The 272,382-nt window shown below is 40.4% G+C and overlaps 3 protein-coding genes and 1 non-coding gene across 8 annotated transcripts; 3 read left to right on the top strand and 1 right to left on the bottom strand.

Annotated features, from left to right (window-relative positions):
• The first annotated feature begins 41,516 nt into the window (after positions 1 to 41,516).
• LOC101282565 (neuropeptide S receptor) lies at positions 41,517 to 70,904 on the top strand. The gene is given in 5 exon segments (XM_033428344.2): positions 41,517 to 41,745; positions 48,215 to 48,318; positions 53,684 to 53,777; positions 59,841 to 60,042; positions 70,247 to 70,904. Coding segments are annotated over 5 exon segments (771 nt in total). The 3' UTR covers positions 70,389 to 70,904.
• Positions 67,602 to 67,708, top strand: LOC117201374 (U6 spliceosomal RNA). Its single transcript, XR_004483394.1, has one exon. It is a non-coding gene; the product is annotated as a U6 spliceosomal RNA (small nuclear RNA).
• Positions 70,905 to 88,510: 17,606 nt separating the features above from the next.
• Positions 88,511 to 89,897, top strand: LOC117201362 (neuropeptide S receptor-like). Its single transcript, XM_033428343.2, has 2 exons — positions 88,511 to 88,723; positions 89,807 to 89,897. The coding sequence occupies exons 1-2, from the start codon at positions 88,515 to 88,517 to the stop codon at positions 89,895 to 89,897; spliced, it is 300 nt and encodes a 99-aa protein (XP_033284234.1). The 5' UTR covers positions 88,511 to 88,514.
• Positions 89,898 to 142,585: 52,688 nt separating this feature from the next.
• On the bottom strand, positions 142,586 to 238,528 carry DPY19L1 (dpy-19 like C-mannosyltransferase 1). Of its 5 annotated transcripts, none has more exons than XM_033428294.2 (23): positions 238,063 to 238,488; positions 223,353 to 223,377; positions 222,627 to 222,714; positions 219,566 to 219,703; positions 216,442 to 216,562; positions 215,670 to 215,763; positions 200,582 to 200,639; positions 191,436 to 191,527; positions 187,901 to 188,000; positions 185,614 to 185,691; positions 175,938 to 176,024; positions 173,748 to 173,807; positions 173,122 to 173,202; positions 167,249 to 167,350; positions 162,641 to 162,712; positions 160,631 to 160,680; positions 156,225 to 156,249; positions 155,201 to 155,320; positions 154,233 to 154,407; positions 153,303 to 153,402; positions 152,037 to 152,162; positions 145,225 to 145,412; positions 142,586 to 143,847 (listed from the first exon to the last, which is right to left on the bottom strand). In XM_033428294.2, exons 1-22 carry the CDS (start codon positions 238,358 to 238,360, stop codon positions 145,256 to 145,258), a joined length of 2,247 nt encoding a protein of 748 aa, XP_033284185.1. In that variant the 5' UTR covers positions 238,361 to 238,488; the 3' UTR covers positions 142,586 to 143,847; positions 145,225 to 145,255. The 5 variants fall into 5 exon arrangements, with proteins under 5 accessions (XP_033284185.1, XP_033284186.1, XP_033284189.1 ...); XM_033428295.2 differs by having other exon boundaries at positions 145,231 to 145,412; XM_033428298.2 differs by lacking the exon at positions 145,225 to 145,412 and having other exon boundaries at positions 238,063 to 238,528.
• Between the last annotated feature and the right edge of the window lie 33,854 nt (positions 238,529 to 272,382).

The raw sequence follows: 272,382 nt of genomic DNA, 5'->3' as shown, positions 1-272,382 counted from the left end.
AACATGGTCCTTGCCGTGGGAGGCGGGCTGGGAGTGGATTTTTAGAGACAAGTGACCACGCTACTGGAATCAGGCAATGTGTCAGTCCTTGGCTGCGGTTGTGGAAATTCCCATGCAAAAGCCAAATAGAAACATGGATCCAGAATAAGACAGTCCAATGGTGCCCTTCAGAAATGATCGTAAAACTCCTCCCATAGAAGGACCTCTTCTCATTAGAGCACCTGCAGGACTGCCTCGGAATTCCCAAAGGTGATAGGCCCCCTGGAAGATGAAGTCAGGTAGGACGTAGGCGCCATTTAGCTGGGATGTGAGCTCCAAGGCTGACTAAGTGGGGATCTGCAGGGCTGTTCACCACCGAAGACCCAGACCCAGTTCCTGATTAGCCTTAGGAGTAAAGCAGAGCTGGGGTCGGGGCTAGATGGGTAGATGGGCTACCAAGTGAATTTAACTATGCATCAAGGAGTGCCACAGAGACCAGGAGTCAAATGAATGAAGATGTGCCATTGTTTTGAAGGACATAAGACCACATGCACGTTTATAAGAAATTTTACTAGGATCACAGACCTCCCATGTCAGCCCAGCATTGATCTCTGAACAGAAGCCCCAGGGTAGCACAATTCACAGTGGAGATGTGTGCTCAGATTAGCACAAATGACAAGCCCTACTGTGTTTCCTCTGTCTGGAAGAAGAGTAACGGAGGACAGCCTATGTGAGGGAGAGCATGAGAGGAGCATAGCTGTCAAGGTTGTGGCAGGTTCCTTTCTGCCCTGCTGATGCTTCAGAATAGAGTGGAGATCTATGACTGCCTCACAATTCGGACTGCTTGAAAGGCAGCAAAGAAAGAATACCTAATGTAATAAATCAAGAAGCTCAAGCATGGAAAGGCAATGCTATCCCAAGCCAGCATTCCTGTTGGAATAAGCACATGGGAATGTAAATTCAGAAAGTCCTTCTCCCAAGGAAATTCCCTTTTCGACAGCTAATCCAGCACAAGTGGATTATAAAGTAGCTCATGCAATGAAACGTTTAGAAGTGCTTCAGAAAATCATATCATCGGAGCCTCTACCAAGGAATTGTCAGTCAGCCATACAGAATATTCTGTGTGACCTTACCTTAAATGCTTGGCAGAAATATTTCTTCCCTTCTGGTTGGGGTCATATAATTCGTTCAAGCCAATGAAATGTGAGCAGAAGTGATTGTGTCACCTCCAGGCTGAAGCCACGAAAAAGTCCCTTTAAGATTACCTTGTCTGGAATGGCCATCATCAAAATATCTACAAACAATAAATGCTGGAGAGGGTGTGGAGAAAAGGGAACACTCTTGCACTGTTGGTGGGAATGTAAACTGATACAGCCACTATGGAGAACAGTATGGAGGTTCCTTAAAAAAACTGAAAATAGAACTACCATACGGCCCAGCAATCCCACTACTGCGCATACACCCTGAGAAAACCATAATTCAAAAAGAGTCAGGTACCAAAATGTTCACTGCAGCTCTATTTACAATAGCCAGGACATGGAAGCAACCTAAGTGTCCATCAACAGGTGAATGGATAAAGAAGATGTGGCACATATATACAATGGAATATTACTCAGCCATAAAAAGAAATGAAATTGAGTTATTTGTAGTGAGGTGGATGGACCTAGAGTCTGTCATACAGAGTGAAGTAAGTCAGAAAGAGAAAAACAAATATCGTATGCTAACACATATATATGGAATCTAAAAGAAAAAGAAAAAAATGGCTCTGAAGAACCTAGGGGCAGGACGGGAATAAAGACGCAGACATACAGAATGGACTTGAGGACATGGGGAGGGGGAAGGGTAAGCTGGGACGAAGTGAGAGAGTGGCATGGACATATATACATTACCAAATGTAAAATAGATAGCTAGTGGGAAGCAGCTGCATAGCACACGGAGATCAGCTCGGTGATTTGTGACCACCTAGGGGGTAGGATAAGGAGGGTGGGAGGGAGACACACAGGGAGGAGATATGGGAATATATGTATAAGTATAGCTGATTCACTTTGTTATAAAGCAGAAACTAACACACCATTGTAAAGCAATTATACTCCAATAAAGATGTTTAAAAAAAAAAAAGATTACCCTGTCTGTCTCTCCACTTGCAATAATGAGTATGGAGGCTGTGTTGACACATCAGGGTCTTTAGAGCAAAGCAGCCTGACTCTGCATTTGGAGGTCGTCTGCTACTGCAGGCAGCATAAGCCTCATCTATGCTGTTACTCTGGAGACCTGGTGGGCTCATTTTGTAAGCCTAGAGGTGCCCTGATGCTGGAGCCCTCTCATGGGAGAGCTATTGGTGGGGGCAGCACAGGGGTGGGAAAGCTTGTTGTTCAGCTTGGAGAGGTGTTAGCAGAAGCAATCCTAGGATGTGCCTCCAAGAGAAGAAAGCTGAGTGAAGCCACAGTCAGAATGAGGGAAATAGTATTGGTTAAACTCAAAGAAGGAAGCATAGAAAACCTGGAGAAGGAGTGATGATGTGGTGGCCCCCAGAGTTGAGGTGCCAGGACATGGTATAAATTGTGCTCGGGATTCAGCTGTTCAGGTCTCAGCTTACAAACAGGTAAGACATGCTTCAGTGCCCATTCAGCAGAGAACGTACTTCAGATGAAGGTCGTGCTCTAAATTCTATTAATGGAGAGTCTTGTTACTTGAAGGGTGAGATGATTATAACAAAGGCATCGTCATCCATCCACCACAGAGTAAATGAGCCCATGTATGGTATTTACCAATGTATAAAATGATGACAAACATCACACTCCTCTGGGCACTTTAGCTGGTACCTTGGAAAAGTTGAGCATTGTCACAAAAACGCTGTCTTCCTACATCAATCCTGGCCTGAGAAGAGCAGGAGAGCATACATACTGGCAGCAGGTTGCAGAGACAGTGTTTCTGCTTCAAATCCTTGCTCTCCCACTTTCTATTGGGAGATCTTGCAAGGTGGTTATTTGACTTCTTTCTGCTTCTATTTCCTCATCTGTCAAATGGAGATGAAAGTGTTTCTTTTTTCATGAGGTCAGTACGAGAATTATACTGGATCAGGAAGAAAAGTGCTAAGTACCGTGTCTGATACATGAGTCCTAAATAATGCTAGATATCATGATTTAAACAGGACCCTTTAAAGTACTGGACAGGTATCCCTACCCACCCCCTTTCCCCTCTTTTCCCATCTAAATGCCTAAGACAGGTCATTTCTCCCCTCTCCACACCTGCCACACAGTTCCTGGGAGTACAGAACTGCACTGTGGGGTCTCGCTCTGGAATGAGGGCATCACAACTTGAGGGTCTTAATTCCCTTCTGTCTCTAACTTGCCACTATTCTTGTCTGCTTCACGCCTAACCGGGGTGTTCAGGAGCAGATTACACGCGGCCCTGCAGCTGCTGCTTTGTGAACGAGGGCTTCTCTTAGAGGGAGAGAAGTCAGACAATTCCCTTCTTGTGCGCTTTACTGGATACCAGAAAATTCCCACTACCAATAACATTTTACCACCATTCACATTCTCATGTCTAAAATTCTGTAAGGCAGGGCACATTCGTTTAGCTAAAATATAAGAATTCCAGGGAGAAGATATATAGCAAGAGTTATCGGTCACATTTACCTCGGTACAAATGAATTTCTCAGATTTCTTTTCTGAAAGCAGGTTAGACAAGGGGGAGATATAAGAGAGGATGAAAAGCCTGAGGATTTGAGAAGCAGCTGAGAAGGAAAAGGATCCAAATGAGAGCCCTGGGAACTCCAGAGATGCTCACTGTGGAAGTACCATTTGGAGCAGGGCTGCTCTGAATGGGCCATGTCCCCAAATGAGTCGTAACCCCAGAGGCCTCGTAGGGTTCTCAGGGTCTCACCCGAGGAGGAGACTACTTTCAGATCCTGGGATTGCAGAGTGTATAACAGTAATCTGAGGAGCTATTCATCAGTGAACAGGAAGTAATCAGAGTGCACAGCCAGCAAGTGTGGGCTTTGGAACCAAAGGCATTTGTTTTAGGACACGTCCCGCATGGGGGATTTTGAGGGCCAATAAATATGTCAAATGCCCACCCTGCCCCTCAGTTAAAGGATTTGAGATCGCCTGGACCTCTAAATGTGCCACTGTGGCCCTTTGGGGGAGTATAAACATAGGAATAAACACAATGGATGAGCAAATCTAGCTGGGATTTATTTGGGCATCGTATTTTAGAGGAGAAGTTTAAATTTTTTTAGTTTACACACTTTAAAATAATATCGAGGCTCCCAAAGAACTTTTGTTTATGTGGATTAACTTATCTCTAGAATTATTTACCATTTTGGAAAGTAAAATTGAGAAATTAAAAATATTTTTATTAATTTATTTTAAATAACAGTAATAAAATATTAACAGAAATAACATACATTATGAAAAATAACTTTTTTTCCAAAAAAAAATGATTGCTTTGTTTCTTCATCAGTCAGCTATGATATTATATGTTATATGTGTGATATAGTAGGAAATACATATATTTAATCTTTGTCCCATCCTTGGCTCAGAGCTCCTAAAATCCCTGGAATTTCCTGAGCGATGGGGGTGAGAGAAGCACTTTTTGTTATTCCTAAGAAGCCCTTTTCAACTGTACCTGCGTTTATACTAATGAGGTGACTCTTGGAGGGCCCCCAGGTAGCTTCAGGGTGAGAGCTGGTACACAGAGGAACCAACCTTGTGATTAGAGGGTTGGAAATTTCAGCTCCACCCCTTCTGGAGGGACTGGAGATTGAGTTCAATCAACAATGACCAATGATTTAATGTAATGTAATGAATGTAATGAAACCTCCATAAAATCCCCTAAACAGGGTTTGAGAAGCTTCCTGGTTGGTGAACACATGAAAGTGGTGAAGGGCGGTGCTCCTGTAGAGGGTATGGGAGCCATGTGTGCACACCTACATGTTGCCCTGTGCTTCTCTTCTGTTTCCTGAGTTGTATCGGCTATAATAAACTGGTGAACATAAGTAAAGGGTTTTCTTGAGATTTGTGAGTTGTTCTAATGAATTATCAAACAGGGGCAGGGAAGATTGTGGGAGCTCCCAAATCTGCAGGCAGCCAGGCAGAAGTGTGGGTCACCTGAGCTCCCCATTTGTGGCAGGTGTCTGAGGTGGGCATTCTTGTGGGACTGAACTGTTAACCTGTGAAGTCCATACCAACTCTGACAGTCAGCGTCAGGATTGAGTTGGACCGTTGAATACCCAGTTGGTGTCAGAGAAACAGAGGCATATCATGTAGCCTCTGGAAAACACCATATGAAAGAATGAGAGGAAAAGCAGTAACATCTTAGCATTGTTGTAAAAATAGTTTTGACTTTGCAGACCACACCCCCTCCCCAGAAAGGGACTCAAGGGACCCCAGGAGTCCCTAGACCCCACCTGAAGACCTCTGTGTTAGAGGATTGTTTTCTGTGATTGGACTGTTCTGAAACTATCCATTCCTTAGCTCCAGAATACATCATACAAGTCTCAAAGGTCCAAAAAAGGTTAAAAATCGCTTTTTCATAATTAAGATTTACGATGAAGACTCCAAGGAGTCCTTGGAGTTTGTGTCCAGAGACAGCACGGAGCAGAGAATGGTGGAAGATGGGATTTGTTCTGTAAGTTTATCCAGAGCTCATGGCGTATGGTGACTATGCCAGGAGTGAATGAGTACTCAGTACCTAATAACGGCACTGGGGAGGTATATACAATGAGTGGGAAATGAAACGGTAACCTCACTGGTTGTCAGAGGGCTAGAGCGAGGAGAAAGGCCCTCAGAGCACGTGTGCTGGGTATGCAAAACCCTCCCATCCCTGCACCTCTCAAGGGAAGGGTGGGAAGGAAGCCTGTCCCTCCTTTCATTTAAATGCTGATGCCTGCCATAATTTGCTGTAAAGCTGTTTTCTCTCTCACGACTTAGGAGAATGGAGTCAGATGGTTAGCATGCTAGACTGTTCAGAGCTATGTCGAAGCAGCAGGTGACCTAGAAAAGATCTGCCCCCCAAAAAAAGCGATAACACGCTGTCCCTGCATAATGATGATATTTTGCCTCTATGCACTGTTAAGAAGTTTCAGAAATATTATGGGAAACAAGAAAGGGATTTTTCATACAGCTGGCACCTGACTAAATAAATGTATATTTCATACCTGATTCTTTAACTAGGATCCCAAATGCATTCTCATACTTCTGCCAGACAGACTGTTATCCTTTTCTTATGCAAAAAATCTAGATGGACTTCCAGCTCAAGACTGTGCCTGGTTAACAGCCCTCAATACCACCTGTCTCATTTTCTCTCCTTAAAAATATGGGAAAAAATGAAAACTCTCACTACTGTTGAAAACCATCATTGACAGACAACCTAATGTCTGAATCAGAGAGGAACAGACACTACTTATAAAGCAGATGGAGCCGCACTGAGAAACACTAAGCCAACGAGCCTCTGCACCATGCAAAACACAGGCTGTCAACAAACGTGAGACAGAGGCATTGTCTGCAGCCTGATCTGACCCACCCATAGAGGAGAAGCTCATCCTTAGATGCTGCCAGGCTCTGAGGCAAGCAGAGGATGGACTCTGCCTCATTAGCTACTTTCTAGAAAGAATACAAGTCCCAGGGGAAAAATGGTCCGGATGTAGGAGCGGACTCAGGATATAACGTGATGTGTAGTCCCACAAGTGAGGAGCTGGGTGTATGAGCAGAGAGAAGTCCCCTGGTAACGGGCCACACTGGGAGTGGGTGGGAGTTGTGTGGTTTTGTGTGGTATGGTATGTGTGTGGGTGTGGCACGTAGGGCATGTAGTATATGTGTGTATGCCTGTGTACGCATGTAGCATGTGTGGTATGTGTTGCATTGTATTGTGTGGTGAGTGTGTGTATGATGTACTGAGTGAATATGTATGTGTGAGTATGCAGTGTGTGTATGTGATACGTGTATGTGGTATGTGTTTGGTGTATATATGTATGTGGATGTGGTATGTGTAGGGTGTGTGTGTATATACCTAACTACTACAATAAAGACTCCTAAAGAATAAGGCAATTGAAAGAGAGGGATGAGTTCCCTTGGAGAAAGACCCATCAGAAACTTGGCCTGGAGCTGTTTGCGCACGTTGACCTGGCCTCTGGATGCAATAAAGGGTGGTTATTATTGGTTCACCATATGCTGAACAGAGAGTGGGAATAAGAGTCTTTCATTTACACTATCTGCTTCTAAGCATCAGATCTGAAAAGAAATCTGGTTATTTTTTGAGAAAAAGAAGAAATCCATCAAATAATGTGTAACTATAGAAGCATAATTTATACCAAGAAAAAAGAAATAACATCTGGAAGGCTCCGAAGAAAAAGACATCTCTAAAAAAGTATACCTCAATGACTAGAGAAAAAGATATTTCAAGGAAATGTTTTAGTGTCATGAAGAGATGGAAGAAGGCATAAGCAGGAACAGTGCTGTAAGCAAAAAGGCAGGGAGAGGAAAGGAAGACGCTGTCATGAAAGGCGCCATTGTGGGGAAAGGAGCCACTAAAACAAAGCTTGAGGCAGCAACAACCAAAACAGGTCAATTCGTGGTGCAGAAAATCCCATCACCTACTGGAAGTGCAGGTTTGAGAAGCCTTTCCAGAATGCCAGGTGAAAGGATAAGGGAGTCAAAACAAAGTAAGAGGAGATAGGAATAAAGTCAGCAAAGAGTGTTCCTGGAAGAGAAACAAAAATAGAGAAAAGCTGAATCAAACCTATAACATAAGAAATCTTTCCTGAGCTTGCAAAAAAGGGGAGAAAGAGGCTTGTGGAAGCAGATTCCAAGAGCTTACCATACTTAGGCACAGTAACTGAAAATATACCTGGGGTATCCCCACCTCCACCATCATCTAGTCATGTCTTATCAAAGCATTTTTATTCATTCACTCAACAAATACTTATTTTATGTGCCAGGCACTGCAATTATAAAGATCAAAGGAAAAGTCCTCAAAGATTTAGGCAGAACAAAATTGTTTACCTACAATACCCACCGTAAACCAAATATTAGATCATTAGAAGAAGACATCTATCATCTTAAGGGATAGTTTGAGGGCTCAGGGATTTCTTAGGCTTCCAAGCTACCTTTCCTGTATGAACGTAACAAAACGACAAATGCAGGTATACATTTGTTACCAAACCAAACTTGGATCCACTTGCTTGCCTCACAGCCTAGTCAATCTACTTACACCAGGTTGTGGTGGAGGAAACTGCAGCATTTATTGCAGGTGCCAAGCAAGGAGAATGAGCAGCTCATGCTTAAAAGACCCAAACACCCCATGGCTTTCAGGCAAGGGTTTTTAAAGACAGTGTTAGGGGAGGGGATCATAGGAGCATGGCCATCTCATGGACCTTCTTCTGACTGGTTCATGATGAGGTAACAGGGTGGTGTTTCAGGAATCTTAATCATCAACTTTCTGTTTCCAATCAGTCTGGGGTATACCACCATCCTCCACCTGGGCAGTGGTGGGGGTCTTCGATCTTGCAGAACAACTTAAAGATACATGTCAGATTGTTATATATATATCACTTGAGGAGGAACTATTGCTGAACTGTTGATCTTGACTACTTTTCCTTTGTTTCTGCATTCCCTCACTTCCCTAATTAGTAACTGGTTGAGTCTGGTCTTTGGAACTCAGGGAAGGGCTGGGAGACTAAAGCTTCTTTTCTACAAACAAAAAATGGGGGACATGAGGGGCTTTTGTACCCGGGACAGCCCCACAGGTTCCTGCTTGGTTTCACAGAGGTGTAAAAACCATGGCATCAGTATTGAATATTTAAAAATATATGTAAATGTTTTCCACAACTAGTGGAGAACTGGAGCAGAGTTAAAGGCCTAAAACTGAAGAAGTCATTCATGTACAGAAGTCCTAAAATTATTAAAACACAGATAATCATAAATAATTGGTACATGTGGTTGTAAACTGAAAACATGTACCAAATATTATACTAGAAAAAGGATGTATATAAATGTACATACCCTTAGCGCAACAATTCTATGAGTAGAAAAATTTCCCCCAAGTCACTACTTAAGGATGGTTTAATGGTTTCTAAACAAGGATATAATTTAGTGTTAGTTACAAAATGAAAAAAAACAAAAGAATAAGAATAAAACAGTGGTGGCATTGGTTATATAAACAATAATTTATATCTACGATGAAATAAAATACAACAATGTAGATGATGTAGATAATGTCCATTTATAGGGTAATAAGCTGCGATATTGTTATCTAAAATATGGGTTCACTTCTTGGTAGGTGTCAAGCCAAAAGACATAACCAAGCCAAAGATCGGGACAGGGAAGGATTTCTTATTACTTGCAGCAAATAAGGAGAACACAGAGACTCTTTCCCAAAGCAGTGTCTCCCCAGCAGCAAAACTGGGGAAGTTTTAAGCTAAGGGTACATGCATATTCATGAAGGGACTTGGGTGGTCCACTGAGTCCAAGCTTTAGTTGATAGAAGTCACGAGGGTCAGAAAACGTCAACATCATCATCCGTTGGGTTCCGGTTGATCTGGTGGTTGAACACTTTAGGATAATCTTTACCATTGAAACAAAACTGGGAGTCTTTAACAACAGATATATAATCTTTGCTATTGCTTCTCTTTTGCCTGATAATAGTTGTTTGTTCTTTTGTTCCTTTAAGATCATTAATTACTGAGACATGTTCAAGGGCAAGCATTGTGGCCAGGCCTAGATCATAAAATGGTTTAGGCCAAAAATGGCTTCTCTTATGTCAAAAAAGCCACGCCTGGTTCTCTTTCTCCAGGGATCCCCTGTCCTGTTTGTTTACAATATGTTGTCATGTTAAAAAGAAAAAAGCAACTTAAAACCCAATATTTACAGTATAATTCTACTTTAGAAAAAAATATATGGGGCTTCCCTGGTGGCGCAGTGGTTGAGAGTCCGCCTTCCGATGCAGAGGACGCAGGTTCGTGCCTGGGTCTGGGAAGATCCCACATGCCGTGGAGCGGCTGGGCCCGTGAGCCATGGCCGCTGAGCCTGTGCGTCCGTGAGCCTGTGCTCCGCAACGGGAGAAGCCACAACAGTGAGAGGCCCGCGTACCGCAAAAAAAATAAAAAAATTTTTTAAAAAAAGCATGTAAATAGAAAATAAATTCTAAAAATTTCTGCAGTTGAATGTTAATAGTTGTTATATCTAGATGGCAAGATTTTGCATGCTTGTTATTTTCTATTTTATCCTAGTTTGTTTGGCTCATCTGGATTTTCCAGTTTTTCTGCAAGTTGCATGTAAGCGATTTAAATAAGGCTGTGACATAATTAGATTTTCAAGGGTAGAAACAGGATTGCAGGGCCAATATAAAAGACAAAGTAATTGAAGCAAATCAGATGAGAGATGATGGCAGCCAGAAGCCAGGAAGTGGCAGTGGGAATGGGCAAAAGTGGGCAGACTTGAATGATTCCAAAGACAAGAACTGATGAGCTTGAAGATTGGTTACTTATGGGAGTGAGGCTGCAGATACCTACAGTTCAGTAAGAGATCATGCTTCCTTGGAGTTTAAAATAAGGGTGAGTCAGCCAGATGGAGAGGGAGGGAAGGCCATTTCACCCAGAAGTGTGTGTCCCATTATTTGACCCGTCTTACAGTGGCCTTTCCCAGCCAAATTGCAAACACACCCACCAAAGTTGAATTAACATTTTCAAAGGGAGAGGAAAGCATAATTCCCTCTGGAATCTCTGAGCACATTATGTGAAAGTGAATCCATCCATCCTGGCTACAGCAGTTTCCAGACAGGCTGCCCAAGGCTGCTTTGCAGAAAAGGCTTATTCTGTGCTGAGCACCTCATTTACACCTGAATGGAGAACTCCTGAGAATCCTGGACCTGCCAAGCACAGCACAGTTACTATTTCCAGAAAATTTTCATTTGACCCCAATGACTTACAATAACAGAACAATGTCCCATTACCCAGTAATAATCACTGTGACCTTCACTGGGAATGAAGGGTCCTTTCCCACAAGGACCTGATCCAAAATACCATCCAGCAGATGGGAGCTCCTGTCAGAACATGAAGATCCATCACACTGACAGGTTCTCCCTGAAGACCCCAAGTGCCAGAGGATTTGAACAAAGCATCCTTTTATATGCAGGGTGAAGGAGGCACAAATTTCTAAATGGCACACAATACAGTAGCCTGTAATTATCTATTTTTAGCAGAATTTTTAAGTCAATAGGACAGGTCAATATGATTTCCATTCCAAATCTTCATTGAAGTTCTTTATCAAAAAAAGACTGTTTTTCACTTGACCTATTCAACATTTCTTACCAGATATAATTTCTAACAATGATAATGATAATCATAATGAAATAGTATGAATATTTCTTAGTTTGCCAGACCCTATTACAAACCTATCTCATTTTACCTTTATAACAATCAACATGAAGAAGGTAACAATTTCTACAGATGTCAGGGAGAAAATGTGTCCACTTGATTGAACCAAAACCCATCTACCTCCCACACTGAGGAGTTAGGCTTTTATTTTAAAGAATATGCTGTTATCAAGAAAGACCTATTAAACATTTGCTTTGACCTTTGCCCTCAAAGTCATCCAAACCTGAGTTACCGGCTGGTTTCTCGAAAAATGTAATTGTTGACTTTTCTTTTCACCACCTTCGGCATAACTAGTATAAAGGAAAACCTCTAAAATAGTATAGCCATATTGCCACAGAAACAGATTCAGAAAAACAAACCTGAGAATGCTAGAGAAAGGAAACATATTATGTAAGTTTTCCCTTAGAGTTTGGCAGCCTTTGTTCATAGTTGGCTATAAACTCATTTAGTTCTACCAATAAGCCCACACAACTTTACTTCCTGACATCTGTTCTCTCCTCCAATGATCTGGAAGTTTTCTTTCTTCTGATAAGTGTAAAATATTTGTGGGGATAAGATGTATTCAGAAAGGGACAGAAAGTAGCCTGATTCAATAGGTCTTGGCGGGGGGGAATCCCAGGAAGCTGGATTTCTTTAAACAACCCCTTCAAAGTTTTCCTTACCCAAGTGGTTTTGGAACAATGTTTTGAGAATCTCGAGTCAGGTATTTGGTGGTGGTATGCACATAGTGATTAGGAACATGGCATCATAGTGTCCAGAGTCAAATCCCAGCTCTTTGTGTCACCAACTGGGTGAAGGTGGCAAGCCAATTAACTAAGTCTCAGTTTTCCCATTTATCAAGTGGGTGTGATAATAATATATGTAAATTAATGAGCTAATATATATATGTGCAAAGTGGTTAGCCCAGCGTCAGGATTACAGCAGGTAATCAATAAATGGAAGTAATTATTATCATCATTATATTATATGAAAAGTTAGATAGTAATATAGTATGCAGTGAAGCCCTCATTTTCTTGGACAGAACTAACTAAGCACAAATCCCCATATGTCTGTTGCCCATGGAGTTAGGTGAGAGAAATGTCTAATGGTAACACACAACACGTGTTAACAAGCTACCCAAATTAAAAATCCAATTAAATTCCACTTTAAACAGGAACAAAAAAGGGAGGGGACCTCTAAACCCCTTCTCAGCACAAGCTCTCAGAACAGTAGACTGCTGTCACCAAGGTGACTGTAGATACAGCTTTCATAACCATTCCTGAAATCACTCATATTCCAAAAAGAGAACATACTTCTAAGAGTAAAACTTAGTAATTAAGACACTCAGCCAAAAAAAGACATCACAATACATATCATAACACCCATAATAACACTTTTAGAGAATTGACTATGTCCCATCAACTGTGCCATGCCAAATCCCCTCCTGGAATTAGCTCATTCTGTCCTGACAGCCACCCTAGGGTGAGTGTTGGTTTGATCTCCATTTGCGACTGAGGGTACTGAGGACAGAGAGATTAAGTAAGTATTTACGAACACCTCATGGGCAGTAGAACCAGGTTAAACCCAGGATAACACATCCCAAAGCCTGTGCTCCTAATCAGAAACCACACACAGAACTGCTCATGTAGTCAAGAGAACAGTAGTTTCCCCAGAATGTGGGCAAAACCCAGTGGAGAGGCTGTTTAGTGCACTATGCAAGCTAATTGTTGTCACCAGCTTGTTAATGAACAGGAAGTGGGTCAAGATAATGAGAAGACAAACCACAGACTGGGAAAAAATATTTGCAAAAGACACATCTGATAAAAGACTGTTAACCAAAATATACAAAGAACTCTTAAAACTCAATAGTTAGAAAAAAAAAACAACCCAATTTAAAAATTGGGCAAAAGACCTGAATAGCCACCCCACCAAGGAAGATATACAGATGGCAAATAAGCATATGAAAAAACACTCCACATATGTCATTATGGAATTGCAAATTAAAACAACAAGATACTGCTATACACCTATTAGGATGGCCAAAATCCAAAACACAGAAAATATCAAATGCTAGTGAGGATGTGGAATAACAGGAACTCTCATTCATTGCTGGTGGGAATGCAAAATGGTACAGCCACTTTTGATGACAGTGTGGTAATTTCTTACAAAACTAAACATACTCTTACCACACAATCCAGCAATCACACTCCTTAGTATTTACCCAAAGAGCTGAAAATTTATATCCCCACAAAAACCTGCACATGGATTTTTATAACAGCTTTATTCATAATTGCCAAAACTTGAAAGCAACCAAGATGTCCCTCAGTAGATGAATGGATAAATAAACTGTGGAACATCTATACAATGGCATATTATTCAGCGCTAAAAAGAAATGAGCTATCAAGCCATAAAAAGACGTGGAAGAAAACTTAAATGCATATGACTAAGTGAAAGAAGCCAATCTGAAAAGGCTACATATTGTATGAATTCAACTATATGACATTTTGGAAAAGGCAAAACTATTCTAAAACCATTCTATTCTAAAATTAAACTGGAAAGAATAAAACGATCAGTGGTTGCCAGGGGTTAGAAGAGAGGGAGGGATTAATAGGCAGAGTGCAGAGCATTTTTAGGGCAGTGAGACTATTCTGTATGATACTACAATGGTAGATTCATGTCATTATATACATTTATCAAAACCCATAGAATGTACAACATCAAGCGTGAATCCTAATGTAAACCATGGACTTCGGAGGTTCATTGATTGTAACACATGCACCGCTCTCGCGGGGGATGTTGATAAGGGGAGAGGTTGTGCATGTCGGGGGTAGGGGGTATATGGGAACTCTGTACCTTCCTCTCCATTTTGTTGTGAACCTAAAACTGCTCTAAAAAATTAAATCTATTTTTTTTTTTTAAAAAGAAGTGGGGCTTCCCTGGTAGCGCAGTGGTTGAGAGTTCGCCTGCCGATGCAGGGGACACGGATTCGTGCCCCGGTCTGGGAAGATCCCACAAGCCGCGGAGCGGCTGGGCCCGTGAGCCATGGCCGCTGAGCCTGCGCGACCGGAGCCTGTGCTCCGCAACGGTAGAGGCCACAACAGTGAGAGGCCCGCGTACCGCATAAAAAAAAAAAGAGAAGTGGATGCTAATCTTCAACACGTGCAGCTTTTTATAATTCATTTATAAACAATGATCTCCAAGTGGGGAAAGACTCATGTTCATCTTGCTAGCTTTTTGAAAATTTATTTTGAAATAATAATAAATTCAAAGGAAGTTCAAAAACAGTAGGGTGAGGTCCTCATACCTTTTATCTAGTTTCCCCAATGATGTTTGTACGACATTTTGCATAACTCTGATACAATATCAAATCAGGAAACTGACATAGGTAAAATGTGTGTGTATAGCTCTATGCCATTTTGCCACATATGTAAATTCGTATAACCACCACCACAATATCTTGATCAAGTGCCGACTAAGATACTCAATAAAGATACTATTAAAGACTCATTGAATGAACAAATAAGCAAGTGGCTGAGTGGCTGATTGAATGCATGAGATAAATAAACGGCACATAGATCTTATTTGAATATAGGGTCAGTCAATCTCACAAATCATTTTTATAAAGTCTTGATCTGAGGGTTGTTTATAAATGCATGGATTGGAAGCACACCACCACACTATTAAGAGCCATTTCAACTTGGCTAATTGAGCCTACGTGTGTTTAGTTGCCCTCCCCAAAAACATTGTTATTGAAATAATATAACATAAATATAGGGGGAAATGTGTACATATATATATACATATCCTTGATGATAGGAAAGAGTGCTATCCATGTGGCAAAAAAAGAAAACATTGAGACTTTCTTACCATATTCAGAGCAACCTGTGGGAAGAAAAACAAAAACCTTTGTAGTAAGTGGAAGGGATACCCATCAAGAATCCATTCTTCATCCCAGAACTCAGAAAACCAAGAGATGGGGCAGTGTCTCAGCCCTTGACAAAGTTCAAAAGCTCTAGGTGGAGCTAGTGCTCTGGTCTTAGTCTCCAAAAATAACTGGACTTTGAAATGGCCCAAATTCTCCCTCAACTCTTGTCTGCTCATCCAAGGTTTTTTCAGAAACCATCCAAGTATCTGAACAAAACCAACAGCATCTCTGTAGAAATACTCTCAGCTCCAAATCTGATGTTATGAAAGACCCTCAGGAAAAACCCCTCTGCTGGGCTTGAGATCCCTGACAACTATATCCACTGTTTTTCTTCTCACAGGAAGCCCATCGGCCTGAAGACTGTGGCGCTTAACCACGGTTTCTGTGGGTCATTTCGCAGGTCAGCTGCAAACAGGAGCAGAGAGAGAACGTAAACTTTCTCATTGCAGCTCTTTGTTTAGAATGCATTTTTGCTTGCTTTTTTAAGGAGAGTAGAGAAACTTGCTCCTCTGCCTCCCGAGAGAAAACTGAAAGTTAGATTCGATTTCAGAGGGTGCCCACAGTTTCTGACCTAAGGATGTTAATCAGGGTGTCTTAACCCCTCCCATCTACCCTTTGCAAGAACCATCACCTATTTCCCCCGTCGGAGGTTCAGTTCTGAGTAAAACACTCCTGAGCACATCATCCTCTCCCAAGGAGCCTTGTCAGCCCCAGGATCCAGTCTATGCAAGCATCCCACCTGCCCTGGAGTTGTGGCAGTGCGGTGATCTCTGGAGACTTCCACTTGAAAGGGAATAGAGGAGGAGCAATGCCCATTGGCTGATCTCTATTTGCCTCTCTGTGTCCTAAAATTTCCATCTCCTTGTGAATAAAAGAATCAAAGTATGTTCAATCCCAGTGCAGAGCTATATCCCTGAACTTTACAGGATTTAAACATCTTGAAAAAATAGAACAACCTCTGATAGAAAAATCAATGAACACGTACAAAGTTTCTGTAGTTCAAAAGGAAACTCTCTAATGAATTTAGCTAATACAATCCAATAAGAAGACAACAGAATAAATGGTGTAAGTGAAAAAAAATGAGTGAAATTATCAGTTTGCAAATGATGTGACTATTTTAGAAGGAAACACAAGATTGTTTGGAAATCCCATTGGTCCTAATAAGAGATTTAATTAAAGTAGCTGATTATAAAACCAACAAATATAAAAAGCAATTAGCTTTTCTATATACTAGCAATAACCTATTAGAAAACATAATAAAAAACTAAAGATTGCATTTTCAATAACACAAAATGCATGTGAATCCACTTTAAAATAAATGTAGTGACTTATGTGAAGAAAATTATATCAATAGAAGTTAACTTAGTGACATTTTTTAAATTTAATAATTGAAAATTCATTCAATGTTTCTGGTCAGAAAAGTCCACATTGTAGACTGCAATTAAAATTGTGGTTCCATGCAATTCAGATGAAGACTCCAATTGGATTTTTAATTTTAAAACTAGCAGATACTATTTTAAAGCACATCTGGAAACACATATTCTTGATATTTTTCCAAGAAATTTATAACAAGGGAAACAATAAGTAAAATGTAACTGCTCATCTTGAAACAAGGCTATGTTGGCTTAAGATTCAAAAATGAAGGAACAGAATGAAAAGCTGGAAAAAATCAAATATACATAGGAATTTAGGAAATAAGAAAAATGCTTTTGAAATGAACAAGGGGAAAGAAAGGTGGTTGAATAATCAGAGCAGGATGTGTGCTCCAGCAGATTAGCCCTCCTGCTTTCCTGCACATACTTAACTCTGTGCTGCCTGCAGCCCTCTGTGCTGGCTTGGCCCTCTGACTTGAAGTCTTCTCCCAAAGCTATTCCTTGTCTCTGCTCAGTGTTCCCTCCACAGAGAGGTCTTCCTTGGTCTTCCTAACTAAAATAGCACCCTGTAGAGTGTTTAAGGGATTTGGGGGTTGATCAATGAAAAAGATGTGACCACAAGGTACCAGTAACACACACAAGCTTTATTTAGGTGCCGCTTTGACAAGTTTGCGTGTGAGGAAGTCCCTCACAGCCAGACTGTCAAGTGGCTACGGTGCAGGGGTCACCGTTCAGAAGGGAAGGAAGGTAAGGTGGGAGTGAGATCAGAGAGGGGTTTATGTGACTAGGTGATGTCGTTCAGCAGCACAGCAGGGAGTCTAGGTCAGGGAGTTCCAAAGTTGACAGCATCTGCTTGAGGTCTTTTTAGTCTATGGCTATAGTTATGGCTATAAAGCTAACAGATGTTGGGCACAGTTTTTTAGGGTATACAAAACAGGAAGGCTGTCAGTGGCTAAAAATCTGCTTATATGGGCTATATATAAAATAATTAGATGTAAAAACTTGAGTTGGTGCCTGTGTGCCTTTGAGCTAACGGATCTCAGTCTGCAATGAAGAAACAAGCAACCTAGGAGCTAATATACAGAGACCATCTTTGGCTTATTTATATAACACACTTCCACCCGATTCAATGTCAATACCCCGCTTGATATTTTGTTATAGCACTTATCCCTCTGTGCCATTATAATCTATATTATTTGGTTTTTGTGTTTTTATCTGTTTTTCTCATTACAATGTTAACTCTATGAAGATAAAACTGTGTCATCCTTATACATCGATGTTTCCTCAGTGCCAAAAAATTGAGTGTCTGAACAGAATGGGTACTTAAAAAACATTTGCTGGAGGAATGAAGAAAGGAAAGGAAGAAAGGAGGAAGCCATACTAAGATAAGCATCAAAATAGAGTTAAAATTCCAACGTAAACATGAAATTGTTTTTAGGAAAAATATTTCAATAATTAGGGTGGGGAAGAATTTTTCTAAGTGGGACATCAAGGTAGAAATTATTAAGGAAGACTAACAGATTTGAATTCAAAAATATAAAACATAAAATTTAAATTATGAGGTTCAAATTTTTAAAAATAAAATTATAAACTAATTTAAATATTTACAGTATAAGTAGTATTTGCATAGCTGATAGAGAGTTGATATCCTCACCAAATAAGGACTTCCTACAAATCAATAATAAAAAGAAAAATACCTAATAGAAAAACAAACACAAATATGTGAATAGGAAAACACAAAAAGGAAATGCCATTCCCCACTGTCTCTTTTAAATGTTTAATGTCATGAACTAAATAAATGCAAAAAACAATAACAATGAGATGCCATGTCTGCCTACTAAGAAAAGAAAATAGGTTTCAGGAAACTGGTACTGCATCAGGCCATTTCTATTAAATACAATCTGAAAAGGTATCAACAAAGCGTTGGAAAGTGTTTATCTATGGGTCATGTTTTGCTTTTCGATACTTTAAAAATTTTCATCATTACATATTACTTATGCAATAAAAAAGTAATTGTACATTAAAAATGAATAGTTAGGGTAAATCCCTGGCTCTTAGGGTGGGCCAATCACGGAAAACAATGTCCCAATACTGAGAACGGCCTAGGTCTGTTGCAACTTTGGTAGCACAGAGGAGAGGGTGATGATTTTCTCTGCTTTAGATGAAGGCCAGGGGACGAGAGTTAATTCTGAACAGATGGATCTTGAAGTCTCAGCAGAGGTTTTCCAGGTGCCCAAAGGAGGAATGGATTGTAGGCAAAATAGAATGTGCAAGAAGGAGATGGGCACAGGACGGCATGGGGCGCAGTAACAACTTGAACTCTCAGTTTCCAGAATTCACACTTGACACTGAATGTCTATCAGGTAATAGGGCTCAGGTTGGAGTTCACCTCACTGGTTATGGGTAAAAGACAGATTTTTTTGATGAAATTTGCAAAGCGAGGGTTAGTAAAAAGAGCACATTTCCCTAATGTCTTACCCCGGGGAGTGCTGGGACTGACCAGAGTGTACCTTCCAGGGGAGGGACCCAGCTTCCCCAGTTGCTCACCTTTGTTATTTATCAAGGGATAGAACAAGTTTATCAATGGTGGGAAGGGTGTGGTGGTGGCAGAAAAAGGGCCTCGACCACTAGGCAGTCTGGTGTAGAGGTCAGTTGTTTACCGCAGTTGTTTAGGAAAGCCAACTGCCAGCTTGAGACCCATGGGAGTTGAGTTCAGGTGCAGTCCCACCTCTTGACCTGGAGAAAACCCACCGTCCCCACTGGCTCCTCACCTAGGCCACTCGGTGAGAATTCCCAAGTTGCTTTTGGACTATTCTATTTATCCGTAAAAGAATCTTAGGGTCACTTTTGGACTATTCTGGTGTCCATACATTTCATTGATTTTAATTTCACTGAGGCTGGATTTGACTCACCCATGCTTTAAGGGTACTGTGCAGAATACATCACAAAACTAGTGCCTGAAGTTAACTACATGCCCAGCAGTCACGTATCTATTAGACGTCTTTTTGTGTATTTGTCAGCACATACACATACACGCTTATGATACAAGGCTGTTCTTTTGTGAAAAGTAGCCACAAAACTACTTTTTTGTACTAACTGCCAATGCTAGGTGACAGAGAGTGAAGGGTTAACAGTTCTTGGACAGAAAAGAGAAGTTCTAGATAAATGACAAAGAAGAGAAATATTAACCCATGTTATCGGTTAAAGTTTGAGTGATAACAAGGGCTACGTTTAGAAAGAGGTAAAGGGGATCCATGAAACTGTTTTAATGATTGCCTCACTAATTCAAAAACTGCTCATCCAGTTAGAAATAAAATAAATGAATGATAAAATGGTGATTAACTTAGAGTGTTAGTAGGTGTTTGACTGTACAGGAACCCCTGCCCAGCAAAAGTGCCATAACGGCTTTACATAGTATATGTTGAAAAATAAAAGTTGGTTGGAAATTTTAAAAATATATTTTTTCCTTGCAGAATGTGGATAATAGGCCTTTGTGAGGTGAGGTCACCTTAATCACACACCTCTGTACAAATGTGGATTCTATAAGAATAGTTAACATCATTCATCATTCTTGGTTAGTGTTACTGCAGAGATGTAATGCAATATTGTGTGGAGATTATTTTCATGACAAATATACTGTGATTGCTATTTAAATTACCTTAGTCCTGCATTTATAGAGTCATGGAAGTCACAAATTTTTCAGTTATAGAAAGAAATTATGTGACATTCAAGAAAACAGAGTTTCACAACTGTCTTGAGATATTTCTGTCTTAGAATATCAAAGACTACATTGGAACCGCTACAGAACAAACTGGGAGGGGGAAGTCACGGGAGATGATACTGAGGAGATGGGAGGTGGGAAGCCGACCATGAGTTGAGTTTCAAGTCATGCATAGGGATTAAGTCGGAAGGCTCACAACCATAAGAGTGATGAAATCAGATTGGTTCTCCTGGAAACCAATTTCACTGAAAGATTCCCCTGGAAATGGACAGACAGATTGGTGGAAGACAGACTGGTAAGAAACCAGACTGGAGGAGTCAAAGTAACAGCTTAAGAGACTATTTTCATTGTCCTAAAAAGATGATAAGGATCTCAAATCCAATGGTCCTCAACCCTGGTTGGATCATAGAGTCAGCTGGGGAGCTTTGGAAACTATGGATTTCTGAATACCATTCCAGATCAAACACATCAGAATCTCTGGGGCATCACTATTTTTTTAAGTTCCCCATATGATTCTGGTGCAAGATGAGAAGTGAGAATGCTGCTCTGAACTACGCAATCGCAATAGATGTGGATATATTCAAAAAACATTCAGGAGGTAAACCTTCATGATGGCTGACTGATGGAAATGGAGGAACAGGAAGTGTCTAACTTCATGGTGTAGGTCTTGGACAGCTTGGAGGATGCGGTGGCACTTATTAAGATGGAAAATATGGAGAACTTCTTGAATATATTTCAAACTTTGAATACATGTGTAGTCTCTTCAAAACCTAACCTGCCCTACATATCTACAAACTTGGAGTGGCAATCAGCAAAGAAAGCTTATATAATTTGAAAAATAATTCTTTGCTAATGTCGGGAAAATTATATTCTTTCAAAAGTTACAAGAAAAATATGGCTTGACTATAGATGCCTGTTCTCAACAGAGATCTGGATATTGAAATAGCAACTGGATATTGCTATTTAGCAAATAGCAAAAAGATCTGGATATTGAAATAGCAAATAGCAAATCTTCTCATTGTGAAGATTTTGCTCCTATCTGAGATTAGATTCATCATTTCTTTTCTTTAAGACTGAGTTGGAGTATCTCATCAGAGGACACTATTTCTCAGCAAACTGGTCTATATGGCTATGAAGTTTCATAGCAATTCTTAGATTTCAGTCTTCTTGAAAACCCACGTCCACCTGCAAATGTGTTCTCTGTCAATTCCTACTGGTCTTATCTGTTTTTCTCTTGCTTGTTCCCTCATTTAATGGTTGTATTTTTCCCTGCGAAGGTATTTCTCTCAGGCAGGATCTCTCCACAAGGAACCCCAGCAGCATTAGGTTTAAATTATCCTTAATGCTAATAAACAATCACTATGACAATGGAGTAGACAACTCTGATTGGGTCATGAGTCCACACTAGGTGGGGGGCATGGAGTCAACACCACCTAAGTCATGTGGATTAAGGCCTTCTCTGGGAAAGGTAATTGAGATACTGTCATCGGGAGAAGAAATATATGTAGGGTAAGCAAAAGCAACAGATGACCAGTAAAACCTCAGAGAGCCTCTGACTTTCCATTTCCCTGAGCCTCACCATGACTGAGTGATTCACAGGAATAATCCATGGTTTACTGTGTTCCCTCCCCAGTCTCCACGCATACCCATGTGTGGAGGCAGAGATGGTCATGCTTCATGGGGAGGCCCTGGAAGTTTCAGAGAAAAGACTACCCTGGAGGTTAAAGCTAAAGTGAAGGCCAACTTGTTGGGCCATTCATGGCAGGCCATCCCTCTTGTTTCTTATCCCGGAGTCCTGTTCCTCTCCTCCTTTTTGCTGACTTTGATAACTCAATGAGTGAATAAATGAAAGTATATTTGGGTGCTACACATATGGTCCCTACAAAGCCCATGCCAGCCTTCCTTCTTTCTTCCAAAAGATGAACTGAGTGATTATTGGAATAAAAGAGCTGGAAAAGTGAGAGCTCTCAACTCCAGACCCAGAGAAAAAAGCATGGGGCTTGTGAAAAGTAATGCTTAATGAGTTAATTTCCAAAAGCCTAAAACAGAGCTTTAAAAATGTTCATTTCTTTTAAATAGTGGTTAAGGTTTTGATAATCTACCCTGAGGAGGTCATATAAAACTGCTGATAAAGCTTTTTGCAAAGAAATTTTGCAAAGCTATTTATAAAGTAGAAAACTGTAAACAAATTAAATGTCCAACTTTGAAAGAACAGTTAAATAACATATGCTACATCCATTCAAAGAATATAGTTTACCATTAAAAATAATTTTAGTAATAAATTTATAATAATTTTGAAAAAATCTCCTAAATAAGTGAAAAGCAAGATAGAAAATTATATATGCACAGTGAACTCCAGCTATATAAAAAAGTAAAGACCGGGCTTCCCTGGTGGCGCAGTGGTTGAGAGTCCGCCTGCCAATGCAGGGGACGCGGGTTTGTGCCCCGGTCCGGGAAGATCCCGCATGCCGCGGAGTGGCTGGGCCCGTGAGCCATGGCTGCTGAGCCTGCGCATCCGTGAGCCTGTGCTCCGCAACGGGAGAGGCCACAGCAGTGAGAGGCCCGCGTACCGCCAAAAAAAAAAAAAAAAAAAAAAGTAAAGACTTACATGGAAAAATGAACTCAAATAACTGTTGTTTTTGGTGATGATACAATGTATGATCCTCCTCTTCCAACTTTCTACTTTTCTTTAGTTTCCATATTTTTGGTAAGCATAACCGATGTTCAGTTCTCAATCATCTTGATTGACATGTCAGCAGAATTTGACACAGTTGATCACTCCCTCCTCCCCAAAAAGCTTTCCAAACTTGCCTTCTAGAACACCATACCCTGCTGGTTTGTTTTTGTTTTTTTTTGGCGGTACGCGGGCTTCTCACTGTTGTGGCCTCTCCCGTTGTGGAGCACAGGCTCCGGACGCGCAGGCTCAGCGGCCATGGCTCACGGGCCTAGCGGCTCCGCGGCATGTGGAATCCTCCCGGACCGGGGCACGAACCCGCGTCCCCTGCATCGGCAGGCGGACTCTCAACCACTGCGCCACCAGGGAAGCCCCTACCTTGCTGGTTTTTCACTCACCCACTGGTCCCTCCTTCCATCTCCTTTCCTTGCTCCTCATCTTCCCCCTTATCTCTTAGTGTTGGGTGTCCCAGAACTTGGTCCACAGATCTTTACTCTTAACTAGCCACACTTCCTTAATGGCCTCACACAGCAGCATGACTTTACGTACCATCTATATGCCAACAAGTCTCCCACTTATATCTCCAGACTAGTCCTTGCTCCTGAACTCTAGACTTGAATACGCAACCCTACTATACATGGCTGCAAAAAGATATCTCAAACAATTCATGTCCCAAACTAATTCCTGATCTTCCCTCCCCAAACCTATTCCATTTGGGTTCTTTCTCATCTGTACCAGTCAAGATTTGGTCTGGAAATCAGTTACTCTAATTATTATAGGAATCAAGGGATTGAGTAGATAAATTGGTGCTTTCCTAAGTGTGAGCAGAGTTACAAGAGTGAAGATCAAGAAGACTGAAGCCTGAAGATCAAAGAAATACCTCCAAAGCTTGTGGTTCTTAAATGTTCTTTGGGGAACTGCAGCATTTCTCAGGGTCTATGCCAAAGCTCCCATCAACTGTCTCAACTGCAGAAGCAAAGCAGGCTCTTCCAGAAGCCTGAGAAGCTATACACCTTGCAGTTGCTCATACATCTGCCTTCTATGGCTACTGACAATAATGGCCTCTCCTCACTTTTCCTTTTCAAATTTCTCATTGAAAAACTCTAACCTGGAACCACATGGGGAAAGAGAATCTAGAAAATATGGTTCCTAGATTCTTCTCCATCATGCAGAGGAGTCCCCTAGAAGTAGACAGACAGGTCAAAACAAACAACCACAGCTCTTTGAGAGTAAGGTTTGTATTGCTCCCTGTGGCACTAGCAACCTGCACTAGGTGTGCAGTGTCTTCGTGGCCACTGTTGATCTGGGGAGTGGAGGATGGCAAGTGGGAAATTTAAAATTTTGTAGCAATGGGAGAAAATATTTGCAAATGAAGCAACTGACAAAGGATTAATTTCCAAAATTTATAAGCAGCTCATGCAGCTCAATAACAAAAAAACAAACCACCCAATCCAAAAATGGGCAGAAGACCTAAATAGACATTTCTCCAAAGAAGATATACAGACTTCCAACAAACACATGAGAGAATGCTCAACATCATTAATCATTAGAGAAATGCAAATCAAAACTACAATGAGATATCATCTCACACCAGTCAGAATGGCCATCATCAAAATGCTGGAGAGGGTGTGGAGAAAAGGGAACACTCTTGCACTGCTCGTGGGAATGTAAATTGATACAGCCACTGTGGAGAACAGTATGGAGGTTCCTTAAAAACCTACAAATAGAACTACCATATGACCCAGCAATCCCACTACTGGGCATATACCCTGAGAAAACCATAATTCAAAAAGAGTCATGTACCAAAATGTTCATTGCAGCTCTATCTACAATAGCCACGAGATGGAAACAACCTAAGTGTTCATCATCGGATGAATGGATAAAGAAGATGTGGCACATACATACAATGGAATATTACTCAGCCATAAAAAGAAACGAAATTGAGTTATTTGTAATGAGGTGGATAGCCCTAGAGTCTGTCATACAGAGTGAAGTAAGTCAGAAAGAGAGAGACAAATACTGTATGCTAACACATATATATCGAATTTAAGAAAAAAAAATGTCATGAAGAGCCTAGGGGTAAGACAGGAATAAAGACACAGACCTACTAGAGAATGGACTTGAGGATATGGGGAGGAGGAAGGGTAAGCTGTGACAAAGCGAGAGAGAGGCATGGACATATACACACTAACAAACGTAAGGTAGATAGCTAGTGGGAAGCAGCCACATAGCACAGGGAGATCACTTCGGTGCTTTGTGACTGCCTGGAGGGGTGGGATAGGGAGGGTGGGAGGGAGGGAGACGCAAGAGGGAAGAGAGATGGGAACATATGCATATGTATAACTGATTCACTTTGTTATAAAGCAGAAACTAACACACCATTGTAAAGCAATTATACTCCAATAAAAATGTAAAAAAAAAAAAATTTTGCAGCACTCTCTTACTACAGTGCACCAACTTCTTTCTTCACTAAGCTTTCTCCTGCTTGTTGTAAGTTATTTACTATTGGGTTGGCCAAAAAGTTTGTTTGAGTTTTCCGTAAGATGTTATGGAAAAAGCCGAACGAACTTTTTGGCCAACCCAACGTATTCCAGAGTTCTGTGGAAGTTGATCCTGACAGTTTACACCAGCGCGTTAGCTGCTGGAATGATGGAGCACTGGAGTTCCCTACCCTGTCATGTTCAGCAACATCACCCCCATCTTTTTTATGTTCTTAAGTTAGATACTTGGATAATTTGGCTTCACGCTTTACTCTTTTCTATTACAGGCATTTAGGCACCATAAGTATTTGTCAAAAATGCTTTAATTTCATCTCACAAGTCCTGATAGATATTATTTTCATTCTATCTCATTATGATTAATTAATCTAAAATTTCTATTATGATTTCTTTCTTGACAATTTTGACAAATTTTTTTTAGAACTTTAATTTTCAAAAGCACCAGTCTTGTCTTTGTTATTATTCTCTAGCTTAACTTCTTCTATGTTTTAGGTTTTATGAAATTGGAGGAAACTTGACATACCGTGTAATGCACAACATTTTTAGAATGTGCCATGTGCCTTTGAAAATATGTGTGCTCCAGATTTGAGAAGTATCATTAATTATTTACATCAGATCAAGGTTTTTTTCTGCATGATTCAAATTTCCTCTATCCTTAGTGATTTTTTATCTACTTGATCTATAGATAACTAAAAGAGGTTGCTAAAATCTGCAGTTATGGTGGTGGATTTGTCAATTTCTCCCTGTAGTTTTTTTTTTTAATTTATTTATTTTATTGATTTTTTTTTTTTTTTTGGCTGCATTGGGTCTTTGTTGCTGCACATGGGCTTTCTCTAGTTGCGGTGAGCAGGGGCTACTCTTCATTGCAGCGTGTGGGCTTCTCATTGCTGTGGCTTCTCTTGTTGCAGAGCACAGGCTCTAGGTGCGTGGGCCTCAGTAGTTGCAGCACACAGACTCAGTAGTTGTGGTTCGCAGGCTCTAGAGCACAGACAGTAGTTGTGGCGTACGGGCTTAGTTGCTCCGTGGCGTGTGGGATCTTCCTAGACCAGGGCTTGAACCCGTGTCCCCTGCATTGGCAGGCAGATTCTTAACCACTGCGTCCCCAGGGAAGCCCATCCCTACAGTTTTATTAAGTTTTTACTTTATTTACCCTAACAGGTTTAGAATCGATACATCTTCCTGGCATATTCAGTAACTCTCTTTGTCTCTAGCAATGCTTTTAACCTTAAGGCTTTTATCTTACATTGGTGTAGCTATAGTGTCTTTCTTTTACTTAATATTTGCCTGATATGTCATTTTTATTTTAATATTTTTAGCTTTTATGTTTTAGGTGCTTCCTTTTTCTGCTTTCCTGAGAACAAGTACTCATGTATCTAGCCCTGTGTCCGGTTTGACCACCTGCTCCCAAGGGGTGGGGGTAGGCCTCAGGATAAGAGGAACAGGGAGAGCAGAGGAGATGCGAAGAAGCCCTGATCCTTCATCTGGCATCAAAGTGAATTAAATGACCAGGCCTTCTCTCCAGTGTTGGCCCTGGACTCAGATAAAGTTTCCTCATGACCTCTTTGTGTTTGAAACTCTAGGTGTCCAATGAAGAAGCCCTGATCCCCAAGTGTTCTGTTCACGATAAACACTCCATTTGGTTTGTGATTCAAAACAACATCCATTATCTCTGTGAAACCATTTCCTCTTCCAAAAGTTGTGACGTTGTCTGAAAATGGTATGAGATATTTTAAATGGGGACTTTTTCAGGTTTCCTGTACCCGAGACTGACATCCTACATTGATTGTATAAAATTCCTAGGCACTATCTTTTTGCATAATGCCTCTTTTCCATTCTCTTTATCATCTCCTCCTGGAACTCCAGTGAGATTTTTATTAGACTTTCTCATTCTGTTCACTATGTCTCTTAACTTCTCTTTGATCTACCTCTTTGTCTCTCTCTATTGCCTTCAATTTGATTTTTTCAGATCTCTCTTCAAGCTTACTGATTCTCTTTTCATCTGTTTCCAGTCTTCTCTTTATCATGTTTATTGAGATACTAATTTTAATTATTATGTAATTTTTTGTAATTTCTAAAAGTTTTACTTTGTTCTTGTTTTAATATCCCTGGTCAATTAGAGAGTCACTTTTTAATATCATCAAATTTATAATTCCCTGCTTTATTTCTTTTAATGTATTTTTAAGTGCTATATAATATCGTTTTTCTGATATTTCCAATACATGAAATCTCTGAACACTTAATTTCTGTGTGTACACAGATGTTCATGTTTGCACAGTGGAGTTTTTCAAAGGTCATAGTACACTCATGACAGATGAAAGTAAAAAAGGCAAACAAAGTTTTAGTATTATTATGAAAATAATTTTGACCCGATAGATTGAGGGTCTCAGGGACCCTTGGGGATACTCAGATCACACTGAGAATCACCTCCCTAAAGCATCCATTGATTTAAATGAATTCTTTCTCTCCTATGCATTGAGAATTACCCTTGGGACTTGCCCTTGGCACTTTTAGGAAGATGCCAACGCTGGGAACATTGAGAAAATGAAAGCTGCAATCATTTTCTCTGGAACTCTGGTTGAGATAGACTGCAAGCAATTAAAAAATACATCATATAGCTATATAATATTTTTGATTCTTAACCAATGTGTTTTCCCCTTCTCCTCTTTAGAATTTCTATCACTACACAATCCTCCATTTGGACAGCTATATCATGAGGTTTTTGCTGCTACAATGAAGGTTTATTAAAGGAACATGAAAGCAAAATAGTGTACTTCTTGACTTTGGAGTTTCAAATGATTTGGAAGAAAAAATGAAAAGCCAGGCTATGCGGATCTAAGAATGGGAAGGGATGCAGAGAGCACGTGCAGGAGACAGGAGCTTGAACATCAGGGCATTGCTGGGAAGGAGACCTTGAGCCCTGAGCCACCACAGGACAAACACTGCAGAGGATATGGGAGGGGAGATACAAGCTGGAGAAATTCAAGAGGAAGAAGGTCTGTGACTCACTCTACCCACTTTCTCAAGAGGCAGTCCAGGGAATGAGTGAGGCACTGGGTTCCCCCTCCACGTAGCGCTGAAAGTGAGAAGAAATGTGTATGTGGGTATCTAGGCAGAGAGCCTGAAACAGCCACATATGATCTCTGGACACCTGCATTCTGTTGTGGGGACAGAGAATGTATTCTGAGCAACCAAGAGCAGAGAGAGCTGGTGCCTTAAAGGGGTCCTGCAGTTAGAGAAAAGGGAGGCACCACTTCGATCTACTGACAACCAAATGCAAGATGGAGTTGGGGACATCATCTCAGTAGATGTCAATGAGGGAAAGGAATGATGCCAATGACCAGACCCCCCCCCCCGCCCCGCACACACACACAGGACTTGACACCGAGTAAGCTTTCCAGAACTTTAAGAGGACTACAGAGACAAGAGAAGGGTAAACACTTAATTGACTGCAATTAAGTTTTGACATCCAGCAGAGTAAGAGTTCATAGTCGCATTTAATTTCAGTTTTAGAAGATGAAGAATGTTATTTTTCTTGTACAACTACAAACAGAAGTGTAACGATTGCTCGGATTCCAGGATTCCTTAGCTGGGTGACAGGTGGGAAGAGATGAAGAGGGGATGCAGGGAAGGGATCTGGGTACCGCTGCCTCGCTGCTTTCTTTCTATGGAGACCGCATCACAATGAGGCTCATCGTGGCTCCAGGAGTGTTTACCGTCTGGTTCTGCTCAGCAAGGCTCTCAGTCAGAGAATATAACTGATGTGCACAAAGCCGGGCCTCTTGCCAGCTCATGCAGCAAGGGCCTCTAATTCAGAGAAAAAGGAACTGGGCCTCTGCCAGTCATGTACCTTTTATGCTTCATACGGGCATCAGTCAGACCCTGATTTCAGGCTGACAAACCAGGAAAAATAAAACCGTCAGAATGCAGGCAGGCTCTTGACGGGGACTGTTAGCTTGGTAATGGAAGGGAATGTTATTGCTCTTGGCATTTGCATAATATTTATTGATCAAGCCTCCTCAATGCTACTATTCTTCCTGAGAGGTTCTGGCAGTGCAGGTGGATGGTTTAGGCTCCCATCACAGCCTCTGCACACTCAAGCTGGGCCACAGTCACTGACGCAGCTCAAGAATGGGGCAGGGAGTCCCAGTGTGACCAAACAAGAGGCAGAGCCTCCATCAGTGTGAGACTGGAAGTCGAGGTAGCTGGGTTTTACTCACAGCTCTGCCACCACCTCGCTGTGTGACCTTGGGCAAGCGCCAGCACATTCTGTTCCTCTCTGCATTCCACACCACCTGGAATCCCTCCGTTAGGGAGTCCCTCCTGGGCCAAGGTTTGAAGCCCCCATTAAAACGAAAATGCTGTTGTGAGAATTAAGTGCCTTTAGCCATTAGCTCCCGAGAATTAGTTTGTCAGTTTGATTTGTTTACAGCTGAGAGCTCTTTGGCTTTGGTGGGCTGACATGGGGGTGGGAGCAGGTGGGAGAAGGCTAAGTGGAGCGTTGGGAATCTCCTGCCTGGGAGTGGGATGGATGACACAGGGAAGGATCCTAGTGAGTCATTATAGAACCATAGATGCAGGTGCATCCCTCTCCCTGCAGTGCCTGAATTCTTGACAAGTGAACTGAGGATCTGCGGTTAATCATCTCCTAAGGCAAGCTACTTGGAAGCTCCAAGATAATAGAGAGAGAAGACCCTGAGCCCAGCCCTGTATTAGCCTGAAGTCTAATGTGCCTCCCAGGTGACAGCCTCAAAGGGAAGGCGTGACAGGCACAGGCTGAAGTCAAGAGTGTGACCTTGAGTCTCCTCTTCTTCTGGATAAATCATGCCCTATCCCTTCCCTGCAGCCCTAACAACTCCGAGCCCCCTTTGTGGCTGATCCCGGCCTGATGTTTCTTCCAAAGAAACCTCCACCTTCGGTCTCAAGGAAACCTCTCAGAGGCAACGGCATTTACCTGCGGCAGTAAACTGCATGAAACATGGCAAAATGTCTTAAACTGCCTCTGGGTCCATCCATTTACCTCTCCCAAGGTCTCCATAAGCTGCTCAGAATCTCTTCATTCACCACCTTCTAGCCTCTCTCTTCCCCCAAATTTCCTCCTGAACATTCCAAGGAAAAAGGGAAGAGGGTAGAAAAGAAAGTGAGAAGAAGAAAGGAAGGAAAGCTTACATTATTGAGAGTCTATTATGTTTCAAACACTTATACCATTTAATCTTTATGAAGTAAGTATACTTACTTCAGTTTTATAAGGTAGCCACTGAGACCCAAGATGTCTAAGTAAGTTGCCCGAGGTCACAGAGCAACTCAGTGGCCAACAATGGATTCAGATAGTGACTCTGTCACAGGTCAGGCCCAATTACAATCAAAATAATTCCTGTCCTCCTGAGAACCTGAGAGCCAAGCCCCAGGGACTCAAGGGTGGGGCATTGAATAGGGCAGAAAGTGAGGAGGACACCAGCTGCTCATCAAAGTTTGGCCCTGATTATAATGACTGCTCCAATTAAAGTTCAATTTTATCTCTTTAGAAGGTTTCCTTTATATTCCAAATCTGATGAGAAGTTCACATTCTAAAAATGCAAATCTGTTAGATATTTAAAATTCAGGTCTTTGGTTACATCTTTTAAGAAGACTCTTCCTGTGTTTGCCCTTACTCTTGTGTCTATCTAATTTAATAACTAGAATTTTACTAGGTTTTTGGGGAAATGGGGGATAAAGAAGCCTAAGTTATGAGTCTTATCCATGAGTCTCTCACAATCTGGTTGGAAAGACTAGTAAATTTAATGACATAGACATATTAAATGGTGAGCCCTTCTCTCACTCTGGTCTAACAAAGCCCGGCTCATTCTTCAAGGTGCAGAGCTCAAGGGGTACCTCTGTGAAGCTTGCCTTGTACTCTTGGTTCCTACTGTAGCAGATTTAATCAATTACTGCATCTTTTATACCGATATCATGTAATACTCTTTGATATTTTACACGCCTCCCTTTGACACTGGAATGTGAGCTACTTGAGGACAGAAATAGAGTATTCTTTCTTGAATTCCCAGCATGGTATTTGAAGCTTAGTAGACAGAAATCAATAATTATAGACTGATGATTATGTAAATAAGTGCTAAATAAAGTGATGCAAATCAGAGACCTCCAGGGAAACCTGATGGAAACTTCATGGAGGGGGTAGAGCTTGCATTGAGTCTTAGAGGATGAATAACATTTGGGGTTGTTGATGCTGCCAGAAGTATCGGAGAAAGTTACCAGCTACAAGGGTAAGACAGAATAAAAGACCAGAAATACAAGAATATCTTCCCAGATGTTTCATGGTTGTCCTGGTTTCAAATATCTCACCCTATTGTCAGACATTGCCAGCTTCAGAATAAGGAACATTGTTTCACAGAGAAGAGGGTGTTATTCTGAATCACAACCTGAGCTGAATGTTCACCATGAACAGAAGGCCTGGGGAACAGGACTGCCCAATGGGATACCTAGAGTTTTAAACACGAAGAAAGCATAGGATGACTTTATCTGGGGCCCAGCCATCTTGAAGCACTTAAATTCCCTTTGACAGTTCAACGAACATTTGTGGAAACCTTGCCAGGTCCAAGAGGGTCACCCAGCATCAGGACCCCTTCTCATCTCCTCTGCTCTACCTGACCTTCTCCTAAGATCTACTATCCCCTTTGCAGCAGGTGGTTGACTGAACATAAGACTAGGTACATCAGAACTTGCTCTCAGACAGAGGATTTTCAGGGCAGTGAAGGATACTATAATGACGTATACTTGTTATTATACTTTGGCGCAAACCTCTAGGATGTACAACACCAGGAGTGAACCCTCATATATGAGGACACTCTGTACTTCCATTCGATTTTGCTGTAACCCTAAAACCGCTCTAAAAAAATAAAGTCCTTATAAAATAAAACAAAAACTTGTTTTCAAGAAAGAAGAATAACAATAATAATGCACATATTACAAACAGGCGGACACGTTCTTATACACTCAGTGACTGTCTCCGCATATTCAGTTTGATGGTAACAGTGGCTGCTTCTGAAGAGGGAACTGAGTGACTAGGAGTCAAGAGCAGGAGGTGGGTGCCTTTTTATTTTTAGGTTTTATTATTTTGTCAAAATACGCAGTCTAATCCTGTGCAAGCATTTACAAGAATCAGCTGATGAATTTTCACAAACTGAACACACCTGTGTAACCAGCACCCAAATCAAGAAACAAAGCATTACTAGCTGCCCCCCAAGCCTCCTCCCATCAGCTTCCCATCATCACCCCTCACCTGTACCCAGGGTAATCCCTGAGGCAAAGGTGAGATTTCTCCTGATTCTGTACCTTATCTAGATGGAATCTAGGTGTGTGCTTTGCTGTCTGGCTTCTTTTGCTCAGCATTTGTCCAAGAGATTCGTCATCATTGTTGCCTGTAGTTATAGACCATTCACTCTGTTGAACGGCATTCCATTGTATAATTATACCACAGTCGATTTCTCTGTTCTACTAGTGATGGGCATTTGGGTAATTTCCAGTTTAGAGCTATTATGACTATTACTGCCTTGAACATCTCAGACTCATTCTTTGCTGAGACATTTATTTTTATTATTTGTACTATTTGAATTTTGTATTGTGTGTTTGCATTACTTTTTTTAAAAAAACACAGAAAACATGTTTTAAAAACACCTTCTAGGGCTTCCCTGGTGGCGCAGTGGTTGAGAGTCCGCCTGCCGATGCAGGGGATACGGGTTCGTGCCCTGGTCCGGGAGGATCCCACATGCCGCGGAGCGGCTGGGCCAGTAAGCCACGGCCGCTGAGCCTGTGCGTCCAGAGCCTGTGCTCCACAACGGGAGAGGCCACAACAGTGAGAGGCCCGCGTACCGCAAAAAAAAAAACCAACCAACCAAACAAACAAACAAAAAAAACACCTTCTAGGGCATTTTAACTTGAATCACAGACTTCACTCCTTCCCTGCTGACAAGTAAGCAGAAAAATTAATAACAATAGCTAATATTTATTGAATGCTTACTGAACCAACTCTTTGCAAAACAACAAAAAACCTTTTTATCTTCTCATTTAATCCTCCAAATTATCTGAGCTATAGATACTCTTTTTTTTTTTTTTCAGTACGTGGGCCTCTCACTGTTGTGGCCTCTCCCGTTGCGGAGCACAGGCTCCAGACGCGCAGGCTCAGCAGCCATGGCTCACGGGCCCAGCCACTCCGCGGCATGTGGGATCTTCCCGGACCGGGGCACGAACCCGTGTCCCCTGCATTGGCAGGAGGACTCTCCACCACTGCACCACCAGGGACGCCCTATAGATACTCTTATCACTCTCATTTTTGACCTATGGAAACTGAGACTGAGGGAGTTTAAATAACTTGCCCAGAGTCGTAGTTAGCAAGCAGAGTTCAAACACAGGCCCTGACTCTTGTACTTTAACCTCTGGTGCGCAGTCTCCATTAGATAGGGCTGGGCATCCAGGGAGCCGGTCAGAAGTGACGAGGAGGAGCTGAAATACAGCAGCTCCAAACGCCCGCTCAGCCCAGCCCAGCAGCATGGATTGTTCTTTTCCCCATTCACGTCCTAGTTAATCAGATCCTTTTGAACATGAAAGAGAGTGAGATTGGATTTTGGCTAAGGTGAAGGAAGGGAATCTGTCCCATCTGATACCTTCAAACCTCTCCAATGTAAGCCAGCAGGAAGCACTTCAGTGCAACCTGCATGGCAATTTAATAATTCCCCAAGAATGTCAGAAGATTTGTAAAGTCACAAGCAATCTGGATCCACCAGCACTTGGGCATAATGAAAAGAGCAGGAGTCAGCCAGCTTTTTCTGTTAAGGGCCAGATATTAAACATTTTAGGCTTTGGGGGGTCATATGGTCTCTGTCTCAACCAACCACCTCTGCCTTTGTAGCATGAAAGCAGTCATGGACAACATGTGACTGAATGGGCATGGCTGTGTTCCAATAGAACTTTAGCTGTGGATACTGAAATTTGAATTTCATATAATTTTCATGTGCCACAAAAATTTTTTCTTCTCTTGATTTTTTCAAAAATTAGAACATTTTTAAAGATTCTTCATCTGAGATAGATATAAGTCTTTATATTTTATCTTTTTTATTAGAGAATCCTTGATATGAAATTACTGAGCAGAAAAAAATGTTTTCAAAATTCTTGAAAACAAAAAAGATTCTTAGTCTGACAGCTGTACAAAAACAGGCGGCAGAGTCTAGAAATCTGGGTTTGAAGCCTGGCTCTACCATTTATTATTTCTGTGGCTTTCAAAACATTACTTAAATTCTCCTAGCTTCCTCCTCTCTGGGGAAATGAGAAGAGCAGGAACCATGCATTCAGGTCCTCCTTTGTGGTTAGCACTGAGACGTGCTTTACTTAATTTAATCCTCATAATGACCACAAGAAGCAGAAATTATATTACTGCCTTTCTTTGGACAGTTACGGTGTTTGTTAGAAAGAGATTATGTACATAATTTTGTCTGCTCTGGCCTTCATTGTTTATTGAGGTTCATCCTCATCATATGCAGAAGCCTCTATGTTGGTTCAATGATAGTGTTCCTGCTTCTTCTAAGATTCTGTGATTTTTTTTTTTTTTGAGTATCTGTAGTTGTACTGCACTTTAGAGTGAATCGTTTCATCTGATTAGAATTATTCTATTCAATTAGAAGTAGGTAAAAGTCCAATTTATACTCCAAATTTCACTGAACCAAAGTTGAATGCACACTCTGAGGGGTCACTAATTCTATTTATGTGCAAAGTAGAGTTTGGCTCAGATACATTCATACAAAACACTGCATTAAATAAGAGAATGTCTGTGAGTTGCCTAGCACAATGCCTGGCACAAGGGTAGGCTGCCAATATTTGTCCCCATCCTGCTTAAAGACAAGGATCAGAATCAGAGAGCTATTTCTTGGGAAAGGCATCACCTGGAAAGTTGAGGCCAACGCACTTCTTTACTTCCAGGCTCATCTTGTACTCTTCCCAGCCCCAGGCCTGAAATCAACCAACTCCAAGGAGCCACGTAGACCAGGATACATTTGAGTGAAAGGGCTACAGGAACTGTGAATGTTCTAGGGACATCAGCTTATATTCTCAATCTAAGCCCAAATACCCTTTCATACTTCAGTGATTCTCAACTAGAAGCAGTCCTTGGGCATTTAGAAATGGTGGGGCATTTGGAGTTATCACAGAGTCCAGGGATGCGAAATTTCCTGTAATGCACAGAGCCGTCTAGCCTAACAAAGCATGGCTCCACAAACAGCATCCCTGCTAACAAATAGCTCTCCAATCCCTGAGCCACTCCTCACAGCTCGTCTATCTTGACTTCTGTTCCCTCAAGTATTGGCTTGGTTCTACTCCCCTTGTCAGGCACTCAGTTAACTTAATCACCACCCTCTTCTTAGTGGATGCCAAATGTATTCAATTAACTACCGTGCCTTACAGCAGATAAAACAGCCAGTCTTTACTGTTGATCTAGTTTAATCAGAGCCTCAACCACTTATTTATCAATTATTTTCAGAAAACTATCTTCCAGAAATTGGTTACCTTACAATGAAGCCCCTTTCATTTCCAGTCCATGCAGCACTCCGTCTAGTCATTCAGCCCTATTCATTGCATCACCCCCAATCAGAGGTACTCAGGGTTTACACCAAGCGTTTTACCAAGCAGTTTACATGCATTATCTCATTTAACCTTCACAATAGCCCTATAAATCACGTACTCTTATTATCATATTTTTACAAAGAACCGGATGTTCAGCATGGTTAGTGACATGCCTAAGATGGCACAGCTATTACGGGGCAGAACCTGCATTCAAATCCCTACAGTCAGGCTCCAGGACCCATGCTGCATCCACTGCCTATAACACGTAAGACATACCCAATAAAATGAGAAATACAAAATAAAATATGAGAGTCATGGAAAATATTAAACTATACAGAGACAACAAAATCAAAAACAAATTTAAGCTTTGAGGTACTACAAAGTTACTGCGACTGAGCATATTTCATTCTGTGCTTCCTAGTAGCCAAAACTAAGGGTAAAAACTTCTCAGACATGATTCCTTCCAGCCTTGAGGGAAATGCACCATAAGATGTTTCCTGAGCATGAACACTGATTCTGTGGAGCTTATGTACAGGACTTGGATAAGACTTCAGTAGAATGTTCTCAACAACATCTTTACAGTAAGTGAATCAGTGATTCTCACAGACCTTCAATAGGATCTGAAAGCATGAAGCCTGTTGGAGGACAGAGGGAATGAAAAGTGCCCAATGAACTGAGAAGGCATCTTTTTTTTTTTTACGCTTTTTTTTTTTTTCGGTACGCGGGCCTCTCACTGTTGTGGCCTCTCCCATTGCAGAGCACATGCTCTGGACACGCAGGCTCAGCGGCCATGGCTCACGGGCCCAGCCGCTCCGCGGCACGTCGGACCTTCCCGGACCGGGGCACGAACCCGTGTCCCCTGCATCGGCAGGCGGACTCTCCACCACTGCGCCACCAGGGAAGCCCCCGAGAAGGCGTCTTGTAGACCAAAAAAACGAGGCAGGAAGCTCCATATACACAATGGATCCGTTAATTATAGGGTAACTTACTCACAGGATGGGATCAGGTTCAGGCAGACAACGATCCAGAAGCATTCGCAGCTGTAGTCCACACTGACGAGGGGCCACTGAGACAATTTTATAGTTAATCTAGGGTATGGGGGTAGGTGCTTGGAAACAGGACATGCATTCCTAACTTAAGATTTATGGATGGGTAACTAGTCTCATGGATGGGTAACTAGTCTCATGGGTGTCAGGAATATACCAGCGAAGGTTTTCATTGTTTGGGGATTAACAGAGCATAGAGGCTACCTGGTACTCTATGATTATTAAACAACATATATTAACTACAAAGCCTTTGATGACAGAGAAGTGCACAGTACAGTCCTGGGTAGGGTCAGTGAAATAGGATATTTGCTAAGATCTTAGATTATGCAAAAGGGCAGCCATAAAGACCATCCCAAGACAATGAATGATCTTGTGTCCCTTCCTGACTTACTTCCTGTTACAAGTTGGATTCTTTGGGAAACAGATGTTAGAATAGAATTAGGCATGCAAAGGTTTTGGGGGAAGTAACACCTATGAAAAGAAAAGGAAAGAAAAAGGAATGGTCAGGAGGACCCATCAAAGCATGATGGCAACCTACCAGATTCTGCCAGCTCATTAAAGGATTCCCATGTTGCATAGAAATGACTAGACCCTTCTACCTGCACCTCAGGCACTGGCAGAGCTTGGATTAAGAATAACATGATCTCAAGCTGAGGCAAACCCTGAGAATCTAACAGCTGGAGGATGCCAGTGAACCACACTCCTTGCAGCTCAACAGCAATTTCTTTCCTGAAGAGGGATCTGAGTAGTGTATCTCCGTGTCTGCCTCATGTCCCTATGTACAAATTTATACCTGGTTTCAGCAGGATGAGATGAGAACCAAATATTTCTTGTTACTATTGACCACTTCCGTTCCAACCTGTTACAACTCAGCTGTCCTTGGACAAGAGTGCAAAGGGAAAAAAAAAGACATTCAAAGAACTGTCTCTTGGATAACTGCAAATGGAACTCCCCACCCCTACACTTAGATTTCTAAACATCCCAGGTCATTGATGTCAATTCTTCTTACTAGGAAAACACAATCTCATTAAAAGAGGAAACAAGTTGTCCATTTCTTATATTTATACTGAGTCAATTTGAGTCCCGTGTTGTGCAATGATGACTGAGTACAACCCTGCCTCAAGAAATTTCCCCTTAAAGTGGAGTGAAGAGGAGAAATAGCAGTGACTCAGTGCCTTATCTTCCCTCATTTCAAGCAAACATTTTCTCTTGCTGAATCTGATGTTTGCACGTACCAGTGCAAGACTTCTTCACCACTCAGCAATGACCAGTGACCCAGGCTGGCTAGTTGGCCTCATTCAATGAGATTCTTGGCTTTTGAACACAACAGAAGCAAAGGGAATAGGTTTTAGGAGGACTTGGGTTTCTTTAATTAGACACATGATTTTTATTTGTTTGGTGGACCAATGGAGAAAGGAAGACATTAGTGGCATTTTATGACTTGTTAAGACTAATTGAAAAATCTCAGGAACAAAGCTTTCTGTGAAGAGAGTGCTCTAATGAGAATGGATGTGATGATTATTTACCTAACTGAGCAGTAATGACCGAGGTACAGGCCACTTTCCCGGGATTAATAAAGAGCTGGGGAGTGACAGTTTAGGCCATTAAACTCAGCTAGTACTTAATCTTGGCGGAAGGGCACAGTGCCAGAATCATATTAGTACTGTAAAATGAGCCCAAAGCTTAGAGACACAAGAACTTACTTTTTTGAGAAATAATTTTAATTGGCAGTTAAGCACCTGACATCAGTTTGGGCAATGCAAGTTCTATCATTAAAAATCTTTCACATAATGTCTTGAAATCTTGTTTCATTTAGAGTGTTCTCAAGCATATGGTTGTTAAAAAAGAAAAGTGGGAGAGAGTGGGATCCTTAGTAATATCAAAAATAGTTTCTTGTACAACTGCAAGCAAACTATTATCACCTCCTCTGCTTTAAAAACAAAACAAACAACACTAAAGACATTGAATTGAGCTAGAAGCATCAAACCCTGGAGATTCACAGTTGAAACTATTACCCAGAGTGGCCCTACAGTAAAACCAGAGCACCTCTCATCCGTAACCCATAGTTGGAGCTAAAAGGATCTTACATTATCAGACATGTTGATGTTATAAATATTGTGTTTGTATTCAATAGCCCCTTATCCAGTGCAACAAATGTTCATGTACTACTCACTTGCCAAGAAAAAGAGTTACTCAGCTTGCTAGGTGTTCATTGTTCCTATAGTTCTGCTCTGCATGGGAAAGTTCAAACATCAACTCAGAGCAAGTAGAAATCTAAGAAGTGGAGCCTCAACTTGCTCTGTATGCAGAGTGAATCCTACCCTGGTGGCCTTGCATTTTCAAGACGTTTGCAAATCTGTTTTATAAGCCAACGGTTCCTTCTTTATCTAGCAAGCACTGAGTATCTTGCAAGACACCATAAAAAGGGATGAGACTATAAACATGAGTAAGGCACAGCCACTGTGCTCTTGCAACCTAGCAGAGATCTTAGAATCGAGAGAGCTCTTTTAGAAATCTGCTGAGGGATCAAAATTTCCAATCATGTTCTTCCTTCCAGCATCTGGATTCTGTAATCATTATCTTAATCTACATTGAAGGAGATCGTTAATGTGGCTCAGTCTGCTCTGTGGCACCACCTCTGCTGCAGCCAGCCAGTCAAGCAACAGCAGTAATAATGTAGTCATTCACTGAGTGGAAAGTTACCAAGCTCTTACCACTAAATAAGACAACGTTAGGGTCCGGAGACGTGAAGGTGAATAAAAGAATCTCTATCCTCCCACGGTATAGCGGAATTAGAAAGAAAATTTTAACATGTTAATGTGTTACAGGTACTTCGATAGTAGGGTAGGGAGAAGCCCAGAAGAGGGAATCAGCCAATCTCAGTAGTCTTCAGGAAGAAGAGAAGAAAAGGCATCATAAAGGAGGTAACATTGAACTAAACCTAAAAAAAGTTAGGAGATGTCCTTCAGGTAGAGGTGCACGAAGAACCTCCTAAGTCAAGGGACCAACATAAAGAAAGGGGCTGGCAGAGGGAACAGCTGGGGATAGTCAAGGGAGCAAGGGCTTCTCAGTAGAAGCTCTCTCAGCTACACTTAAGTGCCTCACTGGATTAACTAACACTTCCACTCTTTCTGCAAACTAGCAGAAAACATCCTGACTAACTAGCATCCATGACAAGATGGATGGACCCTAATGAGCCCGTCCATTTCTGCTTCCACCTCCTGGGTTATCTGAGTCACAGATGTTTGTTTCTAGTCAGTTTATGCCAGTTGTACTCATTACTGAAATTATATAATGAACGTAAACAACATCGAAGAGTTGTTGTTTCTGTGAAAATTAAGTCGGATACTTTGAAAAGACTTGCCTTTTTTATTTTTACTGAGTCACTGAAAGAAGTTGCAATAGAATTAAGCCCAGAGAATGGAACTATAAAAGAATGAAGGAGGATTATTAAAAATCCCTACAATGAAATTCTGTCTCAAATTGCTTTGCTGATATCTCAAGTTCTCATTCTAATCTAAAGAAACCAGAACTGGCAATCATAAAAAATGCATTAGGCACACAAAAAAAGATGAGGCATAAAATCAAATAAAAGTCTTGGCCCTAGGTTAAAGAAAAGACAAATAAATGTCCGTGAATGTTTTATGTTAAGATATTTTAAGACGAGTTTGTGGGTGCGCTTCCTTTCTTTAACCAATGTTTTGACCAACTAACTGGATGTCACTATTAATGTGCTGGTTGAAAGGGTTTCTCTTGAAGTATGAATTTAGGATAGGATGAGAAAAGATCACACTGAAGAGAAAGGCAGGAAGGATCCCAAAGTCACAACAAGGCATTTGGAGTTTATTCTGTAGACCAGGGGTTGGCAAACTACAGCCCACAGGCCATTTCAGCCCAAAGCCCATGTTTATAAATAAAGTTTTATTGGGACACAGCCATGCCCATTCAGTTAGAGGAGTGCCCATGGCTGCTTCCACACCGCAATGGCAGAATTGAGGCGTTGTTATAGAGACGGTGTGCAGGTATACAGGAAGGTTTAGGCTATGCCTGCAGGAAAGGCATGAAATGCTGCCCTCCTGCCAGTCACTTCTCTCAATAAAAACCGTAGGCCACCGTGGGACCAAATTCTATTGCCCCCAAAGCACAGAGAAGGGCACAGAAACATTAAAAACCCTCAGTCTTTGGGATGGAGGTATAAAGCAGCTGGTCCAGGATACTATACCAATGCCATTAGAAGTCTCCTACCACTAGAGGAAGAGATTGAAACTCTCTCCCACACACGACCCACCACAGATACAAGGCAGGAGTTTGATTGCCATGGGAGGGAGGAATTGGAACACTGAAAATGTCCCAGCCCCAAGGCCCAGGTGCACAGGTCTATGTGAGACTGAGGCTGAGCCAGGACAAAACAGAGCATTACAACCACCAGCTTAGCAAGCATTGCGTGGTAAATCGTAACAGTGCTACAGGAATAGAGATGCATCTGAAAGCCGAGAGTGCAGCATTAAAACTCTCCAGTACCCCAGCTCCCACCATAATAGAGCATCCAAAGAGGAATTTGAAGCCTGTACAGGGTGAGGATGACCAGACCAACAATGTCATTAACCATTAGGGAAATGCACATTGAAGCCATAATGAGAGGCCACTGCATACATTGTCAAATGACTGAAAGAAAACATACAGACAATACCAAGTGCTGATAAGGATGCAGAAGCACTGAATCATACTTTTTCGGTGAGCATCACGGTGGTGCCGCAACTCCGTAAAACTGTTGAGCAGTTTCTCATGAAAAGCCATACTTACCCTATGGCCCAACAGTCTACTCCTGAGCTTTTACCCTGAGGACATGAAAACTTATGTTCACACAAAATCTTAGGAAGCCTGGAAGCAACTCAAACAGAGTGAGCTTATCCTCCTGTATTTGCAGGAGGCGCCATCATCTACCAGGGCCGCGTAAGCCAGGACCTTAACATTGGGTTGGCCCGAAAGTTCGTTTGGCTTCTTCCGTAAGATGTCACAAAAAACCTGAACGAAATTTTTGGCCAACTCAATACGTTGTCAACTTCTCCCTCTACCTCACCTTTAAAACATCTAATAGTCACCAAATCCTTCTTATTTTACCTTATAAAATACATGTCAATTTTGCATCTTTCTCTATATTTTTACTCCAATTTGATATATACTAGGTACCAGTGATCTCTTTCTTTTTCTTTTTTTTTAACATCTTTATTGGAGTATAATTGCTTTACAATGGTGTGTTAGTTTCTGCTTTATAACAAAGTGAATCAGTTATACATATAAATATATCCCCATATCTCTTCCCTCTTGGGTCACCCTCACTCCCACCCTCTCTATCCCACCTCTCTAGGTGGTCACAAAACACAGAGCTGATCTCCCTGTGCTCTGTGGTTGCTTCCCACTAGCTATCTATTTTATATTTGGTAATGTATATATGACCATGCCACTCTCTCACTTTGTCCCAGCTTACCCCTGCCCCTCCCCATTACCTCAAGTCCATTCTCTAGTAGGTCTGCGTCTTTATTTCCATCTTGCCCCTAGGTTCTTCATGACCTTTTTTTTTTTCTTAGATTCCATATATATATATTAGCATACGGTATTTGTTTTTCTCTTTCTGACTTTCTTCACTCTGTATGACAGACTCTAGGTCCATCCACCTCACTACAAATAACTCAATTTCATTCTTTTTATGGCTGAGTAATATTCCATTGTATATATGTGCCACATCTTCTTTATCCATTCATCTGTTGATGGACACTTAGGTTGCTTCCATGCCCTGGCTATTGTAAATAGTGCTGCAATGAACATTGAGGTACATGACTCTTTGTGAATTATGGTTTTCTCAGGGTATATGCCCAGTAGTGGGATTGCTGGGTCGTATGGTAGTTCTATTTTTAGTTTTTTAAGGAACCTCCATACTGTTCTCCAAAGTGGCTGTATCAATTTACATTCGCACCAACAGTGCAAGAGGGTTCCTTTTTCTCCACACCCTCTCCAACGTTTATTGTTTGTAGATTTCTTGATGACGGCCATTCTGACCAGTGTGAGGTGATACCTCATTATAGTTTTGATTTGCATTTCTCTAATGATTAATGATATTGAGCATTCTTTCATGTGTCTGTTGGCAATCTGTACACCTTCTTTGGAGAAATGTCTATTTAGGTCTTCTGCCCATTTTTGGATTGGGTTGTTTGTTTTTTTGATATTGAGCTGCATGTGCTGCTTATAAATTTTGGAGATTAATCCTTTGTCAGTTGCTTCATTTGCAAATATTTTCTCCCATTCTGAGGGTTGTCTTTTGGTCCTGTTTATGGTTTCCTTTGCTGTGCAAAAGCTTTTAAGTTTCATTAGGTCCCATTTGTTTATTTTTATTTCCATTTCTCTAGGAGGTGGGTCAAAAAGGATCTTGCTGTGATTTATGTCATGGAGTGTTCTGCTATGTTTTCCTCTAAGAGTTTAATAGTGTCTGGCCTTACATTTAGGTTTTTAATCCATTATGAGTTTATTTTTGTGTATGGTGTTAGGGAGTGTTCTAATTTCATTCTTTTACATGTAGCTGTCCAGTTTTCCCAGCACCACTTATTGAAGAATCTGTCTTTTCTCCACTGTATATTCTTGCCTCCTTTATCAAGAAAAGGTGACCATATGTGCGTGGGTCTATCTCTGGGCTTTCTATCCTGTTCCATTGATCTATATTTCTGTTTGGTTTTTTTTTGGCGGTACACAGGCCTCTCACTGTCGCGGCCTCTCCCGTTGCGGAGCACAGGCTCCGGACATGCAGGCTCAGTGGCCATGGCCCAGCTGCTCCGCGGCATGTGGGATCTTCCCAAACCGGGGCACGAACCCATGTCCCCTGCATCAGCAGGTGGACTCTCAACCACTGCGCCACCAGGGAAGCCCTCTATTTCTGTTTTTGTGCCAGTACCATACTGTCTTGATTACTGTAGCTTTGTAGTATAGTCTGAAGTCAGCAAGCCTGATTCCTCCAGCTCTGTTTTTCGTTCTCAAGATTGCTTTGGCTATTCGGGGTCTTTTGTGTTTCCATACAAATTGTGAGATTTATTTTCTAGTTCTGTGAAAAATGCCAGTGATAGTTTGATAGGGAGTACATTGAATCTGTAGACTGCTTTGGGTAGTATAGTCATTTTCACAATGTTGACTCTTCCAATCCATGAACATGGTATATCTCTCCATCTATTTGTATCATCTTTAATTTCTTTCACCAGTGTCTTATAATTTTCTGCATACAGGTCTTTTGTCTCCTTAGGTAGGTTTGTTCCTAGATATTTTATTCTTTTTGTTGCAATGGTAAATGGGAGCGTTTTCTTAATTCCACTTTCAGATTTTTAACCATTAGTGTATAGGAATGCCAGAGATTTCTGTGTATTCATTTTGTATCCTGCTACTTTACCAAATCCATTGATTAGCTCCACTGGTTTTCTGGTAGCATCTTTAGGATTCTCTATGTATAGTATCACGTCATCTGCAAACACTGACAGCTTTACTTCTTCTTTTCCGATTTGGATTCCTTTTATTTCTTTTTCTTCTCTGATTGCTGTGGCTAAAACTTCCAAAACTATGTTGACTAATAGTGGTGAGAGTGGGCAACCTTGTCTTGTTCATGATCTTAGTGGAAATGGTTTCAGTTTTTCACCATTGAGGACGATGTTGGCTGTGGGTTTGTCATATGTGGCCTTTAATATGTTGAGGTAAGTTCCCTGTATGCCTACTTTCTGGAGGGTTTTTATCATAAATGGGTGTTGAATTTTATTGAAAGCTTTCTCTGCATCTATTGAGATGATCATATGGTTTTTCTCCTTCAATCTGTTAATATGGTGTATCACATTGATTGATTTTCGTATATTGAAGAATCCTTGCATTCCTGGGATAAACCCCACTTGATCATGGTGTATGATCCTTTTAATGTGCTGTTGGATTCTGTTTGCCCTTATTTTGTTGAGGAGTTTTGCATCTATGTTCATCAGTGATATTGGCCTGTAGTTTTCTTTCTTTGTGACATCTTTGCCTGGTTTTGGTATCAGGGTGATGGTGGCCTCATAGAATGAGTTTGGGAGTGTCCTTCCTCTGCTATATTTTGGAAGAGTTTGAGAAGGATAGGTGTTAGCTCTTCTCTAAATGTTTCATAGAATTCGCCTGTGAAGCCATCTGGTCCTGGGCTTTTGTTTGTTGGAAGATTTTTAATCACAGTCTCAATTTCAGTGCTTGTGATTGGTCTGTTCATATTTTCTATTTCTTCCTGGTTCAGTCTCAGAAGGCTGTGTATTTCTAAGAATTTGTCCATTTCTTCCAGGTTGTCCATTTCATTGGCATATAGTTGCTTGTAGCAATCTCTCATGATCCTTTGTATTTCTGCAGTGTCAGTTGTTACTTCTCCTTTTCCATTTCTAAATCTATTGATCTGCGTCTTCTCCCTTTTTTTTTGTTTTGATGAGTCTGGCTAATGGTTTATCAATTTTGTTTATCTTCTCAAAGAACCAGCTTTTAGTTTTATTGATCTTTGCTATAGCTTCCTTCATTTCTTTTTCATTTATTTCTGATCTGATCCATATGATTTCTTTCCTTCTGCTAACTTTGGGTTTTTTTTTTGTTCTTCTTTCTCTGATTGCTTTAGGTGTAAGGTTAGGTTGTTTATTTGAGATGTTTCTTGTTTCTTAAGATAGGATTGTATTGCTATAAACTGCCCTCTTAGAACTGCTTTTGCTGCATCCTATAGGTTTTGGGTCATCGTGTTTTCATTGTCATGATCTCTTTCTTGAACTTCTGCACAGTTCCCTAACAAATCTAAATGGTAATTCCAGTATTGGAACTACCAAACTGATCTCCCCCTCCCTCCCTGCCACAACCACTACAGTAACTAAAGAAATCTATTTAAAACATGTCTGAGTACATAAACATTTAATTGTTCCCTCAGTATATGAAAAAACAAAAGCTCCTTTAATTGGCACATAAGACCCTTCCCTGGATTCTTGTCTCTCCATGCCCATTTCTTGCCACTTTCAAGCACCTATTTTATGCTTCAACAAATTGTTGTTGTTTCATATGCACAAGCCATTTAATTTCTCATCTCACTTTGTCTCACCTCCATAACTTTGTTCATGCTGTCATCTGTGCCAGAATCAATGTCCTTCCCTCCCTTTCCCCTGACCTATCCTTACTGACCCTTCAGGGTTCAGCTCAGGTGTCATCTCATTTTGACTTCTCCCCACTCCAACCATATTCAGGCTCGGACTGGGAACCCTCAAGAACCTGTCAAAGGAACACTAAAGCGTGCCGGGAGATGGTTTTGGCTTTTCTGAGTGTAACAGTTTCCTAGAATCGTTCACAGAAGAAATTTTAAAAAGCAAGAGTAATACATGGAAGTAATTAAGCCTTTAAAGTGTACACTTTGTTCCTAAGGTCCTGTTAATTACCATTTAGGAAAGGCTTATTTGCATTGTCCTCAATTACTTAGGCAACTAAATAGCTTTTACTGATCAGATTGAGCAGCATTTGCTTAATAACAAATAACAAATGCAGTGGCACAGTCTATTGATAGTCTCCTCCCAGAGATGGGCTTATTTAAGCTTGAGCTCCAAGGGGAAAGTTTTTTTACTGGAGTGCATTATAATTGTTCATAGAACACTTAGATCTAGAGAAACATAAGCTTGTTTTTTTTTTTTTCTCATTATTTTTAAATTAAGGAATAAGTAAACCAAAAGAGCATATCCAAGTAATTCCAATGTCCATTCCACTCATACAATGAGTCCACATCTGCCATGAAAAGCTGTGTAAAATTCCTATTTGATCAAATCACAAGCCCACATCTCTGAAGACCCTGCTCTCATCTGACCTTCTCAGTTAGAACTTCTCTGACTATCCAGAACTGCCGTGAGATTTCTCTCCTCCAATATTTCTGACAATTTTCTGGTAGTTCCCATGTGCTTGCCAATGCTTCTAATTGTTGTTACTTATAGAGAAACAAAAAGGAAGAGACAGGCAGGACACTGGTGTTCAATATAAAAATGCCAGCTGGGGACTTGGCAAGAGGCAGGCAACACCAGATCGTGGAAGGCTTTGATGCTAAACTAGGGGCTCAGACTTCACCCTATTAATGGTGAAGATCCAGAAAGAGAAGATTTACCCTCCTGCCTCTCAGGTCCTGGACAAAGTGTTATAACTCATCTCCCAAGAAAGTGACCCTAAGTCAGTGAATCAGTCTTAAGTTCCAGTCCTATTCATCAATCAGCAGAGAATCCCTGAAGCACTGTTTTGAGAAAGATTCTGGATCACATAATCAATTAAAGATATTTGTCATGGGGATGGGGGGAGAAGGAACTTCTAGACATACAGCATATTTTACCATAGCTTCTGGAGACATCCGTACAACTTATATAGTCTGTAACTTTAGAAATGAGCACAAAATCTCTAACCTTGGTCTCATATTTTGGCCTCAATTCCTCTGTAGTTTAACCAACTAAGTCAATGAAATTGATAAATCATGCACTTGACTTTTTCCAAAGGTGGATTTGAAAGGAGAAAGAAGAAGAAAGCAGAGGAAACTGGGGAAAGGGGCCATACCTGGATGTAGGGAGGTAACGAGAGGTCCAAGTTGTAAAATGATGGGTGCAGAAAGGGAAATTTTGAGGGGCTTCATGAGAATAGATATTTTCCTTTTCTCAGTTTTGCACTTTATTGATCCTCACACAGTCCTTGTTTTAGTACAGGTCTAAAACTCCTTTAAAACTCGTCTTTAAAACTCCTCTCCTCTGACTTAAAAGGTCAACTCTGTGATTAATATAATTCCTCTTTAGTCATTTCAAAACTCCTTCCTAAGTAGGTACATCTGAGTGGCGAGAGGCTCTAGTAATAAAGTCAAGTAACTCCTGCCTTGTCTTACATTCCCTTAACGGCCACCTAACAAATCAGAAAAAAAAAAAAAAAAATCTCCCCAGGAATTCATTTCTACTGTAGCATAGCTGCAAATTTGAAAGAGGCTGAAATCAACCACTTGTGTGTTTTTGTTAGACTCTTTCACAGGACTGGTTAACATCTTGACAGATATCATTGGGAGATTCACTGGAGACTTCATGGCACCTGATCTGGTTTGCCGAGTAGTCCGCTATTTGCAGGTATGTAGCACCTTCCAAATGTGATGAGACAAACTGACACCAAAATTAGCTCTTGGATTCTTCATAAGGAAGATAATATAAAACCCTGCACTCTGATGCAACAAACTGCTCACTTCTTCCTAGTTGAAAGGAGAAGCAAAATTTCTAAGATTTCTTTCATGGTTTTTTTTTTTTTTTGGTTGTTAAAAATAATACCTATATAAAGAAAATACAAATAAGAAACAATAAGAACATAAACATTCATATTTCAAGCATTAGGTAAAATTTCTGGGTTACTATTCCTTTTGACGTATTCTGGCTGTCTTAGTCCATTCAGGCTGCTATAACAAAAATACCACAGAGTAGGTGGCTTATAAAAAATAAACATTTATCTCTCACAGTTCTGGCAGCTGGAAATCCAAGATCAGTGTGCCAGCATGGTCAGGTGAGGGCCGCCTTCCAGACTGCAGACTTCTCATTATTTCCTCATACACTATGACCAAGTGGGGTTTATTCCAGGTATGCAAGGCCAGTTCAACATTCAAAATTCAATTGATGTAATTCATAACAACAAAAGGTAAGAAAAGATTATATGATCATATCAATAGATACAGAAAAAGCATTTGACAAAATCCAATACCCCCTCATGATAAAAACTCTCAGAAAACTATGCATAGAGAAAAGCTTCCTCAACTTGATAATAAACATTTACAAAAAACCTACAACTAACCTCATACTTAATGGTGAGAAACTAGAAGCTTTCCTCTTAAGATTGGAAACAAGGCAAGGATGTCTCCTCTCAACACTCTTATCCAGCATCATACTGGAAGTTCCAACTAATTCCAAAGAACTAGAAAAAGAAATAAAAGGTACATAGATTGGGAAAGATGAAATAAAAACATCTTTGTTCACAGATGAGAAGTTTGTCTATGTAGACAATTAAGTGAAAAATAGCAAGGTTGCAGAATACAAGGTTAATATACAGAAGCCAGTTGTTTTTTCATATACCAGCAATAAACAATTTGAAGTTAAAGTTAAAAACACAGTACCATTTATGTTAGCACCAGATATATGAAATATTTAGGTATAAATCTAACAAAATATATGCAAGATCAATATGAAGAAAACTGGGAAAACTCTGTTTAAAAAAAATCAAACAATATCTTAAAATGTATAGATATTCCATGTTCATAGATAGGAAGGCTCACTATTGTTAAGATATTAATTCTTCCCAATGTGATTTATAAATTCAATGCAATCCCAATCAAAATCCCACCAAGTTATTTTATAGATATGGACAAATGCTGAAGTTTAAGGCAAAAGACACAGAATAGCAGATACAATATTGAAAAAGAAGAACATGGTTGGAAGATTGACACTATCTGATTTCAAGAATTACTATAAAGCTACAGAAATCAAGACAGCATGATATTGGAAAAGAATCAACAAACAGATCAACAGAACAGAATAGATGGCCCAGAAACAGATACACACAAAAAGTCTAACTGATCTTTGACAAAGGAGCAAAGACAATTCAATGGAGAAAGGATAGCCTGTTTAAGAAATGCTGCTGGAGTCATTGGACATCCACTTGCAAAAATAAATAAATAAGAATCCAACCAACTTTACACATTTCACAAAAACTCACTAAATATGGATCACAGACTGGAATGAAATATGCAGTACTATAAAACTACTAGAAAATAACATAGGAGAAAATCTAGGGGACTTTGGGTCTTTCAATGATTTTTTTAGATACAACATCAAAAGCACAATCCATAAAAGAAAAAATTGAAAGTTGGGGTTTTATGAAAATTTAAAATTTATTCTCTGCAAAAGACACTGTCAAGAGACTGGAGAAACAAGGCACAGATGGGAAAAAATATGCAAAACATACATTTGATAAAGAATTTATATCCAAAATATACAACAAAATCCTAAAACTCAACAATAAGAAAACAAACAACCCTCTTCAAAATGGGCAAAAGAACTGAACAGACACTTCACCAAAGAAGATACACAGATAACAAACAAGCATATGAAAAGAAGTTCAACATTACATGGCATTAGGGAATTACAAAGAAAAACAACAATGAGATTACCACTACACACCTATTAGAATGGCTAAAAAATTTTTTTTAATTGAAAATATGAAATGGTACTGAGAATGTGTAGCTACAGGAGGTCTCATTCATTTCTTGTGGGAATGCAGAATGGTACACTTTAGAAGACAGTTTCATAGTTTCTTATAAAATTTAACATACTCTTACCATACGATCTAGCAATTGTGCTCCTAGGTATTTACCTAATTGAGTTGACAACTTATATCCACACGAAAGCCTGCACAAGAATGTTTATAGCAGTTTTATTCATAATTGCCAGAATCTAAAAGTAAGATACCCCTCAAAAGCTGAATGGATAAATAAGCCAAAATGAGCTATCAAGCCATGAAAAGTCATGGAGGAATCTTAAACGCACATTGCTAGGTGAAAGAAGCGAGTCTAAAAGGCTACTTTTGTATGATTATAACTACATGACATTGGAAAAGGAAAAACCATGGAGACAGTAAAAAGATCAGTGGTTGCCAGGGATTTGGAGGGATTGAATAGATAAAGCACAAGGGATTTTTAGGACAGTGAAACTCTTCTGCATGATACTGTAATAATGGATAAATGACATTATGCATTTGTCAAAACCCATGGAACTGTACAACACAAAGAGCGAATCTCAATATAAACCTTGGACTTTAGGTTAATAATAATGTATCAATATTGGATCATCAATTTTAAAAAATTGACCATACTAACGTAAGATGTTAATAAGAGGAGAAAGTGTGGGGAAGGGGGGCTAATATGGAAACTCTCTGTCTTATCTGCTCAATTTTTTCTGTAAAAGTAAAATTGTTCTAAAAAATAAAGTATATTGACTTTTTTTAAAAGTCGGTTCAGAGATTCTACTTTAAATGAATCCAATCTGGCATTTTTCTAAATAAAAATTTTTAAGTTTTCTGCATTTAAGTCTCACTTTTCTGCAAGAATTTTTTTGTTTTTTTGGTTTCATATTTCCTAGGTCATTTTTGTCAGAATTGAGGGTGGGGTAGTGAGAATTTAGACATATGTCCTCAAGCTGCCATCTGTTCTACAAATGGTATCCCATATGTTGTTGACATGTAGAATTTTCATTGTTGACATTTATGAATTGACTATAATTATACTTTAATTTCCTTCTTGACTCAAGTTAATTATAAGGGTGTTTACATTTCCAAGTGGTATTTTAAAAAAAAGAAGATACTAATTTCAGCTTTTACTGCTTGTTGTTTTAGATATGTGAATTGTATAAATTCCACTTTTTGGAATCTATTGAGGGTTTTTCTTCTTGGTAGTTTAGTTTATGACTAATTTTTGAAATATTGCCTAGATATTTTACAATAATGTGTATTATTCTTACAGTTTGTTTAATTATTTCTACCTATGTACTATTGTGTTTTTGTCCTCTGTAGAACTTTGAACATCTTAGTTATATATTTAGTGTTATGTTACTTGTTACATTTAGGTTTATTAATATTCTATTGCCATTGTGTCTTGTATCTATTATCACTATAAATAATCCCTTTATTCCATGTAGTGCTTTTTGCTTTGAATTTAATTTGTCTAACAGTAGTACTGTAATGAATGCCTTCTTTTAGTTTTCAGTTGCTCAGTATACGTTTGGTCATCACTCTATTTTTTTTTAACATCTTTATTGAGGTATAATTGCTTTACATTGTTGTGTTAGTTGCTGCTGTATAACAAAGTGAATCAGCTATACATATACATATATCCCCATATTCCCTCCCTCTTGCATCTCCCTCCCACCCTGCCTAGATGTTTGAAGACTCCTGAAGTTAAATACTCTTTTTGACTGTGTCTCAAAGTAGATCTCTTTTTATTGACTTTGCCTGCTCCTCTGGGCACTCTACTGTGACCTTTCCTCCTGCTTCAGATTCTGAACTTGTGTGAGCCATCTCACTCAACACAGCCGCGGATGCCGCCATTCTTATGACCGTCTCATCACAACATTCTACCCGATGGGGTTCTGCCCTTGGGAGCTCTCCTTCCCATCCTTCTCTGATGCCATCTCTTCAACTGAGTGTGGCCAGCCTTAACAATTCTGAATTCATGGATCCCACGTAAAAATCCCAGTTTTCTCTAAGGAGACAGTCATCTTAATTTTGTTGTTGTAAAATTTGGCCATCATTTCTCTCTCTGACCGTTCATCACCTTTTTAGCAAGACTAGCATTTCTTCTTATATCCCTCAGGGGAGCCTTCAATCTCTGATCAGTCTTCAGAACGCCCTCCCTATGGCACCTTCTACAACACTGATGCTGGGATGCATTTGTGGTAGTGTTACAGAGATAAAAATAATAAAGAACAACGATGTAGTTGATCGTTGTTTGTCTGAGCCAGGGAATGAGCAAAAAGATACAAATTCAGACAAAGGTTACTACCAAAGTCATGTTATTTCTATTTCATCTTATAAGAAATTCAGACACTCACCCTTAGATTTCGCTCTTCGAGTTACTTTTCTACCACTCTGAATTTGACCCAAAGGTTACAAAGCAGTGATATGGCTAGACTCCTGGTAGAAATGAGGCTCAAAGTTATTTGAAAAATTTCCACCCTGATCATCTTTTCAGGGGTATTTCATTTAATTACCTTTTGACTATGCTCTTCACAGAAGAGATATTAACCTCTTATATCCCAATTTCCTTCTCTGCAAAGTATGCAAATATCACTAAAGGGCATGGGTAAGCTTAATAAAAGAGAGGGTGGGAAGGAAGAAGAGGGGACCCAAGGGCTGACCCTAGTGAACAGCTCTGCTGCAGAAGTGGATGAGGAAGGGGAGCTCTGAGAGTGTCAGCACAGATGGTGATAAATGATTCAAAACAGCACATGGGCTCCCTGAAGCCAGATCCCTTCTATCATCTCTCAACAACTCACATTGATTAAAGGCAAATGAATGTTTGTTTCTAATTATTCTGGAATGTCAATTGTGGCAGAGAAAATTAGTTTAGCTTTAAAAGTCAATTACAAACACATGTACCACGCAAATGTCAAGAGGGACTGATCCTTGGAGAAATGCAGCGTCTCCGAAAAGCCAAGTGAATGAGTGAGCCAGTGAGAGCTGGAAGCACTCTCACTTGTCACAGCTAGCAGTGCAAATCCCAGCACCACGAACAGCAATCTTCTTCCTGACATGGGAGTCAGTCATTCCTGTCCATACTCCAAACGTCATCCATCCCTTGGTTCAGTGCCAAGGTTTCTAAATAGCACAAAATGCTCTTCTTTCCATGATGTGCATTTCCTCACCTCTGTGAGGCCACTCACCTCTCATTTCTGTCTTCAGGTTGTGCTGCTCTATGCCTCTACCTATGTCCTGGTGTCCCTCCGCATAGACAGGTACCATGCCATCATCTACCCCATGAAGTCCCTGCAAGGAGGTGAGCTGGCTCAAACAAGTACGATCCTTGGGTGAGGGTTTTCACTGATATTATCCTCTTAGTAATGGTCTTTTCCTCCCCCTTTCTTCTCCTCTTCCACTTCCTCCCCAACTTCATGAGTCTGATTGTCCAAAAAGATGTAGAAAAGAAAGTTTGGGTGCCTGGGAAAATGCTGATGGCTTCTATGGATGGCCAAGAGCCACTAGGAAAGGTGCTTTGCTGGGCCTACTTTGTGACCATTTACCTTGACGCTGACGCTGCCAGGTTTTTGTTTTTTGTTTTTAAGAGCAGTGTCAACACGCATACCTATCCAAACTAATGAACACTCCCACTTCTACTTGCTTACTTTGCAGAAAAAAGCACCTTGCTCTCCTTACCCTAAAACCATGGAAATAATTGGAAAGATGTTTTAATTTATAATTATAATAGAAACAAGGAAAACCCTCTTTGATCCAGAGGTAGCAAAGAATCCCTGAAAGAAGGAAGCAGATGGGTCAGAGGGAAGGCTGAAACCACACAACCCACAATACACACAGATGATGATGCAGCGATATGGCAGAGGTCTTCCTAAATAGATCGTGTAAATGTCCAGAGCAAGAAGGACTCCAGGAAACTGGCAGGATGATTCCTGGAGTACAATGAGGACATTTCATCACAGCACATCTCTCTTCCCACTGCTCTTCCCCTTCCCAGGCGTGCAGGAGGGATGGAGGTCTCTGCTTCCAAGTAGTGGAGATATTGGATTTGGAGAAACAGAGTGGGGCCCTGGGAAGCAATGACAGCTTGGAGGGATGGTGGGTACCTAGTCACAGGACTAATTGTCCATTCCTCCGCCCACAGGCAGAGCCCACTTACCTCTTTGACCCCCAAAAGCAAATAAGAAGCCAACATACTACACTTTCCCAAGCAGGCTGTGAAAATAATAAAATGAAGAACCTAATAGGAAACCTTGCCTACAAAAATGAGGTGCAATCAAATATCACAAAAAATGTGACAAAAGCCAAACTGTGGAAAATAGATAGTACGTTTAAAATACCATTCTGCAGAATTTACAACTAAGGAAGCAAAATTAATAGAGCAAGCAGAACTTTAGAATAAGTAGAATTAATGTCATCAGATACTACTCAATACATCAGGCAGTACTGACACAGATACTTTGAATGGCAACTTAATAATATCTAATAAAATATAAAATGTGCAGCCTTTTGACATAAAAATTCTACTTCTTGGTATCTTCTCTGGACAAATACTCACATGTGTGCATGCACACGCATGTGTTGTGTGTTGCAGCATTGCTTAGAATAGCAGGAATTCAATGCTAACCTTGGTGTCCCTCAATGGAGGAAAGGCTAGCATCCTATGTAGAAGTTTCAGTAGATTAGGTTCATTGATTGCATACTGTGTGCTATTCGTGATTCTAAGTTCTTTACATATGTTAAATACTTTAATCCTCACAACAGCTCTGTGATGTCAATTCTATTATTATTTGCATCTTAATCTGGGCAATTACAATTCAAAGAGTTAAAGTAGTTTGCCCAAGGTCATACAGTTAGTAGGTGCAGAGGCAGGATTTGAACCCAGATGGTCTGGGTTCAGTTTAGGTGTCCTTGATTACTGTCTCTCAGTGAGGAGGTGGCAGAGCCATGGAGAGTAATATGCATTGACATGAAAATATCTACATCATATATTGAGTAATAAAAACAACATACATGCAGTATCATACTGTATGATAACATTATTGTAAAGAAAAACTCAAAACAATGCTAGATATTGTGTACAGAAAGAGAGAGAAGAGTGTGAGAGAATGCAAGAAAATGTGAGGTCTCAGAATAACAAACAACTGCCTGCAAAAATGTACACCAACTAGTCCTCACGTCTGGGGATGGGAGCTGGACTCTCCATAGAGAACACAGGGACTTACATGCCTTTAGGGAAGTTTTATACCAGAAACATATCAGTGTGTTGTGTGCAATTGAAAGTAATTTTAAGATCGAATTTATACCTGTTTCTCAGGCTTTTTTAGGTTGTGTGAGTGTAGGAAGGTGTGCAATTCGCACCAAGCTTTCCAGACAGTGTCATGCTCTAGCATCTTCTCCGGCAGAGAAGGATGCAGGGGAGGGCACGAGGGTAAATGGGAGAGACATTTTATGATATATGTATGCAAAAGTGTGATACTCTTACTCAGCCAAACACTTATTTACGTCCTGCAGGCTCTGGGAAGGATTGCATTTGGTGTACAAAAAGACACCCACACCAGAGTATTTCAAGGCGAAAGAAATAGGAGTAAAGTGAACTTAAGTATAAGAAAACATGTGAGGGGTGTCCCAGGACACTTGCTGGAGGTCGAGGCTTTGGGCTCCACAGTCAAGAGGAAACATGGTCAGTTACATGTCTCACCACCATATTCATTAGATAAAAATTAATCAACTGTTTAGCTTATGGGAAATAGGACTGGTTCTGGGAGATACTGCGCAATATTATAAATCATGTCCTAAATTACAGGAAAGGCAGGAATGAATATTATAGTGTTCTTTAAAAGATGTAAAGCAATTTACTTCCTCACTATAAAATTAATAGACGCTTCATTTAGGGCACTTGGAAAATAATCATCTCTAATAGCTTCAGGGAAAGATGCAAGCTTGGAAACAGAAATTCGCCGTTTTCCCTTCCTCTGCCCAATCCCAACTGAAGTCATAGAAGAAGCCTACAAATAGGAGGAGACCTGCAGCTGGGATGGGAGCCAAGGAAAGACGCCATCCAAAGACCAGAAACTTCAAGGAATTCCCAGCACACAGGGAGCAGATTAAATATTAACAAGGATGCCAAGCCCCCTAGGAAAGCTGCATGGCCTTTCAGGAAGCTGAAAAGATCCGCACGGTGATAGGATGTGGTAGTTGGTGGAACAGGGTGTAAGAAGGTCCAGAGAACCTTGGGCTAGAGTCATCTTGCTGCTCCAGCACGTTAGAATGTAAGGGCAGCTGTGAGGGGCAGGGTTGGGGGTTTATGTGACGGAGCTGAGAGAAGGCGGGAGAAAGAGATTCCCCACAGAGCAGCACAGAAAATGGAGCCAGTGGAAGCCAGGAGGAACTCTCCTGTGGCTCAGCAAGCACATGGCAATGGTAACAAAACCAAGGGAAGGAGAGCAGAAATGGGGGGGCACATTTTTACTGATGTTTTATTGCTTTTTACTAAAGTGGTTATTTCCTTAGCCAGCAACTCCAGAGGAGTTGTCAGTTTTAAAGCTCTTTAATAAAAATAACTGTGAGAGTAATTAGAAAACCATCAACCCATAATGAAGAGAGATATATAGTGCCAGGTATGAAAATATAATATACAACTTTGATAATTATAACAATATGATACTGGAACCTATCTAAAGCATATAGAATACCAAATCAGTTAGAAAAGAATGAATTTGCCAGTGTATCGTGTTAGAATAGCTGTCTAGCCATTTAAAAAAAATAGATCACTACATGTCACAGTTAATTACAAAGTAAATTCCAATTAGATTGAAAAAGCAAAAATTTTAAACATAAGAGGGTATGGGTATGGGTAAAACGTTCATCATTTTGGTGAGGAAAATATCTTTCTAGGAAAGAAATCTTGCAGTTCTTTAGTAGTCAAAAAGATCATTTCTATATATCTTTCATTTACTTGTCGCTTTGTTTCTTAAAAATTTCTCAAAATTTTTTCATGTCCTTTGCCCACTTTTTCAATTGGTGTGATCTTATTTCTTTGCCAGAGTTCTTTATAAGAAGGATATTAGCCCTTTGCTTGTCATATACAAATATTTCCTATTTGTCATTTTGCTTTTTTTTTTTTTTTTGAGGTACGCGGGCCTCTCACTGTTGTGGCCTCTCCCGTTGCGGAGCACAGGCTCCGGACGTGCAGGCCCAGCGGCCATGGCCCACGGGCCCAGCCGCTCCGCGGCATGTGGGATCTTCCCGGGCCGGGGCACAAACCCGTGTCCCCTGCATCGGCAGGCGGACTCTCAATCACTGCGCCACCAGGGAAGCCCTCATTTTGCTTTTTAAGTATGTTTACAATTTATAAATAATTTTAAAATTTTTATTTAGTAAAAACTATTTTTATTTCCCTTATTGTTTCTGCTAATTGAAGAACTGCAAGATTAAATATTTGGATAGGAAATCTTACCAACAAGATAACTAGACTAAGAGGAAAAATCCTCAGTGCTGGGCAACTATAAGGAAAAGGACACTTCTGTACACTTCTAGTGGAAGCCATAAATTGTAGACACTTTGGGGGAAACTTAGCTATATTTGCCCCAATCTTCAGTTTCTAAGAGTTCATCCTAAGGAAATAACCAGAGCAGTGCAAAGAGATGCATATGAATTATTTATAATACAAAATAATTGGAAACAATTTAAATACTCAATACTTTGAAAAATTGGAGTTTAGTCTAACCATGGAAAAATTTTATTTTGTCCGTGTTTTTTATTTTATTTATTTATTTATTGTGGTACGCAGGCCTCTTACCGTTGTGGCCTCTCCCGTTGCGGAGCACAGGCTCCGGACGCGCAGGCTCAGCGGCCATGGCTCACGGGCCCAGCCACTCCACGGCATGTGGGATCTTCCCAGACCGGGGCACGAACACACGTCCCCTGCATCAGCAGGTGGACTCTCAACCACCGCGCCACCAGGGAAACCCATCTACTTATTAATTTTTAAGTTCATTACTACATTGAAGCACTGTTTACCACGTAAGGTGACTGCAGGGGCTTTTAAACTACCTAATTATCACTGACATCAAGGGGCTGAGTTTTCAAACAGGAGCAGAAGAGCTCCCACTCCACTGGATCACTTGATCCATGTACGGTGACGACAGAAAGACCTAAAAAGACTGTATTATAATTCCACCCCAAGGTTCCTGCTTGTTCAGTGTGCCAGTAATATCTGTTTTCTAAATCTTTCTAATAACTCTTTTCAGAGTGACAATTCAGCAAGAACAGAACCCCAGATATTATTCTCCCAAGTATTTGGGATTGAAGATTCTACTAGAGTCCCTAGTTTCTTCTAGAATTGTTCTCACTTCTTATAGCTCCTTGACCACACCCTACACACCTCTCTACAATACCACCAGACTCTACATTTCCCTCCCCACCCAGAAACATGCAACTGCTTTCCAATTTGAAAGTTGGAAGGTAGAGGGAGGTCTCCTGTCCCTGGATGAAGAAGGGCCGCCAAGACCAGTCAGCACAGACAGCACAGCTACAATGGGGATGAAGATGAAGACCTTCAACAACAGCTTAACAGAAAGCATCACATCAAAACAACTCTTTTCAAAAAGCTCTCTCATGTATATTAATTGTCTCTCTCTAGCCCCATCATGACTTCATTAGGTGAGCAAAGTGTGTATTTTTTTTTTAAATCCCACTTTAGAGAAGAACTCAGGCTGAGACTGAGTGATTTGCCCAAGGTCAAAATATCACATCTGAAAGAGCCCAAATCTAGTGTGTAGGGGCTTGGTTTGAATGAACCCTGCTCTCCAGAACCAAGCCCAGTGTTCTTTCTCTGCCTTACAATTCCTCCCTTGTTCCTTCAAATGAAAGAAGGCTACTTAACATTTGGCAAACAGCTTTCAAACACTGTCACAGTGCTTCACAGTGCTAGGTACAAGAGAAGGATGACAGACAGACCAAAGTCCCATCCCTGCCTTTGAGGATGGGCAAGGTACAAGAGACAAGCATTCGCACAGCAACCTATCAAATGTATGTGGTACAAACTGAGCTCCGTAGTACTTTAGGAATGGGTGCATCAACATCTCAATCAAGCAGGTAAATCGGGGAAGCAAAAGAGGAGAAACTGGGGAACACTGACCTTATACCAGGCAGTGTTCCAGCTTCTGTGTAAGCATACTCTTTTTAATCCCTGCATCAGCCTTAGATGCTGGTCCTATTATCCCCTTTTTATGCATGAGGAAACTGAGGCTCTGAGAGTTCCAGAATCCCTCTTCCACCATGATATTTTTTCACACTAGATGCCAAGCGTGCTCCCAAAGGATGTTTCCAGATGCCCAAGCATCCCTCTCTTTTCTCTGAGCAGAAAAGCAGGCCAAGGTCCTCAGCGTGATTGCCTGGAGCTTCTCTTTCCTATTCTCCATTCCCACCCTTATCATATTTGGGAAAAGGAAACTCTCTAATGGTGAAGTGCAGTGCTGGGCCCTGTGACCCGACGACTCCTACCAGACCCCATACATGACCATCGTGGCCTTCCTGGTGTACTTCATCCCCCTGACAATCATCAGGTAAGAGGCCAGCAGGCCAGACCCATACAGGGGCTTTCCCGGTTCACCAACTGCTGCTCTCCTCCCCTATAGGTCACTCATTGCTCCTAGTGTCCTTTGGGGAACGGGCTAGGTGACAAGATTTTATCTAAAGATGCTATGTGCTAAGCTCAACTCCTCCAAAGTGGGACAAAGAGGAGGGAACTAACATTTTCTAGTATGTGCTGTGGGGCAGGCATTTTACCAGGTGGTTAACATTGATCTCATCAACCACACTACAACTCTGTGAAATAACTATTATCCCCATCTTATAAATGATAAAACTCAAACTCAGAGAGATTAAGTAACTTACCCAACATTACGCAGGATTTAACCCCAGGTTTGTCTGATTCCATATCTTGTTCTTTCTCCTATGTCATGCAACCTTTCAAATATAAGACATAGTACCAGTTTCAGAGATCTTATAATCGAAAAGACAGACAAACTTGAAACAAAACTGAGCAAAAAAATGCAATACACACAAAAATATGTTAGACAATGTACGCGATGAGGTCAAATAATGGCAGGGAACACTTCTTGGAAGCATCCTTTGAAGGAAGAAAGGCTTCAGATAGGAGAAGGGGACGGTGGAGAGAAAGCAGTTTCCCTGGTAACCGGGGGTCAGAGTGCGTATGGTGACAGGAAAGGACAGGCAGGCAGTGCCGATGGAAAGGAAGTTGGCAATAAGCTCTTTCTGGATGGGGTGAGACTCAATTGTGAAGGGCCTTAGGAACCAAGCCATAGTATGTTCCCTTTGTCCTGCAGCCAATGGTGGGCCAAAGATGGTCTTTCAACAAAGAAGACCACAACCACCTGGACAAGGCAGGGTCTCCCTTGGTCACATGGCAGGATCATCTCTGAAAGAGTGGCTCTGCACGGGTGGACGGGATCAGGAATTGCAGGGAGATACCTGGCATGTTGAGTATGTATATGGGTCTTGCTCATCCTGCACCTTCTGAGTGTCCCCAAGCCTGCCATCGAGTGTCACGTAATTCGTCCTGGGCAAAGGAAGATCAGCCTTTGGGTTTCAATAGTATAAATAATGCTGTGATAAAAATCTTTGTACTTAAAATTATTCATGAGTCTCTGATTATTTCCTCAGAACTCATGCTAATAGAATTGCCAGATCACAGATGATGCTCATTTTGAGACTTTTGATGCATCTGCATAAACCGCCCTATTAAAAAATGTGTATTCCTGCCGACAGCAAACAAGAGCTCTCATTTTTCCTCCCCTGACCCAGAGGAAGGTGGTGTCATTTCTTTATTAAGTCTTTGCTGACCACAGAGGTTTAAAAAAGTATCTCATTGTTTCAATATGCATTTCTTAGATTAAGTGGTTGCGTATTCTTCAAGTGTTTTCTGACATTATAGGAATCTCTTGTTCTTGCTCTTTGTTTGTCTTTAGTCTCTTAAGATGCTAAAGCTGGAAAAATGTTATCCACCACATAGTCCAGCCCCTAAACTTTTCACGAGTAGACTTAGGGCTAAAAGAAGCAAAATGACTTGCTCTCCATCAGCAGCAGAGGTTGAGCTGGACAGGAGCAGAGTGATTCCCACTGTTAGCCCCTCAGCCTTACTGAGATTGGATATTGTCCAGTCATCTCTGCTGAATCTACAAGTTAACATCTATATTGTATTTCAACTTACTGCTCTCCTCTCCACCAAGCTGAATCTGGGGGGAAGCCTGAAGGGAAGATGAAGGTTATTTAGACAATCAATCAAAGGTAAGTAACAGTCACATTAAAAGAAGCCCATGGAAGAGGAAAGAGGCCAGTTGCAGCGGTAAGAAAGTATTTGGAAAGAAGTGACTCATGACGTCACAGGCAACTGACACATCGATTTCGGTGGCAGCAAATGTCCCAGCTTCTCTCCTGATTAATTTCCCATCAGCTCCTGAAATCAGTCAAAACCCCTGCTCAGCAGGGCGGATGCAGCCATGAACCACAGGCTCCCAACGTGCTGTCTGGCCAAATCCCTCATGTGGGGCTTTCACTGTCTGAAATTTCCCCCATTAATTCGAGCTGCCTCTTCTTCTCCTCCAACTTGCCTACCGCCCAACTTGTGCATTTTTGTAGTGTCTTTGGAAAATGCAAAGTCTAATTTAATGATTAAAGGGGATGATTTCAAAATCACTCAGCCCTTGTCAGACAAAACAAAGGCCTCAGTAAACCCTGCTCCTTGCTCCTTGCTTCCAGCTGGGGTAGAACCATGAAAATTCAGAGTGACCTTGCTCTGTCTGTCCTTGAGCTTCCCTGAAGCATTTCCTACCTACTCAGTCATCATCTTCCCTCTTCCTCTTCCATGGTCAGGCTTCTGCAGGAGAGAAAGCTTCTCTCTGGGGGATGCAGCATAGCAACTCCCCGCTTCTTGAACCAAGACCAGGCCCAGATGGAGTTTTGTGAAGAATTTGTTTGCCAGCTAGTTGAGGGATAAGTTGCTATAATTTCATCTCTCTCAGAGCTAAAGCTCAACTCTTTTTTTTTGTTGTTGTTTTTCTTAATCACACTTTGTTACCCTGAGCTTGATTCTGTTGCTAGTGACTCTTTCAGATAAGGTTAAATTCTTAATTCCAAGACTGAGTAGACAAAAGAAACAACACAGATAAGGTGTTCATGCTCTTTATTAACCATGCCTCATGCTTTATTGTCCCTCATGCGTGATACATATATACATATATATGTACATACATATATATACATATATGTATATATACATATATATGTATATTCTTTCCAAATTGATAGGCAAAAATACATATATACTATTGTTTTAATTCGCATTTCGTTCATCACAGATGAGGTTGAACACATTTTATATGTTCGTTATTATTTTTGTTTTTTAAGTAAATTACCTATTCGTATTCTTTTACCCGTTTTTCTCCATTTTATTTTATTTTCTCTATTCTCTGTCTTTAGAGATATTTTTTATATAAAAACTTTTCCTGTTTTTATATGATTAGGATATTTCCCTAGTTTGTCCCTAGTTTGCCTTTTTATTTTGAATGTGATTTTATTTTGCTTTCAGTTAATAAGAGTGACATAATTAAGGAGAGAAATCATGAATACCTAAATTAGAAAGTCAAATGACTCGATTTAAAAAAAGAATCATAGGAAAGCACTTTGCAAAACTTTATATAAATGCATGTGAAAATATGAATGAAATGTATATGGCTTTTCTGTAATATATAAGCATTTTATATTTTAGTATATTCACATCGACACACAATTTTCTTTACATTTTTTTCATTTCTTTTCTTTCTTAGGAAATTGTCCCTTTCACAAACTTATCTATACTTTAACTTTTTAATGATTTATAATTTTAATTATTTGAAAATAATTTCAGTGTTGAGAGCATGTTAAAAATATCACCTTAAAATATTTGATTTTGATGTTTAATTTGATTTTTATGTAATATGAATTAGAGATCTAAGTTAAATTTTTTTTTTTTTTTTTTTTAGTGCTGGGTCATTTGTTCCAATATCACTTACTGAATGATTTATCTTTTCTCTACGGTATGAAATGGTAATTTTATCATATGCATATTTATATTATAAACGCTCTTATTGTTTCTGAGCTTTCTATTCCCTTCACTTTATTCTGTTTTTATTTTCTCTATTCTCTATCTTTAGAGAATTCTTTATGCAATAACCTTTTTCTTTTTTAATATATTGCAAAAATTTCCCTAGTTTGTCGTTTGTTTCTTCACTTTGAATATGGTTTCATTTTGTTTCCAGTTTGTAGTGATTGACATAATTAAGAAAAGGAGAAAACACACAAATAACTAAATTAGTGGTTTTTCTGCCCCTAACACCACATTGTTTTCATTACTGTAGCTTTATATACATTTAATATCTGCTAAGACAGATTGCTGGTCCTTTTCAGATTCCGTGGCTATTCCTGGAGAAGCTGCTCACACACTCTCCTTGCACCCACTACTGCAGCCAGAACAAGCCATCTCTTGTTTCCGGGACACCCCACACTCCTCTCACCCCTGGGCTTTTGTGCACATCATTCCTTATGCCTGAGCACTCCTCCAGTCTCACCCTGCCTTGCTTCTGGCAAAATGATTCACATTCTTTCTGTCTCATCTCAAATACCAAACCCCACACGGAGCTGCCCCTGCCAATCCTAGGCCGCATCCCGCCTCAGCTTGTCCATGTTGCCATTAAGGCTTCACGGGAGAGTCATTGCCTGCTAGTGTGGCTACATTTCTTGAGTACATGGACTCTCGTCTCTTAATCTCTAGACTCCAAACCCAGCACATAACGTACACTTCATAAATGCTTGATTAAATAAACAATGCAGACCTGACTGATGAACTTCATCAATCAGACAGAAGTGTCATGTCACTCCATCTCTCTCTCTCACTCTCTCACACACACAGACACACACACCCCTAGTATGTAAATTTCTGGTTATTTAGTGCCTAGATCAGTTTCTGGCATATGGTAGATACTCCATAAATATATGTGAAAGGAAAGAAGGAAGGAAGAAAGGCAGAGAGGGAGGGAAAGAGAGGAAGGAAGGAGTTGTATTGTCAGTGGCAAACTGTCCTGAGAGCTGTGTATGGATAAAGATTTAGCTGTTCTGTCATTAATTAAATCAGGCTGCCAAGACTTGAAACCACAGTGACTGACAATAAAGGCAATACACTGTTTTTCTGGGTCAACACAACTCCTGTTGTTTCAAAATTTACTTGACACAACTGTCTAACTGTTGCTGGGAAAGGTTTTTAGCCCTGGTGTAATTGCTTTACTTTAGCTATGGTTATTTTCTTGCTACCTAATTGATTTCTCATTCTCCTATCGTTTTTACTCTGTGAGACAAAGGCAGAGGCTTAAAAGATCCAGAGCCGACAATTGCAAAGGAATAAGAGGAAGAAAGCACGCTTGTCATGGAGCACTGATTTATGTTACACGAAAAAAAACCCATCTTATTTTGCTTGGGGAAAGGGGAACAGACCGTGGGAAAGCCCCAAGCTGAGGTCAGTACAGTTCTATGGACTACAAGGCCATGGTGGGTAAAAGGGCCCAAGATCCTAGCCAGCACTGTCCATGACATGAAGTCCAAGGCCAAGGTCGGATGACCCATCGCATCGGTCAAGGAAGTGACATCCTATATATTCTTACCTGAGGGGTGGCAAGAGTTAGGTCTTTTGAAAAAGCCAATATCACTAGCCTGCCAGGTTATGGTAGATGCTTGTGTTTGAATTTCCCATATCCATTCCACTCTAAGCCACTCATGGCAACCCCTCCCCTCAGCATGTGAATGGTTTAGGAACGGCCACGTCATCCAATTCTAGCCAATGAAATGTGAGCTCTCTGAAGAGCTTTTGGAAAGATTTCCCCATTCGAAGCAACAAAAGAGTATGAAATGAAAAATAAAAATCTTCCTTCCACTTCTGCCCTGTCCCCCTCCTCAGAAGTAGCACTGTTAAGAATTTCTTATATACCAGCGGTTCCCAACCTTTTTGGCACCAGGCACCAGTTTTGTGGAAGGCAATTTTTCCACGGGTGGGGGTGGGGGGGATGGGGGAATGGGAAGGGAGGGGCTGGTTTGGGCGGAATTGTGAGCGATGGGGAGCGGCAGATGAAGCTTCACTCCCTCACCTGCCGCTCACCTCCTACCGTGTGGCCTGGCTCCTAACAGGCCATGCACCACTACCGGTCCACGGCCCGGTGGTTGGGGACCCCTGCTATATACCCTTCCAGGACTGTTCAATTCATATACCAGCATATACACATGTACAGAAACAAATTATACACACTGAACAATGTCTGATCTTTAAAAAAACATGTTAATCAATCATTTTACTTTCCTGTTTAGAGCCATTCAGTGGATTTCCATTGTTTCAGGATAAAGTGCAAGACCTCTAACCCTGCACTAAAGGCCATGTGTGATTTGGTTCTTGCCTCACTCTCCATCCTTATCTTAAGGCACACAAGCTGCCTTACTCACCATGCTTCAGCCACGCTGGCCTTCTCTAAGTTTTTCAAATGCGCATGATCCCTCCTGTTTCAGCAACTTTGCACATGCTGTTCCCTCTGCCTGAGTGATCATCCTCTTTTGCATTTAAAAAATCAATTTTATCCTTCAGATCTTAGCTGAAATTTCACCTCCTCTGGGAAGGCTTCCATGACCCCCAGAACAAGCCTTCTATTATATACTCTTGTATCTCCCTATATTTTATCTTCATAGCATTAGTATTAGTGAAGTTAACTAATAAAGGGGAGAGACGCTTTTGGTCAGGGAGCATCCTTAAGCCCCTGCTAGGAGAAGAGTAAAAAGGACCGTGCTAAGTGAAGCATCAGCTCCCCCCACACCCCCTCCCTATGCTTGGCCTCTAATGAGAACTTCAGAGCACAACTGGACATCATCCTCAGGCCCCCAAATGAGGCAAAGATGCAGGCAGAGATGGAGCCTGTGGCTCCAAGACTGTGATGGGCCTCCTTCAAGTCCCCAGGCCTGTGCTGAGTCCTGCAGCGTTTGTGGAAGGGGCACTTTTGGTCTGAGTGGAATGCTCTCCATGTGTCTTGAGGACAGAGAGAATTTTTGTTCTGTTTCCTGACACTCCTCATACACAATCCAGAAGCAAGACTCAGGAACTGGCCTCAGGCATCCTCTTAAGTACTTAATGCCACTTGAAAGGTCTTCCTCTGGCTTAGACTCCCCCACTCTCCCACCACCAGGAGCTGCCTTCATGAAGGTAATGAAGGAAAACGGGTCTGTGTCTGGACTGTCTTCCATAAAATCAAGAAATAAACCAGCCAGTTGCAGGGAAGAGGTATTTTACTCAATCTTAGTGACCCTTAGGTTTTCAGATTTCTAAGAAACTTGAAGAAAAGCTACAACTGCTGAGGGAGTGGAGATAAAGAAAAGACATGGAAGAAGTTGACCCAAAAGAATGGAGGTGCTATTCCTCAGCTCTGTTTCTGAGAATGGGCTATTTCTAGGTCTGCTTGATCTTTAAGATACAACTGCCATAGACAAAATTCAGCGTGCCTAGTGTTACACCAGCATGGAAGCCCCAAGGAAGGGGGAGCTAACTGTCACTGAGGAACAGAGGCAGCTCAGAAAGGTTTCACAGCAAAGTGATATATAGAGAATGGGCTAAAAAAAAAATACATGTATTTTCAGGAAGAAAGGAAAGCAGACACAGAGAAATGGAAGACCTTGGATCTCACATTCACCCAAAGTCAACCACATACTAAGCATGGAATCGGGGTTAGTTTAGTTGGTTTCTCCTGTTGCCCACACGGAAAAAATGTGTTGAGAGACAGTGGGGAGGGAGGGAGGCAGGATGATAATCATAGAGATGAAGAAAGCAGAGACAGATTGTGGGAGACTTTGGGTGCCCTGCTTGAGAGACTGGATACCATCTTATAGGAAAGTGGAGGCACTGGAGGGTTTTTAAGCCAGGGAATGATGCTCTGTCCCAGAGCTCCAGTTCTGATGGCGGGAGGTGTGGGCATTCAAGATGCTAGCAGAGTGGAGGTGTTTAGAAGACTATGGCAAATAATCAGGCAAGAGATTATAAGGGGTGCTTGCTTTGTCAGCATGTATACTAAAATTAGAATGATACAGAGAAGATTGGTATGGCCCCTGCATGAGGATGACACATTAATTTGTGAAGTAATGCACACTTCTGTGTTTAATGGGTACAGAGTTTCAGTTGCGGAAGGTGAGAAAGTTCTGGGGATGGATGATGGTGATAGCTGCAGAGCAATGTCAGTGTGCTTAATGCCACCGAACTATACACTTAAAAATGGATTAAATGGTAAATTTTATGTTATGTTTATTTTACCACAATAAAAATATCATCAAAATATCAATATTAAACAAAAAGAGATCATAAGGGTCCGAAGTGATAGTGAAGAGCAGGAACGGAGAGGAAGGTACAGGTGATGGAGACATTTTGAAGGACAGTCCATATAACTTGTTGATTAATTAGGTGAAAGAAATCAGCAAGAAGAAGGAAATGAATGTATGCAGAGTGCTCTCTGACGCATGACTGTTACACCCTGAGAAGTGGCTGGATTTGGGGAATAAGCTAAAGAGGCATCTTACTTATTAGTTTTCCTGGCTAACAGTAAAGCTGGTACTGGCTTTCCACCTGCCTGACTGATCCTAAGGAGACGAGGTGGGGGTGACTAAAGCCCAAACCCCTAACACATAAAATCTTTCTTAATTTTCCATTGTACATATGGCTGATGGTCAATAAGTATTTGAATTATTGATCAGTTAAGCCCTGGGGTTGCAATTGTAGTACACAATTAATGCTTGATGGTGGTTGTAACCTTTCCTTGTATTTCATTTACCTGGGAAAAAGTTTCCCTGCTCTAACAAATATTCAACTTAGGGTAAAGAGTAGACTCATTAGCAGTTTTCTTTCTCATTTTTTCTTTAATGTAGACAAACAATTTCCAGGAAAGTCCCTGGGCAGGTATATGAGAAGGAGTGAGGATGCTCCAAAAAGGCCCCGAGCTTTCCTGGAACACTCAGAGGGGTTCTCTGAGCAGGGGAAAATCAATAAGGAGGGTTTTACCACAGCCATTAATTGAAGTATATTCTAAAGATCATTAAAAGCAATTAGTGCCTTGTCAGCTACTGCAAACTAGAACTCTGATTTTTTTTCAACCAAGTGATTCTCAAGAGGGAAGTTGGTGCAGTTTTAAAATGAAGAAGTGCTTTGTCTCAAAGTTTTTAGTCAAGGTTCTTAATAAATTAGAAATGTCAAATAACTAATTAAAGGCATGCATGTTTATATTTATCAAAGGGAACAAAGGATACAAAATTTGCTAATGCTTTTGAGTCATTAACACTTTTTTCCCTTTTAGGTACAGATTATATCATGTAAAAGTAGGTGTGATATTATGTGAAAATTGGGGAAGAAAGAGACGAAAGAAAATGGCATTTATTGAGCCTCTGCTACTTTTCAAGCCCGTGCATAGCACTTTAAATGTTGTCACATTTGATCCCTATAAACCTCTTAAGAGGTTTGTATTACTACCTCGATTTGACAGTCTCAACTGAGGCCCAGTGTCTTAGTGGGTTCGGGCTGCTATAACAAAATATCACAGAGTAGGTGACTTCTAAACAGCACAACTGTATTTCTCACAGTTCTGGAGGCTGGAAGTCTGAGATCAGGTTGCCAGTACATTTGGGTGAGGGCTGTCCTCCAGGTTGCAGACTTCTCCTTGTAGCCTCACATGGCAGAAGGGTCAAGAAAGTTCTGTGGGGTCTCCTCTTATAAAGGCACTAATCCCATTCATGAGGACTTCACCCTCCTTATGATCTCAGCACCTCCCAAAGGCCTCACCTCCTTATACCATCACATTGGGCATTAGGATTTCAACATGTAAATTGGGAGAGGAGAGGGACACAAACATTCCTCCTATTTCGCTCAGTGTATTAGCTATGTATTGTTGGGTAACATATTATCATGAACCTGATGACTTAAAATATATACTTATTATCTCACAGTTTCTGTGGGTCAGGAGTCTGGACAGTTAACTGGGTCCTCTGCTTAGGCAAGGCAGCCATCAAGGTGTCTGCCAAGGCTGGGGTGTCATCAGAGGCTCAACTGAGGAAGGATCTTCCTCCAAGCTCCCCTGGGCTCCTGGCGGAATTGATTTCCTGGGGCTGTAGGACTCACAGCAACTTGCTTTTTCAAAGCTAGGAATACAGAGAGACACTAGCAAGACAGGTGCTACACAATTATGTAATCACAGACATCCCATCACTTTCACCCCAATGCATTGATTAGAAGCAAGTCACAGGTCCAGCCACCCTCAAGGGGAGAGGATGACACAGTGATGTGAACACTAGAGGCGGGAATCATGGAGGCACATGAAAGCCTATCTAAAATCAAGGTCATATAACCAGCAAGTAGTAGAGCTGGTTACAAATCTAAATCTTTCTGACCCCAAACCCTGTGTTTTGATTCCAGTCTAAGCTATACCTCTGACCACATGAGTTATCTTGGAGAAATCAGTTAAATTCACCAGGTCCAAGCCTCCTGGCTTAAAAAAAAAGAAGGAGCTGCCATCTACTGTGATTCTACAGAGGTGGGCAGACCGTGGTTGAGAGACCCCTGACTCCACACCTCACACTCAGGAAACTCGGAGTGGTCTTCACAGTATGGACCCACCAGACATTTTATAGTATCTTTGGTCCTTTCCGCAGTGTCATCTATGCCATTGTGATCAGAATGATTTGGGTCAAAAGCAAAGCCCATGAGACAGCGATTTCCAGCTGCTCAGGTAAGTCTCTCATCTGCATTACCCAACTCTTAGCTAATTTTGCTTCTGTACAGGTTTTCCTCTAGCAAATGTGAGCTTGGGTTTTATAACAAGCCTGCTCTGTTATATCAAGGCCCAGCTGGCAGGTCAGACCCCCAAAGGCTGTCCCCGGCAGGCTCTGCTTTCTCCACGTGGCTTCCCTAAAAACTGAGGAAGGAGGACTTTGGGCCTGGCCAAGTTGTGCCAGCAGAGTCCTTCGGAGCAGCCTTTGAGCCAGGATCTGAGGGTCACCCTAGTCTGGCAGGTCTGGCAGAGAGGCCTCCTGGAGGACTCTGGGATGAAAAGAGAGGACAGTGCAGGGAGGAAGCCGCATATTCAGCAAAACATGAGGACAAACATTTCTACTTGGCTTACATTCTACAAGAAAACTGCTGTCTATCCACAGAACAGTCCTGGACCCTAGGACAGTCAAGGCATGGTTCATACCTTCCCCACTGTCCACCGCACAGCAGAATGAGCCCGAGGCTGCCAGCTACAACCCTTCCCCAAATCCCGCTTCAGCAAACCTTAATGCTGAGCACCGCCTACACAATAGGTGCTGAGACTTGGAACGCCATCCTGCTTCCCAGGCAGACATTGCTGGGCCTCTGAGGACAACCTGGAGAGAACACAGCAAACCAACGTGCCCGAAAGAAAAGAGAAAGTGTTCCTGGGTGTCTAGTTACTTTAATGCGACTAGTTCTGAAGGAGGGGACCAGCTCTGCTCCCATGGAGCTTCCACACCTCCTCCCATTCCATGTACACACACAAACGCACACATTGAAACACCCAGTCTCACATACACACACACACACTTACACGCCCATATGTACACACATATACATACTCACCCACATAGGCTCACACAAGGGCAGCAAGGTATAACACCGATCCCTGGAGTAAGAAGTGCTCGTTTCTGTTCCAGATGTGCCACTAAGAGCTGTGCTACCTTGCAAAGTCATTTAACCTCTCTGGACTCCAAGGGGTTAAAATGAGGGGACAGATTAGATTCTCTCTAAGTCTTCCTCTTTTCAGACTTTCAGCTGTTACCTTTACTGGACCAAGACAGAGCTCGTTTTCCTCCACATCGAAGCTACTTCTTTTAGTGTTACTGAGAGAAAGTTAAGAGGTTCATTATTGAGCACTAATAATCTGTATCCCTTTCCCTAGGAGAATTAGTAGAGATGTATAAGTCTTGGTGTCTTCAGCTGAATTCAGTTCAATTCTGCTGCGTTCCAACACGTGTCAGGAGTGGTCCAAAGGACCATGAATGCCAAGGAGTAAATAGCATGGATCTTGACTATAGGAAGCCTACAGTCTTGTGCACTGGGTCTCAGCCCTAGCTGCACAAGAGTGTTTCCCAGGGAGCTTTTCAAATGCACCAGTACCCAGAAACTGCTGCCTGAGAGATTCTGATTTACTTCATCTGGGGTGGGGTCTGGGCATCATTACTTTGGAAAAGCTCTTTGGATGATCTTAATGTGGATCCATGTTTGACAGCCTCTGGTCTAATAGGAGACACTGTCACAGGCAGCTGACTTCCACTCTGAGTGACGAGTATAACCCAGAGGTGTTCACAGGCTGCTGGGAAATTTTCCACCCATGAAGAATCTATCATTTGCTTGTGGCTCAGCACAGATCTTTGTGCCTCCCTCATGCTGGTCTAGTCTTTGCACTCTGGTTCTTCTAGAAGAACAAGAGTAATCAGAGGGGATAAACACAAATGCATTCATTTTATTCTCTGTGGGTGGCTGGCAATGGTCAAAGATCAGAATATTTGTCTGAAAAAAAAAGATGGATGAAGGCATCCTTCCTATATCAGATATCAAAGAAATACACCAAATAGTTGTTGAACAATCATAGAATTACATGAAAGGGGGAATAGAACAGGACAGAAACTCTAAAGGAAACCTAAGGTATTTAGGGTATGATGAAGTAGTTCAGACTGATAGGAAAATAGAGATTGTTTGAAAATTAGTGTTGTTGAGAAAACTAACCAACTATTTGGAAATAGATGGATAGGTAAATAAATAAAAAAAATACACATGATTGCTACCTTATATGCTATAAGGAAATAAACTTCTGATTAAGGGAAAGAAAAGAAAATATACAAATTATTGTTTATAATCAGGAAAAATTGAAAAAGGTATGAACATCCTACAATGAGGGATTAAGTACATTAATTATACAGCCATACAATGAAATACTACAGCTCTAAAAATTATTGTATAGTATGCTTATTGCCTTAGAAAGATGTTTACGATGTATTAGATTAAGAAGGAGAAAGCTGTATGGTGTTGCCTTTATAAATGTGTGAATATATAATATACAATAGAATATATAAGTGCATGTACAGATAGATGATAGCTGGATGGATAGATAGATAGAAAATGTCAGGGAGGACAAGTACTAAATGTTATAGTGATTATCTCTGAGTGGTAGAATCTTAGTTGACTTTTATTTTCTTCTTTTATTTATTTTGTGTGTGTGTGCTTGGACACTGAGAGGTCTAACGCTGAGACTGTATACATATATTCATTTTGTAAAAATTATCATCTATCTTTTACAAATGGAAATCATATTAATTTTTAAATTATACATATCTGTATAGATATATCATTGCCTGGGGAGCTTTTCAAGTGAGTTGTCACTTAACAGAGTGCATGACCCTAGTGTGATGGTGAACAGATCAAGTGTAGTGCGACCAGAAGGCTTTGGAAGGTCCAGAGCTTTGGGCTGGAAGGATGCATGGGGAAAAGGAGGATGTTTTACTATGCTCAGGCACCACAACAATATACCACAGTGAGTGGCTTAAAGAACAAATTTATTTTATCACAGTTTTAGAGACTCGAAACCCAAGATCAAGGTACCAGTCAGTTCTGTTCCTGGTAAGAGCTCTCTTCTTGGATTGCAGACGTCCGCTGCTGCCTTCTTGCTATCTCCTCACATGGCAGAGAGGAGAGAGACAGAGAAATCTTTCTAATGTCTCTTCTTATAAGGGCACTAATCCCATCATAGGGTTCCTGCTCTCGTGATCTCATCTAACTCTATTTCCCAAAGGCCCCATCTCCAAATACCATCACATTGGGGGTTAGGGCTTCAACCTATGAATTTTGTGGGGACACAAAAATTCAGTCCATAACAGGGGAAGAGTCAGGAAGAAAAAAGAGATGGTGGAAAAAAACAAAGATCGACCAAATGAGAATAGACAAAAGCTATTTTTCAAAGCTTGCTATAGCAAGGCAGTCAGCCACCATCACTTGTCTCTTGGCAGAAATACAAAAGCAGGCAGTGGAGTGAGAAAGTCTCCAGGACATCCTGATTGGTGGCTGTTGGCATGTGGAAGCTGTAAGTGTGCTGACTAGAAGCATGGCATCCTGTATGATGTGTTAGGGGTGTGTATTTGTCTTTCTCAGGATGGCTTTAAGTAAAAAACAGGGGCAAATATTAAAGAAGCTGTCAGTCATTTATCAAGTCTTGGCTATTTGGGGTAGACTGTTACAGGTATTCTTATTTGGCTTATGGACTGTGAGATAGAGACAGTGGTCTGACTTCCTCCAAGTCTGAGTTGCACATAGCAGATTGGCTTCCTGGTCTGGTTACTGTAGATAATGGGTTGGTTTCCTGGGCTGGTTGCTGCAGAGTGTGGGTCAGAGTTCTATCTTAAATATGATCTGGCCACCAACCATTTGTTTGTTCAGTCTGTCAACACAGACTGACAAGACAGAGGGACAGACAGAGCACTTACTGTCAGCCACTTCTGGGTCCTTTCCATACTTTACCTCCGTGAATCCTTACAGAACCCTGAAAGGTGATATTATCATCTATCTTTTGCACATGGAAGACAGGCTCGAGGGTAAAGCAATTTGCTTGTTTTCATAGGTAGCGCATGACACAGCAGGATTCAAATGCACATATGATTGGCTAGAAAGCCTATGTTTTCTCCTCTACATCAAGCTCCCTCTCAGGAAGAAGGACATGACAGAAAGGAAGGTGGTGAATGACTGAAAAAAGAGTTCAAACTAAAAGAAACCAAACCAACCATTTTTTAAATTAAAAAACCCAAACAGGATTGTTGGCATGGCTGTCTTTCACCAGCCTCCCTGCTGTGCTTGGCCTTCAGAGCACTATTCCAGAGTCACCTCCCGAAGTGTTTTGTTTTGATATATTTAAAACTCTAAAAGGTGACCTAATTTTGTTTAAGTAGGCTGAGCTCTTCCTGTACTTTCAGATTTAAATCAGATTGCTTTAAACCCTTGTCCTGTGATTTCTGCCAGTTCCAGGAGACTGCTGTGTCCTCTCTCCCTGTCCCTCTGAGTTCTTACCCCACTGTCTCACCTCCAACAGCTCTTCTGTTCCCTCTGATCCTGGTCCAACGAACCATGGAATTCACCTTATTTTCCTCAGGTTTGAGGTGATGAAAAGTTTCCACATTCTGTCAGCTACCCCACCACCCGGGGTATCTCCCACCCCTTTTTTCTCAGCAGGACTTTCACCATTGTGGTTGGGCCCCTGTCTCTCTCCAGAGTGCCCCATTTCTCACTGCTACTCGATTTTCCAGTCCCTGCACTCTTGGGTTTCCCCCATCCTCTAGTCCCTGAGATATTACAAAGCCACATAGAGATCCATTTTCCCACTGATACACAGTATGCCATTACTCCTCCCCAAAGGTGGAAATGGCTACAGTCAGTTTTTATTCTTTAATAAAAGTTTATATGTCCATCACACCTATTTTTCAGTTGTCTGTATCTTTATATCAGCATCACTGACCCCTTTCTGGAATGAGGAGCAGGCAGATGGTGGTTTCAAAAGCCTGTATACTCTCTACATCTTATTCATAAGCAGAACTCACTTGGTTTTCTATCTGTCATTACAGCCAAGTAGCTCTGGAGTTGGCTGGTAAGTAGGATCTCCAGTGGTGTTAGTACCCCAGGATTACTGCTCATCAATGAGGGGACATAAGCAATGATTAGCGTGAACAGAAGCTCACTTTGTAAACACAGGCTGCAAAATTCAAGTTTAAGAATCACTCTTCTTTCTGGCAAGTATGTCTATTTCTCCCCCTCAAAGGCTGACAGAAAGGAAAAGAAAGAACTATTTAATAAATGATCTACAGACTTTCCCAAAAACAAGTGCGTGGAAGGCGAGAGGTAGAGAATATGAGGTTTCCAATCCCGTAGGTTATCTTTCATAAATGAGCTTGCTCTTGATGCCCAGGGGTGTTTACTCCTATAAAACAGAACATTTATCGCATGGGGGCAGGAGATGGGGGAGGTGCACCCATGAAATATATGAAGCATAAGATATCTGATATAACTGAGTCTGTCCATTATGACTTGGAAGATGTGATGTGATCCATGCTATATCCAAAGTACATGTTTCCAATTAAATGGGGCAGAAAGAGGTGAAGAAAAATTTTTGGATTAGGAAGTGGGTTAGAGTCCTGTTCACCTCTAACTAAATGAACTTGAAATAAGCTCATTAAGTACCTTTCTTCATCAGTACATGAGAGTAAAATGGCTTCTTTGCAATCAACACCATCAGCAAAAGACATAAAGAACTTTATGAAAAATATATACATATATAAATAAATGACACTTATAGCATGTTCGTGGATAGTAAGATTCAGTACCATAAAGATGTCAATTCTCCTCAAATGATCTACAGATTAATGCAGTTCCAATCAAAACTGAAATGGGACATTTTACTGAGCTTGACAAGCCAATTTAAAAACATACATGGAAATTTCAAGTACCAAGAAAAAGCCATGAAGACAGTTCTGGAGAAGTAGAACAAGGTAGTAGAGGTTTACTGAACCAAATATTGATTTATCATAAAGTTAGAATGATTAATAGAGTATGGTATTGACACAATTCAATAGAAAAATGGAAAATAAAACAGCCCCCAAATAGACCTACACATATATGAGAACTTGATACATGTCAGAAGATCATAGGGAAAGAAATGAAATTGGAACTTCACCTTAATTCTTAGGCAAAATTACATTCCAGGAAGTTATAGACTTAAATGTGAAATGTAAGACTTTAAAAAATTTTTAAAGAAAATGTAGGGTGTTATTTTTATGACATTAGAATAAAGGAATTCTTAAACGAGATACAAGATACAAGGTACATTAAACCAAAAAATTGATGGATAAATTTGACTCTATTTATATTTAAAAGTCAAGCCAAAAGGTGGGAGAAGCTATTTGCAACACGTAATCTGGGAAAATGTATGAAGAATGTATGAAGAACTCCTAAAAATCAATCAAATATATTTTTTAAAAAGATAAATAGAAGAAAAATGAGCAAGGCACAAACAGACATTTCACAGGAGGGAAAAGAGAAACAGCCAAAAATAAGATTCTCAACCTCATTGATAAATCAGGAAAGTGTGCATTTAAACTTCAATTAGATACAATTTGCCACTCACAGGACTGGTAAAAAATTTGAAGTCTGTTATTTCTAAGTATTGACAAAGATATAAACCTCATGGTTCATCTGGCAATATCACTCCTAAAAAACTTAGTAGACTTCTGATTTATTTGCTTCCAGTCAGTTTCACATGTCAGCAATCACCATATTCAAAAAGTCTTTCTGAAAATAATTCTCAGGTCTGACTTGTTTCTTTGCTTCCTCATCCAATCCCTTTCCCCTATCTGAATAGAAGCTAGCTTGAAGCCATCTGAAACAATAGGTGGGAGGCCACATCCTTAGTCTGGTCTTCCCCTCATTGCTGGTTTAAACTCCTCACTGTAATAACTGAATTTGGGTTCAGGCTTCATTGGCACAAGACCTGCACACTCAGAAGGTATACACATCCGCATTTTCATTTTGTACCCGGCCACGCAAAGTATATAGCTGGTGCTACGAGGGGCTAGGAGCAATTGACCCTTGCAACTCTACAAGATCCCAAATTTTAGGACATTCTTTTAACTTCCTTTCATTTTTGTTCATAAACCAACCAACTCTTGTCTGAGTTCATCTCTTTTTTCTAATACTTTGCTAAACACAGCTGGTGGCAATCAACACACACTATTAACATTCTGTTTATCAACTGTGGTAGTTAATTTTGTGTCAACTTGATTGCCCTAGACAGACAGCTGGCAAAACATTATTTCTAGGTGTGTCTGGAGTGCATTCCTGGAAGCATTTGAATCTGTAGACTAAGTAAAGAAGATTGTCCTTACCAATGCCAGTGAGAATCATCCAATCCACTGAAGGCTTGAAGAGAATAAAAAGGCAAAGGAAGTGTAAATTTGCTCGAGCTGGGCCATCCATCTTGTCCTGCTCTCGTGCATCAGCATTTCTGGTTCTTGGGACTTCAGACTAGGATTTAGAGATTTACACCATTGGTTGCCTGTTTCTCCAGCATTTGGACTTAGACTTATACCATCATCTCCCCTGGTATTTCTCCCATGAAAATGCCTTTGGATTTGGGCAGAATTATACCACCAGCTTTCCTGGTTCTCCAGCTTGCAGACAGCAGATTATGGGATTTCTCAGCCTCCATAACTGCATGAGTCAATTTCTATTACAAATTTCCACATATATATATCCTATTGGTTCTGTTTCTCTGGAGAGTCCTAACTCCACACCACCCTTGTACCCTCCCTGGGGGTCCAGTCTCAGTAGGCACACAATCTGCCTTCCAAAGCATCACATATAACAGTTCTATCCAATGCATCTCTAGTGTCCCAGCTTTCCCTATCAGTTTCCTTATTACCTGCTGCCTGCTCACTAGGCCAATGCCACATGTTTTAGGTTTGTGTTATGACAGCGCTGCACATGAAGCACCAATCTCTGCTTTAGTTAAGGAAACTCTAGCAGCTATACCAGAGAAACCCCCAAATACAGTAGCCTTAAAATAGAAGTTTGTTTCTTGTTCAATTAAAGTCCAATTAACAGTAAAGGTCAAAGGGATGGATACACAGTCATTCAGAAACTCAAGCAGATGGAGATTCTGCCACTCTTAACAGATGGCTGCTAAGGTATTGCTTAGCATCAGCATCCAGCAGTCTGGGGAGGGGGGAAGAGAGAGTCAAGGATTACTCAGGGGGTTTATCTGAGCCAGGCCTGGGAATGGTACATATGGATTCTTCCCATGTTCCTAGAGGCAGAACTTAGTCACATGACTACCCCCTGCTGAAAGGGAGACTGGGAAATGTTGTCTCTCTGTGTGCCCCGGGGGCAAAGAAAGGATTTGGTGTATAGCTAACCTGTCTCTGCCACAATTATTTTAGGTCTGTCAGGGTTCCTGGTTCTGCCTGAGCTGAGGCGCTGAGGAACAGAAAAGGCTGTGAGTTAGGTAAGTTAGGTCATACCTCCTCCTATCTAGCTATGACCTCCTATAAAAAACAAAAGGAAGTGGCCAAAGTCCTGCAGCTAAGCAGATGAGACATAACATGCTAAAAATAGTTAACATTCAGGTTATATTCGTAAATAAAGAAGTCATCAATGATCAGAAATTGAAAATGAATTTTAAGTTTAAAAATTTTAGAAATCAGGCAATCAGGCATAACAGCTAAAATGTTTAATTTTTAAAATAAACCTGAAGTACATAAAGTTCCCAACATATGAAAACATATTTATTTTAAAATATTAACCAGGTAGTCTTCCTTGTTAACAAACAAATCACCTGGACTCATTGTAGGTCCATTGTAGGTCCCCTCCACCCACCAGGAATAAATTCTGCTTCACTTAAAATCCCTAGATACCACCGGTTCCCCTTCATGGGCTCAGCGCACAAGAAAAATAGGTTCCCAGTGACTCTGCAAGGGGCATGAAGCATGGGAAGGTAAGGAGCAGGAACTGGCCACTTGGACACTAACCCTCCAGCGTGGGCCCCCACTAGGGATGCATCCTTGAATTAAGACAGCCTAAGGCAGCATGCTGCTTTCAGTCCTGAATCTAATCGACCCACCGCCTCTCGGCTACCCCCTATTAATGCACAGTGACTGCTGAATTTAACTGCTTTTCTGGCTCCAGCTCAGCCCCATGGCCTGAGTAGAAATAATCCTTTCATCTCCCAATAAAGGAGAATACTGGGATTTTATAGCTCAGCTCACTTTGAAGAGCCATCTTTAGGAGCTGGAGGCTTTGCATTTCCTAGAGTGGTCAGATTAAATATGCTTTTCACTGATCTCATTGGGAGATCGAAGGGCAGGAGTTGATTATATTGTCACCCATTTGCTCTATGGAAAGTACTGCAAGTTTCCATTTTAAGCAGATTTCAGAGCACAAATGTCATTCTCGAGAAGTTTTCTGAAAAATCAACTAAGTCTTCAGAGCCATAGTGTTTAGGAACCAGCTGTTAGTCCAGCAAATGGAGATACTTCGAAAAGACACAATTTAAAAAAAAATAAATTTATTAATTTTATTTATTTTTCTATTTTTGGCTGCATTGGGTCTTTGTTGCTGCACATGGGCTTTCTCTAGTTGCAGCGAGTGGGGGCTACTCTTCGGTGGGGTGCGTGGGCTTCTCATCAGGTGGTTCTCTTGGTGCGAAGCACAGGCTCTAGGCATGCGGGCTTCAGTAGTTGTGGCACTCGGGCTCAGTAGTTGTGGCTCACAGGCTCTAGAGCACAGGCTCAGTAGCTGTAGTGCATGGGCTTAGTTGCTCCGCGACATGTGGGATCTTCCCAGACCAGGGCTCGAACCTGTGTCCCCTGCATTGGCAGGCGGATTCTTAACCAATGCGCCACCAGGGAAACCCAAAAAGATACAATTTGATCTGCTGTCTTTTTTTTTTTTTTTTTTTTTTTTAAAGAAGATGTTGGGGGTAGGAGTTTATTAATTCATTTATTTATTTTTGCTGTGTTGGGTCTTCGTTTCTGTGCGAGGGCTTTCTCTAGTTGTGGCAAGCAGGGGCCACTCTTCATCACGGTGCACGTGCCTCTCACTATCGTGGCCTCTCTTGTTGTGGAGCACAGGCTCCAGACGCCCAGGCTCAGTAGTTGTGGCTCACGGGCCTAGTTGTTCCGCGGCGTGTGGGATCCTCCCAGACCAGGGCTTGAACCCGTGTCCCCTGCATTAGCAGGCAGATTCTCAACCACTGCGCCACCAGGGAAGCCCTGATCTGCTGTCTTTTACTTGCCTCCCATGGCTATAATCCCACCCTGATAATTATTTGATGTATACAATTCCTATATACAGATAACATTGTATAATAGCCTATCTAAATGTATATGGTAATATCTTCTGTTCACTTCCATAAAGGCAGCTCATATCTCCTGAAATACCGTTAAAACCTATTCATCCCAACTAATAAGGGAATTGACATTCTCAGTGTGGGGCTTGGCATCTTGAATACATTATTTTATTTTAATTATCAAAATAACTCTGTGAGTTTGATGTTTTATGCTTCATGTTTGAAAGTGGGAAACGGAGGCTAGAAACAGTAGGCAATTTGCATAAGGTGACACCGCTAGTAAGTTGTGGAGCTGGAGGGTGTATTCAGGTTTGACCCTAAAGTCTGTATCCTTCCCAAGATATCACCTTGAAAATCAAGGCTTTTCAGCCTTGACACTATCAGTGTTTTGAACTAGATAATTCTTTTTTGTGAGGGGCTGTTCTGTGTACTGAAGGATGTTTAGCAGCATCCTGGCCTCTGCCCACTAGATGCCAGTAGCACCCACCCCCAATCATTTGTGACAATCAAAAATGTGTCCAGGGCTTCCCTGGTGGCGCAGTGGTTCAGAGTCCGCCTGCCGATGCAGGGGACACGGGTTCGTGCCCTGGTCTGGGAAGATCCCACATGCCGCAGAGCGGCTGGGCCCATGAAGCCATGGCCGCTGAGCCTGCGCGTCCGGAGCCTGTGCTCCGCAAGGGGGGAGGCCACAACAGTGAGAGGCCTGCGTACTGCAAAAAGACATTTCCAAATATAACCCAGGGGGCAATATCGCCCTCACTTGAGAACCACGGCTGTAAATGCTTCTGAAGCACTTGCTTCCTTACACCGCTGAAGTTTTGTGGTGCTGTGAAATGCACGGAATGACTTGAAGGCCCTAATAGTGCCTAGGAGTGGCCTTCCAGGGGAGACATTAAGAAATAAAAATCAATTCTAATTAGCATTTCAGTTCATTGCACATAAAAAGCCCCTTATTCCTATGATTCCTGCTAACAGTTTGTCCTCTCCAGTGAGTAAGTGTTCCCGCTGTGAAAACACTCAGAAGCTTCGATGGCTGGTAGCTGTCTCAGAAATTCAGCCCAAACTCCTCAGGGAGACATTCAAGGTCTTCCCACTTTGGCCTCAGTTCTTCTCCCCACTCTCAAATCCAGCGTCCTCTCAGGCTCCAGCCAAGCGAGATGACTCACCGAGGTCCAAACGCTTCCTACATTTTCTTGTTTCCGTGTCTTGGCTGAGGACGTTCCCTCTGCTTCACACGTCTTTCCCAATCCCACGCCCCTACCCCCGGCTCTGCCTTGGGAATCTCTGCCTCTGCCACGCGGCCTCCTCTGCCTAACGGTAAGGGGGTGGCTTACTTCTTCGTTCATAGTCGGGTTTTGGTTTTCGTCGCTCACCCAGCTCTCATCTCACCCAGCCATGTGCGGAGTGTGTGATCTTTCCTGCTGGATTGAAAGTTCCTAGAGAAGAGGAACTGTATTTTAGCCTATTTTGTTCGGTCCTTATCTCTTAGCAGATGTGCTATGCTTGGTGGGTTGGACTGGATTGGATTGGAGAGGGGGTAGAATAAATAGTGCAAAGGTAAATTTCACACCAGTTTCCATGAGGATTTAAATACACTTCAAACGTGAAATCTGAACGATGTAGTGAGGACCAGCGAGCACAGTAGTTGGCCTCTAGGGTATAACCGCCCTGCCCCATATGACTCAGGTGCCCTGGGTGGGCCTCTGACCTGGGCCACCACTAGAGTTGTGCCCCTTGAGCCTTAATCAATGGCACGCAGCTGAGGGTGTGTGGGGCTAGCATTCTATCCATGACTCCCTCATTGAGGGTATGCCCTGGGGCAGGTCTGCATATATCCAGAGAGAGGGCACCTTTTCACAATTTTCACAAAGGCACCATATGGTCTGGTAGAAGCCCTGACAGTAAAAACTCTCCCACAACATCAAGGCACCTTATGTACAACATCTCCATCCCCAAATTTGTCATCTAACTACTCCTTCTACTAAGAATTATTGCACTGAATTCTGCCCATCATAATCAGTATTTGTTTCACCACTACTTCTTGACTAGAGAGAGGTTTATATTAACTCGTTCAACAAATATTTATTCATCATTCACTAAGTTTAGAGGATGCAGAAACAACAAAGTCTCTGTCTCCATTAAGCTTACATTCTAGTGGATCCTTACATTTAACCCTCACACGTTTTACTATCAAACAACCCACATAGGCTTAAAGTTATAACCAGGCTCCTACTTGGGACAGGTTTTTATTATAGCCCCGCTTGAGCTTTTCTCGAGAGTAGGGTTTCTGAGTTAAATGAGTACGTTAGTCTGGGGTAACAATTCTAGGCAAACCGCTTTGCCCTAGGTTGCTGAAGGGACAAGACGGGTGTCTCAGCATCGCCCCCTGTGGTCACATGGCTAATTCCAGCTTCAGTTGATTCAGGGCATCCAGCCAAGCCTGTTGAGAGAGTATGGATGTCCCAATGCATTTGCATTTTATATTAAGCTGCAAACTGAGCAGTTTCCAGCATCCAGCCCAGAGTCATCTTTAGGAAAATGTCCAAGGAGGGTCTTCCTGGGCATAGGTGAGGAAGATGGAAGTGGTCCCATGACAACTGTGGGTGTAACCTATGATGCTTCTATTGGCAGAAGCAGCATTTATTTTACCATTCTCCTTTTGTGCCTGCAGATGGAAAGCGGTGCACCATTTCCAACTGAGGGCTCATCTCAAAGGCAAAAATCAATGCCATCAAGTATAGCATTGTCATCATTCTTGGTAAGCAACGTCCCTCCTTTTGTTGCAGAACTGTGTGGACGTTCCAAAAGCAAATTTGTACCTAGAACCTGGTAGGTAGAGAGCCCATACAATTAAAAAATCTGTCTACGGGCACTTCTACCTTTGTCTGTTTAGATAAGAATATGTGAAGCTAATCAGTCCATCTATGCCTCCTTCAAGGGTGGACATTTGGTTTCTAATCACTCTCTTTATGAATATTGTTGTCCACCACAGCCCTGGGGTGCATAATGTGGAGAAAATCAATTAGGACATAACTAGCTGAAGCTGATGCTCACCATCATCCCGTTGACCCAGTTGCTTTCCTGAAGGCACACTCTCCCCAGGGCTGAAGTCCATCAACCAGAGGAAGACAAAAGTGGCATTCCATTTCTTCTGGATAGTTAATGTCAAGGTCACTATAAATCCTTCCCTAATGGATGCCTTATCTTCTCTCCATCCTACTGTCGTCTTCCCTTTCCTTTTCCTTTCTCTCTACTCTTAACACCCATAAAGTCACCTCATCTCAGGAAAAAAAAAAAAAAAGGTATTTCTAGAGTACCTAATATATGTCAGATTGGTGTACGTTCTTTGTTATTCTCAAACCTTCAAAATTTTCTCTCCCTTCCACCCTCTCAGTTAATGACCCTGATTCTTATTTCACTGAGAAAATACTCTATCAGAATAGAACTTCCTCATTCTCCTGCCTTCACATCCATGGACCTACCTGCATCTCTATCTCTATTACCATCTCTATTACCATGGATAAACTGTCTCTGCTTCTTTCTAAATCCAAAATGCTCACTTGAGCCCTGTATCCCATTCCTTCCTGCCAACTCAAGATTTGCTTCTCCAGTCATCTCCTCACCCCCACAGATGTCTCCCTTGCCTGGATCGTATGCACACAAGCATACTGTAATAGGTCCCTCGATAAACTCTCCCATAACAGACCCTCTTTAACACTCTCTTTTCTAGCAGAACTCCTCCACTTTTCACCTCTCATTCTCTGGAGTCTATTTCTGTTAGCTTTCTTTCCTATTACTCTAGTAAAGGCATCCTTATCAAGGTCACCACAACCAACAAAATGCCAAGTATCAATTCTCAATCTTTACCTTACTTGACTTCTAAGCAACATTTGATTCGTCCTTCTTTGGAACACTTCCTTTGCTTGGAAATTATATCTATGATTTCTACTTGAAATCTCTGTGTATAATTTCTAATAAGCTTATCATACTCGACATGAAAACCTAGAAGTCTCATGCTCTCCTACCTCCTGCAAGATAACTCTTCCTCCTATTGACCCCAGTTCAGTAAATGACAGCATCTTTCACCCAGTGTCCACACCAAAAACCTAAGAATCATCTGTCTGTCATGATTCTATTTCTCTCCCATCTCACATACCTAGTCCATCAGTAAGGCCTAGAGGCTTTACCTACAAAAGAGATCTCAAATCCAACCATTTCTCAGCATCTATGCAATTATTTTTTTGGTCTAAGCTCCCACCAACTTCTCCCTGGAACACTGCAGCTGATCTTCTCTTATTCCTTCCCTGCAAAGCAGCCAATGTGATCTTTTTAAAAATGTAAATCAGACACTATCACTACCCTGCAAACCCACATATAGCTTCCCATTACATTGGAATAAAGTCCTACTTTTTCCCATGTCTTAGATGGCCTCTGTGATCTATCCCCCAGCCAAGTCTCCAACCCCATTCCCCTGCTCTCCCCCTTTCCTATTCTATAACAGTCACAACGGTTTTCTTGCTATTTCTTCAAAATGTCAACTTGTTCATACCTTGCACCGTTTCCCCCACCTGTAATGTTCTGCCTTCAGATGGTGGCATGGCTTATCCCTCACATCATCTTGTTTTCCAACAATACCACCTCTTCAGAAAAACCTCCTTGATAAGTCTTAAATAGCTCTCCTGTAATCTTTACCCTACCTTATTTTTCTTCATATTTCTACTTCTACCTGACAGTATAGGATAGATATTGATCTGCTTATTGTCTGTCTCCCCTGCTGGCATAAGAAATCCATGAGAGCAATGACTTTTGCTTTTGTTTTCCTTACATTATTATCCAAGGCCTTAGGGGGTCCACGCACACTAGGTGCTTAATTAATATTAGTTGAATGAATGAATGAGGTTATGCAAGAAGGAAAGGGATTTGTACCATTTCCTTTTTATTTAGCTCAAATACTACCCCTCCCTACCCTTCTTGCAGCTCTTGGGAGCTCTGGGAGCATAGCTCTCATGTTAGCTCTTCTAGTATATCAAATCACCAGAACCGTCCAGCTCACCTTTCTAAAATGCAGCTGCAAAATGCCAAACAGACCACAAACAGTGTGACTCAGCAAGCAGAACATAGTCACAAAACAACACTGCAGGCAGACCTGGGAATAGAGCATATACCACCCACCAGGGCTCAAAATCCTTTCCCAGAAGCTTCTGAAGTAGATCAAAGATTATCTTGCCTTCCCAGATAATCAGAAGCACAGATGCACATTCCCCGGATGTTGAGTTAGGAAACATATCTTATACATGTGTTTCAGAGCCAATATAGCCTTTCGTAATCAGGCACTATATTCCCAGGCACTGGGCTCCCTTTAGTCAGAGAGCAGTGCTGTCCACAAGGAGGTCAGCCAGTGTCAACAGCCCAATCAGACCCAAACGCTCCTTCCTATAACATTTTGTAATGCCCCTTTACCACGCTGAAATGAAATGTATACATAAAACTATCTAGTTAACATAATTCTTAAAGGATCAATATACAATAATATAAAGGAGGAATAGAAAGAAAATAATTTATAATAAAATAACACAGATTTCAATATAGAAATACTTGGGCACAGCCCAATGAAGTAGTAATAGCTCCAAATGAAAACCAATGCACGTGTGTTTTCATGGAGACATGAAAACTAAGCAGTATTGCTGCCAGTGACTTTATTTTCCCAGCAGGTGAGCAAATCCTGCTAAAGTTCCAAATTAAACAAAGTAATCTTTCCTCTATTTGCAAGGGAATTACACTTCTGGAAGACTCAGCATTTATTTAAAATATTGTATTCATATATAAAACAGAGTTAGGTTTAGATTGGGATCATTATAAACAGGGTTCTCTGCCACATAACATTTGAAGGATGTATGGGACATGGGTGGGACTGCCCGTATCGTGCAGGAGGACCGGTATCCCTAGGAAAACCAGAATCCTCCCCTAACACACACAAATACATAAACATGCATTTTAAAAATTCCCCCAAATGGAAGCTTTGCCCCTCCATGCCCCAGAACCACTATTCTGGGCCAATGCCAGGCTTCACCACCTGAGCCCAGAATGTTTAGTGGTCTTTGTGTTTGAATTGCTCCATTTTAACAGATTGCCAAGGTCTGGGGTAAAAAATGTGTCAGTCCGGGCTTCCCTGGTGGCGCAGTGGTTGGGAGTCCGCCTGCCGATGCAGGGGACGCAGGTTTGTGCCCCAGTCTGGGAGGATCCCACGTGCTGCGGAGCGGCTGGGCCTGTGGGCCATGGCCGCTGGGCCTGCGCGTCCAGAGCCTGTGCTCCACGGCGGGAGGGGTCATAGCAGTGAGAGGCCCGCGTACCGCAAAAAAAAAAAAAAAAAGTCAGTCAAACCGTTACGGAGGAAAGTTGGTTCCTGCAGCCAGATGGCAAAGGAAGCCTGACTTCTCTGAGGAAAAATCTATGCGTGAGAAAGGGGGAGAAAAAGGGTGGAGAGGATGCAGCAAGAAAGTAGGGGAGCACATGTGTGTGTCCAGTCAACCCCAATAAGGATTATCTCTGTGGTAATAATCTGGGTTCTCCAGAGAAATAAAAGATAGATATATATGTAAAGAGATTATTATAAGCAATTGGCTCACATGATTGTGGAGCTGAGAAGTCCCCAAATCTATAGACCCAGGAGAGCTAAAGGTATAGTTTCAGTCTGAGTCAAAGTGAGAAGCTAGAAGATAGTCAAGCAGACAGAGTGACTCACCTCTCACTCAGCCTTTTTTATTTATTTAAATTTTTTCCCCTAACCAGTGTTAGGAAGATATTTTCTTTTTTTAAAAAAATAATTAATTAATTAATTAATTAATTTTTGTCTACGTTGGGTCTCCATTGCTGAGCACGGACTTTCTCTAGTTGCAGCAAGCGGGGGCTACTCTTCGTTGCAGTGTGCGGGCTTCTCATTGCAGTGGCTTCTCTTGTTGTGGAGCATGGGCTCTAGGTGTGCAGGCTTCAGTAGTTGTGGCACGTGGGCTCAGTAGTTGTGTCTCGTGGGCTCTAGAGTGCAGGTTCAGTAGTTGTGTCTCCTGGGCTCTAGAGCACAGGCTCAGTAGTTGCGGCACGCAGGCTTAGTTGTCCGTGGCATGGGGGATCTTCCTGGACCAGGGATCAAACTCATGTCCCCTGCATTGGCAGGTGGATTCTTAACCACTAGCCACCAGGGAAGTCCCACTCAGCCTTTTCATTGTATTCAAGACTTCAGTGGATAGAATAATGCCCACTCATAGTGGAGAAGACAATCTGCTTTTTTTAGTTTACAAATTCAAATGGTAATCTCATTCAGAAACAGTCTCACAGAAACAACCAGAAATAGCGTTTAACCAAATATCTGGGTACCCCATGACCCAGTTAAGGTGACACATAAAACTGGCCATCACACTCTGGATCTCCATTTCTCATCCCTTTCCTCTGAGGATTTGGATCCAAACAGAAATCAGACAGAGTCTTACCCACACCAACTGATTTGTAAGAGGTATAGGGTGGGTGTTTTCTGGAGTGGCTGACTTAGAAATGGAAAAGAAAATTGAGAATCTTGTGACTTAGCCAGGCTGTGTTTTGAAACATTAGGTACCACCCTTCGCCTCATCTACCGCAAATCAGGAGTCACTATGTGGGCAAAGTGCTCCCTTTTCTGTCTTTTCCCATAGAGTCTCCAAAGGGATTTGCTGGGTTTTCTTTCACACTGTGTAGAATGAGAGGCTAAGGCCATGCTGAACAGTTCCCAGCCTTTCAGTAATCCCTACAGTGGTCAGATTGGAGCCTCCCTTTACAAATAGAGAAGCTCCAGCAAATTTACTCAATTTTAGCAATGCATCTGTGGGATGTAATGTATGTATGTGTAGATGTGTGTGTTTAAGTAAATATGACATTAACGTTAACACACACACAACTGTTCTAAGTATTTCTGAGAGATTCCAGGTGCTAAGGAAGCTCCTAGTTGAAGCTGCAATCAGGGCCAACACAGAGGGCCCCCTGGGCTGTGGGCTGCTATGGTGCTAACGGCTCTTTTCTCCCCAGCCTTCATCTGCTGTTGGAGTCCGTACTTCCTCTTCGATATCTTGGACAATTTCAGCCTCCTTCCAAACACTAAGGAGCGTTTCTATGCCTCTGTGATCATTCAGAACCTGCTGGCCTTGAATAACGCCATCAACCCCCTCATCTACTGTGTTTTCAGCAGCTCCATCTGCTTCCCCTGCGGGTAAGGGGCATTCCTGCCTGGGTCAGACATGGGGATGCCCACTGCAGTCACCTCCAACCTGTGTCTTCCTCATGCCAGAGCTCCCTGGCAGATTATAGATGAGACACTGGAGGGTCAAAAATGTTCCGCTAGTATGACAAATTCAAATCCAGCCTCATCCATGGCTCATGCTTTCTCCTATATTACATCACCTCTTATAGCAACCATCCTAATCAGGTCACATACAGAAGACCTTTTTTTTTAGTTCAAAGCTTCTCTACGTGAGTTGTCGCAATACAATGCCTTGGTGATAGCAGAACATGAAGCATTATTATCATTTTACAGATAAATTCAGGCTCACAAGGTTACATGACATTATTGAGATTATATGAATAATTAGTTGCAGAGCTGAAATTAGATCCCTCCCACATCTACTCAGTCTGCTGTTTTTCAGCTGTTTTTCAGCTGTTTTACTGCACAAGCTACAGGGAATAGGTGGAAAAATCCATAGGATATAGAACAGTAGAATGGTTTCAGGTTTGGGTTTGATGCCCTCCACTGGATCTCTCCTCCATCAATTGACAAGATCTTTCAAGTCCTCCTAGAATTATGGCTGGTAGCATTTCTCAATGATCCTAAAAATCTTTGATAAGTACTAGAATGGCTACCATCCCCTGCCCCCCCTTGCCTCTGGCCTCTCGCTCGTTGCCGCACTCCCCTCCCCTCCCCTTTCCTCTTGTCTCCGTGATAGAATCGTAGAATGGTTTCAGGCTTGGGTTTGATGCTGCCATTGCTGATTCACAGCTACATGTGACCTAGGGAAAGTTAACTTCCATAAACCTCTGTTTCCTCACGTATAAAAAGGGGCTAACAGCAGTGCCTACCTCTTAGCCAGTGATGTCTCTGTCCATTGGGCTCTGGTCCTGACCAGTAGGAAGGAGGGCTGTGAGTGGTGGGGAAGGAAGGTGAGGGGTATTACATATAAAGTGCTTAGCATAATGTCTGATTCTTAATACAGTCTCCATAACTGTTAGCTCTTAACATCCCTACTTCCCTTTTCATCAGGTCAAATTATTTTTCCTCTGTGCTCTGTTCTTTCTCTAGGGAGCAAAGATCACGGGATTCCAGAATGACATGTCAGGAGAGAACTGAGAGGCATGAGATGCAGATTCTGTCCAAGCCAGAATTCATGTAGACCCTGAGGCAGTGGTATTGCTAGCCTGAGCCCCATCGGCTCTCCTGGGTCCCCATCAGCACCCTGGGCATGTGCACGAGGCCTGAGCCAACTTCTCCACCCTGCACTTTTCATCACTTGGGGGATGCACAAGGAAAACACCCTAATGAGTGTGTGTCACCTGCATTGGCAAGTTCTAGCCAATATGAAGTCACATACTATTCACACCAGCCAGGAAAGATGCCCCGTCTTTCCCCACCACTCCCAGCTGTCCGTCCCACTGGTCAGCACCAGAATCAATGGACAGAGACTTCATTGGCCCAGGGCCTAGGCTTGGGCAAGCAGAAGGGACTAAAGAAGCATGGTACATGTGTCTTACAATTACAGTTTAAGAAGTAAATAAAAGTCTTACCTGGGCCTAGATTTTCCTCCCATTTTTGGATTTAAGTTTCAGTAGTTGTAGCCAAAGAGATGTTTGTCTTGAAATGCCAACAAATTCACTTCCAGGCATTGAAGCTTTGCGTCTCCTCTGCAGATGGCCTTGGTTGACGGATGTGTTGGCAGCAGCCAACCTCACAGTCTCATTGTATCAACAAATGATTTGTAGAAAGAACACAAATGCTGGCCCTCCAGAGCAAGGTTGAAATTGAGGGGTACTTTCTCTGGTAGGAAAAGAAATAGTACAAAAAGTCATGGGTCCCTGACCTCCAGGCTCTGCGAGTTGGGACCTGGGTCTCAACACATGGCTTTTCGGCTCTCTGAGGGCTCCTCCCTTTGCATTCTACATTTAGACCACTCTGGGCTCCATTCCTCATACCTCAGGGACACTTCTCTCTCTTTAGTTGGGAGCTGAATTCCTGTGGCTTTTCCAGGCATGATGTTGCTGTAAGATCTTTATCATTTTTGCATGTCGCACCCATTGTCTATCTAACACCTTGGCTGGGAAGCACTGGTGAGGCTTATTTTGACAAGTCCGGAGTTTGGTATATATAAGCATAATCCAAGTGAAATATGACTAAATGTTTTCTAGTCAACTTTTATCATCAGATTTTTCCATAAGTGGAAGTGGAATAATTTAATTTGATTATATATACATCCCCACCCACGGCTCTGGGATGCGCGTGAACTCCTTATTTTTAGCCTTACATACATTCTTGACATTAAAATCTCCTTGGCAAAACCCTTCTTCCCAGAATTATTCTGAGCTTAAGCCTTTTTTTTTTTTTTTTTGGTCTACTGCTAGTGGAGTTATTAAAATCTGCAATATATTTTAATAGCACCCTATTCCTCATTATGGTGTCAACCCAAAGATTTCACATTTAAGGTCACAGTGGCATTTTTCCCATAAACTCTCTCTTTCCAATTCCATCTGACCTTAGGGAAAGTATTTCTTAGCCAGAAATCAGATTCTTCAGTCACCATCTCTCCAAATTATTTTCTGAATTTGAAGAGACTGAATAATCTAGTCGTACGTCTATAGAACAGTTTTGAAGGCTGCCTTCCTTTCTGTCCAATCAGTTAAAAGTGAGAAACCCTGGAAGCTTTGAGTGGTTGAGAAGTGCTTTTTGACATTTCACTTTAAATCAAGATGTGCCACAGAAGACCCACAGAATCATTGCTAAAATAACTGCCTGCATGGGAGCCTATTAACAGCAAAATCTGGCGGCTGTCCTCACTGGCAAAACGGGAGGCCTGGGTTCTTTTGACAGATGCTTTCAACCTCTGTCAAGCTCTGGTCTGCAAAAGACATTACAAGCCTACCTCACCCATCAATAGACCCTGAAAGTTAAGGAGAGAGTTGAGTGATGGGCTTTGTGCTCCTTAAAAACTGTGAATGTGATTTTGTAGTTGTTGTGGTGCTGTGTCTCCCATTCCCAGTGAAGACTGGAGATCGGTAAGATGCTGGTACAGGCTGCTGCAGGGTAAAGCTGCCGTTAAAATGAAACTTGCTTCATATTGGGGTGGATTCTAGAATCTTCATTCTCATGTATTTTCTGAGCTTGAGGAAACATGATTTAAACATTGAGGAACACTGGTAATTGTTCCATAGTCTTATGACCTTGGACAAATTATTTAATGTCTCTGAGCATCAACTGTCTCATCTGTAGGATGGGAACAAAATAAGTCTGGAGCAGAGGGTCTTGTGGGTTCTTTAGAGATACAGGTTCTGAGATTGTAAAGACTTAAATTACATCCAGAGAGTCAGAGCTTCTGGAATTTCTTCCCCAGGGGACCAATGACTGTATGACTCAAAGCTGAGTTATTTGCTCTTTAGAAGTTGTAACTTCCCCCTCTATCACCATGAAGTGAGAGAAACATCATTTCCTCATTGGGAAATACAGTTTGAGCTCTTGGAGAAAGTGAGCAGCTTAGTGATGTGATGTCACCGCTTGTAGCCTTGGATGCCCAAGTTGGGGCAGAGAAGCCAGCAGGGTGCTATATAAAATAAAGGTGCTTACTTCCCACATCAAGATGTCAAAGAAATGGTTACATTATCTCATAGCTTTAGGCACAGGTGAAAATTTAGGATAACGAGAATAAGTGTGTTTAATATATTTAGCCATGCTAGAGAAAATGTGTCTCCGCTTTGCTGAACTAAATTAAATATAAATGGTAAAAACTTCTCTACTTTCAGGGCTTGTGTTGAGCATAATTTAATGGAAGTTTAATTTTGCCAAGCAACATCTCCTACTTTTTCCCCCCAGAAACTGGTAATACCTTTTTAATGGCTTTAGTTTGTGATTATGATGAGAAAAAATGTATTCCTTCTCAACCAAACAAACATGCAGCTTAAATTTGCTTCCTCATTTCATTTGGACAAATCTGTACATCCATATACAGAAAGGACTTTGTCTCTTCCTTCTGCATCCACAGTGTCAAAAGGGACCACAAGCCTGGGTCTGCTGGGGAAACAGGAAAACAAAAATATTTTTGGCAGGAAATAAAGCAGTTCTGCTCTTCTAGGATCATCTTGGGTGAACTACAGGGCTACTGGCAACTACAGTTCTTTTAGCATCATCTGAATATACCTCATTTTATATGCAGATCTACCAGTGTTTTCTGCAGCTTTTTGATTGTATTTGATTGAAAGGAGATGGTCCTGTTTAGGGGCCAACCTCCTCGCTTTTGGAAACCTGAAAAACACATGCTTCATTTCTCTGCAGTTGCATTTTAAGAATGCATTATCCTCAACAGGGCTGGTTTGGTTAACATTTTTAAAGTGCAATTCCACGCATATAGAATGTTAAGGTGGATGGAGGCTTGGGTCATGTAGTCTCATGGTTTTCAGTCTGCTCAGGGACCCCCTGGGAAGTCCCAGAGAGGTGACTCAGTATTCATATTTGTACACACAAAAATAGTATATGTGTAAGTCTAGAAGAAACTAAAGATAGTTAAATGGCTTAAAATCCTTGAGTTACCTGGAATGAGGGTAGAATATAGATTACCGTTAGACATTGATACACCAAGAATGCATGTTTTAATTTCAAGAATCCATGTTGTAATCACCAAAATAATAGAAATAAAGTATATAACTTCGAAACTAAAAGAGAAGAAAAACAAATGATAAAATCACTCTACCAGTCCAAAAGAAGGCAAGGAAAAAGATATAGGAACATGAACAGCTGGGACAAATAGAAAGCACATAGGAAAATGGTGGATTTTCTTTTGTCCAAATATATCAGTAATTGTAATAATGTAAGCAGATTAAATGCTCCAGTTAATAATCAAAGATCGTCAGACTAGACTTTTGTTTGCAAAAGACATGCCTAAAACACAATGACACAGAAAATTTGAAAGTAAAAGAGTGGACAAAGGCATTCTATGGAAACAGTACTAAAAGAAAGCTGGTGAGACTATATTAATAAAACCTAAATAAACTTTAAGGCAAAAAGCACTAGTAGAGTTAAACAGGGACATTTCAAGTGATAAATGTTTTAGTTCAATAAGATGATATAATAATTCTGAATTTCTATGCATTTACAATATGGCCTCAAAGTATGTATTCCAAAAAGTCAGAACTACAAAACAAATAGATAAATCCACAGCCGTAGTGGGGAATTTTATCACTCTTAATTCCAGTAATTGAAGCAGGCAAAAATAAGGAATGATCTGCATAACTAGAACAACATGAGTAACACAGGTAGGTCACTTTATCCTACCACCCCAGAGTAAACAGTCTTTTCAAGCACATGTGAAGCAGTTATAAAAGTTGACCATATGCCAGGCCATAAAACAGGCTTCAAAACTTTCAAAAGATTGAGGAGGCTTCCCTGGTGGCACAGAGGTTAAGAATCCGCCTGCCAATGCAGGGGACGCAGGTTCAAGCCCTGGTCTGGGAAGATCCCACATGTCGCGGGGCAACTAAGCCCGTGCGCCACAACTACTTAGCCTGCGCTCAAGAGCCCGTGCTCTGCAACAGGAGAAGCCACAGCAATGAGAAGCCCATGCATCACGATGAAGAGTAGCCCCCGCTCGCCACAATTAGAGAAAGCCCACGTGAAGCAACAAAATCCCAACACAGCCAAAAATTAAAAAAAATTAAAAAATAAAAAGCTTTCAAAAGATTGAGCTCATATAGTCTGGTTTCTCTGATCACAATGCAATTATGCTAGAACTCAAGAGCAAGAGTATAACTAGAAAATTACCAAATGTTTGGAAATTAGGAAATATGTTTCTTAATAACCTATGGTCAAAGAAGAAAATACATGAAAGTAGAAAATAATTGTACTGAATGATAATGAAATTATATCAAATGTGCGGGATACAAACTAACACTAGAAAGAAGAATTTTTCTTCTTTTCCTTTAAGTCAATGAATAAATCATCTGTCTTACGAACGTAGGAAAATTCACCAAAATAGACCCAGAGGAAATATAAGGAAGAAAATAATAAGAGGAGCAAAATTAATGAAATAGAAAACAAACATATGGGAATTCCCTGGTGATCCAATGGTTAGGACTCCGAGCTTTCACTGCCAAGGGTGCGGGTTCAATCCCTGGTCTGGGAACTAAGACCCGGCATGCTGTGCATAGCATGGCAAAAAAAGAAAAAGAAAACAAACATATAATTTTAAAAGCTCAAAAGATAAAATTCTGTTTTTTGAAAAAATAATAAAATTATAAACCTCTTGTGAGACTGGCAAAGGAGAAAAAAAGAGGGAAGGCACAAATAAGCAGTATCATTTATTTTAAGGATATCACTGTAGGTCCTAAGGTCAATAAAGAGATAATAAAAAGATATTATGATCAAGCTTATACTAAAACAAACTGAAAATATAAATGAACAGGACAACTTGCTATAACTGACAGAAGAAGAAACAGAAAATATGAGTAGTAAGTATCATAACTACTGAAGAAAGAATATGGCTTCATTGGTGAGTTCTACCACCACTGAAGTACAAAGCAACTCCAATTTTATACAGTCTTCAGGAGGCTACAAAAAGGGTGACTTTTAAAATATTTATGAGACTAAAAAAGCCTTAATGCCAAAACCCTACAAAGATATTACCAAAAGGAAAATTACAAGTGAACTTCTGTCATGAAAATTAAAAGTTCCAAATAAAATGCTAGCAAACCAAATCCAGCAAAGTATAAAAAGACTAAAGCGTGTGGCCAAGTTGTATTCATTCCAGGAATGCAAAGCTGGCTTAATATTAGAAAAGCACTTAAATAACTCATTACACTAATAGATTACAAGATTAAAAAAAAATCAGTGTAATAGATACAGGAAAATGTTTGATAAAATTACTGGGCATTTAGGCATGATAAAAGATTTTCAAAAACTTGAGATAAAAAGAAATTCCTAACTCTAAAGGCTATTACCAAAACCCTAATGATAAAACTTTGAGGTGGTCCCTTTGAAATAAAGAATGGATGAGTAAAGAATGCCAGCATCATCACTTTTATTCAATATCATATTGAGATCCTAGCCAATACAGTGGAGCAAGCAAAAAAAAGAAGAAGAAAGGTGTAAGAACTGGTAATGAATAATAAAAATCAGTATTATTGATATAAATGTATAGTAGAATATCAAAAATAATATACAATTATTAGAATTATTAATTCTATTATAATTCTAAATGAGATAAATTATTAGAAGTAATCATGAGGTTTAGTAAGGTTGCAGAATACAAAATCAATATACAAAAACCTACATCATTTCCACACGACAGCAACAAACAAAATTTATTTTTTTAAATTATTATTTACAATCCTTAAAAGATGAAGTTCATAAATGGATATAAATCTCTATGGAGAAATCATAATACTATTAAGAGGTATTAAAGAAGAACTAATTAAATGTAGAAATAAATACATCATGATTATTATTTGGAGGACTGAATATCATAAAATCATCCATTCTTCTCCAATCAATCCATAAAATTAATACAATGACAATCAAAGCTCCAGCAGGAATTTTATAGAACTTTACAAGGTGCCTCTAAAAATTTATATATAAAAGCAGAGGGCCAAAATTAGCCAAGATACTCTTGACTAAGAAGAAAAAAATGGGAATGTCTGATTGACCACATACCAAAACTTATCACAAAGCCATAATAATAAAAGTTGTGGTATTGTGTCAGAGTAGACAAATTAACAAACGCAACAGAAAAAAGAGTCCAGAAAAAGATGTCCACATATAGGAAAACTTGACTTATTTCACAGATAGCATTGCAGAGGAATGGGAAAAGGGTGCTCCTTTCAATACATGATGTGAGGACAATTGTGCATTTACATGGGAAAAATTGAAAATGAAAGCCTGGTGGATTATATGCAAAAGTGGTTCCAGGTGGATTCTGGATCTAACTTCATGAGACAAAATGCCTTGAAGAAACAAGGTAGGAGAATATCTTTAAGATCTCTGAATAGGGAAAGAGCTCTTTAAACAAAACAAAAACACTGCTGCTCTAAAAGGAAAAGACTGATAAATTTGACTACCTAAAATTAGAAACTCTGTTCACCAAAAGACATCATAAAAAGGGTGAAAAGGCAAGCTACAGAATGAGAAATGATATTTGCAAATGACCAAGATGTAGTATTTAGAATATATAAAAACTCATACAAATCAGTAAGAAAAGACAATAGAAGGCAGATAGAAAAATGGGCAAGGCTTGACTTCAGAAAAGAGAAATGGCCAATAAACACATGAAAATGGATGTTAAATCTCATTAAAAGTCAGGGAAAAGTAAATTAAACCACAATGAAATACTAAATGCACCCACCAGATTGACAAAAATTAAAAAACTTTGACAATATTAAGTGTTGGTGAGGATGTGAAGTATCAGAAATTCTCGTTCTGTTCTTGTGGGTAAATAATTAGTACAACCATTCTAGCCTTTAACTAATAAAAATTAAGGATGCATGTACCCTGTAGCCTTGAAATTCCATTCCTGAGTACAGATACTACAGAAGAGTATAATTATGTGTGCCTTGATATCTGTGAAAGAATATTCATAATAGCATTGATTTTAAGAACCCCAACTGGAGGAAAACAAATGCCCACCAGTACAACAGATAAATAGATTGTGGTATATTTCATACAATAGACTACTTTGCAGCAGCAGAAATGACCAAAACTCCCACGATAGCTGCCTGCCACAACATGAAAAATTCTTTAAAAACGTAATATAAAAGTAAAGAAGATAGATACCAAAAGATACTATATAATTTCATTTATGTAGAATTCAAAAACAGCCAAATTATACTATTGTATTTGGGGATGCACCCACGGACATTAAAATTCTAAAGCGAAGCAAGGAAACTACTTTTTATAAAAGCCAAGATTGGGGCACCTTTGTGGGGAGGGAAGAGCTGTGCTTAGGAGGGAGCCTGCAGAAAAGAGGCTGGCAGGGTTCTACTTCTTGCTCTGGGTGTTCACTTTCTAATTACTCATTAAGCGATATGTTTAAGTTTTGTGCACTTTTATGAGTGTGTGTTACATTGCACAATAAAAAGAGTTTCTAAGACTGTATTTTTTAAAAGCCTTTTAGGACCATTATTCTGGAAGCTGTGCAGAGAAGGGAGCCAGACTGGAAACAGAGAGGTGATCAATTGGGTCTCAGTTACATACAAGAAACAGCAGAGATGAGATGGTTGAAAGATCCTTCTGGGTTCCTTCTCTGCATCCGAGCCAGCATGTATCATTAGCATCCAGTAATAGGAATATTTGATGCCAACATTTTTCAGAATCTGCAGAAAATATATCTTGGCTCCTCCACAGAGCCTTGGGTGTCAGTTCAGCAGAAATCAATAACTAGCTTCTGTTCTCTTGTTGCCTATTCAGGGGTCCTTGAGTCCTGAAGATTTTACTCCTAGCCTCCCATGTACTTACAAAGAGTCTCCTCCTCCTGTTTCCATCCATTCTGCCCTTTCTCCTCCCTCATGTATAGCAGATAGATAATACACGTGCTACGTTACTCCCAGATCACAGCTGAATCAGCATTCCTCCAGATAGGGTTTCATGTAAATAGGGAACATTTGAGGTGGTGTTACCTATCCCCAAAGAACTAACTGCTAAAAAGTAGGTACTTTGGGCCTGCAGGAGGGGGCTAGAAGAAATATTTGGGGCCCAAATCATGTAGTTCATCTCTATAACGATTTGACAGGGTTTAAGAAGGCTGATCAAATGGTCCCAAATCTGGCTGCATCACAGAATCACCCAAGGGGTTAGAAAAAATGTACAGATTTTGAGATCCCCAACCGCATTCTGAATCACTGGTTTCTGGGTAGAGCCTGGAAATCTGTATGTACAGCAAGCAACTCAGATGATTCTGGTGCAGGGGGCTCTGGTGCAGCTCTTCAATGGGCCAGTACTGAGGAGCCAGCACTCAAAAGCATGCCGGGTCATTAGAGCCCACGTTCCTCATGGCCAGGAAATGTGTAGGCCACCTTTGCTTACCTCCGTCCAGTTGCCCTGGGTCCAACCTGAGGACAAATGTTCCTCTAAGAGTCCAACTTGATCACCTTGCAACTCTCCAGATATCTGTTAGGTGAACCCAGGACAACTCTAATTTCTTCCCTCCACTCTGAACTAAATGCTGTTCCGCCCCCACTCAAGAAGACAGACCTTAGTATAAAGTAGTTCTGCATGCAGGTAGATACCCAAAAGAAAGTCCCGTGGGGAAGTATGGCCACAAGTTTATGTGATGTCTGGGAACAAAGAAGGATGCCTCTGAAGGGATGTTTTGGGGGCCGTAACAACATGCAAATGGGGTATCACATTGAAGCCCTTGAGAGCAGCCTTTCTTAACTTTTTGATCTCAGGACCCCTTTATGCTTGTTTATGTGGATTATACCCATAGATATTTACTGCATTAAAAATTAAAAGTGAGAAAGGGCTTCCCTGGTGGTGAAGTGGTTGAGAGTCCGCCTGCTGATGCAGGGGACGCGGGTTCGGGCCCCGGTCAGGGAAGATCCCACATGCCGCGGAGCGGCTGGGCCCGTGAGCCATGGTCGCTGAGCCTGCGCGTCCGGAGCCTGTGCTCCGCAACGGAAGAGACCACAACAGTGAGAGCCCCACGTACCGCAAAAAAAAAAAAAAAAAAAAATTAAAAGTGAGAAAATGTTTAATATTTACTTATGAATTAATTTATAAATAACAATAATAAACTCATTACATATTAACATAAATATCTCCTATATGGAAAGTAACTGTATTTCCCCCTTCAAAAAAAAATTTAGCGAGAAGAGTGACTTGTTTTAACTTTTTGCAAATCTCTTTAAGTTTGGCTTGATAGAAGACAGCTGGATTTTCAGATCTTCTGCATTCAATCTGTGGCAATATGTTGTTTTGATAGAAATATATAAAGAAAATCAGGCTTCACACAAATATGTAGTTAGGGAAAAAAGGAGTATTTTAATCTGCTTCTGCACTCAATCTGTTGTGCTAGTCCATGCCATGTAACCTCTGGAAAATTCCACTGTACACATGAGAGAATGAAAATGAAAAAGGCAAAAACATTCTAGTGCTACTATGAAAATAGTTTTAATCTCACAGACCCTCCCTGAAAGGTTCTCTCCACCCACCAGGATCAGGACCACACTTTGAGGACTGCTGCCTTAAAGAAAAACAGTGTGCGCATTTGTTTGCCAATAGCAATAGCTATTGCTTTGATACTGCTGTCTTGGCTGCACAACTGAGGCAGGGTGAGGTGGGTAGGCTAATGGACCACATGCCTCTGTTTGCAAAGCTGGGTAAAGCACTAATTATAGGCAATTATGATTGAGGCTTTGGTCCAAGACGACACCTCAACAGGTAAACCTAGTGATTAAACCTGTCTCTGCTGGGAGCCACAGCCCATAGTCCTACTCAAACAAGATACTCAGGGCATGTCCAGGCCTGGGGACAAGTGGTGCTTGGACTGAGAAACAGACTGGCCAGTATTCAAAACACCTCAAAAGCTGTGGTGTTTACAGGGTTCTGAGTGTGGGCAGACAAATGGCTCTCCTCATTTGCTCAATGCACTTGCTAGGTGAGCCTACCCAGACCACATTCTTTAATACTGCAGCTGCCAACCCCGCAATCCTGATCTCTCACGCCGTTCTGTGTTTTTCTTTGCACCAGCACTTATCACCTCCCGATACACTATATAATGTACTTATTGATTATGTTTATTGCTTATTGCCTGCATCTCCCATGAGACAAGTATCTTTGTCTATTTTGTTCACTGCTATATCCTCAGGACCAGAACAGTGCCTGGGATAGAGTAGGTGTCAATAAATATTAGTGAACTAGTAAGATTTACAGAAGAAGGGGCAGAGAAGAACACCACCAGCCTGCAAGCAGCCTGCACCCAAGAGAGGAGGAGGGCTGAGCTGAGCATGCCCAGTTTATTCTCTCCAAATTCCTGACGCAGATTAGACCATTCCTTCCCCTTTGGGTGACTGAAGAGCAAATAAAAGTTGAAAATGTGGCATCTCCACATGAAAGGAAACATCAGAAATGGACAAGCATCACCCACTATCGACTTTCAATTGTTTGTTCTCAATCCCTTTGTGTTTTAACTATTTAGCCTATGGTCAACCAGGGGTGTGGTGACCCTCAGATGAGGAGACCAGAAGTTCTATCAAGACCTTTCTACTCCTCTTTCATCAGACACTCCCCCAGTGCCATCCACAGCATCTGGGCCCTTTATGTCCCTATTGTTTCTCAGCTCCAAGCCCACCCTCCACTCCACTTTTGATGCTGAAGGTGGGGCGGGGACTCTGCAAACCACATTTCCCAATTCCTTTGACAGTTGTTTCTTGTTAGGTAGGGTCCGCCAAAGGGAGATGGGCAGGACATTGTAAAAAAAGAACACATCTTGGGGAGTATGGGGGGCTCATTTCCTGTCTTCCAATCATCAGCTTCATCTTCTCCTCAGAGTTACTAGCAGGATTCAGACCACACTTCTCCTCGGGTGCATAGAGCTTGCCCCAGGAATCCCAGCATCTGCCCTGGGGGCCCTCCTCTGAACTCGTAGGGTAACTCCACGTCTCTCCTTTTGTTCCCCCAGTCTGAGGGATGGTAGCTGCTTTCTGCAGTTGTTAATCTCTATGTTACCATTCTTCTTTGCTATTTAAGCTCTCCAGCACCTGTGTACCCAATTCCCTGCACTGAGACCCTTCTATTTGAAATATCTACCATGGTTCCTCTTTCCCTTGGATGGCCCCTGACTGGTACAGCTCCTTTGTGAATCCTCCTGGGACCACTGGTGGACAAGTTAGAATTGATCCCCAGAGGGTTCCTACATGAGTCAGAAAATCTCCATTAATTAAATCTCTACATTGCTGGAAATTAATTCCCTATTCCATTTCTCTTTCCTAATGATGTCCCTCCACATTGTCCAATATAGCTAGAGTGACTGTACAGCCCAGTTCAATCCAAACAGTATAGGTTTATGCCTGTTGTCCCAGCATAATTATTAATAGAGCCTCCTTTCTCTCTCAAAACTATCCTAGTTTGGGTGATAAATTATATCGTCACTCTAAATATAGATCATTATATGTTCTACAAAGAAATTAAATGATGGTAAGATACTCCAGCAATAAAATACCAATTACAAGATGTTCCAAGTTTGAATATCAACCCCTTCTCACCACGAATTTTCCAGGAAGAAATTAAATTTCAATGATTAAAGCCAATGATTAAGTTAAAGTCCAAAGATATTAAAGTCCAAAGGATTTAAGGTCTCAAATCATATTCTCTTCCCCTTGTGATTTAAGGTTCGAGGAAAATTAGAGTCCAATTCCCTCCCAATTTGTTATTCAACTCCTATGTTTTATTCCTCAATGTTCCAAGGACCTGCACCAAATGTTGGAGTTGAGGGGTCCAAAAATAGCCTCTCTCTTCCCATGAGAGCTTTGAACAGATTATAAAATAAAACAAAGGATGACAGAAGGGAAATTAAAACAACACCCTTATGTGCTCCCTTTTAGCATGATCCGTAAAAACTTCCCATGAGTATTTCTCATGCTCTCTCCAACCCCATCTGCAAGCTGAATGGAAAGAACTCTGAGGACTTAGAAAAGGGTGAAGCTAAGAAATTTCCAGAAGTTGTTTCTTGCAGCACTTAGGTCACCCTGCCTGATATACCCACCAGGTTCCTGGAAGCACTGACCCAGGACAGGTATTCCTACAGCAGGGAGTTAGCTGCGCAGGGGAGACTTAAAGGAGCAGAAGAAAACTTCTGTACCCTGTGGACAGCCCAAGCCCAGGAGAGAGAGAGTGGAGCTGAGGTGCGCATGCTCAGCATCATCTTCCCACATTCAAGCCATCAGATTAAACTCCACCAGGGAGGACTGAGGGATCCTCTTTCCAGAGACTAAGGTGATCACACCTTCCCAGGGAAGGATCTATCTCCCCACCTTTTTGTGCACCCCCTGTTTTGACCTCCAACAATCTTTCCTTTGCTCCCCACCCAGATTCAATTAGCTCTTTCTCAAGACACACCCCTTCCTAACTTCCTTAGGTATAAAATAGAGGAGAACTACATTTGCTTCTCTCTGGTGACTAGCCCACAGCAAGCCAGCCAAATAGTCCTCGTTGGACAAAGTTGGGTGAAAGTTAAAACAACCCTTCTTGACCTGCCTCTCTACCTGCTCCCAATTTCAGAGTCCACAAAGGGTCATTCTTAGTAGACATAACAGGAGATCCTTAGCACATTCTTTTATTGTTTTTCTTTTAAAGAATAGCGGCATTTTCTTACAAATCACCAGGCTTTTTCTGAGGGAAGCTTGTGCCCTCAGCAATTCCCTTCCTCAGAGTCCACCTGCCCTGGAGACCACCTTCCTTTGCTTGAAATGGAGAGAGAAAAGCTCAGATCCTCACCATAGCAGGAATAATGCTGGCCTGGGCTCCCTTTAGTGTGCCTACCAGTCTTTTCTGAAGGACACTGTCCTGCATAGCCTTTAATACTCAGGCCAACGTTTGGTCCCATGTGGCCTAGCACCTCATGGCCAAAGCGGATTAGACCAAGGTAGACCCCCAATCCATGGGGGCTCATCCACAGACTGGTCAGCATACTATGGACAAGAGACTGAGTCATTTAGTGGGAATTGAAACCCATATTTCATATGATTCAAATGGGAGAGGTCACAATGGACACTTTCAAGCCCATAAGACAGCAGGACCCATGAGTAAGCAGAGGAAGTTGACTGATAGAGAAAGGACAATGGGGTAGTTGTACAGAGAAATGCAAATGGAGAGAGGAGGGGGGAGAGAGGCCCGAGAGAAAGAAAGAGAGAGAGAGGACACAGTTTGGAGGAACCTATCCACGGCGGTATCTTCGATCCTGACAGTTGTTCAGTTCCTTCTACATCTGTCCTTATAATAACCCTCTTTTTCCTTGACTAACTTGAGTGCATCACTGTGCCTTGTCTGACTAGAACAATTCATTTCCATAAATGTTTCCAGACTGTGATGAGGGATACCCTAGAAGACCATAAACATGTGGGCTTCTTCCTACCTACCTGTCAGGTGGCTTGAGCAACTAGCTTTGGGAAGAAGTTGTGAATAAATAATAGAGAGTTTGGCAAGATCGGCACTTTGGGAAGAAAGGAGAATAAGTAGGTGAATCTTTGCTTTCTTCTTTAGGTTATTATCAGGCTCAGAGTTTAGGGTAAAGGAGAAGACATCACAGCAAGAAGAATTCTCCAGGCCACATGGGGAAACAAAGGAGGTTTCTTCAAGGACATCGTGGTGCTGGACATTGTGCGTGTGCATAGTCTCACATTCAATAAGGGAGTTCAGATATGAAAAGGAGGCACTTTGAAATCTGTGGAATGAATAAACTAATGAGGCACGTCTACCCCAGATGGAGAAAGCCCGTCAGTTTTATTAAAAGTTTCCAATCTTGGGACTTCCCTGGTGGTCCAATGGTTAATACTCTGTGCTTCCATTGCAGGGGGTGCTGATTCGATCCCTGGCTGGGGAACTAAGATCCCTCATGCCGTGTGGTGCCGCCAAAAAAAAAAAAAAAAAAAATTCCCAATCTTTAAAATTTATAACATGGGAAGCTATAATATATTGAATTATCTCAATCTTCTGCCCCCAAATAAAGAAGTTAGTGAGGCCATCAAATGAGATGAATCTGACTGAGTTCAAACTAGCCAAGTAGCCAAATAATCTGGTGTACATTAGAATACTATTATATAAACCTCTGGTGAGTTTCCTTTATTAAAGAGCAAGAAGTCAGCAGGAGAAAGGCAGCTTTCAGCGGGTATGCAGAAGTAAAAGCGAGCTGGAGTCAGGAACCCCTCATCATCCTCCACTGGAAAGCTAGGGAGAGATGAGGCGGCAGTACCCCTCGGCACCTCCCCTCAGCATCCCCCAGCCAGCACCTCCCAGCACTCCCTTATGCCTGCCTGGCTCATCCATCTCTGAGTAGCTCTGACCTAGCTGGGGAGAACACGGAGACTGGGAATTGCAGCATCCCTGACCAATGAGAGTTGAAGGTCCCTCAGCAGAGAGTAATCCCCCAAGTCAAAGGAAGGGATGAGATCTGAACATAGAGCTGCACTAGACACCCAGAGCCAACCCTAGCAGGGCCCACCTCTGGGACACAGCAGCATCTGTGCTTGCCTAGGAGAGGGGTGGTGGTGAGCCTGCTCTTGGCATGAGAGAGAGTGAACTCCCACTAAAGGGAAGAGCTGGGTGCCCAGCATGGTCCAGTAACACAGGCCTGGTTCTTCAGAGGAGAGCAACTTGGGAGTCCTGTGGTATCTGTCAATGTGTTTGCCACCTTAGCAACTCCAGTTTAAACCCATCAGGGCTGCTTTGTCCCCCCCTGTCAAAATAGAATACAGATGGGGAAAGAGGTACTGCCAGTCCTCACATTGCCAAAGGCCTGGGTGGGGATGGTCAGAAAGACGAGGGGCCCGGCTGCAACACCAAGCCTGTTTGAAGGAAGTAGCAGCTCCAGGTGGAGTTGAGACGAACCTCTCATGAGGAATTGGAAAGACCTCACAGGAAAGCTCACTGTGCGTAGCATTTCGGGCCAGGGTTCTGAGGAAGCGAGTCCCATAATGACCACGGAAAGAAGACTGTCCACCTTGCCACCCTCCAAGACAGGGCTGACCCAGGACCCAGTATGATAGCAGACAGAACTGTTTCTGAATAACACTCTCTGGAAACTGCGAGGAAGGAATTGTCCTCATTGCCAGGTGAGGGCAAGAATCAGTGAAACAGGGATTGGACAGTAAAACAATTCAAGTGAAACAATAAAACAATTCAAGGGGAGAAATCACAGGCCTAGTCATTCAGAGTGCTTGAAAGTGATTATTCTAAAATGCAAATTTGGTGACATCAGATCCTGTTTAAAATCGCTGCCTTTTCTCCATTCCCACACGCCCCGCCTTAGCTCAGACCATAATTAACTACCACTAGGATAACTGCCATAGTCTTCTAACTACCACCAGACTTGCCTCGCGCCCTCCCCCCACACTGACTGCTTTTGGGAATCACAACTTGAACCTTTCTTAGAGGGTGAAACCTGCAGGGCTCGGGGGGGTGGTGTGTATTAGTTGAGAGGCAACAGAAAGCGACATCTTTCTGAACTAGAACTCATGATTTTTGTGCCAAGTATGCTAGATACTTTCTCATGCTCTATTTCATTTAATTTCATTGTCACATCCCCTCAAGAGGCACATGTCAGTATCTGCACTTTAGAGATGAGGAAAATGAGAGTCAAAAAGGGCACGCAAAATGTCCAAGCCACATAGCCCTAAGGGGTATGGGGTTTGAACTCGGGCTTCCTGATATCCTGTCTCATGGTGTGAACCAGTGGTGACATTTCCCTGCCCTCATCTGCCCTCTTCTTTCTCTCTCCTCAAAGCCCCAGAACAACATATATTGATCTGGCTCCCAACATCTCTTCCTTGATCTGCTGTGGTCTATGACCTAACCAACCCTGTCACCTTCTTCTGTCCACATGTCCTTTGCCCCTTCATCTCCCCCTCCCCACTCCCCCTCCCAAGACTCCATCAGAGTTTGCTGTAGCTTCACCCCCATTTTCTGGAGAAGAGCTGAATAGATCTCAGTATGTCCAAGGCCTACATTATTTCTGAGGAAGGTGATAGGGCCCAGGCTGGGGCTATGTGAACAAAGGCTGTTACAATAATGCTTTCAGGGCTGGACTAAGTGTGGTGTGCACACAATGCCTTGCATTTTGTCTCTTAATCATCCCCTCGCCTATCTGGCTGGTTCCTGACATTGAAATCCTGTAACATCCAGCGAAAAGAGAGCCATTGTTTCTTTCCAAAACAGAATCTGGCCTGTCATTCCAAATACAGATAGGAGCCTCGCCTTTTTAGTCAGTATCTGCAGTGCCACTGTCCCTGCTGGCCCTTACTCTCCCCTAACAATAGCAGCCAGGTGTCACCGAGGGCATGAGCCAGCACAGCTGGAGGCCTCCAGGAAGTGCTGGGGCTTGACACCCTCTTGGAGAATGGCTTCATTCCTCACCTTAAACTTGGGGATCTCCAGGCCAATCCAGTGATGGAGCTGCAGGTCCGGGTGCCCTTACTGGGCCTCTCAGTGGCTTGCCTGAACTTGCAGCCTCTGATCTCACCCCTCAAATCAGGCCCTTGAGTGTAGGGCACCGGAAGCAGCTATGCTCTTTAGAAGATGTTACCCCTTAGAACAGAGCTTCAGTGTGTATAGGAATCCCTTGTCATCTTGTGAAAATGCAGGTTTGGATTCAGTCCGAGATTCTGCATTTCTAACAAACTTCCAGGTGAGATTACTGTTGCTGGTCTGGGACTATGTGTTTACTCACAAGGGCGTAGAGATTTGCTCAGTCCCCAGGGACAGGATTAGAACTGACATATGAGGGGCATCTGTGAGGCTGTGAGGAAGCCACTCTGCTGGAGTCGGCCATGATGCCATTGTCCCCTCAGCAGACCCAGACACAGCAGCAGGGTCCAGCCCTTGGGAAAGAGTTGAAGAGGATGAAAGAAATGATCAGAGATGCTCACAGAATAAAAAGGGGTAGGGGGAAGGACATCTGTGGTGGTATTAGTTGGAAGGTGAGAAACAGGGTGGAGTGTGGGCTATAGGTCCTGTGAGGAGCTATCAAAATGAGGTCACACATAGGAAGACCCTGGCACTTATTCATTTTGATAAACCTTTCCTCTTTTCCGGAGTCCTCTCTTCCGTGTCAGCTCCAGGAGGCTGACTGTGTGATGCACTCAAGGAGAAAGCCAGAAGCCCAGCCAGCGGGGCCTTCCTGGCTCCTCTGCTCTAACCACAGGCTGCAGGTGGTCCTGGGCCCTCTGCTACTTCCTACTGCTCACGACGGCACACGGACACCAGTGGTTCTGCAAATGGGTCACAGCAGGTTGGGCTATGTCAGAACCAGCAGGGAGGCTTGTGAAATTGCAGCGTTCAAACCTAGAAATTCTGACATAGCAGCATGTGGGAAAGAGCCCAGGCATTTACAAAAAGGTTTAAGCTCCTCAGGCTGTTATGAAGCACAGCCAAACTTGAAAAGTATTGATTTATGCAAAATAATACTACCATCCAACTGTGCAAAGTGCTGCTAACAAAAGGGAGTTAAATGCCAATGTTATAGTGTAACTCCAATTGTGTTTGTGTGTGTGTGTATGTATATGTTTTGTAGTATATAATAAACAGTATACTTCCAAGTTTATAAATACACACACATTAGATATATAGATGCATAGATATCTGGGTGGTAGGATGATAGGACTATAGGGTTTTCTCTTCTTTATTCCTTTCTCTTCTTTACTTCTGTTCTCCACCCCCACTGCCCAAAGGACGGGGGTGACCTCAGGCTCCCTTGTCCCTGTGTGCACATCTGATGACGTCACTCTGGTCTAGAGACAACAGGCGGATGGGGTCAGGGAGGCCTTGGAGCAACACACATGTGCCCCAGTCCCAGCCTCACCACTTACAAGCTGGGCAATGGACTTCCATGACCCAGTTTCACCATTTGTAACAAAAGGCTAAATAGTACCTTCTTTAGGAGGCTGTTGTGTCCCTGACACAAGCACAATGTAGATACTCAACAGAATGTTTTCTTTTCTGACCCTTTTACTGGAAATTCCTGCAAATTTGATCCCAGTTAAGTCTCGAGGGTATTAAATAGTATTTTTTCCACTTATTTCTGAGTCGTACAGATAGTCTTCTGTGCATCAGCATGAAATTCATGAACCCTTCGCAGGGTCTGAGGCCACTGTCCACATAGCCTCTGCCACTGAATGTCCTCTAAGAAGATGAGAAGGGGGTTCTTTGTTATCCTCCCTCCAACATACGCACACCCTTCCACGCACCCCCACCCAGAGCTTTCGGTCCTGGGGTCTGTTTCTGTGTTAAAATGTACCCAGGTTTGCTTCAGTCAGGTATGACACAGACTGTCACAGAGGAAGAAATTTATACTCATGGATCCCTAGAAACAAGAGGTACACCATGCCATACCATGAAGGGCTACATGAGAAGCACCAGGGTAGGTTAGGAGGCAGAAGAGAACATGGCCCAGAGCGTTTATTAGGGTTTTCCCCAGAGGGGATGGGCCAGGCAGGGTAGGTACAATGAGTAAACTTAGGATGGGAAAGTTTGAAGAATTTCAGCAGTCTCTGGGTGGGTGGTCTCTAGGTGTCTGGCACCTGGCTCTAGGGTGATTAAGGGCAGGAGGAATACTGACTTGTTGCGTGCAAGTTTGGTAAAGGAGATGATGTATCTGTGGGCTCTGGGTTGGTTGGTTTGTATATGACAGGTGCACTCTTGGGGAAATCATTTGCTATTTTTAGGAATTAGCTGGCACTGGGAGGGGCAGTCTCTCCAAGATCAAGGCACCAAATGCCAGAGTATTAAGGATACAAAAAATTTTTTAAATATAGTCAATACAAAAACAAACAATCCAACCAAAAAATGGGCAAAAGACCTACCTAAATAGAGATTTCTCTAAAGAAGACATACAGATGGCCAAGAGGCACATGAAAAGCTGCTCAACGTCACTAATTATTAGAGAAATGCAAATCAAAACTACAATGAGGTATCACCTCACACCAGTTAGAATGGGCATCATCAGAAAATCTACAAACAACAAATGCTGGAGAGGGTGTGGAGAAAAGGGAACCCTCTTGCACTGTTGGTGAGAATGTAAATTGATACAGCCACTATGGAGAACAGTATGGAGGTTCCTTAAAAAACTACAAATAGAATTACCATATGATCCAGCAATCCCACTACTGGGCATACACCCTGAGAAAACCATAATTCAAAAAGACACATGCACCCCAATGTTCATTGCAGCACTATTTACAATACCCAGGTCATGGAAGCAACCTAAATGCCCATCAACAGACGAATGGATAAAGAGGATGTGGTACATATATACAATGGTATATTACTCAGCCATAAAAAAGGAACAAAATTGGGTCACTTGTAGAGATGTGGATGGATCTAGAGACTGTCATACAGAGTGAAGTAAGTCAGAAAGAGAAAAACAAATATTGTATGTTAACACATATAGGTGGAATCTAGATGGTACAGATGAACCAGTTTGCAAGGCAGAAATAGAGACACAGATGTAGAGAACAAACATATGGACACCAAGCGGGGAAAGCAGTGGGGCGGGGGTGGTGGTGGTGGGATGAATTGGGAGATTGGGATTGACATGTACACGCTAATATGTATAAAATAGATAACTAATAAAAAAAATTAAAAAAAATAGTCAATACAGCTTTGCATAATCTACCCTCAAAAATGCCACTGAGGTCTTTAAATGACACAGAGCAAAATCAATTAAAGGGTAAGAAGGTTTGTGTATTTTGGAAAATCTTGTGAGGTAGACACAGACTTCAGGACTCTTCTACCTGCCTCTTTAAATGACGGCCCTTGTAATTTTAGCACCAACTTTTACATAGCACCTTCTTTCACAAATTTTACTTTATTTAATTTCCATAACCATTCTATGAGATAAGCCTTTGGTCCCCATCTGATTTATAAAGAAACAGTCTGGTGGGGTGTTTGGGGTCAGGGGAGTGAAAAATAAGGGACACACTAACATGTGTGAGAGCTTAACACATAGCCCTCCTAAAAGGTAGGTAGTGTTCTCTTCGTTTTACAGATGGAGATTTGGAGGCTCAGAGGGTTCAATGGCCCTGGTCAAAGCCGGAAACTGAAAGGTCCTCCTGGGTTAGGCAATGAACCCATATTGGTCTGATCTCAAAACCTATACCCTTTCCACCATATTCACTGATTCAAGCAATAGTGGTGAACCCCCGTGTATTCCAGATGCTACTCTGGATGCTGGATGTACAAAACTGAGCAAAATAGATGGCATGTTCCTTAGTCTTGGGGAATTTACAGAATAGTAGGTGGAAAGATATTAATCAATTAATCATCAAAAAATACAAAATTAGAACTGTGTTCAATACTTTGAAGGAACACTTCAGTGGCCCGGAGCCCACCTCTAAAATCCTGGGCCAGGAGTCCAGGTCTAGGGTCTATTTTACCAACAATGCAGCCCTGGTTGGGGCGCTGAAGCTGTTTCCTGGTCCATAATAACCACCAGGGCACCAGGGGCGCGCAACCTCCTTCATAACGGGTACTGCTTGACCCTTCAATGCCCACCTCCTCCAGCAGGTCCAGAAGGTGATGGCCACTCAAACCAGATTCCAGCAATACCAGAAGACATGGCAGAGAAGAGCCAACAAATAAATTGTTGAGGGCGGTTAGGAGGAAAATCCCTGGAATGTGAGCCTCATATGTTCACCTGCCCGAAAGAGTTTTCCTTCCTTAGGAGGAGTGACAGCATTTGTTACTGACACAAAGATACCAAGACTCTTCCCTTCCCTTGTTCAATTCTGACTCAGGGGATGTGAAGGGAAGACTTTTTTGAGAGGGGGAAGCTGCTGAGAAGGTTCCCTTGCTCTTTAGGGGGAGCCACAGGAAGAGACACTCTGAGTATTGAAAGGTCGGGGAGTGATGCTTCAATGTGGCTGCTGGCACTGAAGACACAGTCAGCGCCCAGGGGGCCTGAGCAGACAGTCAGACCTAGGTCCTCAATGCCATCACTGGGCCACCAAATTAGCTGTGTCTGAAGTCCACCTACCTCAGAACTTCCTGTAACCTGAGATAATAAAGTCCTTGTTTAAACCAGCTTGAGATGGGGTTTCTTAAAGACAGATATATATATATATATATATATATATATATTTTTTTTTTTTTTTTTTTTTTTTTTTTTTGCGGTACGCAGGCCTCTCACTGTTGTGGCCTCTCCCATTGCGGAGCACAGGCTCCGGATGCGCAGGCTCAGTGGCCATGGCTCATGGACCCAGCCGCTCCGTGGCATGTGGGATCTTCCCGGACCGGGGCATGAACCCGTGTCCCCTGCATCGGCAGGCGGACTCTCAACCACTGCGTCACCAGGGAAGCCCCAAGACAAATATATTTTAACTGATGCCTAAGAATAAGTTTTATTTTTAGTATCATGAAGTTTACTTACAACCTCATGGGAGCAAAGTCATTGACGCCATCTACCTAGATCAAAGGTATCTTTTTAAGTAAACGTTTTATTGAAGTATAGCCAACATTTAAAAATTTGTGCAAATTCTAGATGTACAATTTGATGAATCATGATAATGGGAACACACCCATGCAACCACCCAGGTTGGACCTAGAAAAATGGGGAAAATTTGGATAAGTAGAAGGTAAAGGGCCAGCCAGGCATGGTAGGTAAAATGAACAACGTTAAGTCTAAGTCCCAAGGTAGGACCTTATGAGGTACACTAGGGAGGCTATAAGAGTGCAGACTTGACAAACATGGATAATTAGGATAAAGAAAGAAAGCGCATCCAGACTCATTCATTATGTGCATTTTAATAGACTTGTCCTGCTGATGCACCCTTTTGTCTGGACCCAACAATATCTATTCCTATTAGGAATATAAAGAGGAGGAATCCAAGAAGTACCAAATCTAAGGTCAACAGCAACTTAGAAAAACGCTGGTTAGTAAGCACACATATATTTTCTTGCTCTGCCAGCTAAGAGGGACTAAAAGCTGTGACACTCCAGTAGCGATGAGCACACAGTGATTTCTAATATCATTCTCTAATTCAAAAAGCCAGGGTTTATCCAGAGCTGATTCTACGGCTGGGGCAGGAAATATACAAGATGAGCCTGGAGCATCTTGTAGTGCCAGAAATAAGGGAGTTCTTGGGAAGGAAAAAACCCCACAGTGATGGGGGTATCTCAAAAGGACTGAGGAGCCAACTGAAAGAGCCCCCATGGCCAAGCTGGAACAACTTGAACAACAACATAAAGTAATGTTGGATCATAATCCACAGTGTAGAATAAATATCCACGAGTCCATATTCATATTAAAATAATTAAATAAATTAATAAGTAGAGAAGAAGAGACAAATCTTCCATACAGAAGAATTCTAAATAAGGTTGGTAGGTATTTCACCCTCAAGGATGTGGATTATAACTTCCCATCTCTTAAGTGTGGGCTGCAGATACTGACTTCCTTCCAAAGAGCACAGTAGGAAAAGGGAGAATAAGCATTTTTCTCTGTGGTAGAGAAAACTGACAAACACTACCTCAGCCAGGTGGTGAAGGTCGGCACCAGTAGTCATAAATCATATTGATAGTATGCACCCTTGATATGATGTGATTAGAACCCCCAAAATACATAACCCCAGTGCAATCATGAGAAAATCATCAGACGAATTCCACTAGAAGGACACTACAAAATCCAAGTTTATCAAAAACAAGGAACGTCTGAGAAACTGTCACAGACAAGAGGAGCCTGAGTAGACAGGACAACTGTATTAGTTTCCTAGGCCTGCTATAACAAACCACCACAAAATGAGTGGCTTAACAGAGCAGAGGTTTCTTCTCTCACAGTTTTGGAGTCAAGAGGTCTGAAATCAAGGTGTTGTCAGGGCCATGTTCCCTCTGAAGCCTCTAGGGGAGGATCCTCCCTTACCTCTTCCAGCTTCTGGTAGTCCCAGGCATTCCTTGGGTTGTAGATGCTCCACCCCCATCTCTGCCCCCATCGTCACACGACTATCTTCTCCCTGTGTGTCTGCTCCTCTTCTTATAAGGACACCAGTCATGTTGGATTAGGGGCCCCCCTACTCCAGTATGACTTCATCTTAACACCTTACAGCAGCACCAACCCCATTCCCAAATAAGGTCACCTTCACAGGTACCAGGGATTAGGACTTAGCATCTCCTTTTGTGTGGTACAATTCAACCCAGAAACAATCCTCACACCAACTGCCGTTCCCATTTTACAGATGAGGAGCCAGGGACTCAGAAAGGGAAAGCAACTTGCTCAAGAGCACCTGAGTAGCAGAGTGTCAGAGGCGGGTTTCTAACTCAGGGCTGCCTGGTTCTCAGGCTTGAGCTTCTCCACTACCTTATACAGTCTTTTTCACATTAGACATCCCTTCCTGCCTCTGCCCTCTCTGTTCATTCCCTTCAAATTACAAGGGAGCAAATTGAGGTCTAGAAAGGGGTAGTGATTTTCCCAATGTCAAATAGAGGGGAAAAGGGCAACAAATTTTGATACTGAGACTTTGAATTGATGTATTTCAATTACAAATTCTTATTAAAAATCTTACCACTCAGCCATGTACAGGGAGAGGGAGAAAGAGTAAGAGAGAGAGAGAGAGAGGAAAAAAGCCTTGGGAATTGGTAGGATCTGGATCTGAGGGCCCTGTGTTTACAACAGAAGAGTTGCCTATGGCATTAGGTCTTCAATTGCTTCCACAGTTTTTCCTCCCATGATACTATCTCTGAAAACAGTGACCAGAAGAGAAAAGAACCAAAGAAAAGGAATTCTTAGAACAGGTCATCTGTCTTCCATCATCTGTCAAAAAGTTGGTACATTGAGGGTTTCATGGTGTACTTAACAAGGAACCCATGCCATAGGTCCATAGACACATCCTCTGTCTTCTTAGCCTGGGAAAGTTCTGTGCATTTTTCTCTAAGAACGTCAGGGTCATCATCATTGGCACTCACCTCGTGATTGATTTTACAAAGGTCACAGCTATGATGAGAGGCTGGAAATGCAGTCACTTATCCCCCTTCCTTGCTGATGGCCATTGACAAGGCTGGTGTAAAGATGGTGTCATGTGTTGAAAACTGGTCACACAAATATATCAGGTTCTAACTACTGAGACCTGTAAATGTTATAAGGAAAAAGAATCATTGTAGGTATGACTAAAGAAAGGATTTTGACATAGGAAGATTATCCTAGATTATCAGGATGGGCTCTAAATGTGATTACAAGTACCCTTATAAAAGAGCACAGTGAGAGATCACACGCAGAGGAGAGGAAATGTGACCACAGAGGCAGAGACTGACGTAGCTACAAGTCAGAGGCAGAGATTGAAGTAGCCGCAAGTCAAGGAAAGCCGGCTGCCACCAGAAGCTGGAAGAGTCAAGGAACAGATTCTCCCCAAAGCGCCGAGAGAGAGCACAGTCCTATGCCTTGATACCAGCTCACTGATACTGATTTCAGATTTCTCATCTCCAGAACTGTGAGAGAATAAATTTCTGTTCTTTTAAGCCACTGAGTTTTGGGGAATTTGTTACAGCAGCCTCAGGAAACTAATACACGTGGTAAAAGATGGATTCCACTAATAAGTGAGAAAACTCACCCTCCCATGTTCCTGATCTTCTCTGGTTGGTCCAGGTCTTGTCTTGGGTTCATAGTCTGTCCTCCTGGGACCCCACCCCCACCTCCGCCAGCTGCCCTAAGCAGTGACTGTCTCCTCTGTCCCAGAGACAACACTTCCTGAGCAGAGGTCTCATCGGCATCTCCTGGGGGTTTCTCATTCATTTTCAGATCTTTCTTAAGCAGGTCTCACCTTGAGGCACCCTCACCTATGACAAATCTCTGCTTCCTGCCCCCAAGTTGTCCCACTGGTTCTACTTCTGCTCTGCCCTTAGTCATCATGCCCGAAGCACTGAGACCTCATCCCTCTTCCCACATGCTACCCTCAGATTTTATCTTTGGCTTCAAGAGATGGTATATTTCTGCATTTCTGTTGTAACATTAATGTTTTCAAACTTCACAGAACTTCTTGGGCCATGGTAAGCTTTCTGGAGAAAATGTTCAATTGAGTAGGGCCACAAGGAGGATAAGTGGGACATGGATAAGAGAATCCAAGGATAGAACAAAGGAAATGGCACAACCTGATCACTCTAGTGATGAAGAAAAAGTCCGAAAGGAGAGAAGGAGCTGCAAGGTCACTTGCCAGCAGAGTAAAGATGAGCAGCCTCAGGTTCAGTAGAGAGGTCATGGAAAGTGGCTAGGGTAGGCCTGTCCTAGCAAGTGGGGTCCAGAGCTGCCCTTTGACATGGTGTCCGGTGCCGCCACACTGAAGGAGGCATTGCTGGGCTGGATGAGGCAAGGTTTGATGAGGTCTCCCCGTCCCACACCACCACCAGCTGTGGTCCCCCTGCAGTAGGTTGAGAAATAACCCTCCAAAGATGTTCAGCTCTCAGTCCTGGAACCTTTTACCTTACAGTATAGGGAACTTTGCAGATATGAGTAAGTTAAGGAGCTCTGGATGGGGAGATTATGCCCAATGTAATCACAAGGGTCCTGACAAGAGAGACACAGGAGGCTCAGAGTCTGTAGCAGGAGATGCGATGACAGAAGCAAGAAGCTGGAGTGGAGTGGAATACAGATGGCTTCTAGATTTTGAAAAAGAGAAGGTAATAGATTCTCCTCTGAAGCCTCCAGAAAGAACACAGCCCTGCTAAGATCTTGGTTTTCGCTTTCTGACTTTCAGAACTGTAAAAGAATAGATGTGTGTTGTTTTAAGCCACTAAATCTGATTTAATTTGTTGCAGTGGCTGTAGGGGATGAATACACCTCCATACAGTGCAGGGAGGGTTGATGGGAGCACATGGGGGCTTTGGACATTTTCCAAAACTTCATGGGCCAAGATATGCTGCAAATGGCAACATCCGTACCTTCTGCGGTCCCCAGGCCATCTCTGGGTCACTCACTCACTTGGTAAAATGCTTTTTATGTTGCCAACAAGGTCATCCACCTAGATGGTGAGGCCAGTGTCCACCCAGAGCCTGTTGGAATCCTCCAGGTTGACAGCATTGTGTATGTTAGCGCCAGTGGGACACAGCCATTCCACCTGTCACCAGGTCTCTTAACTAAAGCGTGACCTGCCTCACCCTGGCACTGTGGGGACAATGGGGTCTGTTCTTCTTTCCTTACTCTCACCCAGAGAGAGGAAAGAGAGCCAGGGAAAGCAAGTTCAGGCAGACTGTGGGATGCAGGGAAGGCACTTCTCCAGGCCCAGTCAGCCTGCCAGGCCAGCACCAGCACCCTGCCAATCGTAGCTGGCATCCCAGATGCTTGCAAATCGAAAGTGAAGAGCTAGGAGACCTCTGGCTGCCAGCAGGCTCCATTTCTCCACTCTGTGTTCCATTCCCTTAATAAAAGCAATTTCAAGCTACCACCCTGCAGAGCATGAGCGTAACCGGCTGAACCCTGGCAGTACCATCCTGATTCTTTCATTTGAAGCACATGTTCATTATAGACTTTCTTTCGAATAAATCATATTACTGGCTCCCAAGAGAATATTCCTCTGGGCTCACATGGCAACCCAGGAAACAATAGCACCATAGCCTCTGTGACATGCCAGGTACTCAGGCCTTACTATCAAAAGCTGGAGAGTGCCTGGAATCAGAGCAATGTTCCTACTGTGATCCTAAAATAATGACCACCGATCTGCAGGTGCATTTTCTGCAGGGAATAGTAATTTGCATGCACCTGCCCTGCTTGAAGGGGGCTGGAACACCACGCTGTAGGACAGCAGGGGGCAGGACAGTGGCTTAGATCCTGGAAAGCTATCTAAGGCAGCCTTCCCAGGCGGAGGTGAGCCAGCACCAGAGCACAGAACCTTCTGATTCCAATACCAGTACTCTCTCCACCGCCCATTCTGTACCGCCACTGGTAACCTCAATCCTTTTGCTGAAGGCCCCCAAATTCCAACACGCCTCCTAAGGGTAATCTAACTCTCCAATATCTACCTAAGCTCATGTTAGCTTTTTTTTTAACCTAATTTTCTAAGTTGATCTAAGGGAGCAGACAGTGATGGATCCTTTGGCAGGCAGACCTGGGCGGGGCCTCAGTCTCTCGGCAGGCCCAGCCAGAGTTCCTTCTCTTCCACCTCCACTGTGCCTGTAACTGGGTGGGAAATTTAGGCTGAGGTCTTACATCTTCAGGGAAGGGGAGTGAAGCCTCTCTTGGATTCCTATCTTTACACTGAGAGTTGTGGCATCTGGCACTTAACGAAAAGGCACCTTGATTTCCGTTTGGCTATTGAAGCTTGTGTGTAAACCTCTTACCAGGTATTGACACTGGGAGGCCAGTGTAGTTGAGCCCAGAGCCCTTAACAAGTCCTACAGCTCAGGAAATAATGCCATAGGAGGTCATATGGTAGGCCTCGATCAGCAAGTAACTATAATTGAAGGGGAATGAAATCAATTACATATCTTGAGCCGTCCACACATAATTATTTTAAAATCATATCATGGTATTTGGGCATTACTTAAATGACTCGAAAATTGGTCTTGATAAAGCCAGTAAATGCATTTGATTTAGGATTGTGTTGTGGCCAATACTTGTAGGACATGGACAGACCTCTGTGGTAGGCAGAATAATGGCCCCCAAAGATACCCACATCCTAATTTCCAAACCTATGAGTATGTAAGGTTCCAGGGCAAAGAGGAATTAAGGTTACAGGTGGAATTAAGGTTGCTAATCAGATGACCTGAAAAGAGGGAGATTATTGCGGCTTATCTGGAGAGACCCATCGTAATCACAGGGGTCCTTAAGTGAAAGAGGGAGGCAGCAGAGGGAGAACCTGAGGCATGGCACCTGAGAACTTGGCCTGACACTGCTGAAGAAAGAGGGCAGGAGGAACAAGTTACGAAATGTGAGTGGCCTCTAGAAGCTGGAAAAGGCAAGGACATGCTTTCTCCCCTAGAACCTCCAGAAGGAACGTAGCCCTGCTGACACCTTGGTTTTAGCCCAGTGAGACCCATTCAGATTTCTGACCTCCAGAACTGTAATATCATAAATGTGTGTTGTTTTAAGCCACGGTGTTTGTGGAAATTTGTTACAGTAGCAATAGGAAACCCTCTCAACCTGAGTTTCTCAACTTCAGAGCTACTGACATTTTGGGCTGGAAAATTCTGTGTTGTGGGGCTGTCTTGTGAACTGTGGGATATTTTGTAGGATCCCTCACCTCTACCCACTAGATGTCAGTAGAAGGTCCCTCCCCAAGTTACAACAACCAAGAATGTCTTCAGACATTGCTTTGAGGGGGAAAGAAAGGGGGAAAATCACTCCTGGTTCAGTACCTCTGCTCTGAACTCACCATGGTTGTCCATTTTAATATGCACTTGCCCTCACACACATGGGATTCTAGTCACTGACCTTTCCTATGTGGATGCTTCTGGATGAGGTCTTTGATGCCAATTGAAAATTAAGTACCACACAAAATCGGCATTAGTCTCTGATGCCTCAGAGTAAGTTTCTATCATTTCAACCAAGCTGGTTTAATGGTGACAGAGAAAAAGGAATCTGAACATGCTATTAAGTAAAGAGAACTGATATCTAAATGGATGCAAGACAAACTCTGCCCACTCCATGCAATGCTCTTTATCATTTAAGCTGGGCTGCAGCATGAACATGAGTAAGATGTGATTTCTGCTCTTAGGACCTCATTGTCTCATAAGGGAGACTCATGTGCAATTAAAAAAACCCAAACTCTCAGTAGAGATTAAAAGGACTGTACACACACCATGGTCATATATTTTGAATCAAGAATCCATGGTCTGGACACAAGCTGTGAGAAAGTATAACAATAGGACCAAATATTTGAAATCAAGACTGCCTCAGAAAACATGTCCATGCCACCTATAAGAGGCATATGCAGCAACATGGATGGACCTGGAGATTAGCATACAAAGTGAAGTAAGTCAGACAGAGAGAGACAAATATCATATGATACTGCTTATATGTGGAATCTAAAACAAATGATACAAATTAACTGATATGCAAAACAGAAATAGACCCACAGACATAGAAAACAAACTCATGGTTACCAAAGGGGAAAGGTGGTGGGGGGAGGGAGGGATAAATTATGAGGTTGGGATTAACATATACACACTACTGTATATAAAATAGATAACCAATAAGGACCTACTATACAGCACAGGGAACTATACCCAATATTTTGTAATAACCTACAAGGGAAAAGAATCTGAAAAAGAACATATACATACATATATATATAGAGAGAGAGAGAGAGAAAGAGAGAGAGAGAGAGAGAGAGAGATCATATATGTATATATATATCTGAATCACTTTGCTGTACACCTGAAAGAACACAACATTGTGAATCAACTATACTTCAGTAAAAAAATAAAATTAATTAAAAAAAATTTTTAAAGAGGCATATGCAAATTGCTACTGGAAGCTTCCAGAGCAGAGATTCACATGGGCGAAGAGGAGGAGGAGGAGGGGACCACAACCCAAGCAGGAGAAACACGTGCACAAAGAGGCAGGACAGGAAAGCATATGGCCCACTATGTAGAGTTAATCAGCAATTCCAGATAGATGTGGCTGTTTAAAGATAATTCCAAACATGCATAATACTAAGGTTTAAAAAAAATAGATGTAAGAAGAATAATTTTTATTTAAAAATACATAATCTTTCAAGAAATTTTTCAAGGGTAGGTGCTAAGGATTTAACCTAGATTCTCCTCTCTCCCTAATCACCCATGGTGTAACCCTATGCGAGGTACTTCTCTGTACCTCTGTTTCCACATCTGTAGCCTGAGAATAATAATGTCTACCCTGAGGTGCACTGAAGGAGTCGTATATCTAGACTAAGTGCTTTATAATTGTTCCTATTAATATCACGGAAAGTGTTATTGCCAACAGTGCTTAAATAATAGATAGGCTGCAGTTCACCTGCAGGACTCCTTGCTACAGGGCAGAGTGTTGGGTTTGACCCCATCAGGGCACATGCTGCTGGGGGAGAGACTCAGGAGTGGGGAGAGCAGCCACGGCGCGGGGCACTCCAGGACCAGGGACCTGCAGGGGAGGTGTGGGGGAAGATCCAAGCCTTCTGAACCAGAGAAGGATGACTGTGTTTATGACCTCACCTGTGTGCCGCATGGTCTCACACGTGTCCCTGCAAGCACTGCACAAGAGCCCTTATACAGAACAGTCACGGAGGACTTCTCAATCTGCTGTCCAGATGGACATTAGGGAGCGGTGGGGCCCCTGGTGAACTTGAGGGGCAGACGTCTTTGGAAAGAGAGAGTCACCCCTCAGTTCCAGCCAATTGGTGTTATGAACATTTTAGCAGATCTCATTTTTAATTAAGAGAAGCTGGAAATCAGAAATTTCAGGGGGGAACTTCCTATGTTTTAAAAAGACAGCTCATTGGTCTGTAAGACAGATTCAGACTATAGACCACCCCTGTGAGACCCCAGGTTAGAGGCTTATGAAATTACGTTTCTTGCCATGTCTTCTGATGTCAGAATACCACCGGCAAGAAGTCTGGGTACTTTTTTTGTAAGACTCTGATGAGCCCCAGAGGAAGAAATTATTTCTGAGTTTCTCTGGAAGAATCTATATATTGATTAAAGTAGTATTACTACCTTAACACCATTTTACTGCTACTTTTACTGCCTCAGCTGGCAGCTTGCCAAACCCTTCAAGGCCAGGAGGCTGGGAGTCGTTTGCTATCTCCTTCTCCTGGCCCTCACAGCCAGGTCCTAGAGAATGGATCACTTCAGTGTCTTGTAGATCCATCACTCCCACTGACACTTCAGGTTATGCCATCCTGTTGCTGAAGCCCTGCTGATGTTTCCTAAAAGATCCTCATGCATCCACCTGACCAGGTCCTCCTGCACACTCCACTCTGCGGTTACCATCCAAAGTATACATTGTCTGAGCTTGTGTCACTGCCTCACCTGGAACTACTCCAAGGTACCAGCATCAGCAAGTCAAAATCTGAGCTCCTTGGCATTACATACATGTCCAGGGAGTGCTGAATATATACATGTGTCTGAGTATTGGGGGCAAAGGAAGCTGGGAATATCAGGTAGGGGCCATATTATAAAGAACCTGGAATGTCATGCTGAGGAGTTGGGCTGCATTATATAAAGCAATGCAGAGCTATGGATGGTTTGAAGAGAAAAGAACCTTGTCTGGTCTAAATTTTATAAATCTCAACACTGTTTGCTTCCTTTATAGCGCTTATCACAGTTTGTAATTATTTCATTGACTTGTTTATTTTTTTCCATATCTCCCATTAAACTTCCAACTATGAGAGGAAAGGAACCATGTGTGTTTTGTTCACATTTATTTCTCTTCTACCCTGTAAGTGCCTGGAATATAGTAGGAATTCAATAAAAAGTTGTTGAATAAATGAGTAAATGAATGATGAATGCAGGAATGAATGAGTAGAAAGAGCACAAAATTAACCATGGCTTCCATCCAACCCATACCTCACCATTGCTATTTATATAAAGACCTTTCAGAAATATGTCAAGATAAGCTGTGTATCACAGTGAAGTTTTGTAATGCAGGATAGAGCAGCAGTGACTGGACATTAATGATGTGCATTTTTATTGAATATCCGCACAATGTAGAGCAGCAAGTAGTAAGTGATTAAAGGAGTAAGACTTTCAAAAGTGCATACATGCCATAATTAATTGAAAAATCTGCTCACTGTTACTAGGAGCATAAATGCCAAGATTTGGTATTCAACTTGTTCTGTAAGCATGAAATATCAAGAGACGCAGCAACAGACTTTATTCAGGTATGCCTTCTTTTAATTCAAATCGATCAAGCTCTTTAACAATTTGGATATATGCTGAAATGCTATCAGGGGTCTTCTTTGGGCAGTGAGATTTTCTCAATTTTGCAAATTTTCAGTTATAAGCACGCATTACTTAAAAAAATCAGAAAAACAGGATAAACAACAAGGTCCTACTGTATGGCACAGGGAACTATATTCAATATCCTGTGATAAACCACAATGGAAAAGAATATAAAAAAGAATGTATATATGTGTATAACTGAGTCACTTTGCTGTACAGCAGAAATCAACACAACATTGTAAATCAACTATATGTCAATTAAAAAAATTCAGAAAAATAAAACCTTAAGAAATGCTTCCTAAGAAGGGAATCAATTTACTGTGTGTTGTCTTAAGCCCTATAATTGATATTTTTCAAATCCTTCCTATATTCATTTTGATCCTTACAATCATGAATTTTTAGAGTAGGTGGTAATCTTGTAAGATCATCTCATATAGCTCTCCCATGTTTCATGGGTAAAATTTTGACTACCCACTCCCTCCCTCCCCCACTGCATGTAATTCTAATAAAACTGTCAATCATGGGGTCGGGTAGGGTTGGAGGGGAGTGTGGAGATGCTGAGAAACAAGATCCAAACTAAACAACCAGAGAGTAATTTAAATCATTTCTCTAGAAACAATAATTAATCTGGCAGTGTTCACATGACTTAAATGGCCATTCAGATTACTTCTGCTGGGGAGAGGATTATTCTCTGTGTTGGCCCTCGAGTTAAGGAAAGGTGTGGATCTAGAATGGCCATTCATATCTTGAATGACAGATGTGCTTGGCCCAACTCCTCAGACTTCCCGGAAAAGTAGTAAGCCAATAAATGACTTTTTTTGCTGAAGGTTGGAATTTATTTTCTGTCACATACATCAGACAGAAATCTTAATAAATAACCACCCATTACTAATGCCATTTGTCCACTTTATTGCATTTATTTTATTTTTTAAAGAAAGGCAGACTGCCACATGCAGCACCACATTTGGATGTGTCTGCAATCTTGGAAGCTTGACTACCCTACATTTTCCTGCAGATGGACCTGGAGAGCTTGATTGGAAGTTCTAGCAGGGGAGTGCAGCTACTCATGTAGCCTTGACTAAAGGCTGGTTCTCCTCTATAAGTGAAGGTTGTCCTCTTCAACTAAGTGTGCAGCTTTGGGAGGGATGCTTGTGGAGCAGTGAGGGAGGAAGGGGACACCTGCCTAGCCAGCCAGATCAGCCAAATCAACCCTCGTGATCAGTGGGGTGACAGATGTCACAGTCAGATTGCCCTCACATTCTGTCCCCTTTATTAAGGCCTCCAAGACGAGGACTCCAAAATATCCCTGAGTCTCCTATCTCTATGATATTTTTCCTAATAGTCATAGAAAAAAACATTTGCTTATGTTGAACTTAAACTTTCTGCTACAATTTTAAGTTAAAGACTTTTGCTTCTACCTGAGATAGAGTGAAAGGAACTGGATTTACTCTCCTACTGAAATAACAACAAAGACATAATATATGAAAAAAAGATTTTTAAGTCACTGGATATTAGGCAATGATGGACAGTGATCCCAGAGATAGCTAACTAATGAGGTGAGCCCTAGAATTGCCTCAGATTACAGCCTTGAGAGAGTTTACAGTCTGCAGCCTATGAAGGGGGAAGCCAGAAAGAGGATCATGGACTCCCTGAACGGAGAGTCTGGGGAGGTGAAGGGAGCTTGAGCTTGCAAGACAGAGTACCAAAAGGGAGAGAATTGCTCAGAGGGTCATCTGTAGAGGTTCCCTGGGTATTCAGCACAGTACTGATAAGCATAGACACTTAAGGAAACTACCCAATGCTGGGGGCAAACCATCTTGAAGGATTAGAGAACAGTGCCCAGTGCTCACACGGGACTGTGAATAGTGACTGTTTCTACCAGCCAGAGAGAAAAACACATAATTCGTACACATTGGGTAGAGTACCCAGGAAAATCGTGTAGTAGAGAATAAATGGTCCTAGACTGAGCACAGCTCTGAACCCACCTAAAAAAATCATAAAAGCAAGACATATAAGATCTGTTTCAAAGTAACTTAATTGCATCACAGAACAAAGTTCAAGGATATTTATAGGAATATAAAAATAATCAGCACCAAACAGGATGAAATTCACAATGTTTGGCATAATCAAAGATCTTCAGATATGCAAAGAAGCAAGAAATCATGACCCATGATGAGAAGATTAATCTATCAATAGAAACTGACCCCAAACTAACATAGATAGTAGAACAAGCAGAGAAGGACATTAAATCATTTATTAAAATGTATTTTACCCAATATGCTCAAAAGTTCTGGAGAGACATGGAAATATTTTTTAAAGACCCACATAGAAATTCAGGGCATGAAAACTATAATGTCTAAGATGTAAAGTACACTGAATGGTATTCACAGCAGATTAGACATTTCAGGGAGGAAGATTAGTGAACTTAAAGGCACAGCAATAGAAACCATCTGAAATGAAACACAGAGAGTAAAAAGAATCCCTCCCTCCTGCCCCCCACCTCCCCAAAAAAATCGGTAAGCTGCAGGACAATTACAGGCAGCCTAAAATGTAAGTAGCTGGAGTCTCCAAAAGAGACAACAGAGAAAGGGGTATGGACAGAAAATTTATTTGAAGAACTAATGGCTTAAAATTTTTCAAATTTGATGACTACTATAAACCCATGGATCGAAGAAAGCTCAGTGAAGCCCAAGGTCAAGAAACATGAAGAAAACTATACCAAGACCCATCCCAATCAAATTGCTAAGAAGCAAGTGAGAAAGGGCAAATTTTAAAAGCAACCAGAGAATTCTGACATATTACATATGGAGGAATAAAAATAAGAATTACAGCAGATTTCTTCTTGGAGATGGTGAAAGCAGGAAGACGGTGCAGCAACATCTTTAAAGTACTGAAAGAAAAAACTGTCTACCTAGAATTCTTCACTCTGTAAAACTATATTTCAAAACAAAGGAAAAATAAGACCATTTCGGTCATACAGAAGCTGAAAGAATACCTCACCAGCAGACCCGCACCACAGGAAGTGTGAAGGAAGTCCTTCCTGTAGAAGGAAAATGATACCAGGTGGAAATCCTGAGCTACACAAAGGCATGAAGAGCAAACATGGAACTGAGCAAACATGTAAGATTTTTTTTCTTATTATTTAAATTTCAAGTCATTCTACCTTTAATTGGTCCTCCATGACCTCCAACTCTTCATTAAAGCCCTTCATATAAGTGAATATCAGTCAACTTGCCTTTTTTCCAGCTCTCCTTCTAACTTCACATCCTCATTTCTATTGATTTTTATTCTCATGGGACTCACTTTCTTTACCTTCAGGACTGGTGGTGCTCTTCTTTACACTCCTCTAGCTTCTCTCCACCTTCCTGAACTGTGTAACTAAATGTCCAGAACAAGTTTCATTTAGTACCAATAAAGTCATAAGTGGCTTGACTGCCACCTCCTCCACTAAAGGGCTTTAAATTGCTTATGAGAACTTGCAGGTTATCCTTGTCCTGGAAAGTCATTGTGCATATTGGCATATTAAAGGTTCTGAGAAGGTTATTACTGAAGTATTCTAAGTCATTTATTCCAGCATTTCCCCAACTTATTGACACATAGGACCCTAGGAACACAATTTGAAAATTATTGTTCCCATTCAACATCCTCATTTTATAGGTGAGAAAAAGTTCAGAGAAGTAATTTGCCCAATAACACACAAAATGTTAGTGTCAAAGTGGAAACTAACACTTAAGTCTTCCAGAATAAGTCCAGTGTTCTTTCCTCAGCATTCACTCAGAAATCTTGGAATTCTTGAAACTTTCCTTAGGAATTTCCTATCCTTCTATAACCAAGCAGGATCCTATGGGGCCTGGGACAGACCCCTCCCCCATATCCTCTGCTTTTAGTTCCTCTCTGAAGTACCTAGATAACAGTATCTGATGCACATTTCCTGAGTTGTTTTACAGATGCTAAAACCTCTGCCACGTGGAAGAAGTAAACCACTTGAAAATCAGGGAGCACATAGGCCCCAGGCCTACTGGTACCTGAGGACTGAGAACCTAACCCCTGTGACACCACCGTTACCTCACCACCAACCAATTAGACAACTGTGCGCAAGCTAATCACATACCCTGCAACTCGCCTCCCTCACTTTGCCTTTAAAAATACCTCCCTGAAACCCCTCGAGGAGCTCGGGTCTTTTGAGCATGAGTTGTCCTGGACTTCACATCTGGCACCTTAGGATAAATGCTGCACTTTCTTTCACCACAACCCAGTGTCAGTAGGTTGGCTGTATTATGCCAGCAAGTGGACCCAGGTTTGGTTCAGTAACACCTCCAAAACCAATTTCACAGCTTATAACTTTGCCTTTCACTCAAAAGGATTTTTCCCAAGCATAAAACTCTACAACTCTAGGAGTCAGTGGATGCCTGGGCATTTGGTTAGGAATCAAATTTTCAGATCATAAGCCTCTGCAGGGAGTGCAAGGTCGATGTGAAAATACCATGTGAAAAGGCAATGCTGGTGCGTTCTCCAAGGTGGCAATTCTACTTGGAATTAGCAGCCATTTCTCTGTCATCACTTAGTCATTTTCCTGTTCATCTCAGAAGGCATCCCTAGCTCTGCAGGGAGTGACAGATGCTGTGCTGAGCAGAGCTCCCGGCCCATCCATCTCAACCAGCCAGGCCCACTTTAAGCAAAGGCTGAGTGAAAGGGGCAGATGTGGGAGCCAGACTATTTTGACAGGAGATTGATTTTCTCCTCCCTTCCCCCACAAAGCTTTTTTTTCTCTCCTTATGTTTGGATGAATTATTCCTACTCTCAATGAACAGCAAAGAGGAACAGCAAAAAATTATTCTGGGGGGGTTGGGGAGACATCTGGGAGGAAAAGCACAAAAAGAAAACCTCAGAGGTTTACAGTATTAAGAATGGTTAGGGCTTCCCTGGTGGTGCAGTGGTTGAGAGTCCGCCTGCCGACGCAGGGGACACAGGTTCGTGCCCCAGTCTGGGAAGATCCCACGTGCCGCAGAGCGGCTAGGCCCGTGAGCCATGGCCGCTGAGCCTGCGCGTCCGGAGCCTGTGCTCCACAAAGGGAGAGGCTACAACAGTGAGAGGCCTATGTACCGCAAAAAAAAAAAAAAAAAAAAAAAAAAAAAGAATGGTTAGTGATCAGTTCCACCCTGATTTGCTCATCTGTGCTCAGCACTATGATTAAGGGAAGGGAAATGGAGGGAGAATTTTTTTGTTTATAATTTATTTTATTTTATTTATTTATTTTTGGCTGCATCAGGTCTTTGTTGTTGCTCATGGGCTTTCTCTAATTGCGGCGAGCAGGGGCTACTATTCATTGCACTGTGTGGGCTTCTCATTGTGGTGGCTTCTCTTATTTCAGAGCATGGGCTCAGGGGCATGTAGGCTTCAGTAGTTGTGGCACGTGGGCTCAGTAGTTGTGGCGCACAGGCTTAGTTGCTCTGCAGCATGTGGGATCTTCCCGGACCAGGGATCGAACCTATGTGCCCTGCACTGGCAGGCGCATTCTTAACTACTGCGCCACCAAGGAAGTCCCAGAGGAAGAAAGTTTTTAAGGTGTCTGCTATTTAAGCTTGATAGGGAATTCTTTTCAAAGAGATTCCTGATCCTCTGGTTGGGAAAAATAACCTAACAGAAATGTTTGGTTATGAATGAGAAGCCCCCTGGGAATAGATAACCTAGATAAGAAGGTTAGAGAGAAAAGAATTGAAATCAGGATCTCAAAGAGATATTAGCACTGCCATGTTCACTGCGTTCATAATAACCAACTTGTGGAAACAACCTAAATGTCTATTAACAAATGAATGGATTTAGAAAATGTGGTATATACATACCATGGAATATTATTCGGCCTTTTTAAAAAGGAGGAAATCGTGCTATATGTGACAACATGGATGGACCTTGAAGACATTATGCTAAGTGAAATAAACCAGTCACAGGCCCAATACTGCATGATTCTACTTATATCAGGTATCTAAAATAGTCAAACTCATAGAAGCAAAGAATAGAATGGTGGTTGCCATGGGCTTGTGGGAGGGGAAGATGGGGAATTACTAACCAACACGTATAAGTTTCACTTAACCAAGATGAAAAAGTTCTAGAGAACTGCTGTACAACATTGTGCCTACTGTTAACAATACTCTATTGTACTCTTAAAATTTGTTAGGAAGGCAGATCTCATGTTAAGTGTTCTTACCGCAATTTTTTTAAAAAAGGGTTAGGCAAGGAGGAGATAAATTGCTCTGCGCAATGAAGGGGAACTTACGATTTGACCAGAGGGGGCTCACTAGTGGCTGGAAGTGGGGGGCTGTTGACCAGAGGAGGAAGGAGAGTGAAACAGAGCAAGGACAGCATCCAGCAGCCCGGCAGAGGGCTGGGCCAAGGGAGGAAGCCTAGCCAGTGAAACATTTCCCAAGGTCTTAATGGGAGCACGATGGCAGCACCACCACCCAGGCCCTCCTTTCACCCCAGACCTCAGGGCAAGTGTGTGATGTAGTGGCTCTGGTGTCTGGCCAGCCGTGTCCAGGGGCTTAAAGGAAAAGAGCTGCCTGCTGAGTTCAGGGTGAGGAGGAAAGAACAGTGATAGGAAAGAAGATGAAAGAAGGTGTTGGTGTGATTGACAGGCCAGCGAGGTGAAACAGCAGCAGGTGGGAAGAGATCCCTAGATCATTTTTATTCTTATGTTAAATGGAAGACTGAGCACAGAGAGCTGGCAGTAACTTGGTCACAAAAATTAGATCTCATTTAAACCTCACACCCAGGCTATGAAGAATCATTATTCCTACTTTACGGACTTGAAAACAGAAATTTACAAAGGTTAATGTGTTGCCTAAGATCCCTTAGCCTTTTCCAGAGAATGGCAAAGCCAGGCTGCATGCCCTGATCTGACCCTCAGCAGCACATGTGCTCCTAACCAGTGTGCTTGGGATAAAACTTGCACGTCCCTGAACTTAATTCTGGCTCTCCTTGACAGCAGGGAGTGTGACTTATTTATTCTGTGATGATTTCCCAGTGCCTGGCATACAGCAGGTACTCAACATATGCACGTTAAACTGTAACAAAAAATGAAACTAAATCCTACAATTTCTGTCATGGAGAATATTCTCCAGATACTCAGAAGTTAATTAGTTTGCCTGAGATCACATAGCTAAAACGTGACCCAGATCTGCCTCAAGTAAACACTTCCTGAGGACCTTCAGCCAACCTCCCAGTGGCCCTCTGGGGGCACCACAAAGCCCCCCAGCCTGCCACACCTGTGCTCCCGGCCAAGCTAAAAGGTCCCAGCGCTGGGGTGAGTTGGCTTTTGCATAGCACCTCCTTGGGTAGGGAGTGTCTCGCCAATTCTTTACCACCCAGGGTAAGATTCCAAGTCAGGGGGAAACAGCAAGCAATGGGAGGCTGGGTGAAGGGAGAAATCAATAAAGGAGGCTATCGTGCATTAAAAAAAAAAAAAGGCTTTGCACACAGACTATGAATGATAAGGCCTCCTGACTTCAGGAAATTGATTCTTGGCAGAAATCTTTGCTCAGCATGATTCTTCTGTTACCATAGGGATCTTTTGGTGCTAAAAAAAGGTCTTTGTGTCTGGAGTAAACAGGGAACCACAATAATCATTTGCACAAATGCAAAGTGAATGTTTAGTCACCTGGAACCAGAAATAAATTCTGTATGAGTATCAAAAACACGAAGCAAGGGGCACGAAGACACACTTAACTAGAAACCCCAATGTGCCCTTGTGTGTGCCACTGCACACAGGAGTCTCTTTCACTCGCCAGTGTGGTGCCTTCCTGCCTGGGTGTGGGGAGGCTGATGAGGCCACATCATTTCAGCCTCCTTATCCACTGCCATCATGGGTAGGAGGCAAAGGAGGGAACGGGCATTTATTACACTTTGACTGCAAAACTTTTACATACAATACCTCATGTAATCTACATAACAGCCATGTGAGACTGGCATTATTTCTTATCCCCACTTTACCCAGGGGGAAATTGGGCTTTCCAGAGGTAACTGACTCGGTGCTTGTAGAGCTAAGTGTCAGAGTCTGGATTCCAACCCCATTAACTGTGTTCCCAAGGCCGAGGCCGTGTTCTTCCTACCACACCAAGGTGAATGGGGTGCCTCGGGCTAGGCCCTGGGGAGCAACTTTCTAATTTCAGCTTTACTACTGAGTATTAGCCCCAACTGGGGCAAGTCACTTCCCCTCTCACAGCCTCAGCTTCTCCATTTATAAAAAGATGTCAACTTCAACCTTGCCAGCAAACACTTTCTTCTAACAGCCTGTGGTTTTGGAACCCAGCAGAACCTTGTGCCCCCAGCCCCCTCAAGTACAATACAAAGACCGCTCCATGTCTCCTGTTTCTTGTTTGTAGATAAGCTGAAATCTCCCACGCCTCCCTGATTCAAAAAAAAGCAGGCTTAAGCAGTTAAGGATTAGGACAGTAGAGTCACAGACCCACTGTCTGATTCAGTTGTTTTACAGGTACTGTAACCACCCTCAGCAGGAAACCCCCTTTGCTTTGTCATTTTTTTTAATATGATTTTTCAAAACATCCTTATTGGAGTATAACTGCTTTACAATGTTGTGTTAGTTTCTGCTTTATAACAAAGTGAATCAGCTATATGTATACATATATCCTCGCATCCCCTCCCTCTTGCGTCTCCCTCCCGTCCTCCTTATCCCACCGCACTAGGTGGTCACAAAGCACCAAGCTGATCTTCCTGTGCTATGGTGGCTGCTTCCCACTGGCTATCTATTTTACATTTGGTAGTGTATATATGTCAAGGCCGCTCGCTCACTTCATCCCAGCTTCCCCCTCCCCCTCCCCATGTCCTCAAATCCATTCTCTATGTCTTTTTTTTTTTTTTAGATTCCATATATATGTGTTAGCATACGGTATTTTTCTCTTTCTGACTTACTTCACTCTGTATGACAGACTCTAGGTCCATCCACCTCACTACAAATAACTCAATTTGGTTTCTTTATATGGCTGAGCAATATTCCATTGTATATATGTGCCACATCTTCTTTATCCATTCGTCTGTCAATGGACACTTAGGTTGCTTCCATGTCCTGGCTAGTGTAAATAGTGCTGCAATGAACATTGTGGTACATGACTCTTCTTGAATTATGGTTTTCTCAGGGTATATGCCCAGTAGTGGGATTGCTGGGTCATATGGTAGTTCTATTTGTAGTTTTTTAAGGAACCTCCATGCTGTTCTCCATAGTGGCTGTATCAATTTACATTCCCACCAACAGTGCAAGAGGGTTCCCTTTTCTCCACACCCTCTCCAGCACTTATTGTTTGTAGATTTTTGGCCATTAATGGCCATTCTGACTGGTATGAGGTGATACATTGTAATTTTGATTGGCATTTCTCTAATGATTAGTGATGTTGAGCATCCTTTCATGTGTTTGTTGGCAATCTGTATATCTTCTTTGGAGAAATGTCTACTTAAATCTTCTGCCCATTTTTGGATCGGGGTGTTTGTATTTTTGATATTGAGCTGAATAAGCTGCTTGTATATTTTGGAGATTAATCCTTTGTCATTAGCTTCGTTTGCAAATATTTTCTCCCATTCTGAGGGTTGTCTGTTTTGTCTTGTTTCCTTTGCTGTGCAAAAGCTTTTAAGTTTCATTAGGTTCCATTTATTTATTTTTATTTCCATTTCTCTAGGAGATGGGTCAAAAAGGATCTCGCTGTAATTTATGTCAAAGAGTGTTCTTCCTATGTTTACCTCTAAGAGTTTTATAGTATCTGGCCTTACATTTAAGTCTTTAATCCATTTTGAGTTTATTTTTGTGTATGGTGTTTATTTTTGTGTATTGTGTTCTAATTTCATTCTTTTACATGTAGCTGTCCAATTTTCCCAGCACCACTTATTGAAGAGGCTGTCTTTTCTCCATTGTATATTCTTGCCTCCTTTATCAAAGATAAGGTGACCATAGGTGTGTGGGTTTATCTCTGGGCTTTCTATCCTGTTCCATTGATCTATATTTCTGTTTTTGTGCCAGTACCATACTGTCTTGATTACTGTAGCTTTGTAGTATAGTCTGAAGTCAGGGAGCCTGATTCCTCCAGCTCCGTTTTTCTTTCTCAAAACTGCTTTGGCTATTCAGGGTCTTTTGTGTTTCCATACAAATTGTAAAATTTTTTGTTCTAGTTCTGTGAAAAATGCCATTCGTAGTTTGATAGGGATTGCAATGAATCTGTAGATAACTTTGGGTAGTATAGTCATTTTCACAATATTGATTCTTCCAATCCAAGAACATGGTATATCTCTCCATCTGTCTGTATCATCTTTAATTTCTTTCATCAGTGTCTTATAATTTTCTGCATACAGGTCTTTTGTCTCCTTAGGTAGGTTTATTCCTAGGTATTTTATTCTTTTTGTTGCAATGGTAAATGGAGGTGTTTCCTTCATTTCTCTTTCAGATTTTTCATCATTAGTGTATAGGAATGCAGGAGATTTCTGTGCATTAATTTTGTATCCTGCTACTTTACCAAGTTCATTGATTAGCTCTAGTAGTTTTCTGATGGCATCTTTAGGATTCTCTGTGTATAGTATCATGTCATCTGCAAACAGTGACAGCTTTACTTCTTCTTGTCCGATTTGGATTCCCTTTATTTCTTTTGCTTCTCTGATTGCTGTGGCTAAAACTTCCAAAACTATGTTGAATAACAGTGGTGAGAGTGGGCATTCTTGTCTTGTTCCTGATTTTAGAAGAAATGGTTTCAGTTTTTCAACATTGAGAATGATATTGGCTGTGGGTTTGTCATATATGGCCTTTATAATGTTGAGGTAAGTTCCCTCTATGCCTACTTCCTGGAGAGTTTTTATCATATATTGGTGTTGAATTCTGTCAAAAGCTTTTTCTGCATCTATTAAGATTATCATATGGTTTTTATCCTTCAATTTGTTACTGTGGTGTATCACATTGTTTGATTTGTGTATATTGAAGAATCCTTGCATTCCTGGGATAAACTCCACTGGATCATGGTGTATGATCCTTTTAATGTGCTGTTGTATTCTGTTTGCTAGTATTTTGTTGAGAATTTTTGCATCTATGTTCATCAGTGATATTGGTCTATAGTTTTCTTTTTTGGTGACATCTTTTTCTGGTTTTGGTATCAGGGTGATGGTGGCCTCGTAGAATGAGTTTGGGAGTGTTCTCCCTCTGCTATATTTTGGAAGAGTTTGAGCAGTACTGGCGTTAGCTCTCCTCTAAATGTTTGATAGAATTCATCTGTCCTGCGCTTTTGTTTGTTGGAAGATTTCTAATCACAGTTTCAATTTCAATGCTTGTGATTGGTCTGTTTATATGTTCTATTTCTTCCTGGTTCAGTCTCAGAAGGTTGTGCTTTTCTAAGAATTTGTCCATTTGGCATATATTTGCTTATAGTAAACGCTCACGATTCTTTGTATTTCTGCAGGGTCAGTTGTTACTTCTCCTTTTCCATTTCTAATCCTGTTGATTTGAGTCTTCTCCCTTTTTTTCTTGATGAGTATGGCTAGTGGTTTATCAATTTTGTTTATCTTCTCAATGAACCAGCTTTTAGTTTTATTGATCTTTGCTATTGTTTCCTTCATTTCATTTATTTCTGATCTGATCTTTATTATTTCTTTCCTTCTGCTAACTTTGGGGGGTTTTTTGTTCTTTTTTCTCTAATTGCTTTAGGTGTAAGGTTAGATTGTTTATCTGAGATGTTTCTTGTTTCTTGAGGTAGGATTGTATTGCTATAAACTTCCCTCTTTGAACTGCTTTTGCTGCATCCCATAGGTTTTGGGTCATTGTGTTTTCATTGTTATTTGTTTATAGGAATTTTTTGATTTCCTCTGATTTCTTCAGTGATCTCTTGGTTATTTAGTAGCGTATTTTTTAGCCTCCATGTGTTTGTATTTTTTACAGTTTTTTCCTGTACTTGATATCTAATCTCATAGCATTGTGGTTGGAAAAGATACTTGAAACAATTTCAATTTTCTTAAATTTACCAAGGCTTGATTTGTGACCCAAGATATGATCTATCCTGGAGAGTGTTCCATGAACACTTGAGAAGAAAGTGTATTCTGTTGGTTTTGGATGGAATGTCCTATAAATATCAATTACGTCCACCTTGTTTAATGTGTCATTTAAAGCTAGTGTTTCCTTATTTATCTTCATTTTGGATGATCTATCTATTGGTGAATGTGGGGTGTTAAAGTCCCCTACTATGATTGTGTTACTGTCTGCCTTGTCACTTTAGCAAAGCTATATTATAACTAAACTTCGTTTCAGGCACTCCCGTGCTCTGCTCATCTCCAGCCCTAGCACACTTTTCAAATCTTCTGATCACACGATACGTTGCCTAGCCTGTTGGTTCTTTCTGTAGATCAAAGAAGTAGAAATGAAGAATAAGTAATTAACAGATGACAAGATCTCTTCCCTAGCTTCACCTTCAGTAATCTTGAGAACAAACTGTGTGAACAAACTGTTTGAACAAGATAACGTGTAGAGGAAGATCACAAGATGAGGAACCTGCACACAATGGGTGGGGGGTGGGGTGGCAACTCCTCTGACCCCATATCTCAATGATTAACTGAGATTCCTTCCCCTTTTCCCTTTAAAACTTTCATGGCCGAGCAGAATTTTCATAGTTGGTTTTGGGGGACATAGGTCTGCCTTCTTCCCAGATCGCTGGCTTTCTGATTAAAAGCAACTTTCCTTTCCACCACCAACTGCATCTGGGGTATTGATTTTTGAGCAGTGAGCAGCTGGACCTGAGTTCAGTAACAGATTTTATCATCCTAAATTGTTGCTGCTGGCCTTTTAAATGAGACACCTGTTTCCCTTCTCCCTCTGTTCCATTCATATTGAACTGAAGGCCAATGGTATGCCAGGCACCAAGGGAAATATTATTTACAAATTGTGATTGCCAGAGAAATTGAGGATTTTCTCTCAACAACCTGCCACACCTATGATGGGCTCTTCTTTTCATGTGTATTAGTATCTGAGAGTGTCTATTTGTTCTCTCAATATTGAATATTTGTTGAAGAATAATTATAAAATATGCATAAAGTATAAATAATTATAGTAAAATCACATCCATGTACCCACTACCGCATTTCAAAGAAGAACACATACACTTCAACTTTGAAGACCCCTTTGTGCCTTCCATCCTCTGAGAGACAGTCACTAATATAATTTTACTTATAATTTACTTGTTTTTCTTCATATTTTACCATGTTTTAATCCCTTAAAAATGTGTTGTTTAACTTTACATGTTATTGAACTTTCTCTAAATGAACTCACATCACATGCATTCTTCTGCAAATTAGTGGGGGTTTTTTGGCTTAATATTTCCCCAGGAGTCATCCATGTTGTTGCCTACAGCTGTTTTAGTTTTACATATTCAATAGGACACTGCTGGATGATTATACTTCAATGTCTTTATCCATTCTATTTACTCCAGACACATGTGCAAGTGATTTCCTTATTTTCTGCTGTTATGAACACTTGGCAGTAAATATCTTAGGCATGTATCCTGATGCACGTGTAGGAATTTTTCTGGGGTATAAATCTAAGGCATGGAGAAGTTGGGTCTTAGTATGTATAATCTCAGATTTATCAGGAAATGCCATTTATTTCCAAAATAATTACCCTCTACTGGGAAGGAAAAAGACTTTGTGTTGTCCCACCCTTTTCCTAGTACATTAAAATTTTAACCAATGTTGCAAGTTATAAATGTTGTCATTGTGGTTGCATTTTGAATTTCCCTGATTATGAATAGGTTGGATTTTTTTAAAGATTATGAGCCATTTGCATTTCTTTTTCAGGAAATGCCATGTTTTTGGCCAATTTTTCTTTTCATTATTTTTACTCTTTGTAGGAGTTCTTGATTCTGTATACTAATCTTTTGTCAGGTAGACAAGTTGCATATATCTTCTACACATCATGGCTTGCTTCACTCTCTTCATGTCTTTCAGTGAATAGAAGTTATTAACCATAACATAGTGAATTGATCGCTCCTTTCCTTTAAAGTCAGTGTTTTGGACTTCCCTGTTAGCGCAGTGGTTAAGAATCTGCCTGCCAATGCAGGGGACATGGGTTCAAGCCCTGGTCCGGGAAGATCCCACATGCCGTGGAGCAACTAAGCTCGTGTGCCACAAATACTGAAGCCCACGCACCCTAGAGCCCACACGTTGCAACTACTGAAGCCCACACGCCTAGAGCCCATGCTCTGCAGCAAGAGAAGCCACCGCAATGAGAAGACTATGCACCGCAACCAAGAGTAGTCCCCGCTCGCCGCAACTGGAGAAAGCCTGCACACAGCAACGAAGACCCAATGCAACCAAAAATAAATAAAATTAAAAACAAGAAGTTATTGTTTCGGGATTTTAGGAAGTCCTTCTTTGAGGAAATTCTCCTTGAGGACATAAAGATATTATCCTACATTGTATTCTAGATTTTATAGTATTATCTCTCATACTTAGGTCTTCATCTATCTGGAATTTTATTTTTATGTATGATGTGAGGCAGGGAAACAATTTATTGTTTTCCATATAGATAACCAATTGTCAGCTTCATTTATTAAATATATGCACGTTTATTTTGAGCTATCGATTATTCTATTAGTCAATTTCCATATCCCTGTGCCAATACTTTTACTGCTGTTGTGATAAACCTTTCTGGATGGTAGGCAAAAATGTCCTTTCGTGTCCTTCTTCAGATTTGTCTTGATTATTCATCCATAAAATTTTTACATTCAGCTTGTCAAGCTCTATAAAAAGCCTATTGGTATGTTGATTAAAATATAGGTCAATTTGAGGTAAACTAGTATTTTTACAACTTATGTTCAATTCATTCTTGGTTCTTGTTTACATCTTTGTTCATGAATGTAATAGACCTGTAATTTTCCTATACTGCATTAATCCTACTCTGCTCTTGTTGCTTAATGTTACAGTTGCCAAAAAACTGGAGTTCTCTTATCTCCTATTCTCTGGGTGTTTGTACAAAATTGATATAATCGGTATCTTGAATGTTTAGTAGAAGAGGTCTGCAAAACTCTCTGGATTTGTTGTTTTCTTTGAGGGAAGATCTTAAAATATTATTAATTCAATTTCTTTGCTAGGGATAAGATTATTCCTAATTTCTATTTCTTTTTGGACTAGTTGTATTTTTCTAGGAATTTAACAATTTATCTAAGTGTTCAAATTTATTGACAAAGTTTTTCATAACATCTCCTCCACCTACTCTCTGCAGCTTCTGTAATTTGCCATTCCTAATTTTTATGCCTTCTTATTTTCTCACAATTATGAATTATTTCAAATAACCAACTTTGGCTTTGATATCGTTGTTTTCTATTTCATCAAGTTCTGCTCCTTATTTCCTTCAGTTTGGGGAGGGAGTATTCTGCTGTTCTTTGTCTATATTCCTGACATTGACATTTGAATTCATTTTTAGTTTAATATGTGCATTTTAGACTAAATAGGAAAAAAAGCAAATTTCTAGATTTGCTTTAATTATATCCCTCAAGTAGTTTGTAGTATACCATTGTTCTATTTTTTTCCTCAAATTTTCATCATAAGATTCTTCTTTGATTCATGGAGTATTTAAAACTTTTTTAAATTTTGTATTGATTTTCACATTAAGGGGTTTTAATCATTAATTTTTTTTCAAGAATCATTATTTGGCCCCCCGTTGGATCAATTTTTTTCATTCAACAAATATTGAGCACACATATATGCCAGGTACTATTCTAGGTTACATCAGTGAAAAAAATAGATAAAAAATTCATGCCTCCCTGGAGTTCATGCTTTGTCAGTTCTTGAAAACGTCCCACACGTTAGAATAGAATGTGTATTTTTCATTTGTTCAGTGTAGTTGTTCTATATATGACCATTACATCGACATTATTTTATTACTCAAATCATGTATATCCTTACTGACCTTTTTGCCTGCTTATTACATCAATTTCTAAGACAGGTATGTTAAAATTTCCTGCTGTGTTTGTGAATTTGTCTACTTCTCGTTTTTAACCACCCTTGGAGGCATATCCTTTTTAAAAGAAGACTGATTCTCAAATAAACATGTCTTACCTTAAAAAGTTTGTAAAGAATGGATCCAGGATTCTAACTTAGTTGTCTCAATTATGGTAATATTAATTGTATGACTGCTGTCATCTGTTTTGTCTAACATCCTCATCTACTGATAACGTGAGTCTCTCCCCATCCTTTGGGAATCCCCTCCTCCCAGACTTGAACTAAATTCCTAATCAGAGTTCCCTGCTTCCTGACCAGCAGTGAATGTGCCCAGGACCGGCCATCATAGTATCCTGGGCCACACAACCCAAACTAGGCCAAAGAGAATCCTTCCTTTGGAGACAGACATATCCATCTTTGCCATATTGCTTCCCAGCAGTTATTTGGTTACCAGCCATTTCTGAATGTATCAAGGTAGCTAGCTAGGATATGTTGTGAGGTTCATTTTTGTTTAGCTGCTTATCAAGGACATTTTTTTCCTATATATGATATTAATCTAATCTGGAGATACTGCGTTTCCTTATTATTTCATCTCCACAGTTGGAATACATAATCTTCCATTTCTTTTAGTTTAAAAAAATAAATTTTAGTGCCATCTACAATGGAATTGACTGCATTGTTGAATAAAGTATGGTTTATTTAAAAAATCATTAAGTGTTACCACTTGCTAGGTACGGTGCTAGGAGGCACTGTGGATTCGGAATGGAATAAGACATAGGTCCCGTCTGACAGGACACAATGCAGTAGAAAAAGTCATGTTAAATGTGCAGAATTTAGGGGTTATAGAGTGTGGACAGTAGGGGCAGTTCATTCAGCCAAAGGATAGGCAGTCAGGGAAGGCTTCACAGAGGAGGTGACATTTGAGTTGAGTTGTATCTTGAAATTAAAACTGATCAAGAAAGCATATTCCACGAAAAAGAAAAAAAAATCAGCAAAGAACAGAAACCTGATTCTCCACAACTAATATTAAATTGTCAAAGTGATTTTTAAATTAGTCTCTTTTTATTCCTTTTTGGTTTTTGTTTGTTGGCTGCTATATCCCCATTTTTCACTGTCACTCAAATCAGGGTTCACACATATACACACTTATGCTGCCACTCTCCCGCTGCCCACAGCCACCATGGCACTCATCTCTAACCAAACACAGAATTCTTTCCTTAGAGAGTCTACTCAACACTACATTTCATTATTCATAAAGTAGAAAGAGTCAATCATTATTAATAAAGGAGACTGTGTGAGAGAAACTTGCTTACCGTTTCTAATTCGATTGGGCAGAGACATGCAAAGGGTGGACATACAGATGTAAGGCAGAGAGGCCTGGTTCTAAAACGTCACTTGGGCATTTTTTTGAAGTTCCAAATCTTAGGACACACCCCAGACTGATTAAATCTCAATCTGTGGAGGTGAGGGAAAGGCTTCAGTATTTTCAAAGCTTCGCAAATTATTTACAACGTACAGACAAGTATGAGGACGACTGCCATAAAGAGTCTTTGTTAGAAAAAGCCAAATTCATCATAGATTTGGAGTGAATAACCGAATTGCAGCTCCTAGGAAGAGGATGTTCTAGGGCAAGAGGGAGGCCTCTGAATCTGGACTCTGGTTAATAAGCAGATACCAAGAGTGAAGACCAGAGGGGGCATCATCACCAAGGGGGGCAGAACCAGGGATGTTAGCTGTGTCCATAAAGCTGAGCTGAAGAGCTGGCCTTCAGGCACCATTTTAAAAAAATCAGTTTTCATGGCCTGATGCCAAATCTTCTTAGACATGGTCATTTTTATTTTCAGTTCTATTTTTTTAGAAATGGGTAAGTACTAAAGCTTTAAAAGCAATCAGCATAACAACTGAATGAGCATAATTCTGCTACATTCAACTTTCTTTCAAGGTATTAAATCTGCATACAGGGGAAAAAAAGTCCAGCTACTTTTAAAAAATCAATGAAATTATATTATGCTGAATTTAAATGCACATGCTGCATAAACAGAATACTTGATAGTGCTACCATTTATTTGAAAGTCATTTTGACAACTCATTATTTAATTAGAATTTTGGGTTAGATTTAAAAGTACAGAAAGCATTGCTCTGAAAGCAGAGCCAATATCAATAGTATCTTAATTTCTTTGCAAAAAAAAATCTACCTTTTAATTACACTACAATGACTCAAAATCTTGAGAAAAAGTCTCCAACTCTCACATTCATTCAGAATTTTAAAATCTCTCTCATGGGAGGAAAGGTAAGAGGAAAGAGTTTTCAAGACTTTTCTATATCTGAATGTCCTTTTTAACTTCGAATGTAAAAATGTATTTGTACTGATACAGTACTGTGAAATAAAAATCAAGAATGTAATGAGGGCTTCCCTGGTGACGCAGTGATTGAGAGTCCGCCTGCCAATGCAGGGGACACGGGTTCGTGCCCCCGTCCGGGAAGATCCCACGTGCCGCGGAGCGGCTGGGCCCGTGAGCCATGGCCGCTGAGCCTGCGCGTCCAAAGCCTGTGCTCCGCAACGGGAGAGGCCACAACAGTGAGAGGCCCGTGTACCGGAAAAAAAAAAAAAAAAAAAAAAGAATGTGATGAAGTTCAAAAGCACCTCCTCTTTTTCTGCACAGGGAACAATTTTACTGATTTAAATTAGAAAGGTCTAGTTGGGGGAAGGAGAAAGGGAAGGCAGAAGAGAGAAACAGGTGATCTGTGAACCAGAGCTGATCCTTAACTGCTCCCTAATAGAGGGAGAAGACTAAGGATTTTTGGAGCCAAACAAAAGTAATAAAGTGGAAAATGAAGTTTTAAAATCCACACACATCACTGAATATATCTATTTTCTTTTAGGCAAAGTAATTTTACAAAAGTAAATTTGATCTCAAATGATTTCACTCTTTTTCCATCTCTGAACTGAAAAGAAACAGGTCTAAGCCCAGTCTAGTGTACAAGTTCAAAATACTTAAATGACCCATACCACCTATTCAGAAAACACAATGCAAGTGAGCTGTATTAGTGTCTGGTTAAAAATTACCTTATCTGTTCTTGGTTAAAAATCACCTTATCTATTCTTTGTTCCTTGCAAGTTCCGTTGAAGCACGCTCCCTAAGAGACAAAGAAAGGACTCCGTAAAATTCAGTTCCCAATATAGGGACCCTCTAGCCTGTCCTGGTGGGATAAGTGCTCTCAGGAATGGAGCACCCTCTAGAGGCCAGGATTCCAGATAGTCTCTTCCCATCCATTAGAGCCACTTTTCTCAAGTACAATCCCTGTAGGAACATCATCAGCATTATCTGAGAACTGGTTAGAATGCAAATTCGGGGGCCCTACCTGACTTACTACTTTGGGGCTACTATAACAAAATACCACAAACTGGGTACCTTATTAAGAACAGAAATTTATTTCTTACAGTTCTGGAGGGTGGAAGTCTAAGATCAAGGTGCCAGCTGATTCAGCATCTGGTAGGAGCCCACTTCCTAGCTTATAGATTACACCTTGTAGCTGTGATCTCACATGGTGGAGGAGGAAAGGGAGTTTTCTTGGGCCTCTTTTATAAGGGCACTAATCTTATTCATCAGAGCTCCATCCTCATGACCTGATCACCCCCAAGTGTCCCACCTCCTAATATCATCTCCTTGGGGATTAGGATTTCAACATATGAATTTTGGGGACACAATCATTCAGATCATATAGCACCACCTTAGGCCAACTGAATCGGAAACCTCTGTGGTGGGGTGCAGCAATCTGTGTTTTAACAAGCCCTCCAGGTGATTCTGATGCACACTATATTTGAGAATAACTGACCTCAAACATGTCAGAGAATGAAAGTGTTACTGTGTAAAAATATTATACAGGCATGAATTAAGCTAAACTGTCTTTCCTCCAAGCAGATTAAAAACAAAACAAACAAACAAACAAAAACTAAGTTGATGCTTACTTATATCAAGCAAATACAAGGAGCTATAATTTAGGAAATGTCATGAGACCAAACTGTGGTTTAGAACTAATGTATGAAAAAAAGGTTTCAGAAATTCTGGAATTATCCTCAAAATATGGCTTTAAAGAATGATTGTGTCCCTTCATGGAAATGATAAAGGAAATGTTAGTGTATAATGCCATAAATATAAGAAGAGTATGGGGAACCTCAACACCTATACCACCACTGATGGAGAGGACTAAGTGGTGTCATGGACCTTTAACCCTTCCCATTTATTCAGGACTGCAATCTGTCACAAACCAGTTCATGGTTATCTGACTACAGAATGAGGCTGAACATGTCCACAGCCAAGGAGGAAATGAAAATAACAATCAAAAAAACACTTTCTATATTTTTCATGATCTTTTTTATTTAACATATATAGTACATGTAAACTGGCATAAAATTCATAAAAATACAATTCCCCTATGCATTATCACTTTATTTCTGACACATCCTTTCATTTTCTCCTTAATATCATTGTTCTATTTTAACACTACGCTGTTTCTGCTAAGCACTTTTAGAGGCTTATCTTTTTATAGAAATAATGCCCCAACTTTGTTTTTTTTTAATGTCATAGCAATAGCTATTTTATCACTTCCTTGCCCATCCTAACCTTCCTCACACAAAAGCAAAATATTTTTAAATGCTAAAAATGCATAAAATACTGAGCTTTAATACTATTTTGTCATGTATATCAAACCTACCACTACTCTGTGCTGCCATAAAAGATATTAATAATCTACAGCACCGGCTGCTACCAGATGTGACCAAGGCTGAGTGTGCAGTGTAGCCCAAGGCCTCTGTTCTAAACTGACTGGCCTAAAATATACTCATAGTTTGCTGGTGGAGTTACATCAATAAATACTGTTAAAAAAGGAGTCTTCTGGCAAAATAAAAAAAAAAAAAACTAATTTGATTACTTTTATCTTTTCCCAGCATATGAAACAGTTATAACAGTATTTTAATGTTTTTCCTATATAGAATTTCAAATAATTACATGTGAACTTACTGGGAAAGGAATTCCTGAAAGGTGGGAAGAATAGAGAACTTTAAAAATAAAATTTTTTTTAAAAAATTGTAACTGCTGGATGTATAAAACATATTTACGAGAGAAACAATGGCAAATAAAGCAGAGCACACACTTCCGCTCTTCCTGCCCATGGTGCCTCTCATCCTCCTCGACCTCAAGTGCCCACTTGCCATTTTTCTGCATTGCTTCATCATTGCTCAAATTCTACTCCTAATCCACAACTCCCCAGATGCTTCCTTGTTTTCTGACTGGCAAAAGACCAAGAAATAAGTCACCCGGTAAGTGAGAAAGAGGGGGCAGGCACCTGAAGACACTGACAATCTCCGCTGGAAGGAGGCTCCCTGGGAGAGGTGGGCTCTGGGGAAGGCTGGGGGCTGCACAGTCCTCAGCCCAGGCTGTCTCGGCAGCTGTCTGCTCTAAGCAAGCTAGTGCCTCCCCCAGACCAGGCTTGTCCTTGGGCTCTGGTGAGAAGGCAGAAAGAGAACAGCTCTTCACTGGCTCCCCGGAGTGGGCACCGGAAACCATCCCTGAGGACTCAGGTCTCAAGGACAATCCACAATGAGGTTAATCTACCTGTGGTTAATAAAGAGAACACTGTGTAATTAAACGTGTAGTCCACCAGAGTCATGGTTTGCTTAGAACGTTAAATCTTAAAACCATTTCTCAAAACTATGAGGATTCACTGTTTTGAAGAATCTCATTTCACACAAATTAACTTTTAAGAAACAAAAATTCATACTAGAAATTTAAAGCAGGTTGGAAAATTTTCCAAATAAAAATAAACAGGAAAGAAAAAAAACAAAGAGGAAGGCTGAATATACTCATTCCTCATACTGAAATGATGCTTTTTGGAACCAAAATTATAACATAAGGTTTAAGGCTTCGTCTTATTAAAGACAGGCAATTTTAAAAGTAAAATATAAAAACTCCATTCACTTATCATTATTCATTTACTTATCTGACAAAAAAGTTAGTCATATTTTATTGTATCTTAATAGTAAAAGAAAAATTACCACATACTACAGTCTACTGTTCCACTATAAATTATGTCTACTCAAATATACATTAGTTTCTAGATGCATTATATTTGTGGTTGTTCAAAATAGTTTTCTTAAGTCTACAATTATACATGAAAAATTTTAAGTGGTTTAAAGTTATTAAAATATAAACATTTGAACAATACTAAAAATGAATACTAAAAATACACAATTGTCATTAAATTTTTTAAACCAAGAATAAGTACTTGCTAAGCAACTAAATGTGTAAATAGCACTTATTTGACAAAGAATATTGAGAAAGAGAGAGACAGACAGACAGACGCACACACACTAATGCCACATGGTTGGTAGTTAACAGGAATTTGGTCTTAAGGACTAGGTCCAAGAGCTTGGATTAATAACAGGCAGGAAATGCTTCATTAACGAGAGCAACAGAGAACAAAAGAATGTGAAGAAGTGAAACAAACAGAGTTCTACATAGCAAATACGCATGTCTGCCCCATCTATTCTTACTGAAGTTGATGACAGGGGCTGACTTGACTGAGGAACTTACAATAATCGCTGAAATGTTCAAAAGACAACAGCAAAACACAGAGAAAAAAGCAAGTGGCATCAATAGTCCACGAACTGTAAAATGAGCCCCTAAACAGTCCGTAAGTGACTATATTTTCATATCACCCTTGTCACGACCCATCATATTTTTTATACAGGTAGCTTTGCTCACTTTAGGACAAATATTTAAGTCAAGTACAAGCATATACTCATTTGCATAGCAAATTTTAAGGGCTGCATTGAAATAGTAACCAACTGATAAACGTATAAGTATTTTTACAATCAGAATGACATTCAAATTGACCAAATAAGATGTTTTTCATTTGAAAACAGTTACTTATAAAAGTTTTGGGGATCTGAATTAAAAACAAGGCATGAGCTATTAGCAAAACATGAAAACCATTACTGGTGGACTTCTCTGTAGGCAGCGGTCATTCCTCTATAACTTCTAAGACTTTGTAAACACTATTCTGGAATACAGTGGTGAAGTGAGGCTTGGACTCCTTTACTAAGAGGGTACATAAGGGAGGTTTCCCAGCATTAGCAGGATCTTCCACATCCCAGATTTCAGGCATACTGCAACCAGGCCTAGAAAAGTTAATGTGCAGATTAAAAATCAATGTACATTATATCATGGCAGATAAAGGAACACACTTTTTATGTTCCTGCTCTCATGTCATTTTTTTCTTAGTTTTTTTTTTTAAATCCTATCATAGTTATTTATATTTATGTAAGCTACCATAAATCCTCTTGAGAATAAGGTGAACACAGCGAAGGTAACTATAAAGAAAGAAAAGACATATAATATACATGAATTCAGGTGGTGGGGTAGGAAATCTCCGTTGAATTCTGCCTCAGCTACTTACCAAGAATTTTGTGTTGGGTAGTTCACTCAGTCTCCCTCTCCACATTTGTAAAATGGGAAGTACCCATGACATAAGCGATTAAGGGAGAGACTGTATCAAGCACATACTCAGTGGTAATATACTGACACAGAACATCATACAGGCGTACCTCCAGGAGATCGCGGGTTTGGCTCCAGACCACCACAATAAAGCAAACATTGCAATAAAGTGAGTTACATTTTTTAGTTTCCAAGTGCATATAAAAGTTATGTTTATATTGAAGTCTATTAAGTGTGCAGTAGAATTACATACCTTAATTTAAAAATTCTTTATTGCTAAAATAACGTTAACCATCACTGAGACTTCAGTGATAAGGCTTCACAATCTTTTTGCTGGCGGGGGGCCTTGCTTTGATGTTGATGGCTACTGACTGATCAGGGTGATGGTTGCAGACAGCGGGGGTGGCTGTGGCAATTTCTTAAAATAAGACAATAATGAAGTTTGCCACCTTGATGGACTTTTCCTTTCATGAATGATTTCTCTGTAGCATGCAATGCTGTTTGACAGTGTTTTACCCACAGTAGAACTTCCTTCAAAATTGGAATCAGTACTCTCAAACCCTGCTGCTGCTTTTATCAACTGAGTTTATATAATATTCTAAATCCTTTGTTGTCATTTTAACAATCTTCACAGCATCTTCACCAGGAGTAGATTCCATCTCAAAAAATTACTTTCTTTGCTTATGCATAAGAAGTAACTCCTCATCCATTAGTCTTATCATGAGATTACAGCAATTCAGTCACATCTTCAGGCTCCACTTCTACTTCTGGTTGTCTTGCTATTTCTACCACATCTGCAGTTACTGCCTCCACTGAAGCCTTGAACCCCTCAAAGTCATCCATGAGGGCTGGAATCAGCTTCTTCCAAGCTCCTGCTAATGTTGAGACTTTGAGCTCTTCCCATGAATCACAAAGGTTCTTAATGGTATCTAGAATGGTGGATCCTTTCCAAAAAGGTTTTCAACTGACTTTGCCCAGATCCATCAGAGGAATCACTAGCTATGGCAGTTATAGCCTTACAAAATATATTTCTTAAATTATAAGACTTGGAAATTACTCTTGATCTATGGGCTGCAGAATGGATGTTGCATGAGCAGGCATGAAAACGTTAATCTTGTCGTACATCCACCAGAGCTCTTGGGTGACCAGGTGCATTGTCAATGAGCAGTCATATTTTGAAATGAATCTTTTTTTCCCGAGCAGTAGGTCTCAACAGCGGGCTTAACAAAATCAGTAAACCATGTTGTAAATAAACAGTTGTGCTGTCACCCAGGCTCTGTTGTTCCATTTATAGAGCGCAGGCAAAACAGGTTTAGCATAATTCATAAGGGCCCTAGGATTTTCAGAATGATAAATGGAGCACTGGCTTCAACGTCAAGTCATCAGCTGCTTTAGCCTCTAATAAGAGTCAGCCTGTTCTTTGAAGCTTTGAAGCCAGGCATGGACTTATCCTCTCTAGCTATGAAAGTCCTAGATGGCATCTTCTTCCAATAGAAGGCGATTTCATCATTGAAAATCTGTTGTTTAGGGTAGCCACCTTCATTAATGATCTTAGCTAGATCTTCTGGATAACTTGCTGCAGCTTCTACATCAGCACTTGCCACTTCACCTTGCGCTTTGATGTTATGGAGACCGCTTCTTTCCTTAAATCTCATGAACCAAACTCTATAGTTTCAAACTTTTCTTCTGCAGCTTCCTTACCTTCTCAGCCTTCATAGAACTGAAGAGAGTTAGGGCCTTGCTCTGAATTAGGCTTTGGGTTAAGGAAATGTTGTGACTGGTCTGATCTTCCATCCAGACCACTAAAACTTTCTCCATATCAGCAATAAGGCTGTTTCACTTTCTTATCGTTCATGTATTCATTGGAGTAGCACTTTTAATTTCTTTCAAGAACTTTTCCTTTGCATTCACAATGTGGCTAACTGTTTGGCACAAGAGACCTAGCTTTTGGCCAATCTTGGCTTTTGACATGCTTTCCTTACTAAACTTAAACATTTCTAACTTTTGATTTAGAGTGAGAGACATGCAGCTCTTTCACTTGAACACTTAGAGGCCACTGAAAGGTTATTAATTGGCCTGTGTCTCAGGGAGTAGGGAGGCCCAAGGAGAGGGAGAGAGATGGGAATGGCTGGTTGGTAGAACAGTCAGGACACACACACCCATCAAGTTTGCCATCTTATATGGGTACACTACATGGTGCCCCCAAACAATTACAATAGTAACGTCAAAGATCACCTAATCAGTAACTGATATATTACTTTCAAATCTATATTACCTATTTTATAATCATCAATGTAATAACTGATTCAGGGAATTATAAGAAGTGGATGCAAGAACTACCTGGTGAAAGGCTATTGATTATAAAGGAGATTTGTCTACTTAAAATGGAGAGAATTGGGGAACATTCTTTAATCAAGTGATCAAACTTAGCATCACCAATAATAGAACAAAGTGACAGGTACCTACCAAAGTGACATAATGGAAAGTACACATCTTCTATGTACTATTCTTGCCAAATTTTGTCAAACTGAATCTAATCATGTGGAATAAATTAGACAAATCCATATGTGGGACATTCTTACAAGACAACTGGGCTGGACTCTTCCAAATATCAATAGAAACAAAAAAGGTGAAAGGAATTTCACAATGTTTATGTTTTTTTAAATATTAAAAACAGAAAAATCAAGGAAAAATTATAGAGATTTGCAACAGCTTATGTTTTGTCATAGTTGTTTCACTTTTCTTTATAAGAGAAAAAACCATTTCCAACAAGTCCCTTTTATTCCCAATGGCAGTCCCACTCCCCTGCTCTCCACCACGAGGCAAGCACTAGACAGAAATGCACATGCTTTCTCCTTTTCAATAACATTTTTAATTTAAAGGTAACCTTCACCCAAAAAGTGTCAAAATATAAACCTATCAAAATAAATAAGTAAGTCACTGTCACCTCCAACACCGTTTCTCAGAGGTGGCTTCTATAAACAATCCAGCATACATTCTGCTAGACCTTTTCACGTTCAGACATACAAGCACACAAAAACATAGGCACAGACATATTCATATTCACAGATGCTCCTGGGTTGCTTTTACAAAAACAAGATTAATCTGGGACTCCTCACTTAGGAATGAAAAGTGGTCATTGTTGCATTTCATAAAGACCTACTTTATTCTTTTTCATAGATGCTGGTAATTCTATGTATTATTTAACCACTCTTTTATGGATGGATATTTTGTTTCTCATTTTGTCATTATAAAACAATGCTGATATAAACAATGTTATGCCCATATTTTTCTGTAAGCTAAACTTCTAGAAGCAGCACTATCACTATGTCAAAAGGCTATACAATTTTCACTTAGTTTCTATCAAAGTATCTCCCAAAAAGGTATTACCAGTGAGTGTTCCTGCAAAGAGTGTTCAGTGCACACTTTTTTGCACACCCTTGTCGACACTAGATTCTATCGATGTACGAAAATATGACTGAACTTGGATTTTCTATGTTTTAATTTTCTCACACATACTAAGGCCAAACCGTTATTACACTGCAGGCCAATGACAGTAGAGAGTAAAACATATATGAAGTACCAGCTACTGAGTTCAATTGCTTTCAGGAAAAGAAGAGGGCAGAGAGCTGCCTTTGTGAGCTCTGTCTAACATCCTTTAGTCCTTTTCCAAGTTTTTTGAAGTTTTCCCAGGCCAGCCAGCTACATCTTTAAAATGGCATTAGTGAAAATCTGAATAATTTTCTTCTGAATTCACGTATTTTAATTTTATGTCAACTCTATTATGGGAATTAATGAGAAAGAGAGCAGAGAACTGAGAATAAAAAAGGAGTTAATTAAACTCATTTACAACTTGCATTTGAGTATATTTTCCTACTTGTATTTGAACACAGTGTATCAAGTATTTAAGGAATAATCAAGCACACAATTAACCCACTCTGTTAATGAGAGCACATAAATACAGTGCCCACCAAGGTGCCAAGCACAGTTTAAGCTCCAGATAGATATTAGTCCCTCTTCCCTTTCTTCTCCTATTTGAATTCCCCACTTGCTCCCCCTGTTCTGCCATAGCTTTCTTTTCCAGTAACATACAGCTGTCTCAGGCTGGCATAACAGAAAGAATTGGAGAGTGAGGGCCAAGGGAATAAAGAAGATCCCGATTCTGGTAGAGAGCTCTCTAGCCAGAAACTCAGTTCTTCCTTCTGCAAAGGTATGTGCTAAGTATTAGTCCTTCTTTCCTTTCCTCTTCTGTCTGAGCCCTCCACCTGCTTCCCTGTCAGGACAGAAAGCACAGCTGTGTTTTGTCTCCAGCTTTAAGCAGAGTGCACCTATCTAAGATTTCCTGAGACTTATAATCCTGTAGTAGATAGTGTTTTTTCAGTAACTGAGCAGGGAAACCAGATGAGAGGAAGCCACTTCTTCAGCTTCCTCCCTCCCCACTCCTGCTGCAACAAATACAACAAGGGCAAGTCAAGGTCCAGAGGCGGGGAAGCTGGCACACACCTCCACCCCTCTCAACTCTCAGTCTTAATGCCTGTAAGTGAGCTCTAAATGGAGATGATCAGAAGCCAGTTACTTTACTGCTGACTTTGTTTAGTGTGCAAGATTTATTGCCATACTTCCTAAATTTGTCTTTTGATCCTTTCTTGTGTACAAAAACCAGTGCTCTGCCCATCAGAACATGAGACTACTACAACTATGCAAATCCAAGGAGCTCCGTCAACATCTTAGCTCCATCAACATCAACGGGACCAGGGATTGAACCCATGTCCCCTGCACTGGCAGGCGGATTTTTAACCACTGCGCCACCAGGGAAGTCCCTTTTTTCTTTTCAGAATGAAGCACCTTAGCCTCTGCAATTTCCACATATTCAAAACACTATGCAGGAGGCTAGGAAAAAATGAAGAATCTTGAATCAAGGTTCACCATTAGCTTGGAGAAAAAAGGTCATGAAATAATTTTTATGTTCCAGTAACCTACAGGTGTTTCAGGCTGGCATCACTGAACTGGAGAGTTGGAGAGTAAACCCTAAGTCAGTAAAGAAGATCCCAATGCTGGTGGAAATCTCTGCCAAAAAACAGTCCTTCTGACTGCAAATGTCAGCCCACCATTCATTTATTACAGTGTCTTCATCAAATTGTTATGAGAGATGCTTATGACTTTTTGTCCTAAATTTATATAACAAAGTTAAAGTTTATGTATATAAGTTTCACATATATTCTTATGTTCATAAAGACTTAAAGCGTTTTCTAAATTATGACTCAATAACATTTTCTGTAGATCCTGATTAAATTCAAATCACCTGTGACATATTCAATGGAAAATCATTCAACAATAAAAATTTATTTGAGTTTCCTTGTGGGCAATGCTTGATAGGTACTGTGTCACAGAACTATCTTTACTCCTAAGTCAATATTTAATCATTTCATCTTAACACCCTTGTGTATTGTTGAAATACATGGTAAATGAGTATGATTAAGCCACAGATACAGCAATCTCCTGGAGACTTCTGTTTACTTAAAGAGTAGTGAGAATTTTAAAAATAATAGTATTCCATAAAATATCCTTGATTTCTGATAAAACTATTCCTTTCTGTATTCCTCATGGGGTGAATGCTCTGATATTTTAATAGCAAGCTATCATCTGCTGTCTAGTCACCCAAGTGTAACATTTCTAAATAGTCAACTTTAGAATTCACATTTGCTTTTAAAATCTTACTCTTATTGCTCTACTCTGCTTAGTGAACTTCTCTGTGGAAATAGATACTTTTTAAAACTATAAACCCAAGAGAATATGGGTCACCGTAAGGTTAATTATTTTCCCACTCAAATAAGATGCAAAACAGAAAGAAAGAAGTTCACTCTGAGTTGATGCTGGGAGGGGGGGGTCCCATCTATCACAGGATATGGTATGGTGCAGAGATGTGGTATGGACAAAGCTGCCTGACTTCATTATAATGAGACTCTCCATTATTTGGTTTCAGACTCCACAAGTCTTTTGAAAGAAAATACATCCAACTTTAAATAAAAGTTTCTCAAAAGAACATCAAAGGCAAATATGAACAATTTGGGAAATTATCAATAAGTGCCAATACCTTTAAGGTAATGTGCACATGTATATCATTATAAAATAAATAGATGTTTAAAATGACTAGAAAAGAAAAAACTCCAAATAATTATCAAAAAAGTTTTTTCTGCTTGTACTTTGCTATTATATACATCTCACACATACAACTAGTAAAGCACTTGCCATGAGACTGAATTAACTTTAATGTCTTCTGAATATAAAATACTGTATTGAGTACTCACTTGGATCTTCTTATACACCAGGACTCTTCCAGAACGTAGTAATTCACTTGTAACTTTATCAATTCTCGCTTCACTTCTTCAGCTGCTTTTCGACTATACATTGAATATACTATTTTTGTTCTGGCTCTAAAGAAAAATAATTAGGCAGAAGATTTTCAAGATCAAAAGAATGCAATCAACCTATTTGGACAAAAGCACTGAATGGAACTAGAAGAAAGACTGTACAGAAGAATCAGGTCAAGGGAACATTCTGCACAGGAGTTCCTGCTGAGGGGCACTGGGGAGGTCAATGGAGAAAAGCACAGGTAGCACAAGAGTTCTGAGAGAAAAAGTTCAGTTTAATGAATCTCTTCATTTCCAAACTTAGTCTTTTGGTTTGAGTGCTTGTTTTTGTTTTAAATTCTCCATCACTCTATCACAAGTAAGAGTATGAGCTACACAGACACAACTACAGGACTACTTTAAAGGTACAACAGTCCTAACTTTGAGAACAAACGATTAGCATTAAATGGCTCTCCATTTTATTCCTAATTTAAAAAAAAAAACAAAATACAAAAAATGAAACTTATTCAACACAATTGCTCTGGAAATTAGTTTGCTAACATTGATTTTTTAATGAAAAAGCTTTTTATTTATAAAAGGTATGTCTTGCTGTTACACAAAATATTAATAAGGATTCACCAATTACTTAGGAAATGACTAGCTGATCAACCTAGAAAGTGCATGAAAATTAAATCTATTTCCTTTACAAAGAGAACACAACACTCTAACTTATAAAAAATTAGTAAAAAAAACCAAAAAAACAAGATCATTCTAGTAGGCTATATTGGTGAAAATGAGAAAAAAATCCTCTTTGAATGGGATTCCATCTCAACTGACTCCTCAGAATTCAAGAAAAATAGCCTATAAGAAAACCTTAATAAAAACTATAGGCTAGTGAATCTTCTGGGGAACTTAAAAGGTGATGATAACTAATAAGGACCTGGGTGTTTGGAGCCCTGTAACCTGTATAAAACAGACATGGGGTGATTTCTTTTTACTGCCTAGGAGAGAAGATAACCCCAAAGACTGTAGTTTTATTGTACTATGGGGCCTTAACAGTTTGTATTGAACTTAGCCATCTTATTTCAGCATTCTTTGTCCCCAAACTCTATAAACCCCAGTTCACCATATCCTTTTGAAACACTTCTCATTATTTTGCTGGTTCCCTCACTCACTATTTGTAAGAAAAATTTGTTTTCAACAATGTGATATTTGTGTACTAACCTCAAACCTGCATCTTCGTAATGTGGATGATTCACAATGGGCCGAAGTGCGGAGAGTTTAACACTTGCCATTGTAGGCATGGCACCTGCAAACACTGCATCTGCAAAGCAGGAAGGAAGGTCTTAGGAAGACACCTGGTAAGCATGACAAGGGGTCTCCTTCTGGTCAACTCAGTTACTTCCCAGGTGAAAAAGCTGAGGCCCGAATCATGATACAGAGTCAATGACAGAACCAGAATGAAGTCAGGTAGCTAATAAAATGGTGGTCAGCAACCAAGCCTGGAGAAACTATTTTCCTTGGAAGATAAAGCCTCATCATATGTCTCATCACTGAGGATTTCTGTTTCTTTTGTTTGTTTTTAATGTCTTTTCTTGCTTCTAGGAAAGAAGTAACAAATTGACTAGGGAAGTTTTATAGCACCTAGGAATTCTGGAAGATGATTTAATATTCAGTCACTTGATACTCAGATGACAACAAAAACCTCCCTTTCTATACATGAATAAAATATCACATTCCATGAGTTCATTTCAAAAAGGAATGTGAAGGGCTAAGATTAAAAATTAATTAGGAAAATAAGGATAACATAAATTATTTTAAATTGTGCCATGCAAAACTTTGGATATACTTTGAAAAAAATTAGAATTTATGTAAAATAGAGAAATAAATTACTAAGAAAATAGATGTAACATTTCCTTTGCAAACTATATAAGCAAGACTGACACCTCTCTCTTTCTGGATAATCTAGAAGCAGGATTGCTTAGAAAGATTGAAAGTAACTTGGGTTCAGGATTGTGCAGTTGTACATAGAACTGTAGGGAAAACCACAGCTTTCCTGGAAGTAAAACCATTGGAAGTAACTTGGGTTGAGGATTGTGCAGTTGTACATAAAACTGTAGGGAAAACCACAGCTAAATAATGACCGTTTTTTACCTGGTTTAGTGCTATATTTAATCCACTCTATAAGTTCTTCTTGCGGCAAATTGCTGAACTCCCCTACAATATTCCACTGGGTTTGCAGATTTGCTGAACCTTGTATTGACATGGCTGCTAACACAGCAAAAACAACAGCACCAGGATGTACTTTGCAAAAGAGCCATCCAAATAGCTGAAACCAAATTAAGAATACATTGACAACTGTTAGTACAAACCAGCCTGCATCCAACTTCCCAGAGAAGAATACAGTCTCTGCTAGAATCCCTGATACAGGACTAATAATTCTAAGGAAAAGTTCCAGAAACAATAACCTGAGGGATCAAAACAATTCTACCATTAGCCTAATATAGGTGGGACATGATTTAAGAAACTCTTCTGTCAACTTGCTCTACTCCCAGATTCGGGTAAGGCCAGGCCTACCTACATAATTTGCCAGACTCAGTGCAAAATAAAAATGTGGGTTCCTTGGGGCTTTCCTGGCAGTCCAGTGGTTGAGATTCCATGCTCCCACTGCAGGGGGCATGGGTTCAATCCCTGGTCAAGAACTAAGATCCCACATGCCACGTGGTGCAGCCAAAAAACAAAAAAAAATGTGGGTTCCTTGTCTGACATTTTTTAAGAAGTTCAAAACAGCAGAGTATCAGTCTAGGTGCAGAGTCCTTCTGAGTGTGGGCCCCTGTGAGATCATTGCTTTCTATCAATATCTGTAGTTATCATTCATGAATTCAGCCTGCACTGAATGAGTGTTTGTTGTACACCAAGGACTATTTTAGAAGTTAAAAGGATAAGGGAACTGCTTTGGCCCTTACCCCTTAGGAAAGATTAGTACAAAACCATGAAGAACTTTAATTATAAACAATTTAAAGAACTTTGGGTAATTTAATATTATTTTAGGGCCACTCAATAACAAAGGCTGGGGTAAAATTATCATAGCAGCTATAATGCCAACATAACAATCATCTCACCTGTCTTGAGCAGATCAAGGAAGCCATAACGCACATGTGTGGCGTCAAAAAGAGTTTTAGTCTCATAATTAAAACACCAAGAACTGTATATGCTAACAGTTGCAATGCATGATAAACCAGCTGAAAGAAAGAAAATATTTTTACTCTTACTATTCGTGAAGTTTAAGAATATATTGTTAAATTGGTGAATATATGGAAAAGGGTACTTTTTCTTAGTAACAATATTTTGATTTCTGAAATAATATTTAATAATATTTAATATTATAATCAATATTTTAATTTCTGAAAGTCTTAAAATTCACTTTCAAACTTGTCCCTTTTATTAGAGGGCTAAAATTATAAAGTCCCTAAGGGAAGTGGTCCTATAATTCTGCTCAGAATCAAGCCTAGGGTTAATAAAGCCCACATTTCTGAACCAGATGGAAATATGAAATACAGTATCATGAACTATAGTCACCATGCTGTTGCTGAGAGAGTAGATCTTAAAAGTCCTCTTCACAAGAAAAAAAAGAAAAAAACTTTGAATAACTATGTATGGTAATGGATGTTAACTAGACTTATCATCGTGATATTCCACAATATATATAAATTCTAGTCATTATGTTGTACATCTGAAATATAATATTATATGTCAATTATACCTCAATTTAAAAAAAAACCAGGCTGAATCACCAGGAGATGAGAACAGCAACCACTCACATCTCTGAGGCCTCAGGGCAAGGTGAGCAGACAGAAAAGTGATCCCTAATCATGCGAAAGACACTCTGCATACGCGTCTAAATGGTCTCCAGCAATGAACTGCTATTACCTTGAGGATGATCAGAGCCGACCAAATGAGTTTCCTATCTAATTGCTCTAACAAATGAATGGTCGTGTTTGTAGTATTCTCGTAAAAACACATACAGGCCTATTTTGAAGATGATTAGTGACTTACCAATAAAGTTAGAAAATGGACCTAGAAAGAAAAATCCAAACATATACAAACATTAAAACAAGCCAAATTTTGGTAATATTAAGTCTTTACCTCTCCATGATCAAGTTGGTGTTTTCTGAAATGGAAAAAGAAATACTATCATTGAATCACTACTGAAGCACTTACTTCAATCATGCGCATTTTTATCTTACAAATATGAGTTTTACAACTTCTGTAATATGCCCTCAGGACACATACATGTAAATCAAAATAACTGAAAGTTATAAACCAAAACTGGTGCTACAGTCTTTTAAAACAGTTTATTTTGCATATCCCATATCTGACTACACGGGTATTTATTAGGCCAACAAGGCTCGCTGGCTGTGTATCAGGTACCTCACTGGTAATATAACCTGGCAAAGCAGGGAGTGAAAAGAAACTCTGCAGCCCTCACAGTCCAATACCCCTACTTCCTGTCCTCAGCGGTCCCTCAGCTCTGCAGTAAATTCTAGCTGCTTTAGGGACAATTTAGGAAGCCACACACAAGGTTTTTTTTCAGCAGCAGCTCTGGAATATAAAAATAGCCACATAATGCCAGCTTTACCTTTGCTTGACAGTTTTAATTTCCTAAGAAAGGCTGCATCTTTATAGGCCCATATATCCTCCCCACATCTCACTCCGGTCCCCTTCCCGCACCCCGACCCCGTGTTGAGTCTCATCACAGCAGTGAGAGCAAGCTTTTGAAAATGGGAATCCAGACATGCCACTCCTTACTTAAAACTTTCCAATCGGCTATGGGGTTTTTTGTAATTAAAGTAAACTCTCAAATCCTTACCATGCTACACACAGTCCTCCTAATCTGGTTCCCCACCTCCCATCCTGGAAACTCATCTCCTACCAGGTTCCCTCTTGATCACTGTGCTCCAGTCATACTAGACTAATTTTATACCTTAAAACATCAGAGAGCCGCCTTTGACTCCCATATTCAGTGCCCCTTACCTTGATCACTCCCACTCCATTTCCCTGTTTTATCTTCTCACAGAAAACACAGTTTTCACTTATTGGTTTATTTGATTATCATATGTCTCTCCTAACTAAAATGAACCCTTCAGGAGGACCAGGTACAAATCCATCCATCCACTCAATTTCACTGAGCCTTGAGCAGTAAACAAGATGGAAAAAACTCCGTGCCCTCACAGACTTTACATATAAGTTGAAGGAGACAAACAAAGAGCAAATAAACATACATCACATGGCGATAAATACTGTGGGGAAAAAAGGAAACAAGGTAAAAGATGCAGGGAGTGCTGGGTGACTGGGATGGCATATATTATCAGTGTGGTCACCAACTGAGTGACATCTGAGCATAGCCTGAAGGAGCTGAGAGTTTGAGCCTGAGGATCCCTCAGGGAAGAAGAGCACTTGAGGCAAGGAGAACAGACATGGCAAAGCCTCATGGTAGCAGGCTCCCTGATAGGCTAACAACAAAGACGGCATGATTAGGGAGAAGAGAGAGCAAGGAGCAGAATGAGGTGAGGGAGATCCAGGAGAACGGTACTGACAGGGAAGCACATTCTGAGGCTCAGTATTGTGTTCACAAAATTTGAGATTCTCATTAGACACCCAAGTAGAAATGACAAACAGGGAATCGTATGTATAAATCTGGAGTTCAAGGGAGAAGTCTGGATCAGAGACACAAATGTGCGACTTGATAACACATACCTTCTCTATCCTAAACACTGATATATTTCCAAGACCTAGAAAACAATGCCTAGCACATAGAGTTCAATCTTTTTTTTTTTGAATGAATGAGCAAATGATTCAATTAACCCCTAAGGTAGGTTAATTGAATAGGTAGCACACAATCTAGGTAGCACACAATCTGATTTGAGGACTTGCTTTCAAATATATTGATGTGTTAGCAAACAGTAAAATTACTGGGCAAATGAAGGAAGTGAAATGGATCCTCCTTTATTCTTCTTTCATGCCAAGTAAAAATTATCAGTTACCATTTACCGAGCACCTAAAATGTTAATATGATCATTACATTCCATTAACTCTGATCTTACAACTATTTATTATCCTACTTACAACTATTTATTATCCTAACTGGCAGCTAAGGAAAACAGGTTACAGAGGTAGTAAGAGGCGAAGCCAGGTCTATATATTGACTGATTTCAGAGTCAATATATTTTCTACTTCATCATGCTGTCTCTATCCTACTTTATCCCCTAGCTCCCTGAATAAAGGAGATACTGATACTCACACCTTGAGAATTAAAATGTATGTCCTACCTCTCCCCTTTTTACATTGGCATGACTTTGGTACTTATGCAAAATGAAATGTCGATGTGCCATTCTCCTTTCCAAAAAGCTCTGATCCTACCTGAATTGAGAGCCCCGTGAAGCTCAGTGCTTTTCTATAGTTACTTCTATAGTTGAGTTATTATTGAAAAGACTGTTTTGTTTCTGTGAAAAGTTCCACCTTTCTCTTCCAAAGGTGCATAGTATCGTTATAACGGTAGTCCCCTTCTGAGCTCTTAAAAAAACTTCATCTCAATTGAAGAGAAATTTTGGCATTACATACCAGAAGCTTTTTTCTTTTCCCTGGCCCTCAAAGGCATCAGGTAGAAGTAAGGGCACAGTTACAGTAAATTGTTTCTAAACGAGAACAAGGATTGTCTCAAGAGTGCATGCAATAATTTATCACTGGTGAGGTGAAAGAACAATAGATAAGGCTGTGTGTTATAAAAGAAAATATATAGACACACAAATTCAATAATCTCTACTCCCCAAAAAAATCCCACAAAAGAATGAAATTAGAATTAAAACTTCCTTTGCTCCATCCTCTAATCCCATGCTCCTAACAGTTACAAGTTTTATCCTTCCATATCCCTCCGATGTACAAAGACACATACAAAATCTTTATATTTTAAACAAAAGTGTAATCATCATGTATATGTCTTGTAATTTTTTAATTCAAGGATGTATGATGAAATATTTCTATAAAGAAATTCCACTTTATGACTGGGTCATAAGTAAATCAATCCCGCACTAGTGGATATTTTGGTTGTTCACATTTTCCACATTACATACACCACCACAGTGGGCATCTCTGTACCATCACCTCTGCATTTCCGTGAGCATTTCTAGGGGACACATTTGCACTGGTGAAACTGCAGAGTTAAAGGACAGGCCCACCTTATGTTTTGCTTGTATTGCCTAACTGCCCTACCACCCACTTCCTCCCACGCTTGCAAGCACTGGGTATTATTAATTTTTACAAACTTGATAAGTAAAAAGGCTTTCACTTTTATCTTTACCATGGGACGGAGCACTTTTTCATGTATCTGTAAGTCATGCATAAGTCTTTGCTCACTCAACTACTATTCTTTCCTATGTGCCAGGCACTGCATATAAACCACTGAACTGAACAGAAATGACCCCATCCCCCTTCAGGAGACACAGGCAACACATCAGTATGTAAGCACACACGGTGACAAATGCCGAGAGAAAGAAAAAGGGTGTGATGGTGGAGAATAACAAGGAAGGAGACAAGGGATCTACTCAGAAATGATGGTCAGGAAAGCCTTCTTGAAGGAGGTGGCATTTAAGCAAGGATTAAAGGAGTGAGTCATGCCAAGCCAGGCTGCGGAAAGCAGGAGGCACAACTACGGACTTAGGGTACAACCACTGCAAAATTGCAGAGGCAGGAAACTACTTGTCATGGTCAAAGAGCAGAAAGGAGATCTGTGGGACATTAGTGTAGCGGAAAAGGGAAAATGGGAATTTTTTTTTTTCTCAATTGCCCATTTGAGTCTTTCACTCATTTTTCAAATGGGTTTTTAGTATTTTTCTTATTAATTTATAGCAGTTCTTTATGTATGATGGTCATTAGGCCCTTGTTATAATTTGCAACTATTTTCTCCAAGTTGTATTTTTCTTTGAACAGTGCTTACAGTATTTAACAAACCAAAGAATTTATCTGGTCAACCTTGTCAACCTTTCTTTCTAGCTTATAGGCTTTGTGTCATACTTAACAAGGCATCTCTAACCCTAAAATTACAAAAATAATCTCTTGGTTTATTTGGGAGTTTCATTTTTTTTCTATATTTAAATCTTTGCTCCATCTGGAATTTATTTTATGTAAAAATGAGGTGTGGGTCCACTTTTACATTTCCCTGCTCTTCTCTCAAAAAGCTGTCCGTTGGTCCTAAAACCATCAACAGAGTAATTTGTTTTCCCTGCCAAACTGAAGCACAAAGCTGTATCCTTCAAGCATAGATTAGTATAGGGCTACAGTCAGATCATACTGGATGGGATTTGGGGAATGAACAAGTGATGTGCTGAGCTCTACATAAATGGGGAATAATGAGAAAAGTGGAGAAGGGGGATGGCAACAATTGAAACACCAATTAACAAATGTTGAGTGTACAACATGTAACTATAAAATTAATATACTGTAAATAACTACTTAATAAACAGAGGAGGTAACAAAATCATTAATGGCATATTTACCTTATATGTGTTTGTTGTTTAGTTAAGACACCCCACATGTCACTAACAATCTGCAAATAGATTTTTAAACATTTTATAACAGCCGTATTGGGAAAAAGAAAATTTCAAATAATGTATCTTCTAAACTTTCAAACTTTTATTTACTTAAAAATACAGAAGTATGGAGATAAGAAGTAATTCAGAAAATAGTAATTACAACAACAAAATCTTACATTTGTACAGTACTTCATCATATCTATATCCAACCCTGTTCAGATAAGTTTTAGTATCCTCATTTTAAAAATGAGCAACAGGCTCAGAAGGATTAAATGATCTCCCTAAAGGTGGACAACAACTAAGAAGGGTCTTGAAACTTGACCTTTTGGCTTCCGATTCACCTTTAAGAGAATTCCACCATGCCCAGGTTGTTGGCAATGCCTCTTCTTAATTATACACACACATAACTGGAGAACTGGCTCAGAGACTGATAAGCACAACTAACTAAACACTGTGTTTTCATATTTAGCAGTCACTGGGAGGTCATCTAATCTGAAATCCTGTCCCCAGTGTGGATGTCCTCTGTGACACTGCCTGATAGGTTTTAATTCAGCCCTTGGAAGAACCACCTAGCTGCTGATTAAACCTATAACACTTTCCTAATCAGTCCAGATCAATGCTGGTCAAAAGCCCTAACTCTTAGAATTGGCCATAATATTAAGGAGCCAAAATGAGTATAATCTTATTTCCAAGTGGTAGCCTTTTAAGTCTTTGAAAAGAATTATCCTCTTTCCATTTAAGTCTTTCTTCTTTACATCAAACATCCCACTTTCTTTGACCTCAATCTAGTCATTTTCATCATCTCTAGCCATCCAGGTTGCTATCTTTTTAATACACTCTGGATTGCCAACATCTAGTATTTTTTTATTACCTACTGGGTGCCCACCCACATAAAGAAAACAAAGGAAGCAAAGAGCACAGAGCCTGGCATACAGCAGAAATTGACTAACCATAAACTGACAAGACTTAAAAAGAGCTGTGAGACTACAAAGCTGAATACTATCCAACACTCAATGGGGGGGGGGTAAAGGTACAGTCTGATTCTCACTCTTCCCTTGTTTTTTTAACGGACATGATGTGAGGCTGGTAATAACCTCACTGACCTTATAATTTTGCACTTGTCAAAATGGAAATAATAATAATATCTGTGTACCCCATAATGCTGTTGAAGAACCAATTGAAATAAGGTATATGAAATGTTTTGGGAGATTATAAATATATGATGTAAATAATAATTATAGTACAGAATATTCTACAAATATATGACACTGTATTAACACAAAAATAATAGCTACAAATCAGAAAACTTTTAGGGTCTATCATTTTGATTACAGACTAACCCCAATTCATTCTCTTAAAACACCTGTACTTACAGAGTTCACCAACTCTTAAAAGAAGAAAAGAGGGACTATTACATCACTCTTTACTGAAGATTGGAACTTCCCTGGCCTGATTTATATGTGGACTTAAAATTTCATTATCAAAGTCAAGTTGGGAGTCTTTTATCAAGTTTAGTAATACACTGTTAATATTCTATTTTTTCCTTTTGATTAATAATAAACTCTATCCAGAAGTTAATGAATACTGCACAAATGACTTAGAAAGGCATATATTAAATATTTTAAAGAAATATTACATAAAGTTAAAAGTGAATCAGTAATAATTCACATAAGCAAAAACAATTGTATCTGCGTCAATAGGGTTCCTCTGGTCCTATCTTTCAAAATACATGACTATCAAAACTTGAGCATCCTTTCCCTAGATCTACTTTATGCTGGCAACTAGCACAATGTTTTTAAGGCTTATAAATGTTCATCAAAGGCTATTAGTAAGAAAATACAGAATGTGTTTCAATAAATCTATATAAAATATTGTATTAGATTAACATGTAGCCTAGTATATGTAACTACACAAGAAATGAAGAAATAAGAAAATGTTCTATTATGAGAAAGTGCTCTTAAGTGATAGACCTACCTTTCTAATGATTGCAATAAACACGACAAGAACAACTGGAAGCAATAATGTCTTTGTATACCTCAGTGGAGTCTGAAATTCAAAGAGATGTTTTGTTAGAAGATGATTTCAAATGAAATTTCAAATCATGATCCAAGTGAATTTTAAAACATGTTAGTATAGAAACATAAGCATTCACCCATCTAGGGTCCAATCTACTCACTGACTCCCATTGTAAAAATGAACATGCATTTCCATAGAAACGAACTTGCCCAAAATGTTGAGTTGAAAACACTAACAAACACAGTTCCCAAACACTTGTAAAACATGACTAGAAAGACTACTGTTCACTTTTGCACACTACTTTTCTAACTAGAGAGCATAACTTATTATTCACCTAGGGTCAGCAGAACTCCTTTAAATGGCATGAGCTTTACTGTGCATTTTATCTGGGATAAAAATCATAACCATGATCTCCAGATACACACACACACACACACAAATGACTAATGTTTATAAGAGGAATAAAAACATTTTTACGTTTTCTTTGGTAACAGATAAAAAACTACAGAAAAATTTTTTTTATTAAAAAAGCCCCACACATTGTAATTCTATACACCTCTCGATAATTTGAGATCACAGTCTTAAACAATCCTGGGCTTGAAATTTCTAAATTGCAATTGATTTGCTTATTACCAACACTTTCCCTCAGACAAATAATCTTACATCATTAAGCAAAATGATGTATGCTTTCCCCAATCTGTTTATAAAGAGAAATCTAGCTTCAACCATATTAAAAATGCTGGTACATTTTAATTCTACAAAGTATACAGTAAGTAGCATTTTCTGATTTCCCTCTCCTTAGTCCAATTTTCTCACTATTCTGTATTAGACAAGTAATTTTCATAATTCATTATACAAAATGCATTCTTCATGAGTTAGAAATTCCATTAAAAAGAGAATTTTTATGTTTTCATTTTACTATTTACCTTTATAAACATTTGCATGCTATTATTTTAAAATAATAAATATATTTCTATTTTGTAATTTTTAAGTTATGTTTTAACCTACACAAAAGTCATAACTAAAACTATTTTTTTATAGATCTAAACTTTCAAATTTTATTTACTTTTTTGGCCGCACTGAATGGCATGCAGGATTTTAGTTCCCCAACCAGGGATCAAACCCATGCCCCCTGCAGTGGAAGCACAGTCTTAACCACTGGACCACCAAGGAAGTCCCCTAAAATTATTTTATTATTTTAAAAGTTAGACATTTGCTAGTAACAGTTAACAATAAATATAAGTAGTAAGATACAGATGTTTAGTTTAAAAAGGAAGTATGTCAAAATTGTGTTAAAAGTATTTAACAAAATTTAATAAGGAGTTCAAACAATTTTAACATTATATTCCAAAAGTTTATTTAAAAGGTGTTTTTTAAATATTTCTTTTAAAAAGAAAATCATATTAGCATCAGATTTTCATAGCAACACTTTAGACCAGAAGATAGTAGAGTAATTTATTTAGGATTCTCAAGGAAAGATAGGTGAGCCAAAGATTTTGTATCTAGCCAAACTGACCTTCACACATAAAAGCCACTGATAAAATATTTTGAGCATGTAAAAATTCAGGGATTACTGCTCCCATGAGCCCTTCCTGAGGAATCCACTGGAGAGTAATCTTCACACAGCCAAGAAATGTGTTCTTCGATCCTACAACTCATAGTGTACAATAAAAACAATGATCTACAGAACTACGACAATGACGGGGATATAAAGGTGACAGAAGAGTATGAAAGGTTATACGTGCTGACAATGAAGATACAATGGGACTCTTAAAAATGGGGTAAAAGGGGGAGAGTATATAAGAAGTAAAATAATCTCACTGATTATAGTATTACAATAAATTAGAAATGGGTGGGAATAGGCATGGGGCAAGAAACGACTAGCTAAGTTCAGTATAACTCTCAGGAGGAAACCGATAGAAGGGACTAAGGTTAATATATACAAGTATTAATATAAAGGAAACAAAATTATAAAACTTCCTCAATGCCAAAAGATACACCAGAGAGAGGGTATGCACAGAACAAATGCAAACCACACAGTGAGAGATGTATGCACATGTGTGTGTTCTATTAGAACTGTAAGTTCTTTTATTTTAATATTTCTTGTAATTGTTGATTTTATTCTAAGCATAAAAGTTACATGTGCTCATTGTGAAAACTAGAAAATGGAGAAAAAATAAAGGAGACAATGAATTTCACATTTTAATCAGTTATCAGCATTTCCTCCCGGATGGATTGTATGTTCACATTTGCTCATTTCTGCATATGTTGGGGGGGAGGGGGGAGGGGGGATGTGTTTTTGGTGCTGGGAAAGGGTGAGAGCCCTTGGTAACTTTTTTTTATTGATTTGAACAAGCTCCTATACTAATTATATTAATCTCTAGTTTCATTTTTTATATTTATTGCAAGAATCATCCCAGTTAGTCATTTCCTTTTTAATTTTTATAATATTTAATGTACAGATGTTTTAAGTTACATGCAGACAAATCTATTAATCATTCTCATATATGTTTTGCACTTGTATTATGCTCATTAATAATGAAGTTAATATTCATTCAAATTTTTCTCAGATTAATTTTTCAGGCTTCATTTATATTTAACACATTAACTGAAATGAAGTTTGGTGTATAATATGATACAAGGCCTTAAGCTGACTCCCCACCCCAATTCAATTTTTCAAATAATATTCATGAAACAATGCATCTTTTAACAATTTATTGATATATTATGTGGTGCTCTCTTCACGTCATACTAAGTACATACACATAAACATAGTTAAGTACCTACACATGGGTCTATCCAGCATTGTCTGTTTTTGGTCATAATGTTCCTGTTTTGGTATCCTTGTACTTTAAATACTATTGCTTTCCATTTTCATATCTAAAAAGCAAAGATCCCCCTCACTGTTTTAACTTTTTTTTTAGTAGCAAAATACAATTAAAATATTATTATAGAAAATTTAGAAGACTCAAATTACAAAAAAAGTTAATCACTGATTATCTCTCCACCAAAAAAAAACAACTGTTAAAATTTTGGTCTCTTACACTTTATTCTATGTGTGCTAATTATAGGTCAATAAGATCGGACCATTTTGCTCATCCCATTATACATCTTAAGTGTCTTTCCATATCGGTATGATATCATGTTAAATTTTTCCCTCTTCCCCACTATACGGACGTACCATACAAGAGATGCCCTCTCTGAACTGGCACCGTGCCCTGTCTCTACAGCATCGTCCCTGTGAAGGTACCTATGGAGATGAGGAATGGCAGGCTGGACACAGCTTTGCCATTTTCTTCAAATTGACTGAAGGCATCTTATGCCTCAATAAACAATTTCTTCTATCACATAACTGATGGTTCATACTCTCAGGTTGTAAAGGTGTGTATATCCTCAATAATGTTAAAGGATTTCCACTGAGTCCTAATTTCTCTGTTGATGTCTATACTCTACTTCCTTTACCACCTCCTTGAAAGAGGCTTGATCTGCTATTAAGCATGCATTTTAAAGCCTTGCAAGATACTTTTCCTTAGTTTCTTTCAGCAGGTTCAACACTATCATTTGTACACTTTTTATCAAAACCATTTGCCAGAACACAGGAAATGAAGACTGATAGGTCACTGGAGGAAACAGTACATCTGCAGGACACGCTCAACTCAGAATGTCTGGTTGGTAAAAGTCTGCTGTGTGCTGCACTCTCCTCCACTGGTCTGTAATTTAGCACATGGGCTGACCCAGTGGGGATCGGGGAAAATGAATGTGTCAACAGAGGACTGTTGGCCACTTCCATATATATACACACACACAGCTTTGAAGAAAAATGTCTGACAGATAATAAAATATCATCATAAATCGGGGCCACATGGGTGGTGTGAAAAAAAGGCATATATATACACGTCTGTTGAACCAAACTAGCTCATAAAGTATTGCAAAATGGTATTTAATATAAAATATCTTAAAATATCAAAGTACTTTCCTATGTATCTCCTTTCGTCCTCACAATATCTACCTGTAGCATACTACCAGAAACTAGTAAGCTACAACTCCAAGAATGAGAGTCACTTGTTCAAGAACATCAAGTAATATCGCAGACTTCTGTCTCACTATCCACTAAACTACTCTCTGGTTTCCTTCTAAACACCTGAATACAGTTTTAGGAACAAAATGTTGTTGGAATGAAAAACTTATACTCAATGATATTTCAAAGCAATGAGATCATTCAAACAAACAATCACAAAGTGAGTGGAAACTTAAAAGCTTGAGAGCTTCACTGAACTAATGCTATCCCTAAAAAGAGGCGACTTGAAATGCCTCTGTTTTTACTCAATCCTAAAAACTATTGCTAGACTGAATGAATGTTTCTAAATTATCAAAATAAGAAAAGACCATATATTTCAGGAAGCTGTACTAATGTAAATAGGAATATCTTCCTTTAAGCTGCCAGGTTTTCCTTTTCCTTCAAACTGAGATAAGAGCACAGAGGTAAGAGTCTGAATAACAGGAGCACCCTTTATGAAAAATGAATGGACCAAAACCTAAGGAAAGAAAGGAGAAATCACATCTTACCTCCTTCTCCATAAAATCAAACTCCGCTGCACAGGTATACAGTAAAGTGTCAAAATCCTTGTAACTGAAGAATTTTGATGTTAATAAGTTGCCAATATGAGCCTAGTAAGGAATAAAGGGAGGTACCATTAGATTATGCCGTATATTGTAATAATGCATTTTAATCTTAATAGTACCTAAAAATAGTTTCCACTGCATGACAGAGCTCGCTGTTCCCACACCTGGCTACTTCTGGACTCTCCAACTTCACAGTCCCCCTTCAACTGCTGACAAGTGATAGCTCCAACAACACCCTGCCATCCATGCTCCATCATCAACATTCCAAAGGTTTTTACCCTTGGGTTTTCCCTGCTCAAGGTGTTAAACCTGGTGAAATACACTACACAGTATCCGGTAGGCTTGGTAACACACACAGGCATCTGTCAATCACAAAGGGACAACGTGTGATAGAGCAAAGCAAAGCAAACGTTAATTCAGATTTCTGAAAAGCGGTTGGAAAAGACTTTTTGAAAGAAGTAGAAAATGGGCAGGCCTTGGAATAAAACACACTTTTGCCTCACAATCAGCAACTGTGTAATTCTTCATATGTCACCAAGTGCTCACACTTATATCACCTAACTTACTTCCCACAAGAAGCCATGTGAGGAAGCTGGAATTGTTTTCATTTAACAAATGAGAAAACATTTGCCAAACTTTCAATTCATTATTGTCTAAAAGAGCAAGAAGAGCAAGAACCATAGAAAAGGGGATAAATTATAACTGAAACACATCATGACTAAAACCCTAAACGATACCTAAATGAAGTAGGGGGTCAGGGAGTGAGTAGGAACTATAAAGGGTGATGGGATATGCTGAAGAATCTCAAATGCTCTGTCTCCTGGGGAAGAAATGTATTCTGATAAGTTTAAGAAATCAATAGGAGGGAGAGTACATAGGTCTAAAATACACAAAGTACCTAACCACTGAAAAGGAAAAGAATCTAAAAAGAAAGTAAAATGTTTGGAAAATCTCAAATAAAATGAAAGAAGTAAGTCCTAATATAATGATAACTGCCATAAATGTAAAGAGGTTAAATTCACTAACTAAAGGACAGATGCTCAAGTTGGATTTAAGGGGAAAAATTCAATATCATATTGTCTACAAAAGACAAACTTAAAAGTACGCAGAAAGGTTGCAGAAAGGTTGAAAACAGACGAAGAGAACAAGATATACCAGATAAAATGAACCAAAGAAATCTGGGTTAGCTACTGTGATGTCTCACAAAACTAAATTCAAACAAAAATATATGAAAAAAGACAACAAAATGACATTATATGCTGATAAAACAAACAGCAAAGCAAGGTTATACATATCATGAACATATAATATTTGCAATTTGCAGTTAACAGTATAGATTCAAAGCGTATAGAAGAACAACTGAAAAGCTCTGTAGGAAGAAAAAGTTGACAAGTGTTCATTGGAAATGTTAAATATTTCCCTCTAAAGTAGAAAAAGCAGATAAATGTTAACATAAAATCTGAACAATATTAATAAGCTCACAGAGAATACAAACTTCACAAAGAGAGACTATATGTTACCCTCAAACACAAGTAAAGATTTTTTTAATGTTCACATCCTATGCCACAATAAATCTCAATGAATTTATATAATGCAAACTATTTTTTTCTAATCATAAATGCAGCAAAATTGGAAAATGGTAACTAGGAATGGCTTTAAAAATCCTTTCAGCTAGAAACTAAATAACATAAAACTTTTTAGGTTAAAAAGAAAGTCGCAAAATAGTTAATTTGTAAGACACACAAAAAAGTACTATTTAGAGGGAAATTTATAGATTTAAAATGCATTTATCAGAAAATAAGAGAGGTGAAAACAAGAGCCAAGCACTTTCCGTCAAGCATCAGAAAATGCTACAGAACAATCCCAAAGAAATGAGAAGACAAGAAATGAGGGTGACAGAATTCAATTACAAAGAGCAATACAAGAAAACCAAGGAAGACTTTAAAGAAGTGGTACTTTGAAAATATTAATATAATAAATAGAAAGTAGAAAAAATAGCAAAAAAATAAAAAGCAGGTCTTTATAGATTAATATAATATCAAATCCAAATAAGGAAAATTAAAGAGCATAAAAGACAATTCACATATATGCAAAAAATTTCAATAAGAATTTTTCGCTAACTGAATTCTACAATAATTTTTTTTAATTTGATGATATATATGAAATGGGTGAGTTTCCTCTAAAGACATAAAATGCCAATAGACTCCTACAGAAAATGGATTTGTAGTAGAAAAATCTCCCATGAACAAAACTCCATATCCTGAGGGCTTCACTGTCAAATTCTAACAAACCTTTAAGGAAGACATAGTATCAATTCTATATAAATTCTCATTAAAAATAGGAGATTGAACATTTCCCAATAATTCTGGAAGGCTGCATTACCTTGAAACTAAAACCAGGCAAAAACATTACAAGAAAATAAAACTACAGACTAATATCCCCATAAATATCAGCAAAAGTCCTTAAAAATATTAGCCAACCAAATCCAGCAATATTTAGAAAAACTAACACATTGTAAACAAGTGAGGTTATCTGAGAAATATAAGGCTGGATCAACACGCAAAAATCAATGAATATGGGGACTTCCAGATATGGCAGAGGAAGAAGTTAGTAAATCCCCTCTTTCAATAACAACTATGAAATTGGACGAAACTGTCAAAAACCATATTAGGATCAAGTAATCGATCAAAAGGAAAACAAATGGAGAAACATGCATTCACAAAAAAACTGATGAGGGACTTCCCGGTGGCGTAGTGGTTAAGAATTCGCCTGCCAATGCAGGGGACACGGGTTCGAGCCCTGGTCCGGGAAGATCCCACATGCTGTGGAGCAACGCCGCAACTACTGAGCCTGCCCTCTAGAGCCTGCAAACCACAACCACTGAGCCTATGTGCCACAAGTACTGAAGCCCGCATGCTCTAGGGCCCACGTGCCACAACTACTGAGCCCTCATGCTGCAACTACTGAAGTCCACGTGCCTAGAGCCCGTGCTCCGCAACAAGAGAAGCCACTGCAATGAGAAGCCCGCACACCGCAACGAATAGTCCCTGCTTGCCGTAACTAGAGAAAGCCCACGCACAGCAACGAAGACCCTATGCAGCCAAAAAAACAAAAAAAAAAACTGATGAGCTCTGGGTGGAAATAGTGGGAGTCTGTGGCATTGTTGCTTTGGCCGCTCCCTCCCACCATTACATCACCTCTGCTTCCCCCAGCTTGGTCAGCCCAACGGTCCTACCCAGGTGGGGTTGGCCATGAAAAGCAGAACCTTTGCTACTACAAGGAGCTGACTTGTTTGGGGGCAGAGAGCAAAAAATTTATGCACCATCAGTAAAAGCATCAAACTCAGGAGGAAATGAAAGGCAGAAATTCACAGCTCTGCCAGCTTAGGGTTACAGTACTCGTTTGGTGAACAGTAGACTGGCAGACTAGCTAGACATTTTACAGAGATTCTGAAAAGGAGACAACCAATGACAGGAGACAAGTTCTCACATCCCTGGTGCACTGGAAAGTTGTCCACAGACGCTGGTGGATCCAAGAGAGCCCAAGCTCTCTACAAATCTGTGACTGACTGGGAAGTGGTATGCATATTCATGGGAGATCCAAGGTGGGCATGGCAGAAAGGAAAAGATGAGACAAACTTGCTGTTCAGATGAGAGTTAACATAGTAGGTCTGAAGGGGATCCTTTGCAAAACCTGCTTGCAAGGTTGATCCTTAGCTGGCATCAGGGAACTTGAATTCCGGAAGGCTCCCATCACCCTAAATGATAATAGTGGCTTATACTGAACACCTACATTCTTTCTGGGAGTTTGGAATTTTGATAACGTGCTAGGCAGAGGATGCCTATGTTACCAGCCCCCAATAAAAACCTTGGGGCACTTAGTACTGAGCTTCCCTGGTATACAACATCAGAATTTTACCACGAAAAATGTTGATAGGAGCAAGGATGGGAAATCCAGGATAGACCGAGAAATGCCTCGCTGGGTTCCTAAAGGACAGGAAGTGTGTGTCTAATTAACAGAGAAGGGTGGGTGGAAATGCTTCTCAAGAGCCGTGTGGCCTTGCCATTCTCTTCCTTTGACCAATGTTAAAATTAAGAATTTATTTATAACATTGATGTCCTTGATCAATGTTACAGATTTCTAGAAATACTAAAGCTGCAACTAACTTATTTCTGATTTGGAAATAACTTTTTATAGCATTTTTTTTTGGCCCTGGTGCAACATCAGGCTGTGATAGAAATGACAATAGTCACTTTAACCTGAATTAAAACTCTAACCAGCTTGTCTTCCCCCAGTGAGTAGACAGATTCCATAAACCCAGGACTTAGGCTCTTTCCCTTTTCTTCCTGCTCATTCTCTGCCTCCTGGCTGACTCAATCACCACTTAGTGCTCATCTTCACAGTTGACTTCTAGGAGCCTTCCCTGACTCTCCCTGGGTATTCCTGTGGCACTCTATACTTATTTTTTTTAATGAATTTTTTAAAAATACATTTTGAATTTTTAAAATTTTATTTTATATTTTTATTTTATTTTATTTTTGGCCATGCCATGTGGCATGCAGGATCTTTAGTTGCCTGACCAGGGGTAGAACCCGTGCCCCCTGCAGTGGAAGCACAGAGTCTTAACCACTGGACCACCAGGGAAGTCCCACTCTATACTTATTTTTATCAGAGCTTTCATTACACTGTATTATAGTTGCTAGAAATTGTCCCTGTCTCCCACTAGACCATGTCTTATTCAGTTCTGTATCTCTAGGATGCATTCTACTATCAGGCACATAGCAGGTACATTGAATGAATGAATAAATAAATGCATTTTAGACTATGCTTTTAAACTTTTAAAATGTCTTTCACAGGTTGTAGACCACCCCTTTAATAGCCCATTGTTTTCCATCTTTTTTAAGCAAACAATTCCTTTGTTCATATGAAAACATGTATAAATGTCCACTATGTAAGAGATAAAAGCAAGACTATCCTGGGTGAAGAGGGGCTGGCAGGGGGACTGAGAAGTAGATGGACCCCACCAAAGAGTCCTTGAAGTCCCAGAACTTCACAGAACTCAGTTTCAAAACCACAACTTTAATCTAATACAGAAGGAAGAAAGACCATCAATTAAAATAAATTACAGAAAAAAATATGTGGCTTACTTTACTCTTTCCATGTTGGTTGGTGTCCTGCTCTCTCTTTTAATTTAATTAATGTGCTTACCAAAACATCAAAATAAAATAGGCAATACAAAATTATAGATAGAGTGAATCTCTACAGTTACAAAGCAGAATTCTTCTCATTTTATTTTCTCTCCTACCCAAATACCAAAAAAAAGCAAAACCAATAACAATAATATCTCTTAATAAGACTAACTTGGATTAAATTACCTACAAACCTTTCACAAGCATTGACTAGAAAACTGGAAGAAAAAGAGAATAAGTTATATGATCTATTCTTTAAGAGTCTCTGAAGATGGCATCTTTATCTGTTACAAAAGGGGATTATAAAGAAACCAGAGAAAAATGACTGTAGAGGCCTTAAAATTTGAGCTTAAGTCTCTAGAGCTTTCTTACTTTAAAATTTTAAAATCTTTGTGATATAGAAAGACCAATAAAATATGAGAGTTATGTCAAGAAATTAATTTTGGAGAATGGACTACAGACATAGTCATATTTACTCTCTATTACAGTAAATAGATAAAATAACAGGTGAATAGATTTCACCTTAGAATTTGGCTTAAATAGTAGTACTTTAACAACTCTAGTAATTCATTCTTAGCCTGTTTGATTTATTTCAAGTCTTCCAAGTTTAAGCAAAAATACACTTACATCATCTGCAATGCCAAAGATTTTAGATGTCAAATACTTGAGTATGACAGTTCCAAATAACCAAAAACATCCTTGAATAACCTACAAAAGAAAAATATAGCAAAACAAAACTAAACTGATGCATCATATAGCCATTGCACAGACATAGCCTAGGAAGAAAAAAATAAATGCTTTAATCACACGTGAAGTAATTATCTCTAGATCCAAGAGAAAATGTCAAAAAAAAATGCACCTTAAATTAAAATAAAGAATGTTACTCCAAAATCAAGGGGCTATCATCAAAAAGAAAAATATACACAATCTTGTTGTCAAAATTAATATATTTTATAGGAGATTTATACAGCAATTGCAGTTAAATTCCCCTTCTACTAACAGTTTCTTACACATGCACTGCTCCTCAGAAAAAACATGGGTCATACATAAAACTGAAATTCTTTAACTACCTATCCAATATTAATCTTAACTTGCTTCACAAAAAGAGCAATTTGGCACATTAAATGTTAATATGTTATAAAACTGTTAGATCCTCTGCATTATATAGGATAGTTCCTTGAAAGTAAAACATAAAACCAATGATATATTTTGGAGAAGGAAAAACATATACATTCAAATAGATTGATTCTTACCCATAAACTAAGTTCAGATACATTTACTTTCAGGAAACATGGTTTCATTGCCAGTAAACCCTGCATGCAGAAAATAACATAGCATACAGTTAATACTTACAGACACAAATTCAGGTACCAAAAAAATACTTCTAAATAATAAGACTCTCAAGAATCTAAACTTCAGCACACTTTCAGTGTTTCACATAGAATCACCACAAGCTCATTTGATTTCAAGAAGCCCTGTTTTATCCAGAGTATTTTAGGTCAGTTAGTCACTTTGTAAAGTTGAAAACAGAATCTCCATACGTAAATGTCTATGATTGATTTCTATGATTGGTTCTGATTTACCGAAGAACCAAGAAGTATATAATAATTTCAGAATTTTAGACAGGTGTCTAATAGTTATAAGATTTTCCTTAAGTTAAATATTACTAACTCCTTGAATAAACTACAAATGAGTTTTTAACAGATCAACTAAATACTTCTCCTCTATCAAATCTTATTTCTTTCCAGGTACATAATAGACTCCCAAAGTATAGTACCTATACAGATCTAAATCTACTTCAAACCTGGCAAAAATATGCTTAGAATCAAAACATAAATACATGAACCCAAATTAAATCTTTTCAGAAGTTTCTGAATATCTGAGAACACAAAATGTGTTACGATTGTTTCAAAGTGATAACTAGAAATAAAAACAGGCAAATGTGTGTTTATAGTTAAATATGCAAAAACATGCTATATTCTGTACCTGTTGCCATCATTTATTTTTATACACCAAAATACGTGAAATATGCATAATGCTTAATTCATACCTAAGACACACCTCAGTGTCAAGCACCTAGTAGGAAACCTGACACACTGTAGGTGCTCAATAGAACTGAAGAGAAATTTCCTGCAAAATGTACTTAAGATTAGATTTACTGACAGAAAATCTTCCATTCAATGTACTTGTGTACTGTACACAAGTAACAAGAGTCATGTACTTTACTCTGAGTAATAGCAGGACTTCCCCATGTACACATTTAAATATAGAATTGAGTCCATTGACACATTTCCTAATTACAAACAAAATTCATGACTGTAAGAACTATCACTAATCTCACAGCACAGCAACTCAGTTACTGGGTTTTTGTTTTTGTTTTGTCATTGTTGAAAACACAGCATCACCACATGCTAACTGCTAATTTCTGTGCCTAAGTATACTCAAGTCACACAACCTGAAAAGGGTGGTGGCCCAGATTGGGAAGAGGCATACTCCTGGGAAATGGGATCTTAAATAAATATTACTTGTAAAATCAGACAAAGAAATAGCAGATTCCAAATCTGTTAATGGGTTCTAGAAATCAAGAAAGACAAAATGATCTGAGTTACTTAAATGATTATTCAAGAAGTAGAAACCATTTCAGTTAAGACAGTGCAGTGTGCTTTCATCTTCAAAAAACCAGCCTAATCCTAAAGCACATGCATGTTAAATATAAGGAATATTTTTTTTTCCTCTTAGGTTTGCAAAACATTGTAATGGAGAAACCCACCGGCAAAAAAAAAAGAGTAACCACCTCTGGAAGTCCTTAAATTTAGAGAGACTTATATTTAGAAAGTCATCCTGCCAAAAGTGGCAGAAGGAGTTAGATAACCTTTTACCTTTTGCTCTAATTCTATAAGACAGTCTCCCCATAATCTAAATCTGTTCTTGGTAGTGATCTAGTAAAATATAACTGAATCATCACCTGATTTAAACCATCTGAATAATTCAAATAGACACGAGGGGAAAAAACTAAAAATATAAGGCCTTGAGCCTCTGATCACAGTGGAACAAGGAGAGACTGCTTGAGATGCCAGAGGGAGGAAAGGGGGTCAGAAAGTGGAGCAGGAGTAGGATAAACACTGAAAAGAGGGGAGGAAACAAGAAAAAGACGAAAGCATAGAAACCATTCTAAAATGAACTCCAGGACCAAAAGTCAGGTGACAGAAAAGATGAGGAAAGGACAGATTAGGACTGTGAAACAAAGCACTATGTTTTCCAGTATTAACTTTTGTTGTGTTTCTTTGGAAACGAGAACTTAAATACATTATCACATATAGATGTATTCAGTAAGACACCTGAAACAGTTCTTGTAGAAAATCCCTCACGAATCTCAAGCCAGTGATAAAGAAACTGGTAAACCATTAGTTTCAAAAACAGACATTTACTTAAGGAACACTTACCCAAATAATTACCAAAGAGGAAGCATAATAAGAAGTTAATAACATTGAGTTTCCAAACATCAAAACAAAACAAAGTGCAAGAGAAATCTGGAAAAATCCAAGAAAAATGTAATTAATACACAGAAAACAAAAAAAAGGTTTTATTCTGAAAATTGCACATGCCCATGATAAACAAAATTCAAACTGTTCAAAAGAGAATATACAAGGAAAACAGCCCGAATTCTATGCCACACTTCAAAACCCCAGAGATCACCACCACCAACAATTTTCTGTGCATCCTTATAGACATTCACATGTACAAATTCCAGTTTATAATTTTTTTTTTTAAAGAATCGATTTTATTTATTTTTGGTTGTGTTGGGTCTTCGTTGCTGTGCGTGGGCTTTCTCTAGTTGTGTCGAGCGGGGGCTACTCTTAGTTGCGGTGTGCGGGCTTCTCATTGTGGTAGCTTCTCTTGTCGTGGAGCATGGGCTCCAGGTGCACAGGCTTCAGAAGTTGTGGCACATAGGCTCAGTAGTTGTGGCTCCCGGGTTCTAGAGCGCAGGCTCAGTAGTCGTGGCACATGGGCTTAGTTGCTCTGTGGCATGTGGGAATCTTCCTGGACCAGGGCTCGAACCCGTGTCCCCTGCATCAGCAGGCGGATTCTTAACCACTGTGCCACCAGGGAAGTCCCCAGTTTATAATTTTTTAAAACCACAAATGGAAACTTGGCCCAGAAGCTATGCTATTGCTTGCTTTTACTCTCAGTTTGTTTCAAAGAGCTTTACCTATCAATTCAAACCAATCTAACTCATTCTGTTGAATAACTGAAAAAAGTACTCCACTCTAGAGATGTACTACAGTCCTCTGACTACTTCTGAAAACTTAAGTGCTTTCCAGTTTTGTTTTGTTTTGTTGTTAGTTTTGTTTTTCCTATTACAAACACTGCTATGAAAAACACCCTTATTTATGTATCTTATGTACATGTCAACACATTTATGGGATAAATTACTATCATGGAATTAATGAATCAACAATACACATATTTTAAAATTTGAGAAAATACTGACAAATTGCAATACAAAATATTGTACTCTCCACCAATAGGGCATGAGAGTTCCTGCTGATACGCACTCCTGCCAACACCATGTATTATTCTTTCAAATATTTGCCAATCTAATCCAAAAAAAGATGTTGCCTCATTGTTTCATTGTTCCATTCTTTTATTAGTGGGTGAGACACAGCATCTTTTCTTCTATTTACTGTTTATATTGTTTTGTGTGTACATGAATTGTCTATTCCTAGTGCCCATTTTTCTATTTTTCTATTGGGCTTTGGTATTTTCCTTAAGCACTCTCTTCATATATGATAGAGCATAGCTCCTTACCAAGCAAACATATTATAAATATTTTCCCAGTTCACTTTTATCTTTCTTTGTAGTATTTCTCTATTGTAGTTGCTTTCTACATTTTTATGTTAGTCAGTTTTTCATTCATTTCCTCTAAGTCTTCAGGATTTAACTCCATTATTAGAAAGCCTTTAAAAATAAAAGAATCCATGTTTTCTTCTGGAAGTTTTATTTTTGATCCACATATATAAATTTCCATATGAATTTTATAATCAGCCTAAGTTTCAAAAATTGACATTTTTATTAGAATTGTCATATTCTACAAATGTACATTGCATTATATTTTAGTTACATCTGCCCAATATTGAATCTTTACATCTGAAAATAATACATGTTGTTTCCATTTCCTATTTTTTTTTTTTTTGGCCACACCATGCGGCTTGCAGCTTCTTATTTCCCAGACCAGGGATTGAACCCGTGCCCCCTGCAGTGGAAGCACAGAGTCCTAACAACTGAACCACCAGGGAATTTCCTGTTTCCATTTCTTTAAGTCTTCTTTTACCTACATCAGTAGAAGTATAAAGTTTTCTTTATATAGATCCTGCATATTAAGTTTATTTCAAAGTATATTACTTGTTTTGCTATTATATCAGAAATCTTCTCATATTTTCTGATTTTTTATATTTAAAAAAGTTACATTAAGTATGCATAAATGAATATAAACTTTCATTGTTTCTAGTAGTAATTAGTTCATTAATTTGGGTTTTTTAAGTATTCAAAAGCATACTTACAATGATACTTTTACATCTTATTTCCTCTTATTTTTTAGTCAATTTTATTAGTTAATATTTATGCAACAATGTTAAGAGTGGCAGTAGGCATATTTGTCAAGTTTCTGGCATTAATGGGAATAGTTCTACTGATTCATCATTTTGTGTGATACTAGCTTTTGGTTTAAGATATATGTATGTATTAAAAGTTCAGTGAAATATCCACCTATTTTCATTTAATTAAGATCTTAAAAATCAGAAACAGATGTTGACCTTTATCAAATGCCATTACAATATCAAAGGAAATGATCACATTGTTGATCTTTTTTAAATCTATTAATGAGATATATTATGTTAACATAATTTCTAATAATAAGCCAATCTTGCATTCTTGGAATAAATTTACCGTCACGTTACTTTTTTCTTATATGCTTACTAAATGTTAACTGCCCAGGTCCTTGGACTCTTTAACCAATAGAAGTTGATAAGATGCCAGATGAGAATTTCAGGCAATGCTTAATCAGGGCTCATGCTGCAGCACAAGGGAGCGAAAGCGAGAAAAAGGTACCCTTGCCCACTCCCAGAGAAGAGCTGCTTAGATCCTTACATGGGGTAACAATGGGGGTGGACCCATGGGCTGGGCAGGAGGCCTAACTTAGGTGGTCTGTCCATGCCCTTGGAGGTGCTATGTGCAGGAATCATGTGCAGTACCCTGCTTTTTGCTCCCAGCACCTCAAAAACTTGTAGTTTATTTCTGGCCTTTTTGTATCCTGTTGCTCATAATTGCTCCAACTGTGCATGGTGTAGTTATTTTAGTCACTTATAGTTTCTTTGTATCTTATTGCTCAATGGAGACTTTTGTCCAGGTGCAAGCACTCCAGTAGAAGATTCCAGGTCCCATCAAATGGATAAGGAACCAAATTCTCAAAATTTTATAACAATAGCCTTTTTCCTTAAGTGCCACAATTTAAAACCAACTTTAAAATTTTCCCAATCAATTTTGGCAGAAACTAGCAAAATATCATCACTTTGAATAAACAGATTCATAACCAAGAATCAGGCAAAGCACTGCTAAGGGTATTCAAGAGAAATATAAGGTAGTATTAAGAAAGGATGTGTCAAGGGTCTGGAGAGATATTTGGGGTCCATTTCCCCAATTTTTTTTTCCACTGTTCAAGGTTTATTTATTGTTGTAGTTGGTATAACACTTAGATAGTTGGCTGCATTATTTATGTCGATTTTTTTTTACATTACATGGCAATGTACACTATTCTGATACATATGGTACATAAAATAAGATTCTTTAGAACAGTTATGCACAAGACATGCAATACTGCATTTATAATCAATCCCAGGATGTGATTAATTGGAGAAAAAAAAGTTGGAATTGGCATCTTGGCTAAAGGAACCAGCAGTTATATAACACAAAGTTAAATACACATCTGGTTTGAAGGGCAACTGCAGCATCTGCAACATTGTCAGTGGTACCTCTTGAGGAAGTAGAACTATTTTACACAAAACAATTTAGGACCACACAAGATAACTGCCATGCAGCATCAGGATAGAGCTGCAGGGTTTTATGAACCATTCCTGTTGCTAACGTTAGGAAATTGATGTTCTTCCTAGGCTGTCTTAACATTACTGCTTTAGTCACAGATCAGATATAAAGGACAATATGCACAACCTCCATTCCCAACTCTGGTAACTTCTCTGCTCAAACTCTCTAAGGGCTTTGATTCTCACTTCAAGGAAAAACCAAAGACCTTTCAAAGACTTACACGACCCTATAGAGTCTGCCCATTAACCTCTGGGACCTCATTTCTAATGACCCCTTCCCTTCTCACTCAATCCAGCCACACTCTGCAGATTCTAGAACACACCAGTATATTCCCACCTCAGAGCACTTATGCTTGCTGCTTCTTTTAACCTAATGGATGCTCCCTCATCTAACCCCATGTAACCTTCTCAGTGAGGCCTTCTTTTCCCACTCTTTTAAATTACCACCTCCCCTACGTACTCAGTAAATCCCACTCTCCTTGTCTGCTTCGTTTTCCGTAATAGTGTTTATTCCCATTTAACATACTGTTTATCTTATATATTTGATTTATTTCTGTCTATGTACACTAGAATATAAGCTCCACGAGGGAAGAGATTTTTTAAATTGTTTTTATCACTGTTGTATGCTAAGGGCCCAAGAAATGTTTGACAAACAACTCGTGCTCAAAAACATCAGTTAATTTAAATGTGAAGAATAAAATTTGAGGAGTATTATACTGAGAAAATTGAGAACTTAGAAGGTACATAATGAAAGAGAGATATTACAAGTTATTTTAGTATCTATATCTTTTTTGAGTATCTATATTTTAGCAGATTAAAAAAAAGACAACACTGTGAACAACTTCATGTCAATGAATTTTAAAACTGAGATGAATGGGAAAATTCCTAACAACATAAAAGTGCTAAAAAATGACTCAAGAAAAAATCTAAATTGTCCTATTATCATTAAACAACTTAGATCACGAATTTAAAATCTGTCCACAAAAAAAAAATAACAGGTCCATATACAAGCTCTGCCAAACTTTCAGGGAATATTCCTCCCAATCTTACAAGAAAAAATCTACCACAGACAGAGGAAGTAGAAACACAATTAATTCTATGGGGCTAGAATAAATCTGGTATCAAAATCAGGCAAGTGTAGCTGGAGGATTCTGGAGAAATGGCAGCATAGGGAGCACTAGGAAGAATCTGTCTCCCCACCTAGACAACAAATGCAACTTGACAAACTATCTGATGGAACTATTTTGGAACTCGGGCATCTATCAAAACACACAACTTCCAGGAGAACCCCTAGATGGCAAATTGTAGTCAATTTCAGTAAATTTTAGCTCTTAGCTCACCAGCAGCTATCCATCCTTCATAAACCAGCCCTAATGCAAAGTCATGCATGAGTTTAGAAACAGACAACGAAAGCAAAATCACAGCAAGTGTAGCCAACCTAAAAAGCTTCTGCACAGCTAAAGAAACAATCAATGATAAGAAGAAGCAACCTACAGAATGGGAGAAAATATTTGCAAACTATATACCAGCTACAGTTAATATCCAAAATATACAAGGAACTCTTACAACTCAGTAGCAAAAAACCCCAAAATAATCTGATTAAAAAATGGGCAGGGCTTCCCTGGTGGTGCAGTGGTTGAGAGTCCGCTTGCTGATGCAGGGGACACGGGTTCGTGCCCCGGTCCGGGAAGATCCCACATGCCACGGAGCCGCTGGGCCCGGGAGCCATGGCCGCTGAGCCTGCGCGTCCGGAGCCTGTGCTCCGCAATGGGAGAGGCCGCAGCGGTGAGAGGCCCGCGTACCGCAAAAAAAAAAAAAAAAAAAAAAAAAAATGGGCAGAAGACCTGAATTGATGGTTTTTCCAAGAAAGACATACAAATGACCAACAGGTACATGAAAAGGTGCTCGATATCACTAATCATTAGTAAATGCAAATCAAAACCACAATGAGACATCACCTCACACCGGTTAGAAAGACTTTTATCAAAAAGCCAAGAAATAAGTATTAGTGAGGATGTGGAGAAAAGGGAACCCTTTTCCCCACTGTTGGTGGGAATGTAAATTGGTACACTATGAAAAGGGTATGGAAGTTCCTTGAGAAATCTGCAGGGCAGAAATAGAGACACAGATGTAGAGAACAAACGTATGGACACCAAGGGGGGGAAAGCCGTGGGGGGCTGGGTGGATGAATTGGGAGATTGGGATTGACATGTATACACTGATGTGTATAAAATGGATGACTAATAAGAACCTGCTGTATAAAAAAATAAATAAAATTCAAAAAAAAAGAAATTAAAAATAGAACTACCATATGATCCAGCAAATTTACCTCTGGGTATATACCCAAAAGAAACAAAAACAGGATATCAAAGATATATCTGCACTCCCATGTTCATTGCAGCATTAGTCACAACAGCCAAGACATGGAAACAGGGTAAGTTTCTATCCATGGATGAATGGATATTGAAAATGTGGTATATATACACAATAAAACAGTATTCAGCTATGAAAAAGAAGGAAGCCCCTGCCATTTGCATCAACATGGATGGATCTTGAGAACATTATGCCAGGCGAAGTAACCTATTCTGGAAAAGACAAATAATGCATGATTCCACTTATACGAGGTACTTAGAGTAGTTAAAAGCATAGACAGAGGACGCAGAATGAGGGTTTCCAGGGCTTGGGGGGAGGAAGGAGAATAGGGAGTTGTAACTCTATAGGGTATAGAGTTTCATTTTTGCAAGATGAAAAGACTTGTGGAGATAGACGGTGGTGATGTTTGCACAGCAATAAGAATGTACTTAATATCACTGATATGTAAACTTAAAATGCTTAAGACAGTAAATTTTATGCGTATTTTATCACAATAAAAAAATGGAAAAAAATTTTGGAAACAATTCCATATTTTTTTCCTTTTTAACTATAGGGATTTAGGAGTTTATAAAGCAACTATGGATAATAAGTGACTAGTTCCATAGTCAGTAAGTGACATCATAAAGCGTATATCATTTACCCAGGATAGGTTCTACTACAAACTAAACCTGTGTAATGTTAGTACTTTTATAACTATAACTTTGAGTCAAAGTCATTGATAGTTGCCTATGTGACTGTGTGATTGACAGACTCTAAATGCTTAACAATTACTTGAATTTTTATTGCTATGTAAAAAAAAAAACATATTAAACAGTTTGGGGAAAAAAACTCAAGTCTAAAAAAGGATAAGTACTGTCCAATACCATTCATGAGATTTAAAACCCTAACAAAATAGCAAATGAATCCAGCAATATAATTAGTATAAAAATTGTTTAGTCCAGAAAAGCATGGTTTCTTAATGTAAAAAATCAATTAATGTAATTCACCACAGTAACATATTAAAGAGGGAAAAATACAGAGGATCATCTAGACAGATGCAGAAAACCATTTGATGAAGCTGAGCCTTTATTAATTTCTTTGAAAAAGTGTTCAAAGCATAATGAGGACATGTTAAAAGAACAAAGAAGCCAGCAGGAAGTAGCTGGCCAAATCGGGAACAATTCAAGCATCAAAGCAAATAATGAAAATAGGGGATTACATTGCAGTGAATAAAACAGATGCCATTTTTTCCTTGGACATAAGAGAAAAACTGATGAAAAGTCTGAATAGGAGTGACACAAAAAAGGAAACACAAAGGGCCCATAAACATAAGAAAAGATGTTCAACTTTATTGAAAACCAGAGAAAATGTAAATTAAGGCCATAAGATACCATTTTATACTCTCCAAATTGACAAAATAAAAAAAAGATATAGGATAAGAAGAACTGTTATATGTTACTGTTCAAAGTAGTCTAATCATTTTTGAAAAACAATGCAACATTAAATTGTGAAGTTGAACATGTATTTAATTTACCACCTAAAAATTCTACTACTATGTAAATACCCTAGAGAAACTCAATATATATTCCCCAGGAGGTACGTGTACACCATTATACATAAAAGGAAAACACCTAAATGTCTTTCAACAAGAATATGGATAAATATATAATGCTTTATTTATACAATGCAAAACATAAAGCAAAGAAAATGTCTGAACTCCAGCAACATACAAATTTCAAAAATCTGAGTGAAAACTTATGTCTCACAAAAAGGATACCATTTTATAAACCTTAAAAACAATACTAATATTTAATAATAAAAATATATTATTTAGGAATAAGTAGATGGTAAAGTCATAAAGAAAAGCAAGTTAATTATAATTTTAAAAGTCAGGATAGTGGTTATCTCCAAGAGAAGTGAGGGGATGTGTTCGGGACACACAAGGGCTTCAAAGTAATGATGGTTCCATTTTTCAATTGTAGGGTAGGCTCATGGTTGTTCATTTTAGAACTCTGTCCATAACTTCTCTATATGTTATAAATGTCCTATTTATATGTATCAATTATTAGAGAATAAAAAAATATATGGGGCTTCCCTGGTGGCACAGTGGTTGAGAGTCCGCCTGCCGATGCACGGGACACGGGTTCATGCCCTGGTCTGGGAAGATCCCACATGCCGCGGAGCGCCTGGGCCCATGAGCCATGGACGCTGAGCCTGCGCGTCAGGAGCCCGTGCTCCGCAATGGGAGAGGCCACAACAGTGAGAGGCCCGCGTACCGCAAAAAAAAAAAAAAAAAATGGCTGTAGTATAAACCCTGACAGTTGGGGATTTTTTCTTCTTCATAATACAAGTGTCTGACTTAAAGCTTTTATTGCAATCCACTCCAAACATGGCTATCTCTTGAATAAACATATTGCCAGCCACATGACTAGATAAAGGGTCAGGCCACCTGCCCCCACTGAGCCTCCTTTGTTTTAGAGATCTTGATTAACTTCAACAACTGACCTTTGGGCCAGTTTTTTCTCTTCCTGTGATGTAAATTCCCACTCGTATGTTTTAAATTCACCCAAAAAAAAAAAAAAGAGCCCTCAAAATCCTAGGCCCCCATCCTGGACCCCAGTAAAGGCAGAACTCCAGGGCATGCTTGTTCCCTAACTCTCCCATGCCTCCCCCAACACCCCACGACCTAACTGTGTGGTCCCAGGTGTGCTGTGTAATTTCCAGGTCCTGTAAGTAATAAACCTTGGTTTTTTTCAAAGTTTCCTGAAAATTATTGCTGAAGGGCATCTTGCAATCATAAGAACCACAAGTGCCTGTCCAACCACGACATTGTTATTGATAGGCTGAGACCAGCACAAAACAACAGCATGCTGTAATTACATTAAAATTATAGGAAAAAGAAAATATCAAAATTGTAAGAACTAATGACAGTGAAGACAAATGTTTTTAAAAATCAATATTCATCAAAATCAACCATCCAGGCTTAAGACCTTTGCCCTGGCTATTTCATCAAGCTAGAATATTCTTCTCCATGACATCTACTTAGCTGACTCCCTCTCCTCCTTCCAATCTTTGCTCCACTACCCCCTTCTCAATAAGACCTCCTCTGACCTCCTCATGTGACACCTCAATCTCCCATCCCTTGACACTTGGCCAGCCTGACCTCCTTGGGGTACCATGACTTGTCCTTTTCCATAGCCCTTACCACCTTCTAACATACTATATAATTTACCCATTTACTATGTTTATTATTTATCCATTTCTTCTCCCTCCACTCTTTTAGGATGTAATCCACATATACGCTGGGATCTTTGCAGTTTTATTCACTGATATGTCCCACATGCCTGGATAGTTTGTGCTCAACAAATGAATATTCCACTTCATTTTAACAGAAGGCTCCTGGATAATATACCATTCCATGTTTCTCTTTCACGAATTACCTCTTTTGCTGATAATGTATAAGTTGGGCACAAACTCAAATCTGATAATTAAATTTTCTGGGTGGCCTATTTAAAACAAGGTCTGTTAATTATATCACAGTTTTTGAATAACACTTGTTTTATTTATGGAATTATGTCAAAACTAGTTGCAACCATGAATAAATAAAATACTAATCAGGAGTTTGTTTTAAGGTCAAGGTAAATGGGAAAAAAAAATTAAAAACCATTACCATGTGCATATAAATGATCTTCCGTAATTTGCATATATCAATGTATCCCACAACATATACTGCAAATAATGATGCAATCTGAAATTTAAAAAGAAGTTATATTAAAATTATATATATAATGAATAGATTAAAAAATTAAGAAAAGATTATCTTTATTTTGCCTCAAATTTATATTTATATTGAAAGTAAGTTCTTTAGTTACCCTCTTACCTGCTAATTTATTATTTATTATGGTCAATATATTAATATAGCACATATCAGTTGATTTTTCTCTTCCATTCACATCTCTCTCAATTAACCATGTAAATTATCTACTGTACGGATTATCCAAACAATACTCCTTTTAATGTCAGAGTGACTCTACTGCCAACATGTACAATTACAAAGTGCCTTGCTCAATCAAAAAATATAAAAATTTAATTATAACATGTGACAATACATAATTGGGGAAAGTACATTAAACTAAAAAATAATTATATAATGCGTGTGTGTGTAGAAATACACTGAGTTCTGCTTGTTAGTCAGTCTTTACGAGTATCTCCATTAGTGCTTTCTTTCATTTATACAAATATTCAAGTGTTGGGCATAATCAAATTTATCAAATCTCAAACTAGAAGTACTTTCACTAAAAAGGTATTTTTAATTTTTTTAACAGTTTTGAAGAAAACTGTGTATTTACCAAGAATTCTAAGAGTACTGGAGTTATTTATATGCATTAATTCATTATATGAATTAATTGATTAAATAATTTACCTCAGTAAAGTATAGAGAGGTATTATGTCAAACAATGCCTCTCCACCTTTCTTCATGGAAAAAGCAATTCAAATTAAATTCCACGCTTCTCCTACTACACAAATATGGTTTAAACAAATGGCAAAACAGCTGAAACTTAAACATGTAACTAAGTTCCATTCATCAAGTTTTTTGTCTCCAAATAATCTACAACAAATTTTCCCAGTAGCAAGAAAAAGAAGGTCTCCCTTGACCCAGATTTCCCCATGGGGAACGTGGCACTGCTGAAGGGTGACAGATATGACACAGTAATTGTGGAGAAGTGTGTTGTTATTCAATGTAAGCCCGACAGAGGAGCACAGTACTGCCTACCCTCACTCCATGCACCTCCCCCTAGTTCCTCCCCCTCCCGCACCAAAAAAACAAAAACAAAAACAAAAAGCAGGCCATCTCCAATAAGTGAAAGGATAGGAACTCTCCCTTTCCACTCCAGGGGCTAAGCAATACACAGCAGGCCTACAGGGTAGAATCTTAAGGAGTGACCCTCAGGGACATTTTAAACCAGAAACATTTAAAATGTCCTCAAACTAAAGAAGACAAAGGAGTCTAAAAGATAAGATCAAGGAAAGAATGAAGTACAAATAGAGCCTCTAAAAAAAAAATGATAGAAGCAGCAAACTTGATGTCTTAAGTAGCAGGTAATGTGTTAAGACTCTTACATACATGACCCCATTTGATCCTAAACGCAACCCAATACAGTAGGGTCTTTCATTTTCTCTACTTCATAAATGAGACAACTGAAACTAAGAAAAGTTATGCAGTTTGTCCAACTCAAGCAGCCAGTGAATAGAGTTAGGACACAAATCCAGGTCTGACTTCATTTCTCAAGCAAGACATCTCAAAGAACATTAAAAAGCGACTCTTATACTGCTTTATACGAATATGAATATGGCCAGTATAAGAAAGAAGTAGAAACAGTGGTGGCAGGGAGAAATGAGCACACATTTTACTCCCTCTCTCAATAAGCGACCTTTACCTTGCTTTATAGACCTCTATCTGAAGGGAAAGAGACAGACAGAGTACGTGGAAAGATGATAAATATATTACAGGCTGGTAAGGGAGTTATATAAAACATAAATTGTTTAGCTATTTTTCCTATGTTATCCTATGTGTATTTATCCTATGTGTAAGAAAGTCCACTATTATTCACAAAAACATTTTACTTAAGATAAATACTAGTCTCCTTAAGAGAAATACTTAATGTTATAACACTAGTTCTCTTTTAAGCAAACTAACATTTTGCATTTTGAAAAAAGATAAGCATTCTTATAAACTTGAGTTCAATAAATGCATTCTACTAGTAAGTAAATAATTAACACCCATTAATAAGTAAATCATATACTTCCCTATCCCGAAATTTCTTTCAAAATATGGACTAAAAAAGCTTTTTAGGACTTAGAATCATATAACATCTCAGTTCTGTAATTTTAGACAAATGAGTTCTCATAATCAAGCTCACTAAGCTTAATTCGTTTTAAAAATGTAAGCACCTTACCTGAGTAAGAAGTACAAACTGAGCAAACTGCCATGGAAGCATAAAAAACACATTGGAAATACAGAGTGCAATCAAGCTTCCTCTGTAAAGTTTTGTAGCCCTTAAAAAGATAAAATAAGTAAGTTTAACCAGAAAATATTCTAGCATGGCTCCAAACCACTGCAAATTAGAATCTCTAAACATGATCTGGTTATAACATAAACCAGATATATAATGAACCAGTGGATTAGAAATTATACCTCCTGACACTCAATTACAACAATTTCCTGTGAAAAGTAAATCCCCAATATAACTGTAAAAAACAAAGCTTTCCAAGGAGAGAGAGAGCACCTAGGTCAGTGTATCCATTGAGATTTTTCAAACTATATTTTGGTGAATTCATAACCAAACGTATTTAAAGCTGCATTCAATAGATTCATTTGGAGAGACAAACGATGTCTATGAAAAAATCACAGAAGTAGCAGATTCTAAGTGCTAAGTATTCTGCAGACAAGCAAGCAAGTATTCAGGATACAGGTCGAGCAGCTGAGAGAGGTTTTGTGGAGGATATGGGATAAAAGTTGGGTCCTGCACAGGTAGGACACAGAAAAGAGGCAATGGCAGGAGCCGTTCTGGAGTCACATTCAGAGGCTTTGCTTTGGTCCTGACTTGTATGCAAGGGATTTTTAGGAGGGTGAGGTGATTCTCTCATGCTAGTTTTAAGAAGTACTTTTCTCCTAAATCAGTGAACCACTGTGAAGCCCCCAACATGCCTAACATCTTCACTGTGGCTGTTACTAGGTGATTTATACAAAACTGAATTTCTAAAAATACTTAAAATTCAAAATTGGACAAAACCAATTTGTTAGGATAAAATATCTTTCTAACCTTATTTGTAAATGATGTTTAGCATTAGGAAAAGTCTATTCTAGCTTTATAACAGTATCCTTAGTACCTGCAGCCCACATGAACATTGCTCAGCTTCTTCCTGGCTCACTCAAGGCATTCACCTCTCCACCGCCCCACATCAAGAGATGTCAACTCTAGGTGGAAACCGAGAACTAGAGGAAATGGCTGCTCTACCAAAGAGAGAGAATTCAGTAATAAAGATGAAATATCAGAAGACTTAAAAGACGACTAGAAATTAGGCTGTCATCCTTCAGAAGAAAGGTAAGAAGTTTACCACAACTCTAGGAAAGGAGGATGTGCTTTTCCCCAGCAAAAAGGACTGCAGTTGCCAAGAAAGCAGAAGGAAGATGTCAACTAGAGAAAAGCAAGGAGAATGATAAAAGCCCTTGAAGGAAGGAAATTCCCTTACCTAACACTTTTTTATAAAAACCAAAAGTAAAGACAAGAATGAGGAGGTGGATGAGGCTGAAATGACAATGATTAGGAGGCTAAAGAAAACATAAAGAGCTTACCACAAAAGCACCTGACAAACAAGACGAAAGAACCTAACAGAACGCAGTCCCTGAAGCCAAGAAACAGGAGTTGGAGTAGCTCCACTGTGGTCAGTAGAATAATAGCCTCCAAAGAGGCCCACTACATGGCAAAGGGGAATTAAGGTTACCAATCAGCTGATCCTCAAATAGCGAGATTATCCTGGATTATCCAGGGGGGCCCAATGTAATCACAAGGGTCCTTAAAGTCAAAGAAGGTTGGAGTAAAATGACTACTAAGAACTCAATCCACCATTGCTAGCTTTGAAGATAGAGGGGGCCACAGGTCAAGGAATGCAAGCAGTCCTCTAGAAGCGAAAAAAGGCAAGAAAACTGGTTCTTCCTTAGACTCTGCAGAAGAAGTGCAGCCCTGCCGACACCCCTATCTTAGGATTCCTGAGTTACAGAACTGTAAGATGTAACATGATAAATCTGTTTGTGGTGATTTGTTACAGCAGCAATAGCAAAGTAGCAGAACCTTCTACAGTACAGCCCTCGGGATGGATTAAAGGAAGCAACCCTTAGCAGGTGGAGCAGCACCGTACACAGCTGCTCAGATCACAGCACATCAGCAAGGGAATATGGGAAGAATCAAAAGTTTGCCATCACTGGATTGAAGACAGAAGCAGAGGCAGAACAAAAGCAGAAAGCAGAGATTGATGGGCAGTCCACTGTATTGGAGAAAATACTGTATTGGAGAATACAGTATTGTATTGTATTGGAGAAAAAAGCCAAGATCAAGAACGCGGATGTGGAAACACAGCATGTGCAGTGATGAATCAGACACTCATACGGCACAACACTTCCTTCTGAAGTGTTTGAGAAGGAAACCTCTATCAAAGTGCCCCAGAACTAAAGGTTATGAATTCAGAGTTCATCTTACGTGAAGATGCTAAAAAAGTTCTAATTTTCATAATATAAGAGGAATTTAAGGGACAGCAATCAGGCTGGAGTTGCAGAGACTTTAAAAGCTAATACAAAAGCTGCCACCCATCCCACATTCTGTGAAAGGCTGGTCTAAAAACCCTACATAAGAGACAAAGCCATGTAATGGCTCTGTTCCTGTTGAGATCATCACGGGAAATAGATCATTCAAAGGGCTTGATGTAACAGACTTCAACCAGTTCTCCTGAATTCTGCAGATCACTGAAAGGAGTTCTTAGTCTGGGTCATCTTCAGATTTTCATCATGCTCTGTTCTGTTCTTTCATAGACCCCGTTTTGTTTTATCTTCACCCTCTGAAACAAGGCAGCATCAATCTAAATTCAATATCTGTCAATAACGAGGGGAGGGAAATGTTCTCGGTCCAACTCTCTCCACTCTTGTAGTGAGAAACATGGGAGGGCTCAATCCAATCCTGAGTTTCTAGCAGGAATTATCCTAGCATACCTTTGGCTACTCATGTGGTTTCTTTCTACCCCTACTATCCAATTCTCAGGGATGCTAAACAAACACAGAAAGAAGAACTACGTGTATTAACGTACCTGCCCATACCTATTCTATGAACCGTTCTTTGCTTTGAAGGGCTATAGCTTATGGGATACACCCTACTGCCACCAGCTTTCCCTCTTCTATTTCTGGGAGGCTGCTGTGGTGGCAGAAAATGGCTTGGGAAAGTAGAGATTGCAGAAGTGGAAACAGATTTGCTGCTCCTCGAGCAGTACCTGTGGACCACTAATTAAAGGAAAGAAGACTAAAAGGCAGATCAAGAAAATGTTTTGGGTAGTAAATATTTTGAAGTTATACTTTCTTTTTTTTTTTTTGCGGTACGAGGGCCTCTCACTGTTGTGGCCTCTCCCGTTGCGGAGCACAGGCTCCGGACGCACAGGCTCAGCGGCCATGGCTCATGGGCTCAGCCACTCCGCAGAATGTGGGATCTTCCCGGACCGGGGTACGAACCCGTATCCCCTGCATCGGCAAGCGGACTCTCAACCATTGTGCCACCTGGGAAGCCCCTGAAGTTAAACTCTTAAAACCCCTTTATGAATTCAACCTAGCAACTGCATCAACTTAATTATTTTATTACACTTTTTATACTGGAAGTTTAAAAAATTCTAGCTTAAGTTATTCAATGCAAAACAAACAAACAACAACTACTAAAGATAAGACAAAGTTACCTGAGAATATGAGTCACAAGCAGCATCTGAAGTACAAGGAATGGATACGAGAAGCTCTCGCGGAGAGGAGGTGTCCACATCACACGGGTACACTGAAAAAAAATTCATAGTGCATGGTATCTTTGCTAAAATTGTTGAGTAAGAAACACCAAGCGAAAGCTGCTATGAAGTTTTTTCTACAACTTAATGGTGTGCTGGAAAACAAGCTACTAACTTTTCTACCAACAGCAAAACTGGAAGATACACGTGGCATAAGCTCTTGAGCAACAGTAACATCATGAACTGTCAACAACGAAGTCCTAAAAAACTTCAACTGTAGCCTAAAAGGAAAGTAGGGAAAGCACCAGCAAGAAAATGTTCTGCCAAAAGTAAAAACACTACATTTGAACTGGTTTTGAAAATGAACTATAGTTTGTCTTCTTTCACGTGAATTTCAGCAAAACTCTCCATAACCAATATTTCAAAACTCCCTGTGGTCATCACTGTTAGTACTTTTACTGACAATGCTGTTTAAAAGGAGCACTCCATCTTTGTTTTTACTTCTTCTTTGCCCAAGCCACCCTGGGCTGCAAAATATTTAAAAGCGGCACAGGGGATCAAATAAAATCACAGAAGTCCTAAAATAGTTAAGTATCAACCTTTCTGAAAAGCTTACTTTAGACTTAATTAAATAATGTAGTATCCCACTATGAGACTCCATCATGTTTCTGCATATATACTAAATATATTAATAAGTCCATCTTTCAATTTAAAGAAAACTGCACCGGATTAAATGTAAACAATTTGATATTACTACTACTAAGCTCGTCACACTAGAAGAAATCATTACATCTTTCACGTCAAGCAGGGCTACTTTAGAGACTATGTAGTATTACAAAGACCACAGTGGAAATAAGTCTTTCCTTTATTTTAGCTCTACCTCAGACTATTAGATACTTCTTCTACTGCTACACAAAGTCTGAGCCAATTTATTCCTCTTTTTTTACCAAAACTCACCATTCTCTATGAAATTAACATAAATATCTATTTATAAATGAACTGTACATGCAAGAGAATATGAAAAGATTGAAAAAGTCTTTAAAAATGTATATTTGTTTTTACTGAAATGCAAAGTAAAAAATCTGTTAGTTTATTAGATTAACTAGAGATTTCAGTATGATTGACAGTAGAGATATATAAAATTTATAAGGCTACCAATCTCTATGCAAAAATGAATAAGAAAATATTTAAACTATGTAATACACAATTTGAAAACTTTCTTCATACAGACTGTTCACCCATATTTATTTTGTTACCAAATACAACTATGTTGTCATCTCTTAGAAATTCATTTCTGTTAATAGCAGGAGTAACTCAGTTTGCTAAAACTCGATTACATCCTCTGTAAAGTAAGGATAAGAAGGCTCAATTATAAATTAGTAACAAAAAGCAAGGTTTTCTCCTTCTAAAAAGTTAAGAGTGAATGAATTCATATGTATGTGAAAGTGCTTCTTATTGTTTCTCCAATAACACAGGGTGCTTTACTAGATCTGGTACTAACATAATTGCTGTTCCAGATGACACCATATAATATGAGAATAGTAAACAGATTTGTCTTAATCATACCTTAAGTTTCAACAAATAAATATTTTTTATTTAACTATAATTTTAAATAGAAAATAAAAATCTATCATTCTCTTTATAGGTTCAAATGTAAGAATGAAAGGAGGAAATATACACACGTGAACTGCTTCAAAAAGGGTTACACAAATGTATTCTATACTCTGACAAAGAATAAGAAATTCTTTAATTGTGAAAGTAAACTCAATAAAAAATCTTACACTGTTTTAATTGTCATCATCCACTAAATAATTTTCAGCACACACTTCATAGCATTGAATAATACTGCAACATAACACTGCCTAGATATTGATGACAACAGGCTTTTAATCTATTTTCTGCTTGGTGAAGGCTGAATTTTTTAATCATCTACTCAAGAATCAAAAATGAAGAATTTTAGCAATAAACAGCTTCATTTTTCAACCTCTACTTTCAAATAGTTTACTTATACTCTTAGAGATCTAGCATAATCTAATTGATTTCTCTTCACAATTTAAAAATAGGAATAGAACTGACTAGTCAATTGTAAGTTATAGTTAGTATCAAACAGATCATGTTTAAGGCTTGTTCAAGAGTTTTAACTAGAGTTAACCTTTGTAGGATCAATTGTAACTTGTTTGTATAATGTTTGGGTTTAAAACAAATTATCCCACCTCTGACTGCTGCACTGCTATGTTAGCTATAATATTGCTGTAAACACTATACTTACAAGCGATTCCAAAAAAGATTTCTGACCACCATGGGTTTGGCTACTCTTTTTCTGAGAATGGTGTAGGTTTAAGGATTCAGCTATCCAGATGTCAACCATAATAACGCAAGGTGCAACAGCTATCGTTTGAACATCTTCCATCTGATGTTACTTAGGGCAGTCCCATTGTTTAGGTAGACCCTTAGCTTGGCATGGGCTTTGTGAGGCTGATGGGACTGCACCTTGATAATAAGTCAGGTAGCTTTCTTGGAGTTTGTCTCTTTCTATACCATGTACTGACATGCTGCCCAAATAACCAGTCAGTTACAATTTGAATCTGTAATACAATTTTGGCTCACACGAAAATTAATGTTTCAGTGACGTATAATTGTTATTAGTAAGCTTTACCATCTTAATAAAGAATTTCTACTGGTTCTATGAAAACCTTTTTTCTCTGAACTTCTAGGATATCACCATATCCTACCATAAAGTTTGCACAGAACTTCTGTGAAATCAGTCAGCTTTGTTGGATAAGCAATAAATTACATCTTCATGACTCTATCCTTTATAGCAATGACGCAACCTGACCATTCCTTACTTATTTAAAATATAAAAAGCTGTCAAGATGTTATCAATATCAACTCTACCATCTTACCATGTGGTTGTAAACTAAACTTCTCGAGGTTATCAACATAATCAGAATTCTCTATACAGTATGAAGGTATTTGTCAAGATACAAAGGCAGTATAAATATAAACTGAAACAAATGATTCTAACTGTATTAAATTGTAACATAACAGAGAAGCAAAAATAATCTACGTATATTTTGAGCTGTTTTACTTTTGAACTCTGTACCCCCTTAGTAGAATATAATCTTAGGAAAAAAAACAACAGCAAAGAAATCTTAAACCTTACTTAGTAGGTTTGTTATTGGTAATCGTAATGTATTAATTCTGAAACTATTTTGTGTATATTACAGAATAAAGCAAGTAAGTAAATACATTTAGATTGTGGGGAGGGAGGAGATACAAATATGGAGTGGGAGAAGGCAGGGTTTATACTACTAGATTACTAGATTAGAATTATTGGAGGAATCAGTATGAATTAATGATTTTTGCTAAAAGGACCTAAAAGTCATTACATCCAAGCAGTAATAAGCACATCAAGCACCCCACTTGTGGTCTCTAGTTACCATTTTCCACTAACAGGATCCAAGATTCCTTGGAAAATAGCTGATTCCACATCTGGGGGCAAGACAGTATGAGGTGATCTTGAAACACCTTTTTGTGCAAGAAAGTAAGTGTTGAAAGAACACTGAGGACATATCAAAAGGGCAGAGAATAGTACCCCTCCCTCCCAAAAATACACACACACACACACACACACACACATTTGTTAGGAATTAATCTAATAAAAAATTTGCAAGACATAAAACATTGCTGAAAGAAATTGAAGAAGATTGATATAAATGAAAGATTACCTATGTTTATAGATGGGAAGATCTGATATATTTAGAATGTCACTTCTCCCTAAATTGATCTAGAGATCAAGGCAATCATAACTAAAGTCCTAGCAGGTTGTAAATCTACTGGGGGAAGGAGGAATCATGGAAAGCTGATTCTAAAATTTATACGGAAATACAAAAACCTGGACTAGCTAAAGCAACACCAGAGAACAGAGTTGGAGACTTTTTACTACCAGATATCAAACTTTTAAAGTTACAATATTTAAGATAGTGTGATACTGGCTTAAAGATAAATAGAAAAATAGAACAGATTTGAGAGTCTAAAAACAAATCTACAAATATACAGTTACTTGATTAATGACAAAAGCACCACTACAATTCAATGGAAAAAGAATGGTCTTTTCAACAACAGTACTAAGTTAATTGGATATTCAGATTGGGGTGAAGAAGCGGTGAAGAACAGGGAGGAAGCAGAGAGAAGTCACAATCTCACACAGTGCTTAGCTTCCAGGAACTTGCTGAAGTCGAATCCAGTGATGGACTGAAACTAAAAAGCTAAAACTTCACCCCCTCCAGATTCAATTGCTGGTAAGATCAAAGAGATCATGCCCTGGGCTGAGCATCTGGGAAACTGGAGATTGAGCCACAGAGCAGAAATCTCCTTAATTCATTTGAAACTAGAGGTAAACTAAAACAAATTAAAACCACAGCCCTGCCCAGCTTAGCAAGACTCATGGTGGGATCAAATTGCTCAGGCCCTTACCCTACATACCTGACACAGGAAAAGATAATCTCTCTCTGGGAAAAAAACAAGCAAAAACAATTATCTAGTTCAGGCTTTATCATTCTTTTATACAAAATGTCTTGCATAAAAGAGAAATCTATGAGACATGCAAAATACAAAAATATAATCCACAATCAAAAGGTAAATTCTAGTTAAATCCACAGATAATGTGAATGTTGGAATTAGCAGACAAGGACTTTAAATTTAAACTATAATAATTAGGTTTAAAAATTTACAGAAAAAGATGGACAGAATGGGTAAACAGACAAAAATTTTCTACAGAGAAATGGAAGCTCAGGAAAACAATGAAATTCTAAAATTGAAATTTATAATATCTAAAATAAACAAGTCACTGGATGGGCATTAAAGCAGACTGAATATCAGAATAAAATACCAATGAACTCAGGGATATGGCAAAATAATATATCCAAATAGAGACAAAGAGAGAAAAAATGAAAATTAAAAAAAAAATGAAGAGTATCAAAAACCTATGGGATAACATCAAAAGTTGAACATACATGGAATGAGAATCCTCAAAGACAATAAGAGAGAGAATGGGGAAGACAAAATATTTGAAGAAAAGATATATGCTAAAAGGTTTCCAAAAACTGATTTAAATAAAAAAAAAAACCCACGGAACAAAGATGTTCAGTGAAACTTAAGCAGGATACATACAAAAAAGACCAAATTTAAGTTCATCACCATCAAACCAATAAAAATCAAATATAAAAACAAAGCTTTAAGGACTTCCCTGGTGGTGCATTGGTTAGGAATATGCCTGCCAATGCAGGGGACATGGGTTCGATCCCTAGTCAGGGAAAATCCCACATGCCGCGAAGCAACTCAGCCTGTGAGCCACAACTACTGAGCCGGCGCTGTAGAGCCCGTGAGCCACAACTACTGAAGCCCGTGCACCTGGAGCCCATGCTCCACAACAAGAGAAGCCACCGCAATAAGAAGCCCGTGCACCACAACGAAGAGTAGCCCCCTGCTCACGGCAACTAGAGAAAGAAAGCCTGCATGCAGCAACGAAGACCCAACACAGCCAAAATATAATTAATTAAATTTTAAAACAATGACAAAAAAAAAAAGAAAAAAAACAAAGCTTCAAACCACCACAGAAGATACACATTACATTCAGGACAACAATAATAAGAGTGACAGATGACTTATGAAACAATGGAAGCCAGAACACAAAACAATGACACTTAAAGTGCTTAAAGATAAAGCTTTCAATCCAGAATTCTTATCCAGCAAAAATATACTTTAAAAAATTGAAGGCAAAATAAGGATGTTTTTAGAAAGGCAAAAGCTAAGAGAACTTATGGGCAGCAGATCTTCACCACAATGCTAAATAAAGTTCTTAGACTAAAGAGAAATTATACCAGATGAAAACCCAGATCTGCAGGAAGAAATGAAGAACACCACTGAAACCCAAACTAAAACATCCAGTTATTAAAGATGACTAAGAGTTAACTAGGCACAGATTAGGAGATACAGGGGGAGGGAAGTATGCAGGGCTAGGAAACAGCATGTGCAAAGGCCCTGAGGAAGGAAAAGGAACAGTTCTTTCTGGGAACTAGAGGAAGGAAGGACAGCAGGAGTGAGGCAAAAAGAAAATGCCCTGGAGTCGTGAGACGCAGAAAGGGCCAGGTCACGAAAGATACTGCAGGCTAGTTTTCTACTACATTAGAAGCTAGTTTTCAAATCTACATCAACAGATTCATTTCCAGCTAAGACTAGCACACTCTCTGTTTTTGGACTTTTGGAGTTACTGTAAGTTTCACAAATAGGCACACCACTCAATAGCCTGAATAACATATCTTGCACTTACACTATAGTCCAAATTAATGTAAAAAATATTTAAATCATGTCCCTCTTCTGCAGGTAACCCTCCATGGCCTTTCCACATGCTCCAAATGAACTTTACAATGACTGACAAGACTACAGAATTGGCTCCTTCCACACACCACCTCCCGTCTTTCACTGTTGGCCTTATCCCTTCCACTCTCTGCTCTTCCACAATGGCCTCCTTGCTTCTCCCCAAATAAACCAGTATTCCCCCACCTTAAGCAGAAGATTGTCCCACCTTCACATGATTATCCACAAGGACAGGGGTCTTTGTTTTACTAACTGACACATCCCCAGCATCTACAAGTCCTGACATACAGTAGGACCTCAGTATATGTTGTTTTAATTGAGTTGAATAAACAGAAGACTCAGAATAAATATCCTGGCCAAAACCTTACCATCATTAGAAAGGAAAGCAAGGGAGGGACGGAGGAAGAAAAAGAAATTAACAGTCAAAAATTGCAGAAAAAGGGCTTCCCTGGTGGTGCAGTGGTTGAGAATCCGCCTGCCGATACAGGGGACACAGGTTCGTGCCCCGGTCCAGGAAGATCCCACATGCCGCAGAGCAGCTAGGCCCGTGAGCCATGGCCGCTGAGCCTGTGCGTCCGGAGCCTGCGCTCCGCAACGGGAGAGGCCACAACAGTGAGAGGCCCGCGTACCGCAAAAAAAAAAAAAAAAAAAAATTGCAGAAAAATATTGCATTTAGTTTTTTTTTTAATGTACCCATCTAAATGCTTTAAAAGCTAAGCAAAATTGTTAGCTTTCATCTTAGCAATAATTCTCAATAAGGACAGAATCAATATTTAATTAAAAAGCGTGATAAGTGAAAACATCTGCATAATTTTTATTATGAAATATATAACCTCAATATTATTGATAATTACTATGAGCAATTAATAGCTCCTTTACTGTGTTTTCACACTTTGTAGATTTGAAGGTTTTAAATTTCTGTTTTAAATAATTCGATTAATCATTTACACTACATAATTTGCAGTTCTTTTATTAAAGCAAATATTTTCCCTTGTAAAATCATCTGAGAAAAAAATATTTTAAAAAGTACATCTTACACTATCTTAGACTCAAGTACAGAGCAAACTAAATAATGGAAATAGAAAAAAGCAGGTAACAATTCACAACTATTTTCTGGCACATAAACCACTCACTCACATGATTTAAATAACTCTTCTAAGAAAGAAGGGTACCAATTAGAAACTGGCTAGAAATTCCCGTGAAGCAAACACTGACTCTCCGGAAAAGTTCACTAAATGCATTAATAGGTACTATCAGAGTAGATGCTTCCCCCCTTATAAAAACTATGTACTTTAGGCAACATTTTTAAAAATCAGAAGAAAACAAGGGTCTGAAAATCGTACAATCTGAAAACCAAAATAAATATAAACTTATAATAAAATAGATTTTAGTTACTTGAGTTCTCAAGATTATTTGACCCAAAACTGCAGTTTATGTTCTAAATTTTAATGTCATTACTCAAAATGGTTACTTTTCTACTCTAAAGCTATAGTTACTGATATAAATACAATTATCTACTTGACTAATTCAGTAAAACCACAATTCTAATTCTAATCTCATTTAGTTTACCTTTTCCTAAGTGGAATGTGTTCCCTAAGCATGTTTCAGTGTACCAAGTAGCTAAAAAGTATCAAAAAAAAAACCTCTCAACCTGAAAAATGAACTGAATTGTCTGAATTTCATTGTTAAAAACTGAAAAGACTTTGTCGAGAATGATGTTCATGCTACATGAGTATCAAAATTATTAGAAAAATGTAAGATCAGGAATTAATAACCTCTAATTTACACTGAGAATATTTCTGCTTAAAGACAGTAGTATTTAAAACTGTGCCTTGGCTTCAAAATTTACAACAGTCCCTTTCCTCTCAACATCTCATTGTGAACCCTCAATGCTCCTTTCTTCCATTGTTAAGCAGTTATTTCCTATTTCTTAGGTCATTCTCACAGATCTGTGCTTCCAAAAGGTTTATGGTCCAACGACAGCACTGAGCAGCATCCACAGTCAAAAAGAGCCAAATAATTCTTTTTTTCTTTGCTCAAAATTCAGATCAAATCAAGTAACTGATGTCATATTGCAATCATTTGTCAAATGCTCTAATCCATAAAGCTTTAAGTTTCTGTGATTCTAAATGCTAAGCATGTGTTAGTTCAATTTCCATCAGTAATCCACTGAATAATAAAAATTCAACCTTAAGTCTACAGTTAAGTTTTTGCATGACTACTCTTAGAGCTTTGTAACATGTGCATATTCAAATGCTGTAGACACTTAGTGTAGAAACACATAAAAGGAATGAGTTACTTCACACAAAGCAACCTGACCTTTCTTTTCTTTCCCTTCATACAAAACTTACCATGAAAGAAAACTGGACAGAGATATATTACTAGAAATTCATTTACAACTATAATTAATTTCCTGGAAGAATTTCACTGGCATCTTGAATTTATATTAAAATTTAATCTAAAATAAGTTACTAATGATAATATAAACAATTACACAAACTAAATTATTTAGCAGTAACTGTGTGTCAAACATTGTTCTAGGCACATTACGCATATGAACTCATTTAATCTCCCCAATAATCCCATGAAATGGATAACATCATTATGCCCGTTTACAAAGAGGAAACTAAGGTGAGATTAAATGGCTTGCCTAGGTCACTCAGTCACTAAATGGCAGAGCCAGGATTTGAACACAGGTAACCTGGATCCAGAGTCTGTTGACTACCTACCTCTCCATGATTGAAAAAGAAGCACAACACTGTAACCAGGCCTCCTAATCGACTGCCGCTGGAAAAGAGAATAAGAAAATGTAACTTGAATAACAGAAAGCAGGTCAATCTTAATAAAACCTTGAAATAACAGAGCATGATAATCTGCCAGTACTACAAGAAGTTTTAGCCACACTAGAACTCTACTATACTTATTTACAAAACAGCTTATTTCCTCTAAGGTATCATTAGTCAAAACAAGTTTTATTTTTTAAAAAATCATTTTCCATCTTCAAAATGTACAGAAAAACACAAACTGACAAGAAATAAAAAATTCTTAATAGTCATGTTACTGTGCGTCATGCAACCTGACCTGTCTTTTTCTTCTTTTTCTTTTTATCCTTTAGTACACATATTAATTTGTGTCCCTCAGCATTTCTCAAAGTATTTTTCTTGGCATATAATATATATTCAGAAGAGGGGATGGGAGCAAGTACAGAAAAGTGCTTAACGGTCATAAAGCTGGAAATCACCACACTGTCTCCTGCTCTTGGAAATTCACAAAGCATGTTAGCACATTAAAGATTTAATTAATTCAGTATTTCCCAAACCCAAGCTACTTTTATACATGCTTGGGAAACCTAGTTTACAGATAAAGTTTTATCGTTCATTTGTTTTCCAAAAATTGGGAAATACAACACAAATATCAAAATATGAGAATCTGGCTTATAACTCTAGCTAAGAAACCACAATGGTATAGCTTGGCAGTCCTAACAGTTAAACCTTCATTTGATCAGGTAAGAGTGAAAACATCCCCATTCTCCTCCTCCCCTGGCCAGAAGCATTTGGGGAGGTGAAAGTAAGGCTGTTTTTAGGTTTGTTCCATTGTTTCTTTCATCTCTACTATTGAGGTCTTTTTACTCTCTTTAGCTCATGCTGCTTTCTTGTTATTTTACCCAAATATCCTTTCTTTCTATCCATCCAGCAAATACGTGTACAACACAGAGAAGTAACAAAGAATCAGACACAGGTATTCTAGGCCATTATATTTATTCTTCAGGATGTATGAATGAGGAAACACAGAAGAGATATATGAGATGGCAGGGATAATCCATGTAGCAAGAACATACACCCTCTGCATCACCCCCAGAAGGAGAAAGGAAGGGCTGGGATCCCCAGCACATGGGGCCAGTCAGCCAAGAGGAAGGTGAAGTTCGCATGTTTAGTGGCAAGGAGTTTACAGAGTTGCCATTTTCCCTAGAGTCAGGGCACAGAGTCACTTGCTGCTCAAGAGAACAGGTAGCAGGGCTAAAGGCTTGAGGAAAGGGGGGAAGGGGATGTCTGAAATACCACTTGCATTTAAGGAGAGAGGTAAGGAGGGAAAACAGAAGGACTGTAGAGCCATCTTTTTTTTTTTTTTTTTTTTTTTTCGGTACACGGGCCTCTCACTGTTGTGGCCTCTCCCATTGCGGAGCACAGGCTCTGGACGCGCAGGCTCAGCGGCCATGGCTCACGGGCCCAGCCACTCCCCGGCATGTGGGATCTTCCTGGACCGGGGCACGAACCCGTGTCCCCTGCATCGGCAGGCGGACTCTCAACCACTGCGCCACCAGGGAAGCCCCTGTAGAGCCATCTTTAAGGGATCAACTTACGTTCAAGATCACAAATTCAGAGACACTAATGGTAGGACTGTGTGATTTTACTCCACTGGTTATTAACCTGGACTGGCACAAATGAAATATAAAGGGGCAAAGAAACAGCATATTGGCCAGACAGTAGTGAAGTGATGGATCACAGAAATAAGAGGGACAGATACAGGAGCTAAAAAATAGTACAGGCCAGGAAGCGGAAGTCAGTTCTCTCCTCAGAGGCACAGCATGGCTACTTCAAAAGACCAGCAAATAGGCAAACCCCAGCCCTCAGAGCAAGTGATGAGACTTTAGAAAGCTTAAGAATGAGTTATGGGCTTAAATAAATAATTAGATGTTTAAATATTAGATATTAAACAGATAAATATATTTTAACAATCTGAACATATTCTAACAAGACAAAAAGTCCAGAGGTCTATATATTTAAAAAATGGTTTCCTCCTAGCAACACTCCCCCAAGCCTATTCACCTAAAATAATCAGTAAAAACATTTGTGTGTGTGTCCATCCTTCCAAATTTTTCTCTATAACCATACAAACATATATTTTAATGTGATCGTACTATTAATATCCCTCAGAAATGTTCCTTTTCTAATTAATCTATTATGAAGATTATTCCTAATCAATACTTGTAACCCAAGGCATTCTCTTTTTTTTTTTTTTTTTTTTTTTGCGGTACACGGGCCTCTCACTGTTGTGGCCTCTCCCGCTGCAGAGCACAGGCTCCGGACACACAGGCTCAGCGGCCATGGCTCACAGGCCCAGCCGCTCCACGGCATGTGGGATCTTCCCGGACTGGGGCACGAACCCGTGTCCCGTGCATTGGCAGGCAGACTCTCAACCACTGCGCCACCAGGGAAGCCCCAAGGCATTCTTTTTATTTTAATAGATGTCAAATATTGCACAGTACAAACACATTGCAATTTTTTCAGCCCTTTTCCTGTTATTGGTCATACGAATGTTTTTCAATTCCTTGCTATAGTTTTTAAAATGTTAAAATAACATCGCTGTACATGTAAAAAAAAATGGTGCCTTTATTTCTATTGAATAGATGTGTGAGACTGCCAAGTCAAAGAACGTGAACTTTCCAGAGAAGCCATTCCAGTCCACACCCTCACCAATGTATGAGGGGTCCGTATCTCTATAACACAGCACCCAATACGCCCAGATCCTTTTACATTTTGCCCATAGGAAGGGCGAAGATGTTTTTCTCACTGTTATTTTGATTTGTTCTTCCTGCCTATTTGTACAAGGCATCATTTTACTTTTTTAAATTTTTTTTATTAATTTTTATTGGAGTATAGTTGCTTTACAACAAAGCATCATTTTAGTGGGCTGTTTTGTTCTGTTTTCTTCATTTACTCTTCTGTGAATTGTATGTTCACATTCTTGTCTGTTTTCCTATTGGATTCTCTGTTTCCCTATTTAAAGATTAGGGATACAAATTTTTTTACTGTCATGTGTGACAAAATCTTCTGATATAATTTACAGTGTATTCCGTCAGAAAAAAATTTTTAATTTTATGTAGTTAATTTCATAGTAAAATGTCAATATTTTAATTTATTTCTTCCGCATTTCCTGTCTTGTCTGTGAAGGTTTTCCTTACCTCAAAATTATATAGTGTTCTAATATACTATAGGTTATGGCGCAGCATCTTCCATGATTATATAGACAGCTTTGCTTAACTAATAAAGCAGGGAGGCAGACTTTCTGGTATATTCAGGCCCTGCATAGCCAGGAGGAGAGAATAAACTTTGCTTATCTACAAGGAATGTTCTAAGTTACAATCACTAGGAAATGATATGACTTGCAATAAATCCAAAGTAGTGTTCCCAGCAATTACCTTCCTACCCTCCGATCCTTAATGACTAACACATAGGTCATTTTATTTTGCTAAACAGAAAAGATGTAGTAATCAGAATACTTAAAATTGATTTTTTTTTTTCCATTACAGTTGATCAGTTGATATTTCAGCATTCCCTAGTGGTTAAAAAAAAAAGTTTCTTCTGCAATATTACCAACTACCACCTGTGAGAAAATATGAAAGTTCCTACTGTGCAAATTTGAAAGGATTCTGAGCTTGGCAAACATTTACCACATTTACTCAATCATCCCATTAATCTTTTGAGCCTTGATTTCCTTAGATATAAAATAAGGGGGTGAGAATGTAAAAGATCTTAAAAATACTTTTCAGTTCTAACGTTCAATAATTTTATAATTCTCTTCTTTCCCAAACTTTTCAGTGAAGCAGATTCAAACCAATCATCACATTTTGGTAGGCTGTGTTAATCTCAGAGGTTTTTACCTCTATTTACCAAAGAATGATGAAACACGCAAAGTTCAAAGAGAAAATGAAAGTAGTAATTCAAAATGATATTAAATTACCCTTGGAGTGAGTTTTCTTGCTGTATAAATGCTTAAGAAAGAGCATATGAGAGAATATTTTGGAAAGAAATCAATTAAGAGGATTTCCAGTCTCAAGTTTGAGATGTAATCCTCAGCACCTGCTAGCCCACCAGGCCTGGCTGAGAGCTGAGCATCTTCCCTTAAACTTAGAGGCAGGGATACTTTGGAGCATTAAGGAAAGAGAAAGTAAAGGTGAGAAAAAGAATGAGAATCAGGAAGGCTGAGAAAAGTTCTCAGCTTGGTCCTGCCAGTCTGTTATAAGCAAATCATTAATGCCTTTAAATTAACTCTTTGTCTGCCAGGGCCAAGAAAAATAATATTTTATTTACTAGATTGTGAACTTTCGATACATCACTGCAGCTGTTGGAGTGCCTAATACTGAGCCTCTCCTAGGGCAGAGATTCAAAAGGTATCTGAAGAGTAAGTGAAAACATAAAAACTATTCAATCAGAAGACTGTTGGCATTCATTTTGGGGGAATCTTGTGGTCAAACATACAACATCTCACGTCATTGCTACTGGGACCTCCATTCCACGGTGAAAAACTTCCTTCCCCATCAGCCTCAGCCTCTACCCAGATGCTTCCTTCTCCTGCCTTGAAACCTCACCTTGCTGTGAGAGTCACTCTGTCATGCTCCTGTATTGGCTCTTGACCTGGAGGTGAGGCCAGCAGCCACCTCTATTGTCACTTCCAGACACTGCTCCTGAGCCCTTCATTAAACCCTGCTCATCTCAGCTCATTTCTTCACTTGCCCTCCTCAGGGCTGTTATCTCCCACCACTCCAGCTCATTCCCCACTATTCACAGCTTTCTCCTTCCTCATAGGCACACCTAGCTTCTTAACCCTCTGTTGAGCACCACTGGAGAAAATTACACCAACGTGCAAACCTGTGCTGTCCTAAAATTATTTTAAAAAGAACAACTCAATCACAAAGCCTCATGAACTCTGCCTCCCAAATATCATGGAGTCTGTCCGCTTCTCTCCATCCAACCCCCACTATACTAGCTCAGGCCACCATCCCCTTCCACATGGACAATGGCAGCACCTTCCTGCACAGCTTCACTATATCCAGGCTCACTCCTCCTACAGTGTATTCTCTACATCATGCCATCATTAAAAATAAATTAATACGATCACACTAACACTATCCACTCAGTCCTTCATTGGCATCCCATTGTTCTCAGGAGGAAATTCAAACCCCTAAACACATCTAAAATGCCATGTGGGATCTGGTCCTGCATACACTTCCAGACCCCTTTCACTATTCTTCCTTCTTCCCCAAAACCTGTGCTCCTGTTGCACTGTCCTTGTCACAGTCCCACAGTGTACAAATAGCCTTGTGGGGGACTGGACTGATGGCAGAGCTGAGGCAGTCCTAGGGAGAGAGAATACCATGGTATCCTAGTAAGAGAGATGCTGGGATGTCCCAGAGAGACAGAGAATGCCAGGGTGTCCCAGGGAGGCAGAATGATAGGGTACAAATAAAGAAGTGCAAGGACGCCAGAGATATTCTGAAGGAAGAAACCAATGGGATTTTGTGACTACTTGGATTTCAGAGGTAACTAAAGGGGATAGTCATGGATATCTTCTCAGGGTTAGACTTGGACAACAAACAGTGTGGTCAAGTGTCATTTGCTGAGGGACTTCCCTGGTGGTGCAGTGGTTAAGAATCCGCCTGCCAATGCAGGGGACACGAGTTCAATCCATGGTCCGGGAAGATCCCACATGCCGCGGAGCAACTAAGCCCATGTGACACAAATACTGAGTCTGCGCTCTAGAGCCCCCAAGCCACAACTACTGAGCCCACATGCCACAACTACTGAAGCCTGTGCGCCTAGAGCCCGTGCTCCACCACAAGAGAAGCCACCGCAATGAGAAGTCCACGCACTGCAACCAAGAGTAGCCCCAGCCTGCGCAACTAGAGAAAGCCAGCGCACAGCAACAAAGACCCGACACAGCCAAAAATTTTAAATTTAAAAAAAAATGTCATTTGCTGAGATAATGACATAAAAGGGGGCAGATTTTGTAGAAAAGACACCAATATTTTCAACCAATAACTTTCATCAATTTAAGCATACTGAAGAGAAATACACATCTTTTAAATATTCATATACAACTGTTAGACCAAATGATTAAAGATGTGCTAGCAGGCCAAGTTAATAGAACATTCAAAAAACCAAAAAAAAACATGGAGCTGGAAAAGTTTGAGCTGGTTCAATTCACAGCCTACTTAAGACACGTTTTTAACCAAAAATCCAGCCTGCATAAACAGTAAATGCTTGATTTATTAATGAAGAACAAAAAAATGTCAAATAAAACAAGTGAAATTAGCATACAGAATAAGAAATTCAACTTTTCCTTAAAACGGGTGGAGGGCGGGGAAGGTGTAAGAAATTGATGTAAAAAATTAGTCTATTCTGCCACAGAGCCTAAAAAAAACACTGAGTCACTTCATAGGTGACTTGGGTTGGATCACGAGAAGACAGTGTTGGAAAACTGGTTATATTAATTATGACTATTCACTTCAGGTTAGAAAGGGGGTTATTAAGCAAAATTAAAAGGGGGTTTTGACATACAGACTAATCTTCCAGTCCCTCAAGGCTTCTGGAACCTGTCTATAAATAAAGTAGTTCTAAAAAAAATTCTGGTATCAAAGAAGCCACTATGAACCTCCAATGGCCAAAGATAATAGAGAAAAACAGAAAACCAGAATTGGATTTTCTTTGTACTCTGTGAGTGGTTGGTTCCTCATGTGGAAGGCATTTTCTGATGAGTAGCTATGTCTACAAAAGAGTGGCCAGGCTTTTCTCACAAAAGCTGAGAAGCAGTAAAGAACTTAGCAGAAACAGGTAGAGAAAGGTAAATATCCAAAGGAGAAGGAGAGTCAGGGACAGATCCGAGTGGTCACATAGGTACTGAGCAGCAAACATTAAATGTAGAGACCTTCATAAAGAAAATCATTTAAAAGTTCTCCTCAAAAAGCTCCCTTAATGCAATAAAGGGAATGGAAAAGAGAGACGGGGAATACTGCTTCCTGCCTTGGTGAGTGCACTTGAGCCCTCACACATAAGTGTCCACAAGAGGTGGGGGTGGGCAATTGTCACTGGTACCTGGTGTCACTTCTGCACTGAAGTGATTAAGAATCCAATGTGCCTCCACTCTCCATATAGAGGCTTCTGAGGTTGGTAAATGAAGAAGCTACAAGATGATTCCGACCTGTTCATTCTATAATAAAAGCCACTAGTCAGTAAGTCCCATCCACCTTACACCCTTCCAACCGGCTTTTACAAGCTACCTCGTTCTTAAAAATAAATGTCAAGCTAAGGATCACCAGGTTGTGAGGAAGCTTTCAGCGTGAAAAACAGAAACAAATACAAATTGAAGGGGGACCTGCAGTCAAGAGACAATGCAAGAAGCAGAAGAAAACTTCAAGCTCAAAACTCTTTAGGAGAGTTGGAAACCTCATAGAAAGTACAATAAAGTATAACAGATAAAATAAGGGAGGGAAAAAACTAGAAATTAGATTTCAATCCAAGAGTTCCATATCCAAACAATAGGATTTTGAGAAAAACAGAGACAATGGAGAAGAGAAAGTCATCCAAGGAATAATACTAGAAAATTTTCCCCAGAGCAGAAGAATACACATGTCCAAATGAACAGAACCCACAGGGTATCCAATGAAATGGATGAAACGAAATCTACCACATCATGACCTTTATTTAAGACATGAAAAAGAAGAACCCAAAAGCTGCCAGAGGGAAAAAAAAGCCACGTACAAAAGGAATTGATGGCAAAACAGAACTAAATTTTGAAAAGCCAAATTGAATTCTTAGAAGACAGTGGAACAAAGTCTGAGGAAAATAAAATACTAAAATCAGTCAAATCAAGTGAAAAAGTAAAATATAAAGTTCCAACATGCAAGCCTAGAGAGTGATCAGCCTAGTGTGGAACCAGAAGACAGGACTCTAAGAGGGAGGCCCCAGGGACTGGGGGGGGGAGAACTGAAACGGTGAATTTTATACATTTGGCAACATATAAATTAAGCATTTTACAGTTTAGTTGTGGTTCAGAATTAATCAGTATACAGAAACCAAAGGAAAACAAAATAATAGGCAATTACTAACTACAGGAAAGAAACTGTTACCATGTAAACAATTAATTACCCTACGTGACTCAGCAGTGAGCAATATTTACATGGTTATAAGAACCTAAGTATGGGCTACTGGTTTCCATGGTAGAATTGCTGAGATTTCAAAGATGTGAAAGTGGTTTCTCTGGACAAAGGAATGGATGGGTTATGGAGACAGACGGGGTAAGAAACTGCTGCTGCATTTTATCACAAAAAGCCAATAAGCCAAGGTCATGTATGTACACACAAAATAATGACAATTAACTTTAAAAACACACTAATAAGTCTCTTACCCAGCTGTAGAATATAATTAAAAAAGTAGTTCAATAAACTTATTTGGGGACCTGTTGATATTTGTCAGACAAAGAGCTATGAGTAAAACAATCATAAAAATCTTCCAGACAACATTAAAACAGATGTTCTTATTCATCACTAAAGGAAATAAAATAGTATATTTTATTAATTTTGGCTTGAAAAACCATTAGAACAGAAACTTCAAAAAAACAAACTGAAACGTCACAAATCGTCAGACCATCCCAAACTATGGGGCACACTTCTATAGGGAGGAGGATGAATTGGGGAGAGATGTGCAATCAAAGAAATACACATTCAGGGAAACTGAAATGCCACACACAGCCTGCTACCTTTCATTTCAATTTGTAATGTGTCAACAAAATTATTCTAAGAAAAATTAATGGATCACAAAATCACATATATGAGTACTAAAAACAGAGCAAAATAGGATCCTAAAAAATAGTAATATTAAAAAGAGTAAACTTACATGTGTCAAACTAAAAAAACAATGTCCACAGTTTTTCAAAACTAAACAATATACCATATTTAAGAATATATACATAGGTGGTAAAGTGATAAAGAAAAGCAAGGAAAAACTTAGACCAAAAGTTAGGATGCCATTTCCTCTGAGGCCTGGGAGAAGGGAAGAAAATGCATTAAGGAGGAATTTTAAGTGAATGAAAGCTTCCAATAATGATATTTCTTAATTTGAGTGATGGGCACACAGGTGTTCACTTTACTGTTGTTTAAAAATATATGTAAATATTTTATACAATTCCACAGGGAGGACACATTTCACACATAAAAAAGTTTCCTAAGAGAGGATAGTGGGTACTACAGTAGGTAATGTACTCAAATCACAGAGATGCACGAAATATAAAGTAAGGAATTTCATATAGCTGTTTCTTTTAAGACCCTAAAAGTAAAGTTCAGTAAAAGTATTTTCCATGGAGGACAACAAACAAGTGTGCAAGTAGGCAGCAGGGCCTGGAGAGTTACCAGACCGTGTAAGTGGACTCAGAGTCATCAACTCTACTCAATGCTCAATGATTTCTAAAGAAGATCTGCTCAGATGATCTAGAACAGAGAGCTACATGCTGAAAGAGCCTAAAAATCAAAAAGGGGTATTTTCTGGGCACCCTGCAGTAGAACAGTGAATGGAAAAGGGCTCAAAGATTCTATTACAAGATCTAAAAATCATACTCAAACTTAGGTGCTTTAATGATTCTCTATTTCTCGCCTTAAGAATTGTGGGAGGGACTTTCCTGGTGGTACAGTGGTTAAGAATCCACCTGCCAATGCAGGGGACATGGGTTCGAGCCCTGGTCCGGGAAGATCCCACATGCCACGGAGCAACTAAGCCCATGAGCCACAACTACTGAGCCCACGTGCCACAACTACTGAGCCCACGTGCCACAACTACTGAAGCCCACATGCCTAGAGCCCGTGCTCCACAACAAGAGAAGCCACCGCAATGAGAAGCCTGCGCACCACAACAAAGAGTAGCCCCCACTCACCACAACTAGAGAAAGCCCGCTTGCAGCAACGAAGACCCAACGCAGCCGTTAATTAATTAATTAATTTTTAAAAAAGAATTGTGGGAAAGGAATTATTGTCCATCCTTCAGCTACAGTTTTTATGAGAGGTGTAGAAATTCTAAAGATGGTGGCAGCCATAATCAGTGAGAGACTAAAGAGAAAATTAAGCACAAAAAGACAGGAACAGAGTCCCTATAGGCTGTTCACAGCACTTCTCCGTGAAAACCTTGAGTGGTTTTATGCATTATTTTACCATCCTTAGATTAAAACCAAACAAAAGAATGGCTTGGCTGGCTGCCAGGTAATCACTGTAAAAGGGGCAGGTGGTACAGGTGGATGGGACCACATCCTCACCACTGGTGAGACCAGACTGCAGTAGAGGAAGGAACAGGAGTTTTAAAGATTAGATTGGGGGTGACAAGGATACCCAATGGGTAGTCCAATTAAAAAATCTTGCTTCAATTTTGTCCTTTGAGAGGGAAAGGTAAGAGATGCACATATTCCTTGGCAGAAGGGAAGGAACCAAGAAAGACAGACTGAAGGATGGTGACAAATAAAGAATAACTACGTGGGCTTCCCTGGTGGCGCAGTGGTTGAGAGTCCGCCTGCCGATGCAGGGGACACAGGTTCGTGCCCCGGTCTGGAAAGATCCCACATGCCGTGGAGCGGCTGGGCCCGTGAGCCGTGGCCGCTGAGCCTGCGTGTCCGGAGCCTGTGCTCCGCAATGGGAGAGGCCACAACAGTGAGAGGGTCACATACCGAAAAAAAAAAAAAAAAAAAGAATAACTACGTGGTAGCAAGTAGGGATGAACTCTGTAACAGCAACAGGGGGATGAGCCTTAAAACAAAAACACATCTTCAAATGGACATCCCTTTTTCAGGACTAATTCTGTCCTAAATTAATTTTCCACTAATAGAAATATTCACCCTCAAAAAACAAAGTTTGTTTTGACTTCCTTTGAATTTCAAAGCAAGGCAAAAGGATGAAACCAACTAACTGGGGAAATAAACATACTTCTGGGACACACACATGCCCAGACAGACACCTCTATCAGAAGTAACAGAGACAGGAAACACGTGGAGTAGGAGGAGGGAAGGAGAGAGAGTTGATATGGAGAGGACAGGCCTCCTTGGTTAAAAGGGCTTTCAAATTCCCACTTTCAGTTTTCATGAGGCCCAAATACTTTGCTTCCTGTCCCTAATACCACAAGACCTCTGTATCCCAGTACCACACTCCTTCTTTTATTTGAGCTAGTCAGAGTATTTCTGGTGCGCTATTTCCAAAAAGAACTAAAAAATCCTGTTTAGAAACTCTGTTATTATTTGTACACATCTTTTATATCAATGAAATTTATAATAAATTTTAGGTATATGTATATTTTTTCCCGAGAGTTGGCTATTAAACATTTACCAGCACACCACTGCTTCAGGGTAAATATTAATAGCTATACATACCATCCAATCTACTCTTACTTAACAATGCACAGTGGACTAGTGAAGAAGCATCCCACACTCCAGAATAATATTAAAATCAAACTGAATGACAAAGAACGAAAGGATTAATATTACTTGCATGATATCTGCCCTTCAGGTCCAACAAGAAAAGCTTGCATTTATCAATAAGAGATTCCACTCCTCAGGAATGTATTGAATTCCCCTCAAAAGAAGCAATGGGGACTTTCGTAACAGCCTACTAACTACTCTCCTACGTTCCCTCCCCCTGGTAGAACAGAGACTTGCACACGCGGGGTCTTGAGAAACTGGCCTCCAGAAACTGTCAGTCTGTGGCTGAGAAATACCAGGGTATCTTATGAAATAAATAACTGTAACTATGTCTTCACAACACAGCTTTTAGAAAACAATCAACAATAGGTGTTTTAAAGAAACACCAAAATCCTGAGAATTCCAGACAAGAAGGTACATCAGAGAAATAGGTTGTGTTTGCAAAAACATCTTACTTCATCTCCTTAAGTCAGAGGTTGGCAGCCCAGCCCCATTTCACCATTTGGCTATGTTTTCTATTTTCCCTTCTACTTCCATTTCCGGTGAAATAAACTGGCTTATTTGACTTCAGAAAACGTGTGTGTGTGTGTGTGTGTGTGTGTGTGTGTGTGTGTGTGTGTGTGTGTATATATTTAGTTTAAAAACAAATATACTTCTGGATTTTAAAATGTCATACTCAATCTGCCTATAAATTTCTAATCTGCTAAACAAATATCAACTTTTATTTCTCAATAGAAACACAATTTATAAAAAAGATTCTAAACTCAGTTGAAGATATCCTCCTCTTTATTCTTAACCTACACGTTAAGAAGCCTGCAGCGTTATCCCACTTTATAAAATTAGAAGGGTGACAAACCTAACAATCAAGGAAGAAAACATTAAGAACTACCTCTCATTGGACACCTCTAAAAATACTCATGTCAAGAACACTTAAAAATGCAATGAAAAAAACTGATAGAAAAAGTGACAGAAGACGTGATTCAACATACTATAAACCAGGGTCACTACTGGAGTATAATTTACACACCTGGGCCCCCAGGGTGCAGTGCAACAGGCAAGAGAATGCAAGTGGCTCCACAGTGCACAAGAACCGGGTGTCATTTGGGGATGGGTGGACGGTCCTAGAGTTTCGGATGTGTTTGGACAGGACTAAAGACATTATTTAGGGAAAAGAAAATGTGTGACACTAGTGGGGTCTCTATATCCAAGCACAGCTCCAGAGGGTAAACCACCAGGTACAAGAGTCGGACAACATCAAAGGAGCCAGCTGGGGCACAAAGCAGTAAAGTGGGTGAAGCTGAAACAGGATGCAGCCCTCAGAGCTGGGAGAAGAACCAGAGACAGCTAGTTGGCAAGACCCAAATCCTCTTAAGGTAAAGTCAATCCCTCCTGCTACCCTAAGCAGTGAATGTTCTATGGATGTTTTTTTTTTTAATCCTAAAACTACAATAAGAGATTAGACTTTACACCACAACTCAGCACATGTACATCTACACACATATATACAATAAGCAACAAACAGAAGTTTCTCTAAATAACACCTATTTTATAATGGTATACTTTATTTTTTACATTTGTGTTCTTTTTCATGTAAAAAAGTTGCTGGGCCTAACTGACTAAATTGATTTTAAAATCCCCTAGGTAAAGCCCCGCAATTTGACAGACTCTGTGCTGAAGTAGTCACTGGCTGACTTTGGGGGCAGGTGGGTGTCAAGGGTCACATGAGATCATAGCTCAGCTTGAATCCTGTCCCTCTATTGGTCAAATTTCTGATTTCCTTCACTTGCTTTGGAAGTGGTTTCAAACCAGCCTGACATTAAGGTCATTCATCAACCAGCCCAACTCATTTCCCCAATCTTCATCTTCCACAACGCCTCCTCAATCATCTGCGTCCCAGTAAAACTGATCTGCTTGTAACCCCTCCATATCCCAGATTTTCCACCTTTGCTCGCCCCTGGGATTCTTTTCTCCTCCACCTATCCAAAATGCTCTGACCCTCCAAGGCGGAGCTAAATCGACTGCTCACACAGAACAAATTTCTCCTGCCTCCAGAACTGTAAGCACTTTATCCTTGCTGTCTATCTTCTACTGACACACGCCTACCACCACTGCCATCTCTCACCTCACCCCACCACCATGCTCTCAGAACCCAAACATGCAGTCTCAAAAAGAGACCACTTGGTATGCACTTTATGTGCTGACTGAACAAACGAACATGTAGGGAGCATACTGCTGTCTGCGGACTAAAAAATCTCAGGCCAGGGCCCAAACCACCAAGAATCCCTCAACCAAAACTAGAACCTCATATTCTCTGCCGCAGATATTGTGCCTTCAGCCTCTGAAACAGTTGTTATAGCAAGCATTATACGAAAATGATACTGAATATTTACTTTAATAAATGTTTAGAAATTCTTTCAATTGAAAAACAGCATAACTATAGATTAGCAATTTAGTAATAATGCCATGTTCCATGTTTTAACTTCTCTTACTTAAAATCTAATTTCCCAAATGTAATAAAGCTATCCATAAGACAGCTGGGTAGTACTTAGCAAAATGGATAGATCCCCTCAAACTCATCTAACTTTGGCTTCTCATGAGACAAGGCACACTGGCCTTGCTTTCCTTCAAGTCAGCCTCCTCTCCTGATGACCAGATACTTTGGTTAAGTTATTTCTGTGTGTCTTGTTTCAAAAACAAAATTTTTCACATCATCTTTTAATCATGAGTTTTCATTTCGGTCTCCCCCAATTACATAATTAAAAGAACTTTCTTTGATGCTAATATTTCTGACTTTGCTCTAAGTATCTTAAATCTCTATGCAAATATATTTTAAGTTGATCTTCTAATAGCTTCCTCATTTGACAAATATTTATCAAGCAACTGCTATACACTCAAACACTGAGCTAGGATGCAATAGACTCTTTGAGGCACTAAACTAAGAATGCCACACTTCCAAAGCAAAGAAGATAACAGGATAATAGCAGATTCACACTCATTAACCCAAATTGAAAATCACATACATACGCTATATTTCTGTACCGCAAAGAATCAGTAAGAAGTAAAAAAGAAAATTCTAAAGATACTCTGAAGGTAAAATAGTTCAAGCAAGTAATGTAAGGAATGGTCAAAAAAAAGAAGAAACAGAAATACAAAACACAGAAAGTTTGTCTATCTTTTAGTTTTAGAAATGCTGCTCAACTATGAAGTAAATGAGGTCAGATATTCAATATCTGTATAGAATATATTTCTATTTAACATCAGCAAAATAGTCATTAACACCATTTGATAATGAGTGGTTCTTTCCTTTATATTTTATGTAAACAGTATATACTGCTTATGCACAAATGCCTATGAATATTTAATATTTATCAAATATCCCCATCCTGCTCTACTTAAACCTTTAAAATTATTTTAAATGTGGCTAGCTAAGCCAATGGTAAAATCATTCAAATGGGAAATAATTTTGTATCTACAAATAGATATATTAGAAATGACATTGTTATAAAACTGAACTATAAGTCAATTATCCCACTATTCTTACTATTCTAGTATATAATATTATAAACACATATGAAAAATGAATAGTCTTACCTTAAATATGTGCCATATATGAAGAATAATGCCATCATTAGTCCATTTAAAATAAAAATTACAGCAACATAAAAGCAAGCAGGATCTCCCAATCCTTTAAAAATAAAGAAAAAATATGCTCTAACTATAAATTATGTGTCTGGCAATTTACATTAAAATGTGCTTATTTTGAAAATGGTTGCCATATATATTAAATGGTTGCCTTGGTTCCCATATGAACACATGACACTAGTGTGGAACATAGATGAGAGCAGAGTAGTAACTACTGTGGTTTCAAAACAGGGCTGAAAATTCACGGACACTCCTCCTGTAGAGGTACGGGGTCTATGCCCCTGCTTCTGAGTCTGGCTGGGCTTGTGACTGCTTCAATAGATCATGGCAGAAGCCATATTGAAGACGCCATGCAGTATCAACTTAGAGCCCTGAGCTACCACATGAAAAGCCTAACTATCCTGAGGTACTATGCTACACAAAAGCCCAAGTTACATGAAAAGGGCACATGTAAGTGTCACAGTTGAGTCTCAGTTGGGCCCAGCCTTGCAGGTACAAGTACCATGCAGGTACTTACATTCTGGCTCTAAGTGAAGTAGCCCCAAGTTAATTCCAGTCTTCCCAGCCATTTGAGTCTAGCAGAGTCCTCTGACATAGTGGAAACCAACCAACCATCCTATACCCTGCCCAAATTCCCTACTTTCAGAAGCTGTACACCATTAAGTTTGCAGGAAATTTATTATGCTGCAACAGACAACTGGACAATATCATAGAAACTTGCCTTCACAGCTTTCAATAGGGCTGAGTCCTTCTCCTCTGGTAACTGTCCAACATATCTTGGTTTGAATACCAATCAAGTCCATTATTTTGATATAAATCCTGTACCAGCTGGCTAAGACTACCTAATTTTTTTAAAAAAAGAGAGACACCATAAGAAAAAAATATTATCCTCAATAGTTTCCTTACTAGAATATTTTTGAGATTTTTTGATAATTATCAAACTTTCCCTTCCTGTACCATCCACTTGGGTCCCTTTAAATCTAGTAAAAGGACCTTCACAATCCCCTGTGTAGATTCTTCACTGGTCAGTCTTCACCAGTGCATGGCCTCTCATGGGTAAGAATAAAATATAACAAGAAATATGCAAATCTGTAATTTTCAAAAGCTATAAAACTCGACTAAGGGGCATAAAGGAAGAGTTGAACAAACAGAAAGATAATCTGTCTTCCTGAATAGATCTAATTTTTCAAGATGTGAATTCTTCCTCAAATTAATTCATAAACATAACACAATGCTAAGCAAAATCCCAAGTGTCTACTGAGATGCATTATATGGAAAAATGACAAAAAGGAGATAACTGAAGAAAATGTCCTAACAGATAACAAAATTTGTTACTTACATAATTAAATAGTGTGATACTGGCACAAGAATAGCCAGACAGATCAAAGTAACCATGGTGGAGGCAGTGGAGTGCCACCCAGATCCCCCTTCAAGGCTGAGGCACTCATTCCCCTAGCAGCTGGGAGGGTTGGTGGCCGACAGCTCCCAGCTGAGTCCCTCTCTGGGAGCTACCCTCTGCTGAAGAGAGTAAATTCACTGAAGATCATACCCCTCCCAAGGGCAACTGCATCCAATGTCTAACTACTCAACAGGGGGAGGTATAAAGGCCAGGGGCCCTTGCCTCAGGTAGGACAACTCTGCGGGGTCATCCCAGTTCCAGAGCTTCCCAGGGGATTGGCTGAGGCCTTTGCTGTGACTGCATCACAGCTCAGCTCTCCTCTTCCTCCTCCTACTTCCTTCATCCCCCTTCAGATGTTGCCCCCAAGGGCTTTCCCCTATACACTTCCTGTGTGCACATCTCCTCTTTTCCAGGACCTCAACCTAAGGTAACACTGAACACGAAGTCCAAAAGCAGATGCAAGCATATATGTATAATAATTCTGGATATAATAAAGAAGCAGGGAGAAGACGGACCACTCATCCAAGTGTTAGGTTACACAGAAGACCACTTTGAAAACATATAACGTTAGATCCCTACCCCAACACTGAGCATCCAGACGAATTCCAGATAAATTAAAAATGTAAATCTCAAAAACATAATTATAACAATTAAGAATGAAGATTTTTTACATATGAATGACTAAAAACCATAAATCTAAAAGCTTCACAGATATCTCTGAACAGAAAAAATACATTCTCGTCATACTGTACAAAACTAAAAGGCAACAAAAAGCTGGAGAAAATATCTTATCATATAGTATAGTATTAACATCCTGCATATAATAAATGAGCGCTTATAAAATATCAATAAAAACATAGACAAAGGGCATGAATAAGCAATTATTTTTAAAAGTGAAAATGCATTTTAAGATATAGCATTGAATAAAATATACATACACACACATATATACAGCAATGAACAAAATACTTCATGTGATCTTAACTTTTTTCAGCCTATTAAATTAGCAAGGATGCAGGGAAACAAGCATTTTCAGAAAAACTGCTAGTGGGAATATAACCTATCTAGAAAGCATTTTGGCAACATGTACCAAAATCATTAAAGCATATATTCTGTTGAACTAAATAGTTCCACATCAACATATTCATAGTTTAAAAAAACATAAGAATGTATGTAAAGATTTCGCTTCAAGGATGCTTATTGCAGCTTTAGATCTTTTAAAAGTTGAAAACAACCCAAGTTTTCATAAAAGATGGACTAAATAAACAATGGTAGATTGTATATACAGCCATAAAACATGATGCTGTTGAAGAAAAGATGACTTAGGAAGATGGTTTTAAATATTCTTAAAAGACAGGGCTTCCCTGGTGGCGCAGTGGTTGAGAGTCCGCCTGCCGATGCAGGGGACACGGGTTCGTGCCCCGGTCTGGGAAGATCCCACATGCCGCGGAGCGGCTGGGCCCGTGGGCCATGGCCGCTGAGCCTGCGCGTCCGGAGCCTGTTCTCCGCAACGGGAGAGGCCACAACAGTGAGAGGCCCGTGTACCGCAAAAAATATATATATATATATTCTTAAAAGACAAAAAGCACTTATAAAAAATGTTAATGTGTTGTGTGATCCCATTGCTGTAAAAGTAAATGTGTACATGGTTATAGAAAGTACTCAATAAGTACTTTGGTGATTATTTATTGGTCTCTATCTCCTCTATCTCTATTGCCTTACTAATCAATCAGGCTAACTCAGTTGATCTGGAAGTTGGACTCCACTCACTCAATGCGAAATGACCAAAAGCCCTGCTTCGTGCTGGTACTGAGCCCGGGCTTGAGATCCCACAGAGACCATGGCCCTGGCATCAGGCAGCATGCCTTCTAGAAGCATCAGCACGCTAAGAAGGGGGAGCCCAGGGGACGTACGCCTAACAGGAGAACCTCAAGGAGGAGTCACTGAGGAAGTTACATCTCAGGTTGGTCCTGGAGAATGCTTAGGGATGCATCAAATGAAGGAGGGATGGTGAAGGAGAGGCCAAAGGTTACTGATATCACTGCCTTCCTATCTCAGGTCCTTTCTTCCACTCCCACAGGGGAAAAGTACATTCAATTAAATGAAGAATCCCAGATAAGGAAGAAACATTATTTGGCAAATGACATGTACAAGGAATGGCGCTCCTCTGCTATAATCCCTATAAACATACCAAATCTAGACAGTTTTCATACTTTGTAAACCATGCAATCATACTAATCATTCCCATAAAATCAGTTAAAGACCCCCAAAATTAATAATGATCTTTTTTCCATATTCCTTTCCAAGAAAAGATACACGTTTTCTTTAAAAAAAAAAAAGAAAATTTAATATACTGAACTACATCTTAGATTTAGAATCAGCATTTAATATAAGTAATACTTTAAAAAGTAAAAAAAAAAAAATCACAATTGAAAAAGTATCTTACCTCAGGGTAAAGATTGAACCTTTTTAATGTATTAATAACAAGGGGATATTCAGTCAGCTTATCATTCATAATCATCCATACTCCATCCAAAAACGAGGGTGCTTCCACAATAGTCTTAAAGTAGGAATAATACAGTCCCTGAAACAAGCACATGTTATGATTAAAAGGACATAATCACTATGCCTCTTATTAGGTTAAAAAAAAAACTTAAACATACTGCTTTTGAAAAATAAAGCAATCAAGAAAGTAACAGCTACAATTAATTTCATAGGTTTCTGATCACTAATAAATGCTCAGGTTGCAAAAACTTACATATCTTAGTATAACCTTGTCTTAATTGAAACAATTGATCTCAAAATAGCTTCAAAAATAGTTTCAACATTTAAAAAGTAATATAGGGCTTCCCTGGTGGCGCACTGGTTGAGAGTCCACCTGCCGATGCAGGGGACACGGGTTTGTGCCCCGGTCCGGGAAGATCCCACATGCCGCGGAGCGGCTGGGCCCATGAGCCATGGCCGCTGAGCCTGCGCGTCCGGAGCCTGTGCTCCGCAATGGGAGAGGCCACAACAGTGAGAGGCCCGCGTACCGCAAAAAAATTTTTAAAAAAGAATAAAAAGTAATATAACTCAGACAGCACGCTTCATTTAAGAAACCCCTATAACCCATACTAACTGAAGTGTTAGTAAAGGCTATCTTACGAACAGGATGAGTTTACTATGGAACCTAAGTTTACCATGAACCAACGCAATCATCCTCAGCCAAAAACATTTCCCCCTAAATGCTTATTTGAATCCTCAAAATGGTGCTATCAGCCACCTTTCCTCCAGAGTTATATGTAAAAATACAAATATATTAGGAAGGCTACACACTGATGTATTACATGTAAGTTACATTCAGATGCCAGCTAGTTTTACAGACTATTTTCCTTCTTCTCAGCTCAGCATAAGGTAAGTACCCTGCAGGACCAGGGCTCTGAGGGTGGAAGAGAGGGACAGTGGTAGTACTCCCATTTTGAGGAAAATAATTTTTTACTTTGACATGCTAATTATGAAAGATATCAAGGTTGGAATACTACATGGGACAAAAAACAAGCAAGTACTAGAAGCCTTATGAGGGAGCAGAAGTGGCAGCATAGGGCAAAACAGATGAACCAATTCCATCTGCTATACAGTTTTGTCTAGAGCTCCCCTGGTAGCCAGTACCATTAGCTATCAAACTCTAAACTCACCTTAAGGTTTATAAATATCAAAGTGATTTGCCTACCCAGAAAAGGAAAAGAATGGTTCTTGATACCATGGTATTTAGCTCTCATATCACTGTTTTTTTAAATACTTCCTACTGTACTAGGTTGAATAATGTCCCCCAATATTTCATGTCCACTAAAACCTGTGAATGTGACCTATGTGGAATAGGCTCCTTGCAAATGTAATCAAAATAAAATGAGGTAATACTGGATTAGGTGGACTCCAAATGCAAAATAACTGATATCCTTATAACAGCAGGGAAATTTAAACACAGAGGTATAACGGAAAACTGCATGAAGACAGAGGCAGAGATTGGAGTGATTGTACCTCCAATGCAAGCCAAGGATTGCCAGAACCATGAGAAGCTAGGAAGGAGTCTCAGAGAAAACATGGGACAGCCAGCACCTTGATTTCAGACTTCTAGCCTCCAGAACCATGAGAGAATAAACTTCTGCTCTTTTAAGGCACCTAGTTTATTGTACTTTGTTATGAGAGCCCCAGGAAACTACAACCTACCTTGTAGGTTTGATTTTGGAACCATGTGAATATCTTATATAATTAAAATTTAAAAACAAAATATTTTACATGCCTAAATAGCAAAAAAAAAAAAAAAAAAAAAGAAGAAGAATTAATTATTTATCTAGTTGGGAGAGGATTTCAAACAACTTTAAGACATATCAATAGTAATTTTACTGTACACCCCTAATGGAATATATCCTAAAGTCAAAAAGAGCTGCAAGAAAGTTTTAAATTATTTTCAGTAATCATTTTGAATAATATCTTTGATACTTTTATTCCTCAAGTATAAGTAATTTGAAACCAAGATTCTCAAGCTAACAGAAAAGATACAAATTTAATATCAAAAAAGTAAAAACCACCTAAAACTAAATTTGAATTTAGAAATATAAATCAATAATTTATTTTCTCCTTTTAAAAAACTGTTTCCTAATTCTGTTTACTAAAAAGGCCTAGACACAATGGCCAATCTAATATAAAGTATTATCAGTGAGCACCTCTAGAACCAAAATTGTGGTCTCTAAATACCATGTGCTACTGAAAGGAATCAGGGCTCCTTGGAAAACTGGATGATTCCAGGTCTGGAGAGGAAATGTCTTGTAGTACCAGCAAGTAAGGAAGCTACAGAATACTAGTGAGGTCATGTCAAGGAGACAGAGAGAACTGCAAGGGCTCTCACCAGCTAAAGACAGGTAAGTTTAAAAAATATGTTAAAATCTATCAGGCCATAATGGTACTCCAAAAGGAGTACCAACAGAACTCCATTGGTCACCACTAGAAGATGCTAGGGAACCAACTCATTTTTCTGAAAAGTTGTAATAAAAAGAAAGAATCAAGCATTTTCCTGTCTTTCCTGTGAAGTGTACCTCAGAGAAACAAACCAAATAAGTATTGTGGGAAAGTTCTTCTCTACAGAGGAATTATGGTTATTAAACGCCCATTCCCCCAGGTAATTTAAACACTGGTTGATCTTTGATGACATTAAGTAATTGCTCTTCATTATTTTCAAGTATGACAATGATACTGTAGTTAACAAAAAAAAGTCCTTTGTTTTGAGACACATATGAAAAATATTTACAGATGAAACGATATCTGAGGTTTCCTTTAAAAAGAGATGGGTGTGTGAAGATGTAGATGACAGAAAAATGGGTATGTGTCCTCAGTTGTTGAAGCTGGGAGAATGGGTAGGGGGAGTTGTCTACTCTTCCTACTTTGGAACATCTTTGAAAACTTCCAGGATGAAAAGCTTAAAATGTTTAGATTACTAAACTACTATAATAAAATATTACATGAAAACTAACCATTTCAGTGCGAAAAGCCATCTCCCTTTCCAATGTTGAGAGGTGAGAAAAATGACGATCATTTTCAAAGAGGTGTGTGATATGGCTCCTGTAAAACAAAAGAGTAACAAAGCAACAGTGTTGAAACTTATACTAAGTATAATTTTAAAAGAAACTCTAAAAGCAAAAAACAAAAAATCTATATATTTGCAACTCATTTTGTGATAAAACTCAAACACAATGGTATGCATATTTGTTTTTCCACTCAGTATATCTTACATTTCTACTAAACTTTCTCTCTATAAGAATTTTAAAAGCTAATTCAAATTAGATTTTAAAATTAGAATGAACCAGAATAATGACGTTTTAAGCCAAGTAAAATAAAATTATAGATTAAACTATAAATGTCATTGGGTTACCATTTCAGAAACGTCTGATTTATGAAATTCATATTTCTTTCTATCCAGAAAATTAAAAGAATGAATCTTCCTCTCAACATGAACACTATATTAATGTTAAGGGAAGGAGAGTCTCAAATATAACCTCTTTAATAATAGATCTTTTTTATTAAAAAATTGCATTATTCTGGCTCTGATTTATGAATTAAACTACATTTTCAGACTAGTGTGCTGCATGTAATAATATACATTCATCCTTAAACTGAAATTATTCATATATATATGAGAAATAGTTTGGTAGGCTATAAACATCTGCATAAAATATACCATAGGAGAAAAACAATCTTACCAGTGCAACACTGCTGCAAAGGCAGCTGCAAGAAAAAAGAAACGTAAATTATTACTTTATTATTAAAAAATGTTTTCACCCTACAGAAAAGCATTACAAAGATAAGCATGGTAAAGTTTGGGAACTGTAAATCTTGAACTCTTAGGGACTGGGCAAAGAATAGGGACTCTTCAAAAGAAGTCCCAGGGCTCTGCTTAAAATACCAATAGACTAAATTATAAAAGAATTAAGCATATATCTACAATTTTCATTCATACACTCATTCAACAAAATAAATGAGGAGCTATTATTTGCCAACAACTATACAAGAAACCCTCAGATGGAAAGTTCCACAAACTCAACTGCAAAGCGAATAGAACCAATGGTGAGAGGCAACAGAATAAAGAAATATGGTGACCTCAGGGAACAGGACTGGGGATGGACAAAAAGAGGGAACCATCACTTTCGATATGTGCTGCAATATCTTAATTTCTATAATACATTTTACTTTTTTTTTATTTTTTGCGGTACACGGGCCTCTCGCTGTTGTGGCCTCTCCCGTTGCGGACGCGCAGGCTCAGCGGCCATGGCTCACGGGCCTAGCCGCTCCGTGGCATGTGGGATCTTCCCAGCATGTGGGATCTTCCCGGACCGGGGCATGAATCCATGTCCCCTGCATCAGCAGGCGGACTCTCAACCACTGCGCCACCAGGGAAGCCCACATTTTACTATTTTTTAAACAAATTTAAAACAAAAGAAGAAGGAAGGAGATGGAGGGGGGTAAGGAAAATAGAAAAGAGAGAGAAAACAAGCTAGTAATAAAACCAGTCTCATAGTTTGCTTTCTGTACAAGTACAAAGAACACATTAAAATGAATCCAGAAAATACCATTCAGTTTCCTTGTATCACAAGATTCACTGTATTGCAGGCTTCTGATTAAATAACTACTAAGGAAATGAACTATAAAGTACTCTTAGAAATGAAAGACAAACAGCTCAGATCTTATTGTCTTATTTTTAAAGAAGTATTTATATTTTTAAAAATTAAAAAATGCATTTTACCTAGAAGATACTAATAGTTACAAAAGAAAAAGATTTACTCTTTCCAGATCATTGAAACTACAAATATTTAACTAGGTTTGCCATTTATTTGTACATGGTACTTTGACCTTTTGAAATTTTGATTTTTTTTTTCTTATTGACAAATCTAGTATCCACTCCCTTTTTGGTTTTTACCTTTAAAGACTTCACACCACCATAATATAATCTGGGCTTTATTTTCTCAATGATCTAACTATCATGTTGCTGAATAAATCATTCTTCTATCATAGAATGTAAATACCACCTTATACTGAAGACTTGTCACATTATACTTTGGTAATCCCTTAGAGCTTATAATTTTGATTTCATTCATAAATTAATATGGGAAGAATCTACATATTTATAATATATATGTATATGTTAGTATCCATAAACATGATATATAACTTCAATTATTCAACTCTCTTTTCAACTGCCGTCGACAAAAATCCTATCAGTAGAGCTAATACACGATAAATAGTTAACTCATATTTCTTACTAAGTCTTACCTGGGAGTTTAACATCTTTTTGTTCCTGCTAATAACCATGAAATTTTGTTTTCATTATACTTTACTGGATATTGTTAATGTATTTATTTTTGAAGTGTATTTATTTTGTAATGTATTTCTTTTGGGCTCATTTACTAAACTATTAAGTCTTTTATTTATTTATTTTTTTGGTTTATCATCTTCAATTCTCCATTTTAAATAATATTTTAAAAAGATAACTTTGCTCATGTTTTATAATTTTACTATTAGTTTCTTCTTCCCATCTGACAATAATAATAAACTTCTAGAATAATACCAAGTAATTCTGGTAAAAGAGGGCATCCAGTATTCTGCTGACTTTAACAGAAATGCATTTCACATTATGCCTTTAAATTAGTCTTTGACCTTCACAATTCTGCAGCGATACATAGGATTTCTCAAGATCATCATCTCTCTACTTCCTCAGAATACTACAACTTCTCAGAAGGATGGAAGATACAAAGTGCCTTTTGGTGCCTTCCTTTAATTCAATCCGTGCAGCACTAGACAATTCTTGGATTTCTTGGCATTTGAATGACCCTCTTTCATAGTTTCCAGGGTCGATTCATAATCTGCCCAATGTTTTGAAGTCCTTTGTTCATTTCAATTTAATAATAGTAATAAAGCAGCTAACATTTGAATTCTTATTACCTGCCAGGCATTTTTAAGTGCTTTACTTGAACTAACTCAATAAATCCTCGCAACCATCCGATGTGTTAGGTACCAACCTTCCCTGGTATACAGATAATACGTTGATTCCCAGAGAACTTTAGGAACTTGCCCAAGAAACAAAGTGGATAAACAGAGAAAGGGAGGTTGGAAGCAGGAATTCCAACCTAAGACCCCTGTGCTGTGTGGCCTCTTGTGGAGGAGGGAGGGGCTGACACAAAGGCCAGAGCCTCCTTACCCTAAGTATCTTATTCCCCTTCCCTCTTTCTTTATTTATTTTAAAGATAAAAGAAAAAAGTTACAATTCATCTGTTGATAAAGGCAGTATGTTTTATAGAAGCTATTATTTTTTATAAAAGTGTAGAGTTATACTTTAATTTATTCAAAATTGAGATAAATTATATGCATGTCATTTGAAAATGAAAGCCCCAGCAAGTAAAGCAGATACTGCCTTGTGAGCATAATTTAAGCATAAAGACACAAAATGACAAAAACTTCCTCAAGTATCCCTAAAGAGCTTTTCTTGCCTTCTTGCCTACAGAAAAGATTATAAATGATTTTCTCTAAATGTATTCCAGTGATTATCAATCCTGTGTATAGTCTTCTGGGAGTGTCACAAAATTGATAACCAATTTTTCCAGTTTAACACATATGCTATTCTTGTCATTCTAAGGTACTGAGGTAAATACAGCATTTTTTTAAAAAAATCAGAAGATAAAGAAAACTTTAAAAAAATCCAAAACTATTCTATAAGAAAAAGGTGTTCAAGGAAAGAAGGTTTGCTTTGTAACGTAATTCAAAAGATTGCAATCCTGTGGCTGAGAATTCTGAAAGGCTCTTAAGTTTTGCTAGAAGCACACAAATTACCAATACTCTGAAACTAAATTGGCCACTCCTTCCACTTTCTGATTAACGAAATTTTGTACAAGATTATATGTCACATTATATCAATTTTCAGCCTTATGCGATTTGAGCTGCTTCTTCACTGAAAATTATTCTTCTCCTGTTATTAGAATCTTGTTTAAACAAAATAGAATGTAATTCCCTGAGGGTACAAACAATGTTTCACTGAATTTTACTACAGCAGTACTTAGCAAGAAGCTGAGCACATAGCCAGACTCAAATGTTTGCTGAATTAACGCATATAATTAAGGTGGGAAATTAAATAATCCTAAACCATGTCCACATAATAAACCAGAGTTGAATGTACTTTGATTGATGGATAGCTACACACACACACACACACACACACTCGTGTGCATATAATAGTTTTCTTTTTTTTTTTTCTAAAATAGAGTCCCAGCGATCAGTGCATATTAGACCCCTCGCCTACGCGCAGCCCGCTGCCTAAGCCTGCCATTCTCAGTCTGGAACCCCGGCACAGTGGAGTTCCCGAGGTCCTGCCCCAGCTCTGCTCCCTCTGACACCCCTCCTTCCAGCCACAGCTCGGAAAGTGGGAAGGGGACACCCCCTGCTTCCCCCCCTCGATCTTGCCTGGCCCGCAGAGCTTTCCAAGCAGTAAAGAGGGCAGGAGGAACGGGGAAAGAAATGGAGGAGGGGGTCCTTCCACGCTGTTCTGCTCAGTCCTCAAGGGTTCCTAGATCCCATCCCCTCTCCAACCAGCACCAGATCCCCCAGACCTCTCTCACCAACTCTCCCAGCCTCCTACCTTCCCCCAGGTCGCCTCGCCCCAGCAGGTGACTCAGAAGTCCTCCCACCCACCCAGTTAGGATTGCTGGGAAGTCGAGCCCCGCGATCTGCTTTCCTAAGATTCCTCAGCTGAGTCTTCTGCACGCTAAAGTTGGAGACCCACTGTCCTTTCTCTCTTCCTCCTCCTCAAGGCAGGAGAGCAGGAACTGTGAAGCCAGGGTGGGCTGCTTCTCCCCTTGCCCCCCTCTGGTAACCTGCCAGCCACCCTCCTGCAACCGCAGCCAGGACTACAGTTTCCCATCGACCCTACATTTAATCCCTCACGCGTGTACTTCATAACTAGTACTTGACTTAATTCACAGAATACCTTCACAAGCCCTCTTATTTGAGTCTCACAACAATCCTGTATTTATTCCCATTTTACAAATGAAAAACTGGGCCTCTGAGAGGTTATTTCCCCAAAAGCAAGAACCTGGACCCAGAAGTTCTAATTCCAAGCCTCAGTTTCTTTCCACAGTGACAGAGCTGCCACCCTTCCCATCTGTAGGCATTTGATGACCTCATCTCGTAACAATATTTATACAGAGAAATATACTGTAAGTCCAAAATGACTTGCAAAATTTAAAAATACATCTTATTCTTAAATTGAGGTTAATCCATACTTAAAGCATTCTGCACAGTTTTGGCCTCCCTAATGCTCAAGTAACAAAACGACATAAAAAGAAGTTAAGAACTCTTCTTAAATCCACCGGACAAGGTTTTAAAATCAACCTTGACAAGTTCCACACTCAACCTCTTCCTAATATTACTAACAATTGTTCTCAAGGGTCCATTCAGAGTTTAAAAGTTTCTTCCCAGAAGATGAAGTCACCAGTAAATAGTCTCCCTATTCCACACCAACAATCCATCCTGGAGAAGGAAGTCAGTTTCTAAATGTACAGACTTAAGCATCTCCTCCCCCTGTCTAAAAAGTCCCATGACTTTCCATGGCCCACACCATGGAGTCCACATTCTGGCCTTTTTCCAGTTAATCCCACCACACACCCTTCATGCTTGGCTGCACTGGGCAATGATCCCCTAAAATGACAAGTGTTTTTTGGTTTTGTTTCGTTTTGCTTTTGGCTGCGTTGGGTCTTCATTGCTACGCATGTGGGCTTTCTCTGGTTGCGGTGAGCGGGGGCTACTCTCCGTTGAGGTGCATGGGCTTCTCTTGTTGCAGAGCACGGGCTCTAGACACGCGGGCTTCAGTCCTTGTGGCACGTGGGCTCAGCAGTTGTGGCGCACAGGCTTGCTTGCTCTGCGGCATGTGGGATCTTCCCGGACCAGGGATCAAACCCGCGTCCCCTGCATTGGCAGGTAGATTCTTAACCACTGCGCTACCAGGGAAGTCCCTACCAAGTGTTTTAATGATGCTACGCCTTTGCTCCTGCCTGAAAACTACTAATTCATCCTTCAAAGTCAAAGGAATTCAAATGTGGCATTTTGTGAAGCTTGTCCTGCCAACATAGCTATTACACTTTTATTAGAGCACCTAAACAGTTCCCTATGCTAGGAATAGAAGCCTTGAGGCTGAGCTTGTGTTTAATTCATCTTAATATCTACATCTTCTAGCATTGTGCCTGGCACCTCACTGGGTTGAACTGTTAAATGACTATCACCATGTGAGAGAAATTAGAGAATATACTCAAATTAGAGAATATACTGTTAAATGACTATCACCATGTGAGAGAAATTAGAGAATATATAGAGAGAAATTAGAGAATATACACCTAAAGACAATATCTAAGCATTCCAAACTGCTCAAAGGGTTCCAATCATGTGAAGGTAAAACAGATATAACAAAATTAATATATTGAAGGAAATCATGTTTCTAGTCTACAGTACCTAGAAAAAATCAAAGCCCAGTTTCTGTATAGTAAACTAATAAGTAAAAAGACATTCTTTAGGACCCAGTTTGGGAAAGAGAAAACGGTCATATATACCTCAGGCTTGGCCCCTTCCTTCTTTCTACACCTAGACTGTGTGTTATCAAGGGCTTTAAAGCCAACAAGTACCTAAATGCCTCCTAGATGCACAACACATTTTCCTAGAAACTGAGGACATTAAAGCGATAGTAGCCAGCATCTGGGCCTTTAAAGATAAAATCTTTGAGAGAGAAGATTTAGGTGCATAAAATAATGAGAGAACACATTAGGCACCCAAGCAAATAGCACAAAGTCTATGAACTGTAAGAAATCTGAGAAGGCAGATCAATAGTGGCCCTCTCAGCACAGGGTTTATTAAAGTGGGATGGGGGGGAGGGGGGATGGATTACAGGACATGATTACAATTTAGGCGAGGATTTATGGTGCGTAGCCAGAAAATAAGAGTTACAATAAGGCTGTATGTGGACTCTGATCCAACATCACAAAAGAATTCCCATCACTGATACTGGTGATACAAAATACACATGATATTGACAATAATGAGACATTAACTGAAGGCTCACTCACTATATATATAGTGTGTCAGGCTCTCAGAGCTCTAGGAACACCAGGAGGGGAGTTTGGCAGAACCACTCAACCAGTGGTATCAAGAACGGTAGGGCTTCCCTGGTGGCGCAGTGGTTGAGAGTCCGCCTGCCGATGCAGGGGACACGGGTTTGTGCCCCGGTCCAGGAAGATCCCACATGCCGCGGAGCGGCTGGGCCCGTGAGCCATGGCCGCTGAGCCTGTGCATCCGGAGCCTGTGCATCCGGAGCCTGTGCTCCGCAACGGGAGGGGCCACAGTGAGAGGCCCGCGTACCGCAAAAAAATAAACAAATAAAAATTTAAAAAAAAATTAAGAATCGAATTCTTTTTTACCTTCCATGGTAAGAAAGTCATTCTTAAGAAGAAATATTCCTTAGATTTTATATGACTTATTTAGCTTCAGTCTCATCTTCACCAAATGTGAAATGAGGGGTTTTCACCTGGTTATCTCTATTCCTAGCATGTAATGACCTTGTATAGCTACAACTACTAATACTTAGGACTTCACACTGTTCAAGGGGCCTCCATGGCTATTTTCTGTTTTCCTTTTAGATCTTTCTGCTCCCCAAACTAAAAGCCTTGGCAGGTTTGACTCTTTTAATTTGTTTTTTCAATAGGGAAAAAAGGAATGCACTCAATTTATTAATAGAGACATTAAGTCTCAAAGTGAGAAGTAGGACTACTTTAAAATTCCATCACGATTGGAAGAAACTATATAGCTCCCAGGTAGAATTCACAGTGGTCTATGTAATAATGCTTGTAATGTTGACCTTAGTTAATTTGAATCTCCTCCATATATTTGGCATTGAGCAAAATAATACCTTACAACAGTTAGGGAAAAATTAAGAAATTCTCAATTATAATGAATAAATCTAACAACTGTTTATCAGTTGCAGTTCACAGAGCACTTTCACATATTAAGCAAAAAGATCCAGGAGCCCTTTTGAGGCAAAAATGGCTCTTATTTTCCCATGAGGCCCAAGGTCACATGATTGGGATAAACCAAGGCCCCGTGGATTGCCTGGGTTCTATGCCCCTGGTGCCCTTCTAATTGGAAGCTTAAGCATTAAAAAATGTTAATAAGCACATTTAACCAAAAGGGTACACTGACATAAAGGAGGAAACTTCTTAGAAATAATTTAAAAATCAAGGACAAAGGTTTATTTTGAAGTGAAATTATAAAAACAGAACCTGGAAAATGTATATCACCACCCCCAAACAGTATAAAATTAGGCCTCTAAACAAAGAAATAGACAAAGAAAATGTTCACATTTAAAATATTTATGTATATACATATATTAAAGTAGGCAATACTTAATACAATTACCCAACATATGGGTTTTTAAAGCAATAAATTCTAACTTCCTTCTAAAATCGTATCCTCACATAATATGGACACAAATATTTCTAAATCAAACAGTAACCTACATTACCAATTTTCATAAAGTAACTTTCTCCTTACTAAAAAAAAATTCCATTCAGTTTTTAAAGAACAAGTATCTAGATAAAATATACACCTGAAATAATATGCTAGCTCATTAAATGCCCCTGAGCAAGCATAGTGAAACTGTAAAGCTTTAATAAATCTAATGGAAAAAAATGTATAAGCTACATCTCTTCACCAGAGGAAAAAAAAAAAAAGATCCATATATACACAATATACACCCAGGCCCAGCATATTATTAAGCAAGAGATTTTAACAAGTTCATTAATCGATAAGCCATTTAAAGTTTCAAGGCTATGGTTATGGATTCTCAAGGTTATGCATTCTCCCCAAATTGCAAACTGCCCTTGGGTAGCACAATGTTTTGCTTAGCCTTTAAATGATTAAGAAAACTGTGATACTGTTTTTTACTATTTTATTCTGTTTTTTTTTTTTTGTAACAATGCCAAACAACCAACTAACACAATCAAAAACAATTCAGAATTTAGTAGTTTCCGAAAAAAGGTTATGCAAAGACAAAATGGAGACTGACAGGTTGACCATAAGGATTTAACAATCAGATCAATTCCCCATAAGCCACCAAAGTAGTGCTCTTGCTAAAAAAGTTATCAGGTCTTGGAACACATGAGATCATCTTCCCATTAAAGCATCTGTGACAGTTGCCTTAGATTGTAGATCTGAAACCTACAATTTGACAGATGTGCTTAACAAGCCAAGATACCTTAACTTTAATCCCAAACTTCACCCAGTGAACTCACTAGAGATGTCAGACCATTCACCTGGCCCATTTTAGTTTCCTCACATATCAAATTCCAGGAGTTAACTTTTAAGTTCTAGATTCCCATGAAACTTCCATGAAGATCAAAGATGAGAAGAGTGAGGAATCAGGTCTTATTTTAAAAAAACTTTTAAACATAAGTAGAAAACAGTAGCTCTCTGCTAGTTATGTAAGTACTTTATGATTAGTATTAAAACGTGGGGAAAATATTCTGAGGTGTGACATTTTCAGCACTGAAAGGCTGCACTACAAAAAGCAGTGGTTACTGTTAGGAAGTAATAGGAAAATGCAATGCAGAGCAGTAGTATATTAGGCAAATTTGAGTTGGCGTGAACATACGAATAAAGCCTCACTCTTCTCAATTATAACAATATTCTCAAATTAAAAATCTGTCAAGATGGCAAGTTTTCAAAAGTTATTGGCCAAGTGATTTATAAACTGTGTTTTAAGATATAGTTGGTGCTATTGTAAACTAGAAGATAAAATCACCTCCATCCTTGGTCAGTACAATGAATCACTCAGAACTTCTGTGAATGGTTTTGGTGACCGTGCTGTTATGTTAACATTTGCTGCTATGATTAAAATACAAAATGCCATCCAAGAATCAATTACGTGTAGTGAAAGTACTGAAAAACACACCTGATAATTGGTTACTTTGGAAAGGAAGTCAAATATGAGGAAATATGCCAGGAAAACATGAAGATATATGAGCTCTTAAATGCATTCGGGGGGGGGGGAGACAGTAATAATGCTGAGAAAATGAAAATTAGTATCAAAACAAAAATAAAAGTTACAATAGTTGTAGATTTATGTACTCTAAAAATTAATTCTTCCACTTTTTAAACTTAATCGTACTCAATGATTCTTGAATTATGAAAGATCATCCATGGAGAACTGATCTTTCCTATGAAACAGGACTGCTTTTTATGGGATTAAACAATAATATAAAGGTTTTGACCTAGAAAGAGGTGTAATTTTTACTAACTTTTATGACTAGTAATCATCAGAATGGTAACTAAAGAAAACTAGCAGACTCTTGAGCTTGGAAGAATAATGTTCCAATGGTTTGGGCAAAGTATAATCTGATGGTAAAAGATGAACTAGCAAAACAAGAATTTAAGATTAAACATATAAATTATAAAGCCTATGCTACCCCATTTGGAAACAAGCACACAGGCTTGTAGTCTCTATGATAATGTAAATATCTCATTAACATAAGCTTTAAGAGACATTATAATATAGCCTAATCTTACAAAGTGTGTAAAGCTTACAAAAATAGCTACAGTGCAAATTTTAGCAACATCCAAATACACACATGTAGATAATAAAGTTTTATCTGCTTTCAGTATTGATGCCATATTATGGGCCAAAAATCAATCACGAGCTGGTAATATATCCTTATATTTACACAAATTAAACTTATCACATTTGTTATTTATTTGAGCTCTCATGAATATCACATATTCAGAACCCTCCTAATTGTATATTTTAATAATAACATATATTTAAGTGATTATAAACATTCTTTAAAGTTAACCAGAAGTGTACTTTAGAAAGAAAAAACTGGTTTTAAACAGAGGAAGCTCTCTAAAAGCCCAAATACCCATCCAACTCACTGGCTTTCAGGGAACTGTATTGGCCCAACATCTATGTATTAACACACCCTCAGGGCTGGTGCTCAGGTATGTCTAAGTGTTTGTTTGAAAGCCATTCCACAAGATGGCCAGTGGCCCCTGTGCCTCTCGGGTCCTCAGCTTTTCTTGCCCATTAAGCCAACCCCAATATGCTCTTTTTCCACTTCTATTCCCTTATCTCTAGTTATGATCCCTCTCTTCCTTATTTCCCCTGAAGAAGGAAGAAACAAGAAAGCTAATGCTTACTGAGCACTAAATGTTGAGGTTTCTCTGAACTGGACCCTGGGGCTTCATTTCTCTTCTTGCTATTCTCACCCTAGAGAAGATGAAATATAAGCATAGCAGTTAAGAGCATGAACTCTGGAGCCACACTGCCTGGGTTCAAGTCCTGACCCTTCCACATTCTAGGGGTGACCTTGGGCAAGTTACTTAACATCTGTGTGCCTCAGGTCCCCAATCTGGTAAAATGGGTATGACAATCACAGTGTCATGGTGAGGACTGACTTAATAGTTAAATGAATTTGAGATAAGTCGGTTAATCTAAAATACTTAGAACTATGCCTGGCACAGAGTAAACCCCATATCAGGAGAAGATACTATCATCAATTCCCATGAATTTAATACCACCCATTTGCTGATGACTCCCTGTTTTATGTTTCCACTCAGATCTCTTCTCTTATGTCCCATTGCCTACTTGACATTTCTACTTGGACATCTCACGAATGTCTCAAAGGTGACATGTCCAAGATAGAATTCTTGATCTCTTCCCTTAAATCTGTCCGCTCACCACACCCCTAGTCTTCACCATCTCCGTGAATGCTACTCCAATTAAAATAACAGACATATCAGATGATAAATGGCAACTCACAGCCCGTTTTGGGAAAACAATAGAGATTAGAAGAAACTTTGGCAAACTGGGCTGTGTCCCCATTTAAAAGAGGGGAGGGGTAGATACACTTAGTTCCAGGGGATTGCTGTCAGGTAGGAATGTCAGCTCTGTGATGCTAGACAGTCGGCTCCTAAAGGGAAGCAGAACATCAGACTTTAAATCTACTAATGCTTCCCTCCACCTCACCCCACCCCAGATTCTCATTTAATTGGTCTGATGTGTGGCTTAGCTTTTGGGATTTTTTGAAGTTTCCAGGTGACACTAGTATACAGCTAAGGTTGGGAACCACTAGTCTAGTCCAGGTCTCCCATTTTTACATGTGTACAAACTGAGGCTCAGAGAAGCTAAATGCTTTGCCCAGGCACCAATGAGTTTGAAACAGGTACAGAATCAGAAAACAGTTCCTCTAAGGCAGTGTTTTCAAACTGTGGGTCATAATACTAGATCATGAAATCAGCTTAATGGTTTATAAACAGCATTTTTAAAAAAAGGACAGAACAGAAAATCAAAATGCACTGTATATTATAGAGTGAGTACAGTGCATGACCTTTTTATTTTAAATGTATGCACATACTGCTCTTAGTCTCCATTTCCCTTTTCAAATCCGTTCTCCTCCCTTCTCTGCCTTGTTCCCAGCCCCAGGAGGCTGACCCTACAGAAAGATTCAGCTGGACCCCTTGCCTAAGGATTTCCCGTTGGACAGCCAGTGAGAGGCACCAGTGGGAGATCAGAGGGTGGGCAGAGTGTCTGGGGTCACTCTTCTTGGGTGATCCTGCCCCCACTCCACAGCTCTCCTTGGGTTCAGCTCCGGAGGAAGCTCCCTTTCCCCTTCAGGCCCAGAGGTGGTAGCACCTTCCCACTGGTGACAATCCCTGGGTGCTTCAGTGTCCTTTTTGGGTTCCTTAAACCTGCTCACACTTTTGAAAACAGGCCATTTGTTAAATCTGTTTCCTGCCAGGACACTGACATAAAACAGTCTGACAGACAGAGAGACACATGCATAAATATACAGGGTTGGATTTTCAGAAGTGTGAGCAGTTTAACGTAAATTGTGTTGCTTGCTGCGGGTTGTGGTCAAAAAAGTTAGGAAAACACTGTGTCATGGTTCTTCTTACTACACCACTGCCTCCCCTGGCTGATATAGGGAGCTACTGGGTTGAAACATCTAAAAATAAACATTTCAAAGACCTTCTTTATGACTGTTACCATTAAATGGTAAATAATGTCTAAAAAAAAGAAAAACACGTTTATTAAAATGGATTTTTTAACAGGGCTTAAGACTGCCCAACAGTGGAAAGGGCCATCCTGGTAGGTTGTGAGTTCCCCATCAAAGCTTCACACACGTGGAGGAGATGAGAGACTAGGGACCCCTAGTCAGCCTCTCATTAAAAGGTGTGCTTCTATCAGAGAGCCTCAAGTTGTAAAATTTCTTCCAAAACACAAATGAAACAATTTTTGTCATAGCAAAATCCTGTACTAAAAAACCATACCATGTCAGCTCAGTTCTCACTCATTCTGGGAGGGAAGAAGAGTGAAAATGAGGCAGCTTTCAAAAATGTCTAAACTCTGCTCCTCTTTACAGGTTTTGAGAGTACAGATCCAGAGAAAGAACCAAACATTCCAGGTCTGGTTATTCTCCAGAATCATTTTTCAAGCTGCCCCGTGTCCTCATGTAAACGGTTAGCAAGGACAGAAAGTCTCTAGACCTTGGTCTGGTCATCCAACCTCCATCCATCTGATGGCCAGTGTCCAGAGTACATCCAAAAATGTGGGACAGCACCTTCACTGTACCTCTTTCCAATACCCAAAGGGATGAGTCAAGTAAAGTGTCACACTGTTACATTAATACAAAACTTAGGTATGAACCATTACTAGATCCAAATATAAGCCATCCAATATAAGATTCAAAGGAAATGAAATTCCAAGCAAAGAAAATATGCACATAAGAAAATGGCAATAGATATTACTCTATGATTTGTTACTGTAACCTCCCTTAAGGAGTGATGCCCTTCCATATTTTGCTACAAAGTGGTTAATGTTTATAGTAGCTATCTATTCAAGAAAAATGCAACTTCATTCTGTCACCAGATATCAAATCAATATTATGCTTGTGCTTTTAGTTTAACAGCAACTAAAACTTGTTAAATGTTTTAGATACAAAGTGTCTAGCCATATAGTACCCACCCCTTTTAGTTCTGCTCCTCAGGATGTGCCCTGGAGTAAGTAGGGCAGGTGATAATCCCATGTCACAGAGAAGGCAAGGCTCGCAAAGGAAATAACTTGAAACTTAAACCAAACTTAAACACAGTGAACTGGATCAGGAGCCTCTGTCTCATCCACTGTACCATGCTGCCTCCCCAAGGTGAATTGAACTAACCTGCACACTGGCAAGGTTTTTCAAGCTCGCTACTGAAAAAAAGGAGAAATGCACTGAAAATACTGAATTTCTCTAGTCTTGAATCTACAATAGAAAAAAAAAAAAAAAGTACCCCAAAAGCAATAGCAACATTTCTGAGCCCATTAAAATGTGTGTGTGTGCAGGCGCACACACACGGTGATGACTGGCTTTCTATGATTGAGTGGCTGTGATCTCAGGGGAAGCCGATTTGTTGTATTTTATTCCCTGGTCTATACTGAACTCCAAATTCTTTGGGGTCACTAAAGGAATTTGAAAGGACCAAGAGTTAAATAATTCAGTAGCCAAAGCCCATTAATGACATTATATAGGAAAAGGCAGTGTTACAGCATTTTATTTGCTGACTTAGACTTAGAAAAATTAGGCCTATTATCCAAACTGCTATAACTTGCCTTATCAGAATGTCGACCAGAAAACAAAGGAAACCTGAAGTCGGTCCACAACATGTGAATGTTTCAACTTTATTTTTTTCAGCACATCATTACATATCATCCGTTAGGTCAAGGCAGCGGATGAGGGGGAGCCCTCCATACCAATCTATCCCAGGTCAGCAGGGTCCCAGCTTGGGGGCCCAAAACACAACACAACCGGGAAGGTGACGTGCGGAAGGGAATCACAAATAAAGTGCCATCGGCGGTGTCTGCAGCCAAGAAGAAAACAGCACGCCAAAATTTAATTATAAGTTTAGCAACTTTCTAGAACAGGGGACGTGCTTTTGCTTTGAGTTCAGTGGAATCGCTTCCAACCCAAAGCAAACCATCCTCCCGGACAGAAGGCGAGATAACTGGAAGGCTGCCGGCCCGCGCCAATCAGCAGCGTCCAATCTCGTTAGCGCAGACCTGCCAATTCGCTGCCAGGCCGGGCAGCTGTTGATCTCGGGGCCATTTTTTTTTTTTTTTTTTTAAAGCAGAGACAGCAAGTAGGAAGGGAGCGAGGAAGACTGAGCCTAGGGGAGGGAGAGGGAAGTAAGAGGTAAGGATGTCCCAGGAAAACTCGGAGAGGGCTGCGAACTGGCAGGGACCGACCGGCGGGGCTCGGCGGCACGGAAGCCGGAGGAGAGCGGAGGGGAAGGGGAGAGGGGACCCGCGCCTCAAAGTTCCGCGTCCCGGCGGCGCCCGCGCGCTGGGCTGCTCACCTAGCAGGAGCGTGGTCCAGGTCCGGCCGCGCCCCGAGAGCCGCAGGCCCAGCGCCCCGCGCAGCCCGGCCGCCAAGCGCCCCCCGAGGCCGCCCCCGGCGAGCGGCGGGGCGGGCTCGGCGCGGGGCCCCTTTCTGCCCGCGGCGCCCTTGCGCCGAGGGGACGGGGGCGCGCGCTCGGGCCCGGGCTCCCCGGCGCCGACATCTGGCGACCCCCTCAGCGGCGACTGCGAGGCACGGGGTGGCTGGGGCGGCTTGGGGGCCGCCTCCCGGTGCTTGTTCCGCGCCTGCAGGACCATCTTGGCATAGTCGCGCCCGCTCGCTGCGCGCGCCCGGACGGCGGCCGGGGAACGGCGGGCTGGCGGGGCGGCCCCGGCGCCGCTCACTCTCAGGCGGGCGGGCGGAGGGCGGGCCGGCCCCTCCCCGCCGGCGGGGAGGCGGGGAAAGCTGCAAGGCCTGGCGGCGGCTGCCTGCCTGGCGGTGCGGCCGGGAGGCGGCGCCGGACTCGTGCGCCCGCCGCCGCTGCCGGTTGTCACGGCGACCGCGGAACGCCGGGGGGCGGGGGCGGGGACACCCTGTGAGCGGCTGCGGTCCCGCTCCCCCCGCCCCTCCGCGCCGGACGCGCGCTCCCGGACAGCCAGCGCGCACGCGCGGACTTCCGGCGAGGGCGGGGGCTGACCTGGGGCAGCCCGGCGACCCCGGCCCTACGTGGGACCTGTGCAGGACTCAGCCAGGGCGAGGGCACGGATCGCCTCCCGGGAGCGGCTGTCCCTCCCTTTGGGAGCGGCCGGGAAGAAGAAAGGGCCCTCTCGGGGCGGGGGCCGCTGGTCGAAGTTTCGGACCCGATTAAGGCTGCAAGTGGACCCCGAGAAAGCCCGCGTGGCCCAAGCAGCTCGTCTCGGGGACGGCCGGACCGGGGAGGAGACGCTCGGGAATGACCACGCGGGGGCGCTGTGCGTGCGCTCTGGAGCCTCGGTGGCCCTGCCGCTGGAAGAAGAACAGAACAAAGTGGAGCCACTGGGTCACGTTACTCCACAATGTGTGGCCTTGCAGTTTAGAGCGCTGCCGAGTGCAGCTCCCGCATTCGCTGATACGACGAGCGGGGCAACCCGATTTTAAATGGCAGCAGAGTATCTGAAGGGGAGCTGTTAAGGGTCGAGACACAAGTGTGTGCCTGACATGAAAACTGAAAACCAGGGTAGGAGCCCAGGCTGAGGGTGATAAAATTGAGTGGACCGAGAAGAAAAAATTATCGTATGTTCTGTTACTTTTAAATGCTGTAACCTTGTGGCTTGAAAGAAAGCAGAAAAACTTTATTTGCTGTTAAAATACAAAACCTTAGTCGAAAACGCATTTTCTTACACGTAGCAAGCGGAAGGCATGACTGAAGGAAGCCCAGGAAGATTGGGAAAACCAGGCAGATCCCAGTTATCCTTCTCCCCCCCCACCCACCCTTGCATTCTTTGGACAAAACCCTACAGCCTCCTGGATAACTAAGTTCCTTTACTTGCGGTGTCCAGTGGGCTTGTTCCAAAAAGTTGTCCTTAATTCCCAATTTTGTAAATCAAGCCACATCGTTCTGATTATCTCCATTGTAATTCCAGGTGCTTCACGTGGCTGTGGATCCTTGCCCTTAAGTTTCTTTGTCCAGTGATTTCGTTATTTAAGGAAGTTAATTAATATCGGCATCCATTCACTGTTATGCCTTTTTAAGGGCAATTAATTATTTTGTAAAGGGAAAAAATTTGCCATGCTAATTAATAATCCCTCATACTCTATATATTTTGTGAATTTGAATTTTCACCTGTCTTTCATCAGAACAGGGAACAACTATTTTTAGACACTTTTTAAAAAATTATTGAAGTGATGTTACACAATGCTTGTATTCTGAAATTATGTGTCAGATGGATCCAGTGTGTTTCCCTCTTGGATTCAACTGGTACCATTTTGCCAGAGAAAACACTTGTTAAAAAAATAAATGAGTGATTGAGTGAATGAATGCAGGAGATAACATAATCAGATGAAGATTAAATACGCTGTGTTCTGTAGTTCACTTGAAAGTTACTTAGTTCTAGCCCTCCTCCCATGGTCTCGAATTTCTAGAAAACAAAGCTTTCCTACTCAACTTCATATTGTCCCACAGAGCGTAACCCAGAGCTTGACTGTGAAAATTTGTTGAACTGTATTGAAAGAGGAACACCTATTGTTTAAGCCATACCCAGTGGGTTTTGATCAGTTCCACCAGTGCTGAGGAGTCCCTTCTCTTCTTGGCGACCAAGTGGGGGCAGTCTAGCATATTGGTCAAAACACATGGTGACAATAGGCCCATATTCCAGTCTTTGCTCTGACGTGTACCAACCCTATGACCTTGGCCAAGTTACTAGACCTTTTTTTTTTTTTTTTTTTGCGGTATGCGGACCTCTCACTGTTGTGGCCTCTCCCGTTGCGGAGCACAGGCTCCGGACATGCAGGCTCAGCGGCAATGGCTCACGGGCCCAGCCACTCCGCGGCATGTGGGATCTTCCCGGACCGGAGCACGAACCCATGTCCCCTGCATCGGCAGGCGGACTCTCAACCACTGCGCCACCAGGGAAGCCCTACCAGACCTTTTTGAGTCTCGGTCTCCTCATCCCTAAAATAAGAGTAATAAAAACATCTACCCTACAGATTAGTAAAAATTAAGTAAGACAGTATATGTAAGGTATCTAACAATTACTTCCATCAAAGTAATTGCTCGATAAATGTTCAAAGCAGTGGATGCTGTATACGGAGGGTGGCAAGTCTTCTCTCCTCCCGAAGCCTGAAGCTGACAGTCCAGAATGGATGTGAAGATGCAGAGGAACAGAGTGCTGAGGAGCAAGGACAGCTGTGTGATGTTTAGACCAGACCCACACGCTCTGGGCTTCAAGTTTCTCAGCTGTCTGAGCAGTTGCTCCTCCCCTTGAAGTTTCCTGCTTCCCACACATGCTTTACAAAGGATGACCATTTCATGGGTCATTAAGCTTGGATAAAATAGTAGGCAACTGCTCTTACTTCTCTCTCCCCTCCCCCCAAGAAAGGAGGATGTTTCACACAGGGAGAGTGGTAGAGCAAAAAATGGAATAGTCATGAAAGTTATGTGCCAGATTTCATTTTGTCTTTATAACTCTGAGACCAAAAGAGCAGAGAATGCAGTTTATTCATATTCATATCTTTAGGCTAAGGGCTGCCACATAGTGGTGGACAGACGCTAAAGAGAGAGAGAGAGAAAGGGGGTGGGGGGGACTGAAAGCTGCTTTTAAAAAAAAAATGTGTGTAGATGATCCTAAGAAGTAATTCAAGATTATAATGAATACAGATTAAAGTATTACAATTACTGGCCACCTTTAATGCCTTTTTTTCAGGAGTTCCAGATGTACCAGAAAGGTACATCCTTATGTGACACTATAGAAATACTGGATCAAAGCAGACGAATTCCAAGGATAGAAACCCTACAGAGCAACCACTCATGAAAAATCCCTGGTCTGGTCATCGGGATACAAGCCCAGTCCTTTTCTCACTAAAAGCTACATCTTGGGCATTTGAAATAAAAATTTTTAATTAAAAAACTAATTTTGTAAAAGCTTTGGGGATGGAGAAATAGGAAATTAAAAGGAAATGCGCATAAAATAATAAAGACAAGTAAATGCCCCAAAATAAAGCCTAGCGATATTAAAGTATAGGGACCAGGGAAACATTGTTAAATGGACAATGAAAAGCAAAATTTGGTCAAGGGAAGACTGCCGGGAACCAATTTCCTTATTTCTTTACATTTGCATTTTCAAGGCCCTAATTAAAACTTCCAAATTTCCGCCTTTTCCTCCCACTCGCTCTCCTACCCACAGGAGTGACAGCAAAAGGAGGATCTTGACTGTGGCATCTGTTTCTCATTTCCTTGAACTAGGTCACTTGATCTGTTTACTGCAGAAGTGTCTGGGGGTCAAGTTCTAGATTCTGACAGTTGTGTCCCTCAGCAGTTGCTCATATCAAGAGAGGAACCTGCATAATCCAGGCACACTTCACAGAAACCTAAAATGGGTGCAACAAAGTATATCTGTATAACATTCAACTTTCCACAAAGCCCCAACATTAGCTTGTCACTGTTATAATGAATGTATTTCTTTAGTCTCTGGTGAGAACAAATGTAAATTGCCACTTTATTGCTTTTCACATTTTATCTTCTGTCTTTCTGGTAGCTGGCCTTGTAATTTAAACTGTTCATGCTCCAATGACTGCTCCTGAGAAACTCAGAAAGTTCATTATTAGTCCTAGTTCTAGTGCACTGTCAAGAAACACTCCATTACAGAGGGGCTTGTCTCCCTAAAATGCAGTTCCTGTTACTGAGGGCTTACTATGTCCTTGGTGTCTTAGTGGATTTCAGAGACGTTAAAAATTCACATAAAGTCCTTATCCCCAAAGGTCTTACAGTTTCAATGGAGAGGTAGGGTAAGCTAGGAGAAAATATGATTGCGTAGGGAAATATGTAATTCAGAGCACAAGTACTGAAAGAGTTCCAAAGAGAAAAGACTGCATCTGATACGACTGAGGAGTTTTCAGGGAGGAGATGAAACTTGTCTAGGCCTTGTTGGAACGATAGATCTTTGAACAGAAGGAAACTTGGAAAACACGTTATAGAGAGGGAACAACATATATCCGAAACCCTTGTGTGCTTGACCCATAGTAAGTGCTAACAGGAACATCTTAAATCCTTTTTGGAATGAGGAAGGGAAGAAACAACTAATATAAGTTTGAGGAATAAATAAAAGGATTAAAGAGATTGGAGCATGAAATGCTTAGAGTGCCCAGACATGGATCCTGGGTCTCAGAGCCCCCAAATCTATCTACCCCTGAGCAGACTCCTCGCCAAATGAGGCTGAGCACCTCTGCCCCGCAAACACACACACACACACACACACACGCAAACACACACACACACACACACACACACACAAACACACGTGGCCTTAGGAACACTGGGAGCCAATGAATCCCACTGTTAGCCTCTAATGTGAACAGGGACTTGCTCGCATCCAGCGGGCCTTTGCTGACTCATAGCCTGAGCCTCGCCCTCACCTGCTGCCAGATGCAGATAAGGTGGGAGACTGATTCATCTGGACATTGAATGGTCAGTCCTCCGAGCCCATTCTCCAGGGTCAGAACCTGGATGTATCACACAATTTATCCTCTCCCCACTAAGCTGTTTCCTCCACCCGACCTTACCTTGTGCTCCCTAATACACTCAGCTCATCTCAGTGCTCTGTACCTCTTGGCTCTTTTCAGAGGCCCTTTCTCCTGTAACAGGTTCATTCCCTCATATCTCCACCCCCTTCTTTCCCTGGAGCTCCTTTCTGCCTCTGGAAAGCTCCTCTGAAGCCCTTGTCATCTCTACCCTTCAATCGTTGCTGTCCTCTACAGATTACCTGGTAACACTCCCCCCACCGTTTACTGTAGCCCTGGCCCCCCATCCTCTCACTTCCTACTATTGCTGCAAATGACTTAAGCACCTAACACTGAACCTCCCTGCTCCCTGAAATCCTCATCTCTGGTGACCTGCATTCCGACTCCATGTCATTGCCCCACTCCAATGGCCCCATCCTGCTTCTTGTCATCACCTCAATCTGGCTTTGCTCCTGCATTTAAAATCCAAGCAACCCACCTCCAATGCCTCTAAGTCTCCTTGTTATTCCATCTCAAGTGCCAGGGCCCAGCCCATCACTGCGACTCTCTCTGTCAGGATCTCCCCCCGCATTCCCTGCATGGTCCTTCCATCTCACTGACCTGGCAAAATCCCACTGTCCAACTTTGGGTCTATGCCCATGCTACTGGAGTTCTGGAGAAATCCCACGGCTTGGAAGGCAGGAACTCATATGAATTCTTAGATTCCATTGGCAACTGGACCTGAGTGCTGCCCTGAAATCTTCCTTCATTCCCCTGGTCCCATTCTCCAGAGCAGATGCAGCAAATGTTCGCTAATGCTGTGGACTGAATTCCCTCCTCCCCAGATTCATGTGTCAAAACCAAATCCCCAGTGTGATGGTGTTTGAAGATGAGGCCTTTGGGATGTGATTAGAACATGAAGGCAGAACCCTGAGGAATGGGATTAGTGCCCATGAAAGAGACTTAGAACTCCTTCTCCTGCTTCCACCATGTGAGGACACAGCAAAAAGAGGGCCATCTCTGAATGGGGAATGAGGCCCTCGCCAGACACTGAATTTCCCAGCACCTTGATCCTGGACTTCCCAGCCTCCAGAACTGTGAGAAATAAACGTCTGTTTTTTATAGGCCGCCTAGTCTATGGTATTCTGTTAGAGCAGCCTGAGCTGGCCATGACAGCTAGTCTTGCAAACCTGCCACACCTGTCTCACCAACTCCCATACTCCCAGCAGACGAGGGCTTTCCCCCTACTCCACGGAGAAACTGGACACTATCAGGACTTGCCTCCCTGTCCTCCCATATACCCACAAATTTACCCAAGACCCTCCTTCCTTCACATCACAAGAAGGAGCCCCTCTTCCATATGCAACCAACCTCTTCTCCAAGGGTTGGTTTACTCCATCCCACCATCTTGGTGCCTCACTCTACCAACTAACTGCTGGGTCATCTCTCTACTGTTTGGGTTGCCTTCCAACAGCCTCAATCTTGCCCAAGTGACTCCCGTCTTAATTAGAACTATCTCCCAAACTAACATCTCCCCAAAACAACTGCCCTCTCCCTCTCCTTGCTTCATTCATAGATATTCCTGGTAGAGTTCCTTATACCTGTCATCTCTGCTTCCTAATTTCCCAGTCAGTCAAGCTCATGGATGTCTGGCATTGTATCTAACATACCACAAAACTGCTCTCATTGAGATCACTAATGACCTCCACGTTGCTAAATTCACAGGACACACGAGTCTTTATCTTGGCATCTGACCACTCCCTTCCTTTGGTTTCTCTGACACACATGTTCTTGGGTTTTGTGTCTCTTTGTTCTTTTTCAGTCTCCCTTGAAGGTCCCTCTTGTTCACTAAATATTGATGTCTTCTAGGGTTTAAAACTGAGCCTTTCCTCCTTTGACTCCATGCACATTCCCTGGGCAATCTCATTACTGCCTTTTTGCTAGAGATTTCCAAACATGTGTCCCCAGCCCAGATTTCCTCATTGAGCCTCAAATCCATATCTCCAACTGCCCATTCGATGCTCACACTGGGATGTCATTTTGGCACTTCGAACCCCCAAATCCAAATCTGTGTCATTTCCAGTCACCTAATCTCAGTGAATGACACCACGATTTTCCCTGTTCCCGTATCCAGGGAGTCATATTTATGTATTCTCTCTTACTTCCAACATCCAATCAATCACAGAATCCTACTGATTCTATCCCATAATTGTCTCTCAAATTCCTTTCTTTCCATCCTCACTGCCATGGTCCACCATCAATTTCCCATGAGTTTCAGCATCATCTCCTATTTGGTTTTGCATCTTCTCTTGCTTCCCATCGTTATTCCAGAGAACCATTTCTAATATGCAAATCTGATGTCACTTCTTCTTAAAAAATCATTCAGCACTTCCAAATTCCTAAACATGACTCACTAGGCCTTCATGAACTGTGCTATGTCATACCCTCTCCCTACTTTTTTCTTCTCCAGCCTTATCTCTCACCATTCCCCAACACTCTGTGTCCTCCATCCCCCTGGACCTCTACACATGCCATTCTCTTAAACTGTCATACCTTTGTCCTGCCCAGCCCCTGGCAGTTCTCCTGGATAACTGGCTTATCCTTAACACCTCACTTAGAAATCAGCTCCTGCAGGAACTTTTCTCCCCCCTCCCCCTGAACCATACGTCAAGTAACCTAGACTATCTCCTATCATATCACTCACCACACTGTTGATTTGCCTGTTTATTTGTCTGACTTCTCTGTTAGACTGTAATTTTCTTGAGGGAGAGCTCTGTATTAGGTCAGGTTCCCCGAGAAGACTCTAAGATGAAAATTTGCATGCAGGTGGTTTTAGGAGGGGGCACTTTCAAGAACAAAGCCTGTAAGGGAGTGAAGGAAGTGGAATTGGGCAAAGAGAAATTGAACTGCAATGCAATTGTAGCAGAAGCTTCAGCCAATCCAATAGGGAGAACTGGAGTTAGGATGGCCCTTCCCAATCATCCTAAATTGTGGCAAGGATCCCAAGTCTTTGACACCACACCAGCTGGTTATTGGTGGTGGCTGCTTGCAAGGAGTGAGCGAAACCTGGGCAGGCAGCTCCACAGAATGTGTACAACTGAAAGCTAGTCCCCAAAGGGATTCAGTGGTGAGCCCTCAGCCACCTACACCCCTGGCTTCAAACCTGAAGGGGAAATCTGGGTAGCATACCACAGTCCCCTCTGCCAACACCCTGTGGTGTCTCAAGGCCTGACACTCTACAGGTGCCCATTCTCTTTGTAGGTAAATGACTGAATGTATGATTAAATGAATTAATTAAATGGCAGAAAACAAAGTTAGTTAGATTAAATGAATTGGGATTTAGAGCCTTATGGAAGGACAAACTTTTCTATTTGAAAACAGTGAACTCTAGTGATCAAAAGATTGATGGGTTACAAATAGGATATGAAAAAATAGCAAGTAGACATGCTCTGAGGATGTAAACTTGTGGCATGAGGGTGGTGGGGATGGCTGAGATGATAGCAGGAAGATTGACAGGGGACAAAGCCCAGGGCCTGAGAGTCTGCTCCTATAACCAGGACAATGGAGTATAGAAGGCCTATAAGAGGATAGTGAGAGCATGACAGGACAAATATGAGACCAGCTAAAATGTTAAACTAACTCTTTGGAAGATATTTATGATTAGGTGTACTTGATCTCATTTATGAGTTATAAGCAGAGATTCACCGTTTGAAATGTAAGGACTATAAACTGGATGTAAGTCTAGCCTTCAAAGGTATTCACTATACATTTCTAAACTATAATTATTTTGGATTAATTTTGCAGATATATTTAAAAACTAAGAGATTTAGTTATTTTACTTCCCAAGCAGCTATTAATTCAACTCAGCTCGTGCCACTAATCCTGGTTTATTTTCAGAAACTGACATTAAGAAAATAGCTGGAGACAATTCATTGCCATCTCAAGATGACCCGAAGCCCACAATGTTCAGCAATGCTGGAGTGAAGGAACATCTTACTTTTGCTTGCTGAGTAGCTGCATGTTGCTACAGTGTCCATTTTGTCCCAGGCTACAGGTTAGGGAGAAGTAACAGGTAAGGAATCTTTAGCTCTTCAGAAAAAACTGACATGGGTTCCAGCACCTGATTTTGCATCCAGACAACGAACACTGTGTCTGGAGTCAAGGTTTCTCTTACAAGAACTGAAGTGCGAAGTGCAGTGAGATAGTGTGCTAGCCCTGGCACCTCGCTTGAGGGGCAGTGCAAACCGTGCCTGGTTGCTGGAAGCTTCGGGAGGCTATGTGGTAGGGATTCTGTGCAGCCTCAGGAGGAATCAAGATCCAGTTGCCATTGGCCCTGAGTTAATGAGAGAAGAGGGGCACAAAGAAAAAGAGCTTATCCCAATCCTTTCTGACCTACCCCAAATGGCCTATTTGTTGGGTTAGTGGACAAAGGAGCAAGAAGTGGCAGTGTCTGAGCACACAGCCCAAAATTTGAGGAGTTTCCGACTCAGGATGGGGGTCACTGGTGATGGGTGCAATGGTGTTAGTGATGCTTTGAGGCCAGTGCTTTTCCTGACACCGTTCAAAGTGTGAAAGTCAGAGGGGGGCTAAGCTGGGCCTCCAGATTCCCCTGAACAGATGCCACAACAACCCAGTGATTGGCCCAAGTGTGCGTCTTGCTTTGTGCAGAGTTTTGTCACACTTGGATGTAATATGGTCCTGTGAGCAATTCTGCATGACCCTCTCTGCAGTTCCTCTGGCAGCTTATCACAGCACGCTTGATTCACACAGAGACTAGATGTTTGCTCATCTTTCTTCATCTCCCACCATGAAATAAACACAACCAGGACTTTAAGAAGTTACCTGCGGGCATGGAAAGCCTGATGCAACTTACTTGATATAACATAAAGAATGACATAATACAAGATCAGCCCTTGATAACAGTCCTGGACAACCAGAGAAATGTTTGGGCATGCTTGAAGTCCACTCCAGCCAGAGTAGATGCACAATGAAATGAGAACATTGGGAAGTTAAAAACTTTTATAATTCATTATGTATAAAATAAATAAGCTACAAGGTTGTATTATACAGCACAGGAAATACAGCCAATATTTTATAATAATTTCAAATAGAGTATAATCTATAAAAATATTGAATCACTATGTTATACACCTGAAACTAATATAATATTGGATATCAACTATACTTCAATTAAAAAAAACACTGTTGGGCTTCCCTGGTGGCTCAGTGGTTGAGAGTCCACCTGCTGATGCAGGGACTCTGGGCCCGTGGGAGCGGCTGGGCCCGTGGGCCGTGGCCGCTGAGCCTGTGCGTCTGGAGCCTGTGCTCTGCAGCGGGAGAGGCCACAGCAGTGAGAGGCCCGCGTACCGCAAAAAAAAGAAAGGGTTACAATTCAGCAAGTGCAAATGTTAAAAAAAATTATTTCACCTTAACATAACCTTACCATGTTCTAAATTTCTTTTCTTTTGTGACTGTTTGGACAAATGCATGTATTTCAGAAGCCATTGAGTGAATAGGATGGTTGAGGAAGAAAGAGTGTGGTAAGACAAGAAGAGTTCCAAGGACCTTAACAAGGATGGCCCTTGGAATGGAGAGAAGGCAGAAGGAGAGACAGAAGGCAACAAGTTAGGGAACAGGCAGCTCAGTGGAAGCACAGAGGCAGAGACGACACTGATGTTTGGACTCCTTCAAGCGGCTGGGTGCAGTGCCTCTGGGAAGCTTCCCTGAACCCCCAGGACAGGCCACCTGCTGAACCCCAAGCCTGCCTCATCACTACTTTGCCCACTGGAGGAGCTCCACCTTCACTAGTTTATTTACTGGGATTCTGTGCACAATTTTATTTTAAAGATGGCACTGCTGCTTTAAAAAGTAAAGTCAAGCAAAATGCCTAGGAAGCTTGTTTAAAATGCAGATGACTGACCCTTTTCCCTAGAGAAGTTGGGACAAAGCCATAGGTAGACTGCCTGTCTAGCCAGGAGGCTCCTGACCACACCTTGTAAAACCTGGCCTGGATGGTGGTTTAAGACTCATTTACTCCATATGAATTTGTTCTGAGTGTTTGGAGGTCACACTTCCCAGTAAATTAAGATTCTTTCTTTTGCTTCTAATTTGCATTTTTTTAAGACAAATAAATATTTTCTCAAATCCCTCTATTATTAATATTTAATAATCTGTACATTTGAGAAGGACATACGCAGGAGAAGCAAATAAACTGTGCCTATAGAAAAATAATGGACAAAGCAGTAGAGATTCATCTTCACAAGTTTATCCTTCATCCTTCTTTTTGGAGTCATATTTTGGAAGAATAGTTATTAATGTCTATAATAATTCTTCTTTAGTAGTTTAAGATGGATCTTGGAAATAGGTCTTGAAAATACTGCCAAGAAAATGAGGTAGGTAACAAGAGACCATGTACTATTAATAAAACTTTGTTAAAAGGTTACACAGATATATTATTTTGGGTTCTGCCGGAAGCATCTTTGGTGTCACCTGACCCTTTTCTTGGAACCTGAGGTTGGGGGAAGGAGGTACAGGGAATACCCACAGCTGCTCAGTACGGACCCACAGGCCTGCCAGGTCGCACTCTGGAGCTCCGGCAGCATTAACATTACCTGGGAGTCTTTAAGAAATGCCAATGCCTAGACATCACGCAGACCAGTGAGATCAGAAAGGACTAGCATCTGTATTTATTAGAAGCTCCCCTGGTGACTCTACCAAACGGTGAGGCTGAGACCCAAAACCTTAGGGAAAGAAGGAATTGATCTCTATTTTTGTTTCTTAGTTATAAGATAGATTTTTAACATATATTAATTTATCTTCATGCAGGGTCTGTGCAGTAAAGCAAAAACAATGACATGCAAGGAATGTGGGATGGCATGCTGATCAAAACGAGAAGTGACTTTCACACATCAGAGGAAGACCTTGTCCATGGCACTGGTCTCTACCTGAATCCCTCTTTTGTAGCCTCTTCAACATTTAGATCAGGTTACAAATGTTAACTTAATCTGCAGAGCACAGTAGTACACAGCACTGGTTGAAAAAGTATTTGGAAATTCAACCTGGAACGCCAGGGGTTCATCTCCTACCTCCTGCTCCTCCCCTCAGCCCAGCCTCGGCTTTCCTACAGCTTGGAAACCCTGAGCAGGAATCTCCTCTTCCCCCTATGCCTACCCTGGACCGGCCAGAGACAGAAAGAGCCTGAAAATGATGGATGTAGGGAAGGAGCAATGAATCAAGGTGCAAGTATGAGAAGCCAGTGAAGAGAGTCATGGAGTATTTGGGAGAAAAGCTCCTTGTGCCAAATCTCATTTTTCCTGGAGATACCCAAGCCCAAGACATATTTCTGGAGCCAGCCAAGGAAGAGACCCATGAAATTTTAAGTATCTTGAAACAAAAGAAATCCAGGCCGAGGCGTCCTGTGTATTTACATGCAGACACGGTGCAAAGCAGTAATGGTGTATTTGTTCTTTACACCCCAAAACAACATGACTTGTAAAACATCAAGGAAAACCCTCAAAAAAAGAAAAGGCTCGCAGAGCGGCTGGGCCCGTGAGCCATGACCGCTGAGCCTGCGTGTCCGGAGCCTGTGCTCTGCAATGGGAGAGGCCATGACAGTGAGAGGCCCATGTACAGCAAAAAAAAAAAAAGAAAAGAAAAGGCTCATAATAACAAATAATAGTAGCCGCTATAAAACGAGCCTCGGCCAGATCTCAGGCACTGTTCTATGTCTTTTATACACACCATTTAATCCTCACAATAACTTACAAGGTGCATACTTTTATTATCCCCAGTTTAAAGGGGAGAAACCACAGAGATGCTGGGTAACTTGCTCAAGGTCAGAGCTGGTTAGAGATGGAGCTGGGATATGAACTCAGATGGGGCCATTCTGCCTCATGCTTGAGTCTATGCTGTCTTGTGTGGTGGAACATTCATAAAAGACAGACACCGTGAATTGTGGTTTCCTTTAAGAGCTAAAAATTGCCTCCTTCAAAATGAAGGCTATCCAACAATTACAGGCTTTCACAAGAAAGTATGTTCAGGGTAACTGAGTGTGGCATATCATGGGGATTAACTTGAGTTCTCTTTAATTTGTATATTGTTTTCAATATGTCATTGGCAGACTTGGGAACTCTATTGTTAGTAACAAAAGACTTGCACCATCGCTGACAGCCTGCTGCAACACCCCAGTGGGTTGTGACACCACCGTTGGTGGGAACCACCAGCCTGGAAAATAGGCCTAAGCAGAAGATATTTACGTGACTGAATTGGAAAAGGTAGCTGGAAGGTGCATGAAACTAGACATCAGCAGTTTGTGTCAGGCATCCCAGCTTAGTGCCTTTCTGGAAAAGTGGGCAAGAAAAGTAGCTGGCTTTGGAACATACACATTACATTGTTGCAGCTGAGCATACACATCACATTGTTGCAGCTGAGCATACACATCACATTGTTGCAGCTGAGCCTACAGAGATAAACTTCAGGGCACCCTGTAGCTGGCCAAGACTGCAGGACAGAAGTCCCAGAAGCCACAGTATTTATTGCATAAGATCAAATCACTCCTGGCTGAGAATTCTCCCCTTTGATATAACAAATGACAGGCACTGGGGGAAGAATGAGCCACTTCTCCCAGGATATCTAGAGGCTTCCACTTGGGCATTTTGGCCCCTTGACACCAGGTCAGCTAGGTGACTTTGGTCGTGAGTTCATCGCATTAGCCCTCTTTATCCTCCCATTCCCCCCAAAAAGATCTAGCCCAAGAAGTAGTATTATTTCCATTCAACACATCAAGAAACACAGGCTCCACGGAGGTTTAAAAGCAAACCTGTAAATTCTTTGACACTCTTGCCATCAAGAAGAGGGATCTATATCCTCTTCCCTGCAACATAGGCATGACTTTTCACACCTCCACAAAAACAATGAGGTGTGACCTGTGAGGCTGGGTCACAAAAGGCCATTGACTTCCACTTGCCACTCTCCTGGGACAAGTACTCCTGAAGCCTGGGCCTTCGTGTAAGAAGTCCAGCTGCCCTGAAGCCACCGTGCTGAAGAGTCCATATGGAGAGACCACACTGTGATAGGGAGAAGTGCCTGAGGAGCCCCAGATGTTCTAGACCCCTGCTGTTTAGGACTCCCCAGACCAGCTGCCAGACATAGGAATGGAGCAGAGTTCAAGAAAACTGGAGCCCAGCCACTGTGCAACTGTAATTGTAGAAGGACCAAAAGCTGCCTAGCTGGGCTCCATCAACTCCCAAACAGTGAAAGATAATAAATGCTCATTTGTTTTATGCCACTAAGTTTGGAGTGATTTGCTGTGCTGCAGGCTCTAAGAGAAGTCACTTTCCAAGATCACTCAGGAACTTCCCAGTGGAGCTGGGGCTGGAATCACTTCATTCTATTCAATGCAGTATTAACCAGACAGTTGTGGCCCCTGGGGACCAGACAAGGCTAAGGTATTGCCCAAGCCCTCTGCAACTGGGGCCTCCACCTTCCACCTCCTCCTGAAGATAGCTCCTCCTTGCTGGAGGTGGATGAGCCCCACCGCCACTGGTTTCTAGAAGGAGTTTACTTCAGGGCTCTCTGGCTATTCCTCTACACCGTGCTGTGTGCAGGTGGCTTCTGGCACCAAGAGGTGCCAAGCCTGCTGCCAGCCTTGGCTTTCCCTCTAGTCTTTCTCTGATGAGTTGGTTGGCTGTGTTTGCCATTGAAGGCAGACAGTACTGCAAAGGTATGTGGGTACCATACAGCCTGCCTGCAGAATATAGCTTGGCTCTGATGAATTAATGCCCAGTCCCTGGTCTCACGTTTGGCTGGATCTGCAGGAAAAATATGTGTGTTCTGGGCCCCAGCTGATCTTTTAACCTACCTTCTGTTCTAAAGTAAACATCCTCTGTTAAAATTGCAAACTTTCACCTGCTTCTTCCAAATAGATTGGTAAAAAGGCATAAAATATACAAAAATCATTTTTACTTGTAATAAGCTCAGGGTTGCTGGGTGACCAGCACTCACCCAGCATCCTCGGATTGTCCTGTAAGTCAAACCTGATTTCTATGTTTCCTTTAATCAAGGAATTCCTGTACATAAAGAAGAAGGAGGGGGTGTTCCCTGGTGGTGCAGTGGTTAAGAATCCGCCTGCCAATGCAGAGGACACGGGTTCGAGCCCTGGTCCGGGAAGATCCCACATGCCGCAGAGCAACTAAGCCCCTGTGCCACAACTACTGAGCCTGTGCTCTAGAGCCCGCGAGCCACAACTACTAAAGCCCATGCACCTGGAGCCCGTGCTCCGCAACAAGAGAAGCCACCACAATGAGAAGGCTGCGCACCACAACGAAGAGTAGTCCCTGCTCGCCGCAACTAGAGAAAGCCAGCGTGCAGCAACAAAGACCCAATACAGCCAACAATAATAAATAAATTTAAAAAAATAAAATGTTTTTTTAAAAAAAGAGGAGGGAAAGAAAAAGAGGGATGATTCAGCATTGTGATAAGGAGTAAAAATTATGTTTAGAATATTATGCATAGTGTCTGGCCCATGATAGAAGCTCAATAAATGCTAATTATTGATCTTTACTATTCTGCCTTATCTTTTCAAGGCTCTCTACCAGGAGGATACAAATGAGGTCAAACTTACTGGGCGACTTAAATTTCATTGACTGCTTGGCTGGCTCACATCTGCAGGACCTTCAGGCATCCTTCACTGTAAGTTCCACGCCATTTCTGGGACTCCCCGGACGTGTCTCTCAGGTGTCTAAGAACTAGCCCGCTGCCTGCCCTGCAGGTCTGCCTGTGCCCTGCCTATCACCAGAATGCCCTGCCTTCAGCTGCCATGGCCTGGGAAGCTACACCTGATGGAGACGGGGAGGTCCAACCTCTCTGCCACCCACCTGCTCTGATGTCCTGAGCAAAGCTGACAACAAGGTGTGGGGAGAGGACCAGCTCTGTGTTACCAGCTGTGGGAGGGATGCTGAGCAGGGCTGCTTGTGACCTCCTGTGTTAGAAATTTACAGACAGAATCACCATTTTTAAAAAGGTGTCAGGCTTCCCTGGCGGCGCGGTGGTTGGGAGTCCGCCTGCTGATTCAGGGGACGTGGGTTCGTGCCCTAGTCCGAGAGGATCCCATGTGCCGCGGAGTGGCTGGGCCCATGAGCGTGGCCGCTGGGTCTGTGCATCCGGAGCCTGTGTTCTGCAGCTGGAGAGGCCACAGCAGTGAGAGGTCCACGTACCGCAAAAAAAAAAAAAAAAAAAAAAGGTGTCGACGTTGTCTTTACTCTCCCTAGGAAACAGACAAGCACCTGCATCCCAGGGGCTGGGCTGGGCTGGGGATGAGTAACTACCTTTACACACGACTTGGATTCTTCACTGTCTTCAGCAGTGAAGGCTTTGCTGTCAGGGCCAGTTTATTGCCCTCAAACCTCTTCTCTTGGGAGGTCTTCTCCCCTGCGGGTCTGTTCAGCTCCCTACAGAGTCAGCCCATGGCGGGCCCAGCCAGCGTCTCCTCCAGCAGGCTCTTCTGCCTGTGCAAACAGGCTGCTGTAGGTCCACTCCTTGTCTGCTGGTCATTTAGGCTCAGACCCCGCCAACCACTGCTTCGGGCCTGTTCTATGGAGCACCCCACCTGCATCTCCATCCTCCAGGAACTGGCCACTGTGGCTGCCCCAGGTTCTGCCCAGCTCCTGCTGGGACTGGGCTCTTTCTGCCCCAAAGTGACAATTCTGATAAATGAGAAGCCTGGCCTCTCAGGCGGATGGAAAGAAACCAGTATGTAGTGAGCACCCCGCTAATGCCAGGCACGGGTCCAGCCACTCTCTCTCCTCACTGTCCTAGGATTCCCCTTTTGCAGCGGGGGTGACCAGAGTTTACTTGGCCCTAGGCAGTGGCCAGACCGCAAACCCAACTCTGGCTCAATCAAAAGTCCATGCTTCCCAGAGATTCGCTGTCTCCATGTCCCCTGAGGGAACCTCTGCTTGTAAATGGTCACACCTCATGGTGTCATGAGAGTTATTAGAACTCCCTCAAGAGCTAGGCTAAGTGTGACTCAGCGTAACACAGTTCTGGCCACATGTTCCTCCCACATGGCCCCTAAACTGGCCCTGGACCCAGGCTCCAACCACTGGTTACTCTGGCACCTTTCTGGGGGTCTGCAGTAACTGTCCACGGCCCCTCCTTGAGTGTGTGCTTCATCCTGAACTCCAAGGTCCTGATACCTCCTTCAGTGAACCTCCAGTGTCTCCAAGGGACCTAGGTCCCCTGAGAACACTGGACCCCCTGGTGGCCTTCCTAGTGATATCTACTCTTTTATTCCTGATACTGGTAGTTTTTGCTCCCCATCACCCCTCTCTGTTAATTTAGCTAGAGCTTTATGCATTTTGTTGATATTTTCATTTACATTGTTTATTGTTTTTCTGGTTTCACTTTCATTGATTTTTGCTCTTATCTTTATATATTCCTTCCTTCCTTCTGCTTACTTTTGGTTTAGTTTGTTCTTCTTTTCCAATTTCTTAAAAATTTTTTTAAAATTTATTTATTTTACTTTTATTTTTGGTTGCGTTGGGTCTTTGTTGCTGCGCGCAGGCTTTCTCTAGTTGTGGTGAGCGGGGTCTACTCTTTGTTGAGGCACACGGGCTTCTCATTGCGGTGCCTTCTCTTGTTGCAGAGCACGGGCTCTAGGCTCACGAGCTTCAGTAGTTGTGGCACATGGGCTCAGTAGTTGTGGCTCCCAGGCTCTAGAGCTCAGGCTCAGTAGTTGCAGCACATGGGCTTAGTTGCTCCGTGGCATGTGGGATTTCCTGGACCAGGGATCGAACCCGTGTCCCCTGCATTGGCAGGCGGATTCTTAACCACTGTGCCACCAGGGAAGCCCTTCCATTGGAAGTTTAGACTATTGATTTGAGACTTTATTTTCTAATATGAGCATTTGATGCTATAATTTTTTTTCTCTAAGCACTTCCAATTGTTATAACTTATATTTTCATTGTTATTCATTTAAAAATATTTTCTTATTTCCCTCAAAACTTCCCTTACTTCTTTGATCAACGGACTATTTAGAATAGTGTTATTTAGTTTCTAAATGTTTGGATCTTTTCTGGCTATCTTTCTGTTTTTGATTTTTTTCTTTAATTCTATTATGGTCGTACACACTTATTACTGTTAACATATTTAGTGTGTTTTCAATTATTTTTTTTTTAAATTTAGGGTTTATTTAATGGCCCAGAATATGGCCCATATAGGTACTTTAAAAGAATGTGACTTTTGCTGTTTTGGAGTGGACTGGCATCTGTCAATAGAATTTCCCTGAGAACCAGTCAGTTTCCTGTTTTTTTGTTAACTTGTTTTAGATTGTATTCTAAACAATTTGGTATTATGTTGTAGGAGTCTGGGTCCTGTTCACATCCTCTGGAGATTTTTGGCGTTTTCCCCAGAAAAATATCTGGAGAATATTGATTTTGTTTGTTTGTTTTAGCAACTAATTAGCAACTAATTAACCTCATGAGGTACAAATCACAAGTTCTGTGGAACAGTGGTCTCATCTCAGGTCAGGTCTCAAAGTGGTTGTGATGTTGCTTTGGGTCTGACTCATGCACGTCCAGCTTGGGCACTAAGCCCAGAACTTGTGTTAGTTTGTACACAGAATTAGTGTACAATTAATGTACAGAATTAGTGTACAATTCTGGCCTCTCCAGGGTTTCCCGCACACTCTCCAGTTCCCAGGGCCATCGGTACCAGGTTCCTCTGGCTGGAAAGATGGGCTCCTCATAGCATTTATTTGGATCACTCTGTTCTACAGTTGCATGTGACTGACACTACATTCAGGGCAAAGCAGTGAGGTAAGAGAGAGAAAACAATAATAGAGATTTCTCCCATACTCTTTGGAACACAGAGAACCCTTTTGCCAGATCCTCTGACCAGAGAGACTGAGTTCCTTTTCTTTTTTTTTTCCTCAGTGCTTTAGGTGTTCATGCCATGGCCACTGCCATGAAGTTCCAGGCTGGGACCACATTTGTGTTAGAAGTAGGAGAAAAAGAAGAGGAAAAAATTGAGATGTGTTCCACATTTTTCAGGTTGCAGGGGGCCCCCTCTCTTGCTTTGGTTGAAAAAGGTAGGTTCAGAGTTCTGATGTCTGTGTCTGCTGCCCAGTTGCATAACTGGGGCCACTTTCCTGTGAGAGGAGTGAAATAAAGGAGGAGAAACAACCCAAAATACTGGTTTTTCTTCAATTTTTGACTTTCCTCTTCAACCTCCCTCCTATTGCTTATTTTTCAGATTCTTTAAGTAGTTGTGCTTTACTGTATTGGTTTTAGCCATAATTAGTGAGAGAAAGAGCGTGTAGAGGGCTTACTTCACCTTGACCAGCAATAGCAGCTGCAGAAACATTAATACCTAATTATTATTGAATTCTATATATAACTTGCATCTCCCTGTCCTTCCTTCTTTGGGAAGGCTTTTTTTTTTTTTTTCGGTAGGCGGGCCTCTCACTGCTGTGGCCTCTCCCGTTGCGGAGCACAGGCTCTGGATGCGCAGGTTCAGCGGTCATGGCTCACGGGCCCAGCCGCTCCGTGGCACGTGGGATCCTCCCGGACCGGGGCACGAACCCGTGTCCCCTGCATTGGCAGGCAGACCCTCAACCACTGCGCCACCAGGGAAGCCCTGGGAAGGCTTTGAAAAACGCTGAATATGTGGGAATTGTGGAGACATGGGAATCTGACTTCTGCTTTTGCTAGGAGAGGTGCTGAGAACTTCATCAGGGGGGTGTTGTCTGTTAGTCCACATGCAGCTCCTTTGCAAATTGGTAGCTTCAACCTCCCATGAGTCATAATGATCCAGTGTCGCATCCAGTGTTCATATGTGTTTTTGTGTTTATGTTCACATTCTGGAAATATACCCGTGCCTGTAATACTAGGCAATTGTTGGTTTATTTGTCTGTTTCCTCCTTGAGGGTCATTGTTGGTTTATTTGTCTGTTTCCTCCTTGAGGGTCCCTGAGGGCAGAGAATTCATCACTGCCCTCTGAGCTCCTTCCATTTTCTGGCACATGGCAGGAATGTGATCATTTTTTTTTTAAATAGTATGATTTTGCCTTAAAAATAACTTTCAGATTCTTGGCATGAGTGCCAGCAATTTTCTTGTCTGTTAACCGTGTCTGATAATAATGATCTGTCACATATCTCTGAGAACTATCCTGTAATCACAGGCTCTCATTCCTAAGAAAGGGTCAACAGTTCACAAACACCAGTGTCCTGGAGCTGCCGGACATGGTCACACTGAATATTCTCTATTTCAGAGACAGGTAAACTAAAGCCAAGTGTCTCTTTACTCAACCTAAAATTACTAGTCATCATGAAGAAGCTGAAATGGAGAATCTGAGTCAACCCAGACTCATAGTGGCAGTTCTGATCTCAATTGCCCTCAGCTGCCTAGCAGACAGCTCAATATACATTTACAAGCACTCATTTTTATTTTTGCATTAAGACATCACTTAAGAATAGGTTTTCAGACTTCCTCTGTGTCTCTGGCTGTCTTAACAGTGAAATGCATGGTGTGCCATGCTTCACTGACATCACTGCGCTCCCCCACTGCCATATCATTTCCATCCTATTGTGGAGCAAAAGCCTTAAAAATAATTTTTAGTTTTAAAAAACAAAGCATTTACATTCTGCTGGTTTATGAGTGCAAGGCAATTTTATGTTATTTTCCAAGTCTTTTACATACTTGGGGAACTTTGCCTTCGAGAGAGATCAGCAAGATGTCACGTCAGCCATTCACCCATGTTCTAAAGTGAGCACCTGCCCTGTCCGGCTGAATGCATATCATTCACCGTATCACCAGGAACAGCTCCACACCCTCAGGAGCTACATGGAATCGCACACACAACTCATACTGTCACGAAATTGCCGCAGATGGGAACTTGATTTCCTCCAGAGCATTTTAAATTCCAGCAAATGGGCACCAGTAAACAAATAAACAGGAAATGCTCAAAGGCCTGTGCCCTTGACTTTTGTTCAACGATAATCCTGTGCTTGATCCAGCAGGGAAGCCTATAGTTTGGACAGCAGAAACCTGGACTTCCCCAAGAGGAAGCAGGATCCCTCAAGTCTGCCAGTAAGCCCAGCACGGAGTCAGCTGTGGGACTCTGTGAGTGTCTGCAGCTCCCCACTGAGTCACTTCTTAATGAGGAATAGAAAGAACAGGAATCCCGCTATGGGCTAGAGCTCCTGGGTGTACAGAATGACCCATATGCCTGCCTTCCTTTCCCTCTCCACTGCTGTACCAGCTGAGACTTGTTCCCCATCCCGAGGTTCAGCCCTGCCCTGCACCCCCAGGCCTACACCCTCAGGCTTACACCAACCCTGAGAAGGTTTGGGATGAGAAGAGCTGGGTCAATTACTTGGTCAGTAATTTCTGAAGGAATTCTTGAGATGATCTTTGGAACCCAATTTCTTTAACTTCAGGGTAGATCTATCATATTTTTCCCTTGCAAAAGTTCCAAGGCTCTTATTCTCAGCAATTATTCCTCATCCTTCATTTCTTTCACTATCCGGTCCCAAATATAAAATGACAACTCCTGGGTCCCTTACTTTCTAGATCTCTAGTTTTGTCTCCCCATCCAGGGCAGTTTGTTTTTTGTATGATTGTATCTGTGGATCAGACAGACCTGAATCTAATTTCCAGCCTTGCTCTTCTCTAGCTAAGGGATATTAGGAAGATATTTGACATCTCTGATATCCAAGTTTCTCGCCTGTGAAACATTACTAAGCTGTTCTAAAGATTAAATAGCTGATGTATAAAGTGACACAGTGCAGAGTAGGCCTATAAGTGATGGCTTATTATTATCATTATTACTATTATTATTCTTAGGAGTATATGCCTGTCCATGTCCTCCAGGACTGCTGGCCTGGTTTCCAATCTTCCTCAGATTCACTTTTCTTTTTTCTTTTTCTTTTATTGAAGTACAGTTGATTTACAATGCTGTGCCAATCTCTGCTGTACAGCAAAGTGACTTAGTTTCACACATATATACATTCTTTTTTAAATATTCTTTTCCATTATGGTTTATTCCAGGAGATTGGATAGAGTTCCCTGTGCTGTACAGTAGGACCTTGTTGTTTATCCACTCTAAATGTAATAGCTTGCATCCACCAACCCCCAATTCCCAGTCCATCCCTCTCCCTCCCTCTCCCTTGACAACCACAAGTCTGATCCCTATCAGACTCACCTTTCTTAATCACACATCACTGAGGCCATAACTTAAAGATCTGTCCTTGTCCCAGCTCTCACATTCAGATTTATTCTTTACTTTCACCTAAACTTGGTGGTCATCCATGGACTACTGGCCCTACCTGAATTACTTACCCTGCTTTTGCTCTGCCCGACCTGTCCTTTTATTTCCTGAGCCTCTAATTTATTTACACAAGAGAGAAAGATTACACAGTATAAATTCTGCTTCCCTCAAAGGTAAATATTAATGTCTTGTATTATTCAGTAAATGACTGGATGCTGGTTGTTGTGCATCCATCTATTAAAACAGTGGAATAAATAAATTGATTGTTCTGGTTTTCTCTACTTAACTGATGAGCCCTTTGTGTCTGAACATTCACATTAAAACTATGGTCAATGGTTTTGTGGATATAACCAATAATGATAAAGTTTTTAATTGTCTTTGGATTTGAGTTAGTTCACATTTACTCTCTGAGATGGAAAGGCCTTTAATGGTACTGCCACACGGAGCATCAGATCGAGATTAGGTAGAGAGGGACCTTACACTGAGTCATAAGAGTAAGACCCCTTGCCTGGGCACTAGAATAATGACTGCATTAGTAGGATGGAGTCATCAATCTATAACACCGGAAAGGAAAGGCTCTCTAATCAACTTTATGAAGTTAATAAAGGTAGAGTTAAGAATGATTGGACACACATAGAAAAAGAAGTGTAAAAAGTTCATTATAGCATTAACTTGAGCAAAAGTATTTGCAACAACCCTAGGCATTATATTCTCACTTCCCCTCCCTTTAAAGGAGAGGATAGTTGTTTTAAATATGGATCACTCAGCTCCTTCTCTTCGGCATGCTTTGTGTCATTCATGTCCCATGTAGGTCTAAGCTTGATGGCATTCTTTGTGTCAAAACTATTTTTAACGACTGTAAAACCATCAAACTTCAAATTTTAAAGAAAAGAAGTTCTATCCTATACATTGCTAACAGGCCCTCCTCCTTTCTCCTCCTTTTCCTCCCTCCCTGCCTTCCTTCCTCCCTTCCTTCCTTCCTACCTCCCTGCCTCCCTCTCTCCCTTCCTCTCTCCTTTTCCTTCTCACTCTCCTTCTCCTTCTTCTTTATAAAACACATGCTGTTAAGTAGGCGTTATGGGTTGAATTACGTCTTTCTGAAATTCATATGTTGGAGTCCTAACCCCCAGTACCTCAGAATGTGACTATATTTGGAGACACGGTCTTTAAAGAGGTAATTAAAGTAAAATGAGGTCATTAGGGTGGTCCCTAATCCAGTATGACTGCTCTTATGAGAATAAGAGATTAGAACACAGAAACATACAGAGGGGAGACCATGTGAAGTCAGAGGGAGAAGACAGCCACCTGTAAGCCCAGGAGAGAGGCCTCAGAAGAAAGCAACCTTGCCAACACTGATCTCAGACTTTTAGCCTCCAGAATGGTAAGACAATTAAGTTTCTGTTGTTTAACCCACTCAGTCTAGGTATTCCCCAGGCGTGGTCGTTTTGTGTCATTTCACTGCTCTATGTTCTGGTCAAGAATGTCTGTCACCTTCCTTTGTGTGGAAATGGGTCACCAAAGGGCAAATGCATAGGCAATATTAAAAACCTACTATGATCTTGGATCTTTGAGGATTTAGTCCCAGGGATAAGTTAGTGAATATAAAGCTAATGTAAAGTACAGCCAGTAAAATACAAATATGCTGTGTGGCACAAGAAGTATTGTAGTGGTTTAGCGAAGAGCTCACATTAAGTGACAAGAAAGGCTCCAAAGTGGGAAGATTTGAGCTGGACTTTCAAACGTAGGTAGGAATTGGTAGTAGAGAGATTGGAGAAAACAAAGAGAAATTAGTGTGAACCAAAATGTGGACATGCTCAGAAGATAGGGCAAAGTCTTTTGGTTCAATTTGTTTAGGTGAGCAGTGGGAGATGAGACTGGAAAGGTAGACCTAGACTGCACTGTGGAAAGGTCTTCAGTGTCAAGTAAAGACATTTGCCCTGTGAAGAGTGGGAAGCAATGGAAAGTTCTGAGTAGAAATGTAGCCTGAATGTATGGCAGCCAGTATTTAGGAAGATTAATCCATTATGAGATAGAAGATGGTACAAAGGGAGGAATTGCTGGAGACAGGGGCACAAGGTAAGTTCCTCCCATTGTCCTTATACAAAGTGAAAAGGAAGCTTATGAGGGTTGTGTATCTGAGTAGGAAAGGAAAGGACAAAGCAAGCTTTCCTGAAGGCATCAACAGGAGCTGGCTGCCCATAGGGCTGTAGGAGAGTGAGGTGACTGACTTTTCAAGTTTTGATTGAAAAAGGCCACATTAGCCATTATTATTTCCATTTTACTGATGGAAATATCAAGGCACAGTAGATTTGCCTACGGGTATTCAAATTATCTAAGCCAATGAAAACAAAAGTTCCTACTCATTTGTCCTCATTGGTAGGTAGCCTCTATCACATCTTCTACTGCCATGATCTCACTTTTAAAGTATTATCATTAAAATGTTCCTTACCAAATAACTCTTGTTGTTCCTTTATTGTTGCAATCTCTGTATGCCTTCACTCATAAGTCCTAATCTCTTTTACTCTCAAACCATCACATCTATTATTTTTCATTTTATCAGAGACATATGGAAGTGGGGATGATTCCCTCAGAAAAAATGTATCAGCTGCAACTACCACAAAATAGCTTTTTAGTAAGCACCTACTTTAAAGACTCTCTGATATATATGGCGTTTAATCTCCACAGGAGCCTGTGGGATAGGCAGTATTATCCTCATTTTATAAATGATTAAATGGATGTTCATATGGATTAAATTACCTAAGGTCAAATGGCTATTAAGTGGCAGAGCCATGGCTCCAACCCAGATCTGCCTGTCCATGCTCTTCCAGCATGACCATTGCTAAGATAGAGAAGAAAGGATCAAGAAGACAATTTGCCACGGTTTTCAGGCTAGTTCTTCAAGGTTACCACTATCTGTCTCTTCTAAGTTTATCCAGGATTTTTTTCCCATTTTTAAAATTGGGTTGTTCGTCTTATTATTGAGTTGCAAGAATTCTTTGTAAGTGCTGGTTACAAGGTCTTTCACATGTATATATTTTTTAGAGTAGTTTTAGGTTCACAGCAAAATTGAGAGGAAGGTACAGAGATTTCCATATATCCCTGCACCCACACAGGCACAGCCTCCCTCAATATCAACATCCCCCACCAAAGGGGAATATTTATTACAGGTGATGAACCTACACTGACACATCATAATCACTCAAAGTCCATAGTTTACATTAGGGCTCACTCTTGGTATTGTACAGTTTATGGATTTGGATAAATATATAATGACTTATATCCATTATTATAGTATTATACTGAGTATTTTCATTGCCCTAAAATCCTCTGTGCTCCATTTATTCATCCCTCTTTCCCCACACCTTTACCCTTGGCAACTACTGAACCTTTTACTGTTTCCATAGTTTTGCCTTTTCCTGGTATCATACTGTTGGAATCATATAGTATGTTGCTTTTTAAGATTAGCTTCTTTCACTTAGAGATATATATTTAAGGTTCCTCTATGTCTTTTCATGGCTCGATAGCTCATTTCTTTCTAGCACTGAATACTGTTCCATTATCTGGTTGTTTATTTATCCATTCACCTACTTAAGGTCATCTTGGTTGCTCCCAAGTTTTGGCAATTATGAATAAAACTGCTATAAACATGTACAGGGTTTTGTGCGGACCTAAGTTTTCAACTCCCTTGGGTAAACACCAAGGAGTGCAATTGCTGGATCGTATGGTAAGAGTGTGTTTGTAAGAAATTGCCCAACTGTCTTCCAAAGTGACTGGAGCATTTTGCATTCCCACCAGCAATGAACGAGTTCCTGTTGCTCCATATCCTCACCAGCATTTGGTGTTGTCACTGCTCTGGATTTTGGCCTCTGGGATTTGTTTTAAACATCTAAGGTAAGACACACAGACGCGGCAATGACTGTCATGAAAAAAGAAGTTTACTCACAGCTCCCAAGAGGAGAGGGCACTCTATGCACCCACATGGAGAAGGATCAAGGCCCATCAGGAGGCAGAGGAAGGTGGGGGGAATGTACACATGCAAGAGGCTTGCTTGTGGTTTCTGTGGGAAGAAACAGGCATAGTAGGGTAAATAAGTCTAGGATTGGCTAGTAGACTCTGGGGCATAGGGGCTGTCCCTAGTTGTCTGGAACCTGGCCCTGTGGTGATTAGGGCGGGTGGGTAATGGCCTGGAATCTGAGATCGTATAAGCAAGGACCTGCTGTATAGCACAGGGAACTCGGCTCAGTATTCTGTAATAACCTAAATGGGAAAAGAATTTGAAAAAGAGTGGATACTTGTATAGGTATAACTGAATCACTTTGCTGTACACCTGTAACTAACACATCATTGTTAATCAATTATACTCCAATATAAAATAAAAATTAAAAAAATTAAATGAAGGGAGGAAATGGAAAGGAAAATAAAACTGTATCTGTATTGCTAAAAAAAAAAAAGACACCTGGAGGTATGGACTCAGGATTGGTTAGTTTGCATATGAAAGGTGTGTTTGCAGTTGTTTGAGATCTCTAGGAATTAGCTAACCCTGGGAGGGAGGGCCTGACCCAGTCCCTCCTGGGTCAGCAAGTCCCCAGATATCAAAGCATCAAAATGTAGAAAATAAAAATCATGGTTAATATACTGTCCTGATCACTGCCCCTTCTGTCACCAGCCATGTAAGAAGTGCTTACGAACTACTTAACTGAGTTAAACTGGATTGAATTCAGGGTCTATGTGTGTTATTAAAAAAAGTCACCAACATAAACTTCTTGAAGGCCTTCCTTGAAAACATATTGAATGGAAACTTCCTTACTTTTCAAATGACTGATAGCATATGCTGCTAGACAGTCTATTTGCTAACCATTTTCACTTTTGTTTTGCAACAATAAATATTTTCATTATTTCATCTCCTAAAATTTCTTGTGAAGATAGACTTCTCTAGAACTCCAGCACTTATGTACTTTCCACCTGAATCTAAGATTTTCTGCCATTTTGACATTTTTGTGTATTTTAAACTGCTTCACTTTTCTCCTTCCCCTGAAGTAAAGGTGTCAGTAGCAATGAGTCATTCACAGATGATGGGCATTTAAGAGCCAAAAGGCCTTAGAGACGATCTGAACTAGAGTGAGTTGCCTGCAAAAGAGGCTTCTGCTGGTCAGGTAAGAGAGAAGTAGCTGCAAACAGAAAAGACAGATATCCATCATGAAAGAGTGGATTCCATCTGAGCAATATTGTAATATGCTCAGTTATTTTTTAAATTTTAAGACCCCATTGATTTCCCTTATTTGCCCAGTTCTGGTTCTCCATGGAAACCATGCACGCGGGACCTGTTATATATAAATTCATTCTGAAAATATTTACCAAGTACTTATGAAAGCCAGGCACTGAGCTAGGTCTTGGGCATGCAAAGAAATGTTTTCCTATTAAGGCATGTTTTGTACCCCTAGGGAAAACTTTCAACAGCAAAGCCCCCGGGGTCGCAAAGCCCCCTGGGGACCCTGGGAAAAATAAGATGGAATCTAGATGATAAGACCTAACCTCTTCTTTTGTGCTTAGTCTAGTTCCACTTGCCTGTATGTGGTCATATGCAGAGGCCTTGCACCTAACATGTCAGATTAGCGTTCCCAGCGCGAACCGATGTGCTGAAGCGCTGAGCACTGACACTCAACTCAAGACAGCTGCAGCGGGCCGTGTGCAGAGACACTGCGCCCGGCACTGCGAGCTGGAGCCCTGAGCAGCGTGACTGCAACTGCCCGGCGAGAACTCCCTACCCCCCACCCCCAGACCCTATAAAGCAGCCCTGTCTGGAGAGCACGAACCTAGAACACAAGCTCGCACCTCTCCGTTCTCTGATTAAAGAATGAAGCTTTCCTTTGCTTCCGAATCAAACTCGGTCATATTCTATTGGCGTGAGCAGCACCGGGCAGGAAGACCCTTGTTGGGCTCCAACTCGAAAGGGTTGGAAACAAAATGAAGGTTAACAGAGTGAAAGCCACCAAAATGTTGTTGATCCTGCAGTGGGAGTCTTCATCACTACAGTGGAGACGTAAAGGAGGAAGCAGAAATTTTATTCCTGCCTATTTTTCTGATCTGGAGAACTGAATAGGTGACTTTGTGAAAAGTCTTTGTATACTTTTGCTGAACTCTCGTATTTATCTTCTTTTTTAAAAAAAATTTATTTAATTTTTGGCTGCATTGGGTCTTCGCTGCTGCACACGCGTTTTCTCTAGTTGCTGAGAGCGGGGGACACTCTTCATTGCTGTGGGCGGGCTTCTCATTGCAGTGGCTTCTCTTGTTGCGGAGCACGGGCTCTAGGTGCGCGGGCTTCAGTAGTTGTGGCACACGGGCTTCAGTAGTTGTGGCTTGCGGGCTCCGGAGCACAGGCTCAGTAGTTGTGGCGCACAGGTTTAGTCGCTCCGCAGCATGTGGGATCTTCCCGGACCAGGGCTCAAACCCGTGTCCCCTGCATTGGTAGGTAGATTCCCAACCACTGTGCCACCAGGGAAGCCCTCATATTTATCTTCTAATGTCTGATGCTGCCATAGACTCAGACAGTTAAAAAAATTGTTATAATGCCAAATTTCTTGCCTTAACAATAATGTTCATTTTCCTGCAGGAAGGGATGGTTCTAGACAAAACAATATCTCTTCATTGAGGGTCTCTTTCTTTTTATTTATTTATTTTTGCGGTACGCGGGCCTCTCCCTGTTGTGGCCTCTCCCTTTGCGGAGCACAGGCTCCGGACGCGCAGGCTCAGCGGCCATGGCTCACGGGCCCAGCTGCTCCGCGGCATGTGGGATCCTCCCGGACCGCGGCACGAACCCGCGTCGCCTGCACTGGCAGGCGGACTCTCAACCCCTGCGCCACCAGGGAAGCCCTGAGGGTCTCTTTCTACTTCTCTATGACCTTACTTCTGGCTCAGGAGGGCTGTGGACACATCCAGTATGAGGATGGATTTGTGTGCGTGTCAGAAGATTTGTAAGTATGAAATTATCTAACAAAGAATATCATTTCATGTGAGTGTGTGTGAATCCATAATTACAAACCACCTAAGATGAGAAAGTGGCATTAGCTAAAATATTGTAAAGTCGAAGTTTAAGTTTCTTTTCTCTTGGGCGGTGGTAATAGTAGGAAAATAATGCCCAGAAAAAAAATCACCTGTTGTGGTAAGTACAGCCATGGTCAATACAGTGAGCAGTGTTGAAAACCTGGGTAGGTTGAGATTGAATCCCCAGCCTAAGCAGATAATCTGAGAGATAGGTCTCAGAAGCCAAGTTTTATACTATGACTGTCCACGTCATGGCTTTACCCAAATAAGTGAAAAGGGGCTTCTGGGAAGCGGTTCCAACAGGAGACAACCCAGACAACTACTGTCTTTCATCTGCCTCAACCACCAACCCCCTCCTACCTTTCCCTCCACATCTTCCCCTCTTCCACCATCCCTTCCCTTCTCCTCACCTTGCTTCCAGCAGCAGGAGTGAGAGGTAGGAAAAAGAGCGAGAACTACTTACTAAAGAACCAAGCCACAAACCTTTGCCTCTGTTTACCTTTTTTATATCTGACTCTCTCAAGGTAAAGTCATCTACAAGAACAGGAATTTAGAAAAATATTTGCAAACTCCATCTAGAAGTAAACCGAAACAGCCACCTTTGCCATTCTCCACCCAACTAGCCTGTGACATTAGGTAAAATATGTACACAGGACATCAACTCCCTTGATGGTATTCATTTCCATCTGAAAAGCAGTTATTTTTCTTTTTCAATTTGCTTTGCCTTTACTGGTGAGAAGTTAATCAGAAGCCAAACTCTGGAGGCCTGAGACTGTTGGGTTTCTTATTTTACACCTGAAGGGAAAGCCCACTGAGTAAATTCTGAGTTATTTTAAAACTTAAAGCAACATGATACCACTACACTATAGTTACCAGCTCTTTTGCGGTATAAGCCATACGGTCATATATTTAGGCTGTGTGCATATTCTGTTTCCAGCATAATGGCTTTTTAAAATTAAAGACACAGAATTAGCCCTGACCAAAGAAACAACGCAGTAGCAAAGATTCCCCAAATTGACATAGCAAAATATTGATAACAGACTCTAGAGGGGACAGACAGTCCCTAAGGAATAAAGAAAATGTTGAGTGGAGAATAGAAACCCCACCCAAGCAGCAGTTGCTCTGTGCTGTGCTGATCTTCAATCAGTTCCTGGACTTTAGCAAGAACAACAACAACAAGAACAACAAACAGCTTAACTGGCCACTTACTCTGTTTTATATGCTTTACATGTATTACCTCATTTTTTTCTTCAAAAGATATACCTTTATTATCTCCATTTTGTAGATGATAAAACTTTAAAATGTTAAATAAATTGCCCAGCTAGTAAGTGATAGAACAGGGATTCAAACCCCATCTTAATTTAGATACTAATATTTTGAACTTGATCCCCAGAGCACCTAATACAGTGTTGGATACTTAAAAATAATTAAGAATATGTTGATCCATTTTGGGGATAATTTAGCTGTATAGTAGGGACAGCAAACAGGAAAAGTGACCTAAAGGGATCACTCACCATTCTATCTTTAAATTTTTCTGGTTATTTTCCACGTTATTCCTTCATGCAATATTTGCTGAGCTTTTACTATGTGCCAGGTACTGTGCTGGGTGGAAAACAGAAATAAATGACACAAATCCTGCATGTAAGTAGCTCCCAACTCAATGAAAGATAAATGATCCAAAAACATGGCAAGTGGGGTGTCACTAGCAGACCATGGAGGAGCTGGTCAGGACTGGCTTCCAGGAGGAGGAGGCTTCTGAGCAGAGATGTGAAGGATGAGCAAGAGGAGAAAGTGGGAGAACAGGTAAGACCCTAGTAGACTGAGAGGAGAGTGTGAGCAGGAAAAAGAGACGCTGGGGATTTCAAGCAGTTCATTGTTGCTGAAGTGAAAGTGCCGTGTTGGGAGTATCAATGGTCCTGAACAGGGAGGCAGGGACAAAATTGGACAGAACCTTCTAAGGCATCGGAGGTGGGAGTTGGGTGGAAGAAATAGCAGAGATGTGGTGGCTAAGGGAGAGAAGCCAGGAATTATTCTTCAATCACTATCTGCGAGATAATCACAACTGAAAAAGTGTAGCTCGTGTCCTTGAGTTCTGTTCATTTCTCCCTGGATTTCTCCCATTTTCTATTAAAACACATGGAGACTAGCTCCTTAACACTTTTTGTACCTGTTTCATGACAAATGTTATAATATTTCATAGCCAGCAGATGGCACTAGGCATATATAAACATTCTGTGCGCAGTAATTTTTTAGTGGACATTCCCTCCTACTTATTCCAAAAGAAAATTTTTTTATAGTGCAGCAAATCATTTTATTAAATATGGGGAATAAACATGAACTATATTTCAGCTTAAGATAGCTTTGCTTTTCGTAATATTGTAGAGAGTGTCTAATAAAGCCCAACTGTTCATTTAAGATAACTGGACTTAGAGTAATTTTGTGACCAAATTTCGGTGTTTAATTTACTAAGCTTCGATGGTTTGAATGCCTGGGCTGCTATGGTTCACAAAGGACTTTTCTCCATTCTGGGAACTCTGAGGTTTGACTAGGGTCCAGGGTGTGAGAAAGACTGGGCATCTGATAAGACATGCAGTCCCCTCTCCTGCCAACAGCTACCATGATATAGCCCAAAAGGGCTCACACTTGGCCTCAGTGAGCTTCTAAAAAGAAATTTCCTCGGTGGCACCATCTCTGAGTGGTCAGGAAAATTCAGGGAAAACTAGCATATGGGTGAAGGAGTGAAACTAGGCTTTCCTATAGTCAGTCAGGTTTTTGTTTGTTTTGGTTTTGGGTTTTTTTGTTTTGTTTTTTCTATTTATAAGCCCTGCACACACAGAGAATAGCAGAATCTCTCCAGAATCCCCGACAGACTGAGACAAAGGCCTGAACTTGCTCTGCTTGTGATCTGGGCTGGCAATCCACCTAGGTTAGTTCAGGTTCTCCAGGAAACACGCTGAGATGGAGTAGGGAGGGCAAGAGGCTTATTGGAAGGGGTATCAGCTGTTAGAGCAAGAGGGAGCTGGACTGGGTGGGAAAGATTTCAGGAGTGAGGCAGATCTGACACCTATGACAGGAGGCACAAGCAAGGAGAGCCTGGGGATCTGACCAGGTCTTGGCTTACTCAGTGAGGAGCTCCAAAGTCCAGCACTGGGCAGAGACGGCCAGGCCCTGGTACCCTGCTATGCCCAGTCACTGGCTGGGGACTGCCCAGAAGAGTGTGACCTTGGCTTGAACGCTAGTGGCAGATGGAGAAGGGGCTGTAGTTGGAGGCTGTCAGTAAACTGTACTCCTGGACAGTTAGTTTTTTCCCAGAAGAAGATCCGAGGGCTAGTGCACCTTTGTGGCTGCCACACTAGCCTAGTTAAAACAATCACTATTCATGTTAAGATCCCCTTTGTATTCCTTAGGTCTTTCTAGGATGAAGCTGTGTGAATAGGCTACTTCTTTTCCAGTAGTTGAGGTGCTATTTCTGTACAGATGTTAACTCCTAGATGCTTGGGTCATGATTCAACCCAGAATATTCCATGAAGGGGCCTTCAGCTTCATTTGAAGAATTCTCAATATCCATATATGAATTATATACATGGCTCTTTTATGGAATTTAAAAAATAAAAGACCACTGTCTACAAGTGTTCAAAAGTTACAAATGAATTTTAATCTCAGGCAAGCATGATAAGGAAATCAGTATTTGCAAAGGCTCCTCTAACATAAGGCAAAGTCAAATATAAGTGATTTTGTCATTTGCTCTTTTGGATTAATAATTCTTAGATCTTCCTTGTTAACATCCTCAAAGTTGACTCAATGTCTAGATTGTGTGTGTGGTGCTTTATAATGCACCTCCATGTGGAACATCTTGTTTGATGCTCACAATTCAAGGTATTCAAGGTGAGGAAGGTATTATAACCAATTTACAGATGAAGAAACAGAGCCTAAGAGTTAACATATTGGAGAGTAAGGCATGTACGACTTTCCACTCCAGAGGCCTAGCTTCCCTTGAGACCCTGCTACTTGCAGGATCTGCTCCTCTCTCTCCAACTTATGGTAAATACCTCAACACCCATGTGCTCTCACTGAACCAAAATGCAGTTCCTGGATTGAGCCACCTTCCTCAATGGTCCTGTGCTGTTACACATGCTGCCACCTCTGCCTGGAAAGACCTCCCCGACCCTGGCTCCCTTTACTTGGTTACTTCCTACTTTCCCTTTAAGATCAGATCAAGCAGCACCTCTACTAGGAAATCTTACATGAAAGGAATCAGTCTTTCGTTCTGTTGTACCCCAGCACTGATCACAGGGTGATTATCACCTGCTATCTGAACAGACCCTTGTACATTGTATCTATACAGTTGGCAAACAACGTATTTTGAAAAGATCAAAGAAAGGACTCTTAAGAACCGCATGGCACACAAAGAGTATTACATAGCAAATATTAATACTTGGTTAGATCTCATTTCAAAGAAAAGCAATGTATCCTATTGAATATTACTGAAACTCATGCTAGAAATTTTGCTTTTGAAAAAAAAGTGTCTTAATGGACATATGCTTCTGTTAACTGGGTACACTTTGTATTTTTTCTAATCTTTGTAGTTAACCACAGGGGGAGAAAAGAAGGTAATTTAACACAATACAAAAGAAACAGGGAAACTAACTTGAGGTTCTAATCAAGGTACTACTGAAAGTTGAGTAATAAAAATCTTGACCTTTGCAAAAAATAAATATAATTTGTATTTTTCCTATCTATTAAAGAACATGAATGCTTGATATACAGAGGCTATCAAAGACTCTGATGGGTTGCAAAAACAGAATTCTCATCACATGGAGGCTATCTTAAGGCCATGAAG

Source organism: Orcinus orca, chromosome 9 (genome assembly GCF_937001465.1).
Source record: "Orcinus orca chromosome 9, mOrcOrc1.1, whole genome shotgun sequence".
Classification (NCBI taxonomy): domain Eukaryota; kingdom Metazoa; phylum Chordata; class Mammalia; order Artiodactyla; family Delphinidae; genus Orcinus; species Orcinus orca.
The sequence above is the reverse complement of the archived record's forward strand: the minus strand, read 5'-3'. Positions and strand labels throughout refer to the sequence as shown.

Excerpts from the sequence above, each read along its gene's own strand:
- LOC117201362 (XM_033428343.2), top strand. The coding sequence starts at position 88,515 with ATGGTGCTAACGGCTCTTTTCTCCCCAGCCTTCATCTGCTGTTGGAGT. Across the intron at positions 88,724-89,806 it reads TCCATCTGCTTCCCCTGCGG|GGAGCAAAGATCACGGGATT; the intron begins GTAAGGGGCATT and ends TTCTTTCTCTAG.
- DPY19L1 (XM_033428294.2), bottom strand. The coding sequence starts at position 238,360 with ATGGTCCTGCAGGCGCGGAACAAGCACCGGGAGGCGGCCCCCAAGCCG. Across the intron at positions 191,528-200,581 it reads TCTTTTTCAATCATGGAGAG|TGTACCCGTGTGATGTGGAC; the intron begins GTAGGTAGTCAA and ends ATTTTTTTTCAG. Across the intron at positions 154,408-155,200 it reads CCTTGATCTGCTCAAGACAG|CTATTTGGATGGCTCTTTTG; the intron begins GTGAGATGATTG and ends ATTTGGTTTCAG.